The sequence below is a fragment of the Diadema antillarum genome, unplaced genomic scaffold (assembly GCF_040938485.1).
Source record: "Diadema antillarum isolate AM-2024a unplaced genomic scaffold, OU_Dant_1.0 seq00001648_RagTag, whole genome shotgun sequence".
Classification (NCBI taxonomy): domain Eukaryota; kingdom Metazoa; phylum Echinodermata; class Echinoidea; order Diadematoida; family Diadematidae; genus Diadema; species Diadema antillarum.
In genome coordinates this window covers 391347-679704 of record NW_027272349.1, presented here as the reverse complement: position 1 = coordinate 679704, position 288358 = coordinate 391347, and the positions used below count along the sequence as shown (strand labels likewise).

At 38.7% G+C, this 288358-nt stretch overlaps 8 protein-coding genes and 7 non-coding genes across 15 annotated transcripts; 4 read left to right on the top strand and 11 right to left on the bottom strand.

Moving 5' to 3' along the window:
* Window positions 1-1035: 1035 nt before the first annotated feature.
* Window positions 1036-1920, top strand: LOC139711336 (uncharacterized protein B0403.1-like). The gene is made up of 2 exons (XM_071623234.1): window positions 1036-1493; window positions 1668-1920. Exons 1-2 carry the CDS (start codon window positions 1036-1038, stop codon window positions 1918-1920), a joined length of 711 nt encoding a protein of 236 aa, XP_071479335.1.
* A 5044-nt stretch (window positions 1921-6964) lies between these two features.
* Window positions 6965-26206, bottom strand: LOC139711335 (integrator complex subunit 10-like). The gene is made up of 16 exons (XM_071623233.1): window positions 26033-26206; window positions 24501-24568; window positions 23699-23802; window positions 22243-22299; window positions 20681-20763; window positions 18477-18558; window positions 17839-18145; window positions 16691-16878; window positions 15882-16006; window positions 13801-13939; window positions 12806-12888; window positions 12060-12197; window positions 10916-11110; window positions 10236-10401; window positions 8238-8331; window positions 6965-7127 (listed from the first exon to the last, which is right to left on the bottom strand). The coding sequence occupies exons 1-16, from the start codon at window positions 26204-26206 to the stop codon at window positions 6965-6967; spliced, it is 2166 nt and encodes a 721-aa protein (XP_071479334.1).
* An 8184-nt stretch (window positions 26207-34390) lies between these two features.
* On the bottom strand, window positions 34391-55329 carry LOC139711338 (isocitrate dehydrogenase [NADP], mitochondrial-like). Its single transcript, XM_071623235.1, has 10 exons — window positions 55213-55329; window positions 48622-48716; window positions 42594-42759; window positions 41857-42017; window positions 41086-41229; window positions 40330-40466; window positions 38606-38757; window positions 38028-38140; window positions 37112-37302; window positions 34391-35954 (listed from the first exon to the last, which is right to left on the bottom strand). The coding sequence occupies exons 1-10, from the start codon at window positions 55319-55321 to the stop codon at window positions 35876-35878; spliced, it is 1347 nt and encodes a 448-aa protein (XP_071479336.1). The 5' UTR covers window positions 55322-55329; the 3' UTR covers window positions 34391-35875.
* Window positions 55330-57903: 2574 nt separating this feature from the next.
* Window positions 57904-67127, top strand: LOC139711344 (NAD(P) transhydrogenase, mitochondrial-like). The gene is made up of 2 exons (XM_071623243.1): window positions 57904-58023; window positions 62432-67127. The coding sequence occupies exon 2, from the start codon at window positions 62437-62439 to the stop codon at window positions 65623-65625; it is 3189 nt and encodes a 1062-aa protein (XP_071479344.1). The 5' UTR covers window positions 57904-58023; window positions 62432-62436; the 3' UTR covers window positions 65626-67127.
* Window positions 67128-84805: 17678 nt separating this feature from the next.
* On the top strand, window positions 84806-156679 carry LOC139711325 (atos homolog protein A-like). Its single transcript, XM_071623224.1, has 12 exons — window positions 84806-84977; window positions 115419-115630; window positions 125989-126203; window positions 127108-127233; window positions 145451-147152; window positions 148102-148230; window positions 149104-149171; window positions 150500-150611; window positions 151183-151341; window positions 151864-151932; window positions 153111-153283; window positions 153804-156679. The coding sequence occupies exons 1-12, from the start codon at window positions 84962-84964 to the stop codon at window positions 153958-153960; spliced, it is 3138 nt and encodes a 1045-aa protein (XP_071479325.1). The 5' UTR covers window positions 84806-84961; the 3' UTR covers window positions 153961-156679.
* Window positions 156680-161544: 4865 nt separating this feature from the next.
* On the bottom strand, window positions 161545-197878 carry LOC139711334 (E3 ubiquitin-protein ligase DCST1-like). Its single transcript, XM_071623232.1, has 18 exons — window positions 197872-197878; window positions 197442-197558; window positions 195682-195885; window positions 194709-194848; window positions 193881-194025; window positions 193103-193380; window positions 183519-183675; window positions 182953-183096; window positions 182215-182336; window positions 181376-181530; window positions 180559-180658; window positions 179925-180020; window positions 179181-179307; window positions 178614-178730; window positions 177827-177969; window positions 177062-177175; window positions 162530-162715; window positions 161545-161565 (listed from the first exon to the last, which is right to left on the bottom strand). The coding sequence occupies exons 1-18, from the start codon at window positions 197876-197878 to the stop codon at window positions 161545-161547; spliced, it is 2373 nt and encodes a 790-aa protein (XP_071479333.1).
* Window positions 163120-163234, bottom strand: LOC139711352 (U5 spliceosomal RNA). The gene has a single exon (XR_011709513.1). It is a non-coding gene; the product is annotated as a U5 spliceosomal RNA (small nuclear RNA).
* Window positions 164644-164758, bottom strand: LOC139711356 (U5 spliceosomal RNA). Its single transcript, XR_011709517.1, has one exon. It is a non-coding gene; the product is annotated as a U5 spliceosomal RNA (small nuclear RNA).
* LOC139711357 (U5 spliceosomal RNA) lies at window positions 165877-165993 on the bottom strand. Its single transcript, XR_011709518.1, has one exon. It is a non-coding gene; the product is annotated as a U5 spliceosomal RNA (small nuclear RNA).
* Window positions 167466-167580, bottom strand: LOC139711354 (U5 spliceosomal RNA). Its single transcript, XR_011709515.1, has one exon. It is a non-coding gene; the product is annotated as a U5 spliceosomal RNA (small nuclear RNA).
* LOC139711355 (U5 spliceosomal RNA) lies at window positions 168899-169015 on the bottom strand. Its single transcript, XR_011709516.1, has one exon. It is a non-coding gene; the product is annotated as a U5 spliceosomal RNA (small nuclear RNA).
* Window positions 170204-170318, bottom strand: LOC139711351 (U5 spliceosomal RNA). Its single transcript, XR_011709512.1, has one exon. It is a non-coding gene; the product is annotated as a U5 spliceosomal RNA (small nuclear RNA).
* On the bottom strand, window positions 176783-176895 carry LOC139711353 (U5 spliceosomal RNA). Its single transcript, XR_011709514.1, has one exon. It is a non-coding gene; the product is annotated as a U5 spliceosomal RNA (small nuclear RNA).
* Window positions 197879-222031: 24153 nt separating the features above from the next.
* On the bottom strand, window positions 222032-251914 carry LOC139711333 (uncharacterized). The gene is made up of 4 exons (XM_071623231.1): window positions 251773-251914; window positions 243933-243995; window positions 241780-241824; window positions 222032-222408 (listed from the first exon to the last, which is right to left on the bottom strand). The coding sequence occupies exons 1-4, from the start codon at window positions 251912-251914 to the stop codon at window positions 222032-222034; spliced, it is 627 nt and encodes a 208-aa protein (XP_071479332.1).
* A 7451-nt stretch (window positions 251915-259365) lies between these two features.
* On the top strand, window positions 259366-281671 carry LOC139711347 (dnaJ homolog subfamily C member 10-like). The gene is made up of 8 exons (XM_071623246.1): window positions 259366-259568; window positions 260852-261046; window positions 263491-263629; window positions 265266-265328; window positions 266102-266200; window positions 268931-269056; window positions 270164-270200; window positions 280120-281671. The coding sequence occupies exons 1-8, from the start codon at window positions 259406-259408 to the stop codon at window positions 280252-280254; spliced, it is 957 nt and encodes a 318-aa protein (XP_071479347.1). The 5' UTR covers window positions 259366-259405; the 3' UTR covers window positions 280255-281671.
* Window positions 281672-288358: the final 6687 nt, after the last annotated feature.

The following is a 288358-nucleotide window of genomic DNA, read 5'->3' as shown; positions in this document are numbered from 1 at the left end:
ATGATGGCATGAAAGAGTTTTGGAGATTCATAAAACACAACAGATCTGACTGTAGTGGAATTCCCCTATTGAAGACAGATGATCAGAACGTGACTGCTCCAAAAGCCAAAGCTGAAGTACTCAATGATCAGTTCAGGAAGGCTTTCACCGCTGAAGCTGACCTACCCCCAAACCTTCTTCCTGATGTATCACCCTTCAACACCATGCCTGATATTAACATCACTACAGGAGGCATAGAAAAGATGCTGGGAAGGCTCAACACCAGGAAGGCCCCTGGACCTGATGGAATTCAAGCCTTAGTTCTCAAGAAGATGTCCAAGACCATAGCCCCAGCACTGTGCACTATCTTCAAGCTGTCATATCAGTCAGGAGATGTACCTGAGGACTGGCGTCTTGCTAACGTGGCTCCTGTGCACAAGAAAGGAGACAAAACAGACCCAGAAAACTACCGGCCAATATCACTTACATGCATTAGGCCTACCTGCAAAATGATGGAGCATATCATCGTAAGCAACATCATGAGCCATGCAAACAACAACAACATCCTCTACCCACTCCAACATGGCTTCAGGGCAAAGAAGTCTTGCGAACTCCAGCTCATCAGTTTCATCAGTGACCTGATAAACAACATGGAGGAGAACAAGCAAACAGACATCATCATCACAGACTTCAGCAGGGCCTTCGACAAAGTTGGACACAAAAGACTACTCCACAAGTTGCAGTACTACGGAGTAAGAGGCCATAACATCAGATGGATATAACAAACTTCCTCACAAACAGAAGACAGCGAGTCGTCTTAGATGGAACTACCTCATCTGAAGTGGAAGTTGAATCTGGAGTCCCACAAGGATCTGTCCTTGGACCCTGTCTCTTCCTCTTCTATATCAATGACCTGCCCACAGAAATGTCCACGTCAGTTCGGCTATTTGCAGATGATACCATCATGTATATGACCATCCAGTCAGATGAAGATGCCAGGCTCCTACAAGAAGACCTGGATAAACTCAGTACCGTAACTGGTCAAGTGACTGGCAAATGGAACTCAATCCCCGTAAATGCCACGCAATAACAGTCACCAGAAAGAGGACTAGACATCATCATCAATACACTCTGAATGGCATAGTCCTGGACACTGTCACATCTGCCAAATACTTGGGCATCACAATTGAAACCAACCTCAAGTGGAACCAACACATCTCGAACATCTGCCACAAGGCAAATAACACCCTGGCTTTCCTCCGACGTAATCTACGCATCCACTCAACCCAACTCAAGACGACAGCGTACCAGGCACTTGTGCGTCCTCTTGTTGAACATGGATGTTCAGTTTGGGATCCTTACACAGCTGGATGCATTCAACAGCTGGAAATGATCCAGAGACGCGCTGCACGATATGTGCTAAATCGGTATCATAATACCTCCAGCGTGTCAGAAATGCTCGAACAACTTGGCTGGCCTTCACTTCAGAAAAGAAGAGAAGCCTCCAGGGGGGCGTTTCATCAACGAGTTCGTCGGAGGTTTTCACCGACGAATTTGCTATCAGCCGATCAGACGCAAGGATTTACACTGACAACTATCAAAAGCTAATGAAATTCTTGCGTCTGATTGGCTGCTAGCAAATTTGTCGGTGAAAACTCCGACGAACTCGTTGATGAAACGCCCCCCAGGCTGACCATGCTGTACAAGATGCACAACTCACTGGTAGACATCAACATGGACCACCACCCCATCCACCCCATCACAAGACAAACAAGGACAGTTCATCCATATGGCTATCTGGTCCCCATCTCCAGGACAGAACAACACAAACAGTCCTTCTTTCCTCGCACAGTACGGCAGTGGAACAGCCTGCCCCAAGAGGTCATCCTGGCACCGTCTGTGGAGGTCTTCCGTCATCGCCTGACGGAAGATGTGGAGTAAACCGAGCAACAGGTTTTTACTTGCACCATGTAAATAATGCACCTTGCATCCAGGTACTGCACACTCGGGTGCCCTTATGATACGCACACACGCATGTAAATCTGCAAGAATCTTCAGGATTGAAGGAGGCAGAATATACAGAAGAAGAAGAAGAAGATTATAGGCCCAAGTTGCAGACTTCGCCCGATGCTTGAGAAAAATGGGTGCCATTCGTGAGATGGCCCCTAAATGCTCGAGTCTCGCGCAGAATGCGTGAGACTTGGTAGCTCTGCTATTGATATCTTAAAAATTGTGAATTGCGAAATCTGTAATTCCTGGTTTCTTACGAAAACGTAGAAATGCAAAGATCACAATGGTTCGGTTGGACAGTTTTCATTAATTACAAATCAATAGATGGAGAATGATGCCCATTATGTCTGAAATGGAAAGTGGACTGTAAATCAAATGCATATCTCCCACACCGAAGCCTAATTTTGTTTTAACACAGTGCTTCTATGGGTCTCGGCCAACAAATGCAGAGCCAATTGCTCAAATATGGAAGTGCTCTTTGGCATAGTAAACAAAAATAATATTGAAGACTAGAATGGATTTCTCTCTCTCCCTCTCTCCCCCTCTCCCTGATCCCTCTCTCTCTCTCTCTCTTCTTTGTCTACAAAGGTGAAGAATATATTCAAAGTGCCAACTCTTTTTTCCTCTTTCACATGGTAAAAATTGGGTTACTTCATGAGACAGTACCCCCATTCTCTGTCTCTGTCTTGGTCTCTCTGAAAGACAGGCACTGAAAGGACTGACATATATACACATATACCAGTACATACATACGACACATGAATAAGAAAGGTTTCTTCCCACGGCAAACTCTATGCAACCAAGGAGGTTTGATAGCTGGAGTTCCAACTGGCTGTAATTATTCAAACAGTTGTCAGTTTTCTATTGATGTACAAAAGAATTCCACAGATGCGCATTTGTGCCTTTGATGATCGATGTTCGATGCCGCCGTCTAGTTGAGCAATCTGAAGATCCATTTCTAATGTAAACATAATGTCGACTATATTTTGCGTGTTTATTCATTAAACGAAATGAAATTTCACTTCATGATAATGCATGTACGGCAAAAGTCAATCCAGTCCAGAAATTTGTGCAAAAGTGTAAATCAGAGCTGTATCGTGTGAAAGTGTTGAAAACTGTATCATACTGGAAAGCCAATTTTATCACTTTTCCATTTAACTCCCCCAAATAAAATTGATATGGAATAATCTTCAAGCAAAATTCTTTATTGATAGATATACCAGATTAGTGCCCAGGCACGCCCAGTTGAGTAATTTTCATTTTTATTTGACCATTTTCTGCCCAATTTCTATTCGCACATCCCCGTGTCTTTTACCACCATATATCACCTATCTTTTATAAGTAGAGATGGTGAAAAGTAATTACCATCACAAAGACATATCTTCCATTGAAAGTGGCTGGTGATTATGCAGTGAGACACGAGTCAATTGTCTTCCTATCTGTGTGGCAGATCCAGTTTGGTACATGCTTCAAATATTTTTGACTGGCAGCATCGAACATCTAGCAAAGGAAATGAGACAGTTGTGACTTAATTCTCTTAAACCTCCTTGATGCAACTAAATCAGTGTCTACACATTACAGTGTTTGAAAAATGGTCCCTATTAATTTTCTTCTTTCAAGAGAAATATGCCATTTTGTAGATTTTTTTAAAGCACCATATGCATGGTTACCATTAATTAAGTGACAGTAATTGTTAGTGCTTTGTGGAAAAAAAAACTTTCTTGCAAAAGTATTATAACATGAACACTCATCACACACTACACAGATGACCTTAGTGTCACACACAGACACCAGCACCACACTATGCATTACCCGTCCACAGAAGACATAACAAAAGTATTGTAATAATGGGACAAGCTCTTGGTCTGGAATGGTCTCATTCTGAATTTCGGTTCAAAATTGTAATGACACGCTTCAAGAAAAAAATTATTAAAAAGTATCATCACTTTTTTGTATTTGATTTATACAGTTTTAAAAAAAAAAGGAATAACATGGCTGAACTTGCATAGGGATTTTGGCAGCCATGATGGCAGTGTAGAAATTGTACATCTTATGAAAACAAGATGACATTACACAACACTGTAACCCAGGATACGATGGTACCCTGGGGTATGGCATGGTGCATCATGTATTACTACTCAAATGTAAATGCACTCATTAAAGGGGAAGGCTAGTAACTGATCAGTGGGAATCAGTGGAAATGCTGGGAGATGATTGTTCCAATCCTTATGGGATTCATTCAAGAGTTCATTGTATATCTATTGTTGTGTGAAAATGATTTGCTTCAGAACGGTCTCATATTCAAGTAATGTGCAGATTAATGCTCCGTCACTGACCAGGGACGCTAACCTGGAAGCATTAAACTGCACATTACTTGAACATGAGACCATTCTGAAGCAAATCATTTTCACACAACAATAGATATACAATGAACTCTTGAATGAATCCCATAAGAATTGGAACAATCATCTCCCAGCATTTCCACTGATTCCCACTGATCAGTTACTAGCCTTCCCCTTTAAATGTAAATACACACAATACAGTAATGCTATATTATTTTACCAAGGCTTGTGCCAAAAGCAAATCTCTTAAAAATGATGGTGCATTGTTGCCATTTCTGAGGACCAGAAACTGATAGGGGAGAAAATTATAGTTGGCATTTCAAAAAAAAATCTTGAAAACTGACCATCCTACATGTACTTCTTACCACCCCCTCCCCCTCTCCCAATCCCCAATTTAAAGTACAGAAAAAGTGGAATAGCTTACAATTATCACATACATTCTAATACATACAAAGTACTGAACTTTCATTTCACACATACAATGGCCAGATAGACTGTCACTTCTGATGAACAACTCAGTTCATAATGGCTATTCACACTTATATGCAAAGTTTCTCATTTATTGCATCAGCATTTCATAACAAAATATGTACATCATTATTATCTCCCCGCATGGTTTTCTTTCACAAACATGGAAATGTACTGGCATATTGGTACAAAGGCCTCTTCCATGAAAAAAAAAAAGATAACAAAAAATAATGATAATAACAAGAGTGGCCTCTTAATAATGCGCTGAGGTCTGTCAAACATGATGCTTATGGTGCTATTTCATAACCAAAAGGTCACCTCTGCTTAGCTTTTTTTTTTTCTAGGAGACAATACCTTACACAAGCAACACACCTTCTGCTAGTGAGGACTTGTGTTGACAATTCTCTCATGCTGGATATTACACCCCCCTCTCTTACCATTTCAGTTTTCTCAACACTCTAAGTTAATTGTGAAAAAAAAAAAATCTCTACTAACTTGTTTGGAAATACAACTCACAAGTTGCACAAAGGAAACACTAAACAACACTTAACTTGATTTAGGCTACAAATGCAACAATATACACTTCTTTGACAGTTTTGTTCTTATCTGTTCTTATTTGGATGTTTATAAAGTAAATCCCAACTCAATAACAGCATCATTACATTAGCTTGTCCATCAGTATCAAGCATGGGCTGTAGTTTCATCAGCCTTAGCTAGTGATGTGTGGCCTTCCAGGTACGCTTTATTTATCTCTGAATGCTGACACCCTGCCATTTACATTTGATGTTGAACGAAAATTTACAGATGTTTAGCTCAATTTTAAAGCAGTTTGGGGTCATATGCAACAAAAGCCTACAGTTATACTTGCATCCTTCTTGTACACTTTATGCATCCTTTGTGGAGTCTAATTCATGGCCAATCCGAATATTTGTTCACTTTATCCAAAATCAACTATTTGTTTAACAGAGGCAGATTCATTAGAACACCAGCCATTATATTCTGAACTGAAATGATATAACTGAAAAGGAGCCCTGAACCTCATAAATGAAATAACAATCTGCATTTTTTCCATCAATTCAAATCATGGAAATGTTGTCTGTGTCAAAACTGATTCCAGGTGACAAAATTAAGAAGTGATTAATTATCTTATACATCAAGTGTATAAAAAATGAACAATTTCACAAAGTGGTTGAATATGCAATCGAAATCCACAGCCATGGGAATGGACAAATCAGTTGTTATCCCTATTCACAGAGAAAGGTATTACAAGAGTTGTATACAAATTTCAGCCTTTAAGATAGTGTATAGGACATTTTTGTCAGAGGAAGTAATGTGTTTGCAGGTTGTTAATTTGTAAATCAGTTGGTTCACACAATTTGTGAAAATGAAAAAAAAAAAACCAAAAAATCCTGAATATATGACACACACATATATGTTGCACTGTAACATGAAAACATCATTTTGAAGACTCATAAAAAGAAAAACAAAAAAAAAACAAATAAATGAAAAAATAGTACACAAATAACATGGTAGACTTCTCCGGATGAAAAATTACAGGTGCTGCATATCTTTCATAGTTCTATTTTTGTTTTCTCAATTTCATCATGCACCAAAGATGTGTGACAATGACTTGCAACACCAGTGATAACACAGATTCAAAACTCTTACACATGATCTTTTGTCTATTAAGAGTCCATTAATATTGAGTTTGAGGAATAGAATGGAACTAGCTGGGGACAAAAAACAAACGAACAAAAAAAAACAAGCTAGAACCGAATTCATTTTCTGTACTAGAGAGGTTTGTTGGCAGATGGGTGGTGGCGCAACTGCTGATGACAGTTGGTGGATGCCAGAGCGAGCACTGTGAGTTGCATCTCCATCGTATGAGCTGTTACTGAATCAACACATAAGATACATTGGTGGGAGGGGGATGAATAACACTGCAGTGTCCTTCAGAAATCAGAATAGGGCTGTGTGCACGTATGGATGGAGGTGTCAATAATATGTCTCAAATTGTGCAAACATCCCAATAAACTTCAGCAGAGGCCATGTCATGGGGACAAGAAGGCATGAATAACAGCCCTATCTTTGTCCTCTATGTAGTCCAACAGTGATGGCACTGTGTAATATTATAAACACTGTGTCACATGATGCCATGATGGCGCCTAGCTGTCTGCCAAAGTAAGCTTGATGGAATCACGCTCTTCCGACAAGAACTTGAGGATGACGCCCTCCACGTTGTCGTTGCATCGCATAACCTGTCGCTCCATGGCAGCCCGGAAGTCCTCCTTGCCTCCCCTGGTTACCCCGCGGGTCACCGTCCGCTGCCTGGATTCATACCATCACGGAAGGAAGAGATGATCAACATCACTAATTTGGAACTCACAAATTTGATCATTATTACACTTATGACCTAAAGGGCAGATATAATGCCTCCAGCATCAGTCTAGCTGGAGGATTACAACAAACAAAAATATCTTGGTCTTACACAGGACTGCACACTAACCAATTTTTTTCTTTTTTTTTACTGGTCCGACCTGTCCCTGTCAGACCAGTACATATCCAGTTTTTCCATTTCTTACTGATCAGGGCACTATTTCATGAAAGTTGTCAGCCCTGACAAGTTGTCTGTCTCTGACAGTTTCAGTAAAATCCTTGGTTTTGATTGGCTGAGAAGCTCTGGTCACTGACTGTTACTATGGTGATCGTCGGAGACTGACAACTTGTCAGGGCTGACATCTTTCATGAAACGGTGCCCTGGACTGAAAATTTACTGGTACTGTTCTGTTTTTTTGACTGACCCCGTCATTTTTTAGTGGTCATGTCAGACAAGTAAATTTGGCAATTCCTGAAAAGTTACTGACCAGACAGTGATTTTTGCCAGTCCAGTTTTTGAGCAACAGTATCTCATAACCTTACTGAAGCAGTACAAAGTTGCAATCAAATCCTTGGTTTTGATTGGCTGAGAAGCTCTGGTCACTGACTGTTACTATGGTGATCGTCGGAGACTGACAACTTGTCAGGGCTGACATCTTTCATGAAACGGTGCCCTGGACTGAAAATTTACTGGTACTGTTCTGTTTTTTTGACTGACCCCGTCATTTTTTAGTGGTCATGTCAGACAAGTAAATTTGGCAATTCCTGAAAAGTTACTGACCAGACAGTGATTTTTGCCAGTCCAGTTTTTGAGCAACAGTATCTCATAACCTTACTGAAGCAGTACAAAGTTGCTGGGTGTCTGCTCTTCTATGAGACAAACAAAAACAGCAGAAGAGCAAACACTCTGTTATTTGATTGTGCATTGTACAGTATGCCACGTACAGAAACACCAGGCTTTGAGGGCTGTGATGTAAAGTATGTATCTCCGTGCAAAAATTCCAGTGCCATCATCAGTATGGGTTGAATTATGTACTTGACATCTCTTAAAGTGGTCCATACCTCTGAACACTTGATGAAGATGGGAGAAGATCCAGGTTAACTTTCCCTCCATCTTCTGTCTTGAGGTAGGCAAACTCTTCAAGGATGTCAATGTCTGAATGAAGCTGATGTAAGAAACTGACTTTCACAGCACACTCTAGAAATACTTCTTGCACTAAAGGCAGTTTAGAGGTGTTATAATTTATAAAATAACCTTCTTAAGGGCAGCAAAAAAATAAAAATAAATAACTCTTCTCAACACACATACAACAATCATTAGAAGAGCATTTTCTAAGTGAGCAATAAAGACATTTTTTTAACACTGTCAAAGGACTACTCTCACACCAAAACACATCTAAGAAGGTTCAAGAAGCAATGTAAAGTTCCAAATTAATTGAACTGGAAAGAGTAAAGAACATTATGCCACATAATTTTTTTTTGATGGTTTTGCCTACGAATAGCTCAAAGAAGTAGATAGCTTGAGTGTTTCGATTACCGTAAAGTTCCGTGTATAAGACGCACTATTTTTTCGTCGAAAAACGTTGAAAATCGGGGGTGCGTCGTATACACGGGTACAGTCGAATCACGGAAAAAAATCCGTCATGTACACTCAATTTTATAAGGCTAACTTGGGGCCATGTATGCCCATCGACGTTTGGAAGGTAAGCAATCACTAAAACTTACGGATAAAAGAGCGATCTTTCAATCTGGACACACACAAAAGCTGCAAATACGAGATAAACTTACATTGGCCTTGTGCAGTAACGATATATCAATCTGGCCATAGACAACAGCTGTAACAGCACTGCTGTATGCTACCGATGTCAGTCTACCAAGCTACCAACAGCCAACCTAGTAGCTGGAATACGCGATGTACAGGTATCATTACTAAATTACCGATACCGTAAAACTTATCAATGTACTAGTATCAATATGGCCACAGACAAAAGCTGTAAAATACGGAGTAGGATCGACACTCTGTCACCGTAAATATGAACGATGTGTGAAGCATGCATGCATATCCATGTCGTTCGTTTGCTCTTCATTTCACGGGTGCGAGGCCAGCTAGGATAGCATAGCTACACTGTAGCTAGCTAGCTAGTTATTAGCTAGCAAGCCTTTGGCAAAGGCAGCAGCTGCAGAGAGGCTTTTTTGCAATGGACTCGCGTGCACACAGCGATCGGATCGAAGCGCGCTTGCCCGTTGCGCGCTGTGTGTGCAAGTCCATTGCTCTCTGTGTGCGTGTGCTGAAATTATAGCGAGCTGCCTTTTGCAAAAGGCTAGCACTGTGCATACAAGCATGGTACAAGAGACCAAGGAGTGTGTTTGAAGCTCCTTGAAGAGACACACATGTTACTGGTAACAGTGCATGAGTGTAATTACCGTACGCACCGTACGTCTTGCCGTATGATCCCTCTGCTACACTTGTTGATGTTTTTCTTATTTTTCGTTATGAACCTTCCAGTCTGACATGTGTCAATATGCGAGACACCCTCTGCTATGTATGACAGCAAAGATCGTACTGTACACTCATGAATACGATATGCATGACACATGTACCACGATTGAAAGGCGAAACAATAGCAAGTGAGTACCGAGACAAGTCTCGCATTTTGCGTCTTCCATATTTTGTTGATGTCCGATGAATACCGTTAAAAGAAAATATAAAAGGAAACGAAAAATAGAGCAAATACATGCTACATTCTAGGGAAATTTTGAGCTGAAATAGTATGTATGACACACGCAATATTTGCGTGGACATTTTCGTGGTTTTTTTTTTTTTTTTTTTAATTCTAGGTCCGAAATTAGGGGTGCGTCTTATACACGGGTGCGTCTTATACACGGAACTTTACGGTATTAATGTTAAACAATATTCTAGTCATGTAATGCCTAAATATGACCTTGTTAAGGACATGAAGACATAAGTTTACCCATGCAGCTACCACACCATATTATCTTGCAAGTATCATAGCTCCCGTATTTCCTTCTTTAGTGGCGCAAGAGTTTATAAAAGGATACTGATGATGTAACTGAGAAAAGAGTGGTAGGAGAAGTGGCCCCTCTTGCGGATCCTGCGGATGGCCTCATTAAAGAGGAGCTCATCTCGCGGCCAGTAGTACTGCATCAGAACAATCAGGTGACCAAGGCCTGTGTCATTGGAGTCGGCGCGATGCAGGACACGCTTCTGGAATTTGAAATATCATTGCAACAGTGAGCAAGAGCAGTATAAGAACTTTATTTCCCAGCATTTGCTTCAACAAACTATATGAAATACACTTTAACAAACAAGTCTTTGATCTCATGCAATCATTCTGCTTGATCACCGACATCTTTTACGAGGTTGCTTTTTCTTTTACATGCCATGATTTCAACTACACGATAGCTGTTCAACTGAGATAAAGTATTTCCAATCCATTTCAAAGATATTGAAATTTTAAGATTGACAATCTGTTTGGTCAACAGAATGAATATTAGCATAAATCTAATTCATGCCCTTCTAAAAGGAATCAACACAAAAAAAAACAATAAAAAACAACAGCCTATGCATCATTTGCCTATACCTTTCACGAGGCTGATAAAAACAAACAAACAAACAAACAAACAAGCAAACAAACAAACAAACAAACAAACAAACAAACAAACAAACAAACAAACAGAAGACTCTGCAGTGGAGAGCAATGATGAATGAGAGAACAAACCTTGAAAGCCAGGAGTACCAGCTGGATGCAATATGGCAGAAGTGTAGTGGGTGTGGCAGGTATGATGTGGAGCACCCTGCCTGACCTGCCTCCCGCGGCAAAGGAGCCCTCGCTCACGATGCCTCGGTTTGGGTTCCCCTCGACGTAGTTTTCTCTGAGGATGCTGATGGCTTCAAGGATGGAGTCACAGGCATCCTGACAAACAAAATGAACAGAAATTAAGAAATTAAGTTTTGATCATCACTTCCCATAGCAATGTATTTGTGAACCAAGAGCCATCTCCTACACATACATGTACAACATCCACAGCTGTTGTTGATACCTTTAGGAGATGTTTGGTTTTTTCATATCGAAGAAAAACTGAATTTTTCAACTTCTCCACTCTTCAGTCAGAGTGGTAGAATACAAACAAATGAAATTTGAAATCCTACAAGGAAAAAGAAGGAAAGAAATACCTAAGAAAGCAAAGAGGGATTAATGAGGTGTTGTTGTGATTTCTGCTTCCTCACAAGGTACTAGGAGTCCATTTCATGACAAGGTCTCTGATTATCGTATGATGCAATAATTGCTGCTATTATGGCCAGAGCTATTTACCAACTGCTAAGTTAAAAGTATCCATGTCATTGCCATGGAAATGGCAATCATTGGGCCATACATTTATTGTAAACATCTTTCTGAAGTGAGCCCCTGATAATGAAAAAAACCTATTTGAAAGTTCAAGATGAGTATGAAAAGTTTTAAGTATTCTTCAACATGTGCAAATTAGACATGTAAATCAACTAGCATCCCCTTCTCTAAGAGACAAAAGGAACTATTACTACCATTGCCTAAGTATGCAGATAAACCCACAAAAACATTTCATTTATGGACAGAGAACATACTCAGTATATCATACAACACAGAACATGCAGAGAGAACATGGAGTTGTCATAATAAAATCGATTCAATCTTAACTTAAATCAATGCACATTATAATTGCATTGTATATGAACACAGAAATCCCTTGCCACAAATAAATCAAAGATGAACATGTGGAAAATTATGAGAAACACAGAATTAATTTGACCTGTGTATTACGATTTGCTACAGTATGTTTTGAATCACTTCAAGTTCCTTTCTAGAGCACATGGCATCCCAAACTCACTGAGAGTCTGCTCATGGAGTGGTAAATGCTTGCTAGCTGCACCAGAGTCTTAATGCGCTCCTGGTTGTCAAGGGGCGTGTCATCATGCTCTGCCTTCAATCTCGTCTGCAACATGGCAACTGCCTGCACATTTTCACCCTGGAAACACGGAAAAAGAGTCAGCTTGTGACCTGTGAAGAATGAATAGGCTGCTAAGTCATGTTGGGGACCAGTTAAAACACTTAAGTGGTTAGCCTTGAAGAACCTACACAGCACTTTATAGGACACGGTTTTAACAAATGCAGTTGATTTACATATTTATTTTGTATTAGATAAATATTTCATTACCACTGAAAGGAAAGTAGGATTACACTCAGAATATCAACTTTGCTACTTGTTTTGAGATGATTTCTGCACACTGAATTCATCCTTGGTGACTTATCTCCATTTTCGTCAACAAAGAATAACACAGTAATGACATTTTTACCGGTGCAAATCCTTCGATTTCAAGAGCTCCATGTCCTAAAAAAAGTTTTAAAGAAAAATCAATCTCTCTCTGTTATATCAACATCTGATGTGATGATTGATTGCCCAAACTGTGGAATGTTGGGTACAATTTAGCAATACATCATCAATAAAAACATTTGCAGTAGTTTATTGAATAAAAGCAAATTGCTACACATTATAACTTCTGCAGTTTACCATATTTAGAAGAGAAAATCAGTCTGCAAGTGTACATGATCAGTGTTCTGGTATTATTTACTCACCAGGTACAGTAGTCTATCAGCCTGGAAACTGTTGAACCACAACCACGTCTCAGCTCTCCACCGGCGCAACAACCAGTTAAAGTCTAGGAGTATCCAGGAAGAGATGGTGAAAAAGTGTATTGATTGTTCGTTTGTTTGTTTGTTTGTTTGTTTGTTTGTTTGTTTCCTTCTTTCTTTCTTTTGCCAAGGTCAAATTCAAGCTCTATTCATGGTATTGCATCCTCCCAATATCTCTAAAAGTATTACATACCAGGTAGTCTGTCATCGAAGTGCATGTCCGAGTATTTTAAACACACTGCTACATGAATCTGTGTGTACATTAAGGTTGTATATACTGGCCATAGAATAGAGCGAGGTAGGGGAGTCTCCCACCTAGAAGTTTTGACTCTCCATTTGTAGTAGGCTATCCCCAGCTCCTCGGGTCTTTTATTTTTAACAAGACATTTACCAACACTACTTCTCATTTCCCAAGATGTATAAAATGGTGCATGTCAGCCTGCAGAAACCTTGTGCAGAGTGATTTCAACCTAGCCTTCTATGGAAGGCAGAAAAAGGATATTCTCCAAGAAATGGAGTTAGAAATGCAAAACTGGACATCACTGTACACTTGCAAGTTTACCATTTGGCCAGGGGGGTGTTTCATAAAGCTGTTCGTAAAGTTACGAACGACTTATGAGCGACTGGTGATTGGTTCTTGTGCTAAATTATGGAAATTCTGATAAGTATAGCACATAAGAACTGATCACCAGTCGCTCTTAAGTTGTTCGAACTTTACGAACAGCTTTATGAAACAGGGCCCAGGTGCTTAACTCAAGACTGTATCACATCAATACTCCTTGAACCCCTTTCCCTTTTTTCAGCTGTGGAGCTACGATAAAGAGATCTTTTTTCAGCTGTGGAGCTACGATAAAGAGATACAATGTATGATGAAAGAGATTCCTTATGGTAATTCCTGCAAAAGACATGAATCAGATACCAAGACATAGAAATCATACCTTTCTGAAAGAGTTCATTGGAGTTGAGAAGTTGCCAACAGTTCATGGCAGTATGAAAGGCCTCTGTGATCTCAGATGAGAGGGCCGTCATTTCAGAAGGCTGGATGACATCGCAGACATCATCAGACTCGTCGGAATCCTTCCCACCAATCAAAGAAGATAACAACAGAATAGCATTTACTTGACAGTTAGTATATGTTACTCATCCCTGGCATCAGCTTCAAGTACCTAAGTATACTAGTTTACTTCCTTTCATATGTGTTCCAACTGCTGATTATACAAGGCCTTCTTTGAACTTGTTGACCAACTGAAAACACTTTTTGTCCATATAAATTCCCATTCTAGAAAAGAATGTTTTTGACATACAATAGTGATTAAACAGACTCACTGGAAAAATAGATATTACATCAGCAATACAGCGTTATTGAGAAATAAATAAAACGAAAGCAACTTTGAAAAGATAAAACTAGAAATATCACTGAAGGTGATTAATACCCCCGCCCCGTGACGACAGTCTTACCCAAGGAATGATCTTTCCTAAATCTTCTGCCATTTAAATGCCGTTACCATGGCAACGCAGCTTCCGACACGTCCGAAAAATATGTCTTGCACATCTTCCCAAGACTATTGTGTGTGCCACATTTCATAAGCTTTTGTCAAAAACTGAGGAGTAGTTCAATCCACAAGATCTTTCCTTGATCTTCCGCCATTAATATGCCGTTACCATGGCAACGCAGCTTCCGACACGTCCAAAAAATATGTCTTGCACATCTTCCCACCAAGACCAATGTGTGTGCCACATTTCATGAGCTTCAGTCGAATACAGAGGAAGTAGTTTAATCCGCAAGATCTTTCCTTGATCTTCTGCCATTTATATGCCGTTACCATGGCAACGCAGCTTCCGACACGTCCGAAAAATATGTCTTCCACATCTTCCCACCAAGATCAAGGTGTGTGCCACATTTCATAAGCTTTGGTCAAAAAACTGAGGAAGTAGTTAAATCCGCAAGATCTTTCCTTGATCTTCTGCCATTAATATGCCGTTACCATGGCAACGTACTTTCGGGTACTGTCAAAAAATGCGTCTTGCACATCTACAACCAAAGGCACACATCTGCACCAAGTTTCATGGAAATTGGGCAAAAACTGAGGAAGTAGTTTGCAACACAAAATTTTCCATCATTTTGGCTCATAATATGTGAGCTGTTACCATGGCAACATACTTTTTGTCACTGTCAAGAAATGTGTCATGCTGACCTATATCCTAAGACAAACATTCAATATGAATTCCATGAGAATTGGAAGAACACTGATGAAGCAGTTTTGCCATGAAGCATTTTGCCCTATATTTTACCAATAACATGCCGTTACCATGGCAACGCACTTTTTGCCACTGCGGAAATATGTGTCTTGCACATTTACATATTCAGATGAACATCTGTACCTAATTTCATACAAATTGATCAAAAACTGTGGGAGGAGTTCGCGACGCAAGATTTGTACCCATTTTTGCCCATAATATGCCGTTACCATGGCAACGTACTTTTGGGTACTGTCAAAAAATACGTCTTGCACATCTACAACCCAAGGCACACATCTGTGCTAAGTTTTATGGGAATCGGTTGAAAACTGAGGAAGTAGTTCGCGACGCAAGATTTGCAACGGACCGACCGCCCGACCGCCCGACCGCCCGACCGCCCGCCCGACCGACCGACCGCCCGACCGACCGCCCGACCGACCGCCCGACCGACCGCCCGCCCGACCGCCCGACCGTCCGCCCGACCGTCCGCTGATTCCTATATACCCCCTTCAAACTTCGTTTGGCGGGGGTATAAAGACATAAAGATAGACACACATGAGTTTATTCTAGAGGAAAAAAAAAAAGTTTGTATCATCAATGACCAAGAAAGAATCAAGAGATACAATGACACAGACAAACATATGAAAGAGAATTATTTTTGTCAACACACATACTATGGTATCAATGAGCACTTCAAAATTGATATTAAGTTCTAAAATGACTGTTTTCTGTGCATGACCTCAAATCCAACAGACTATCATATGGTTGCCGAGCAACTCACAATGTGGCTGTCTTTGTCTGCCTCCAGCTTGCGCTTCTTGTGGGCATGCTTGTGTTTCTTGGATCGCTTCTTTGGCTCCAAGTCCTCTAGGAGCACCTGTGAGTGGTGGTGGTGACTGGTGGCCCCTGAGAGAAGAAAATCAGATACACAAGCATAGAGTTTTGCTGTAGAACTGGTATAGAGTGGTATGACAGTGATGTGACAGATTAGTAGAGAGAGTAAGAGTTATGATATAAGTTATTTTTGTTGTTTTGCTTTTTTCTTTGTTTGTTTTATGTTTGTTTTTTATAAACACTTGTTCTACAGTTGCATAGAAGATCAGGTTGCAGGCTCTTTAAAGGGATCATATAATTTTGGCTGAGACCTAACTGCAAGTTTCTAACATGTTTTGGTGAGATAATGAGAAACCTCTAAGAAATATGAAAAAGCATGTAATTCTAAGAGGGGTCCAATGTTTATTTGATGAAAATTGGTTTAGAAATGGCCGAGATATCCAAAACAGAGCAAGTCTAATAAAAGGTGGGACCCTCCTTTTATTAGGATTGCTTTGTTTTACTTTGTGTTTGGGATGTCTCAGCCTTTCCAAAACTGATTTTCATCTCATAAACTTTGAATTCCTCTTAGAATGGTATGCTCTGTATTATTTCATAAGTGGGTTCTTGGTATCTTGCAAAAAGTTAAAAGCCCAATCCTCATCTCCACCAATTCTATACCATCCCTTTCACAAAAGAAAATTGTTGTGCTGCTTGGTAAGGGAGATTGGAGGAAGAAGAAGAGAAAGAGAGAGAATATCACTCCTGCCAACTGACCTGCATGAAGCTGAGAGTTCATCAGGGCAGCATAGCGGTGGGAGGCTCTCAGGAGCAGCACAAGGCTGGCATAGAAGGCGGGTTTAGGTGGAACTGCCTCCTCCGAGTCTCCATCTTTACCACTGCTGCAGCTGCTGCCGGACTTTTTCAAATGCTTCTGGATGACAGACCAACTTTCGCCCAGTCCACTGACAAGTGACATGAATTGAGAGGAAATAGCACTGTCACTTACATGCACATTGGCTTACAGGCTCTCCAACTCCACAGGGGAGGAAATTTTAGCATGTAATTCCAATAAAGCACTTTAAGAAGCAGTAATCAGCAGTGTGCAAACGCCACTTTTAGATTACCCTGTTATTCACTCATTACTTCTTCTGTTATTTTTGTTCTTCAATTGTGCCAATTCTATTTTAAAGTAGTATTCCCCATTATCATTCTACAATTAGTGGCTGCCATGTCAAAAAAGAAAAATGAAAAAGTGAGCACCAGTATAGGAAACATTGTAATACTGAAGCATAGCATAATATATCAAGTGACCTAGAAATAGTCTGCAAAGCTTGCTGAAATTCGTAACAAGTCTGAAATTCGCTGCTGTAAAGCAAGATACTTTCACAGCATGACGTTTTCATGAATTGCCACTGGCATTCAATGCATACAGTGTAAACAAGAACTTTTGCGTGCATTTAATTTTGTGAATCTTGGCTCTCACACAATTCGTGAAATTAAAATGCACACGAACAATTCTGGTTTTACAGCATATATAACACTAGCAGCTACTACTACTGTAAAAGTGGTTATTTTCGCGCGACTAATTTTTCGCGCTCGACAGGGTAAGAAGAGTTTCGCGTGTTTCTAATTCCGCGGAATCAAGACATCAACTACTGGAACATATGGCAAGCAAAAATATTCGCATGCTTTTATTTTCACGCTAGTTTCGGGTTGTGCGAAATGCGCGAAAATTTCAACACCACAAAAATTTCCACTTTTACAGTACTACTACTACTACCACTACTACCACTACTACTACTTTGTCTGCTGACCACATGTACACTACTTACTTTACTTGATCACCGTATATTAACAGTGCTCAACAAGAATTGAACAAAACAGTGCGTTAGTCAGCTAAGGGCTCCAGGAATCGTTCTCACCTCTCTGCAGGAGCAATGAACCCAGTTTCCCAGTGCACACTCTTGGCCAGCAATTTGAGAATGTGCTGCAGGTTGTCCCACACCGATCCCTCGGGGAGCTCCGTCCCCTCCCCTCCGGCCATTCCGCCCCCTCCTCCTCCCATCCCATGGGGAAGGTGCTCCCCACCACCAACGTGCTTCTGGTGGGGCTGCACTGCCACGGTGACGAAGAACTCGATGGTCTTCTGCAGCCACTTGGAGTACTGCCTGGTGGAGCAGTGTTGGCTGAGCCTTTCCATGGAGAGAATGACTGGCAGGATCTTATAGACTGGGGAATATTTACAAGTGAGAAGTCATTCTCTGGTTATAATGACTGCCTGAAATATATCACAGCATATGCATGGCATTGCTCAGACAAAACATTGGGAAATATGAACACTGGATATCAAGTTAGCATCCTTTACCTTATTTCACCTTTATAAATGCAAAGGATATGTGTCATTATCCTGTCTTAAATGGAAGTACTAGACATTTTGAACAGTAAATTTTTAGCTTTTACATTAAATTTGGGATTGGCTAGCAAATAACTTATCTGTTAGTCAATTTCTGCTGACAACAGAATAATTTGTTACGCTTGAAAAAAAAAGAGTGAAGCTCACCCATGAGTTTCCTGTAAGGGTTGATGACATGTTTCACACCTTCTGACTTCTCAGTATTCAGGAGAGTTTCAACAAGAGAAACCTAAAAAGACCAATCAAGAACACAATGAGATGTAACAGGTTCTGATTCGCAAAGCATTATAAAATGTGTTCAAGAATGAAGCCAATCAATAGCACCGAAATGAGTCATGTGTGCGCTTTTGATCTCCTTATTAGCATGTGTAGCCCTATTCACAGATTGGCCTGCGTTGGAACACTTGTGTAGCCCTATTCATAGATTGGCCTGCGTTGGAACACATGACAGCATGCACACAAACACATACATACGAACAAACACTAGACTGCCTTTAATGGATAATGCTGTATTATCACAGAGGAAAATCAGTGAAAAGCAGTATGGACTTTGAATTCATCCAATTTCTTTGCTTTATTTCAATCTGAAATTATGGTCTTAAATTCACATGGGAATCTTTCTACTTAATTATTTTTCCCCTCAATGTTTTTAACTGATGCTAGGCTCAGTTCATTACCTCTATCTCTTAACTGATGAGGCATATCAAATTGTAGTGCATGCTTTTCTTGTGACAATAAATTTACCACACAGCAATGAAACACAGTCACCAATCTCTCACTATAGGAAATGTGACCTTGGGTTATGTTTGGATGATTGATGATGATGATGATGATGATGCTGATGATGGCTTCTTGTATAGCGCCAGTATTTGCCTTTGAAGGGCGCTCATGGCACTTGATCTACAATTTCTCAACTTCAACTGTTCAGTCAAAGTATGATGTTGGGATATTTAGTTTCCATTATCCCGAGTCAAGGATTTGGTGCTATTATAGGGAAAGCATAGCTGGGAAGAGGTCAGTCTTCAGGTAAGTCATGAAGCATGATAAAAAAAATCTGCATTTCTGATCCATGGAGGGAGGGTATTCCAAAGCTTGGGTCCAGAGATGTAGAAGGTTCTGTCTCCCCGAGCTGTGCGGCTGAGAAATTTCTTCATTTGAACTTGGTTCACTGATCTCAGGCTACAAGCTAGTTGATGCCTCATTAGGAGCTCTGAGATATAGGATGGAGAACTCAAGTTTGAAGGTAATCCTCTTGTTGATAAGAAGCCAATGAAGATCTTGCAAAAATGGGGCTAATGGGAACCCCCTTCCTTTACAGAGTCACTAACCATGCAGCCATAGTTTTTGGGGTCTCTGAAGTGTGTGCAGTTGACTTTGGCTCAAACCAGTCAGAACTGAGTTGCACATGTCCAGAGGAGTTGTCACAAAGAAATATTTATCAATTCATCCATTTATTTGATAATTCTAACAAACAAACAAACTTATGAAATATAAAATGCTATGATCCTGGTACACAGCACATGTATTGAAACAGGACCTGATTGAGACATCCTTTCATAACAAGGGTAAACATATGTGACCCGCTACAACAAAAGGATCCGAAAGTCAGGGGAGGACTACTTTCTGAAAATGACATCACATTATTCCCTTACTCTTCCACTCTAATTTCATATATAACATGACTCACAACATAACTCGGTTGCGTAGATCAATGATTTTATTAGCGCATGTCAAGTGGTTTACTAAATCAGCATTTCAAGCAAACCGCCTTCAAAATTTTCCTTCCGACGCTATCATGATCAAAGGGAGGAAAGACAGTTTTCATCTCTTTATAGAAGGTATGGTCGAAGCAACCGCTGCGACGTTCATTCAAGCTTAGCGCCAGCAGTCTGCGCATGACCAATAAGTAACCAGGATGTCACACACTGACCAATAAGATCACTCTCTCATTGCTAGGGGCGGAGTCTAACTGCGGCACTAAAAATCCAAATCTTCGGACACATTTTTGTTTCGTTGACAGTCAGAAAATCATGACCCAGAAAAACGCTTTCTTGCCTTTTCTTTGTATAGTTTAGCTTCAAAATTTTGGCAGATGATAGACGATACATTAGACTACAAAATTATGCCAAAAACAGAAATTCGATCGTTTTGACCGATTTCGATGATCTGACTTCAAACTAGATTTTCTCGGCTCAGCCATCAGCGGCTTTAAGATCCTTTTGTTGTGGCGGGCCACATATTTAACATTCTATAACAAGCTTTTCATTTGTCCATTAAGGTAATAAAATGGCAAATACAAAAATACAAAATGGTTGAAAAAAAGGTGTTTTTTTTCCCCCCCCCTAACTTACCGCTTCCTCGTATCCATTCTTGTTAAATCTCCTGAGTAACAGCATTTGAAGGCATGACTTTTCAAGAATATTCTGACACTGGTCTAAATGCAAAAAGGATACCAAAAACAAAAAACATACAGAACAATAATGTCACATTACTAAAACTATTAGTGGATTCCACTAATAAATCATATTCATTTCTGGTCAGTTTTCTTCTGTATGCGTTTGCTACATTACTAAAACTACTTACATTCCTTCTCTTATAACTTTTCTTCTGTATATAGAAGACATATGATGAGATAAGTGGATATAGATGTATGTATTTATGATATTGCTCATTGATAAATGAAATCCATCTGGTATAGTTCTAAATACATTCTTAGTTCTTCTATCAAAAGGTAAATTGTAATACAAAAAGCACCACATCTGATAAATATTCAATGTAAACACAAGGCAAGTGCCAAATTGTGTCTCGCCCATTCGCGTACAAGAAATTAATATATTTCTAACTCCCAGAAGTTCATTGACCCGCCTATGACCCTTGACCTTGTGATGACCTTCACTTCCCCAAGGGACATCTACCATCCAAGTTTGGTCACAAACGGACAAAGGGATCAAAAGTTATGAGCCACAATCGAAATGCGCCATAAAAACTTAACATTGGGCCCTAAAAGTTCCTTGACCCATGTCTGTGACCTTTGACCTTGTGATGACCTTCATCTCCGCAAGGGACATCTACCATCCAAGTTTGGTCACAAATGGACAAAGGGATCAAAAGTTCTGAGCCATAATCAAAAAGCACCATAAAAACTTAACATTGGGCGCGAAAAGTTCGTTAACCCCTGTCTGTGACCTTTGACCTTGTGGTAACCTTCAACTTCCCAAGGGACATCTACCATCTAAGTTTGGTCACAAACAGACAGATACATCAAAAGTTACAAGCCATAAAAGAAACGCGCCCTAAAAACTTAACATTGGGCCCTAAAGTTCATTGACCTCTGCCTGTGACCTTTGACCTTGAGGTGCCCTTCATGTTTGGTAAAATGTGTAACTTTGCATCACCACTCTTCCCTCCAAGTTTGATTGAAATTGAAATCCTCAGTAGAGAGTTATTCAAGTTTTTGTAGCGTTACGGACAGACGACGGACGGACGGACGACGGACGGACGACGGACAGACAACGGACGGACGGACGACGGACGATGGACGGACAGACGCCGCAGGCGATCCCTTAGTCTCCCCACACCTCAGGTGGGCTCGACAAAAATGATTACATTCCAGTGCACATTATACAGTACAAATACCTGCTCAATTTATTTGATAAGTAGGTGTATAAGAACAGAAATAAATGGAGCTAAAAAAAATATATTTCAATAGATATTATGCTAGACATATTCTAAGTAATAAATGTTAAAATAATACAAACTGTATTTTGTGAAGGTGCTTGCATGACTATTTTGCTCAAGCTATAGAATCCGACAAACAACAAACAGCTATGATTATGAAGTCAAGGTATTGCTTTACTGAATGTGAACTGGTCATACATAAAAAACCAATCCCATCCGAAGATTTTCTACTCACCTATGCACAATACGAGGATCTCCTTCTGGGCAGTAGTTGGTAGGTGTTCATACACATCTGTGACACACACAGAGTACATCATAAAACCTTGGGTGAAAGCCTTTCAGCTATTTAAACCCATTCAGTGTGGGTGCTATTTGTAATGTTAAAGGGATGGTATAGTTTGGGTTGAGATGGGGATTCAGGTTTTAACTTTTTGGTGAGATAATTAGAACCCACTTATATGAAAGATTAAGGAGCATATGATTCTAATTGAAAGTAAAAGTTTTATTTAATGAAAATGTTTTGAAATGGCTGATATATCATAAAACAAAGAGGTTATAATAAAAGATGTGTCCCACCTTTTATTAGGGCAACTTTGTTTTACTTTGTTTTTGAATATCTCAGCCAATTCAAAACCGATTTTTATCATATACATTTTTCATTCCTGTTAGAATCAAATGCTCTTTGATATCAAAATACAGTGGTTTCTACTTATCTCACAAAAAGTTAACATCTAAATTCCCATCTCCACCAGAACTATACTATCCCTTTAATGTATATTTCAGCCATAACTGGGGGAGGGTGGGATTGCTTCAGAATTTCTAACAGTTGATTATGTACTGACATGTAGCAAGGCACCTGACTCATTTTTGTCTTATTTTGGAAGCCCCCTTGTTATGGCTGACATACTTGTTACTATGTTTTAAAACCAAACAGGCCTATAATGTTGTATGCATAAAAAGCAATTTCTTATCACAGACTGCAATGCATAATCTATTTATTTTTTTAATCTTCTTCAGCCAACTACAAAATAATGTCACACTACCATTCACATCTCAATTGGTAAATCAAAACAGTCTGTTGCGCGAAGAATCAAACTGGATCACGCCTGAGCCAGTAACTGGCAACAAGTAATGTCTGTGAGTGGTTAATTTACACTGCGCTGTACTTGTGTATCCAGCTACCACTTGGTGGCATTTGGGAACTCTCTTCTCATTGCATGCAGAAATTAAATGTTTCAAAGGAAAGTTCAAGACTAAACTAAAAAAGCAATAAATTAGTTGAAAATGCATTCTTTTTACCAAATCCTCTTGAATGTTTCCAGTCTTAAATAGTGAATATTTCATTATCATACTATTCATAGTGATATGTTAATCAAAGAGTAAGGTAGAGGAGTCATATAAGTGCCAAGAATGTCAGGAATCATGAGTGCGAGAAATTTTGAGTACCTGGGGACCATGGGGTTATTCATTATCACTTTTACTTTTTTTAACCAGAACCTCTGCATTGTGAATTCCATTTACAGCATTCCTAAGATTTTCAATTGAACCTTTCTCATTTTCACTTTCACAACTCTGACATAAACCTGGACACTGTAAAGCATGACTGTTTCCTATTTGCACAATGATTAGACTTTCAAGATCAATACATTTCACAAATTCATACATTTTCTCTACAATAATGAATAGCTTACCTTTGAGGAAAGAAGTTTGAGTGTCTTTGGAATCCCCTTGCAGAGCTTTTGAGATGGCCTGTAGTTCTTCCAGCAACTGTGGTTCTTGCTGGAATTTGTGGAACCTTTGACCGATTTCAACCATATCAAAAATAAATGAGAGGAAATACATTTTAAATGGATAGACCAGGTAGGCATTTCATGAAGCATTTTGTCAGATTTTTTTTTTTTTTTTTTACATATTTGCTCTCAGCCAATCAGATGCAAGGATTTCAGTAGACAGAAAAATCTGTCTGTCCAGAGGAGTTTCTTAATCATTTTTTGACATTTACGGCTAAGGGGATTTCATGAAGCCAGACATAGTCTCCGCAAAAATCCCAGACAACCAGATACAGACCAATCTTTAGGTCAAGGATTTTGGTAGCTTATAACAGTTTGTAAGAAAAAATATCTGATAAAATGCTTCATGAAATGCCCCAAGGCCTTTTATTGATCACAGATTGCATTTAAAAAAAAAAAATCATTCTAGGCATACAACTAACTAATTGCCTTCTTCTTCTTCTTCTTCTTCTTCTTCTTCTTCTTCTTTTCTTGAGAAAGCTGCAGAATTGATGTTTCATCAGTCTGCATACTAAATACACAAGATCAAACACTAACTTCCTTCAAAAACACAGCTGGTACTACTCACTATCGACAGCTAGAATGCCAAATGTAGTTCACATTACACTGTATTTCCATTTTTTTTATTGCATATGGCAGAAGCATAAGAAAAAGAAAATACAAAGGAAGCATTCACTCTGATTTGTTTCCCCAACATACTCACATTTCAAGCAGAATAGATGCAGCCTGCTTGACATCTTGAGCTGATTTCTCATAGCAGTAAGCTTGGTACTGTAAAGCATTAGAAGAAAAAGAATGAATACATTTTCCCCCTTATTTACTACTCCTGCACATTATAGACAATATTCTCACCTAAACACCTGCTCTAGACACTGCTGAGGGTTTAAAGAAAAAAAAAATCATAATATATGACAAATAAAGACAAACAGAAATTGGCAGCAATGTGATTTAACTTACTTTAGATCTATAGTGAAATAACATATGATTATATAGGGCACACTTACCGCACACGTACCCACATGTACGGGTGGGTGTACGTGCCCGTACATGTATTGTCTGGAAGACACGGACCAGCAGGCCCGAGGTGTCGTGAAGCAGAGGCTGGGCTTGAACCAGGAGAGAGAAGCTAAGACCCGGATCGGACGAGACCACCCACCTAGTGCACCTACCTGTTACGAGTATCAACGTCCTGTTGGGCACCTACCTACCAGGATACCGCGACCGGGCAAGGCACTCTCCACCAAGTTGACGGGCAGCACACGAGGTGAGTGGACATTTCGGTCATTACAACAGATCTATACTATTAAAGTAATAAAACCTAATAACAAGGCCAAGTGGCAAGTTCATAATCACTACACACTGCTACATACAGCACAGGCAATATTCAACTGATATCATTGTCCTCTGGTTTTGTAACCTACCTACCTACCTATGGATACCTGATGATGATTCTGAACACAGGTTCTAGTTGATGCTTTAATGCAAGCCGCCCATAATTCAACGATAACACTGTCCGCAATTCCAACTGCCTGCTACATGTAGAAACTTATTTGCTTTTGCAAACAGTCAAATCTTGGGAGGTTGAACCTTGGTGTGGGTTCCGATACATTGGATCATGGCCAGGCGGAATGGCGTCAAAATTTACTTAACCTGATAAAGTTGATACCACAGTACATCTACTAACGCTAACACGGTTAATCTAAATATGCTGAGCTAGGCACAACCAATATCCATGCATGCACACAAGATACATTTACACAAAAAAAAAGAAAAAAAAAAAAGAAGTAGGCTCCTATCCATAGTCATAGAACTCTACAAAGAGAAAGAAAATGAAAAGTGAAACAGTAGTCAGTACAGCCACTACAGGACATAGTCATAGATCTCTGAAAATGATAATCATTTGATGATTTAGCACAACAAGCCAATAAACAAATACTTTTTTGAGATTAACTTTATTCTTAAAATTGTAAAAATTAAATACCGCAGTACTTCAACATATTCACTATTCTTAATAAATTGAGGAAGTGAGTTCAAGTTTCATTGGAGAGAGTGAAGTAAAATGGATGTCATGGTTATAGTAAACACTTGGTTAGTTACAAGCACATTAATATCATAATTCGCTATTAGTGTGGGAAAGATACCGATGGCCACTTCCATTACCATGTATGATTAATTTACAACGGTCCCACATGTTATGATTCATGTGGATACAGCAACGCTGTCAAAATTACGCACCTGAATCTCAAAATTCTGTGGATAAATCGACTTAGCAGTCAGCAGGAATGCCTTGCATGCAAATCGATCATTCTGTTGCTTTAAACAGGTTTGCGATTTTTCGACAAACCACTGAGATAAAACTTGGGGAGTTTTCATCCCCTCGGAACTGTCGGTGCAGGTGTCCATGCTCATCGGGCTCAAGATGTACCTCGTTCGATCCCGAAGGCGTCGCGCAGATCGCGTCGCTCGCTAGCCGGTGCTAGGCTCACGTCGCCGGCCGGTACGCGGGAGCCGTGCCGCGCCGATATGTGGCGGCACGCGGCACACAGGACTGCAGTTGTTTTGAGACGTACATCTGCATTGGCTGCCACATTGCAAAACTGCACACATGAGGGCGTCCTTCCAGCAAGTTGCTAAAATCATGATAAGCAAACTCCCATTTATGAGTTTGCGAACAAAAATCTAATGCTTCATGACTACTAAGTAGATCTACTTTTGAATGACATCATCAATCATGCACATATTTACTGCAAGGATGCTAGACTAATACGATATACATTAGTAATGCCAGGTAGATGTCATAGTTGCATGGAACAGCTACCGGAAATAGTTTTAGTTGTACGCCTATAGTTTGTTTGTTTGTTGTTGTTTATACCATTCTGGTACATTGTATTACACTTTGACTTATTACGTGCTTAATTGACGGTTTACTATGATGTGATTTATCCTAAGTAAAACAAGCTGTGCTTTTGATTTAGGCTCCCCCACTTTGGTTCTTATAACTATCATCTATTTATCATTTGTTGCAAACGTGTCATCAAAACTGTATAATTATGTGTTTTGATTATTCGTTTTTGTTTTTTGTTTTTTGTACCGGTATGTCAAAAAGGCAAATCATTATTGTATAATCATAGTTGTAACTCAATCATGGTTTTTTTGTTTGTTTGTTTGTTTGTTTGTTCGTTTGTTTTTTATTCTTGTGAACACATAGTGGAAATAAATTCAAATCAATCAATCAATCAATCAATCAATCAATCAATCGATGAGATGTCATGAATTTCGTGTAAACAAAAGTTGCCTTTAACAACCGCAAAGCCTGCCATAATAGGCCTTCTGTATCTTGCAACAACCACGTAAATACCTGCCTTCAACTCGAAACTTAATCAGAGGGAGCAGATGCATGTCATAATTATGGTTCGTTACTACGCTGTAGGAAAAGGAACACTGGGGAAACATTACAAAAGGAGAAGACCACTATACATATGAGAATCTTTCCTTTTGTACCTACTAACATGCTCCGTGCACGAAAAAGTTAATGCGCTCTTCCGCAGGTGTTGATAAATTGTTTTAACAAATCAAAAAGACAGCACTTTTGTTGAAGTAGGATGCGTCTCTCCTCTATCACAGCAAACCCAGCGAACAGCTGTTCGCTGTCCCTTTCAGTCTTTTTTTTTTTTCGGTAGCAGTGTGCAGAGAATGGGACACGCGAACAATATATAATCAGTGCTATCAAACACGCAGATAGGCGATGACTTAGTACTCCGTTATTCGAATATAGGCCTACGTACAAAGCATGAACACAAGATAATTAGGCCCATAGATGCTAACTTTTCCGAGATAGTAACATCCCGTTGTTTTTGTTGTTGTTGTTGTTGTTGTTGTTGTTGGGGTTGTTGTTGTTGTTATTGTTGTTGTTGGGTTTTTCAGTTTTTTTCAGACCTGGTATTTATAACAAGATGTGTCGAAAAACTGACAGGATTTGTTTCGGCACTATTAGAGCCTATTTTACAGCTCGTTACTCCGAAGGTTCGTTATTCCGAACGCTCTTAGTCCGAAGATTCGTTATTCCGAAGGTTCGTTATTCCGAATTTCATTTTCGGATTAACGAATCTCCGGAATTACGAACCTTCGGAATAACGCCACAAATGTTTGGATTAACGAACCCTTTTTCATTTTCGGATTAACGAACCTCTAGGTATAGGGAATTTGTGTTTTTCGGATTAGCAAACCTTCGGAATAACGAACCTTCGGAATAGCGAACCTTCGGAATAACGAACAGCACCCACCACCAAATTCAATATTCCATACAAGATTTTAACATATCCTCTCAAACTCCAATCAAGAATCTCTTCCTTGGTCTCCACATAGACGTATGGACTATTACTAACAACTACAGTCTTTCTTCGATAATCATCATGCACCGCCGCCGCCTGACTACATCGGCGCCAACATTCAGACATTTTGGACGATGACAATATTGCGTAATCGTCACTGACAAAAGAACTGTTTCTCTCATGGATGATCGGATCGAGTTAGTCTTATTGGGCTGAGAAACCTTTCAGACGATGCCTTTCATAAACACCAATAAGTTAATGAGAACAGCAAACCTGAAAACATGATAAATTTTGTGTCACAGAATTGGTGATAACTGGAGTGAATATGCCTATACTTCATTTACAGTTACAGTCCGTGTTTACTCTGAAACAAAGTGCGAAAAACGGGGAAAATTATGTAAGATTACAGTCATAATCACCCTGCCAAAATATTTATTGCTTTCTCCGGTAAAGTAGGCCTACGTGAATTTCGCAAATGAAATTGATTGAGCGATGATTTCCTCATTATACACTATTACTGCAGATGAATTTTTCTTGATTTTAGAGAATTGTTATCTGTTAGATTTCTCAAAGCGCCGCCTTGTTTTTATATCCGGGCGTCCTGTCGGTCACGGGTGGAATGATGAGATGAAAACAGGACAGCATGTCTGAAATGTTTTTGTGACGCCTTTGACGGAAGCAGGTGCATGAATGAATTAACAAACAACGAACGTCCATGTGTAGTAAATCCATCATGGTCTCAATATTTAAACCGGGGGGGGGGGGGGGGGAGGGGAGGGGTATAAACCAATTAACACATGCATAATCCATTTCAGACACACATGGAGCACCAAAGTGCGACGTCACTATAATACGATTCATCGTCATGGAGACTGGTTCTTCTTGTTCGAGATACTCCTCAACCAGGGGCGGATCCAGGGAGGACCGCAACCGGAGCACGCCCCCCCCCCCTTTATTTTTTGTTGAAACAAAAGAAATAAAAAGAAAAACATGGGGGGGAGGGGTGCGTGCGCCCCCCCCCCTTTAATTTTGTACACGCGCCCCCTCTTTACGGAATTCCTGGATCCGCCCCTGTCAACGTTCCGTCTGGAACCAAACGAGGAGGAAAGGGGGAGTGCGCGATATTGCTCTGTTAGTCCTTGTAGCTTGAGTCTTGGTTGCAGAAAAAAATAAATGGTTGCTTGAAGTTTAAAAGTGTCGTTATTGACTGTACTCTGAGTGTCCGGTGGTAATGAGTTCCAGTCCTTGATGGTACGTGGAATATAGGAGTGTTTGAAACAGTTGGTGTGGGTGGGGTATTAGATGAAAGAGTTTCCTGAAGTGCGTCTGGTGGCTCGTGTAGCTGGACGCAGGTAGTCCAACACCGGCAGGGCCAAGTGCCCCCCCCCCCCCCCCCCCCACGAGGCTTTGTGCAACACACTGACCCTCGAAGCTTTCCTTCGAATCGAAAGCAAGTCCCAGCCTAACCCCGGCATAAGTTTTGTAGCGCTGGTGGTTTGTCGGTGGTCATTGCATACCATTCTAGCAGCCCTTCTGTTCCAAATAGTTTAAGCTATAAGGAGTTTCTATATACGGTCATTGAACTTTATCATAATTTGTGCAGATGCCATGTTCAAACCCACTGCACGTAGCTTTATCCAAGGCTTAATTTTGTTTAGAAACAACTCTCTGAATGAAACACTGTGACATTAATTCATGACTTTGGCGTCCTCGGTTCTATTTGTGGTATAATGTAGTTTGTAAAATTGACATGGATTTTCTATTGAACCCGAGATAGTTTGCGAGGTTGATAACACCATAATGATGTAAGAAGTGAGAGTGGGTTTGTTAAAAAACAAAAAACAAAAACAAAACAAAACAAAAAATGACAAAGCCTTCCCCTCCCCCCAACAAAAGATATATATATATGTATGTATGTATATATATATATATATATATATATATATATATATATATATATATATATATATTATTACTCAAAAGGTGAAAAAAGTAGAAAAATAATTATTGACATTATAGCCCAGCTATCGAACAAAGTATCCATCCCACTCACCTCCACATCAGAATTGTACTTTATACTATCTCTTGAATCAAGTACACTGCTGTCTCATGTAGGTTAAAAGATAAAAGAACACAAGAATACTAAATATAATATTGTATATTATGTTTACATGGCTCCTCTTGAAACAAAAGTGAGAAGGAAGTAACTGAATGAAAGAATGTAATTATGTTACTTATGATATAATGTATGTTTACTTTGTAACCCGAGATTTCTTCCACTTTTAAGTCCACTGCAATTTGAAAAGCAAAGTAATGTATGTTGAACTTCTTCTTCATGTACAACCATGATTGTACTCTTCAGATCACACGCAATAATCCCTTTTTGCTGCTTCTAGTACCTGCTCAGCTACCACAAAAGTATTACCGGTACAGGGAAAAAAAACCCCAACAAATATAACTGTGGACTGGGTGAAAACAGAAATATTAGTTGAACACATCAGTGAAAGTTTGAGGAAAATCGGACGATCAATTAAAAAGTTATGAATTTTCACATTTTTAGTGCTGTCATTGCTGGATAAGGAGACTACAGCTGTACTATGCTTCATGACAGCACTATTAGTGGGGCAGATATGTGAAAAAGATGCTCACATCCGGCGGAAAGTATGAAAATTTGCATAATTTGGGGTGTTTTGGGGCGCTGATTTCAAAAATTGCCGGATCCAAGAGATCTGACCACGGGGTCGGCCGCCATTTTGAATTCCAATATGGCCGCCGTCAAAGATCCCTATCTTCAGTTCTGAATGACATAAGCCATTGGAAAATGATACATATAAAAGCGTGGTGATATGATGACTGCAATAACAGACTTATTTGATATGTCTGACAAGCTGCACGGCAGCCAATTTGAATTTTCCGACATTGTTGGAGTGTCGAAAATCTCTATCTCGGGTTTGTAAATTAGGCTACCTGATTGAGTGCGCGTTTGTACCTGATTGAGTGCGCGCTGCTGTATTTACATTGTGACGTCAGTGAAAGGTGCATTATGCTTCATTTTTGCTGCACTTTTTGGCATGCCCTCGAATGTTAGTCGTGATGTTGGTTATGGAATTCAAAATAGCGGGCATTGCGTTTATCAAACACATCACATTAGTCCATTTTTAACCTAGTATGTTAATTTGCACCTGAATTCAGCGTCACTCACCACTTGGAACTCGAGATAGGGATTTTGAACATTTCGTCGAGGCGGCCATATTGGAATTCAAAGAGGCGGCCATATTGGAATTCAAAATGGCGGCCATTCGATATTTGTCAGACACTTCAAATTGATCTGTCATCACAATATGTCAAAACGCTCTTGTGTACCAAATTTTGGTGCCACAGTTTATTCAGAACTGAAGATAGGGATCTTTAAATTTCTTTTTTGATGATGGCCATATTGGAATTCAAAATGGCGGCCGACCCCGTGGTCAGATCTCTTGGATCCGGTAATTTTTGAAATCAACACCCCAAAATACCCCTCAATGCAAAATGTCATACTTTCCGCCGGATGTGAGCATCTCGACCAATTTTTGCTACATATCTGCCTTACTATATAGGCAACAATACAGAGACTCCAACCCAAAGTACCTTCTGATCTGGAGATTCTCCCGCCTGAAACCTCTAGCAAACGGGAGACTCAAAGTTGATGTGTGCGAAGCGCGAAATTCCCAGGGTTCTAGATGCTCTCTGGTGCTATTTAAGGCTTATTTTTCAACATACGATAGAAATATGTAAGAAATCCTTTCCAACGGGAGACAAAGAGCCAGGGCGGGAGAAATTAAATCTCAAACGGGAGAACGGGAGATTTTGCAAAAATGTGTTTTCGGCGGGAGATCTCCCGTCGAAAACGGGAGAGTTGGAGTCTCTGACAATATAAAGAAAATTCAATACATTTTTACTTTCTACCACACTGAAAGAGCACATGACTAACCTCTTTCAGAAAGCAGGGGGAATAATATATGTTAGTAACAAGTTCATGGAATGTGTACTTTTCATTAAAAATTGATTTTCGTGGGATTTTCCTTATATTTTCTTTACATCCTTCTCCATAGTGTCATGGAGTGTAGTAGCCTTCTTATCCAGCCATGATGACATTGAAACTTTGAAAATTGATAACTTTTGAATGGATTTTCCTCAAACATTCACTGATGTGTTCTATTTGTACCATGGAGCTTACCTACTGAGCTCTTGATTTTACAAAAATTGCTGTGTTTACTCAATCTACTTTGTATTTGGGCTTTGGTGTCCTTAAATTCTGTGAAGGGGTATAGTTCCAGTAATATCGGACTCATGAATGATCTGTAGAATAGATGAACACTGCACATTCAGTGCAGCAGTTGTAACTTGTTAACTCAGCCCTAACAGCAGTGCAATGGGTCTCTTGTTAGCCAAGGCCAGCAGGGCAGGTGTAAGGAGCAATAGGGTTACAGTAGCCTCCTGCTGGCCGCCTGAAGCTGTACAATCTTGATGTTGAGGTATGTTTGACTGCTTATTATTATTACATAGGAAACCATCACTATGCGAAACTTCAGTTCAATGCGAGTTTATCATAAAGAAAATGACTGCTGTGATAATTAATTCCGTTTCAATGAGGAGAGTGCAGAAAGTCATAGACTAACTAGAATGGACAATCCGAAGTCTGAATATTTTCAATAACAATTTTTATCCTTAGATTATCTTATCATTATGGTAATATTATAGGACAAGATTAATCTAAATTTAAATTAAAAAGCACAATTCAATTTGTATTTTCAGCTTGACAAGATACAAACACGCTTTATCTATTTTCAGGCCAACATCATTCACAAAATCAGAAATTGCATAAAATGTGTGAAATCTAGTTTGTAATTGCCACAGACTTTTGTTCATAAAATGAAAAGTATTGATGCTATTGATGAAAAAAAATCATATAATCTGAAAGCTGAATAAATTCTCTACAGCGTCTGTGAGACCTTTATGTGATGCAAGAGCATGTTGTGTGAAAAAATCATGTGGTAACATGTAGAAGTAAGTCTGCAATAATAATTATGACATAAGAGGGCGTCCTACTTAAAATTTCAGGGCGCCCTCACTCAGATTATTATGTAATGTGAAAGTTCAGACCATAAGCTTTTAAATGATGTGTAACATGACACATTAATGTCAATAATAATAATCACAAATGGCCATCAACAATCTTTTGTCTGCGCACTGTAAAATGTCTGAGCAGTCTGGCTATGGCGTATGTGACAGAAATAGGGTTAAAACCACGCACGATCCACAGTAAACTATTGAATTTTCCTGTCTTGGTCCTCATTTGAAGGCATTCCTAAATACACATTCAATTATTTGTTTTTTTTTCCTGTCTCTGTCTGTCTGTCTCTAACTCAACACAATCACATACACATGTACATACAAATACACACAAACCCATCACATTGCTATGTCCTACACCAAAATGTTTAGTTTAAATCATCAATTTGATACGAACATACACTGCACAATTGACAAGTTTTTCAAGGGTCTGAATGTTACAGGTTCCCAAGAAATAAGTAATCATTGTAGTGTATATATACACAAGAAACAAGCACTCATACAGATGACACAGGCATACACACACAAACTTACATGCATATCCTTTTCGTCAAAAAGCCCTTGAAATTCTGTGTAGTCAATACAAAATCACATAGACTAGAGACTCTCTTGCCAAACTGCAAAACCAGAATCATTCACGCCATGAAACTTTCGCATATTGGGCACTGATGGCCTTTCTCGTGGCATGAAACTTTTGTGACTTACCACAAAAGAGTTACAAGTAGATCTATATAAAAACATTCATCTAGTACTCACTATTTGGGGGCTTTTATTAAATGAAATATCACAAGTATTTGTTTTGATGTCTGTTAAACACAGCTGCAGTAAATTTGGAAGCGCAGTTGCTATCATATTTGATCGCACTAAGTCCAACTGTTATGCAATCAGTGGTACAAGTCAACTTACTTGTACAGTGTGCGGCATGGTAGGCATACTAGAATTCAATGTATTGTGTAGACAAAGACTCTTGCGCGCACTTCACTTTGCAAATCCTGGCTCCTCGCAAAATTCATGAAAGTTTCACGCACTCAAATATTTCTGGTTTTACAATAACCATCACAGTCAGGCAACTGTGGAGGGCTAGTCCCAGTAAATACTGCAATTGATACAAGTGAGCACAGACATAACTTCTTCTTTTTTTCAGGTTGTCATGTGGTATTTATTGACGTACACTCCAAGCATCATAAGATAACACCCAGTGTGGTATCTATTTCATGTGCAAATTATCATTCCTCACTGCACAATGCCTCTCCTGTTATAGACGGGATTTCAGGACCACAGCAACACAATACCCTTTGGTTCAAACTGGAATATTTTCATTAATTCAAAGGTGGCAGAAAAAACACTGACAATCTTGTAAAACTTCAAAACTGAAGAGATTGACTATTCACTGAGGTACAGATCATAGTCATGCATACTTGTGACCTTATATTTGTTAGATTACATTTACTTTACACAGTCATTAAAAATTTCAATGCATGATCTTAATTACTTTTCAGACACAAAGCAATGTGCCATGTAATTCTGTAGTATTACTATCACTTTAGAGATCATATTTATCGTAACAATCACTATTTTGACAACATGCAGCATCTAATAGGGATGAAGAAGTGAAAAAAAGTTGCTAAAAGTTGTAACAACTCAATGTAAGACACCCTACCTCTTTGGTTGCATTTATCTTACTAAGGATGATGTAAATGCACTTCATTAAAAGTAAACTGATATCCATAGTAATTCATTACACACCTGATTCTGGCTATTTCAATCCCTGAATACTATAAAATATATTGCTATCATTGTGACCATATCCATGTTTCTCTCCTTCTTTGACATAGCCTTTCACAGGCTTACATAATGCCATGTAATTTCTCAGTGAGAAGCAGAAAAAAATTATACTCATCAAGTTTAAAGAAAAAAAAAAAAGAAGTTTTCCTGAATCAGACTTTGCTAGTAAAGGTGTCACTAATATATTGCTTCAATTGTATAGCAATCTCAAACGTAGCACTGCAATCACAAAAGCATAACTTACAAACTCACAAATGCTTTCAAACAAAGAATAAAATGGCCATTACATGTAAGAATGGAATCATGTCTTCAAAAAAAAAAAAAAAAAAAAAAAAAAGAAAAAAAAAGTGGTAGGACTATGCAGTGAAGTTTGTTCCCACACGAGCAGTTCTCAGCAGATTCGAGATGCCAGCAGCTCTCACCGATGCATTCTATTGACATTTTAAAATTCCTGCGGAGTTTCTCAAAACAAGAGCACAGTGCATCAAGCTCACTTGATAATGGCTTCTTCTATTTCACATAAAACCTTTATCAAGTGAACAGGTGCTTAGGCGTAAAACTCCATTGGAGCTACCTTTCAAGGAAACATAAATAATGTGAAAGTGCTGAGGAGGACACCCTTGGTATCACATATGAGTGGCTAGCCCATAGTCAAGGGTGTTTTTCTTTCTTATTTCTTCATAGGTTTGGGAGGTATCTGTTTTTTTCAGTGTGGATAAATAGGAAGGGAGCAAAACAACTCTGCCACAGCCGACATTCATGGGTAGGCCAAAGACTCTGGTCAGAGACTCTCTGAGTGGTGGTGACACAGTAGGGACAATGTCCCATGTGACAAAGGTGTGAAACAGGTCTACTTCAGAGCCTTGTCAAGGTTGTCGGAGAGAGCGTTCAAGAAGTCCATGGTGTTGAGGTAATGTTCCGGTTTGACACTGGAGAGCGAAAAATGCAGGAAGAAGAACAAACATAGCAGCAATAAGTTGAAAGGAATTTTCTCGGAAAAATGCAGCAAACATGGTTGATATTTATTTTACAGCTGGTCTCAACCTGTGAAAGCCTTGTACATGTCGAAAGTCATATCATTCCAATCAGTATTGGTCAATTTGATTTTTCTAAAGGGGAACGAAACCCAAATAAACATATTGATTGAGAGAATGCAGCAATATTAGTGTAACACAACAATGAACGTTAAGGAAAATCAGGTGACCTGTTGAAAAGTTATGATATTCTAAGTTTTGGCACAGCCATCGCTGGATGAGAAGATTACAACACTTTGTGATGTCAAGTACGGAAAATGATAAAGAAAATATACAAAAAATTTAACACATTTTCACTTTTCTAGCATAATGAAAGAGCACTTGACTTACTTCTTTCAAAATGCAGTCCGAATAATCTTTGGCATATGTCAGTAAAAAGGTTCTCATAAAAATTGAAACATTTAGGATATTCTCTATATATTTTTTATATCGTTTTTCCATATGTGACATCACAAACTGCAGTGGTCTTCTCATCCAAAGATGGCTGCACCACAACTTGAACAATTCATTACTGTTCAATGGATTCCCGGATTTTCCTCAACCTGCATTGTCGTGTTACACTAATATTGCTGCATTCACTCAATCGTTATGTAGGTCCTGTAGTTGGGTTTCATTCCCCTTTACATAGAGAATAATGCCTCCGGCACCACTTTGTAGCGGAGGCATAAAAAGAAAACTATAGCACTCGCAACACTCGAGTACATGTATCCCCCGAACCCATCTCCCATAAAGAATTGGTCAAGAAACAAGGTCAGCATCGCACACACAAGCAGACCCTGTTAAATTTACCTTTTCATGTATAAAAACAGAACAAGCGAGGGCGCCATCACCAAAAACAATAGGCATCTTTGTTTTACCATAATACACCTTCATGCCAAATCTGAAGATGATCAAAGAAGAACTGCAGCCAGCAGAGCGCTCACAAGAAAATCTCTGCGACGGACGCGGACGCTGACATGGCGCAACGAGGCCAAATCCATAGTATCCTCCGAACTCTGTTCGGGGGGATACAATGAGGTGAGAACATTGTTGACAATGTGTGGCACACTCACTTCTTGATTCCATAGATGCATCCAGCCAAGTCCTTGGTCATCATGCCGGCATCCACGGTGTCCACACACACCTTCTCCAGAGTGGTGCAGAACTTCTTGAGGTCATCGTTGCCGTCCAGCTTGGCGCGGTGCTCCAGACCTCGGGTCCAGGCGAAGATACTCGCGATGGGGTTGGTGCTGGTGGGGTTGCCCTGCCATGGACAGATTCGACAACATTTACACAGGTCAGTGTTGCAGTTGATGCATATCAAGACTCGCTGGTTCTGCTCACAGTACAATGAGTACATTGCAGCTAAGACCCCTCTTGATATATTTAAGGCCAAGCCTTTTATGCAACATGCAATTTCCGAAAAAAAACAACAACAAACAATAATAATAATAATGATAACAAAATATAAGGTTGGACAAAGAATTGACCTGAACATCAGGGAACATTTGTAATGACATTTTTTCTTTACATAGTTTGAAGTAGGTCCTCTGCTCTAACTTTGGTTTCTAACTCGGGCAAGCAAACTTAAACTTTTCACAACTATTTTGGCTGTTTACTACAGTGCACTCCCATTATAACCAACACAGATATAATGCAATCATCATTAAACAAAGGACAACTCGGGTCCTAAAATTATCATCAATATATCTTTATGTCATCTACTGTTCGGCTATATCCAATTTTGATATAATGAAAGAAACTACCAGTCCCAAGGACACCGTTATAACAGGAATGCACTACATTGGTCATCCACTGCAATCAAGATTCACTAAAAGTTCTAGTTTGCTCCTTGTCTAAGGGTTGATGTCCTGGGTTAAGAGGTCGAGCCAAAACATATTGTCTTTCATTTGCCCAGTTCAGTTGGGGGCTTGAACCCATGGCCTTATTCTCAGAAGGTGAGCAACTAATGCCAGCATGAGCTGATACCTTTTGATGTTCCCTGTAGTGCCTTGTGACAGTTCCGTGAGCAGCTTCCGCTTCTATTGTCTTTCCATCTGGGCAGACAAGGACACTTGTCATCAGACCAAGAGATCCGTAACCTAGCAACAGAGAAAGGATACATTCAGTCCATCAGTGGTAAAAATGACAAACCACCTGTGCAGAGGGCATATCACAACTCTGTTTACGATTCAGAGCACTGCAAAGAATTCAGAAAGGAGAAATTGGAGTAATGTTACAAATATATCCAAATGGAGTGACTGAAGAATGTATCCACAGGATATATCAAGAATATGATGCAACACATGTAAAAACACATGTAGTCAACAACAATTTTCCACTGTTAATACTAAGTCATACCACAGAAATATCATGTATGGCACAGTAATTGCTTAAAGCTTATTTATTGGTAAGGCTCATTTGACTTGGCAGCATAGTAATTTGGTTCATTCTCCTTCAAATTGTTCTTTGGCTGAGCAGCTGAAAAATTGGAATATGGGTGCACATAAATTGGAGGATGCAGCTGTCTGTGTTTCAAGAGATTCATATATTTCAGAGCAATTTACCTTGAGCCACAACATCAGACTGGACGTCACCGTCGTAGTTCTTGCAGGCCCATACAAACTCTCCGCTGGACTTGAGGGCTTGAGCCACCATGTCATCAATGAGACGATGCTCGTACCAGATGCCAGCATCATCATAGTCCTTCTTGTAATTCCTGGGGAGATTTACAGAGAGCAGAAAAGTCATTAGTACCATACAGTGGCATTTAATTAGGAAAGGCAGGCACATGATCCATGTTACATTCTATTTAAAGATAGTTTTGGACATTTCTTGCTGTGTCATACACGGGACCCAGAATACTCCAAAACTACATTGACACATGTTAAAGATAATATAAAGTTTTGGTACCTCAAAAGTTTCCTTGAATTTCCTTGTCTTAGTTTGTGTTTCAGGCTAAAGTACCTTTCATATAACTAACACTGTGAGACTTACTCGCCCCAAAGTGCTCTCACGTCTTAGTAATCATGCAATAATGGTTTCATACCAGAGCAGAGCGGGCTCTGAAAAATTCGAACGAGCCGTTAGTTTGACTCGACGCAGTACCGTGACAATCAATATACACGTATTGTACGAAACCATTATTGCAGATTACTAAGACATGAGAGCACTTTGGGGCGAGTAAGTCTCACAGTGTTAGTTATATGAAAGGTACTTTAACTTGAAACACAAACTAAGACAAGGAAACTCAGATAAACTTTTGAAGTACCAAAAACTTTATATTATCTTTAAATCTGTGATATTTTATGTTACAGACTTAAAATAGCCAACCTATGATTTTCTTTTCTTGATTTATTTTTAAAGTTTAACCCTAATCAGGCTGGGCTTTTTTGGCTATGCTATATCTGGGGGGGGGGATTCCGCCCCCCATCAGATCTCGCCATGGAACGCGTGATCGTGCCGAAAATCGGCACACGTGACGCCCGCGACGTATACTATCAAAATGTATGGTTGCTTTCTCCGAAAAAATTTTCTTATATTTTATATTAATTAATTATTGTAAATTATGCATAAAATCAGTTTTGGGCTCTAAATCACTTATTAATGCTCTAATTAAGCTAATTTCTTTTTAAAAATGTTTCTTGTATCATTCTCCTCAGACATAGGACAAAAAAAAATGTGTATCGAAATTAATTTCTTATGTATTTGATTGTTTTTTGAATTTCTTATGTATTTCGATGTTTTTCGACCTTTGTCTTTGTTTTTTGGCCAAAATTTTTCACAGACATTTTTCGAAGCTTTATTATGCTAAAATGAATTAATTTCATCCATTCTAAGTCAAGATATGAATTTTTATGTGAATTAATTGAAAAAACACAATTTGCATTGGATTTGTACACAAAATCATATTTTTGAGCAATTTTGGGGTTGACAAATTTTTTTCGAATGGGCGTAGCGTCAAAACGGTACGCGCGGGCGCAACAATTTTGGTCTCAAAAGTTGCGCGATACTTGGCAGAAAAAAGTCATGAAACATCGCGGCGGGAGCTTATCGCGCTGTGAAGATATTGCGCCAAACGTCGAGGGGGAGGCGGATTCCGCCCCCCCCCCCCCAGCCTGATTAGGGTTAAACTTCTCTTGACTAAAGTTAGCTGGTTTCATATTGAGATGTACAGGGAATGATGGCGACATATGCATAGTGAATGCATACCGTACATCAGTAAGGCTAAACCAGCTTTTGGGAAGAGTTGGTGTCTGTTATAGTGTCAACTTTATCTCCTCCAACTTACGCCTGGTAGATTTCTTCAAAGATGTCCTTGAACCTTCCATCATATCGCTTGAGGATTGTGTTCTTGGTGCTCATGTAGAGAGGCCACTTCTTGTTGAGGGCGTACTGGAAGCAGCTGTGGGCAAAGCCGGTGATTGACTGTGATGGGAATAAATAAAATATTTAAAAAAAATGTTCAACAATAAGCACAGAACTTTAAAACATCTGGAAACTTACTACAAAGCTAAAGAGTGCAGCACTTACATAAAGCAGAAATGTACTGGACAAGTTATGCATTTTGACAATGAGTTGGCAGTTATGGCAATCGGTGGTATGCACATTTACCTGAAACAATCAATAAAAAAGGGGCTTAAATGTATAAGAATACTTGATAATTAGCACAGACAGTCAGAGAGCACTACATTTACCCTCTAAAATAAACTATCTACTTTAAGCTGCTCTATAGCTGTTTTCAACGTAAGTAAAGAGTACAAATACAAAATAATTTTATCAAAAGCCCAGTTTCCATTTTGTAAGTTGCTTTCCCACTAGAGAAATAAAAATATAGTACAGATAGCATTTGACTAGTCTTGAATTTTTACTCATATTCCTTTCCTTTTCAGTATCTTGGAAATGAGCTACATCTACAAGAAAATGACTAATTTGAACATTTGCAATCATTAATTAGTTATCTATTTGTAGGGGAAAAACAAGATTACAGTCTTGGAGTAAGACTAAATTACCAAAGCACATAGTTGTGTTCATCATCATCACATACCTCGTCTGTGTTGTACATGCCCATGGCACAGCCGCCCCCTGGAAAATCAAAGACCTCCATCCTCTGGGGTTCTCCCCCACTGGCTGGGGTGAAGACAAGCTCGAGCTTGCCTGGTTCCTTAATGACTGTATCTGTAGCACGGTACTGGGTAGGTGAAGAGAATTGATACAGATTAGATCTGAGTTCATGGTGACCACCTGACATTATTATGTTTTACATAGCAGATTTTAAATGCATTATTCATTATATACATTTAGTTCCTTAACCATCATGTTCCACAAGGAATCTGCACACCTGCAGAACAATAAAAAAAACCTTAGCAGAGTCTTTTTCAGGTGGACAAATTAAGACTAAAATAATTCTTCCTGTCTCAGAAGGTTTTTCAATATTCAAAAATCTAACCCTACCTCTAGCTGTCACATGTCCACTATAAACTATGACACAATCACCTCTGCAACAAGATTCTTTGGCATGGACATCAAAACTAATACAAAACATTTTTTACAAATCTTAAATTTTATAACTCGACTAGATGAGGCTGCCAAAAAGCCCCCACCATATCTTTTCTCCTAGCTTTTGAAAGTTCCATGACCCATAGTAGACGGTGACATTGTGTGGCAGAAAGAAGGAGCACAGTGGAATCATTATGTTTTGATGTCCCTCTCATGCATCATGCACTTGCCCAATCATCATTTTCATGACACCTCTCCGTGAAGACGATTCCTATTGCAAGAGGACAGGGGCAATGCAACATCTAGACTTCTTACTCACCTGATCACCAAAGGCATGACGGCCGATGGTGATGGGCTTGGTCCATCCCGGTACCAGGCGAGGGATCTTCTCGCAAATGATGGGCTCACGGAACACTGTACCACCCAGGATGTTCCTGATGGTTCCATTTGGGGAGCGCCACATCTGCTTCAGATTGAACTCTGGTGGGAAGACCAACAAAGAAATAATTCACTAATTAGCAAACAGCACAAATTTATGGTTTACACAGCTTCCTCATCCTCATATTACAAAAAAGTGATAAATGTGCACATTTTGCAATCAACCGTTAAAAATTGTAATGACTGGACACTGAAAGCTGATGAAATACTTTGGTGGCATAGAAATGACACAAAAATTTTGTACAGACCATCCTAAAAAAGGAGGGAGCTGCACTCAACATCCTCCTGTTATTTACATTTTACTTCTTTCTGTGTCATAATGGCTCTTAAATCTCTAGAAAACTTTAAAAGCCTTCACACAAATTACATCTCCTTGATGCAGTTGATGATTCTTGGAGGAAGATAGTTCATCATCGTGGTTTGAAAAGTAGTTCTCTCCCACAACAAACCCTGTAAAATGCATTTTGGCAATGCTTCATGAAGTTTAGAATGGCAGGTTGATTTTCTCAGCTAACTTTAATACAATTTCATAAGTTGGAAAAAAAAATCTGTGTAAAATACAAAGTATATCAATGTATGAATTTCTTCCTTTGAATTCGAAGTGAGATAATTACGAACCAACTACTCGCTCTTCATCGGGAGTAATGGTGGCACACTTGATTCCGACGCTGTGCTCCTTGATGGCGAGGGCGCTGTCGATGGTGACCTGGTCGTTGGTCTGGTCACGGTACGGCAGACCAAGATCATAATACAGGCACTCGACATTCACGTAGGGGAAGATCAGCTGAGAAAGACAATATCATGAAATCAGACAAACTCATTGTTACTTATCATCTCACAATTCACAAATCATGCTGACAATACATACCATGGGGAAAATATGTGCACATCTGGGGCCAGTTTCATAAAACTTGTCATCAGTGACAACTGCCACACTTCTATGACAAATTTCCTCTCAGCCAATCAGATGCAAGGATTTCAGTAGCTTGTCACATCTACGACAACTTGTCACTGATGACAAGTTTTATGAAACGGGCCCCTGATCAATACTTCAGATACATGTACATTTGTACATAATATGCATTCCCACTTAATTTGCTGTTTGATTATTATTCAATTTATTCTTCTTGTTATTTTTTTTCTTTAGTTTGGACACCAAAATAACATATAGGTATACAACTTCTTTGCTTTTAGCACCACAAAGAATTAATTATTTTTACTAAATGTGCATTGGATATTCTGTCTTATGACACAGTACACAAATATGTGTGCAGTCCCAAACTCAGATTATGTAAATACCCAACCTAGGACAAGCCAACCCCAACGGCTTCTTCCTAGTGAATGTAGAATGTACATTTGTAGACTGTAAGAAGTACCTGGTAATCTCAATGTCATAATATTTGAGGAATAACTAGTACAGTTTGTTAATATGAAGAAGATAAAATATACATTGTATGGTTATCTCTTCAGCCTTATATGTCAGTCTGCCTGTGTTAGACAGCAAGAAAACACATGCATGTACACACACAAGCATTGTAAAAAAAATCAACCAACAAACAAAAACTTGGGCATGTCCACAGGCTAATGTGATAGAAAGGTACACAAGTTTGTGGTATGAACATGTTTTTGTGTGCAACTTTGCGCATCATATATTCTTTAATTCATTGGTAAAGATACAATGAATGCTCCGCTTGACACCATCCAATTATGCGCAGGACTGTATCACTGTTCAAAAAAAGGGGGGGGGAGAGGCAAACAACCCACTACACTTGCAATATCTGATACGTATCATTTAACTAATTAAAATGTTTGGTGAAATCTAAGGAAAAAACATCAAAATACGGCAGTGTCTCATCTAAAATCATATCCAACTGTTCCTTACTCTGCAAATATGAAAGACATTCTTTCAGAGCAATACTGTGTCTGATCTCAACATGTTTAGGGTGTTATGTGAGTCTCAATTGTGACAGGAAAAAGGTTTTTTACATGGATTAGAATTAATTTGATCAGATTTCCTTGTCCACAAGACATTTTCATTTATCTTGTGAGGTTTTCCATGTACAGGACACTATGCCAGTGAAAGTGAATACAGCAGTGTGCATTTCTAGTGCCCTGCTGGTGCATCTCCAGTCTTACTGAACAATCGCTACCCAGAGCACAGGCCACGAAGTGCAAGTTTACATAGGGTAAATTTTCCCCCAGTCTGGCATGGCCTTTCACTGTGCCTTTCTTTCACCTAAGCATGAAGACGATCCCCCAATCCCCGTTTCTAAAAATACCCATCCATTCCTGCCAGACGTGACCCAAGAGACTCGGCTGAATGGCTATGTATATTGAGTGCTGGGTGTAAGAGCAGTTAACCTTTGCGCATACTGCAATGCATGTTCAGAGAACACTGTGAACTTCCATTATTGTCTCCTACATATGGCATTAACTACAATATCAAGGCTGTGTTTTGCTTTGTTTTCGTTCTTTTCATACATGCAAACTATTGTCTGTGGTTTTCATTAATCAAATGCAACCTCCTGTTGGGGCAATTTGCTTTTAATAATGAATGTGTTCTCCAGCATACCACACATATTTGCTCAATTTTGTTGGTCTGGGACATGGGCGGATACATGTCATGCCATGTCATGCAAACAATCCATAATATTACACTATTATTTAATTTTCCTGAACTTTTTCATGCGACAGTGGGCATTGATTGTGCAAAAAAAAATTTACGGCAGAGCAGGTGCATCTACTTGCAAAGTCATGTATGACAAAGTCATACTGTAATCGTCTTGTTTCTGTATTACTGGTATAAATTTTAGAAGTAATGCTTGCACATAAATTGTCAATAGTACAAAGTCATAATAACTGTAATCTTCTTGTTTCTGTATTACTGGTATAAATTTTAGAAATAATGCTTGCGCATAAATTGTTAATAATACATTTACATGTGGGGGCATAGGCTATAGGTTAGCACCTATTGTAGACTGAGCAAAAAAAAAAATACTGAAAATGGTCCATGGCAAAACATTGCTAACAAATCTGGAAAATATGTGTAAAAATATCTTTTTGTACAGAAATGCACTCAAAACAAAATGATAGGTTGAATGAGAAATTAAATCCAAGGCAAAGCAAAAGACTAATATATTGAACATGAGAGATTACAGCTTTAATTTTACTACTACGAGCAGAGTTCAGTTTGTTCAAACCCATGCCAAATGTTATCTTCTCATACCTTATCAACACTTATCACAACTGACAAATATGGGCTAAACACCCCTTGCTGTTCAGTCAGTCAAGCTACGGCAGCATCAGCATGCAGTCAGACTGTGGCATTGCTATCAATGATTTTAATGTGGGGGGGGGGGGGGGGACTTCCCTCTATTCCATCACTATCAGTCACTCTTCCCTTCTAATTTACCACTTTATACAAAGAAGTTCAAGGCTTTTGATAAAAAAGTATTCTCTCCATCTGTAAATAGCTACACATTACTGTATATTTGATTTGACCCACTATCTTCAAAAGAGATTGAAAAAAAGAAAAAAAAGAAAAAAAGTTCATTGGGTAAAGGGGCGTACATACTGTATATGGAGAGACTAGTATTTGATCAAGTAGAGATACCTGGTGATAAACAAGTCTACAGGTATTCAAATGGCACAGTTCATTTTCATTTCGTCCAGTCCAAAAACCACTTTACTATGAATAGTAGTGGTCTTTGTTCCCAAGATAGCAGACATTACTGACGGTATGTTCCAAAGTACAGCACGATTAGAATGTTTGAACCTTTAACACTCATGGCAAATGTGACTAGGACTGAAGTCACAAAGAGCACATGCCTACATCACCCAATCAGGCTACCATGTGTCATTGGCCTGACCTGCTTCATTGATATGACTATTCTATCGCATATAATTGGTAATCTACTGTACTCTAAAACTCATGTTAATTACATCCTGCTGTGGCCATGATTTTCTTCATCTGGCTGATTCTTAGGTACATTTTATAATGGAATTACCTAATAATCAGTTATTGATGCTGTTTTTTTTTTCAATCATGGACCTACAACTTTGTACTACACATGGACATTCATCGCTCGTCAATTAATTCATGCACCTGTTTCTGTCAAAAGCGTGACAAAAGCATTTCAAGCGTGCTTTCCTGCTTTGATCTTATCATCACCGCCGACAACCAGCCTGGATAAAAACAGCACGACGCTTTGAGAAATCTAAAAACTACATGCGCAGAAGATAGTAATTCTCTTAAATCAAGAAAAATGCATGTGCAGTTGTAATGTACATTGGGAAATCATCGCTCACGTAATTTCATTTGTAAAATGCACGTACTTTACAAGAGAAAGCAATTATTTTGACAGGCTGTTTGAGATTTGTAATCTAATTTTCTCCATTTTTCGCACATTGTTCCAGAGTAAACATGGACAATAACCGTAGATGACATGAATGTCCTATCATTAAGCCATGTTACATGCTTGTCCACGAGTGTCCACTTCATTGATTTTTAATTTTGTGATAGGAAAACTGTCATGTTTTCGGGTTTGCTGCTCCCTTTCATCGGTGTTTATTCAAAGGTAGTTGAGTCTGAAAAGGCACCTCAGCAAAATAATACCGCAACGAGGGAAATGTTTCTTTTGTCAGTGACTTTGCACGATTGCACAATCGTTATTATCCAAGCACCTGAATGTACTCATTTAGATGCACACAATCTGGTGGCGGCGGTGATGATGGGATCAAAGAAAGACCTTCGTTTCTAGTCCATGTGTAATAGGTCCATGTTTCAATCATACAGCTCAAAAGGGTATCTATTGACTGTTTAGCAAGGAATATTAATGAATACAAAATTTCATAAGATCTTTTCTTCACTCATCACTGAAGATATGAGTTGTATTTATGTGCAAAGATGTGGAACAGGAGTTCTATACATTTGTCACAGAGGAAAATGAGTCCACAGTTCACAATCCATGGGTCACGTGCTAAGCTTGAGTACAGAGAGAGGACAGCTCGTGCATGGCACACAAGACCTATTAAGAATTTCTGACGTCAAATGCAAAGGACATGGATCATCACACAATGTAAATGGGAATGTCAGTTTTCACAAATCTATCACTGCACATAAATCTCTACCATGCCTGGTACTCCCACCTTTGATCAAGGTCATGCTTTGATCATGGTCACTGCACTCACTAAGAATGAGCATTTATGTCCACTGTATGTCATACACATGGATACAATAATACCAGGTATGTATGAAGTTGTCTATTACTGTAAAAGTGGAAATTTTCAGTGTGGAAATTTTGGTTCCAAAGCTATTGCAGACAAGAATCTGTTACAATACCTTCAAACTGTGTATCGTATATATGGTATTCAATTCCAAAGATTTCTCTTCAGTCTTTGCCTATGACTGTGTTCTGCAAAGGAACCTATTTCATATTCAGACAAAGTCTGTTATTATGAGGGGACATTAACCCGTTGCTTGCGAGATTACTCGATTTCCCATTGCTTCAAAACAGGAAGCACCCGGTTCCGGTACGTAGACAACAAGTTCATTTATATTCATGTAAATCCTGCACAAAGGTATGATGTTTAATGAGATGTGCATAAATATGGAGAAGTGGGCCACTAAAATCTTTAAATGTGAAATTTTGGTGGCCCACAAAGGAAATGTGGTGGCCTGAAATAAAAGGAAACATAACAATCCACACTGAATCATAGTTGCCTGGTTGGGGCAACAAAAGATGACCCTTTTGGAAATTTGGTGGCCCGACATCATTTTTGGTTGCCCTGGGCTACCGAGCCATCGCTAATGTTGAGCCTTAGGAAGGTACACAGACATAACAACAGCCATCATTGTGTAAACAACTTAAAGTCTAATTAAGTCCTTCAAATATAATTGGTACTGGCATTTATTGTATCATCAATCATGCCATCACACCTAGCTTTACACACGTACCAGTAATATCAGTCTACGATACATCTCGGAGATAGGTCACTCCTGAGAAATCAATCTGGGGTGCCCTTATCAGCCACGACAGTGTTCGTGAATGACCTACATCCATCTGATGGCTTACACAGCCCATGATATGTGAGGTATGCCGACACTCCCGACGCAAAAGAGCCTCTAGGAAGTACCCCGTCCTGCCACTAATAGTGCACTTGACCATATGATCATTACGTAAGTCCTCATACTTGGTAGCCCATAACATTGTATCAACACGGATCCTATCTGCATGTTGGTCTAATTTCTAACAAAAATATGGAAAACTGGCCATTATGTTGCAAACATGACTGGAATTACCATTTCCACTCACACAATGACATACATTTGGTGAAGATTCTACCCTCTTCATTCTGAATTACAGCCACATGAACAAGGGAAGATCAAATGTTTCTATTAAACATACTTATGTGCTAAAACGCATAAAGTATTATTATGCATCAAAGCATCTTTGCCAGTGGTGGAGCTCACCAAGGTAATAGAGAGGAAGTAAAATCTTTTATTTGTGTATGCCAAAGGTGTAAAAATAGGGATATGGTATGTATGCAATGTCTTCAATGTGAGAATGGAATGTTAGAAAGGTGAAGACTGCAGTCCAAGTAAGCACACTTCTTTTGCTCATTCCTTCCTTCCTTCCTTTCTCACCGTTTCCTTGATCTTCTCCCAGATCACCCTGGTCATCTCGTCTCCATCGAGCTCCACAACGGGCTTGGCCACCTCCACACGCTTCCTGTCTGAGTCTTGAAATGAGAACAGTGAGAAGGGACACAAAAATTTTATTCCTCTGTGACAGAAATTGAGAGAATTAGGCTTTGCAGGGAACAATTTCCAGCGTGTTTTGTGGTTGCAATCATAGAAAAGCACCCTGGACGTACGAGTCTAGGGTGGATGCAAAGCTTGTTATGTTGCTTGAAAAAAAAAAAATCATGCTTTTGTAAGTGTGTGTGTGTGTGTGTGCATTACAAAATTAATAAAAACCACACACTTCAAGCCCACAAGCTGAGAGTCTTCAGTGGCTGGGTCCTATGCCTTTGGCGTTCTGAATGCTTTCCTATGCTGTCTTTTAAGCATTATTTTCAAACATTTTACCCCAGTGAACAAAATGTAATCCAAAGATAACAATCTTTTTTTAGCAAGACTTATAAACTGTGGTAAGTTTGGGGACACATATGTCTCATTTGCAAGTTTCTCATCATCAGCATGTCATCATTTTTTTTTTTTTTTTTTGGGGGGGGGGGGGGGGGGGGAGGGGGGCATGCACCTATCATTGTCCCATCAAAGTTCAAGCACATCACTGCTACACACTAGAATCCCTTATGCACCACCCTTGTGGAATCATCAGTGGCAGTGTATATCGTCATGTGAATATCTAATTTTTGTAATTATCATCAAGAATGGTCTACTGTGCCTGATTTCAGAGGCTCTCAAGGAATACATATTTAGTTACATAGGGATATTGATTATGCATGTGCGCAAGTACAGTGTACCTGGTAACCATATCTCAATAAGCCAGTTCGGGGTTCCAGTTTGAGCATGAGCAGAAAAAGGTCATTTGTACCGAGAGACAAGTTGGTTTTTAATTTCACTGAGATAACCATCTGTAATGCTATGATTATTCATGGATCCTTATAAATGGTGCCTGCCAGTATATCCACCTGACAGCAAGCCTAGTATATGGCAATGTTAACAGAAAAAGTTTGTTAATGTATTCAAAACAGCACAATGAAATAGATGCTTCCCAAAGTGTTGATTGACGAAACATTCCGGTCACTTCATCTACACAGGTTCATTCTTTGTGAAAATACGAGTTCCATAAATAATTAAATTGCTATGTTGGGCAAGCTGCTGCATTATGTTGCTTTGAAATGAGTGAAGTGCCTAACCAACTGAGAAAAATGAAAGGTCATTTGTACCCATGTGAACATGAGCTATCTCCAAACTGGCTTATTCACAAGAACGTTTAGAGTGAACATTCATTGACAAATCTGCAACATTTGTCTTCCCTGACATGATTCACACAAGTCACATATTCTGAAAGACGAGAAAGGAAAGAGTGTGTGGAGGCAAACTCTGCTTCAGCCACCTGTTGGGGCTGACAGGGGGTTGGGGCAATGAATATGAGTTTTTCAGATGCTCCTATCTCCATTCCCTAGGGTACAGAAGTCATCCTGCTGTGTGGGAACACAGCTTCATGAACTTCTGGTGACCTCATCCTAGTCACTGCAAGTCACATCATATACTCACGTTGGTTACGAGCACGTACACTGTATGCATACATGTATCAAAGATACAAGTCAGGTTGAGATGGATTTTGGAACAGTTTTTCTTCATGATTTCTACAAACTTGTATTCCAACAATATAATGTTGGGAGAAAGTTTGATTTATATGTAGAAGCATAGCAATCAGTATTTTAGCTGCCCACCTACAATTGTAAAAGAGACCTGGATTACAAACTACTGGTGACATAATATAGCAGGAACCCTAATCAAAGTACCCTCATACAAATACAACTCTTTTCCAAATGAAAGTTCTTACCCATTCACCATGATAGCTCTCTCTCTATCTCTCTTTCTCTCTCTCTCTCTCAAAAAAAAAGAGTTAAAATGTAGTTACATAAAGTTGCTGTTTGTGTTTGGATTCACCATTTACGCCTATACAAAAGAAAGGTACAGGTAGTATAAATCTTGCATCTCATGCTTGAATGAAGACTGTAATTTCTCCCCTTCTTTGTCAGATTCTTCTTTAGAACTGCAGTTCCATTGACAAAGATACCAATGTTAGGTGTGGTTTGAATCAAGTGTCTGGCCTTTCCTTGATGACAAAAGATAATGCAGGATGACTTTCTTGTGCTTGTTTACTATTTCTCTGATCCTTTGCTACAGGACCCCTGTGGTCTGCTTACACTGTACCTAATCACAAAGGAAATTAATCCTTGAAATCGGCAATGTCTCTGCCCTTCACTTGAGCTCATCCTAATCATTTTATCGAAGCAAATTGGCCATGCATTATCAAAGGATAGATTGGATGGGCACACAATACACTGTCTGGAGCAGAGATAGTTCATTCTCTCTGCAAGACATTTTAATCCTGGTAGAAGTTTGAACCTAATCAAATCAAAACCATTGTTCAAAGCCACCACCATGGGCACAGTGCTTAATAAATTGGGAAGCCTACTCCTTCTACAAAAGATGAACAGCTTTCAGAGGATATAATCCACGTCAATGTATTAAACTCAAGTTGAAGTGGCAACAATAGAGCAGGCTTCTCTGTGGAAAGGTTAATTGCAAACTACCAGAGCTATTGTGAAAAACCATGGCAGTGTAGCTACCAGCTCTTTTCTCTTCTACCTCCTTTGATTCACACTTGTCTACCTCTGATGATCACTGGGGTCAGCCTTACAACTTAGCAAATTAGTACCAAAATGAGTCATGCTTCCTTGGTGCTGATGCTAATGAGTGTTTGTGTGCATTTGGACTCAGGTGTTTAGCTCCAATTTGCGAGTCATTAGTTCCATGTGACCAGAAAATATTTTTGCTAAGTAGATCTCAATTTTATCTACATGAAAGTTTCATACAAGTTTCTAACAGAAAAATACTTTGCTCATGGCTTCTTCATTACAAACAGACAAAAAAATACCACAGCTTCAAAGACACTGCCACATTGCCATGCACCTCTAGAGTATACGAGAGACTTCCAATACCTTCCTGTTTTCTTGACTTTCAATGACTCCGTTTTTTACTACAAAAACATAGCCCCAGAATATCAACTTTACAATCCTGTACAAAAAGGGTAAACCAGTTGATCAAAAACAGCCATTATGTGATGATTCCAATAAGAAGGAAAAGAAGGTCAAGTTTTGTGTCAAGTTTGTCCACATTGCTACCAAAAAATGCATTAGCTTAGAGCAGAAAGGACATTGTTACACTACACAGACCTATCCCTCCTGGCTCTTTCAAATGATAAATCGACAATTGTAATTTAGCAACCTGCCAGCCCCTGATTGGTAAATTGCTGCCTAAAACTTGCCTTTGAGGAAGGAGCTATACAGTTTACAAACTCTTTGACAGTCTTCTACTACTTCAATGTCAAACACCGTAAATCTGTGCAACTGGATAAGTTTGCAAAAGGAGGCTTTACCCTTGGCCTTGGTGGCAACACTGGATGCTTGGTCACCTGATAATTTACCATGGGATGGACTTGATTATCATCTTTAAAGGAGGAAGGATATGAGCTGACTACAAGACAGGAAGCAGAGGTTATTCCCAAATGCTCTCTCTTTCAAAGCAAGCACAAGAAAATCAGCTCCACAATGCTCTGAATCTACACTGCACCAATGTCTGGGCTCACAGCATGGTTAATCCCAACATGCATGATTTTGGAACCTGCTGCTACACTTGCAGCATGCTACTCACTGCTGATAAAATGCAGGATAAATGTTTGATTACCAGTACAAAACAATTTAAATAAGCTCTCCTATCAAAAACAAACATCACAATAAACATCACAATACAACCAGAATGTCTACTCACAAACAAATCTGATGAACCCACTACAATTTGGATAAGAATGTTGGCAACCAATGGATTGTACAACCTTTGATTCCTGTTTCAATAAAATGTAATTACAGAAATACATAAACAATTTGTACAACTCAGATATATCTTTGCAAATTGTATTTCACAGAAATATGGCAGCAGCAAAACCTAGATGGGACTACGCTTTGCAGATCTAGGACATTAAGTTTTAAATAATTTAGTAATACTGGCTATATTTCTTTCAAAAGAGCCCTGTAAGGCTAGCAATAACAATCGATACAAAATTATTACAATGAATGAGATCTAGCAATTCCACTACACAAGGCATTGATTTCAAACTTGTACCTCAAAGAGGAAGCTAGTTTGAAATATATGTGCAAAATGTAAATGTACTGTACATGTACAGGCAACAATTGTAACCAATAATTTTCCTACTAATTCAGTAACCAAATCGTCCTTTCTACTGAACTGAAAGATACTGTTTCAAAACACATGACTGCATACTATCATGTTTTGCTCCTTGGTTCCATGTTGTTCAGGTGCATAGTGGTTTGAAAGTTTCTATGCTTAGATTATCATCCCAAAAAAAACAAACAAAACAAAACAAAGCAATCAAACAAACAAAAACAGAACAAAACAAAAAACAAAAACAAAACAAAAGTTATACATAGCTGAACAAGTGACTTTACTTGGGGAACTGCCAAAACTACTTCGCAATTGTTTTGTACTATACATGTACCTCCATGTTTTGACACTTAATACTTTGCCATAAACTTTTATAGCTGTATATACAGTGTAGATGTCATTTGTCCTGACATAAGGAGGTGACATCTTGAGACATGGTGGTACTCGGTAGCCACCAGTGCTGCAAACCACTAAGGGTATGATGAGGTACTATATCTGACATACTTACAAACATGGTATGTGGCTAACCCTGTAATAGCTTGGATCCAGTTGCTGTACACACATGTAAACATTTTCACACACAGAAATGACAGTCTTTAAAACATGATATACATAAAAATGTTGCTGACAGTGGCCCTTCATTAATATCTCTTTTCATTCTGGACACAGCCAACACACAATATCAACAACTTCCTTGCGGGCTTTCTGTTGTTTTTCTCTTTTCTTGTTATTTTAACTAGAATGCCCACTTTACCTACCATACACATAACGTATGTACTGCTGCTGGTGGTGGTGGTGGTTAACTGGGACTCTGCACATGAACATGCACAGGAGACTCTGCACATGCATGCTATGCAGCTATCCATTATCTTTCATAAAATACAATTTAGACATCTCGAACATCAAAGATTTTGGTGGAATTATTACGGGAAAAAAAGTTGCCAGCTTGTTGACTGTATGCTTATTAATATTACACCAGTGACAAGCAAAAAGGTATAGAAGCGCACACACTGCATTGGCTTCTATACCCCCCCTCATTATACTCTATCACATCAAGTCTTTCTACAACACGGGTTGTATGGTACCTTTGAAAAGACACGAGTATCTATCGATATATCGTCGCTTGGGTGACAAGACCTTGTATGTGCAATTTTGGTGAAAATGGCTTTTTTTTATTAATGGTCAAATAATGGGTTAAGTGATGTCCTGACCAAATCCTAACTGTCTTACTCCAAAAATGAAGCCACCACGTGTCAAAGGAAAGGCTATCCCATTCGCTACAGTGCTTTGGCCGCCATGTTTTTTGGCTCTCCTGAACATTTGACATTTTGTAGATCACGAGGTCTTGTCGTCCCAGCGACGATATGGGATTGCCAGTAATACACTCTCATTGTACACTGTACATTCAGATTAAACGATCAACTGCATATCAACATGCTGTCGTGAGTGAGAACGTGTACCAATACTACCATATAAATTTTGACATAAAAACTCATAATTTTGAAGTTTTTTATTTACAAGCCCAGAGAGAGAGAGAGAGAGATGGGGCCTGGGGGAAGGTTTTCACATAGGGCCTATTGCTTTGTGCTAAAAAAGATTGAATTTATGCCATAAAACTGGAATTTTGGTACCCGCTGCGCTGTGAAACTGCACTGGTGCCTACAAGCTTAAGTAGGCCTAATTATACTTTAGTAGACTCTTCTGGTAGTGGTATGATTAAAACTAAAAGCAAAAGATAGAAACTGCAAAACTGTAGTCTGTTGTCATTGAATTGTTTTCCTGCCTTCTCTAACGTTAGAAATGGTTCAACACAAACACAGCACACACAAAACCACCAATACACACATATATCAGTCATCACATGCCCCCAAAAACAGCCAGTAACAAACAAATGTTGCTGCAAAAGAATTGATTAATGATGATAGATATAAACTAACGTTACAATGTAGATAGAACTATTCTACTGTCACAGGAAATTGACGTTTTACTTCACATCTACGTAGCTTCTTCAGTGCAGTCTTATGTAATAAAGCAGAGTAAGCCTACAAATGACGATTATTCGAATGCTCAATCAGGCATTTGATCAAATGATCACAAGATTTTACACGATGGATAACTCAACACTCGGTATAATATATAAATAACTTGGCAATATGGCAATACACTCATACAGTCTGGTACATCAATTTTCATGAAACACCAATGATCACGCTCGTACGAACTCTTCGCCACTTTGGATCAATGACCGATGGAGATCATGGATGCGTGATGATTTAGTAATCGTAGAAAACTTACAATTCCTTTGATGTGTGGAAGCAAGTGCACTCGACTGAACACATTTCTGCGATTCTGCTCGTGTAGCTGCAACGAAAGCACGACCAAGCTTTGCCAGAGATCCCGCCATTTTCAGATGGATATTTCTTCGTTTGTAGGATGTTGACAGCTAGTATAGAGCTCAGCACCACCACACGTACGCCAGCTACATATACAGTCGTTCACTGTACAGTATAGTATCACGTAACACGTGCAGAAACCCACCGTACTTTTTCAATGCGCACAGGTCAATCACGTGTACAAGGACGCCGGGTGCCGGGTGCCGGGTGACGCGCTGTCGTATTGTACTCGCCGCCGTTTGGATGCACTACGCGGTTCTTGCAAATCGATATTGCCGCTTTACCCTTTCTTCATTACCGACACGTCATTTCCATACCCACGATGTTGGAAGGGGTTCGCGGGTGCGAGTGGTCTTACGCCTTACGCACACAGTGTACACATACGGTATCGATTTACCCTGCTCTTACTAAGTATTTTCGAAAACATGTCATACATTTTTTTTTTCGAAATATATTCATGGAATTTCAATTGTTCTCTGGAATTGTTCCGATCAGTTTTTGTTTCATTCTAAATCGCCGTAATCTGGAAGACATTTTTCCCGAATGATTTTCAAGATCAAGAGCAATGTTTATGTCCTGGCTCGTGAAAAGGAATTATATTGCAGAACTTGACTTTCAAAAGACAATTATTAAAACCTAAATCAAAGTAGATAATCATTACCAAGCGAATGTCAAACAAACAAACAAACAAAAAACAACTAAACTGATGACTTGTAAAAACTCACAATACTACGTAACTGGATGGCACACACTCACACACACACACACACACACACAAAGCTGTGCTCAGAAATTATAAGATATGGAGCAGAACTCACCCCAGGAACTTGCAGGGGATCGGAAAGGCCTAGGAGGTACTGAGTATTGGAGCTTATTGGAAAGACTCGATACCTCCTTGCCCCCTTTTAGACACTTACGCCCACTGTATGACATCAAACATCCATTCAAGCGAAACTTTTAGGAGAAAAAACAAGACTTGAGCAACACTAAATAAAGTTTGCCAAAACCCGCACAAAAAAATCCATAATTTCGTCATTTTAAAGGGATGGCATAGTTATGATTGAGACCTAACTTCAAGTTTCTAATCTTTTTTTTTTTGGGGGGGGGGGGTGAGATAATGAGAAACCTCTTATGAAATATGAAAGAGCATGTAATTCTTAAAGAGGAGTTCAATGTTTATTTGATGAAAATTGGTTTTGAACTCACGGTCGAGATCGATATACGCAAAATAGAGCAATCCTAATAAAAGGGGGTACCCATCTTTTATGATCGCTGTATTTTATTTTGTTTCTGGATGTGTCACCCATTCCAAAACCGATTTTCATCAAATCAACTTTGCATTCGTCTTAGAATGGCATGTTCTGTACTATTCCATACAGTGGTTTCTTGGTATCACACACACACACACACACACACACACACACACACACACACACACACATTATAGGCCTAATCCTAACCTCCACCAGCTGTACGGTGGCCTATTCAAAATATCAAAGTACAGTAGGGATACAGGTGTATGTCTGTTCGAGTTCTAGCTTTTGAGTTATCTCATCAGTACAGAGTAAATCTGGCCTGTTCTGTCACTAACTAGTACATTAAGTTGTGTGGAACATTTCCGTGTATACGAGGCAAGGACGAATGATCAAGAAAAATACCGTTTTGATAAAACTATATGCATTATCATAGGGCCTACACACACGAGTAGGCCCTATGATAAGTACCGTATTTGCCAGGCATTAAATTGAAAGAATGAATTGTCGCCGGAATTTCAAATCAGTCCAACGTTTGGATAGCTGTCGACAAATTCAAGTCCAACAAACATAACATAGTCTGCAACAATTCGTAGGTTTTGTTCAATATTCGTTTCAAACACTGTTACAGTGCAATGAACTATTTTTTTTAATGCTTGACAGAAGAAAATTGAAGTGGTTTTGAGAGATGAAAACACCATCTAGGCTCCATCTAAGATGCACGTTGACTGATGTGAATCAGAATAAAGTGTGTTTCCTTTATTCTATCGATCACCAAAAGCATATCTTAGTCGTGCTACGAGAAACTACTAGTATACTATTCGTAATCCCGCCAAATTGAAATGTTGTTTCTTCAACTCTTGTTCGAAATTCGGTATACTGACAGATATAGGGCCTACTGAATGGTTGTAGTGTAGTACGTGTACTACTATAAATAACATCCCCCCAAACACCACATTTTGAAGTTACACTGAAAGCACATTTTGGCTCCACGGCAGCAAATACAGTGATTACAATCATGCAAAGTCTTCTGACATATTGACAGAGGTTACTGATAAACATTAGCTGTTGGGTTACTCGTGATTGACTCCGCATCCATATGGACCCATATTTACTAGCTACACGTATACCACGGTTTTTTTTTTTTTTTCGTTTTTTTTTTCGTTTTTTTTTTGCCGCCGAAATACGTTTTCTAAAGTATAGTACTGTTTAGCAGCTTGACCTGTACCTGTGACTCAAGTTACAAGTGATGGAGGACCAACGTACGCGTACGCGCGCACGTTATACTTGTACGTACAGGCCAGCAGGTACGTCAATTTTCTCTGAGTGTACGTGTATGATGAGGGAGGCCTTGGAAACACTTCATGTGTAGCCGGCAACATCCAGCTTCTTCTGAAGAGACTGACAGCTGAAATCCTCTCCGAGTGAGTTTGGTGCTCGGTTGCGAAACTGTCAATCAGGTAATTATGATATGGTGCATCCTTTTTTCTTTCCTTATGTCCAGAAATCTGTTATTTCACCGTAGAAGAAGTGTCAGGAGCATGCCGCCCGCCTGAACAAATACACATCATGCATACATGCAGTATACCGGCCCTCGGTACGGTGTCACCGTTTAATACACACGTATTGTACGTACACACACGCAGAGCTCTCATGATTTTTACTACCGGTTCTTTCCCCTTGTCGAATGCATGCATGCAGCCTACAGACTGTGTCGGTTGCGTTCAGATGCAGGATGAGACCCTAGATCTCAACTCGATTGCAATTCACGACGCTCTCAAATTCAGCTTTACCTACCAGTTCATTCATTTGGCGCTAGTGTATTAGTGTTAGGAGAGTGCATCGTATCACCAGACGCTTTTTTTTTTTTCGTGGCCACACTCGGGTCTGATGTCGTATGTGCTGTGTAAGGTCAGAGCCGAAAATAGTGGTATACAAATATACTTGGCCTTGAGAGTTTCTTGTTAAAACTATGGGCAAAGTATATTTGTTTTATATTTTGGATCAAAAATTTGAATAAAAAATGAAAATCATTATACATTTATAGGCTTAGCCGCACTGCGGCGGCAGCGCAGCGCCTGCCATACGCAACAGTGTGAGAGATCGGAAATTGAAAAACATAGTAGCCGTGGCAACGCCAGAGTTGCCCGTCGCATGTATCCAAGCGCTCGTATGGCCGCTGCAAACCTGAACACTAGAATTCGGGACCGGACGCGGACGGGTACACTTGATTGTAAAGAAGGGTGATTGTGACATCATTTTGCAAATAGTATACTATTTGCAAAATGTCGTCATAAAAGTGACGTCATTTTGCAAATAGTACTTCATTCATGGAGTGTCAAACACACCAACACTCTAAAATAGTTCAAAATACCTACAATCCCCTGAAGCTCTTTTAACCAATCGATGGAAGACAAATTTTTGATCCAAAATATAACATCAGATATTCTCAGAAACTCCTGAAAATTATGAATTCAGCAGAATTATGAAAATTATTCACTATGATTTTTGGAGAATAGACTTCAAATATACCGGTTCCTCTTTCCCAAAAGTTGTCTTTTAGCATGGTGTAAAATTGGCAGACCACCTAACTTTGACTCCCGTCTTATCCGGACACGATTTTCGCAATGGATTAGGAGCCTAAACGATGCCTTTCAGTTTTGCACCTTATCCTTTCACCAGAATCGCAATTCATACCCGCAATTCACCGTAGACTCTAACAGTTACACATTACATTTTACCAAACAGAGGACAAAAAAAAAAAATGGGCAAATTAGGCTCAAATTTTGTATCTTATTTAATATTAACAGATTAAGGTAAAATGTCTATTCACTTCAACATTCGTACAGTTCACACGATGAAATCTTGTGATAAAATGACATCTTCTTCTAAATCTAAGGTGAAATGTGAATTTCTTAGCATTTTTATATTAATGTGCTCTTTTTTTTTTTCAATTTCAGTCCATACAACCCTCTGTGAGGCTAGTCTACATGTACATAAAAGTCCCTCGCGTATTGAATGTCATAGACCACTATGCAGAAATGTGCACATCCAGAATTACCATGCTGTCCGGTAATACCATACCTGTACTTGTCAAACCTGTTTGTCAAATGATCTCCATGTCCAAACGTCCACATACTCGCTCTGAATATCCAACAGCCTCGAATATTTGCATCTGAGTGAGATGCACGTCCAGCAGAAAAGGAATTTTTCACCATTTTGACACTTTTATACTTGTCAGAATATGTCGATCTCAGCTAGTTCGCTCTGCGATAATTGCATTTCACAGGAGCAGACAGTGCAGCTTGGTGTACAAAACACGTTCACAGCAGTGAGTGCCACTACTTATCTGAATGTGGCTATCTCACAGCAATCAGAGCAAGTTCTTCTATGGACCTATGGTGTATAGATCTTTAAAAAATAATATTTTTTCTGCCTTTCAGCTTGCACCGAGTTGCGGACCTAGCAATTGATTGAGGATGGGGGTTATTCGTGTTGTGTGTGTGTGTGTGTGTATGTGCATATGTGTGAGGGGTGTGTGTGTGTGTGCTTGAAAGAAGATTGTGAAAAATGTGGTTATATGAAAGGGTGAAAGAATATAAAAAGCCTTTAAAAAAAGGCCAGGAAAGGGGTAAGAGGAATTGAAAAAAAAAACCTGTAAAAATTAAATAAAAAGTTTACAAAATAGAGAATTCACCAAAAGATAATGGAAGGAAAGAATGAAAGAAGAGAAACTTGCCTTATAAAGGAAAGTAAAGGAAAGATGGATATATGTTTTAAAAGAAGAGGAAACAAAAAAATATAGGTTAAAAACAGAAATTATAGAATGAGAGACAAATCAAAACTGGATGAAAGCAAATATAATTAGGAAGGAAAGAAAGAATTATACAGGTTGAAAAGGAAATGAAGAAAAGGATTCTTAAAACAACACATAAGAAAAAGATATTTTGGAGAGGATGGATTCTACCTGATAATGAAAGAAGAAAAGATAAAAAAGAAAGAGAAAGATATAAGTGGCAACACACACTCGCGCACGCCCTCAAGTGCTTTGAAATTACTACTGCTAACGCAAGACTTAGCCAACGAAAAGAGAGAAACAAATTTCAGCTTTTCAACGACACCATAGAAAAAGCCACTGTGTTGCTACATTCAGACCAAATGATCGACTCTAAGCATGCACTGAACATATTCGTACTGTGCTTGTGTACAGAGCAGCATTTCAAGGGAATGAGATTTTCCAACGATTTTCCGACACTTTTAGATACTAAAAGTGTTAAAACTTAAATGTCTATTCGACTTTGGAGACTCAGATGCAAGTATTTTAGGTTACTGAATAACAGAGTAAGTTTGTGCATGTTTGGAGATCATTTGACAAACGGGTGTGAAAGTGCACTAGTGCCTAGAATTGATAGAAGAAAACGAGGCGAGGTGCGTTTGACATCTCATTCTAAGGCATAACTATACACAGCCCTGTTGCTGTACACAAAATACAAAGTAAGAACATTACAGGCCTGACAGATCACTTTACTTTATGAGCAGCTCTGCAGCATCATGGCAGTAGCTGCAATCACACCAAGAAATGAAATGCAATATGTTATTCTGACATGTTTCAGCGTACCCCACAATGCTATTCAAACCACATTCAACAATCAATACAATTATTGCCATGGGCTATGCTAATGTTAGCCATAAATATTGTTTGACATGCCTACAGAATATGTTACCAGTTCGCTACTCACTCGCTGGTTTTCGATACGAATGTGTTACAGTACGTCCAGCCCGGCATATGCACTTCATTTGCTTAAGTTAGCCAGCCACTCAGATTGAAAGCTGTCATCTATTTTAAGTAATGCTCCTATTCTAAGCCCAATTGTAAGAAACTTGAAAAGTAATCAAACACAAATCCCCTAAATTGTACCCAATTTTGCATTTAAACGCAAGTCCGTTGCAGGAAGGGCGTTGGATTTTGTATGCAAATATCAAACACATCTTTGATGAATCAAATGCAACTAACCAATGCAAAGTTTCAGGCAAAAGTTACATTTGATATGAAGTTCCATTGCATTTCAAATTTCGTAGCAATGGGGCTGCACCCAGCCCACAGAAAGGGTTACACAGGTCAGCATACCCTGACAATGACAATTCATCACATTTTTGGGCTAATTTCAGCAGAGTAAGTGCCTCTGACAGGCATACAAGATGTATGTGCGTACAAATTGAAATGTATGTACACTTATGATGAGTAGTGAACAAATCTCGAACTGGTATTCGATATTTCCGCATGCACTTGGCAATGTTTATTGCAATAATTTCCTTATTTGATATCATGGCTAAATTTGCATCAAAATGACATTGTAGAGAAGCTGAAACATGTGAAAATATAATCCTGTAACCCAAAATATTAATCTAAATTTAAACTGTGTGTGGCACCTTAACCTGTGGATTGCACATGTTGGAGATATATGCCTTCAAATGCAATGTATGTGAACCACAAAGACTATCCAATGATATGAATATTTAGTGTAAATGTTGGTGATCTACCACATTTAGTATAGCTGTGCACTCTGTCTCTGATGCATGTTCGGTGTGGGATGATTCTTAAGTTGTTCAATCTAACTGAAGAATAGTTATAAAATTGTTTCTGGAATAAACCATTCAATGTCAGGGTTTATTGAGAAAAATAGTGATATCTCATATTTTAGGCTTTATTGCAAAATTTTTATATGTTAGGATTTTTGTGATACAACTGACAAGTCCACGACAAAATCTTTGACATTTTTGGACTAATGTTATGTCAATGTCATGGAAATTTCATACATCTTGCATTTCACAACTTGCAGTTTGTTTGTTTTTTCTTCCTTCATGCAGACATCATGTTTCGCTTAATGCAAGCAGCCTGTCATGTGGACAGAGTGGCACTGAACAAGACCTTCACCCTCTCAAAGCTTCGATTCAGAGGTCTGAAGACCAGTCGCATCAGCAGAGCAGAGGCAGAGGCTCCTCCCAAAGGTATCCCATATGCCAATCTTCGAGTAGGCATTCCAAAAGAAACCTTCCCTAATGAACGCAGGGTAGCAGTTGCTCCTGTTGCAGTCAAGCTTCTCGTGAAGGAAGGCTACCAAGTCGTTGTGGAGGATGGAGCTGGAGCCCTTGCCAACTTCAGAAATTCAGATTATGAAGAAGCAGGTGCCAAGATTGTAAAGAGGGACGATGCTTTCCAGTCAGATGTCGTCTTGAAAGTCCGTGCTCCCAGCATTGAGGAAGTCAGTCTACTCAAGGAAAAGAGCAATCTCATCAGTTTCTTGTATCCTGCTCAGAACAAGGAGATCATTGACAAACTTGCAGAAAGAAAGGCAACAGTGCTGGCCATGGATTGTGTACCAAGGATCAGCAGAGCCCAGGTATTTGATGCCTTGAGTTCAATGGCCAATATCGCTGGATACAAAGCTGTTTTAGAGGCAGCAAATAACTTTGGTAGATTCTTCACTGGTCAGATCACTGCTGCTGGAAAAATTCCACCTGCCAAAGCTCTTGTGATTGGAGGAGGTGTCGCTGGTCTAGCTGCTATGGGCACAGCAAAGAATATGGGAGCAATAGTGAGGGGATTTGACACACGAGCAGCGGTGAAGGAGCAAGTGCAGTCACTAGGGGCAGAGTTCTTGGAATTGGACTTTAAAGAGTCAGGAGAAGGAGCTGGAGGATATGCGAAGGAGATGTCCCCGGAATTCATCAAGGCTGAGATGGATCTCTTTGCCAAGCAGTGCAAGGAAGTTGACATTGTCATCACCACTGCGCTGATCCCTGGTAAACCTGCACCAAAGCTGATATCCAAGGAAATGATCGAGTCCATGAAAGAAGGATCGGTGGTAGTTGACTTGGCAGCAGAAGCTGGTGGTAACATTGCAACAACAAAGCCTCAAGAGCTGTACTCCTACAAGGGTGTCACTCACATCGGGTACACTGATCTGCCAAGTCGTTTGCCAACGCAGTCCAGCACTCTTTATGGCAACAACATTTCAAAGTTCTTACTCTCTCTAGGACAAAAGGGCTACTTTGACATTGACTTGGAAGATGAAGTTACACGTGGCTCCATCATCTTAAATGAAGGAAAGCTTCTCTGGCCACCTCCACCACCAAAGGAAGTCCCAGCTCCACCTGCGCCCCCTCCAAAGCCAGTTGCTATTGAGGCACCACCAAAGAATCCTTTCCAGGAGACCCTTCGCAGCTCAGTGTTGTACACACTTGGTCTGGGATCGTTGTATGGTTTTGGTGTTTTGTCTCCAGGAGCTGCCTTCAACACAATGCTGACAACATTTTCCCTTGCAGGCATTGTTGGCTATCACACGGTTTGGGGAGTCACCCCAGCTCTTCATTCACCTTTGATGTCTGTCACTAATGCCATATCTGGCATTACTGCAGTAGGAGGGTTGGTGTGCATGAGTGGGGGATACTATCCTGAGTCAACCCCAGCAGCTCTGGCAGCTTTGGCAGCATTCATATCATCCATCAACATCTTTGGTGGTTTCTTGGTGACACAGAGAATGTTGGACATGTTCCGCCGCCCAGATGACCCTCCAGAGTACAACTACTTGTATCTTCTTCCTGGTGCCATTGGCATTGGCTCGTACTTGGGAGCTGAGATGACAGGATATTCTATGCAAGACATTGCTTACCTTGCTGGTTCCCTGTGTTGTGTGGGTGCATTGAGTGGACTGTCATCACAAGAGTCCTGCAGAGTTGGAAATGCCCTCGGCATGATCGGTGTATCAACTGGAATGATTGCTACCCTGGTAGGTGTCAAGGCTACCCCTGAATTGTACACTCAAATGGGAGCTGCCATTGGTGTTGGTGGGCTGATTGGTTCAATCATTGCCAAGCGTATGGCAATCACTGATCTCCCACAGCTTGTTGCTGCCTTCCATAGCTTTGTAGGTCTGGCTGCTGTGCTCACATGTGTCTCTACCTACATGACTGAAGCAGCCCACTTTGCCCTAGACCCATCTGCAGCGGCAATGACCAAAGCCTTCCTGTTCTTGGGAACATATATTGGTGGTGTAACATTCACTGGCTCTCTCATAGCTTATGGCAAACTGCAAGGGCTACTGAAATCTGAACCTCTCCTCTTGCCTGGGCGCAATGCTCTCAATATGGGATTGATGGCCGCAAATGTTGGTGCGATGGCGTACTACATGACCAATCCTGGTTATGCTGCTGACATGAGCTGTCTGACAGCTACCAGTGTCCTCTCCTCTGTGATGGGAATCACCTTGACAGCTGCCATTGGTGGTGCTGATATGCCGGTGGTCATTACTGTCCTCAACAGCTACAGTGGCTGGGCCCTCTGTGCTGAAGGGTTCATGCTGAACAACAACCTTATGACCATTGTAGGGGCTATGATTGGGTCGTCTGGAGCCATTCTTTCATACATCATGTGCAAGGCCATGAATCGCTCCCTCACCAATGTCATCTTTGGTGGTTATGGTACTCTGACGACTGCTGGAGGCAAGCCCATGGAGATCACTGGCACACATACAGAGGTGAATGTCGAGAGCACAGTAGATATGATTGATGATTCACAGAACATCATCATTGTCCCAGGGTATGGTCTCTGCGTTGCCAAGGCTCAATATCCCATCGCTGAAATGGTCGAAATGCTCAGGAAGATGGGCAAGAAAGTTCGCTTCGGTATCCACCCAGTAGCCGGGCGCATGCCAGGTCAGCTGAATGTGCTGCTTGCAGAAGCAGGTGTGCCATATGATGTTGTGCTGGAGATGGATGAGATCAATGATGATTTCCCTGAAACAGATCTTGTTCTCGTCATTGGAGCAAATGATACTGTCAACTCGGCTGCGGAAGAGGACCCCAACTCCATCATCGCTGGTATGCCAGTCCTTCGAGTGTGGCAGTCCAAACAGGTCGTTGTCATGAAGAGGTCACTTGGAGTAGGGTATGCAGCAGTTGACAACCCAATCTTCTTCAAGGAGAATTCCTCAATGTTGCTTGGTGATGCCAAGAAGACATGTGATGCCCTTCTGGGCAGGCTCAAGACTGTACACTCATGAGTGTGACGTTGCATGCATAGAGCAAGTTTCAATGTGGTTATATTTATGTCAGATCTTACCTCAGTGTATGCTCCTATACCAACAATAGCAATATTGACCATGAATAAAAAATGTTGATGCAGACATGAATACTGCAACATTTTTTTTAAAGCAAATTCAGAGGGAAAAAAAGTTGTCTCCTGCATCTTCAAACTTCTAAATACTATTTACTGAAGGTGAACCAATTCACTTTAAGATGCAAGCGACACTTGGTGCTGTATACTGAAGCAAGATTTTGAATGAATGAATCATGTTGGAAAATTCAAAGATGAATTTATTCTTGTAGGCTCACATTGATGGTCATGGTTACCCTTTTGATGTATCAGCTGTGATTTGAGCTGTGTGATACTGGAAAAACTTAGTGTGGTAAGAGATGTAAGCCACGTTATCTGCCATCATGTCATCATCCTCTGTGAAGACGAGAAACTGGTGTTGTTTCAGAGGAGAGTAAATATAACTGAGCAGTTTTATTTGATGTGTTTACACCATATGCATATCAGATTGTACTGTAATTTCCTTCATGTTTGTGTGTTGCATCCAACCAAGACAGCATCATGTTTCAGTCACCAGTTGTGATTAGAACATTGTGTAATTTCTAGTTTCCAATGAAATGCAATGTATGCAGAAAACCATTTTGTTGTCAAAAGGTCACATGCATAGATATAGCACCTAGCTATTTATAGAAGATAAGAATTTACCCTTGACTTTCTGAAACATGGTATTTGTCCATTTGAAATAATAACTCTCAAAAGTTGAGAGTGACATGCATGTTTCCAAATTGAGCAATGCCAGAAATAAGTAATTTTGATGTATAATGTGTCATTGATATGGTCATTGTCACATGTCAGTTTCAAGTTGGCATGTCATCATCATTCCACATTCTGATCTGGCTGAATTGGAATAAAGAGCCATTAGAATCTATCCTTTCAGACATGTACTTTGGTATTTGGATTAGGAAAAAGGAAGTGAGCAGCAGTATCACAGAAAAGAAATCTACTGAAAAGACAATTTAAATTGGAGCTCACAGCTGTACTGCTGCTTACCTACCCAGAAAGCAGCAATTCTTGGGCAGTCATGAATGTGTAATGTCAAAATGAGCTTTATGATTGTGTTATGTATGTCCAGCCAAAGAGATGTCAAAAAATCTTAAACGTTAACCATTTCAGGTTTGATCTTGCATCCACATTGGACCACTTTTTTTTTTTTGCCTTTCTGTTCCCTGATTTCACAGGTTTTATTTCATTTTGTTGATAAAGATAAGGGCTCTCTTTGCAAAATTTGTAGATTCATAGTTTAGATACCTTGCTGTGACTTGTCATATACTGTATTGCTGTATGATTTCTTTATGATTGTGCCGTATAAGAGCTAAATATTTGTGAGCAATTTCTTCACAATGAAGAGCTGGGTAGGTGTGTTTCTTTTTTTTTCAGAGGATGCTGCCCAAAACTTTAAAAAGAAAAAGAAAAAAAAAAGAAAAAGAAAGATGTTGAGCAAGACTTTGCACTCCAATCTTCTCAGACAAATTGTCATGGGTATATGAAAAGTGTGCAATGCTCTGAAATTTGACACTTGGAAAACAGTTACGAGGTTATAAAGGGATATTACAACCAGTCCTTGCTTTTGAATTCAAAAGCAATAACAAAGATCCTGTAACTTTATGTGTACGTCATTACTGTTTGCCTCTTGGCTGAAAGAGAGTGACCTGTGGATACAGGTGTATATGCTAACATGCAGGGGATACAAATGTGGTGCATGTATCATGTTGTACAATTGCAACATGAAGTCCTCATTGATGGTGTAATATGGTGTATTCCTGCTGTAGCCAATGATATTACACTGAATGTGTAACAAAGCAGCACAACAGCAAAAATGTAGGTCAGAGATCACCATGCCCCACCAAAGTGCATTGCACTCATAGATTAAAACTTAGTCTTCCTGTCCTCATGGTAAAAGGGCTGACAGATTTATCTGTGTCAGAAGATTTTGCAATTATTTCAAGAGAAAGTGAATATCTGACGTCATGATAGCACGTGACCTCGGGTCTCAGTCCGATAATAGGTTTCAAATTGTTGTATGCATCATGATTTTTTTGTTATGTTTGTTCATGTAATTGTGATATTTTTCTTTTCTGTCTCTCCTTAAACAAGAAAAAAAAAACAAACAAATCAAAACTATTAATTTTCCTGATTGATGTCAGATAAAGTTAAAGGGAATTGATCAACTGAAGTGTGCTACTTAGTTATCATCCCAGTTAATGACTCCTTGAAGCAGTTCAATATTTTTTGCTCATTTTCTATGTTTCCATTAGTCTACTGCGTGGCTATCATGCAGCCTCTTGATTTCAAGACTTAAAGGGATAAACTGAGTAATCTTGTTTTTGTTTTTGTGTTTCTTGAAAGACAAGCTTTAATCCCATCATGTCATTGTGTAGAATGTGAATACAGGAAGGGAGGCTATAGATATTGTACTTGAATGCCTTACTGAAAGCTCCCATGATCACACTGAGTTTTGATGAATGGTTCTTCAGCATCGGCTGGACCAAGGTTGTTGCTACCAAAGAAAAAGTAGCCCTGCCAGAATGTAGCATGAAGAACACACTGTACATGTGAATGAGCTTGCTGAGTGGCAAATAAAATACACTGGAATTGTATCCTGAATTTGTCGCAATATTTTTTTCTGCCTCATATGTAGTAGGACTGCAGTGTAAGTTGTACCAGTATTTACCCATTTGCCAGCTGTCCTGTATAGTGGGACCTTATCACACAGAGGTCAAATCAATTATGTATAACATTTTTTTTTTCTTGTAACAATGTTATTTTTCAGGTCTTGACTCTCAATTGTATTTCTTTGTCTTTATACCCTTATATAACAAGAAACATGTTACATAATCTGGTTTATGATAACAGCTAATTGCCATTTTTAGGTCCTCCTTGTAAGATGATTTACAGTGTTTCCATGTACAGATATACATCATTTCTAGAAGTTCATACATGTATATTGCTACATAAACAACATGTACTGGTACATCTATACATAAAATTACAACATACAACAGAGGTATTCCACTTCCACATGAACAAACAAACAAACAAATGGTGGTAGCTAAGAGAACTCTTAGGATGAATACAATGTACTCTGAATACTCTTGTGCTACAATAATTGTTACATGCTCAAACTGAACAACCCTGTCCTTTTCACAAAACAGAATTTGCATTTTGATACCTAAGGTTGGCTCTAGTTTCAATGGATAGGTACAATTGTTTTTTTGCATTCACGAGTGTGTGTGTGTGTGTGTGTGTGTGTGTGTGTGTGTGTGTGTGTGCGTGTGCTTGAGAGTGTTTTATATGTGCTTGTTAATAGTTAAGTATGCACATACATTGTACATGTACATGCAAAGGTCGTGTTCATGAACCAGTTGAAAAAGATTTGATGTGTGATTATGGGCATGTTGTGGGTTCCAGGATTATGTATACTGTTTATGGCAGGTGAGTTGAGAGACAATACCGGCATGATGTTGATGTTTTGGCTTTTGAATTCAATGAGACAATGTGAAATCACAAAATCAGGTCAGTCACACAATGTTATTTTACTTTGTAAGGTGATGTGTGTGGCAGGTTTATGCACAGTGAGAAACTTGTGAGGAAGTGAGGAATATTGCTGGAATCCTCTTTGAACTGGAGGGGGTGAAAGAGAAGACGTCCACATTTAGCTGGATTGTGACACAGATACCCATGTGACTGATGATTCATCCGTCAGTTGTGGGGCAGCAGGAAATTCTGGTATAATCACTGAAGTTCACCGTCTGAACTTGATGCGGCCTTTCCTATGCCTTCCTTAAAGTGCCATTCCTCACCATGCTCAAGTTTGGTTAGAAATTAAACATGTTGACTGTAATATCTCTCTTAAGCACAAAACATCTCAGAAACACCTTTGTCCCTTTTCCGTAAGGAAGGGGGAGAGATTGCATCATCATACAAATTCTACTTAGGTTTACTTGCATATCTGATATGTAGAGTACATGTGTGCAACAAATACTTCTTGTTTATCTCTAGCAATCTAAATAAACTGGTATACATAGTAACTTCTTTTCTTTTTTTTCAAATAGCTGTGTGATGCATGTGTACTAATTTCCAGAACCCCTGTAAATACACATGTACTACATGTATTTTTTTCTATTCTGTGTAATGTGGATTATATTTCATTTTCCTTCAAGAAATTTAATTGAAAAAAAAAATCATATAGCATATAATACATAACAATCATGAGAAACGGCTGCATAGCCCTGCTCAGCAAAGTCAGCATAATATTGCTGCTTGATGGAATTAGTAGAACGAATGCCATTGTGATGTCACCTCAGAATTTGAGCTGTGTTTATTCATATTTCCAGGAGAGAGGGAAAAAAAGTCCACGTCTCTGATATGATATCAATTACTTGTTATACTTTTGCAAAATCGGAGTCCTTTGCAATTGCATTACTAAGCCTACAAAATGTGGTACATTCGCCTGCAGATTAAACCATCATGTCTCGCAGTACCGAAACTGACACGCCCCCCTGTCCTGTATGCGTCCTGTATCAAGCTGTGATCCATATTCTACACACGTGTCATGCAATCGGAAGCAGCTGACCTTTGCATAACAAGCAATACGTGTACTATGAAGTGCCCATAGATGGCGCTACACCATTTAGGGAAGTTGCAACTAGATACATTTTCCTGGACATTGCTTCAAGTGTACTACGCTTTAGTAATGATGGATTGAGTGAATGTGGAAAATGTACAGTATGTCCGTAGAACACAGCAGTGAAGTTTAAAGAATCCGTTCAGAAACTATAACTTTTTTAAGTTTCGTTGTCACCATCGCTGGATGAGAAGACAGTTCTTGTCGTCACTGCGGGACAACAATGTACAGACGAAGAATTCCACAAAAATCAAATTTAAATTTTCTTTGAAAAGACGCATTTCCACTTGTTTCATGCAGACATACATGTATTTTCATTGAAATATCCCCCTGTTTTGTGAAAGAATTAATTCAAACGGTGTTTTCATTATGATAACAAAAAATGAAAATGGTTCTCTTCATACATTCTCGTATCTTTGTCATGCAGCGAAGTCTCGAAGTGATATTCTTCTCATCCAGCGATGGCCGCCCCTGAAAGGATTGAACGGAATGTCAGATTTTTGTTCAAACTTCATTGATGTCTTTTCAATTCAATTCAATTCAAAATGATTTTATTTCCATATAAAGTAATACAAATTAATAAACATAACACTTACATTAGTACGTAATATTTAAAGGAACTTTGAATCACGTAAGTTAAAAAAAAATGAATACAAAATAATATAGTAAATGATATCAACTCTGGTTTCGATAAATATACAGGTAAGCAATACAATCTTAACTTATAACTCTAGGCTACATGGAAAAGAGGAATTTACAAGAAAAGAAAGTCATTTACTCGCATATCATTATAGTTATTTTGCTGCATTCGCTCTATCCACATGAAATATGCAGCTCAACCCTTTATGTGGTTTAAGTGCCATTCATTTATCTGGATAGCTGAACATTCTAATCCTACATCGGAGAAAGATGAGGAGGGGTGTTTATTACTCAATCTAAAAGATAGTAGGCCCTATACAGCTCAACAAAGAACACACACACAAAAAAGATTATACCTTATCACCTGTATTTAAAAAAAAAAATGAGAAATCAAGATCTAAAAAAAAAAACAAACAAAAAAACCATGAATGACATAAACGCGTACTGTATAGGGTATTCAGGGTGTATCAAGTTAAATAAGGCGACGTGAATTTGTGTTTAAACTCTCGATATACGTGCTTCGATTTTAGCGGTATGTCTGTATATAAATTATAGGTTACCTTTATGGTCCTATAGAATAGAAGACAAGTCATTTAGGAATGATTAACTCTTCGGCTGGAATTCGACACATAAATCTATGATAAATATTATGATCTAACTCCGGATTTAGCTGAAGTGAAGACAATGGGATTACTTTTTATTTTTATTTATTTATTTATTTTTTTTGCCCATATCCACATTTTCTTAAACTTCAATACATGAATAGCTGACAGCTAAGCAGATTTATTATGATTGGCCTAATATTAGTTTTTCATTATGCAGTGGTTAGATAGATTATATCGTTAGCATTATTTCGCCTCTATACATCTCATCGATGGATCAGAGACGTCATGTTGAGTATCAGTGTTTTGTCTGGACTTAGCTTGGAATTTATCTGATGTGCATATTATCATTTTCAAGCCTTTGAATATGCATCAAGCACATCGCTATATTCATTCATTATCATGGAGATGTAACTTTAAACAGCTGTGAGTTGCGTCATTTCTGGTACTCTCTAAAAAATTTCGAGTGAATAATTCACTCCTCGGAAGGAGTGAATAAAATTTCACTCAATTAAGAGTGACTTTCACTAGTTGTCGAGTGAATTTCACTCTTGTAACGACTGAAATTTGTGTGAAACCCATTCGCCGAGTGAATTCCGAGTGAAAATTAAGCCGAGTGAATTCTGAGTGAATACATAATTAAACGCATTTGGCTAGGCCAATAGAAATTGAGAATTCCCCTGTCATGTGTTTACTCTAAGCCAATCACCAGCCGCAATTTCCCCTGGCTTGGGCGCGGGCAGGTTTACCTGAAGAGCGACGCGTCGCCTGTGCGTAGACTGTGTGCAATTGCGTGCTGTGTGCTAGCTGTGCGTGTATTATGCATAGGATCACAGATTTACGTGCGTGTAAGTGCAATCGTGAGAATCTGAGCCTGGATGTCGTGATGGACGGGAGAAAATGTCTGTCTTCAAATTGAGTGGGGCGGAGATATTATTCACATTTTTGAAGGTAAGCAAAGCATAGATCGATCTAATTATACCTCTCCGTAAACGACCATAAGTAATTTGTTACCTTTAGGCCGGGTTCTATACGAATAACCCCGGGCCCGTACTGGCGCTCCTTCGAACAATTAATGTACAATGGTTTGTACACAGTTAGCTATATGGGGCTGGTCATACCATAGAACACCTTACGAACAGCTAGAATCCGAGGCCGAAACTCAGCTGATGGTACCCGCTAGGTGTTGGGATCTAATACTAGTAATACGTTGAGTCTTTAGACAACACTTTAATTGTACACGTTGGGATCTAGGGCTTGAACTATTCAAAAAAAAAAAAAAAAAAATCAGTGATGAATGAAACGTTGGTCGTTATAGTCATTGAATTTACATTCGTATAAGCATATCATCACACAGAGATTACTGTGGTCGAGTGTAGAGATCGAACTTATACTATAGGGTCCTAACTGTTACTAAGCTGTGCTAATTAAAGCAATACATTAGAAGCGCCTAGCGCCAGACACGTACTCTACATTGCTATTGTTGAGTTGACAGCCGAATCACTGACACTGGTCTGTGTTTCCAGATGAGATGGTGATCTCGATCAGTACGGTAATAAAGAATGGTGAAATTTAGTGATTTATGATTATTGTTCATTATATACACTGTATGTAGTAAAAAGGACTTATTTGCCACTACATTTGAGCATCCAAACAGCTGGGAGAATACCACGTACACTAGCTCCCACGTCATGTGTCGTGATCATCTACTACTGTACTAGGTAAGAAGTATGATGCGTGTACTGTTCGTGTTCAGTGTTGGTCCACTGTGACGATCACACTTCTAGCTGAAGATCAGCGTGCTCACACATCATGGAGATCGATCCCCCTTGTAGCAGATGATGACTGGTACTATTTTCAACATTGTTTTTTTATGAAAGTTACAGGTGACCTTAGGTATTGACATCTTTGGGTCTTTAATTCTAACATAAAATATGCTGATGTAGCTAAAAAAGTAATTAGGCCTATACTAGCTTTTGTATTGGTGCTCACTATTTGTGTGGACAAAACAACTGCATATTGTCTTGTGGAAATGAGTTCTAAATCCATTTCTGAACCTTGTGTTTTCATACTTTCCTCCAGATAAGGACGTAGACATGACAGCTCTTCGGGAGTGATGGTGATTTAGAGGAACTCGGTGTAGGGGTCATCATTTGGAGAACAAAGACAGATATTGATAGCTGTACAGTCTCTGTCACACGAAGAGGGTGCAGATCACCAGATTGCAAAGTACCAGATGTGGTCATACAACGACTAGCCATTGAATTCAGGGTTGACGAATGCTGGAAACACCGGGCCAACATCAGGGAAGGAGCCTCTGAGATATGGACTTCCATTGCATTAACCCTGCTGTAAGCTATTCTGTTGTTTTCCACAATGATTAAAGAAGGGAGACTAGTTTGAAATTGATTTATATTTATTTTACATTCTAGAGTCTTAGTGATTACATAAGAGGCTACATCAAGAGACTGAATGCTTGGTTGGTTTTATTTTGTTTGAAGAAATGATTTTCAAGATACTTCATGGAGCAGTTTTGGAGCTGTCCTTCCCTCTGACAATGAATGTCTTGACAGGTTAGTACTTGTATTTAAGAAAAATGTGTACCGTGTACTTGCCGTATCGACAGAAGTGAAAACCATGTTATGGTCAGTCTTGAGTTGTGTAAGTAGAGCTGTTGCTTATGTCAAATATGTACATGTTAAATGATTTTGCTCTTCAAGTTTATAATGTAAACTGGAGGAACCTACTATCCTCATGCCATTTGTATTATTCATAAAACCATTAAATTTTACTTATTTGCCCAGGAATTCAACACACACATCACTTCAAGGGGGAAGAGATACTTCAAAAGCAGAGGGAAGGAGTTCTGACTGTTCCGAGGAGACATCTGCTCATCCAGATCATTGCAGCATATTTGTTGTTGAAAATGGAAGCAGAAAACTGTACAGCGTAAGTTCAATTATTTAAAATATCATTATTATTCATATATTATTATTATAATTTGAAAATTGGTCTGGAATACCAGTTTCCCATTGTCATGAATTGTACTGCAATGTACATTTCCATCCAATATATAACCATGTAATTTGCCTGTTCATTTGTTGTTGTTTTTTTGGTCTTCTCAAGTATAGAGAAAAGTAGACTAAAATTTGCCCCCCCCCCCAAAAAAAAAAAAAAAAAGGGGGAAAGAAAGTAGAAGGGACCGGTAAGTATAACATTGTTAATGAAGTGATGGTTATAGATTTAAAAATAAAGACTGGTATACTTGTATTAAAGGGGAAGGCTAGTAACTGATCAGTGGGAATCAGTGGAAATGCTGGGAGATGATTGTTCCAATCCTTATGGGATTCATTCAAGATGGATTCATTCAAGAGTTCATTGTATATCTATTGTTGTGTGAAAATGATTTGCTTCAGAACGGTCTCATATTCAAGTAATGTGCAGATTAATGCTCCGTCACTGACCAGGGACGCTAACCTGGAAGCATTAAACTGCACATTACTTGAATATGAGACCATTCTGAAGCAAATCATTTTCACACAACAATAGATATACAATGAACTCTTGAATGAATCCCGTAAGGATTGGAACAATCATCTCCCAGCATTTCCACTGATTCCCACTGATCAGTTACTAGCCTTCCCCTTTAAACATGTAAACAGAGTGTACGTACAAGACTCCACGCTGACTTATTTTCGTGGTAGCCCCATCGGGCCACATGTATATTGATTTGATAATAGTCCTAATACTTATGATTTAATCATCACAATGATTAATAAAAATGTGGGAGTTGATGTGCAATGAAGTTCAATGGATAATCACATCTTGTATAAATTTTTCTACTAACTGTGCACATTCACACTTAACCTATCTGCATGAAATTTTCATATGTATTAACTGATATCTGGCTCAAGTAGCAATAAATGTACTTGAAACAGTGGTACTGAATAGCAATGGAAATTAATGCCAAGAAAAAAAACAGAAAAATAGTTCAGCCCCTTAAAAGATTAAAATGAGGGCCAAATTTTTGATGTTTGCGTCATAGAATATGATTAACATTTTTCTTGCTTTCTTTTTAAATTCAGATACCAAGTAGTGAGCAAAGGATGTTGTAGCCAAGGCAGTTGCGATGCAGTACCCCACTTTGTGAGACACCACACAAGGTGCAAAAGGACATGTAAGTTTATACTCGTAAGTTTATGTGATCTACAACTTTTTTTAGCCCTCTTTAGCAGAAAGATTAAGTGACATACATGGTATCTTATTCATCTAGCTTGCAAAAACTTCAACATTTTCAACTTTTCTCAAGAGCTAGTGGACAGAATTAAGCAACCAAACGAGGAGTTGATCATCCTTGTTTAGTTAGGGGGCATGACCCCCCCCCCCCCCCAAAAAAAAAAAAAAAAAAAAAAAATGGCCTTTACAGGGAAATTGCATCTATTTCTTAATTAACTCATTGTGCAAATATACAGGCAATGTGGGGATTGTGATGTACCTTCTCATAGATGTCTAATAAAGTTGTGTGCAGATTGGCCTGATTCCATGACTTAGGTTCGATGAACGTTAACTTCAACGTAACGTAATGTAACCTAAGTTCCAACATGCCAGTTGCGCCGTTCATTTATAATAAACCTATTCTCGTTTTCTTCCATAAGAATGCCACTACATGTATTTCTACTGCTATCAGATCTTCATCAGTTATAGTCAACTCTGTGCCAAAGTCAAATTTGTTGAGACTCAAGAAAAAGCTTTGACTTACAATGTATTCTTATATTTCAGGAGTATACCTGTATGGCAAGGATCATGGATTCAATGAGTATCGTTTGAAGACCTTGAGGAGCTATGACACCGCTATGACACCATTCCAACGTTAGATTAGAAGCCCAATGAGAAGAGACAGCTACCATCGGTGTATAGGTCTAAATACCCTTGCTTTTTCCTCTTTTGAGATACAGCATATGCTCCTCTGACGTTGGAACTTACATTCTTGTTGAAGAGTCAGCCTCATCAGGCTCAGCGGTAGTTTAGCATGAAGCTGTTACCAGGATGTACTGCAGCACTTCAACATTCAAAGTAGAACAGGGCTCGCCGATGAAAAGAGTTTGTTGCATAGAATGTGTGATTGTTAATGATTTAAATTGTTGATTGTTGTATATGCTAGTAACTGAAAATAGTTTTGACTTATATAGTCAAAAAAATCTCCTCTTCATGGCCACAAGTTAATCAATACATTCATCTGTGAGGTGTTCCAAGCATATCAAAGAATGTTTGGCCACACACAGCTTGGCATTCCGCATGATACGAATCTGGCTGCGCTCATGATTAAGCACCCCCTTCTCTCCAGGCAATTCTGACTTGCTTTTATAATAAAACCTTTTCATGGTCTAATATTCAAGAGAGAAAACTGTTGACAGACACTCGTATGTATTTTTTTTTCTTTCCCTCATTTTTTTCCCCTCATTTTTTTTTTTTTTTTTTTTTTAGGGGGGGGGAATGCTACAAATAGCAGCTAAAATATAGTAGAATCTTCCAATGGTCATCCATGCTCTTGGGATGAAGATCATGTCTCCATGTTGTAATTAAGTTACCACATACCTTTGTCACCCCTTTGATTAGCATTGATGCAGTACAATATGCATGTGCTCAAATTTATTGCATCCATCTTCTTTGGAGTAGGGGGAAAAATCTTTAAAAAAAAAATAAAACAAAATTGATGGGAATCATTGATCCCTAGGGTTACGGGACCCAGAGTTATTTTGTACATTTTCACCTTTATGTAATTGATGTACTGTACTTTGAAAAACTTGTGGGTAGAAGCTCAATTGGTTCAACTTCTTTTTCCACGAAACATCTGCAGCCCATCATTGATAAATCCACGGCATTAGAGTAGATGGAGTTAAATAGATTAGTTCACTAATGTGCCAAGTCAAACTTATGGATAATTCTTCCCTTGATCTCTTAACAAATAATTAAGATAACCTGCAACTGACAATCATATTTTGATATAGAGTGTTAGCAGTGATGTCACAATTGCCCACCATAAGGCTGCGGTCACATAGAAGTATGGTATTTGGGGCTCGTTTTCGAGGGCACGCGAATAGCTTGAATCGAACGATAGGATTTCCTAACACCGGTTCACATAAGAGGGCACTATTTGAATGTACCGAATAGCATAGAATAGTATAGCAAAGTGGGAATCGAGCTTGTTCGATTTTCTTGCAGCGTATACCGTCTCTCGTTTATGAAATAATGACAATTTTGGTCTGGATTTGCCCTTTAGCAAAAATAAGCATGTAGACTGACATTCTGATGCAGTTGAGAAATTGTTAATAAGATTTGCTGGGATGTAGGAGGAAGAAATCCTCACTGCATGGGATGGCGAGTTGACGATGCGGGTGATGGTGTACTGGGTGCCCGAATAGCGAATAGCGAATAGCGAATACTGTATACTTCTATGTGAACGCAGCCTCATGAAGTCAATTGCCTAAACCGACTAGAAATCAAGACTGCATACAAAAGCTGCAGCAATGCTTACTTCAGGGAAACCTGAGGCAAAAGAACACCTTTGTTAGAGAGGCATGTATGAATGAATATTGATCGTCTTTGCAATGGAAGCCACCATTATGGTGGCCAACATGACGTCACATGAAATCACTCTATAAGAAATTCAGTTTGCATGCATTAGTTGTTGCTACATCTGGCAAAACTCGGAAGGATTGCAAGTGTTCAATATTGTACAATGATGCCTTATTTAGGTGAAGAAGATCAATGATATGATACATGTTGTGTCAACTGTATTGATTGCAATTCTTTTTCCATAAATAGTAGGCCCGGTTGAGGGGGGGGGGGGGAGGGGGAGGGGGGGCTACGAGCCCGCCTCCCCTTTGACATTCCATGCCAAATTTCATGAAGGCATGATTATTTTGGGGGGTTATTGATTGTAATCAATAACATAAATATTTTCATGCTGGACGTGTTGCCGACAAATTTCATTGAAAAGGCAATGAAAAACAAAAAGTAAGAAACAAAGAAATACATGAGTAAATAGGAAAAAATAGATACAGAATTTTTTGATGGCACAGTTTTTTTCTCTTTCATTTGCTATGGACACTAGAAAGAATATTTACACAAAAAACAAAAAATGTGCCTTTTTGGAACTCTATTTATGGCAAATGGTCTGATTTCATGCTCAAATTAGCATAATTTAGCCAAATGACTTTTTTTGTTGTTGAAAATCAACATTACCGTTTCATAGACTATGTCACAGGCAAATTGTGTGTGGATTTTGTAATGATCGCACGGTTGATGGCCGAGGTCTGGGGGTTCCAGGGAGGCCCCCTCTGGCTCTATTATCTACATAAATACCCCACCTAAAGCCTACTTAAAGTCAAGACCATGCTTCTCTGATCGAGTATGTTTAGGTATTTGTACAATGTACTTGTAGAGCATCACTGTGTTACATGACAGAGGATCCAAACTTGATTAACCGTGCAGTATTGAAAATTTCTGTATTTTTGTCAATTTTTCGAAGCAATCACAATTCCTACTACATGTGTAATTGTTTTTGTATTATAATATAGATAATGGTGACTATACTTTGCAAGTCTTTTGTAGCTTATCATTGAACATGCAATAATTATATTCACGTGTAGTCGAAAATTAAACATGTTCAGGAAGGGTACTTGTAAAATTGTTCACATTTTGCATAGACTTTATGAATTTGGCATATTTTCGGGGAAATGTGTGATGTTAATATTTGAAGAGTTTGTTCGCAAAAACTGATATGTCCATTTTTGAAGATTTTGAAGTACGATCTCTGTCATAAAGTACAAAATAATACCTTTTAAATTATATATTGGTCACTACATATTAAAGTACATTTTTGAAGTTATGATCAAAAGAAGCAAACATTTTCTTATTATTCTCTTTATTTTTCTTGACCTTTAATCGCAAATATCTCCATTTGGCACATATGGACTTAGCAGTTTTTTGCAAACAAACTCTTCATTTGTAGAGCTTTGGGAAAGACAGCTAGAATAGCATATTTACAGGGACCTTGTGATGATTTTGGTGAAAGTTCTTAAATGATAAAAATATGTATAATTATTATTGGCCACATAATTCATGGAAAACCAGATACTCAGCACGTGAAGACTGTTTGTAATGGTGTACTGCTCTGCAGTTGAAGTTTAGATATTTCAAGAGGTATATTCCTTTTTTTTTTAATTTCAGGTGATCCAGTGGACATCACACATTTATTTGATATAGAGAATCAGCTCATAAAAAAAAACATAACATGTGTAGCATTTAGTACATTATCTTCTTATATCCCCCTCAATGCTACTTAAAGAAAGAATAAATTAATAAGAAAGAATGAAACAACAGCCATTTGGATTACTAGCTTATATTTATTCAGTTTCATGTATTGATCCAGCTCGGGTAGGAATTACTTTCAAAACTGGAACACAAAGTTGGCAATGCACTGGGCTACCAGTGTTTGATCGTTGGCTTCTAAATACATGCATTAATATTAACAAATATCTATATTATGAACGTTGCTTGCTGTTTTTGTTTGTGTTAGTTTGATTGGTATTCATTATTCCAAAAATGACTCCAGACCACCTAGATTATTCCCAAATTCATCACCATATTGTCACTTTTTCTTCCAGGGTTGAATAACTAGTTCACTGAGTGCTGTGATCAATGGTGATAGAGATGTGTACTCATGTAGAGTGTAATTCCGTTTGGGATTGAAAAAGGATTGAAAAAGGATTGAAAAAAGAGTGAAAAAGGAGTGAAAAAACCTCCGGAGTTAAAGAAGAGTGAATACAATAGGAGTGAATTGAGAGTGAGAAAGGAGTGAAAAACGACTGACAAAAGAGTGAAATACGTCAGGAGTGAATTTAGAGTGAGAAAGGAGTGAACATCCCACCAAAAACATTTCCGTCTTTTTTCACTCTCTTTTGGAGTGAAATTTCTGTTCACTCGAAATTCACTCCACTTCTAGTGATCCTTGACGTCACTACCAAGGGGAGTGAAAATCGAGTGAAAATTCACTCTTTCTTTTTTAGAGAGTAGGCCTGTAATGTATCATATACTTTGCTTTAGTATTGTATCAGTTATTTTCTTGCAATAAAACGCAGTTGTAATCGCATATATACAAGACCTACATGATACATTTATAAAAACAATAAGTGTTGTAATTAGTCTAAGAACAGCAGCAGCAGGAACGGCACAGGAAGCTCGTTGTTGTTGTTGTTGTTGTTGTTGTTGTTGTTTTGTTGTTGCTGTTGTTGTTGTTGTTGTTGTTGTTGCAAAGATTGTCTAGTAAAATAAATTTCCACCAGCCTTTCGGTCCTAAACTTCCCAGTACTCTGATGTACTATAGTTTTTTAAAGCGTTGTGTAACCATTTTTATACACGATTCTTGAACATGCTGAAGAGAAGAAGAAGAAGAAGAAGAAAAAGAAGAAGAAGAAGAAGAAGAAAAAGAAGAACAAAAGAAAAAGAAAACGAAAAGAATTACCAGCCTGGTATTGCTCGGGTCATCACAGGCGCTAGCTCTGACTTTCTTGCTGATTCATACCACATTGAATGCACATGGTAAAAAGTCGCAATTACACCCTTTTACATTAGTAATGATGGACAAATAAACTACTGCATACAGTCGAGCAGCCTTTGGTGATACTGGTAAGAATAGAATCAACAGGACAGCGAATATCATAGACATTATTTGAATTAAGAGAAAAAAATATATACGAATAAATAAAATTAATATCACACGTCTCCACGAAATAATGATATCGGTCAGAGACAAAAACAAAAATCGTCATCACCCGATCTGATTTAAATTTAGTTGGGGTGATGACGGTTCCGTTTCTTAATTCAATTCAATTATTGTTTATTTTCATCCAGCAAAAGCGTAAAACAGGCAAATGTTTGCATAAACAGGCAAAAAACAAACAAAAAACAAAAAACAAACGTGCACACGCACCCTAGACGCGACAATAATACCAGAAAGAGAAAAATTACTTTATAAGAAACAGCAATAAAACAACTGAAGAGTTTCATATGCAAAGACCGATATATCTAAACTTTTCATCAACTTGAGACATTTAAGATTGAAACTTGGCTTTAATCTGTTGTTGTTGTTTTGCATTCAAACTTCTCAGGTGTTAGGAGAAAAAAGAAGGAGCAAAGAAAACAGAAGAGAGGTATAAAGGTATAGAGGTCACGCCTGCTTAGCGCCACTCCATAGTCAAGACAGGTGAAAACACGATTATACGTAAGCAATAATTATAATCACCAAGTTTTGCATGAAGAGAGCAAAATAAATATTTGTATCTAAATGTTATCAACATTATGAAGTTTATTCAGATTCAGAAAGCGCTTGCACTGGTATTATTATGTCAGATAAGGTCTATAGATCAACGAAATTTCTATAATGTCAGTTAGGGCCTATGTGGATTTGAGCGTGTGTATTTAATGATGATAATGTGTTTGAGGTTGCTTTTCCTGCTGTAATACACTAAAGGGCTTTTTACACTTGTGTTTCTTAACCCCGGACTTTCTCAGACCCAGGACTATCGTTAGTCCCGTACCATTTTTTTTTTTTCAGCTTTTTACACTCGCCAATTAGTCCCGTACTATCTCTTGTCCGGGGCTAAGGAGAAAACTGACCTTTTTACACTCGTATTTCTTAGCCCCGGACTTTCCAAACCACATGAATATTCATAATTACGCTGTGTACTGTACACGTACACGCACGCACCGGCAGCACTTGATTACCTCGTTTCTGATTGGTCAGTGAGGGTCGGACTTCGTCTCCGTCGCTTAGCCCAGGATTATTTTTTCGTTCTGTTTACACTCACTTGCTTGGCACCGCAATTGCGGTGCTAACCCCTGCTATTTTGCAGGGCCAGATAGTACCGTACTATCGGTGGGGCTAGCCCACTTTGGCAAAAACGAGTGTAAACAGAAAGTGGGCTAAGGATAGTCCCGTACCAACGGTGGGGCTAAGGCCCCCCCCCCCCCCCCTTAGCCCCACCGTTGGTCCGGGGCTAAGCAAAAATTTACAAGTGTAAAAAGCCCTTAAGACAAGTGTTTGGACTCGTAGTAGGCCTACTGAGGGTTACAGTTCGTGTTCCGAAGGTTCGTTATTTCGAAGATTCGCGTTTAATCCGAAAGTGAACAAAGATCGATGTCCTGAATGGTCGTTAATCCGAAATAAAAGAAGAAGAAGGAGGAATAGGAGGAGGAATATATTTGGCATAATTTGATTTCTTTTATTTCAAAAGAAACCGGTATGAATGAGGATTTTTCATCATTTCATCTAATGTTTGGTATTGATGAGGAAACAAAACATAAAACATGTATCAATTTTCTGTTTTTATGTTTGAAGTATTTTATATATGTGTGCAAATTTCAAGATCGCCATCCAACTTTTGAGGCATTTCTGGTTTTTGTAAAAATGAAACAAAATATTGAAAAGAAAATTGCTGAAAAGAAAGACAAATTACCGAACCATTTGAATAAATGGGCAATCCAACTTAACCCTCCATAATGTTTTGTTTTTTTTATTGTACGCCCGTTTCATGTGATGATATATTGTAATATTTGATAATTTTATAAATAACACCCAATTCCCACAAGATATTGACAGCTGAAACTTCGGTATAACCAATATTCTGTATACTTAGCATGTGATTTGTTGACCTTGCTGATATTGACTTTATGTGTACCTTTTGTAAATAATGTAAATATGTTGTTTACCTGTTGGTTCACATCCAATAAAAAGTTTAAAAAAAAAAGGAGGAGGAATATAAGAGGAGAAGAAAAGTTTGTTATTCCAAAGGTTCGTTACTCGTGAAACGAAATGAGGTTTGTAATTCCGAAGATTCATATAAGTACGATTGCCACGTCCGGGTTTCATCAGCTAAAACAACAAAAACAGAACACACACACACAGAGAGAGAGAGAGAGAGAGAGAGAGAGAGAGAGAGGAGGGGGGGGGGGGGGGGGGCTTCAGCGCAACTTCTCTGAGCCCCGTTTCATAAAAGATGTAGGATGGCAACTCTTCCTGGAAAGGCAACTTCATATAGCAACAGCCAATCAGGAAGCCGGATTCTTTTCGTTACCATGACAATTGCCATTCCAACTTTTTATGAAATGGGGCCCTGGAGCCACTTCCGTGTTTCATCGGCTAACAAGTTAAAAAAAAAGTCTTCAGCGCAACTTTCTGGCATTCTGATCCCACTTCCGGGTTTCTTCCGCTGACAAGCAAGAGAAAGAAAGAAAGAAGGTCTTACCCGCGCTCCCACTTCAAGATTACATCGGCATCGCTCTGGTACAACTTCGGGTGCCACTTCCGGGATAAAAAAGAAAAAAAAAAAGTGTGTGTGTGTGTGTGGGGGGGGGGGGGGGGGGGCGGTTCCGCCGACTCTGTTGTCAATAATATTTTAGAATTAACGAACCTTCGGAATAACAAACATTACCTTAGGGTAGGACTGAGTCTTCTGCTCACACTACATTCAGAAGGAACGTTCATTGATTCGGAAATGCAAATACGGCCCGCTATATGACAAACCTTCGGAATTTCAGCCCTTGTAATATTTTGTTTTCATATTTCAGAACCTACGGAATAGAGAACCTCTTTTATTTGTTTATTTTCGGAATCAGGGCCTACGGCCCTTCGGAATAACGAAACTTTTTTTCCATTTTCGAATTTGACGAACCTTCGGAATATATAGGAACGTTATTTTATTACACATCACTGATAGTAATAGTATGCAGCACTATCAATGTCATGGAAATTTATTACTCACTTTTCCCACCATCACATCATATAAATTGCCTGATCTCGAAGTTTATGTTTTCAAAAACCAAAACAACCATGCCAGGTAACACATCGATTTATTCATTCACTTACTTTTTAACCAGGGAGGTGGAAGAAAGTTCTCTTTCTTCCACCTCCCTGGTCTAAGTTGGTTAAAACAGGGAGGTGGATCCACCTCCCTGCTTAGACCAACAAGTCAATAGGAACCAAGCGTTCGAGCAGGGAGGTACCTCCCTGGTTCGAGCATGCCCAGCAACCGTTGAAAACGAACTTCCCACCTATCGAGTAATGAATATTCATAACGACCTTTCGCTAGCCAGCTGGTAGTCACATGATCAGATCATCCGTGTGTATCACAACAGAACTTCGCTGTTCGTCGGTGAGAGGAGACAGCAGTTGACGAATATTAGTGGGACACTTTGTCAGAAATGGGCAGAATTCGCTCGTTATATCATCACCTAATATTCAGAAGCAAGCGTTTGTTTAAAGTGAAGGTAGATCTAAATTGACGTTGTGCTGTTGAGGTTGCGCAGGCAGAAATATCATGAAATCGGCGGTTGGTAAGTTGGCGCGAGAGAGCTTGTTTGGTTGCGATTGTGTGTTTTCATTCATTGATCTGTCTGTTTACAACAATCCGGACCCGGCAGATCGCCCGATCGTTTGTGCACTTAGCAAGGCGGGCAGGCGTCTGCTGTGCTGTGCCTGCATGTACTGTGTACCGGTACATGCTCTACTACACACATAGTCTAGCTTCTGGACTCTTTTTACTCGTAGGGGTGATTCAGTGTACGCGACAAGACGTATGAGGGCGTGACACCCGAGGATTGCGATACGCCGAGAACTGCGATACCCGAGAAAAAAGAGTCCAGTAAAATACTTTCGCCGGATCGAGCAGGGTCAAGAGTTCACGCTAGAGTGGTCATGAATATTCATGACTCGCAGTCAATCAGACAGTTTTACTCACTAGTTAATGAGAATACCAGCTGATCGCACTCCCGCTGGTAGTGTGTGGTAGTGCTGCCCACCTCCACTATACCAGGGAGGTGCTATAGCACCTCCCTGACTATACACTACAGCAATGTCCACCAAATAGAGGTTTTTGTTGTGAAGTTGAGCCCACTTCGACCGCCAGCTCATACTGCATTATGTAGGCCTATACGTGCTTTCTTTATGCATGATGAGAGACAAGCTGCCAATTCCATGATTTCATGAAGTCATCATATAAAAGTTGTTACATAAAATCAAGGAAATTCCAAATACTCTCATAATTATGAAGCTATATTATGTATACAAGAGAAGTAAAGTCTGTGTGTCTTATGAGAGAGAAGTTTTTTCATGAAACGTAGCCTCCATCCAAATAGGGGAGCTGCATATCTCCACAATTTTATAATACAATGAAAAAAAAATGTTTCATTGGACATTATAGGCTTATTGCAGATTACAGACTTTATTTTAGATTGATTCCTCCGAGAATAACAGAATGACCTCCGTAAAAGGGTCAATCCCACTATATCCGCTAAAATATGTGATCTTCATATACATGACTTTTGATCAATATTCCAATAGATTTAAGGGATCCCGTGCCACAGAAGTCACATTTTTGGTAAAGCAACTCTAGCAAAGATATTTAAAACCAGACCCCCCCCCCAAAAAAAAGAATGATAATGATAATAGATAATAGTAATAATAATATCATTATCATTACAAAATATCCAACGTATAGGAACCAGATTCAAATAGTCGATCGTGCCAAAATATATTTCTGTCTCTACAATCAGACTTAAGCCTGATTGTAGATAGGAATAAAAAAAAAATTGTCATGGTCAACAAAGGCACGTGAAATTCATTGGATTGCGCCTGCGGGTAGGATAACGAAGAGGTTCGTGTTTTTGTTATTTTTTTATATACTCCGTAGATCGAGTCAAATACAGACGGATTTCACTGACGAATTCCATAAGGTATTTCAAGATTCAACGAAACATACATGATACCCTGCTATGAGATTTCTCCTCAAGGATTATGACAGCCTTATAGCTCGACAACTGCAAGCAACTCCTCCCATCATATCTCACTATAGAACATTATTATCTCATTTCCATGGAAAAAGTGCAGGTGGGAAACGTATACGTTACGAAAACTCACTCCCTCACTGACCAACATAACTCGCAGGATTCATCCAAATTATAAACTTATACAAACGCTCTGAGGGAATTTATTCATAGTAAGAACTTTCATAGTCAAACTATTTCATCTAAACGTAAAAGCAACATTATTCCTTGCGTCCTTTTACCAAAACACTTGTGGCTTGCCTTTAAAACAGATTATGCTGAAAGTGCTATATTCGTGAGGAATATGGTGCTGGTTAAAATGGTGCGTTCTTCCAAACTGATAGGCTCTTCAATCAGAAAGCTATGCCTGTTATTCCGAAGGTTCGTTTATTCGACATTAAACTATTGCTCACTATTTTTTTTTCTGATAATGAAATACTGTTCATAAGATTTAAGGGTTTGTAGTTATGTACTTGTAAAAAGCACACTTAACCATCACAACAATGCCCGCTGTTATGTTCACATGGCATGTGCTGATACGTGACGATAACAATATGCCAATTCTTTTAATTTTATTAACTGAATGGATTTTGAAGTAGGCCTACCGGTAACAGGAGTGTTACACACATCTATTTTCCCTGAAAAGGTGTTAGTGCTAACCTATATAGCAGTAAAGCAAAACAAAGCAAAAGGAAACAAACTTGTTTTATAATGCTACACATTAAGCCGCGTTGATCGAAGGATGATAATACAGCATGACATTGTAATGATGAGAAGCAGAATGCTTCACAGACGCAGGTACACAGCGACTCAAATTGTCTTATGACTTTGAAAGCGAACACTTCTTTTTAATGGGTGCTCATCAATGTGAATGCAGGAGGATATACAGGTCATTCTCATTTATACACACACACACACCCCTCAAAAAAAAAAATGGGAGCAAAATTGAATAAGATACGACTAGCACTGTAACTGGTTGTTGAATGTCTTCTTTTTTGGGGGGGGGGGGATTTGCAGGTGCATGTGTTCCCTCCTTAATGCACGCAATGTATAAATCTTGAATACTTTTTAACCGTATTATTGTTATCATATATTGAGTCATATTGTTATTATCGCCAGAACGACAATGGTTCATCCGCCTACAGCATGTGGCTTATCCGACCCCAAATCTGCATTAGAGAAGAATTTGCTATATAACTGTATAAATGTACTTTTTTTCTCTCTCTATGTTTCGGTCATTGTTGTACCCGTGCTCCCCATCTTAATCTTTAACTCGATTTTAACTGGGACCTACGCTCAACAAGCTCGCTTTTAAGTAGGTTCCTTCATATTTCTTTAGCATCCATTCACAGATTCAAAACTTCATAGATCGACCACTATATGTTTTATATATTTGCAATATTTTATGTATGTCTCCAGCTTGATATCATGTACTTCATTTAATTTTGTTATATTTAATGTATTTTTTCATCGAGAAATATGAAACTAAATCGAAATCGAAATCGAAATCGAAATCGAAATTACCTCCCGCAAAACCATACTGTTGAAAAGAAATGCATTTTACTTCTCTTTTTTTAATGGGAGTGGACTTTCTCTTGTCTGTATGGTTGTAGAGAACCTAATGGAAAGCAATACCATGGAAGTAAATGGTTTAGCAAATATTTACACATCACAGATGATTTTTTTATTTACTTATTTATTTATTGTCTTCTTTATAAAAGCAGGGTAGTCCCATTCAAGCCGCAAGGCCTGCTTTCCAAGGGAGCCCTGCTGGAACAAATCACATTTATGATACAATAAAATATATACATAATAATAATATACAAACACACACAATGATACATTTCATAAAAGTGGAGAGCAACTGTAGATAGATATAGCGAGAGAGAGAGAGAGAGAGAGAGAGAGGAGGAGAGAGAGAGAGAGAGACAGAGGGAGAGACAGAGAGGGCGAGAAAGAAAGGTGACAGGAAGAATACATGTGTTCAACTTTCAAAGAAACGAGAAATTAACGAGAAATTAACTACTGCTGGTAATCACCTGGATGTTGCGGACATTGCGTTTAAAAAGGGGCAGTGAGGCGGGTAGAGAGTTAATTAGCTTCGTTGCTGTGTATGAAAAAGACTGCTTTTTATACTCGGACTTGGGTTTAGCTAGATATAGTTGGTGCATGGAGACTGATCTCGTAGAGTATGGATTAGTTCGCTGAGGTAAAACTCGTCTTAGATATTCGGGAGCAAGGCCTTTCAAAATCTTGTACATAAATACATTAGAATTATATTCCAGTCTATGTTTAACGGATTGCAATTTCAAAGAATCTAACATAGTTTGAACAGGGGTATAATAAGGTGCATCTAACACTAAGATGATATAACTTTCGAGCCCAGCTATTAGTAAAATTGCATTTATGCATTGAACATCAGCTGTAGTATAAAAATTGATGATGCGCAGTGTGGGACACGATCGACATATTGCAATTTTGTCTTAACGGTAACGTACTATTATGTTTCATTGGAAATACCAGATATTTCTCCTTTAATCATGCTGTTAATGAACATCTTTAAAAATCGTCCAACAATGAAGGACTAAAAATCTAGGGCAGCTAGATAAACTTTATATGAGTCCATACCATGTTGTTATCATGACGTGTTGTTCTGAGGGGTGAACCCCGGAGACTGTGGTATCATAAAGTTTAAATGAATAATTAATAAATCTATTTTGCACTATACGATATAAGCAAGTGTCTGATTTATATCTATGCCCTTCAGCATGGTGTTGTGGAGTTTGTCTGTTATATCAAGGAGGCTCTCTTGCCTTCTTGATGATTATAGCTAGTTTACCTCCAGATGGTTACATGGCATCATCTTTATAATGCAATGTGAATATCAGAATTGTATAATAATCGATCCGCTGGGATTGTTAAATGCTGAATAATTCTGGAGTCAGCAATTTCTTATTTCTGGTTACAGTTTGTTTTTCTGAAGGTTCATTTTCAGGGTTTATTATTACGATGGTTCAGTAATCCAAAACTAAATAAGGTTCGTTTAAAATACTAAAGGATTGGTCTTCCGAATGTTCGTTTGTATAGCCCCTAAAAGAAATATAAAGAAAAAAAGTTTGCAATCCCGAAGGTTCGTTAATATAAAACGATATTGGTTAGTAATTCCGAATGTTTGGTTATATAAAGTATACAATTTTTCCATTTGTTGGATTTGCGAACCTTGTTTCATATGTTTGTTTGTTTGATGTTTGTTTGTTTGTTTGTTTGTTTATTTGTTTGTTTGTTTTTTTTTTTGGGGGGGGGGGGCTATCAAACCTTCAAAATAATAAAGTTTCTCCTATTTTCAGATTAACGAACCTTCGGGAAAACAATGCCTATTCAATTTTTGGATACATAGCGTGTATAAGGTTTGCCACGTAAATTCTCCATCAAACATGTGATATCTTTATCTTCCTTTGGTAAATTAGGTCTGAAGAAAATACCAGCTTGTTTTTTTTTTTAATCAAAACTGATAAAATACTATTCCTAAGCTTGTGAAGCTCAACGCGGGAAACCTTTTGTGCTCGCGTAATCAAAGCGTGTTTTTGTATTCTAACCTGTAATATTTTATTACACATAAAGCTTTGATGGCTACATATTTTATCGATGAAATCACTTATTACTAGTAATTTCAGCGTCAGATCCCACACTCAGAAAGATTCGTGGATGTTTTTATTTGAAATTGCGTGGTATTTAGGCCCTATGCTGACAGTTTTACTATTGTGGTTGTGTTGTGAATTATTGTTCTCCAGATATAGAAATCCCATTGTAAACCTACTTAACGTTTATACTTGGTTAAAAGAAAAGGGGGGATTCCAGAAGTTCAAGGCTTCATCTTATAGGATTGGTACACAAGTACAACATACAGTCGACTGCAGTCGTAGTATACCCAGTCAATTTGCATATTAATTTGATATTTAGAATCAGTGCCTCGATCTTCAAAGTGTTTATGGATTCACTCGGACACAGTGCAGCCGACTGAAATACCTCTCTCTCACAAATCCTGTTGCACTGCCACAGACAAGATCGCAAAATCAAGAACATTTCTAATTATGATACGAATAGCCATGGCTACTATTGGGCCCTATTCTTTTGTACAAAGTTGAAAAAATAGAGAGAAATCACTAGAGAGATAAACGATCGTAGATCGCCATTCGTTTTTAGCTCCATGGCCAAACTCAACACTTATACAGGGTAAGGTACATAATTATGCAATGCATGCATGCAGTACTCCATCCGCCCATGGTGAGACCGGGGGGTTGGAAGAGAGACCAAGGACAGATCTGCAGGGTGTTGGGAGAAAGGTACTGAACTGTGTAATGCCTATAACGGTCGATGACTAGTCTAATCCAAATTCAGCAGTAAATTAAGCATTATGTGTTCGTATTAGGCCTACTATGAATAAAAAGGTACTGTGCCTTTTCTTCAGAAGAATTGAATACTCTGAAACCAATTTGTGACCTATATGAATCTACATGTTATTAATATAGCTCACATACGAAGTCAGATAGACGCAAAATTCATTTACATTGGTTTGATAAACAGACTACTACCATACTCGGTGGGCGGGACCTGTCAGAGCGAATGATATATCGCGTTCAGTCAAAATCCGATCGGAAAGTCGTAAAACTGAAACTTTCTTCCCGGACCCTTTTTCGTTGGGCGCGCAGTCTCTCGAATATCGCAATCAGAAAGTTTGCGCCCTCTCTTGGCACCAAGGAAAAGGGGACGGAGCCCAGACTACTACACACACCGCGCCCGATCGTGAATCCGTGATTGACTTCAGTCGTGAACAACGTAGTGGTTTATGGTGCTCCCGTGTACAGTATTGCATCAGCCAAGGTTGATCACGTTGATGTTATCTTGGCGGAGGGTTTTGCCTGTATCTTATCATATGCCATGCTATCATAACTTATTTTCACACTTTTACAGTGGATGTGCCTTGAATATTGTCCTCCTTGACACAAAATCCTGACTGATGTGATGAGAGTGATGTGATACTGTCACTGATGGCCTGATGCTAGAGCTAGTGTTATGATGCAGTGGTGGATCCTGTCAAGTATCAATGTAGAACTAAATCTACAATGTAGTAGTACTAGTAGGCTGCATTCATCTAACTTTAGAGAGAATATCAGGCATTAACGCGAAATAGGTCCCCACTCCATTCACCGCTATTCATTTCGTCATAGCTGGGGACTTCTTTCAACCTCCATAGACTTTGCACATAGTGGAGACGCAATGCAGAACGAGAGGGGACCAATATCACGATTTGGCCGAGAATCATGTTTCAAAACGTGTTTGGAATGGTATTTGCAAATGTGGTTTGAAACATGATTTTTGGGATGCAGCATTTTATCTAACCATCATACAATTGCGATTCAAGTGTTATCACTGTGCAGCTGCTTTGCGCCATTCGACCCCGGAAGTATTAAAGGTCAACTGCTTACCACCAAACATACCTCATCATTCACACACAAATAATGGGTAGAAACCACAACTGGAAACAGCTGGGAGTTGACCTTGACATGTCAAAAACTCAAAATGGCATTGCATTTATCTACTCACAGAAAAGCGTGGTGATCGTGGTCTCAAACGCATTTTAAAATGCCCTTTGAATGGCATTTCAAATCGGTGTTTCTAAGCACGTGTGAATACATGGTTGCATTTATCTTCCCCCCAAAATGCCTCAAACGTGTTAAGGATCATGATTCTGCCTCTGAAAATTTTAAGATCTATATAAATGCACCTGCAGAAAGGACTGACATATCACATTTTATTCAGTTAGAAATGCAGATTACGACTTGCATTATGTAAAGTAGCCCATAGGATTTAATAGTGGTTGTGTCAAAATTTAATCAACTCTGGAAGAAGTTCTGTTAAAGAATTGCTTGATATATATGCACTGTATGGCATTCAAGTACAAATTTGTGTCATGCACAGCTTGAGGATAGATGACTCCACTCTGCTCTTGATTTTTTTATTATACTTAGGCCCATAAATTTTGGTTTCAGTGTCACATGTTTCCAACAATTGTCACAATTTACAACCCGTGAGTCGAGACGTGTCATTTAAGCCCTACAGTTGTATGTGATCGTTAGGGATCAATAATGAAAAGAGATTTGGTTATTTAAGTTATTGGGAATTTGTTACAGAGTATTAAATGTAAGATATTGAGTAGAATCATGCCAACAAGATTATACAGTTTGTTTGGTAAATTAGCTTGAGAAGACAGCAGACATACCAAATGTTTGGTTTGGAATGGCAGTGCCTTATAAATGCTCTGAAGCATGTCATTACTGGGATTACTTTACATACACTATGTATAACTTTTAAGGATGGAAGCACAAAGACTTGCTTTTGCTTTGTAGCATGAATTTGTAGATGAATCCCAAAAGCTTAGTATAGACATGGAATCTACACACATTTACAGTGTATAAAGTGCAGCAGTGAACAAATTTGCTTCATATCCAGGGATATGGTTCATGTTGGCTCAAAAAAAGTGTACTAGCATTTGTTCATTTGTTATTTTACACTTTTTATAAAGTCATGTAGCACATCTGCTGGATTCACTCAAGTATGAATGACTTGTGAAATGACTTGATACGACTGATTGCCGAGAAATGAGCGACGTGCACAATGTTGTACATTTTATGTACCTGGTACACACATTTTGTGTACGCTGTACAATGTGTATGTAAAAATATAATATTTTGTTGTTGTTATTTTTGTATGTCACAGAAGAAAGCTCTAGCCATGATAAGGAGATGAATTGTTAGAAATTTGATGCACTTCAGGATACAACTAAAAGTATTTGTCTGCCTGCCCTGTGAAGCTGGCCAATTTCTCTTTTATGAGTGCCTTCTTATAACTTACCACAATACAATTTGTAACTTGTGCAACAGTCAGTTTGGGTTGCCTATCCCTATGATGTGTGGGTTTGTAGCACCTTGGCCATTTTATCTGAGGGAAACAGACATATGTTCTACATGCAATTTTGTCCTTGGTGACAGGCTCTGGGAATGATCAGCTGTTTGGCATGCTGTGATGAGCCTGATGTGTTATCAGGTGTGACAATCGGTGAAATGTCCTTTCTGTAGGTAGGCCTATGCATATCAGTGTTCTGTTGTCCGCATTAGTGGAGCAGGAGTATGACAGTGTGGCACAGTTGCTGGGGTGTGATAAAGGCCTACGGGGATTGTATGGTAGTTGAGCTCTCGGTGGCCCTCGCTTGTCAAAGGTGGATCATGTCAGACTGCAGATATCGTGGTAACAAACAAAACGGATTCAACTATTTGTTGGTTCTGTGCCACAAGTAGTATCAATAATACTGGATTATGTGTCTGACATCAACTGCATGACAACACCCATTACTTCCTTGCCTTAATGTTTTCTTTGAAAAGTAACTGGATAAATTCCCCACTACAAACAAAATATTGATAAAGTTGAAAGAGATGAAAGATTTAGTAAGGATCTCTTCATGATATTATGCACGGCTAAACAACAGTTCGTGTATTCTGTCCCATGGTAAGCAAGCATGTTACAGGTATAGGCTACGGTGACATTTTAGGGGGATCATTTCAACGTAATTTATGGGAATTGCTTTGCATACAAGTATGACGAGATGACTAATTTACTCATGTCAGTGGATTGCTAAATCACTTCATTAGCTGGTAACTTCTACTCTAGTGATGTTTGCCTTGATGCGAAACGGTGGACATTCCACTTCAATGTGGGCGCAGATACGTATTTAGTGAAAATTGCTGACTTTGTCACTACCCTTGTCATAAGATTTGTATGTTCTTTTTGAGCTGAAACACTGCTTTACATTTTTTTCAAAACTGAAAAGTTCTTGCTCACAATATAAAGTGATACATTTTCGTGATGATTTGAAATAAACAGCAAAATGAAAGATATAAGCATTCCAAAATACCAAACATTTTAAACACATCGATGATATGACACGTGTAAAAAACATGCAGAAATATTAACTCTGTTCATGGCATAAATTTAAACATTCTTGAAATTGTTACAAAGTCCCAATTTGCGAAAAATTAGACTCACTAAACCATGATGTATGCAGTACTTGCACTCTTTCGTAACAAATACACTATATGGCAGTTCTGTGATGGCACATCCACATTTTGGTGACTCAGTAGTTATTCACTGGTATACTATGAATTTGTTACATGTATTGACTATGAAGATAAACATGTGAGATTACCAGTATGTTTGGGTTTTTTATTTTCTTCTTCTTTTGTCATGCTCATGCAGTCTACCATCTCTTTTGTTTTTCCTTCTTGTTCTATACTCACACTGTATCAAGGATTGAATTTAAAAAAATGCAGGTACTTATGTATGTAGGTTTGCTGCCTGCCTTGTTCAGTAACTCATGATGAAATGTCAAGGTTTTGAGATGAAGATGTAAACCCTGCCCAAGGAGAAAGATGCCACTTCATTGTGCATAAAGGCCAGCATTTTGTAGAACTGCCGTTTGATAGTTCAAACAAATAAAATCCTTCAGGAGATGATGTTGACTTTGAGAACTTTTTCTAGTACATGTAGGTCTAGAACAGGATGTCAAGAATAGTAAATGAACTGGGGGGGGGGGGGGGGTACATTGTAGTACAATCTATCCCCTCTTCATGTGGTAAAAAGGCAGGGTTTTACAGATTACATCCTGGTATATAAAATGAAGTGAGAAATTGCTGAATTGTGCCAAAAAAGTTGTTTTTGTCATTTTGCAGTCATGTCATTTGAAGGAATTTGGATTCAGTCTAGTCATTTGTCCAAGGGAAGTTGAAAGTTCAAAGGTGAAGATTAATGAACTTCATCTTGATGTACATTGTAAATGAAGAACAATACTTACACTGTATGTAATATAGACCTAGTGGTTATATGAGAAGCTGACATGCATCCCAGTTAACTGCATGCTACAGATAAATGCATGTAGCTTAAGTTTTTTGAATTATTTCATACAAGATCAAATCTCTCCTCTTGAAGATTGCACTACATGCAGTAGTAGGAAGTGCTTGTGGAAACTCAGTGAAAGTTGCTAGGCAACTGTGCCAAGAGCCACCCAAACATCAGCAGAAATATTGCAGACTTCAGTGTGATTTTTCAAACGTCATGTAAAGCTTGCTGTGACGCTAGTGATAGGGAATACTTTACTGCAGAAAATCAAAATGTTAATCTCATTACATCTGTTGGATGTTTTGATGTCTCCCTGCTGCCACATATGAATTGCGCAATCAGCCACCCAGGCCATTGTTACATTATAGTCATAGACCCCATTTACACATGGGCCGGCTTTATCGAGTCAGCCTCACGCCAGCCTCACGCCGGCGTCAAGCCGCCTCCAAAAAATTTTGAAAGTGTGTTTACACATAGCAGAAAAGTCCGCCGGACGCCCCCTTGAAGTCGGCTAGACTACCCCCCGTTTACATATACGGTGGCTTGGCCGGTCTGCGTGATGAGACTTTTTCATGAGTCTGACGAGGTGGGATTATACCAGGTTAAAAAAAAAAAAAAGATTATATGTATATAAACCTTACAAGTACAGTTACACAAACGCAAAAAAAAAAAAAAAAAAGGATACAGAGCGACTGAATAAGTAGAAAACTCATCTACGCAGTCCAGGACGGCAGGACTCCAGTGAAGCAAAATTAATCACAAAACAAAAGCACTTATTTGATTATCTGTACAAAAAGTTGGTCATTCCAAGTTCAGATTTCTGACGCGTGCGAGGTAATTAAATTACGAATGATAACGTATCTGCGCACTATTGCACAAGCCCACATGACTATCGACTCTCGAAAACTGGCGTCAGTCCACTTTGTGTTTACACATATATGTGAAGGCGGCGTGAGGCCGCCTTGAAGCCGACCTCAAACCACCTCAAGAGGTGGACCGAAACTTGGGCGGCCTCAAGCCGCCGTCAGTCCGCTTGTGTGTTTCCACTTACGTTCGAGGCGGCGTGAGGCCGGCCTCACGCTGGCGTCAGTCGTATGTGTAAATGGGGTCATAGTTGTACGCAGTTTCAAATTTCTGAGGCAGTCGCACATGTCCATTTCGATGGTGGCGAAAAATTTGTTATTTTTTTTAACTTAGCAATTTTTATAGGTCTTGTGTCAAAATTTTTTTTAAGTTACAATATTTTCAAATGAGATTTGGCCTAGAGGCTATCATTGGTTCCTATTTCAGGCAGCACAAGACTGCAGATATCGTGGTAATGAGCAAAATGGATACAGCAATTGTAGGTTTTGTGCCATGTGTAACATAATACTGGATTTTGTGTCGAACATCAACTGCATGACAACATCTGGTTGAATGCTCGCATAATATATTTAATTTCCTTGCATGATTGTTTCTTATATTTTAGGCAGCACAAGCAGTCTGTCAAAACTGTAGTCAGTCTCAAGGCTCTGTAGGTTTCCATCCACCTCTGAGGGTGGTTTGTAAGTTGGCCACTACAAATATAGTTCACCATGGCTATTTATGATCAGAACTACACCAAGGCCAGTCTCTCACCTTTCTCTGTGAGTTGTCATGTGATCATTTGTATGGTCTTGTGATCACTGGCAAGTAGATATTAGGCCTATATGACATAATGCATAGTATACTTCCTGCATTATTGAATTTACAGATTGTTGATATTCATAGCGGACTTGTGTTTGTGTAATCAAAGAGCATCATCAACATTAAGTTGTTGGGTATAAGGTATTGTGTTTCTATGTCATTGCACTTTTATTATGCTTTTGTGATTATGAAATAGATAGCGATGAAACTTGTAAGTTTCACCAAGATATTTCAATAAACTTACGTTTCACCAAGATATTTCAGTAAATCCATTGCGAATGTGATGTACTGCTGTAAAAGTGCACTTGAAATTCTGTAGGGACTTTGTCTTATTATCTTACGCCATATTTTGATTAAATGCTGCTAATAGTGCTATTGTTTTGTTTGCTGTGATAATCAATAGATGTTAAAAGAACTTGAACCTACTTTTGTAAATTGATATTTCAGTGCCATACATGTAGGCCTACACTGTAGGTGTACATGTTTGATTTGTGTGTAACATGAAGGTGGCCTGTGTTGGCCGCAAACAACTTGCCATGGATGTCATGTATGTGTAACGCAGTTCCTACTTGAACTCAGCTTTTTTTTCTTTTCTTTTTTTTCTTTTTTTATTCATTTGAATTACATAATCTTCAATTTGCCTGTTTTGTCTGCATCAGGCCTTACACATCCAGAGGAGCTAAGACCTCTGGATAATGAGCAAGCTCTAACCAAGTTATGTCATCAAGTACTGGCAGTAACGGTGTTGTGGTTTTCAACAAAGGGGTTTGGAAGCCACAGCCCAGCCATTGGCCAAGTTTTTTGTTTACAGGGGACTAATCTGGTTTAATATAAGCCTTGGAAGGTCTGGGTATAATGGTCTTCATGCCACGCCTTCAACCAGGAGTGCCTTAGAATGTATGTAATGTAAGGCTGCGTTCACATGGAAGTATACTATTTGGGTATTCTGGCTCGTTTTTCGAGGGCACGCGAATAGCTTGAATCGAACGATAGGATTTCCTCACACCGGTTCACATAAGAGGGCACTATTCGAAAGTACCGAATAGCTGCGAAAAGTATAGCAAAGTGGGAATCGAGCTTGTTCGATTTTCTTGCAGCGTATACCATCTGTCGTTTATGAAATAATGACACTTTTGGTCTGGATTTGCCCTTTAGCAAAAATAAGCATGTAGACTGACATTCTGATGCAGTTTAGAAATTGTTAATAAGATTTGCTGGGATGTACACATTGTTGTAGAAGGAAGAAATCCTCACTGCATGGGATGGTGAAATGACGGTGCGGGTGGCGGTGTATTCGGTGCCCGAATACCGAATACCGAATAGCGAATACCGAATACTTCTATGTGAACGCAGCCTAATGCACTGGACACATGATTCCATGACACCTTCAAGGACCTTGTAAACTCCTTGTGTTTCATGTGAAATTCAGGTTGTAAATGCACAATGTGCATGAATTTTTTTTGAATTTGAACAGTTTTCTTGAGCTTTTCATGTGCCTTGTATTATGTTCAAGGTATAATGACGTTCCTATCCCAAGCCAAAGTGCATATTGTATGTGATCTCATTTAGTAAAGAGTCTATCAGAAATGCATTTTATTGAAAGAATGAGAAATGTCAGGACATGCTAATTGTGACATCTAGATCTGCCCTTGTCAATTTTGCAGGCACGTGAAGGAATTTCACCCCGTGACTCACGGGAGATTTGTTGTACACTCCTATGGTTAAGTGACTCATTCCTCACCTGCATTTACAATGTATACAATCCATAGCACGCTGGACTGAAACTACATTGTAGAGAGTACTGGATCATTGAGCAGACCTACTCTTTTGGTAGCATGTCCTTCAAATGTAAAATGATTTTCCAGGCATGTTTATGAAACTAGAAACACCCATTGAACAAATATTTCCTATCAGCTCACCTTGGGGAGGGGGATAGAGTTGACACAGATAAGCCAACTTCTTGTTTATATATTTTTAAAAGTATATGAATAGGTCATATCCTGTGTGTCTGATAGGTGGATGGGGAGTTTGTTATTACAGCAGTAATGGTAGATCTACACTTGTACTCATGTATTTAAAGGGATGGTACAGTATTGGTGGAGATGAGAATTGGGCTTTTAACTTTTTGCGAGATACCAAGAAAACACTTATGAAATAGTACAGAGCATACCATTTTGAGGGAGGAATTCAAAGTTTATTTGATGAAGATTGGGTTTGGAATGACTGAAACATCCAAAAACAAAGTAAAACAAAGCAATCGTAATCAAAGGTGGGTCCCACACTTTGTAGAATTGCTCTGTTTTGGATATTTTCATCAAATGTTGATTTTCTCATGGAATTACATGCTCTTTCATATTTCACTAGAGGTTTCCCATTATCTCACCAAAAAATGTGAGAAACCTGAAATTAGGTTTCAACCAAAACTATATGATCCCTTTAAGTTACTTTAAAATGTATCAACAGATGAGATATTCACATGTTTGCAGAGCTTGTGGTTGTTTATGCGAGTTATAGCTTATGGCTAGATTTTACACAGCATAGTGGTGATGATAACCACCATCATACAGAAGGTGACACCCATCATATGCAAAGAATGCCGATTGAGGTCATGCATTTTCCCCTTTTGACATCTAGACATATGTATATTGTGCACGCGTGAATTGGGCCTACATTTATCCATAAGATATAGGCCTAATCTCTTCTGAGCATATCTGTGGTGCAACATTTACTTTGGAGATGCATACTATATTTCAATGCAACTGAAAGAAAATGTTGATATTTAAAGAAACCATATATTGTAATGACAGGAGCTGAACGCACATCCCTTGACTTAATCAATAAATCATTAGTGTGCAATTCATGACATGCACAATCTCATCTTCGCGTTGAATATGTTGTATGTTAGATATGAGCGTAGTGTGATTGGCTTGTAACCAAATGAATCTGCTACCTCAATAATTTTTGTGAGAAATCAGCACATAATGTATATTTCTTTGTATAGAATCATATTCTGTAAATACAGTGTTCATAGCAAAGGGTATTACGAGTACATCCAAGAACTAATATTTGTCCACAGATACAACTCTCATGACGAGGGAAATAGTGAAATTTCAGGGGTGATTCATTTCTTGACTTCATCAAGCCAGAGATAATTTGACCAAAAACTTCCCGTCCCATATTCATCAATTAGCAATTTTAATTCATACCATATGCTGAGTTAACTTTGTGGTATTTGAGAGCTTCTGTGGGTTTATTGTAGAAAAGTAATTTCCTGTATTAAAGGTTTGTAAGAGGACATTTATAATGGGGTCACAGAACCAGAACACACCTTTTCATCTGTAATAGCTTTAGAGTGATGTGGTTCACTGAAGGGGATCTGGTGCATTGGGTGAAGTCTGTTGATAAATCGTATGACCATATGATGACTTTCACACTTTTGAAGAACTGGAGTAAACATCTTTTGAAACAAATCTCATGCTAATCAAGTAATTAATTTTTTGCAAGTCATGATTGTAGACTTGAATTGCATTTCTCCAAACAAATTTCTTCAATTGCGTTTGGCCAGTTACGGTCAGGAGGTGTTCTACAGTTGGGTTTTATGATTTTTTTTAAATAAATTAAATGTGTTTGCATTTTTGATCGAAACAGATTGACCTCTGATAAACACATGAGGTTTTAGTGGTCAATCTTGTGAGGAAATGCAGTGTAGCCAAGCCTGAACTTGGAATGACTGCCAGTTCTGTGTGTTTATACAATGTATGTATACAGGATTCTTTTGCATGGAATTGTAAACCGTGTGCTTGAAAGACAACAATGCGTGTGATGACACAATCATATAGAATGTTTGCAGTTAGTGTGGTGTGTGAGAAGACTTTTCTTCGTCTGAATACCTTAACAGCATGTGGAGAAACATCTTTCAGATTTGTAACAAACATGTTCTTCTGCAAATGAGAAAGCCTTCAGCAGCACCAGTACCAAGTGGGCTTCTCCTCAAGTGATTTATTTTAAGCCACACCCTTTTTTGTACACTAGCTGAAATAACTCAGTGTGCTTTCGTTGTTGTCGAAGGATTAAAACGCAAAGTAGTTTTACTTGTATACTTCAAGGAAATGATAAAAGGAAAGTAGGAAGTGAGTATGTTTTGTCCAAGCAGTGTTTTCTTTTTCTAATGTCGTTAAAAAAGGTTCTGTTTTCCCTTTGTATCAATTGCAAACTCTCTTCTGACGGCATCAAGTTTGCCTTTCTGTTTGAGAACATTGGCATTAATTTGGTCTGTGGGTATTCTGATTAATCTGATAATATTTCTTGTCATTGTTCATTGATAGAAAAAGAATGACAGTATGCCCAACAATGAGCCTAATTGCCAAAGTGCTAGTTGAGTAAACCAGATCTTTGGAATGTGTTCAAAGTATGACACAAATATGCTTTTGCTACTAGCTTGAGCAGGCGATTAGGCAACTCTTAAGTACCTGGTACATGAAACAGGGAAAGATTGCACTGACATAATTAATTGCCATCCGAAATCTTTATGTACATAATCACTTTGCATTTAGGTATGATAATATCCTGTAGATTAAGTAGATTTTGAAGTTCTGGTTAATAGTTGTCGACCGAGTTAACAAGATATGATCTTGTGTAATCAATTAAGTAACAAGCAATAAGAGCTGCAGTTTACACCATCATTTCTGTATAGATCCCCATCCTATTCCTAAGACTCAGGACTGTTCAAAAAGTATACTGAAAAGTGCTCTATCAGATTCATTATTTGGTATTTCAATATTTTGTTATGAATGCAAGTAGATAATACTGATACTTGGATGAAGACAGCATCCAATGTTTTCATCAAGAGGACAGTAGTGCCAGTGATTGTAAAAACTGAGTGTACAGAGTACCGGTACAGTATGTGAGAAGTTCATTACCAAGAGCAACCACCAGAAATGCCAGTTCATTGGATGGGAGGAGGAGGAGGTGGGGGGGGGGGGGGGGGGGGGAGGGGGCTGGGGTTCTGGAAATGACCTAATTCAGGTGACATTTTCTGCCTTTATATTAATCTGGCCTTTCATTTCCTGGAGTTTGATTTTACAGCTGTGCAAATGATACCAGATTGTATTCATGCATGAATTTAGTTGGCACCATCATGCAGTGGGCCTAGTAATATCACGCTCCTTGGTATGGTAATATACTGCTGTGTAGACTTGCCATGCTCTACCCTGGATAAGACGAACACCCTCTTGGCCTTTCCGTACTCTCCATATCTACAGCTTTGGCAGGGCCTGTTCTCTCACCTTGTCCCCTAATAAGCATATCAACACAAAAGCCTATACAAACACCATACAGGAGCAGGCATGTGACCTAGCTGACAAGAGACTAATGAATATTCATAGAGTATACTATGGAGGATCAATAATTGTGCGGTGTACTTTTCCTGTGCCTGAAAGCCCATGGGTAGGTGACCTTCATGTATTATAGGTATTCTGTGGCTTGCCCATCCCAGCTTTTGCCAAGGCTCTGTTATCCAATCAGATGTAAACAAGGCTATTCTTTTTATACCGCTAGAGACTCTGTGCAGAGGAATGTTTGGAAATAAAGTGGGTTTTTACTGAAATGTGGAATCCTAGCATTATAAAGAACAAAACCCAGCATGAGCAAAAGATTTGACAAGGTTTAACTCAGAAACTTTGGCACAAGTTGTGTCATTGTTATGTACTCTATAGGCTGGTATTTTCTCAAGGGTTTAATTTTCACAAATTTTGTGAATCATAGTTGGATCACAAATTTCACAACACACAAGAATGTTGCCATGCATTAGGGTAACAATGCATCTTTGATAGCGACAGTGTCAGTTTGCAAAAACAACATCTCCCCAAAATGTCTGTGACCTCCTAATTTGGAAAAATATCTGTATGCAAAAATAACACTTTATACCGTACAAAGTCATATAAATATGATTTGGAAAGTACTGTCTGTCAAATAAAGCCAAGGGCATAGAGATCCTCTTTCTTTCAAGGAAAGAATTCCCAGGGTAACAGTATTACAGTTGTACAACATGCAAGAAATGACCATGTCAATGTGTATTAGACTGTATCCACACAGAAATAATGAGTTTGATTAATCATGTAGTAGCATAAGCCTCTCCCCTGAAATATGATAATATTCAAGTCACAAATACTATTTTTCCATAACTTGATCTGACATATTATATATATAGGCCTATCTTTATCATTCAGATTGAAGTAGAATGTGACTAAAACTTTGTGTCCAGGTCAGCTCGTAACGTGAGAGACACTGATATAATCCCCATTCTTATCCATGATTCTGACCTGTGTGACTGCTCTATATCAAAACATATTACAAACCTTGAAATTTCCTCAACTTGTTAATTATACCCCCGCCAAACAAAGTTTGAAGGGGGTATATAGGAATCAGCGGACGGTCGGGCGGTCGGGCGGTCGGTCCGTTGCAAATCTTGCGTCGCGAAATACTTCCTCAGTTTTCAATCGATTCCCATAAAACTTGGCACAGATGTGTGCCTTGGGTTGTAGATGTGCAAGACGTATTTTTTGACAGTACCCAAAAGTACGTTGCCATGGTAACGGCATATTATGGGCAAAAATGGGTACAAATCTTGCGTCGCGAACTCCTCCCACAGTTTTTGATCAATTTTTATGAAATTAGGTACAGATGTTCATCTGAATATGTTAATGTGCAAGACACATATTTCCGCAGTGGCAAAAAGTGCGTTGCCATGGTAACGGCATGTTATTGGTAAAATATAGGGCAAAATGCTTCATGGCAAAACTGCTTCATCAGTGTTCTTCCAATTCTCATGGAATTCATATTGAATGTTTGTCTTAGGATATAGGTCAGCATGACACATTTCTTGACAGTGACAAAAAGTATGTTGCCATGGTAACAGCTCACATATTATGAGCCAAAATGATGGAAAATTTTGTGTTGCAAACTACTTCCTCAGTTTTTGCCCAATTTCCATGAAACTTGGTACAGATGTGTGCCTTTGGTTGTAGATGTGCAAGACGCATTTTTTGACAGTACCCGAAAGTACGTTGCCATGGTAACGGCATATTAATGGCAGAAGATCAAGGAAAGATCTTGCGGATTTAACTACTTCCTCAGTTTTTTGACCAAAGCTTATGAAATGTGGCACACACCTTGATCTTGGTGGGAAGATGTGGAAGACATATTTTTCGGATGTGTCAGAAGCTGCGTTGCCATGGTAACGGCATATAAATGGCAGAAGATCAAGGAAAGATCTTGCGGATTGAACTACTTCCTCTGTATTCGACTGAAGCTCATGAAATGTGGCACACACATTGGTCTTGGTGGGAAGATGTGCAAGACATATTTTTTGGACGTGTCGGAAGCTGCGTTGCCATGGTAACGGCATATTAATGGCGGAAGATCAAGGAAAGATCTTGTGGATTGAACTACTTCCTCAGTTTTTGACAAAAGCTTATGAAATGTGGCACACACAATAGTCTTGGTGGGAAGATGTGCAAGACATATTTTTCGGACGTGTCGGAAGCTGCGTTCACATGGTAACGGCATTTAAATGGCAGAAGATCAAGGAAAGATCATTCCTTGGGTAAGACTGTCGTCACGGGGCGGGGGTATAAATCACCTTCAGTGATATTTCTAGTTTTATGTCTGACTTTAGGAAACATGTTTATATAGGCTACTACTTTGTCGGTGTGATTTTACTTTCTTTATCAAAGTCAACTACACAGCATGGAGAGGCAGTTTACTTTGAAGACACCACACTTCGCCACTGACAGGCGAGATAATGCTGACTGTTGCTGCTCTTCTGTGGGATCATATAGTTTTGGTTGAGACCTAATTTTAGGTTTCTAACATTTTTGGGTGAGATAATGAGAAACCTCTTGTGAAATATGAAAGAGCATGTCATTCTATGAGGAATTCAATGTTTATTTGATGAAAATTGGTTTTAAAATGGCTGAAATATCCAAAAAGACCTATGCAAATAAAGTGTGGGACCCACACTTTATTACGATCGCTTTATTTTACTTTGTTTTTGGATGTTTCAGTCATTCCAAACCCGAGTTTCAGTCATTCCAAACCCGATTTTCATCAAATTTAACTTTGAATTCCTCTTAAAATGGTATGCTCTGTACTACAAGTATATCATGTGTTTTTTTGGTATCTTGCAAAAAGTTTAAAGCCAAATTCTCATCTCCACCAATACTGTACCATCCCTTTAACTTTTGGTTTTTGGATGATATTGCAAAAATAATTGCTTCCATCCACTGCACTAAGTGCATGATGTTAAGAAATGCGATTGATTATGGCAAAATTTTCATATCCAGTAGTATGAAAAGAAAGAAAAGAAAACTGTATCAAAGAGTTAAAGGGAAGCAGTCCTGAGATTTTCACTGTACTGATAATTAAGAAGAGTAAAAAATATAAACTTTCACCAATTTGTATGCTTGGACATCAAAAATTGTCTCCGTACGCGATTTTTGAAAAATAATTCCTGCAAGCGATCGTGAAAGAGCCGGCAAAAAGATGCTACGTAGTGCATGCCCTACTCACCAAGTTGACAGCCGTGCCTCTAAAAACCAATTTAAGTGTTCAAATGATTAGTTGCAATTTTATCATATAATGTGAAAGTTTGTGGTTTTATAATTTCAAACAAAATATTTCAAGCTTAGATATATATAATTTACGAAAAATTAATATTGTAAACATAAATTTATATGTATTTTCAAACCAAATATACCATGAACTTGACATCAAATAGGCACGGTCGTTTTCTAGCTTCCATCCGTGTTGCATACTTCTTAGCGTAGAAACCACTCTCGCGCGCAAATCCTTACCATACCAATGTATACATACACAGTACACTCGACTCCGTCCAGTCGATTTTGGCATTCAAACCGAAGATAACCTGTGCATGAGAGAGTCGAATTCTTCAAACAAAATATTGTTTGTATCTCAATATTTCTGTAAGTAGTCAGATAATCGCCTTTCCTCGAAAAAAAAAAAAATGACGTGAGCCGGGAAGGGTAAACACAGGGGGTCGTAGGGATATGATTTCGCTCCACTTTGCCGTGCATGTCCAGTCGGCACTGGCAGCAGCTAGCTCAGTGGCACTGTACTGCAGTCCAACCCCGGCTGCAGGCCCACGGTAAATTAAACATAGCTAGCCACTTTCCTTACCTCTCTACGCTTTTTTCCCTCGGTTCTCTTCGAAGTCGATGCTCGAGGTGTTTCTGTTTTATAACTCATGTGAGCAAATGGTCAGGATTGCATCTGGTTTCAGGAGTTTTCTCGGTTTATTACCGAGGGCCACAGCCTGCCGGTCCACGTAAAAACATCGCTTCACAAATTGTCCACGCACAGGTAGGTCACAACACGATTTCGAGATTTTGTAGGCCCTAAGTTTCTTATGTTCGGCATCGTTGTACCGATATTTCCCAGCCATACAGCTCACCTTTCACGATACTTTTGTTGGTCTGGGACGGAAAAAAGGATTTTCCTGGGAAATTTTCTGCACGATTCGAGCAAAACTACTGATGTAAGATAGCCTGACCAGACGACGCTGAATGCGGTCGCCCCTGTAGTGTACTAGCAGGCCTGTGTAGAATCGTTTCTACCTACAAATATGTACACTCTGTACGTACTATAGAACATGCATGAGCGGCGACAGGTAGGGCTGCAGCTGCGCTTGAGACTGGAAAAGTGCGAAGGGCAAACCGCGTACGGGGTGCGTACGCGTATCTACCGTAGATCTATCATCTAGTTGTACCGTCCACACGTGCGAATATAATACACAATACATACACACACACACAAACACACACACACACACACACACAACGTAGAAACAATGTCAAATACGAGTCGGAGTAGCCACCGACGTCTTCATGCATCCGGGTAAACTAGGGAGCGTACGGATAACGAGCAGAACACGGCTGGGAAGAGTTGTGCATCGACGACGTATGACTCTCCGCCAAGACTTGCTCATTAGCATATTCACCATGCAGAGTCACACTTTTTCAACCAAAATGTACGAGCTTATTTGGTGATTTTAAAGTTTGTTTTTGGTGAAAGTAGTTCATTGGAGGTACCAACAACAACATATTTTTTTTAATTTCGTGAGGACTGTGTCCCTTTAACAGATTAGACTCGATCTTGTATGTTTAAAAAAAAAAGAGAGTAAAATCAGAACTCACAGTGTTATTGGAGATGGACATTTTGAGGTATATCTATTGACCCTTCATGTTATTGTTAACAGCCTGTACTTTGTGAGCATACATTTGTACTTCTGTATATATTGATTAGTCTTTAATAAGAAGAAGATATTTGCATGTTAAAACTTACTTGCAATATGCCAATAGGAAACTTACATGTGAAATTTGACATGGCTTACAGCCCTTGCTGATGCTAGCATTGGCAATAGAAAATGACACATGGTAGCTGAATTGAACCATTACAGTAGATGAAATGCCCGATATATAAAATGATATTTCATGTTTTCCACTTAATTCGAGAATAGAGATTCTCCACAGTATAGATTTGAAATAAGTAATTGATAAGTGCAAATGGATAGTGTGCACTTAGCCATATACCTACCATTATTTTGGCCTTGCCTATGTGGCAGTGCACATAGTGTGTATTCAGCACTTCTATTCTTCTATTGCTAGGTGCGTTGGGAATGTAAACACCACCTTCCTATACTTAACAGCCAGCCTGTGTTGTGAAAACACACAGAGCATGTACACACACATGCACAGAGAGCAGCCACGCATTTCAGCATGTGTTAAGACAGCTGATTGTAAGGTTCACAGGGTTATATGCAAAGTGGGAGAACCTTTGTCCAATCAGGGTGCAGTTCTCGCACAGGGCCCATGTTGTCAAGCCCTCAAATGGGCAGTGCTGGGAAGTATGATGAATATTCATGATCAAACCTTGGCACTGGCTCAGACAACTTGAAAAATAGCCTGGTGCCTGGCGAGAAGTAAGATAACAGGCTGGTATAGCCATATTTGACTGTTTTCCTTCCAAAATGTTCAGAGGAAGTAACTCCCCAACTCTCTGAGGATGTGAAAACGCTGACTCCGTTGCTACATCAGAAGGTATTTTTGCAAGTTGATGCCAGAGCATTTTTGAAAGATGGCATCATCATGCAGTCTCTATCAATGTAAGTGTCTGTCCAGTTTCATTCAATGAAACAAAAAGAAGATATTGATGATCTATCAAGTTGTTAAATAATAACATTGTGTTGTGTTTTTGTACTGCATGAGGATTTTTATCCAAATGAAGTGATCATAGTTCATTTTGCCACTAATACAATTTGTTTGCGACATCTGATAATAGTCGCATGATCAGACTATAGATCCATGTAGAGGGTACCTGCAAACTGTTGTTTACACACTTGAGCATTGTATGGTATAGTCGACATATATTGTATACCCGTTACAGTGCATTGTGTGGGCCTATGTTGTTACCTGAATGCCTTAGGGCCTGTATGGTACAGTGGGTTTGGAAACTTGTTGGTGTTAAAAGCTGAATATTGACATGTTGTGTACATGCAAATAGAATCAATACATGTGATTCTTGGTAATGTGCACATTTTAGTCGATAGGCTATCATATCAGTATGATATACTCATGGGTCCTATATGTACATGTAGCATGTTTGACTTCACTGTAATGCTTGCAAATCATACTTTCTGTATTGTACCATATTGTAGGCCTATGTGAGATATTTATGGAGTGCAGTTTGGAGGGGTTTCCCTGGAATCATAGGCATACCAAAACATATGTTGCTCATGTAGGCCTGGGCCTGTTCCATGTATGTAGGCATGTAATGAATCTCATTAGGGCTTTATATTGCCTGAAAACTTCAGGTCTGGTAGTGAACATGCTTGCTTTCTCCAATGGAGTGAAAGTACAAAGTGTAGACTTGCATAATGTTGTGGTCTTATAGCCAATGCTTTACATTTTCCTATTAAAAAAAAAAAAAAAAACACCCTACAAAAATCTGACAATGGTCACAGCTCATTGAGTGCATGGGGACATGTTCACCATATGTTATGCACTATATATGCCTCAAAAGTGTTGTTGCTGCTGCTGCTGCTGCTGCTGCTGATATTTGTATCATTAATATTATTATTATGGTCAGAATATGCATAGGGCTAGCACATTTTAGGAGAAATGAAACATCAGTACATTAATGTAATCTGTAACATACCGGTACATGTATTAACATTTCCTTGTCGACTGAGAAAGGCAATGCTCTTGCAAAATGAAAGAAAAGAACATAACTTTGACCTTTTTGTGTTACCAAGCAAATAAAGACAGATGCTTTAAAATAGGCATGCAACCAAAACTGAACATTGAGAGCATTTAACTCCTCTTTTAGCATATTATATCGAATTGGCAACCTGTTTGAATACAATGTCAGTGCTATTTTGAGGTTATGGTATTGAAAGGATGAGGCCTATATGTTTGGTATGATTGCATGTGAGATAATTACAGTATATGAACAGGAACTTTTAATAATGGTAATGTGTCCGGACATACTCTTACATCTGGTTTCAGTTTTTTTTTTCCTCGCATATTGGCATTCAGTTTGTTTTTTCCTTCTGCAATTGCATGCATCAGCAAGTTCACATGAAATTATGTACTATGCATGATCAGCCAGGTGGAGCTAATGTTAAACAGATTTTCTCTAATTAGGTATACGTGACCAAAATTGCCTTGAGTCTAGTGCATGTTTTAGATGTCCTCACCAAATGATCAAGTGCCTAGAGATGGCTGTTTTGACTCTAAACCATAAATTGTCAATAGCGCTTTGGCTTAGCAGCTATAAATTGCCTTCTTTTCTAGATAGGTATATGTACCAGTCACACAATGTCATCCTCCTTAGTGAGTTGTTTATGGGGGCATTATAGGCCTTAACTGATGAGTTAATCTTATTTGTCTAGATTACAACTGGAACTTATATAAAATGAAAGAAAAATTATTAAAAAAAGAAAGAATTTCTTGCCATCTACAGTAGTTCTGTCACTGCAGGTCATTGCGTTAATAATGTTAGAGATTATTTTAGATTGCTTTATTGATGTACTGGTACTGCAGGTACCTGTGGTATGCCTGCTACCATACTGTACCAATATCCATGTAACTTGCCTTGATCATAGTTGATGATTACAGGTTTTCTGCCTGCCTTCATGTTCAGAAGAAAAACATATCAACACAAAGTGCACAGTCATGCAACATCTACTGTAGAGCATTCACTGCAATACTCGTCACAGCTTCTCCTCCAGTTACATGTACAATAATAGGCCCTATACACAATAATTCCCACTTAGCATCATTTGAGTGCATGCATGGTTGAGAGGGTGAACGTGTTGTCTGTAACGATGTCAATCACAAATTCAGTGGAGAAGGTTAATTGATTGCACGCGACCTTCTTTCCCTCAAGCTGCATTTCGTTTTCTTTTTCCCCTCCTATGCTTTAGAGACCAGGCTTGTCCAAGCTACAGTGTAGCTGGCCTGGATGATCAAATGTAACCCAGCAGTGACAGTAAAAGTAAGACATGATTGGTGTGCATTCACAGTGCATGCAACATATACTGCTGGCTGGAACTGTCTTGATGCTAGATCCTCCCTCAAATATTTTGCTGAAACGCACTGTTCTTGTCTGGCCTTCGACCTTTGAGATTGCCTTGTCATCCATTCAGAGGCAGAGAGATCAGCTGTCTTCATGGACATTGGCAGCTGCAGCTCCAAGAAACTATTGACTCCAGCAAGACCCCGAAACCATTGTCATTGTAATCTTACCGCTATTATAGGACTACTGGTTTTCTTTTTATTTTGCGACTCCGTTCTTGAGGACTCCTGTGGTGTTTGTCTCTCTGTCCTTGGGAACTCATGGTCTTTTGTCCCCCTTTCCCTGAGCCATTATACATATGTACATTCACCTTTTGACTCCAAATCATTCTTTCATTTCACACTAACTGCCATGAGACATTCAATATGTCATTGGCAGGAGCACGAAATGAAACCCAGAGAATTTTCTTGATAGTCTTTAGATACAATAAGAATGAATACTAACTGTGCATTTGCTGTGTGAAGTACGCTTGTAGGTTTCAAATGAACTATGTTACACACAGAATCAATGGGGAGAACAAACACACAAATCTGCTGCATTGAAAACGGTTATCTTACTATTTTGTCTTTAATCCTTCCAGTGCAATGGAAATCATGCGCTCTGTCATGTGAGCGTAGGCCGTAGCTCATGAATACACACCATCATTTTGACATGGCGATTGCCTACGTAGCTACTCCCATTTATATTGCTACTGTAACTATTTTTGTTTAGGAAGGATTTTTTTTTTGTCTGCTTTGTGAAGGACATGAAATATTAATGTACAGTAGTGTGGAGATGTATGGCGTGTGGTATGTTTTGTCTTTTTTCGTAAAGTGAACTGATTGCATTGTTCAAAGCAAAAAAAGCAAGTACTGTAAATATTAATTGTATTTGTCAGGCTGTGGATGTTCAGTCAGCCGTAGACTTTGGTTTCGTAGTAGTCTCTGCCCACGAGCTGTTCGGCATGAAAACAAGCAAATGTATGTGGAAAGGTGTAGTATCCCCTGGGTCATCTTGCTGTGCAGCAGCATAATACATTGTGCATGTATGTATAGAGAGGGGCACGCAGCCCTGTAGAAGCCTCGTCCATTATGTTCAGTTGTTGGATTGATGACCTTAGCCTGTGTAGATTAAAGCTTGCCACAATGACCTCCCACTTATGAACATAACAGGCATTCAGTTTGCTGGCTCGAACGCGTTGATCAACAAATTGTGGGCACATCATAACATCTCTGTGTGTCAGTGAAATACACTGTATGGTGCTGAATGAAGCTGGAGTTTTGATGTAATGCACAGCTTTATGCTTTTATAGTGTACGATGGTGCCATTTTCCTATGTTGCAAATTTCCATTTGCATATCTGCCAGCTGCTACCTGCAGCCTGGAAATCTATTCGATGCAGGTACAGAGCCAGCAGTTAGACATTAATTGTAGACATGCTTCATCATCAGTTAAAGGCTTGACATGAACTCAGGGCACAAGGAAAATACTAAAGGGTTTGATCATTAAAGATATCCAGGTTCTTACGATAAGGTAGATAAGGATATGACCTTTTTTTTTCCTTTTTTTTTTTTAAGGGAGATGTGTGAATAGACTATTTATGCTTGGTAATGAAGTGCTATGTCCTGCTATTAAAGACGTCTTCCTCCCACACATCACAATGCAGTATTTCCTGCACATTCTTGTCAGTGAAGTCACACTTCCTCCACGGTGTGCAAACAACCTGCTGTGTTTTTGCCAGAGCAGTGACTCTACCATGCAGAGTTTAATGCTGACAGATCCAAATCCAGGCTCTCAGAATCACAGAGATATGGTGCATGTTGAGAGCATGTGATATAGGCCTACAGGTAGTCAAATCACGGACATTTTCATCCTTTGGGCATTTTTCCTATCACAGAATATGATTTTTGCAGCCAGACCAGAGGAAAGTTTAGGTTTGACCACACATTGTGTAGGCCTCAGATAAGTGGGGAATATATTGGTGAATGAATTTTTTCTGTGTTCTTTGTCAGGTGTCTATGCTTTTGTTCAAACTTTTTTGTGGAGTAGCTGCAAGTGATGTCTGTTAGAGAAAAATAGTGAAAGTGAAATGCAGCCATTGCACAAGGTATTTTGTCATGATGACATGTGTTCAGAGAGTTATAGTGCTGTTGACAGTCTGGTCATTCTCCAGATTTCTATTTATTGCAGGCCTATAAATCATGCACCATTTGACAAGCAGTGATTATAGACAAAGTCATATAACATGTTCTATAAAGCTTCCTCCCTCAACTTAAACTAAGTTAAAACGTCATAAGTCTGACATTAAACTTGTTGTTATAATTCATTCATATTTTGCTTGATTTTTTTAAAAATTAAAAACATACAGCTTGTGTAATTTTCCATAGGGTGAGATACACTGTATCTTTGACAAAATCTTGAAAGTTGTGTGTTTTTTTTTTTGTTTTTTTTTTTGTTTTTTTGGGGGGGGGGTCATCTACAGATAGACACAAAAGGAAGTTTGAGGTTAATTCTTGTAGAATTTATGTGATTCTTACATATATTCAAGTAAGTAGATATTGGGCAATGGTGAAAGTGCATGACAGTAGACCTGGTCATGTGGTCACTAAATATAGCTTACTGCTATAATTTACACCAGCTTGTGGTGGATTTTAAAGTGCAATTCCGTATTAAATCTTATAGTCACTTCTGACAAGCCTCTACATTGTCATAAAAAAAATATCATCATGATGTCGGATTTGGTTATATTATAGTAGTCAAAGTTTACCTCAATAGTCAAAGTACTACATGTATCAAGGTACCTGTAAAGTCAAGCAGTGGGAAATAACTATTCTTGAATTCTCTTTCATGATATCATGGAATAATCTAGGTGTCTTCCTGTTAGCCTGATGACTGTAAAGTGAAGTTTTAGTCGTTGGTATTATGTATAAAGCCAAGATCCTTCATCTTCTCTGAGCATGAGCGAAGGCTGTCACTTTATAACTCAGGTAGCCTTGACTCCAGACTTGTGCTCTTACTGATACAGTATGAGGCAGCCTCAGTGGAGTACAAAACACTTCGATGGACCTCATCCTGCTCATAAGCACAAAATCAGTGTGCTATCATACAAGGCTTTGATCACTCTCGGGCAATCTATCATATTTATGTCAGTGATTTATTTGTGCTACCGGTACCTCTTGATAAACTGTGAAAAACATGTGTCTCTGAGCTAGACTAACATTAATGAAGAATCAGCAACAATACCACTAGAATTTCCCATTGGGCTCTTTGCTATGGGGCGGAGCTTCCTGATAAAAGTGCCTGGGTAAAATCTCTCTGTCCACATTAACTTGCAATTAAGGTGAGATAAAGCAGCTCTCTCCTACTGTGGGAATGATGCATTTCAAGCATAATATGATAGAACGCCAGTGTGAGGTCAAATGGAAATGGATGAATTTCCTTCTTTGTCTCCCTTAGTCTACTATTCAAGCCATGTGCTTATTTTCGTCTTTACAGCGAGTTGATGTGACAGCTGTAGAGATTGATGCTCGTCCTGACGTGTCAAATGCTCTGCATAACATGTCCAAAAACCTTGATACAAACTGTGTATATTACAGTGAGTACTGTAAAAGTGGAAATTTTTGCAGTGACCAGAAACCAGCATGAAAATGAAAAAATGCAAATATTCTTACATTTCATATGTTCCACGAATAAATGTTTTGATTCTGCGTAATTAAACACATGCAGAATTCATCTTACCCAGCCGAGCATGAAAAATTACTCACGCAAACCTAACCACTTTCACAGGATATGATATCATAAAGAAGGGATAGATGCTAAATTACAATCATTCCTTATTCCATGACTGTTAGGCAAGGCTGATATTACACAGTTTGATGTGTTTTTGTATCTTGTATTTAACATAACACCAAACTCATCAACCAGAACTTTACCATCTGATTGTCTATTTGTAGGCAGTGATTTTACAAGTCAGCTATATTTAATTCCTGGATTATTTCCTATGAGGTCACAATATTAAGTACGAGTTCTTCCTCTACACAGATGAACATGAAGTTCCAGTGAATATCACAATTCTAGCAAATATTATAATTTGGAACTCTGCCTCATGGACTCCTGTCTTGTCCTCAAGACTAAGGTGTAAACCGCCCTTCCTCATTTCTCTTCCCCTCTCATGTGGAAAGGGGAGGGGGAACTTCACGTGACAAAATTATTGATTATGTTAGTGCTTTAATGCTAAATAAGGCCTTGTTGATTAAATCATGCAAAGGTATAGTCAAATTTCCATTTCTATACCTAACTTCCAGTAGCATAGCTGACTCTATTGCGATGTTACACAATAAAATGTAAAGAAAAGAACTCTTTGAAGGGGCTACAAGTACAAGCTTCTCTTGTGTTTTTAAAGCCAAATAGTTGAATGTAACCCAGAATTCCATCTCATGAGAAAGTTTAAGAGGAAGCTAAGGGTTTACCTTGAACACATGATGTAGAGCAAGAAAAACAGCACAGGAGGCATCAGTTGTATGGGATTCCCTGAGCTGTGTATATTGTTCTTTGAGCATACAGTGTATATGCTGCTTTGTGAGTTGATGCACTGTAAATTCTTCCTCTTGCTTGTTCTTGTCATTATTTGTGGTGTTTGCAGGTGTGAGATAAGATATTCACTCTGATTTTTGCTCCTCTTTTTCATTCACTTTTTTCTTTTCTGCAGATTTCATGAACAAGGCCGGGAGGGGGGAGGTACCGCTGGATGAGGAGAGCACAGACTGGGAATGGCTCCCCGCCCAGCTCTGTGCCGAGCTCGCCCTGCTCATCCTGGAGGGGAGGAAGCCGGAACAGTCAGTCAAGGGTCGCACCGAGGGTGAGCACTGCCCGCCGGCCAGGGGCACGTCCAAGCACCAGTGCTGTCCTGAGAAAGAGTCGGTAAGGACACCCCACTTCTTTTGGGCTGCAAACTATGTGAACTGGAGACAGATACATGCATTTCTGAACTTGCTAGATTGCAATGCACCAAAAGCTTATAACCAGTGTTAACAAAAGGAATACATGTTTAAACAATGATTCTGCTATAAAGCATTTTATGTTGGAAGCATTAACATCAGAAGGTCACACTGAATGCTTTTAAAACAATGACATACACTGTAGGTTATCAAGCTGACATGAAAACTTTTGTATGTATGTAAATCATCCCACTTCTTTTTTTGGGGGGTGGGGGGGGGGTGGGGGAGAGGAGGGAGATAATAAAAACTAGCTAGGAATTCTGTAACATTTCAGGAAGGGCAACTTGAATAGAGATGGAACATGATGGAAACTATCTACCTGTACAATGTGATAAGCATTGATATAATTGTGACTTTTTCATTAGTAGGACAAAAAAAGAAGTCAACTTAATGCAATAATGCCACTGGAAGATGCTTCCTTGAATGTAAAGGGCAAAAAAAAAAAAAAAAAAAACACTTTGTGAAAGTGACTGGTGAATTAGGCACAACATTTAATGGTCATATTTACTTAACTCATGATACATGTAACAACAGCAGAAGTCAGTTGAATTGGAGTGCATTGCAATTATTTGTGCTTATTAGCTGTACATATAGCAGTTGTCATGTGTGAACAATTGAATTAGGGGAGCTTGAGACAGAGGACACGTGTGCTTCCCTAAAACGAAGTGTTAAAAAAAAATGAAAGTGTTGCAGGGTTCTACTCATACCTTGCAATCATGTAAAAGAAACACTGTGCATAAAAGATACATGAAAATATTTTAAAAAAAACATTGCCCATAGAGACTGAAAGTATAATGATCAGATTACAACAAACAAAAAGTGACAGAATTAAAGAGACCAAAGAAGAGTTCTTCAGAATTCTGTGAGTTCACAATTTTTTTTATAGGCATATGGAACAACGATAAGAACATGAATTTCAGCCGTAGGTTGGTGTGTTGATCAATTGCTGTTTTCATTGTGTAAAAAGTGCTTTGCTTGCAGCATTCACACATCTCAATTCAGTATCACAATGTAGCAATGATAACTGAGAACTCGGAGCATGACTTTGAATATATTAGTGAGATACAATGGTATGGATATGAGATAGGAGAGTGTAGAGGGTTTTGTCATCAAAATGCCATTGACACAACAATGTTAGACTACATTGTGATGTCATGAACAATGTCCCAGTGGAAGGTATTGATAATCATAATCATTAGAAGTTTGTAGTTAATTTGGAGAAATGGGCCAAAAAAGAAGAAAGTTTATGGATGGACCATTACCCTATATTGAGCGTTCACAGGCATGGATACAGTATTTCAAACATTCTCATGTATTACATCATCTGTGAACCATGTGACGATGGGTGATGTTTGTAATCCCAAATAGTCGATCCAAAAATGAAATTAGTTTTGTTATACTGAAAATGAAATAAGGTCTGTTAATTATATTGCAAAAATAATCAAAAGGTGTATACTAACAAACCTTCAGAATTACGAACCTTTTATATTTTTGGATTAGTGAACCTTTGGAATAATTAACCTATTTACAGTTTGGGATTAACAAACCGTCAGAATAAAGAACCTTATTCTATTTTCGGAATTAAGGACCTTCAGAATAACAAACCTGTGGAACAACAAACTACATGTATAACTGTAACGATGTGGACACACAAAACCTTCTGACGTGTTGGTCATGCAACTGCAGATGGGTAAATGGCCCTAACCTTCATGCCCTACATACAGCTAATTCTGTCCTTCGTACCTTTGCTGCTTCAGTTGCACGTACTTGTACGTGGAAATTTTATTGACAATATAGAGGGGATTCATAGTCTTTTTAGAGGATATATTTGTGGTATTGATGCTGCTGCTTTACCATCAACTTTGAATAGGGGCATTGTAGCTTGAGGTGAGAGTTTGAGAGGTGAGCCATTTTCCCTCCCCATTCAACTGGAGCCACATTTGTGGGGGAAGAGAAGGCATACTGCATGGTGCATGATGTTGCATACATCAATGCCCTGTTATATCTGCAATGACTCCACATCCAAGGCAGACGGTGTCACAATGTGTATTCACAGAACTAGGCCTCCTGTCACACAAGGCTGACGTTAGATGTAACCGTAAACCAAGGGTGGGGGGGGGGGGGGAGGAGGGGAGGGGAGGGGGTGCCCCACTGAGTGGGTAGTTTATCATTAATGCAATGAAATGCTGGAAAAGCAAAATGTTTGATTAATTCCAGGCAAATATGAGGAAAGTTATTCCTGTCATTCAGCAGACAGCTGTACTATTCAATCAGCGCCTTGAAATAGCCACGTTCATGACGTTACTGTGACATCACCGTGACGTTGTTTGGTTCATGTGTGAAATGTCACCGATAATATGTTTTCTCTTTTTTATTGTGCTGCCAGAGGTGTAATACCAGCATATGTTATGATCTTACTTTTATGCACGTATCCTCCAAGAAAAAGGTAGTCAATTTCTATATGATGTTATCTGCTACGAATCTCAATGCAATATTGTCAAATGCTTTGAACTTATTTCCCAAGACCACTTGAGCTTATTGTATTTTCATGTACAGATATTTTTGCTAATGAGGAGGTCACAGACATTTTTGCGAGATGTTGTTTACACGCTTTGACACTGAGGTATATTTTAAGTGTGGTGTGAGTTTACCAAGTAATGAGGTCTACGTCGTGTTCATGTATTTTCCCACTATAGAGCCATTACAGTGTACATGTAATGTACATTCATAGAAACTACTGGTGTGGTAGTACACACACATTTATACACATAGCATGCAATCTCAGCAACCAAGATCTTGTACTTAAGGTTTATTGATTGAAGAGGGATGCATGTATATTGGTAACATGTGACATACTCAGCAACCATGGCCATGGTTTTGCCCCACCTCAGAAATGAGCATGTTGATATTTTAGTGCTGCAAATTTGCAAATGCAATCAAGATTAGGTGATGGTGATATTTTTACATGTTTATAAATTTGCTGTCCAACGGTGATTCGCAAAATTTGCAATAATTAAACCCTCGTGAAAATAACAGCTTGTACAATATTATTAGTTAGTTTCTTTACCAATTTCACAGAAATCATACTTAAGTTGTATTTTAGTCTTTTGTGCAATGCACAACACAGAAAAAAATTAGGAATCCTCAACATGTAACATACTTTGCTGGTTTCAACAGAATGCCACATTTTATGGTGATGACATAGGAAAGGCAAAACTTTCCATGTCTGCACCTGAGAAGGCAAAACTTTTTTTTGCTCTGACATTATAAATTTTGTATGAGATTCAACTTTCCATCAAACATAGATTCTCTGAAATAAATAATTTAACAGAAATTAGATTTACAGTGACAGCTAGAGTTGTTGGTCACTTTCTAGATCAGAAAATTTTTGTATTACTACTAAGTTTCAGTTAATGCAAATCTAGGTTGTTGTTGTTGTTTTTTTCATAAAACAGGTGTATTCAGGGCCATGCTGTATTAAACTGATAGAACAATTTTTCAAAGGAGAACTCGCGACATGGTATTTTCCCGGCATATCGTTTATTGTGCGTTACCACCTGGTCATTAGCAAATGTACAGTATATGTAGTTTTAAAGAGACAGAGTTTGCTTCAAGTTACTCTTTCTGAATTAGGTTAATGGCAAGGGTCACGACTTTAATAGTAGGCTGTCAGCCAGCTATGCATAGCAATTGTATCAAATTCATTTGCTATCCTGACTCTAATTACCTGACATATGTTGGGGGAGTATACACGGCTTCAGCTCCTGGGGAATCATAGTGGGGATTATCGCTCTTGACAGAATTACAAGTACGTTTCCTCCAGCTGTCCAGGAATAGATTCGGTGTCACGTCAAACAGCAGGGCTCGCGTGAATAAGCGGGTTGGTTGTACAGATTGGCAAGTCATGCATTTAATGCGTCCCACAATCTTGTGAGTTGATGCTGTGCCATTATAAAATGTCTCTGAAGATTGACCTGTAATGCTCTTTTATATGCTGCAAAGCCATTTGTTGTCCCATAATTTTCTGCATCATACATTGAATTAAAAGCTTCAGAGATGTTCAATATCCTGGGATGGATGTTGCAAGTCTTTTAATCGGTGGCATCATTTGACTGATATTTACCTCAAAAGGAAAGAAAAGAAGATATGAAATAAGTCGATCCTGCTGAATTGGGATGGGCGGGATGATCAGCTCCCTTCCTTTTGAAGTTTATCTTGGGTCAGCATGAGGCCATGTTAGATCCGACCCATATTGAAGCAAGTACTGGTGGTACACTGTATGTGTGCATGCCATATTACCCAATTGATTGTCACATGCTCCTATTATCTCAATAAAAGTTAACACGATATTAGAAAAAGCCTACAAATTAATAAGATTCACATAAAAATACTGTGACATCTTCCAAAAGCAACTTAAGGAATTCTTACTTATTGCAATTTGATATGAAGATAGATTTTGATGATAGGGTCTGCTGAGTAACTTCACATCCCATGAAGTTAAATCTGTATACTGAATCATTAAAGTGAATACATTTTGGTTGTGAAAGACAAAGTAATTTTAAAATACATAGTCAAAAATAGAGTAAAACACTTTCAATGAACCCTATCTAAAATCTTACTCCATAGTTATACAGCTGCAATGAACTTGTCTAGTGTGTAATTTTAAAGTGAATTTTGAGACCAGTCACCGCTTGTTCACTGCCTGTGCCAGACCATTACGTACACTGTTGTCATGGAAACCAAATGCGTTGCCAGCCATTATAAAAGACACTGTCCATTCACTTTGGAGCCTGAAATGTCCTTCTCACACTCCTTCCTTTCTTTAGACAATTGTATTATGGTACAATAAAGTATTGTGTACCGTCTCACAGAATTTGATATAAATAAAGCATAATTTAATGTGTGTACTCTTGAAAAAAAAATACAATAAAAGAGTCATCCTTTTTTATCTATTCTCATCACTTTCATCAGACACTTTTGTCAATTCTTTTTTTTCTAGTTAGAAAACATACAAGTAGAATGAACCACTCTTAAATTTCAGACTCATTTATCCAGTTGAAAAGGATGAATAATATTGTTGCGGGCATGTATAAATATGGTGTAACATATCGAGGATATCTTGAATGCATGGTGTGAATAGCATTCACAGATGTTCCACATCAAACCAAGATAATATGATGTCATCATCAGTAATTGAATTGAGGATGAGAAGGCATGTGAAAGATTCAGTGGTAAAGATATCAATTGGGACTCATGGGAGATGTATGGCTGCCTCCAATTCACTGCAGCAGCATTATAGGTACTCTGTTCCCCTTCGATTCATATTATCATGCCATTATCTGTCACCAGTATATTTACATGTAGCATTCCTAAACCTCTGTACACTCAGCTGTCACATGTAGATGTAGAGTTAGTATTGGATCAAGGCTTTTCTTCTGATATTTTTTTTCTTGCTGTGCTAATTCTTACATGAGAACGTTATAAACTCGTACTCAGTGAACTTCAGATGAGTGCTCTATATCAATTTCCAAACAAGAAGAATAAAGACTTCATGTGAACACTGGATAAAAGAAATAAAAACATGTAGATTAACATTTGATGTCACAGAGAACATCACTGTAGTTTACAACCACATTACTGAAAAAGTAGATATTTTTGTGCGAGTAATTTTTCGCGCTCAGCTGGGGAGGATAAAAATCATGTGTTTTTAATTCCTCGGAATCAGGACATTGATTACTAGAACATATGGCATGCAAAAATATTTGCATGCTTTTATTTACGTGCTAGCTTCTGGTTGCATGAAATTTGTACAAATTTCTACTTTTGCACGAGTTACATAAGATATCAATGGAGTGTAAAAAACATTTCATCAGGAAATGAGAGGGGATTACATCGTTTATTAACTCCTTTGAATTAAACAAAAAAAAATTGCCAAGCTTGCATGCTTTATAATGGATAAGTACTGGTAGATGTTTAACATTGACTGATGCGGCGGGCTTTTTTCGTTCTCTCCCATATTTGTTGTGTGTAAAGGGGTAGTCACATCATGCACAGCCATATCACGTAGACCTATTCAGAGTGGGCTCTATAATACATCCGTAACATTTGAAAGTGCTTGCCCATTGAATAGATGGAAGAGTATATTACATCACAATCTCATCTCTTAGCCGAAGTGCAACATTTATCTCAGGACTGTACAGTTGCAGAATATAATCTGTTCATGTTCACATACTTGAGTACATGGATGAGAATGAGGCAGTTGCAGATCAGGTGCCCTGGGTAATCTGATGCTTTCAATCTTTAAAAGCCATTATGCAAACATAAATGCACATACTCCAAAGTTTATTGTGAATGATAATGATAATAATAATAATAAAGAAAAAAACTGCTTACCAAAACTTAAGCTCTGCAAACCAGGGAGAGCGAAGAAGACAAAAAAAAAAATATTTATATTTGCAGTTCTGGTTCTGGGTGCGTAGTTTGAGAATATTTTTGTTAACCACCACTTTCATCTCTGTTATCTGGTCTTCAACAGTGCCATGATGCACCCATTTTAGTAGAAAACCTTTTCACCAACATTCTACATTAAAGGCCTGAAATTGTCTGCAAATTGAATACTGCAGGCAATCACTGAGACAGACAAGATGATTCTCCAGCAAGGGAAGCATGAATTATTTCTGACGATGGGGAAGCCTTGATTACTAGGTAATTTTGACTTGCTTCGAATGAATGAAATAGAAGAAATTGTTATCATATGACATGATTATGAGTGAATTACACTCGGTCGCTGGCAGCAATTATCTCCAGCTTCCCAATCATGAAACGCATTACGCTCTGATTGCCAGGAAATTTCAGTACAGTCGTCCCCACTGGATTGAGACACATTTCTTTTTTGGATCAAAGATAGACATCATAGACTACTCTCTCTCATAGCAGAGGAGATACTATACTGAGAGGCAATGCACAAAGACAACATGGGTGTCTGTTGCTCACTGTTTAACTCAGTCAATACTGGTGGCAATAGTGTACAGTATATTGTGAATGGTAAGAACCGGTTCTGAGAGAGTTAAATCTACTTCAAGCTGTTATGTTAGATCAGTATCGCTACATATGCTGTAGAGAATATTTAAAAAGGCAGCTATGGCAGTGATAGTATTGTTGTTGTGATTCACAATCATGGAGATAGATTCCCCTGGACAAGAGGATTTGGTTGAGTTTCAAGTGTCTGTCACAGATTACTAATAGGACAGGGCAATATTCTCTAAACCCTTATCACTATCATCCCAAGCACTTCAGCCTGACCTTGTGCTTTCTTCCATTTTCTCCTCACATTTGTCCCAAATACTCTGGGTGCAAGTTATTGGTGTGTTCGTCTTTAAACAAGCAAGAGGTCTTTGCAGCTCATGTGGATATTCCATTGGCAAACTAAACAGATATTTGAAGAGACATTATTGTTCATCTGGCATGCAGTCATTTCTTGGCATTGTGCCAAAAATGTCTTGCATATTTTTCATAAAGATTTTGCATAAAAATTTTAGCAAGCGCTGTGACATGCTAAGATCTGTGTGGACCACTCTGTACCTTTTGAAAAGACGATTGTATCATTTGTTGTATGTACATCTGACTGTGTGTGTGGGTGAATCTCTTGCTGTGTCAGCAATGGGTATTTGCATTCATTTTTTCCTCCCTTTTGGCTAAAGTACTAGTATAGAGCTTAAAAACGTGGGATACAAGTACTGGTATCTGCATGCAGAGATGATTGAAAATGTCTATTTGAGATTTGTCATCCTCTCAGACTGTGTCTCCCATTCATCAGGAATGGCCTGTGGAGCCATAGCCTGCCCATCATCTTGTTCTACAAAGGCCCTCATAGCCTGTCTTTCCTTCAGGCTGGGATTTTCCGTCTTAAAAGAGTGAAAGGTTCCTTCCCTGCAATGATTGATCGGTGGCTCGTTCTTTTGCCAGCCCATCAACTCTGCTATGACTGCACTTCAAAATGAATGTAGCTAGAGACTCAAGGCTACAGTATTTAACATATTATATTGCTATCTATCTCTCTCTCTCTCTCTCGTTTCATGGAGTCTCTATGCAATTTTTTCATTTCCTCTCTTCCTCTATCTTCCCTCTCATGCCGTCTCTACTCTGGTGGATAACTCGCATACTCTGGGCCTTTCTCCATAGATTTTGTCTGGATGCCAACCATCCAAGTTGTTCGTTTTTCAGAGAAAGCTTTTGTGAAGATGAGAAAAGTTCATGTGGAGCTCATGAAGTATCTTTTTCGCTTCTCAAGGTGTTATTGCGCTTCCCAACGGAAATAATGAAACCAAGATTCATTCCAGCCTGAATGATCGCATGTGTTCCTGTATACGACAAATGCATGTAGATAAGGGCGCTTTAATCACATTTGAAATGCCTTTAGCAGGAAGGATGTTTGAAGCATTAAGCATTCTCTGTGTTTGTCCATCTGTCTACCTCCTGCACTCGTCATGGCATATCCTAATAGGACTTTTACCGTACTTAAAGGACAAGTTCACCTTCATAAACATAAGGATAGAGAGAATGTAGCAATATTAGTAGAACATATCATTGAAAGTTTGAGGAAAATTGGACAATCCGTTCAAAAGTTATGAATTTTTGAAGTTTTTGTGCAGCAACCGCTGGATGAGAAGACTACTGCAGTGTATGAATAACTTAGATGTCACATGCGTACAACAATATAAAGAAAATATAAAGAGAATTTCACAAAATGCCATCTTTTGAAAAAAGTACACATTCCCCTGACTCGTTACCGACAAATGTTATGGGTAATATTATTCCCCCTGCCTTTAGAAAGAGGCAAGTCAAGAGCTCTTTTATTATGCGAAAAAAGTGAAAATATGTTGAATTTTCTTTTATATTTTCTTTATACTGTTGTACGCATATGACTCACAAGCTGTAGTAGTCTCCTCATCCAGCGGTTCCAACACAAAAATTTTAAAAATTCATAACTTTTGCATCGATTGTCCAATTTTCCTCAAACTTTCAATGATGTGTTCTACTAATATAGTTGCATTCTCTCAATCCTTATGTTTATGAAGGTGAACTTGTCCTTTAACTCACATGTTCATCACATACAAATGTAGTTTGAGGATCAAATCTCGCAGAGAATTTTACCTGCGTGTAGAGTGAAGATTAAAGGGTTTTTTCTCCTGATCACCTAGACATGAATTTTAGGTTTCTTACTTCAGGTTAATGACTACATGTATGTATGGCAGTAGTGTACCATATAATCTGAATGAAATTAAGATCATGAAATCTTAATGATGTGACAAGGTAATACAATGTAGTTTCAGGTTTTACCATTTATAGTATGAGAAAACTGTAAAAATATCAGAACATTCAATCAATGCTGATGAAGGAATACCAGTGGTATACAATTAACATTTACAGTGATAAAGAAATTATGCATTTGTTTGCTCTGTGAGGTATGTGTATGTCTCAGCAAGGTGAAAGGTAAAGAAATTTCAACATTTGTGTATAGGCATGAACTAGTACAGACCAATTCATTCAAGTAATATTGATAGGATTTAGTAGTACTTATAACTGATATTAATGGTTTGAGTCAAGGAGTTCAAAGCAGGCATGATATTGTAACTGTAACATATTCTTTGATAGGACTTTTGATAAGCATTGAGGTTAACAAAGATATTGGCCTGGGTTAAAGGTAATATGTAACAGAGCTGTTACTGATTGGAAAATAGAGTCAGTTAACAAAACTGAGTAATTGTTTTGACTGCTTGCAGAGTAATTCAAAAGATGAGATAGATCAAACCTAGTGGAATTTTGAGAGCCTGGCTTAAATTTGGTCAAAATATTTAATAGCACTATGACATATAATCTGTGATGCTAATGTTGATATCACCTTCTTTCAATCAATCGTCACTTAGATATCTTTACAGGCTTTCCTCATTCAAGATACTACATGGATCTATCTTATAACCACATAGCAATTAAACTGAAATGCTGAACAATTGCGGTAATGACATGCCCCTTGTATAATTGCTGTGGGATGATTGCAAGTGCTTGAGGGAAAGATGATTGACACCCGAGGTGTGTGTCATTTGCTCAATGAATCTTTTAACACCTCCATACCTTAATGATGATGATGGCAATATGAGTGATCTTAATGGCCATAGAGCTCGTCTTAAGACTATCATGAATCCTGCTCGGGGTGTGTGCGCGTGTTGGTATCTTGCTTGCATCATGCCGTCATGTTATCAAATCGGTTTTCTCTAATTACAGTGTTCTCAAATTGAGTCTGTGAACGCCTACATCAATTTCCTGTGCCGCAATGATATTCCCGTCTCGGTGGAGGTCCTTCTCTACCCGGACTGTTGCCATGACAACCAGAGCCGGATTGAGGTTGGGGCGTCGGCCGAAGGAGGCAAGGAACAGGTGCCGGGACTGCAGGAGTATGTTGTTCTGGAGCAGTGGATCATCCAGGTCCTACCAAAGAGGTAAGGAGAACTGATACCACCAATTATGTGGTCATCCATGTCATGACATAGGGGGTCTGGGCTAAAGACAATAGAGAGTCAATGCAGCAAGTATTACTGTCATGTATGATGAGAATTCAGGACAGATGCCTGTGCAGTAAGAATACATGACAAAAATAATCATTCCAGACAGTTTGCTTTTCAAAGCATCCTTTCAGTCATTGAATGACAGATTTGTTTGTATCCTACCTCATCAGGCTTTCTGAACTTTACATATCATCCAAAGAATGGCATTATTCACCAGAGGGATGTGTCCATGATTCATGATTTTGAATTAGACATCAGTCCAAGATAGCCTGGAATATTCATACTTATTAAGTACAAATCTTAACAATCAAAGGCATTTAAAGATACTATAGAGTAATTTGAGCAGGTTTTCATGTGAGAATTGATCGTCTCTGTCAACAAAGCACGAAAACTAAGAGCAATCTAAATGCTCCTTTAGCTAAAAGTTTAAAAAACAAATCTGTAACAAGAACAGATGCATAGACATACTTACTTTTTTCAGATTCTAATATGCTTCTGGAATGTTATGCCATTCATTTTTTTTTCAATAGAGCCAGCTTTTTTAAATTAATAATCTCTGGTGTATGACATCATCACTTGGCTTGTAATGCCAAATTTACTGTCCTGGCTTCTTTGATGAAAATTTTGCTTTGACCTTTTTTTGAAGTAGATTGTGGAGTATCTTTTGCTTAGTCATTGTGTTCTGCACAAATATGTTCAGGAATGCATTGTGTTTGCTCTTGTTCTCCAGTTTATTCTCTGCCCTAGAAGTAATCGTTAGTCTCTGTGATTGTGTATTCATTCATTTATCTAAAGTATTCATTTTGGTCATACTGTGTTCCAACCGACTCTCCGGCAGGTTCTCTGATGGATACAGTCACTTTCACATGCTGATGCAAGCCGTCAGGTCTTTCCTCCATTTCTCTCAGCTCAGTGCCTGGCTTAGCAAAACCTGCGGCGCCTCACCAGCCAACATAGTGTATAGGTGGGTGCCCACTGACCCTTTTTCTATTATAGGGCTGCCTTCTCGGTGACTTCAGAAGTCTGAAAGATTCGCCTAATGGAAGAAGGATACATTTTCTTCAAATTGGCTTGATTTTGTTTAAAGTTCCAATTATTTGTTCAATAGAATTAAAGGGATTGTGTAGTTTTGGTTGAGACCTAATTTCAGGTTTCTAACATTTTTTGGTGAGATAATGAGAAACCTCTTATGAAATATGAAAGAGCTTGTAATTCCACGAGGAATTCAACATTTATTTTATGAAAATTGATTTTGAATTGGCTGAGATATCCAAAACAGAGTGATTCATATAAGTGTGGGACCCACACTTTATTATGATTGCTTTGTTTTACTTTGTTTTTCGATGTTTCAGTCATTCCAACCCAATTTTCATCAAATAAATTTTGAATTCCTCATAAAATGGTATGCTTTGTACTATTTCATAAGTGTTTTCTTGGTATCTTGCAAAATGTTAAAAGCCCAATTCTCATCTCCACCAATCTCCCTTTAACAATAACATTTTCTAACATTTCACGATTCTTAATATATTTCACAATGTGCCGTATTTTCCCCCAAGATTTATAATTTGGTAATATTTTCATTCTTATTCATACAATTGTATCCATCATTTCTAAAGTGATAGCATAATTCAATAGGAAATTAAAGCTAATTTGAAGCTAATTTTGTGTGTCAAGATGAAAACGTTTGTAGTACGTGGCTGTTTCTTTTCTCATTCTGGTATTGCCTTCTAGCATGTGAAGACACTATAGCCAGGAAGATTTTAGTGGATGCAAAGGAGAAGTGACCCCATGATATCTATGGTTATTTGTGCCAATGGCTCTGCAGAACCATGATACAGATCACTAATGATTAGAGGAAACGAGACAAAACGTTTTATGACTGTGTGATTATCTGCATAAAACTCAACAAACACTGTGTCTGATCAGGTGACTGTGAGTAGCTGCAGTGGTCACATGATTGTGATATTTGTCTGGTCTTACCTAGTTGTCGTAAACTTTTAGGCACACTTTTAGGTACACTTTATTGTCATACTAGGGTCATTTTTAACCATGACTCAGGCCACATGTCTGTGCAGGGCATGTATGTCCTTCATGTCTTTTGAGAGGCATGACAGCATTGACTCACAAATTTAAAGAAAGGATTATATTTTGGGGTTACTTTTTGTGTTCATTTGGAAAATAGAAGTGACAGTCATTATGACCAAGGTTTTATTCTTTTAACTGATTTTAGATCAACTCATTTTGAAAATCATATGAATAGTGTATACTATATGTATATTTTTACAATACATGTCCAATATCACACAAATATTCTTTTGATCTGCTCTGTCTTTACAATGATTGCCATTTAAAGCAACTTGCTACTCAGAATAGATGGGCAATTCCGCAGTTAGGTGGACATGACATGGATAGAAGAAATGTGCCTCTTTATCTTACTCTTTAATCTAGGTATCAACTAATGCCATGGATGTTCACCAATCATTAAGGTCTTTCAAATTCAGTAGATTTTATCTTTCGCATTGATTGATTTCGCGAGATCTAAAACCATCATTTAAAATGTACATGTGGGACTGGGGATGCTGAAATTCACTTAAATGCAAATTACAGTGGGTTCCTTTGAAATTTTTTCCTCAAAGTTTTGCTAAAGGGTAAAAGATAAATACTTTTAAATACTCCAGAAGTCATGTGACATTTTGTCAATTACAAAAGGGTGAAATGACCTGCAGAATTACTCCGGACAAATGTAACGTTACTAACCGTAACGTTACTAACCATGCTTTTGGGGGTCTAGCTAAAAAATTATTGGTCGAACTGCTAAAAAACATTGTGTGAACATTTGTCATGATGCAATAATTGAAATTAATGCAACACTTTGTTTGAAGTAACTTGAATTTTTGCACACTTTTTGTTACAAGACATTGATTTTTTTGGTCATGTCCTTTTTTCGTAACGTTACTAACCAGCCCTTTAAGTTGCCATAGCAATGCTATTATTTCTTGGATTGTATTCATTCTTTACTGTATCATAAACCTGGGAATGATGAACATGTTTTTGACATAATTTTGGCTTGAAATGAATAAATGGTAATTTAGTAGTAAAAACAAATATCTAAATTTGTTCAAATGTAACGTTACTAACCGCGGAATCGCCCAGATTATCATTAGGGGTTAGATCTTGTGGTGCCTCCTTCAGTTCACTGAGAGGTTTCTATTTAATGACCACATCAAATCAATCAGTTTGACCTAAACACAAATCTCGAAAAGTCAAAATCTTGAGCTCCTGTCAGGATATGCTCTCTCAGTCATGCTGTTATCTATTCACCCATGCCCCCCCCCCCCCATATGTTAAACATGCAGTGAATGATGACAGTAATTTCTGACTACATAACAAATTTGTACACTCTCTGTTGTCCACAATAGACTAAATGTAAATGCCTGGTGTTGAATGTGGTACCATCATGCTGAAATAGGCAATTAGCAATTTTGCAGATTTCCTGTTGTGATGTGAACATAAGAAATGTGGTAAACAGCTGTCATCTCTCTGAATATGGTACTGTGCAGATTTGCTAAGCTGTTCACAAAAGCTTATTTTTCAAAAGCTTGTCTCTGAAAATAAAAAAAATCAAGATCAAGTTCAATGGAGTCTTAAAAGAGCCCCCACTGACCTCTCCCCCTACAACCAGACCAAAACAGCAAAACCATAAATACCTCACAAACATACACACCCATGGAGAACCAGAACAAGAAAACAAACCTATGAATGTCATAAATACATGTAGATATTCCATGATTTTATTAACTATTATAAAGGACTGAAAGTAGTAATCCGCTGAAACCCCATGCTTTAAGACTGTATGCATATATACAGTGACGAGGACTGAAAACACGGACAAATATAGCCCTCATAAATATTCCTCCATTGTGCATGAGTAGTAGCATAAGTGTAGAAAGTAGAAAGTGTATTTGATTTGAATAGGAGGTCACTGACAATAAAAGCCCAGTATTTGCAAAGGGATTGTGAGAATGTGCTCAGAGCTAGCAGACCACTGACCACAAACTGGTGGTCAGTAGCGGCTATGGTTTTGTTTACCTCTGGTATTCTTCTTTTAAGCCAACTACCCTCGTGGTGAAAAACAACAACATTTCACAGCACTTTCAAGATTGAAAACAGCTCACCAGACAAAGGTTATCATGTGCTTTACACAAAGAAGACAAGAAAACAAAGGAGAAAAGAAATGCATGACGAGAGCCCGACCACCCCAACAAAAAGAAGTCAGAATAGATTTGTGTGGAGTGACTCAGGACTGTGAGAGGTTGTGAAGAGTTGACAGAAGTCTGACCGCTGACCACAAGGAAGTGAGCGAAAGTTGAATTTGGGTTACATGCTTGTGATTGTCCTGATACGCCAATGACTCAAAGGACATTTTGGCCACTTATTACTGCTGAAGTAGTGCAACTTCATTTGACAAACAGAAACTGGTCTATGAATGTTCAAAGAGTAATATCTCCTGCTCAACAAATCCTTATCCATTTTCTGCAACTCCTATGGCCAAGTGGTCACTACCCGTAGAGTATGTAAGGGTAAGGATGTAGTGTTCCGCCCACTATATCATCATTGCTCTGAATGTCATGAATCTGTTATTTGATTCTTTGATATCCACCTCCCCCAGTACTATTGATACTATTTAGCTTACTGTGGAAAGTATGGTGTCATGGTGTTGATGTGTAGTGTAGAATGACATTGATTGTACAGATCTCGAGTTGTGCAACTTGAACCACTTCAATGGGCGGTGCAGTTGTTTTGATAATACAAGTGATTGTCATCCTTACTCATGTCATAGTGAGCAAACCTCTTGTGTTCAACTTCTTCCATCCACATCCCTCCCCCAGAAGATATTTCATGACAGTGAGTCAAATTACCCAATACATTCTGTATCTGACCAAGCAATAAAATGGGATGTACTAGGTTTGCCATTGTGCCATACCAAGAGTCTCATTTAAACAAAAAGATGAACAGTAAGCATGTTTTATTTTCATGAGAAGCCTGTAAAATGTTTTAATTGTGACTACAAAACCTCATGACTCTCTGTGTTATATTTAAAAAAATTCGTACCCAAATAAAAAAGCAGAGAGAGAAAATAAACATTTAACTTGACCCTCTGCATTTAATGATGTGGCTGTCACAAAGAATCCCTTTCGCTGCACTGAAGCATTGTCATACTATTCTGTAAGCGCTGCACTGTGACACATTATGACGTTTAGGAAAAGGGAAGTAATTCTGCATGAACATGCAATCATGACTGTGTAGGAAATGACTGCTAAGCCCCCACCCCCACAAAGTAACAATAAAAGTACCAAGATATTGTTTTTAAGCTGATTTTGTAGAACAAAGCAAGGGGTGTTAATCTACACAATACAAATTATATCCTCATGGGATTTGTTATCTTGGAAGGAAAATGCACAAGGGATGGCAAAAAGAAGGAAGTGTGCCCTTCCATCTCCAGTTCATGTGAGGTATCTATGATTCATGGTTACTAACGCTCTTGACCGCAAATGACATGAAATTAGCCTGGGAGAGGAGGGTGTAGTCATGCCAGCTGATCCCTACACTGTACATGTTTATTAATGTTTGGCACAGGTTATGTCAGTCTTAAAGGTATTAGCCCGCATTTGTAAACCTGCAGCAATTGGTCTCATAGTTAGCATGGAGTTTGGGTATGATTGCAGTAACACCTGTGCAAAATTTCGTTCCAATTCGTCCATTACTTTCATAAAAATAAATGAAAATGCACCGTATGCATGCGTATAACGCTCGCTAGCTCCGGTCCACGTACGTACTACATGCATGCGATACATGTGTAAGTTACATGTACGTAGCTAGCCCGCGCTCGTAATTCGATTTTGGGTCGGGTTGACCCGGTTTGAAAATTGATTTTAAAACGATGATTTTCTCTCTTTTATCGAATGGTATAGACAAAGAGCAACAGGTGAGGTATGTTACTGTTATAACTTGTACTTGAAGTCATATTGGACCTGTTTTATGCAGTTTTGATTTTCGTGGGTTTGCAAATGTGGGCTAATACCTTTAAAGAGCCATCTACCAGTCATCAGAAAGATCCTATTTAAAAAAACAAAAAACAATTATTGAAAGCCTTTACTGTGCCTAACTTAATGTTATTGCCAAATGTTTCGCTTGTTCCCTTCAAAATGTTCATATGGTAGAAGATTTGGATGATTTTTTTCATTAATTTCATTTTAATGGGGATGTAAAATACTGAAAGATGACCTATCAGCTGTTCTGTTTGTTTGATGAATTACAGTTGTGTTCACTAAAAGTCTTGGAGCTTCTTGCCTTCCTTTCACTGCTGTTACCCACATACAACACCATGGCTGCATCACCACAAGAGCTAGAAAACTATCAGACTTAAAGACTTCCGTTGTCTCACCTTTTTTAGTTTCAAGGATGGGAGTGTGATAGTGTTGACTGTTGGTTGCCCCTCTCGATTTGATTGTCATCAACCTGTTGCCACATTCATCGTGCCAGGTTGTCCCTCATTTCCTTGTCTGCTCATGGTTTCCTATCCATTATTATTTGGGGGCAAGTTCCTCATTTAATGCTTGCTACATTTAGAGAAATTCTGGACTGTTGAAACCAAAACTACCCATTCTACTCTTGAATTTTGAAGGGGAGAAAAGAGAAAAATATCCCCTTTTTCCAAATTTGAATGTCTCATCCATTTCCAATTTGTGACTTTGTATGTGTATTTCAGTCATGAATTGTTGAATTTACAATTTTGTGAATATTCCACATATTGCATATTCCATATTGGCACCGATACTTAAAGAGCAGCACCCCTTTTGTGCTGTGTGTCTAAAGTGACTTCAGTACTTCTCTCTGAGTTAACAGTAAATTGTGACCTCTTCTGTTATGGCAGATTTTTTAGGAAACATTAACCCAGATTTGTCTCAACCAAGGTCCTGTGTTTTTTGTTTGTTTTGTGAATCCAGTGATGTTTTTGGAGCGAATGCGGGATGATTTATTTCCACAGTAATAGAGAATATTTTGAGACGCCAAAGGTTCACTGACATATTGGCATTCATTCAGGAAATTATCAGTATTTGTTTGATTCTGCTCAAAATAGCAATGGTCGTTGTTCCTTTGGTTACATGTAAAATGAGTTTCTCTTAAGTAAATTTACTTTTATAGAAGCCTCACATTCAAACACTGTGGGCAGTGGTCCTGTGAATGTAGTATATTGAGTACAGTTCTAGTCACATTAGTGTGAATATACCCCCCCCCCAAAAAAAAAAACAAAAACAAAAACAAAAAAACAAACAAACAAACAAACAAACAAACAAACAAACAAACAATCAAACAAACAAACATTTAAGTGCCAACTTTGTCACTTTTTTGTGTGACTGCAAGTCATGTGCACTTTCAAAGAGCATGAAATGATACCCAAGTAATGGTTAGATTTTACAGTGCAAAAACTGCTTGAATGTTGAACATAAAATGCATACCTAATAAGGTATGTATTCATTGAAGATGTGGAAAATACATCAATATATTCCTTGGTGATCCCAAGCCGTAGTCAGAGAAAGTGATGGAAGTTAAGGGAACAGTTGGACTGCCTCTGAAAAGAGAAATGCTGCCTGCGAGAAGATTACAGTGTGTGTTCTCCTCAAGGGAAATATTCTTGGATGCTTCCCAATGAGATGAAGTAAAGCATCCACTCAAATCTCAATCCCGCGGTCTCAAGATGTGCCAAGCTTGATTTCATCTGAGTGAGCTGAGCTCAATTTTAGCTTAGGCTGGCATACCCCATCTCGGCTGTAATAGAGTCTGTGTGCTATGCGTCGGGGGAAACCTCCATCCCTTTATACTGCTCCTTGTCAACTGACTGTAGCAGATGCTTGTCAGGATGGTGGTGATGTGTGACTGGAGGGTTTCGTAATGGTGGAAGCATGTTGTACAGTTGAAAGAATTTGAACATGATAACACAATGATATCTGTATACGTACTTCCTTATAAATAGACACTTATGCACACATGCACCAATTCACTGACTGTTACTCTCCTTTTTAATGTGTCTTATCTGCTACATTTTTCTCTCTCAGTACATCTGTTACTTTTCATCTAGATTTTATCTCTTTCCATCATTTGATATATCTTCAACAATCTGTCAGCCATCTCTTCACTTTCCTGTATTTTTAGTGTTTTCAGGAAATCTGTAAGTGGACATCCATGTGGCCTTTCGTCGATCATCACATCGTTTTTTTCTAACATAACAGTCAGACAGACAGAAATACACATGACTGCCTTCAACATGTACATTTATGTATGTGTCTATGAATATCTGAATGAACGAATGTACAGATACCTAGTATACACATCCATGCAGTTTGTATTTCAAATGTATAGATCTACTATGCACACATCCATATTCACCCATACACATTTCACTTCAAATGAGGAGAATTTCATTTTCATTTCAATTTTGAGACATTTATTAAATCAAGAATTCAGATGGTAGGTTGTTGTTTGATTGTGTGTTTTTTTTTTTGGGGGGGGGGGTGGTGTGGGGGGAGGAATGAGTATCAAGAGTCTTGCCAATACATGTGTCTGGTTCATGGCAATTTACCAGCTATTGAGTGAGATCACAGTGAAGATTGCCTCAGAAGACCATGTAATCGTACCCTCTGAATCACTGGAACATGTCTGCAAAACTGAAGTGTGGTGCCTGATATCATTGCAGGGGAACCACAGTGTCTAGCAGGCCTACATTGTCTTTCATATTGATTCTAGGAAAACTGAATATAGAGGCTTGGAGATGGACAGCCAGACATTACTGCAGAGTGGATCCCACAAGGGTATTTGAGATATATTACAATCATATTTCTATGCATTAGAAGCATTGTGTCATAGTAGATAAGACTCTGACCTTCTTGAGGAGAAGATCTTGGGTTCAAGTCCCACCTGGCTTGTACATGTCTTTGGACAATGTGCTTGACATACAAATATATACATCTTGACCCAGGTATATGAATGGTTCACTTGCCAAATGGGTGGATGATAATGATGGTGCCTTCCCAGAGACCAAGGCTACTTTAGATACATAGACTGTGCTACTATTTCTGAAAATGTTCATTAGTTTTGTTTACCTGATTTAGCAAGTAAATGATGTCGAGCAGAATCATTTACACTGTTGTATGAGTCTAGAGTCCATGTCTCTGAGAATTTCATAGCCATACAAAACAAGCAAACAAACAAACAAACAAACAAGAACAAAAAAACCCTAAAAACGTTCATCCTGACAATCATAGTCCACAGAGGAGAAAAGGATGCAAATTAACACTACTGCCATTAAAGTAATTCAAAATTTTGTCAGGCAAGCAAACAGATTGTGCAAAATGCTTTTTTTCTGTGTTATTCAAGAGCTTTAGAGGCTGTACCATATATTTTGTGCCATTGATTTAGAATAGGACATTTAAAGTGATTTCCTCAGTTGGTATAGGGATGACAAATTTAATTCCCAAGGGAAGGCAGGTGATCGGTACCATTAGTATTTGCCTTGGCCCATTTTCTCACTGAGCTGCAGGCATTGGATGGTGCCTGCATATTTCCCAGGTCATCAATCCAAGGCTCAGTCATGCAGCTTTTCCGTGCTCGGCCACTTTAACCATGGAGCTTCCAAGGTAGCTCCATGCTTCAACAGACTTTGGATCTCTACAACCGTAATACCGTGCTTCGTCAGCTGCATAGCTGCTCTCCTGTTTACGAGTGCCCTGAAATACCCCATGTTGACATTAATGTATTCATGCACGCATTTTATATCACAGTAGCACATATATCTATTTTCAGCATCGAGGTTATTGCCATGCTTGGTATTGGTAATCATGAATGCAAATGATCCTCTGATATGTACAAATATATATATATATAGCACCATATAGGTAAGAAAAGTATGAACTGCAATGGCTGAAAGTGCTCAACTAGCAGTAATTTTTAGGAGCTCATTAAGTACAAAATTTGATTGGCTGGAAAGTGTTGCTTAATTAGTGACTAAGCTGGACAGTCTGTTTCAGCCGAATTAAGCCTCATCAGCAGCTATTCAACTTGCGCAGATTCCTGTTTAAGTATAGGGCTAGATAACCATTTAGATAGCTCAGGTGCTTATCACAGAAATAATTTGAGTGGCATTTAGTGCACTTGTTGATATCTGTCTATAAATCCACCTTCTCCTTTGATTTTAGTCACAGTAGAGGGCTACAAGCTTCAAATTTCCTGTAACCCGTTGAGGACGAGTTCGGAGTATACAGGCGTCTATGGGAAATGCATGTTGTCGCAAAATCAGCCTGTTAACAATGGGTTAAGGGGTAGCATATTATCACATGATATTATATTCTCCCAGAGGTGTGACGTTTTTGATTGATGACACTTGGACAGAATCCTTGTACTGTTGCATTGGAGAGCTATGCTTGTAGGGTAGTGATAGTAAAAATGGACTGATTAGGCGCATTGATACCGTAGTTCATATGGCCCATGGGTGTTTGCCATCTTGCAGTGTTTCACAGCGTTTTGGCCTTCTAGGGAAATGCCTGCCAGGCAGTGGAAAATACTCGCAAGAGGGGAAATGGACATGATTACATATTTTGTGAACCAAACGCTTGTCAATGTCATTCTGATGCTTGGTCCCACACATACATATTTGTGTTAGAAGTTCTAAGGGCGTGAAGTACAATATTGTAAAACATCATTTTTCAAGGCAACACAGTTTTGAAACATGAATGATAATACTCAGCCAGTCAGTACATAGAAAAAGCAAACAACAGACTATCAATATAATATAGGGCGCCTGTAGTTTTTCTTTTCTTTTCTTTTAACAGAGGCCACGATACAACCTCTAGGGCTTTAGGGTAATAGAAAAACACAGCATGTCTATAGGACATCGAAAGGAAAAGCTGTGATAATCTTTTTGTAACTGCACCACCAAATATAGTTTTGGTTGCAGTTTCATTCATCCGTATCTCGTGTTATTTGATGTCATCCTTGGATTTAATGAGATCATGTTTGAAAGACTGGAAATAAACAAACTCCCACTCTGAGAAAGGGATTGTAATGTTAGCGGAATGTGGCAGAAATATGTAGGCCTATACCATATCAAACACTCGGTGGGGACATTATACAGCACCAATGTTCATGCTGTGCTCAGCTATGTGTATCTTTCTGTGTGTGTGCAAGGCGGGGCAGTCACTGGTGCAACATACCACAGCATGCCAGCAGGGCTAGGCTGAGTTCAGGGATGATGTGGTAATACATTCACTCCAGGTAGTTAAACTCAAGTATGTTATCATTATTACAATGGGCAGACCAGCTATACATGCTGTAGTAATCTCTTCATGGCATCAATAGTGGCAAGTAAGAGACCAATGGATGGTGATAGAGGTAGCAGAAGAGGAGATTGAAAAGGAGGGGGAGGAAAAGAAGAAGGAAAGGAATGAGAAATACAGGCCTTGGTGTGACCTTCCCGTGTGCCCTTATAATTCTTATATTATTATAATCTTACTTTGATCTATTAAGTCGTACTTCAGAGCCCTCAGCTGTGTCTCATTTATACCGTATGGGGTGGGGTTGACGGTGAAGGAAGTTCAGTTGTTATGACTGTTCTAGTTTCACACCAGTCACAAAAGCGTAAAGTGGATTGTATCTATTAAAAGGACAAAAGAGATGCCATTTAAGCTGAAATGTGCCAGTATTGTCAGAGTTCCATTGATAGGAACATTCTGTTGTCTTCAAGCCATTATTGCATCTTTGTGTAACGCTCTGATGTATGGGGAAATTCCAATGAGAGCTATCCTGAATATTCTTTGAAAACTGCTTTGATATTTATGTCAAGGAATTGGATAGATTATTGTCCTTTTTACTTGAATGCCAGATACGGTACAATGCAGAGAATTCAAACCTAGCAATAATAATAACTTTTATGATGTGCTTACAGTTCGTCAAGCCTCGACTGTGAAAAATCACCATCTTTCTTGTAATGAAAACAGAATCATAAGATACATTGAGTGCTATTTTACATTAGTGATGGTGAGAAGGGAACAGTAACACAGTTTTTGCCTATCTCAGGTACCGGTACTTGCAGCTGAAAATAGAGTGTTCAAGTTATTTGTGATGGTTTTCATGCTTTAACTCAATCATTCTGGTGGCCATACATGTACGTGTAGTGCAGTATATAATGAAAATGGTATTTGGAAGCAATGGTCCATAGACAGTTCACGTGTGTGACACCAGGGAGGTGACACCGTCCATTAGCACCTGTAAAGAAATGCGAGCATGTAGGCCCTACTTACGATTTTATCATGAATTCAATCATGCTCTTTTTTTTTCTTTTTGTGTACGTACAGTGTTCTTACTCTAGTGTTTGATGACAAGAATGTGTTGCATGTGCTCAGGTGATTAATTGTTCACTGTTTACCAAATTCTTTTTGAGAGTAGATATTGAGCATTATGATTAAAAGACCTGCACACTCAATTGCAATGATGTCTGTCAAAAGAAAAGCTCCTTTCAATCTGAGTAAGACAAAAAAAAATGGTTCTGCAAAGAAAACAAAAGTGATTTTTTTTTAATCTGTAGAGACAACTATATTACAGGAATATGTAGTATTTTATAATGGCACATTTTCATGTTTGATCTTCCTTCCCTTGCCCCCTCCATTTAAGTATTAGATAAAATTTAAAAATACCAGTGCTTGTACACACAAACAGGATTGAGGATAAAGTACTTATGACAAGAGTCCAAGTGACTCGGTTGGGGTTGCTGTTTCTTGGTGACTTTGAATATTCTATGCAGAATGCATCATGTAGCTAATGCACCATGGAATTGTTGGTACACAGTGAGAGGCTAAGACAGTTTCACAGCGGTGCCTGCATAAATTGTGATGACTAATGTACACTATGACTCTCCTTGATATATCTTGTGTGTTGGGGATGACCCCGTGTTGAACTGTGGATATATCCATGTGTTGGGCACACGGGGAGCCGAACATTAGGAATATCACATCTTCATCGCCAGCCGCTGATTGAGCACACGGCCGGGACTTTAGTCGGCCTGTCACTGATGCGTAATTTATCCCTCCCATCCCAAGTTGGCGTGATCTGATCCTAAGCCCTAGCTTTAATCTCCCAAAATCCCTCTTCGGCCCCCCTGGCACCCTTGGCTGCTGTGACAGTTTTTCAGCAGGATGTTATAAGATACCAAGATCTCGTGTCACTACATTCCTCGTCTCACTTCACTGTGTGCTTAAAAATATGATACTTTTTCATGTTCATGGCTTTCTATATGTAACTCAAATTACGCCATTTCCCAAAAATGTGCTCTAAATAAAACATTCATCTGCACCTAATTGCGTTGCTAATACTGGAAAGTGTTACTCAACTCTATTTTCTCTTCTCCCTTTTAAAGTCCCTGTTACAGTTTCAGTTGTCATATATGCCAGCACTCTTCAAATATCATCATTGTACAAAGTATATGATATACAATGAGAAGTAGAACCTTTAAAGGTGATAAATTTGAACAGTAGAACAGTGTATGTTGTGGAATGAAAGCAAAACAACAGTGAGGTGTTTTTTGTACTGTTGGTGCAGTACCTTGTTGCTTATGTAACATTTGATACATTTTGAAATATTAGACAAAGGGAATAATGTCCCTGTCTTGTCAGTAGCAAAACATTTTTTTTTTAAAGTTTGAATACCGGGTACATGCTAAATCATTTCACACCTACTGTCTATTACCATCAAGTACATCAGAAGCTTTTGCAGCACAGAAAAATATATGTCTATAGGTTTTGCACTTTATAAATTGATTATTATTACAATGCTGCATTTCTTCCTTCGTAAAACATTTTGCACTAGTACGATACGTGTGCCTGACCGCATGATATGTGAAATGGCAAAGCTAGCTCTAATTAAGTATACAAGTGGACTCTTGGTAAAATGCGTGACAAACTTAGAGAGAGCTCTGCTCCAATCCATGTTCATGCAATATGGATGCACATTCCTGCAGTTACATTTATTCCTTTTTTCTGCCCCTAGGTATTTTTAGTTCAAGGAAATATGTTACTAATACAGAGATGTCAACTTTTCCTTTTTACAATATTTGGATGTTTGTGTGTGTGTGTGTGTGTGATGTTTAGGGGGTTGGTTTTGTTTTTGCTAAAAGTACAGAAGGTTTTGTGCAAAAAGACTGTTTTTCCCAAATCTTATTGCTGCTTTGGTGTTTTCCCACCAAAAATATGCCTTTTCAACCCACAGTATACTGCAGTGCTGTGTAAAAGGTTGTCATATCTGTCAATACCACAACAATAACAACAACCGGGAACCGTACAAAGCAAACCAACAAAATAGCCCCATATATTGTCAAAAATTGACATTCATGTGATAGGTATGTGATGCCGAACACTGCTCATTCAGAGTATGACAGTGTCAGGGATGTTTAGTTCTATGAAGACTTCAGTGAATATCAGGGTCCTAATTGATGAGTGGTTAGGTGCCTCTTTGAGAGCTGACAAGCATTCGACAGGGAATCGCGTGCACTGGGTCACTTACCCTGCAAATGTACAATGTACAATGTAGATGGTACCGCCCATGATTCACTTTGCCTGTGGCATGTTACTCAATATAGCATTCCGCCGTCACATAAGAACCATTATGGACTAATGGCACTTATGGTGGAGCCATTTTAGAATCATTATGTTGAAGTGGTAGACATCATTTCAGTGCACGGGTACTTGGAATAATGTGGTATAACTCTGTATACTACTGTGCATATGTGTGTACTATGATTTTGCTTCAAGTCTGTATTTTTGTGATTTATCCTTGTACAAGGAGACTCTAACATTTGAAGGAAGCCCTTTAAAAAACAAACAAACAAAAAAAAACCAAAACAAAATAGGACCAAGACTACCTGAGATCAGTGAATAAATTGTTTGTTTGTTTGTCTGTTTTTGACAGGCAAACAAATGGCTTGATCTTTATTGTTATGGTAAACTCTAATTCGGTAGACCAATTCTGTAGTGTATTAAAATCCACAGATGTGTAATTTTTCTAGAGCCTACTAACATATCATTTTGTACACCTGCTTCATCCAATTAATTTTACAGGCAGGAATTCATGCAGCAGTTATTAGTTGTTGCTAGGTAGGGTAAACCGTCTGCAAGCCTTTTGGTTGTTAATGCATTCCATTTTTTTTTTTTATTTGTCGAGTATGGAAGGATGGACGCCAAAGCTTTGTCTCATAGTTGTTAGATGATAAAAAGATCCATAAATTAGAATTATTAGATAGCGTAAAATGGCTGATGATAGATAATTAACTAGTACAAAGCAGCTGAAAATATTTGTGTGCATTTCTAGAATCATTGCTAAGGAGGTCATGCCAGCCAGTATGTGGGGCAAGGAAAAAAAAGAGATTTAGCTGAAAAGTCAGCTACAGTCTTGTTTCTAACTTGGTCCTGCTTTCTGCTCTGCAGCTAGCTGGGGAAAACTCAAGCCTTATTGCATGATGGGATGCATAAGCCGATAGGAGACATCGGCACTGCATGCATGCAGCCAATTGTCGTGTGACATTTTGGCTGAGTATCAAGAGCATGCCTCCTCTGAAGAGGAAATTTCCACGACAAGTGAACATGTGTGTCATTGATCTCAAGCTGTAGTGCTTTTATCCCCCTTTTTTTTTTGGGGGGGGGGAGGGGGAGGGGGATTGCTTGATTTACTTCAGGTATTGGGAGCTGACAGACTATAGAAGAGGAAGTCGGCTCCATTTTCTTGATGACTTTTTTGAGTAGAGGAGAATAAAATAGACAAGCAAATAGAACAGTAGAACATATTACATTCAGATTAGGTTAGTTTAGGTTTAGGTTAGATTAGGTTAGGTTAGGTTAGGTTAGGTTAGGTGAGGTTAGGTTAGGTTAGGTTAGGTTAGATTAGATTAGATTAGATTAGATTAGATTAGATTAGATTAGATTAGATTAGATTAGATTAGATTAGATTAGATTAGATTATGTTTACAGGTGTATAAAGTGGTAGTGATCACAATCACATAAAGTGATGATGTCAATCACAAGCCTTTCATTGGCCTGCTTCCATATCTGCACTAAGTTTCTTTTGAAACAGGAAAATGAATTCAACATCCATTCAAAACTGAAAACTAAGTTTATGACAAGCTTTCTGTATCAAGGGAGAGATGAAATATTATGTACATGTTGTACTTGTAGTGTATCAGAGAGCATTGACCTGCCAAGTGAAGTGTTCTGTGTGATAGCATCCTCATGTTTAGCTGGAAATATAAATTTGTATGTACAGCAACCACCGTAGCTTCATTCAGTGAAATGTCATTGCTTCTGTAATGAGAGAAATGGCAAGAAAACTCTGTTTCCTAGAAGTTCCTTTGTGAATGTACCTCTACATTCTAGTGAATGGTCTGCTGAATTAGTCGTGCTCAATGGGCTAGTTAGAAGCTAAAGGCAATATGATTGTGACGAAAAGAAACTTTGTTTGAGTCAATGCTTTTGCATATTGTAGGGTTAGTTTTGTCATTTATTTATTATTATCGAACAAAAGTGCAGCAAATAGGCCAGCGTTTAAGAGGTGCAAGTGTGACTATTAATTTTGTTGCCAAATTTATTGAAGCTGTGGCAAGATAACCTGGTATTCCTTGGCTTAATCTATCTCCATGACTGTGTGACAGCGAGGGGTTTTGAGTGGAATGGTGATGGCATCATTGGGATCACATGAAGGCTGTATGAAGCAACAAGCCTTGTCACATTTTTGCCGATATGATTATCCAGAGAGTATCTGTTTTCATGCTCGCAGACCTTTTGTCGTGTTATCTCCAGTAGCTCTCCTGTCAAAAGCTGTTGAGATGCTCGCTTGAGGCTACACTTTTTTTAAAGTGTTTGATGCTCCCGATATTCCAGCGTAACATGTCAAATGTATCGTGTGCGGTTTCTGTGGGCTTGTAGTCTATTTGAAGAGAATTTGGACTGAATACATGCATGTCCATGTTGTCGAGTAACATATAAAATAGTACAGAGTGTAGATTAGTCCTGATACAGCTCCTTAAAACTGCTTTAACCCCTCTGGACTACCACATTAATCTCCCACTGATATTTTAAATGGTACACTTAGCAGCAAAACAAATGCAGCTGCAATAAATACTGTGCAAATCATGATTCCATTATCTTGTCGTTGCTCCATTGAACACCAGTGATGAAACCAAATGGCTCTCGATGTGGTTTGGGTGTAAGTTTTAACTGCATCTGAAATTAGTAAACTGTCACTTCTACTTCTAGAAACTTTGCTGGGAATGCGGCATTCCACCGTTGGGAGAGAGGTGTTTTGTATATCTGAATCAGATTGAATTGATACAGGAATGAATATTTGTAGAATTTTTGCCCTGTCCTATCTCACTGAGGTCACCATGTGCGTGATCCAATCTGCAAAAGTGTGACATTGGGTATAGCTAGGAGATCTCACTTTGACAGGTGCGATTTGGTGCGAAATAGAAATTTGATACGTTTCCTACTTAGAGATGTAAAGACCTTGAAATATTGATGAATGATAGATCCATTGTTTACTCTCTGCCACACTAATCCATTGTGTTACCTGGATTGTTTATCTTCTGTCACCCTGTGCAAATTTCTCTTCACTTACAACTGAAAGACAGTTTATTTTTCTAATGCAAACTAAAAAAAAAGAAGATAAAATATCATACAAAAGGTATCATCAAATATTGCGCAATACTCACTGTCATGGAGTAGCAGTACTTATTTCTACAAGTAAAGTTGAGGTTTTGCTCCATCCTGTGTTAGAAGTCCATATATACGAGTAAGACAATAGTTAGTAAAAACTTATTAACATATGCATCTACTGTATACTGTGCTGAGTGAAAGTCTTCCATTAATATGATACATCATCTCTGTGTCACAAGCATGTAATTTTGTTGTTGTTGTTGTTGTTGTTGTTGTTGTTGTTGTTGTTGTTGTTGTTGAATTGTATGATGACCAGTAGTAAATACATCCAGCACTCTCTCTCTCTGGCTCGTGAGCTTCATAAATAAAGATCTGCTGGTCAGAGACAATCAGGATGATGTATGGCTGACACAATTCAGACTGTATGATCGTTAGAGGCCCATATGCATTCGATGCACACTGCTGACCTTTGACCTTTCAGATCATGTGTAGAAAATAGGAAGATAACACTGTGCCTATACCACTGCCAACTGCATGAAAAGTTCTCGTCACATCATGCTTCCTCATGAAGTTTGATGTTTTTATCTCTGCCAAGGAGGTTATGTTTTTGTCGACATTGGTTTGTTTGTTTGTTTGTCCGTTTGCAAAATAACTCAAAAAGTTTTGAATGGATTTGGAGGAAATTTATAGGAAAAAGTATATGATGACACATATCTGTGAATTTTTATGAATTTTCGAAGGATCTTTTATCTTTTGGCAAATAGGATCAATGAACTTGGGAGTTCAAGCTGCGCGCATTTGAGGTTTGCAGCAAGCACTAACGCGCATGCTTTGCTCAAGGCGCTGCGCAGCAGGAAGCTGATGAGGTAAACATGGGTCCTTTATCATTGGGATATTGGGTGATTTTTCAGCATGCGTGTGTAGAATAGTGGAAATGAGCTGCTTGGCGCCGGTCTGCGCTCTCCAAGTGCTTTTCTAGTTCTCTAATCTTATATCGTGGTAGAGATGGACATGGTAGTCTTCTGTGGAAAGCATGGATTCAAGGGAAACAGGGAAAGCTTCATAGCAGATTTACTTAGTTTACTGACTTGAATTTATAAAAAAATACAAGAGTAAAAATGTTATCAGCAATGTCTTTTTTGTAACACTTGCTGTTTGCCCGATGCTTTTGTTTTGTAGGATTAGGAAGAGCTGACAAGATTGTACATCATGAAAAGTGACTAGATGTTGTAAGTGACATAGATGATTTACCTGATGGTGTTGCTTTTATTACACAATATGATTATGAATGCATTGTATTGTAAAGTACCGATAAATTTCCATTAATTTCCATTTTATAAGATATCGAAAGACAATCTAACGGAAAAATAATTTTGACTGCAAAACTGACTCAAATGCTTATGTGTACACACTTTGTTTTCACCCAAATTGCAGGGTCTGTGCCCATGGAGAATCATTTGCAGACAATACCAAAGCACAACCAGAGCTCCACACATTTCCCTTCCTCAACATCTCCAAGTCGAGTAGTATACAAGTCACCGTCGCATCATTGCCAAGGCAACATTGCATCCCAGCGCCTGCCTGTTTTAGTCCGCTGCACAGCCGAGGGAGCTCTGGGAAAGTTAGAACTAAAACCGTCACGGACACAGAGCATCTCAGTTGGTGTGGCAAGGAGGAGGACTCTGGAAAACACGGTCCAAGATATGCCACATCGCATGGTTATTATGACCAGAGCAGACATGATGATGCACACAGCGCAAGAGAAAAGAGCGAACTCTTTGATAAGCACAAACATTACTGGAAACATGCCGAGGAATCCGCTGTGTGCCGACAACTTCATGGTGTTGTATATGACAGTGAGACGCGAAGGGGTTCGCTTGAGCATGAATGGAGTCTTGAAGCAATACATCAGAAGAAGGCACAAATGCGCAACAGCAACAAGTTGCGGGACAGTCCAAAGTTGATGAGAAACTTCCCGGGTAGCCACAAGAATGAATACAGCTCTCACTTTAGTGACAGGGATTTTATACCTCAGTTTGGTCCAGATGGGAGAACGGACAGTGTGGAAGACCTGTTTAATACTTTTACATCTCCCGTGGATGTGGAGAGAGTGAATACACTTGACAGGATACATAATGTAGTATGTGACAATGTGAGGAAGGTGGAGGACACAAAATATCAGGAGAAACTGGTAGAGCTTGAGGAGGGGTTTTCTTCGCTAAAGCTCCATCACATACCTGCCACACCGTGCACAGCTTATCAGATGCCAGAAAGGGAACGGGTAGAGTCTTCCAGGAGTACCTCTCTAGGATCAACAGACAGTGATCAGGGAATCATGTTCACAGCAGGGAGGAACGATTCTCTTGGATCGGAATGGGATGAGGATAAGGATGATGAAGTCATTCAAGAAGGAGATGACTTAACAATTGATGATGGTTGCTCCTTTGAGTGCGGGGGTTTTCCGAAAAAAGGGTTTCATCTACGAGACCCCTTTGGCAATTTTCAGCTGTACTGTAGCGAGCTGAAGACCACATGTCCAACCACAGTGGATTCTCCTTTATGCTGCACTCCATCAGAAAAGAGTCTGGATACTTACTCACAAACTTTTGGCTCATCAAATTCCCTCCATAGTCTCGATCATGATCATGAATTGTGCCACCAGCCGACGGCGGACCTGTGTTACATCCCTAGCAGCGGTGCCCGGGTGTCGGCCGAGGAGTGCGCCGCCAGACGTCGACACGTCAGCGGCAACTCGCAGGACGGCCTCGATTCAAGCAAGAGCAACAGCTGTGAAACGCTGACCAACCAAAGTGCAATACTCCCGTCCCAGAGTGCTGGGGAGAGCCAGTGCTTCAATGCTGCTGTCTTCAAGAACAAGGAGGCCAACTCCGTCAAGTCCTCCCCCTCCGCTTCCCCTATGGCTTCCCCGAGGCGGACGGCCAAAGCCCGAGGTGTGTGTGGAGGCGTCTGGGATGACTTCACCGCCAACATCCCGGCTCCTTTCGGCAACAGTGGTGTGCAGCCCCACCTCAAGGAAGAGAAGGAAAACTCTGAGAGTGCCTTCCAGTTCCCGCCCCCCACCAAGGGAAAGTCCCTCCTCAGAAACGTGCTCAGCAAGTCCCATCAGATTGAAGAGGTGAGTTCTTCTCATTCCCTTGCTGATGTATCAGAAGGGAAGATTCCCAAGCTTGACCACTCTGAGGGTCTGCAAAGTCATGAGTAAAGATTTTGTGTGACAGTGTACTTCAAAATTTTACATTACATCTTGCATAGGCATGTGAAATTCGTTTTCTGCTTGAGTTTTCTAAATGCAAATATGATATATTTAGCACTTAAACATTCATTTACCAATAAACACAAAAACAACAAAATGAAGATGTATTAATTCTTTCCAATGGATGAAAAACAGAACTGCTTCTTTCTGGTCAGTATTAAAGCCTCATGGTATACTTGCTCAATTGAGAGTTACTTCAAAGAAGGCAATACATGCAGTATCTCAAAATAACTTCATCACAACATGTTTGCTTTTGATTTAGAAAAAAAAAAGAACAACACTTTTCAACTCAACAGTGCCCTTTGGGCAAAATGTACATAAAATCCCTTTGCTCAGATCAAACTATGAGAAATCTACACAGTGCATATGTGCATTCGATAGTGATTTGTGGAATCATCTTATTTCACAGTCCATCTCGTCTTCAACATGGATATTGTAGTGACCTTTTTTTAAGTCAGAAACGGTAATGAAGGTCACCATGATGAAAGAAAATGAAACCAAAGAATCCAACTTTATGACTTAATTTTCTGAGTTTTTTTGAGATGCAGTTGTAGAAATTTTGAAAGGACAATATTGAATGATAGAGAAATACAGCAAAAAAAAAAAAGCCCTGATGTTATAGTTTGTGTCACTCAAACATGTAGTTGATATCTAGTTTAGTCATATTGGAAGTTTGTCATGTTTGACTAAGACATTCCATGGCAAGAAGGGAGGGGCTTCGTGCTCTTGCTATATTTCTATCATGGTTGCCATGTATGGTATAGTAACCATGGAAATAACTAGCGTGGAACATATCTGTTTCATATTGCAGGCTACTACCGAGATGGGCCGAGCGATTCCAAAGGAACCTGTCTCCAAATGCAGCATGAGAAGATCCTTGGATGGGTCCAATTCTTACATTTTCCATCCCAGGACGGGTTTACCCATCAACTCAAGTCCAGTAAGTGATTCAGTTTTTAAAAGAGCATATTCGCTCATTTCTTTTTTGAATGGCAGTTTAACTTAAAAAACAAGAAGCACTCAGAGAGCTCATGAGCACCAAAAGGTGGACCTTTGTGCTATAAAAGTAGCCACTATTATTATGATGATGATGATGACGATGATTATTATTATTGTTATTATTATTATTGTTATTATTATTAATATTATTATTATTATTATTATTATTATTATTATTATTATTATTATTATTATTATTATTATTATTATTATTATTATTATTATTATTATTATTATTATTATTAACTCTACCAAAATCTGTTGATAACTCTTCAAGAAATATTACAGACAAACAAATAAATATCTTAGCAAACAAATTTGCTGGAAAAACAAATTGTAAAAAATAGCCCTCTGGCAGAGGTAATGGTAACCAGATTTGCTGATGAGTAGAGTGAATTGAAAGAAAAAATGAAGAACTGGCAACATGCCTGTTATTTATGATATGCACTGCATGTTTGTAGCGTCATAGCTCATTGCCTCATAATAGGGATGCATTGCATGTAGTAGGGAATCTCATTTGAAGTACAGTTTACTCTCGTGGTCTACTGGAAAAAAAAATGCAATCAAGCATTAATGTCCCAAATGACATGAAACCAAAGTTTAGTGAGGTTTCTCCTGATCAACTTAGCAGCAATTATAACACAGAAGCATTCACTCTCCTGCTCACTCCCCCCCCCCCCCCCCCCCCACCCATCTCACTCTTCTTCTTTTTTATCTCCCTCTCTTCTTTTTTATCTCCCTCTCTTCTGGAGAAAATTACGCTCACTTGTTGCAAGCAAAGCTTCATGACTTATTTGTCTCCTGTTCTTGACAGGCTCCGCTACGGAAGGCCAAAACCACCAGTGATTGTCCATCTCTTCTTAAACCCATCGGTCTGACAAGGTAAGCGAGGTATCTTCTTAGTGTTCACCATGGCCCTGGTTTGATATCTCGGTGGGATGCAAAAATTCTCAGTCAATACGACCCTGAGTTTCCCTTGAGAGGAAGCTCTGTATTGCGTGACTGACAGTGAAAGAATACCAATGCGATATCATTTCATTATTCATCCATGTTTTGAGACTGTCAACACTCATCACTCTGGGGCCAGAGTGTTATGTGGTCGATGCATAATTGAACGCGATACATGTGAGATTCGTCATACTGTAGCAACATTCTAATGGCCGCTGTCCCCGCAGAGCTCTTCAGAAGCTAATGGCCGTATTCTTGCCACTTACATAGATAATTGAAGCATTAGCTATGCTGAAGCAGAGCTATGCCAGCAGCACCTACTCCATTTCAACATGTGCTTTGTTGCTTTTTTTGTTTAAACTGAAGTAATGAACGTAGGTACTGTGGGAATTCATTATGTCTGATAAGGTTACTTGCAGACAGCCGTAACAACATGTAACGAGTTGTCGCCTCTTGGAACACGTCTAATACCATTATGCATGTGTATAGGAAGATTACTGGCCATAATGTCTGTTATTGTGAAGTCTCAATGGAGCATGTTCTGTCTCATATGTTAGAATAATATTTAAAGACATATTTTCAAACTGCGGCTTTGAATGACTCATATGTTGGAAGTATCCACTGAGATTTTTGAATCAGAAATGCTGTAGACGAAAACAGAATATTAGATTAGCTCGTGTCTGTGGGAAATGGGGATTTGAAGGGAATAAATTAATTAACAATGAAATAAAGGTCTTCATATAAGGTCTCTTGCTTAGATTTTGACTTGTATAATACGTTGCCCTTTTGCAAATGTTCTTAGCATTAAGTACTACATTGCTTGCCGATAGTATGGTCTAAATTTCTTACAAATGAAGGTAGATATAAGCACAGCTTTATGAACTCTCTTTATTTTCAGGGGGATATTGAATGTCCTTTGCCATGTCTTATAAAACCTATTCTTGGATGCCATGATCAGCTTCAGTGAAGTGCATTCACATATATATTTCATGCTCAGTATTAATGGGGGAGGGGGTTCCCATCATCAGTTTACCACAATCATAACCTTGTACATGTTCTTACGTGGTTCTTGCATGAATTTCTTTTACAAAACTCAGGTTTGCTCCACAGCTTCTAAGCTCCGATGCTATGTTGGAAAATATACTTTTTTTATAACTAGGCGACAACCCTCTACCATGCAGATATTTCAGGGAGTTATTTACCAAGTCATTACTAATTAGTTGCATTTGTAACACATCTTGTTTTGTCATACTGGCTTGCAGTTCTCCGTCGTGCAATAACCTGGAGAAGCCGAGCTCTCTCCTCTTGGGGCATCCAATCCGCATGCTCAGCACCAGTGCCCCCGCTACAAGCTGCCTCTTGGGAAACTTTGAGGTAAGCAGATAGACCACAGACCCAAAAGCCCTTCCAACTTACTTTGATGGATGAATTGATTAACAGGTGGATTGATTAGTGGATGGATGAATGGGTACATGGACACATGCTAGAATCAGTTAAATCATGACCATACATTGCATTGCAATATTTGGGAACAGTGTTCATATTTACATGTTTTCCAGTTCACCTTTATTTAGAAAAAAAGAAAAACCTTTTTGCCAAAGTATAAGAGCTTACTTTACAATCATTCTTGTTATCAAAAATCTCTACTTACAAATCTATGTGTGGATTAATTCATATTCCAACATGACTTCCTAAGTCTGAGACATCTTTTTCTGCATCCACATTCTCTGTAAAGTGCATTGAAATTTTAACAAGTGTGAAATGTGCTATATAAAAACTAGCTATTGGTGTTGTTGTTGTTATTATTATTATTATTATTATTATTATTATTATTATTATTATTATTATTATTATTATTGTCATCATTATTATCGTTGTCATCATCATCATCATGATTATTATCATCATTATTATTGATATTGTCACCTTTACTTTGCTCCCTCAGGAGTCTGTCCTCAATGGAAGACTGGAACCTCTTGGTACGATTGATGGTTTCACGGCTGAAATCGGTGCTAGTGGCTCCTTCTGTCCCAAACATATCTGTCTGCCTGTGACAACATTCTTCTATAGTGTGTGTGATGATGATGCGCCTTCCTCTTACTTTGTAAGTCAATGTTTGAAACATCTTGGCCCACATTCCTGAAGATTGTTTAAATACACACACCCATCGTTTAGATTTAGTGTATGGACTTTAATGTCACTCCAATGTTAAGTGAAACATTCTCTTACATCAGCTTATTGAAAGTTTTCCCTGTTTTGAATTGGGAAATATATAGAAATCATATGGTCAACCTCAAGCTTTTAATGAGATTTCTATGTATTCAAGTAATGACCATCATATTTGATTTATGATGTCAACCTTTGACATAAGAATACAGCATTGCCCATATAAAGCACACAGAGTATAATTAGATGTAAATCAATGGAAACTGTCATCAGAAAGAATACATGCATCCATGTGAGTTTAAATATTCCGAGTATGTACCATTTTTTCTTGTGTGTTTTACCATTGCGAAGAAGTGGTTGTACAAATTATGTTGTTTATGTGTGTGCGTGTCAGGACAAAACATCTCTGTGCCCATGTGTCACTATAAAATTCTGGGCCCATTTCTGCTGATATTTGCAGGGATACATCAACCTAGAAGGCCTAGGAAGACGAGGATACCATGTGCCAAAGTTTGGGACCATTCAAGTTGTAAGTAAACAGCTCTTAGCATTGCTGCTAAATTCTATTTCTCCTTGAAATCTCCTTCAGACAATGTGAAAAAATGAGAAAATATCTTCATGCACCCTTTATTTTGACAAGTTTACTCTGATCTTACATACAGCTTGTTGCAATACATCTTTGATATGATAGAAAAATGCAGGCACTCTTTAAAATCGAAGTAATTTTTGTAGAAGAGAACTATACAATTCATGTCAAAAGTAAGAGAAATTGAGGGAACACCATCAATTTGATAGTAATCAGCTTGTGGCAGAAATGACAAGGGATAGATAAAGCATATTAGATGTTACTTTAAGACATCTTTTTCCCATATGTTTTTAGACTCTCTGTAATGTCTTCTGACTTGAAACACAATGTTTCCCAGTTACTACGTAATACATCTCTTTATACATGGCTCGACACTAACTTTTTTGTTTGGTGGCCCGATGGGGCCACCAAAATCCTAAATTTCAAATTTTTGGTGGCCCGAGAGAAAAATTTGGTGTCCCGAAAAAAAAAACAATAAAAAACATTAAAAGTCCTTTTTTTTATGAGTCAAATATTCAAGATTTATGATAGTAAGAATTAGAAGTTGGACATTATCTACTCATAAATAAACTTCAACAAACTTGCAACACTCACTCTCAGGCACTCATTCAGTCCTTTTCATCCATCCTTTGAACAAATTTAACTGCTAATTTCCGGCGCAAAAAGTTACGAATTTATTGACATACTTTTCAAAAACTTTTGGTGACCCGAGGCGGGCCACCAAATTTGCCCTTTTTTAAAATTTGGTGGCCCGACTTTCATTTTTGGTGGCCCCGGGCCACCGGGCCACCGTTAGTGTCGAGCCCTGCTTTATAGTATAAATACAGAAAATTGGCTTTTTACATGGATAATACAGTGTTCTCTCTGCTCACTGTCCGCCTCTTCACAATTCAATCATGCTAGAGTTGTTTTATGCAATGTATTTGTTTAGTCAGGACATGCATTGTATGTGTTATATAATTGTTATGTAATGGCTGCTGGGGGGAGGCAATTGAGAATGGAAACCTCTGTCAATCATTGCCAGTGTGTGATGTAACACGTGCATGGTAGAATCAGACACTCCACTGAGGTGTACTCCTCTCCACTTTCCTGCTTTATTCTTTTTTTTAAATCTCCACTAGACTCTGTTTAACCCCAACACTACCGTGGTCAAGATGTTTGTTGTACGCTACGACCTCAGCGACATGCCGCCCAACTGCCAGACGTTCGCCCGCCAGCGGATCTTCTACATGCCCAGCGACGTCGACGTCCACGACGAGTGCGACAAGGAACTGCGCTACCTCATTCACCTCAGGTTGGTGTTTTGGGGCGGAGCATTAATATTGCTACCTTCCACCATTCAGTCATTGGAGATTTCTCATTTTGATTTATGTCGTGATAATTTTGTGACTGGAGTCGTCTGTCTCAGGCTCTTTTTAGCCTCACATGTCACATCATATTTGCCTACAGCCATTGTTTATAAATGTAATTGATCAAAATTTTCGGATAGATTGTTTTAGAAAAAGCAAAGCAGTAGGAGGGTGTAGCAGTGGATGCACACAGTGCACTATTTAAAACATTGGAAAATAAAACCCTCAAGATAACATTGTTTTATTGGAGTAGCAGGCCACTAAAAATAGGATGAATAGGTGTTTTGGGGGTGGGGGGGGAGGCACAAAATAACATGTTATGTCATAACAACATTATTTAGAATGCACAAAAGAGCTGAATATTTGATTTTACAGTCATTTAGAGAAGAACAGTTGTCATGTCATCATGAATGATAGAGTGGTCGTGTATACAGTTGTACCTTCATCTTCTCCACATATCTCCAGATTCCAGACAACTAAGTCGGGTAAGGTCTACCTCCATACGGACATCCGGATGATCTTTGCCCGCCACACCCCTGATCTGGAGTCAAGCTTTGGTACCTTTGAACTCCGCTCCTTCACAGAAGTCCCTACCAATCCAAGATTTTCACCAAAGAATTGACCCAAATCCCGAACGGTGCTTCTTGTAGTGTTTGGTTTGCTTGTGTGTTGCTAACTCTCTTCAGTTAGTATGCAACTCATCCAAAATTTTGAGGAAATTGTGTAAGCAGGTTAAACAAGGCAAACAAGATATGTGCTTCATCGGAGACTTGCTAGTGAAAGTCTTGAAGACCGGCGAAGGTCTGCTACAACTAGTGAATTGATAGCATGATAAATATACTCACCACCGACACAAAAGGTCACAAGTCACTGTCAATATGCTGCAAAAAATGGTGATGCTTAAACTCAAAGTTGCACAAATACACCTGTGAGAACATCAAAAATGGCCATGCAGTGTTTATCGTAATCTGGTCCCATGTTTCTCCTCTGAGCTGTAACAAGCTCCCTATGTGCTGTTACTGTAAAAGTGGATGTTTTTGTGTGACCAATTTTTCGCGCTTGGCCGGGTAAGAAGAGTTTCACGTGTTTTTAATTCTGCAGAATCAAGCCATCAACTACTGGAACCTATGGCAAGAAAAACATTTGCATGCTTTCATTTTCATGCTAATTTCTGGTTGCGCAAAATGCGTGAAAATTTCAAACACTGCGAAAATTTCCACTTTTACAGTATATATGTGGACCTCAGCAGGCATTATGTTGTTGGTGTATTGCCATTCTCATTTGGGAAAAGTTCACACAAGTATTTTTTCCCAACCACATCCAGGCTAGACATCATGGTGCTCTCTTCGATTAAGTTGCTGCATTAATACAACTAAGATTTGATATTGGGGGCAGATGATGAGTTAAGTTGAACCAAGGATGAGAGCAATTCCTTGCTTGTTTGGGTAACAAGATGATTTAACACCCATTTACTGCCTCTGTGAATTAATGGAGGATCCTACCTCCCTACTGCATTGTCACGTCCACTCCCGTTCTTTGCCTATTGACTATTATGCCGTAATCCAACTTGAGCAGAAGCCACATTCATACAAGTCATTTTTTTCCATAGCCACTTGATGGAAATTCTGAAACTGCAAGAAAGATGTAAGTGTGCAACAGTTACTTGCACTGGCATGTCCAAGCAATGCTGAGATTTCAATAGAGATTATAGGACTCGTGATCAGCTTACTCATTCTTTGGGCTTTCTTTATTATTGAAGTGCAAACTCAAAGACATTTTTTCCATGATTCAGGCAGTTTTGCTGACTTATGGATTCATGATGAAATCATGACCCCTTGACTATCAAATATTCTTAAATGGTTGTAAAGTACCGGTACTCGTGTCAGTTGCCCCTCATCAAATCATTCTAGGGTATGGAATTAGAAGACATCATTTTTTGTTTGGACATGGCATATGTCCGCTAATATGTTAATGGGTTAAACATAACTTAATTGTGTGGGGCTTTTTTTGTTTTTGTTTTTTTACAGAGAGCAAACTATGTCAGTATGTGTCTGTAGTGTAATAGAGCACACAGATTCACTGATTCATGAAAGAATTAAAAAATCTGCAGAACCTTGGAGGATATTTCTGTGTGAACAGAACATGGTACATTTCATTACCCTTGTTGCACACCAGCTCCACTTAAAATGGTGGGATTATTGTAAGATGGCTAATCCTCTTGGGTGATGATGTAAAGATATTAATGACATAACACTTAGTGGAAGACCTGGGCAATGGTGCAAGGTAAGGGAGCAAATTACCACAAATATTTGACTTTCATGGTAATCATTGTCTGTGAGCTGCAAACTAGATAGGAGAATAAACACAGCAGGGAGGTGGAAGAGTTTAAAGTCTGTGGAGTTTGTGCACTCCTGACTGATTGGCAGATTGCCACTTGTCGGTTCATGGAATGCGTAGAAAACACTGCGTCAAGAAGTTAAATCCATACATTACTGCTCTCAACAAGGCCCCAATAATTTTAGGGATGGGTTGAATTGCTCATCCTGTATACATTTTCCAGATGTTTTTCAGCAATCCTGTCGTTTGTAAGACTTTCCACCAGGGAGATGAAATAATCTGACATCATTCTATATCTCACTCGGTGCTATTGGCAAAGGCTTGTCTTCTATTGTGATGCTACTCTTATCATCATTCTCCACAACATGGACACCTAGTCTTTTTTTTAGCTTATTTTCTTTTTAAGTTTGTGCATGTGGTTTTGAATCAATGATGGTTAGTTTGGTAATGCTGTGCCTCTTTTAAAAACAAAAATGGATACTGCAAGCCAAAAGTGCATATTTATCCCCTGCAAAATTTATAATGTAGGGAGGTGATATCACAGCTTTATTACTCATGTGGCTTTCAAGAATATTGTTTGCCAATTATGTGGGTAGGAGTCTTCTTTTGCAAGCTTTCCCAGTTTTCACGTCTTTTTCTTTACAGTAGAATTTGAATTTGCATCATTGAAATGTGAATCAAATTTACATGGCAATAATAAAAAATAAGCTATTGAATGAATTTTTCTTTTACTCTATCTATAGTGCATGATTTGATGATCAGCAATGGCTTATGTTTTCATTACACTAAGACCTGAATTGAATATTTTGATGTGTTCATGATGTGAATCATAAGAAGGTAAAGAAACTCCATATTTTTCCATGTCACTTTGCAAATAATGGGCACTACATTAAATTTTGTTTCATTGTTCTACCTGCTGTATCAATTTTATCCACTAAACTGCTCCCACTGTGCAGTTTGCAGTTCAGGCAAGCTGAACAAGTTTATGAAATATGTAGCCAAGAATGTAGCCAATCAGCAGCGCTGAAATGAGTCATGTGTGCGGCCTTTATTTTCTCACTGACCTGCACAGCTGTGCAAAAAGGGTGCAACGAAGAAGCATAACAGCACAGCATGTTTTCCTTTGGCACATTATCGAAAAAAGCTCACTGACATCACAATGCATACTTCAGCAGTGCACACTCAATCAGTTGTTACATGCATGCCGCAAGCTCTCAGTCACTACATGTAGCTGACTTGTGTTCACCAATAGAGATACATAAAAAAGTGTCATTCATTTTTGACCCATTTTATAAAACAAATAAATGAATAGTGTCTCAAGAGGGAAAAAAAATTGGATCCCAAGGGACAATCAGGTGATATATTACAACAATAGGCAAGGCAGTGTTTGTTTTGTTAATGTTCTACATAAATACACATTTCATTCTAGCCCCATGAGCAGCCAGTCATATTCCAGAATTATTATTACCTGACGTGATGTCACTGCTCACAATATAACGATTTTGATCCATGCTGCATTAGTCATGTGATTGCAGTATGACCAATCACCGATTGGCATTTATGAAGACCATTGAATATAATGCAATCATACAAGGTAGGATTGGTTACAGCAGATAAAGAGCATGTGTTGGACAGGGATTGTTCTTGAAAATGTTCTTGAACTAATGTCTGCGAACCCATATCACTTTGGAGCAGGAGTCTACAGAGTTAGTGATGACCAGTTGCAAAGAAAAGGTCATGTTAAGTCAGTCAAGGCTTGATGCTCTTTGCCATGTATGTGATTGATCTTGTTCATGAATTCTGTGGAGGGATCAGGTAAAAATAACATCATTGATGCAAAGTTGGAGAAAAGCATGGGAGGTCGTCTGTGGATAGGTTTCAAGAAATGAGTTCTTTGTATGATCCAGGTTGATTAGAGATAGCAGGTAAAGGTGTCTAGAGCTGTAAATACAGAGTATGGAAATTAAGATGTCTGGAATGCTGTGATATAGCGCTTTGAAGATGGTAAAGCTCTGTACATATGTACAATTGCTCACATGTATCATTCAGGTATGATATGACAGAGGAGTGTCAAAAGTGTGAAGTGTCATCAATGTTCAGCATGACTGTGCACATGTACCAAATCCTTGCTAGCTGGAACCTCTGCCATTTAAGATTATTTCATCCACTGTGCCTGTTTTCTCATTCATTTGTGTGAGTGATCTCAATCTGTTAGTGTTGCAAAAGCTTTCCACTGAGTGCATTTTGTTGTAAAGCATGCTCTTTGCATGCTATGAAATAAGTGCTGTGATTTCTAATTCTAACCAAAATCATAACAATTACCCACCTGCTCATTATTTATGGCGTGCATGTGAACAAAACGTCTGCAGAGATGTTCTGACCCAAATAGTAATAACATGGGCAAAGCTGATTAGAAGCTCCACTTCATGATCCTACCACTGCCATTAAAATCAATATCCCAGTGAGTGATGAGTCCAAAGACAAATATGTTTTAGTAGTTTAAAAATGTTTTATAGAAATGCAGTTTATTATTTAGAAAGTAAAATGTTCACCAGAATTTTACTTAACCAAGAAAGCCACATGGATCATTACAAGAACGGTAAAGCTGTAGAATGTTTCTGAATGCATGAATTACATATTCAAAGTCTGTCGTATGACCAGTTAAAGGTTCACAATACTGTACGAGAGGGTTTTCTTTTCTTTTCTGTCTTTTTTCCTATCATTGTTCATTGCAGTAACGACTGAATACAGGCATTCAAGTTTGGGCCATGAATATTTCATTTGTGTGAAAAGTCCCAGAACATTGCTTTCAAATTATATTTGTGATGGCAGATTCTCCTGCTGTTTGGCTGTATGCAAGGTTAATACTGGAGTCCGTTGGAAGAGTGCACAAAATATCCTGGGCATTTACATGTCAGTAAAGAAATGACTTGAAGTGATATGACAATAATGTAGTAAATATAGAGAATTCTAAAATGATTGTGCGGTTGAAGCTAGCTCCGTTTCTGTAATTCATATGTCTGAAAAGATATTTTCTTTATTTCATTCTATGTATTAAGTTGTGCCTATCAGACCATCTCATTTTATCATGGTTCTCAATTAGAATATTATAGCTAATAAATATTAATGCAATAATTGAGTGGTCAGTAAAAGAACTGTTAGTTCTTGTTAGATAGGTTAATTTGATTTTCCATCTGTAATATAATATAATATAAAGATTTATCAACAAGCATGGCTTTGTAATTTTTCCTGTAATAGACGAGTGGTATTTTGTTAAATGTGTGTGAGAAACAGCTACCTAACAAAGATAACATGTTCAGAGTGTAGGCAAAGGTATTTTTGTGTTTTAAATGATATATATTTTATAAGAAAACAACCTCCAATAAACAGTTTTCAAATTCTGAAATTTGGTTGACCTTACCACACTCTCGAGAGTGGAAAGAAGAGACAGATCAGTTGACTTGACTGTCGTGTGCATGTACAAGATTAACACAAAATGCCACCCCATGTAAGATAAAGCTATCATATTGTATTGTATCTATACCTGACATTTATCATCTAGTATTTTTATTTAGACATTTTATGTTCACATCAGATTGAAATATATTATTTAAGAGAGAGAATAAAACTATATTTATTCCAGGATACATGTATTCTGTAACCATTCAAATGAAGTGCTTGAATCAGATTCTCTTCTGTTATGTTGTGATCAGAGAGAGAGAGAGAGAGAGAGAGGGAGAGAGAAAAGGCAAAGTATGATGTAAAGAACAAGTTCACCTTTATATACATGTGAATTGAGTGAATGCAGCAACATTAGTAGGAAACATCAGTGAAAGTTTGAGGAAAATTAAACGATCTGTTTTGAAAAGTTATGAATATTTGACGTTTCAGTGCTGCCATCACTAGATGAGTAGACTTCTACAGCTTGTGATCTCACATGCATACACCGATGTGCACAAAATATTTTAAAAAAATATTCAACATACAATGTACAGTGTATTTTCACTTTTCTTGCACAATAAAAGAGCATTGGACTTGCCTCTTTCAGAAGGCTGGGGAAATATTATTACACTTAACGTAAGTTAGCAAAAAAATTGCGGGAATGTGTATGGGTTTTTTTTCCCCCTAAAAATCATATTTTGTGGAATTCTCTTTATATTTTCTTTATATCGTTCTACGCATTTGACATCACAAATTGCAGTAGTGTTCCCATCCAGCAGTGTCTGAACAGATACTTAAAAAATTCATAACTTTTGAATGGATTATCCGATTTTCCTCAAACTTTCACCGATGTGTTCTACTGATAATGCTGCAGTCCCTCAGTCCACAAGACGGAAAACGAGCAAACTGTGATATCAGTGTTTGGCGAGGCGAGCAGAGATACAGGGGAAACACCGGAGGGGAAGACAGAGAGAGGGGGGGGGGGGGATTAGATAATAGGGAAAATCAAAACATAGCATAACAAGAAAAAGATATATTGTAAGTAATACAAAGTCATGGTCGTATTTCCAGTATGATTTTTTTTTCTTTTTTGTGGAATATTTAATTCATAATACCGTGTACATACATATCCAGTATTCCAAGGGGGCAGAAAAGTTACGTCCAAATTATGTATGCGTACCGTGTGTTTACTTGTAATTATTCTCATAACAAAAGATAGTAGAGAGAATAGCAACACAAAATATGTGAGGGGGGAAAGGGGGAGGGGGAAGGGAGGGGGACAAAGAAAGCGAGAGAGAACGGGATAAGATAGGAATGTAGAAGGGGAAACAACGAAGAACGAGTGATATCAGAAATTATACAATATCGTGATTCATCAACTCATTTTCGATACCAAACTTATACAGTATTTATTACTAGGTACACATGTAACCCAATCTCTTACGAATTGCAGCGTGATCACACTTTAGAATCTTGTGCATAAAACTCCTTTTGCGGTTCATCAGGAATAGCTTATAATAATTCATGGGTCCCACTAAATAAATAATGTACACACTCTTGTAAAAGCGGTTGTGATGAACACAAACATTATCATGGCGCCACATGCGTTCGTCTACATGACCGGTTTCTGCTTGCACACATACGATGGATACGAACTCGTTAGTCTTATTTCATATTGCACATCCCATATTACACATTCCATAGAATGTACCCCTCCCAGGACCACTGCGTAGAGACATCTTTTTCAGCAGTGTGCCCGTGGTGACGAAAGAGTTAATCGGATGCTCTTCACAGCAGTCAGTGATATTTAGGGTGTGTGGCAATTATACCATAATGGCTGGTGCCTCCCTGCTTTTTACGTGGCCTGCTTGGTGTAATTCGTGCGAATTCTCATGTTTGTGTTCACGTAGCCCACTCCGATGAGATAGTTTGTAGTTTTTCCTTTTTTCTATTTTCTACTTCCTCTTCTTCCTCCTTCAACTCCTCCGTCTTCTTCTTCTACTTCTTCCTCCTCTTCTTCTTCTTCTTCTTCTTCTTCTTCTTCTTCTTCTTCTTCTTCTTCTTCATCATCTTCTTCTTCTTCTTCTTCTTCTTCTTCTTCTTCTTCTTCTTCTTCTTCTTCTTCTTCTTCTCCTTCTCCTCCTCCTCCTTCACCTCCTCCTCCTCCTCCTCCACTTTTCAGGGAAATGAGAGGTAGAGAGGCACGTGCGTGAGTCATCCGATGCTTCAGCAATGCGGTCGGATCCGTGGTCATGCTGTCTCGGAGCGTAAGGCTAAAGCATCGCCTGACCAGAAACCCATGATGATCAGGTGTCCCACTCGGACGACGATTCGTCCGATGATACGTCAGACAAGGACGAACACGCGTAGCATTTTCCCTGTAAACCAGAGGACAAAACAAAATATCGCCGTCAGCCGCTATTTCGCGTCAGTGCTCGGGGTGGACACTCTACAGCAAAGACAACAAAGTGTATTACATCTCATTACATTTATCAAAATCACTGCGTTGGCCATAACTTCTATAAACTTTAATCTTGTACATTGTACTACAAGTCATAATCATTCGTATTTAGAAGCTGATGTATCATTCCGAACACGAAATCTTTTAATCATTTTCTTGAAGTCAAATAATTGTATCTCACTGTTGACGTGCAAATGCTACGTTGTCATGGTATCGACATATGAAAGGATCCATAACTTGCATCTATAACAAATACGCGTTAAAACAATACCCATAACGATTTTTCCCATTGCGTCTATATCACCATTATTGGCAATTGGCAACGTTCAAAGTCAAAGAATAAAGAAATTGTTCCTTAAAGGGATGGTATAGTTTTGGTTGAGACCTAACTTCATGTTTCTAACATTTTTTGGTGAGATAATGAGAAACCTCTGATGAAATATGACAGAGCATGTAATTTCAAGAGGGATTCAATGTTTATTTCATGAAAATAGGTTTTGAAATGGCTGAGATATCCAAAACAGACAATAAAAGGTGGGACCCACCTTTTATTAGGATCACTTTGTTTTTGGATATCTCAGCCATTCCAACACCAAATTTCATCATGTAAGCTTGGAAGTCCTCAGAGAATGGTATGCTCTGTATTATTAAGGGGTTTCCTGGTATATCTTGCATGAAGTTAAAAGCCCAATCCTCATCTCCACCAATACTATACCATCCCTTTAAGATGTTAATAGGTAGAGTCCAAGCTTTGATCATCAGGGCAAAGTCCCCGCCCTTCTTTCCTCCCTTTTCGGTTTGTAGGCCCAATATTGTGACGTAAATAAAATATAGTGCATAATTGCATCTTGGAGAGGAAGGGGGGAGGGGGGCGGAGATGGTTGTCTGCATTACATTTGAGAACTAGCAATCACGGATGGTAAATACATTTTCATGAGTAAAGAGTACAGACCTTAACGTCTTTCCAGCACTCGGCACAGTACATGAATTTACACCGTCTGTTCCGACAGTGCTTCGCTCCTCTCTTCTCCACCTCCCCGCAGATAAGACATCGCTTCTTTCCCAGGCCCAACCGATACAACCAACCGCACATCCGCGGGAAGCTGTGGCGTAGCTCTGCCAAGATGCCGATCTCTTTCTGTTAGATAATGTATCGATGGGGAACAACAATGAACAGAATACAGCTTCTGAATTGAGTTTGTATGATTTTTGCCTTGTCGTAATGCTTGTTCACCATAGGTGACATCCAGAATCTTTTTAGAGGAGAACGTGTCATTGGGTTGGATTGAAGATGGAGAGGAGAAAGAAGAGGCGGATAGAAAGAAGAAGGAGCTGATGGAGATGAAGAAAGACGAATAAAGAGACGAAGGAGAATAAGGAGAAGGAAAAAGTAGGCCTGTATAGAAGATGCAGGAAAGGAAAAAGGAAAGAGGATAGCAAACGATAGTGTGGAAGAAAAACGGGAACAGTGAACTTGAGGAAGGAAATGTGGGATGGGAAGTAAGAGGTCTTGTCTGTATTTATGCATTTTCTAAGTAACCCTGTCTGTTAAATGACAGGGCATTGAGAAATTATAGATACCGTTCGTTTAGTTCCCCGCACGGAAATCTTTAGTAAAAGGCGAAAGATTTATGCGTGTTGCAAGAAACTCACGGATAACTGTTGGCTCGAGTCGAAGAAACTTAACATTTTCTAGGAGACCTGATGTCACGGTTGATGCAACGATCAGTCCCAACTTACCACGAGAACTCGTCTTTTGATATTCAAATGAGGAGGAGACAATAGCAAAAGACCGTTTGCACTGGTGTTAAAATTTTATGCGTGTTTCGATCCTTGAGAAAAGACACCCATGAAAACCGCGAAGCTTGCCAGACCTGTGCATATTAGTGTTCGCCCGACATCGCAACAATTTAGCAGTTAGTATAGGGTCCTACATGCTTAACTAGAGGAGACAATGCATTCTGAAAATTAGCGCTAAAATGCATCATAGGTCTGGCGATGTTATCGGATGAGTCGTGCCAACTTTAATTCGTACTCTAATGATCCACCACACAGCAATACGTTTTGGTAGAGCGGTGAGCCATGAGCCATTATGTTTTTGCATCAATATGCAGAATTGCTACATAGACGGCATCATGCAAAATTGCAATCATAATTAAGGGTGGATGAAAGGTCTTAATGCAAACGGTACATTACAGGCGACGGATACACGCTCTTGAATAGTTGTCATCATTCCTGGTTTAAGATTCTCGACCCCCCCCCAAAAAAAAAAAACAAAACACAAAAACAACAACAACAACAACAAACAAACAAACAAACAAACAACGACAACAACAACACGGAAACTTGAGAAAATATATCACGGAAAAGGATGTTGGAGGTGATGAGAAGGAAAGGAGGAAGGAAAAGACGATTAATCAGAGATCAATTAATCAGAGATCTGTGGTAACGACAACCGCTGAAATCAGATACGCGTTTAGGTCTGTTATGATATTAATGTATTATAATGTCTTTACGTCATTTTACAGCCTTTCTTTACATGGCTCATTTCACCCTGCATAAGGTAGAGTTGTGATAGATTATTCAGACCGTTCGGCTACATGGTCCCCTGCACAGAAATATTTAGCAAAAGGCTACAGATCTATAGGTGTGTATTTTAGGGAATCCACATCTGGACACAGATCGAATAAAACTTCGATATTCACAAATTCATATAAATTATTTGATATGACGAAGAAAAAGATGTGCGTAGCTTGGAATCATTATGCCTTTTATTGTTCCTCCTTTTAGAGGAAAGAGCACGAGTTGAAAGCAAGAGAAAAAATGCATATTTGAGTATTTTTAGTAACTGCTTTACTCTATTTTCTGAAATATCTTCTCATCTCCAATTTCACCGCGATGGTAGGCAGTGAAATGAGAGAAGATTGAAAAGGGAGACGAAAAAGAAGAACTAGGTGGAGGAGGAGGAGAAAGAAGACAACTTTAAGAATAGAGATGTGTTCGCGTAACATGTACAATGATCTACTAGCGACAGTTTTCAAAGCCTTTCTTTACATGGTTCATGTGACCCTGCCAAAAGGCAGGGGTGTGAGAAATTCTTCAGACCGTTCGTTTGATCTCCTGCACGGAAATCTTTAGTAAAAGGCGAAAGATTTTTGCGTGTTGCAGGAAATCCACGGATGGCATATGCATCGAGATCGAAGACTTTTACATTTTTCTAATAATAATGATGTCGTGGTTTATGCGTCAAACAGTCGCAACTTACGATACGGACAAATCTTTTGACATTCAAATGAGGACGAAAGAAAAGACCGGTTTACCAAAGGCATGCACACTATACTCTTCATGCAAGTCTCCTTCACCAAGAAAAAAAAGGAGGGTTTCACAGAGGGTTTCCTGACTTGTACCCGAGGTTCGCCCATCATAAGAAGAACCAATGTATGCAAACGAGTTCCAGCAATAAAAATACAAATAAATGAAGCAGGTGAAATGAATGGCTTACTACTACATAGGTTTCCTGGGCAGAACCATCCCTAAATTTGAATCCAGTATAGTTAGTATTGAATTGAGTAATTACGCATGGACCACATGCAAACTTATAAGATGTGTACGCTGATGCTGCATGTTGTTTGTATCGAAGTGTCAGTGGAAAAATAATGGACGTATTGCATGCTTGTGCGACATTTATAAGACTTTGGATAACTTTCGTGAGGCATGCGATTACTCATTTCTTACTTGGAAATTAACTATCTTTATGCAACATTGATCTTCCGTAGATGTATGGTGATGATGAACAATAGTGAAATCTACTCTTGACATTTCATTAATAGTACGTCATTCTTTACATTATATTAAACATTAATTTCTTATGGAAACGAAGGAATGCAATTTGTTGGTTACTATCTCAATGTGTCTCCCGATCAATCTATACGACTAGAACAATAGACCGGTTTGAAAAGGCATGGCGTTCTCTATTCACACTTCCCTTACCAAGACTGTCCGTATTAACTCTGAGGTTTGCCTCACCTGTGCCAGTAGTTTGCCCGACCTAGCAACAACTAAATGTAAGCACAGCAACTTTAAGGAATTAAAAAGAATACAACCCCCCCCCCCCATAAAAAAAAGAAGAAAAGAAAGATGGATAGGCAAGGAAACTTGAGAAAATTAAATACCGGAATGAGGATGAAGAAGAGGAGAAGATAACTAAATTGTTAAGTGAAAGAAAGAGACATGTAACGTTAAATCTACTATGATCTTCTAACTACATTTTCAAAGTTTTTCTTTACATGGTTCATGTGGGCCCTGGCATCAAAGCCAGGGCTGTAAGAAATTGATGATTCCGTTTGTTTTATCTCCTGCACGGAAATCTTTAGTAAAAGGCGAAAGATTTATGCGTGTTGCAGGAAATCCGCGGATGATTGCTTGAACGAGTTGAGGCTACTTTTTATTTTTAAGAACACTGAAGTTACGGTTGATGCATCAAACAGTCAAAACATACGACGAGAACAAAATCTTTTGACATTCAAATAAGGACGATCTAAAAGGGAAAACGGTTTACAAACAGACCACAATATTCAAATTTATGGATGTTTCTTCCGTCCTGACGTAGTAACGAGCTATTTCATTAGCCCGCACCACAAAAGCATTTTCCAATACTGGGAATTCAGTTGGCATACGTTAGTTGTTGCTATGTGGATCGGGCAAACCTCGGACAAGCTTTCAGGTTGTCAAGAAGAACCATTGTCAGAGAGTCTTCGACGCATACAATTTCAATTACAAATATGTTACTAGCCGGTGTATTTTAGGCATGTTTCATTTATCAAGACGATCAGTGGAAACCACAAAGCTTGTCTGATAAGGCGTTTTCACATCAGCCCGATAAAAATCCAAGCTCGAGATATTTTTTAATTTCCCAAGTCAGAAACTAGCGCGCTATTTCGAAACATCGGGCTGATGTGAAAACGCCTATAGACCATTTCTGTAATGTATTCCAATTTATGAATGTTTCGTTTCTTATATGCCGCATAGTAACGAAGCATTTCATTCACCTGCTCCCTCCAATTAAGTTCCATAGGCAGGAATTTACTCAGTTGTTGCTAGGTAGCACAAGCCTCCAGCAAGCTTTGTGGTTGTTAGGGCAACTTTTGTAAACAAAGCATGCATAAAATATATGAATATATTACAGAACCAGTCCATTTACGCCCGTGGCTCGTCCAAGCAACAATCACGTGTCATGTTTAATTTCCAGCAAGAGAAACAGAAGCAGGTGAAATAAATGACTTGTAACTATAAGTGTCAGAGGCAGAAACATCCAGAAATTTGAATGTAATATTCAACTCTTTGTATGTAGGCCTATGAGGAGTCATTCCGCCATTGCCCCATTAAACATCATATTCCACTGGATGCTTGGCTAAAGATCAAAGGATCACGTAAAAATGAAAAAAAAAAACGCACTCCAGTTTCGCGAGACAATCACAATGGATAGTCTACGCTCACTTGGAAATGGTAGTACAATGTAGAACAACCTTGAATAGGTAGGCCTATGAGGAGTCCTTCTGTCATTGAACCAATTCATATTACAGTTGTTAACTCTTTTTTTCAGCTCGTTTTGATTAAGGTGTGGTCTAGGTTTTGAGATCATCATCTCGAGTACAAGGCATTGCTAGAGCCTACATGTAAAGGGTGTCAGTTTTGATTGCACGTAGGTTATTAATACATGAAGTACGTCCTATTAAGAACATCCATCGGTAAACGACACCTTCTTGCGATGAAGAATTAAAACACAAATGGATTGTAACTTATATTTCTCCCTTTACACTTTCACTCCCCGAATGAGCATTGATTGAATCTTGAATCTTTCCAAAGTCTTTCTTTGCATCGTTCAAGTAACCCTGCCAAATGACAGGGCTGTAAGAAATTGTTCAGACCGTTCGTTTGATCTCCTGCACGGAAATCTTTAGTAAAAGGCGAAAGATTTATACGTGTTGAAGGAAATCCACGGATGACTGCTGGATCGAGATGAAGACATTTATTATTTCCCAAAACACTGATGTTACGGTTGATGCGTCAGCAGTCAAAGCTTACGCCGGGATCAAGTCTTTTGACATGCAAATGAGGACTATTTCAATCACAACAGACCAACTTACAAAAGGCGTGACTAGAGATCATGCCTGACCTGTATGTGTGTGTGTGTGTGTGTGTGGTGTGGGGGGGGGGGGGGGGGGGGGGGTCTCCTGACATTCTTTAGCAAGAATCGTAGCAATGAAAGTAACAGTCTCTTATAAATCATGATTATGACATAGAAACTAAGATTGGCGGACCGCGTCACGAACATTGATGTTTAACATGATGGCCCAAAGCTCACATTTAGGCTAACGTGTACACGATATGGTCTATTGTCGAAAGAAGTGGTAAAGTGAAGTTGAGTAGCCTACTTGGTTCAGAGCAAAACATCCATAAAATTCACAATTGACGGTGAAGCCATGGAATAATTTTCGAAATGTACCACATTTAATCAGAAACTAGTGACGGCATTACGCTGCACATTTATCTTACGTAGATATGAGAAGAGTCAGTATAGGTTGGCATTACTCTCGCTAATGATGAATCAACATACAACCATACATCTTGGTTGAGCGTTCTGTAAGTTCTGGAATCATTATCTTTTGACGTATATGCAGAGTGACTGAAAATAGTCATTTCAACTGTGATCGCTGATGTGATTTTTACAAGTAGCCCATTGTGTAGCCTTTCTCGTTTATACCTATAGCGGTGCTTCATCGTATGTTGTTCAACCCCAACAACAAAAAAAGAACAACAACAACAAATGACATAAGAGGAATAATAGTTGGCAGTGGAATCTGAACAAAGAATTTTTTATGTTCTTTCCTTTCCTCTTCAACGTAACCCTGCTGCCATGAAAGACAGGACAGTAAGGAATTGTAACTGCCGTTTGTTTGGTTGTTTAGTTCTCTGCACGAAAAGTCATGGCATTCTGTATTCACACTTCCCTTACCAAAACTGTCCGTATTAACTTTGAGGTTTGTCTCGCCTGTGCCAGTAGTTTACCAGACCTAGCAACAACTAAATGTAAGCACAGCAACTTTAAGGAATTAAAAAGAATACAACCCCCCCCCCCCCCCCCAATAAAAAAAAAAGATAGATGGATAGGCAAGGAAACTTGAGAGAGTTGAATACCGGAATGAGAATGAAGAAGAGTAGAAGATAACAACACTTTTTGTGAAAGAAAGAGACATGTAATGTTAACTACGATGATCTTCTTGTGACATTTTCAAAGTCTTTCTTTACATGGGTCATGTGGGCCCTGGCATCATAGCCAGGGCTGTAAGAAATTGAGGATTCCGTTTTTTTGATCTCCTGCACGGAAATCTTTAGTAAAAGGCGAAAGATTTATGCGTGTTGCAGGAAATCCGCGGATAATAGTTTGAACGAGTTGAAGATACTTATTATTTTTCAAGAACAGTGAAGTTGCGGTTGATGCATCAAACAGTCAAAACACACGACGAGAACAAAGTCTTTTGACATTCAAATAAGGACGATCTAGAAGGGAAAACGGTTTACAAAGAGACTACAATACACGGGTTTACTATCATATTCAAATTTATGGATTTTTTTTCCGTCCTGATGTGCATGTAGTAACGAGCTATTTCATGAACCTGTACCTAAAAAAACACTTTACAATACTTGGAATTCAGTTTGGCATGCATTCGTTGTTGCTGTGGTAGACAAACCTTGGGCAAGCTTTTAATAATGTCAAGAAGAACCATTGTCAGAAAGACATTCATAAAATGTTAATTTATGCCACTAGCTGGTTTATTTCATGCATGTTTCCTTCTTCAAGACGAACAGTGGAAACCACAAAGCTTGTCAGGTTAATTTTGTGCCCTTAATTTGTGCCCGTGGCTCGTCCAAACTAGCAACAACATGTTTAACATTCAGCAAGAAAAACAGAAGCAGGTGATATGAATGGCTTATAACTATATGCGTCAGAGGCAGAGACATCCATAAATTTGAATGCAACGGTATAGGGTAGTTAATTTGTGACCATTTGAATCACACTGATATTGTATCGTGTACTAATGCGTAATGATGTTTGTCTGCATTTTAAACATCACATGCCACGGAATGCTTGGCTAAAGATCAAAAGATCGACGTTAAACTGAAAAAAAAAACCTCTCCAGTTTCATAAGTCGATCACAATGGATAGCCCTCGCTCACTTGCAAAGTAGTAGCTACAGTGCAGCACAACTCTTGGTAGGTAGGCCTATGAGGAGTCATTCCGCCATTAATCCAATTCATATTACAGTTTTGAACGATTTTTTTTTTTTCAGGTGACAATGATACGCTTTGATCGAGGCGTGGTCTAGGTTTCGAGATCATCATCTCGAGTATCAAGAGAATAGCTAGAAAACTATACGTGTAAATGGTGTCAGTTTTGATAGCCTATGGTTATTAATCGTCTAAGGACGTCCACAGGTAAACGACACCTTAATGGCGAAGAAGATACGCGATCATCAAATCACAAATGAATTGTAACTTGTTCTCCCCGAAAGAGCATTACTTGAATCTCGAAACTTTCAGAGTCTTTCTTTACATGGTTCAAGTAAGCCTACCTAATGACAGGCCTGAAAGAAATAGATGATTCCGTTCGTTTGATCTCCTGCACGGAAATCTTTAGTAAAAGGCGAAAGATTTATACGTGTTGCAGGAAATCCACGGATGACTGCTGAATCGAGATGAAGACACTTATTATTTCCAAAAACACTGATGTTACGGTTGATGCGTCAGCAGTCAAATCTTATACGCCGGGATCAAGTTTTTTTGACATGCAAATGAGGACTATTTCAATCACAACAGACCAATTTACAAAAGGCGTGACTACAGAACATCTGTGTGTGTGTGGGGGGGGGGGGGGGAGAGAGGCGGGGGGGGGGTCTCCTGACTTAGCAAGAATTCGTATCTGCTGAGAGCTGAGCAATGGAAATGACAGGCTCTTATACTAGGTGTTTCAAAAAACATTTCCCACTTTTGATTCTTAATAATTCATGAACTATATATCAGATAACACTGACATTGATATGAGTGATAGCTGAATACTGTACAATTTGGTTGAAGGTGGTTTAAATATGAAAGCATAAATCAGTTTCATGAAATCCATGATTAATTTCACAGTTAGGTTCCAGATTTTGCTCAATTTTCAACCCTCTGTACAAAATCTCACTTTGCTCAGGGGTCAATGAGTGTGTATGGGAGTGTGTGGTTAACACCCTGACAATGGTCCTGAACAATGGCCAGGGTTTGAATGCTTCATTATTTATTCATGAGAAATTCCACTGTCACAACTAGTCTTTATTCAGCCTCTGGCAGTATCTGTGTAAAGTCAAACACCTGCCGTTACTGTCTTTGAGTCGCGACAGTGCTCTCCCTACTTCTGAAAAACGAAATTACAATGAATACCTTTTGTTCTATCGCATGGGCGTCACCAAGGGGGGTGCGTTGGGTGCGGACGCACCCCCCTTCATACCAAAAAAACAAAAAAACAAAAACAAAAACAAAAATCACAACTTCAGTCTGCGAGCGACCTCAACGCCGGACGCTTAACATTTTTTTTTTTTTTTTTTTTTCGCCAGGGGCAACAAAATCATGGGCAAAAACAATTCTCATCCTGGGCTCTGTCAGCACTGATATAAAAACATTGGAAGGGCAAGTATATTATAATTTTGCCCCCCCCCCCCATAATTAATAATTAGTGAGATGAGAATATTTTCTTGCTTTTTGACGGAAAAAAAAAGTTGTACCGAGTTGTCTCCATAAAATGTTCGAGGGGCAGGCGCACCATGTCTGCCCCACCCCACATAATTATAATTCCCGAGATGAAAAGATTTTCTTGCTTTTTTTGTGTAAGAAATCTGTCCAATTATTTTACCCAAAGAGTGCACCAGATGGCAGGTTGCTGAATTTCAATTCTGATAAAGCAGAGTCTCTGTCGTTTGGGAGAGGAATACCTCTTCCCACACCTTCCCCCGTTCGGTCTATTTTCCATGGACTTAATACAACTATCAGATTGACACATTTACAAATCTTTCATCGAAAGTGTGCGCCAAATCTGTCACTTTACTTGATAAAAGAAATGCAAAAGTTCCGTCGTGGGGGAGGGGATATCTCCTTTCAATTAACAATCAACCCTTTCCCAATGGCGTAGCCAAGGGGGAGGGGGTGCGATAGGGCAGTCGCCCCCCCCCCCCCCAAAAAAAAAAAAAAAAAAAAAAATTGACCGGGGATTTGGAAGGCGGAAAAAAATATAATCGAATATGGGAGAAGTATCTTACCATCCTCCCATTGCCTTGTCCCTTCTATATACACTTAGTACACTATATGGGGAATGACAATTTCCGGATTTTCCACAAAAAGTGTGCTTCAAATCGCTTTATTTCAATTCTAAAAACTCAAAACCTCCGTCGAGTGGGAGGACATCTTCCCCATAAGCTCTACCTCACTATACTTTGTACATACACAGAGAGGATGCACACTCGGAATAAGAGCCATTAACATTTCACCGAAAAAAAACTATTTGTTTAAATTATTATTTTTTTTTGGAGGGGGCTGCAAAATTCATGTACAGTTGTATTGCACCAAAAGTTTGCACCAGATCGCTGAATTTCAGGTCTGAAAATACAAATTCACCTTCGTTTGGAAAGAGAAATGCCCCTTAGTACACCCTCGTTTGCATGCTTTTTTCTTTTTAATTGCTTAACAGACAGCGTTCAATTCAGTGTAAGAATTAATACGAGACGTTAATTTAAATTACATCATTTTATAGGCAAATTGTTTAATAATGATTTACAACAAAATGTACTGCTACCTTAAGCTACGGTCACAACCCCCAAAATCAGCCTGCTCGGCGACCGGTCGGCGAGTTTTTAGCCAATTTCGATCGGAGAACGACCGGTGATCAACCAGTGACCAAACAGGCACCACTGATTTTTAGGAGTTAAAATTTCAGCGGCGACCGATCAGTTTTCACTCGCTGCCCAAAATACGCTCGGTGTCCGAGCGGCAACCGCCCAGGCACAAACCTAATCGAGCTGTCGCTGCCGAGCGATTTAGGGAACAAAAGTAATAGAGACAAAAATGACAAACACACAGAAGAAAACCAAAGGAATAGATTGAGAGGTCGCCGTCAAGCGATTAAGGGACTAAAAATGATAAAGATAAAAATGACCGAAGAACTGAAGGAAAACAGGGACTACATGGGAAAGAGAATCCAGGGCAATGTAGAAGAAGCAGGGGGAGGGAAAGAGGTAAACAAACCCCACCAACATCTCAGCATCTCAACATCTCTGCAACCAACATGAGGGACATGGAAGATAGGGACAACCACTTTGGGGCAAACGAGATGAAAGCTAAAAGTTAGTGTAATACAGTTAGTAATGTATGGTTTGGTTATCTTATTTAAAAACCATATTGAATGAAGAAGTCATGAATGACAAGAGATGTGGAAATGAAAACATGGCATTAAAATAAGAATGAAAAAAATACTGTTAAGTATAGAAGCAAACAGAGAAATTTTGGGAAATTCTAATCTATTCTAATCTTTGTTCCATCTTTGGTTTCCTCCCTTTTGTAATTTGTTTGATTTCCTAATTTTTCTAGTTATCTGTGGCTTCACATAACCGAGGTTTGGTAGTTTATAATTTAACTCATAAATCTTTAGCCTCGAGTTTTATCTTAATTTATCAATTAATGGATTTTCTCAACACAAATCACATATGGCTACATGAATAAAACCAGGTAGCTTGTGAGAAATTTCCGGCAGAGACCGGCGGGCGGCCGCCGGTACGCCTAAAGGGACACCGGTAGATGACCTATCGATCACCCGTCGGTCGCTGAGCGATTTCGTAAGAATCGGCCGGGGGTTGGTGGGAGATCGTTCAGTTGCCAATTGAGCATCGCTCGGTGACTGCTCAGTCTCTGCGCGGAGAAGATCCCCATATTTCGCAAATTTTTTACCTGAAATCGACCGGTGATCGATGGGAAATCGACAGGGCATCGCTCGGACACCGCTAAGGTTCTATGGCCTGCTCGACATCTCCAAAAACTGCTGGGCGGTACCAAGATTTCAGCGGAGATCAAGCAGGCTACACATCGGTCGGTCGCCGCTCTGAGTTGTGACCGTAGCCTTAGTGGGACTGTTTCAAGTCGATAAAACACGCAAAAACCTGTATCAAATTGCACCATTTACAACATCATAATGCCAAAAGTTCTCACCATGGGAGGGGGACAACCATCCCCCACACCTTAAACCCTCGCTCGCTCCGCTTGCTCGGCCTCGGTCGCGTTCATGACACCAGTGAGATACCATTCTATAGGCAAGTTGTGTTCATTAACAGTTTACATCAAAATATACTGCTACCTTAAACAAGATGGACTGTTTCAAGTCGATAAAACACGCAAAAACCCGCATTAAATTGCACCATTTATACACCACCAAAATGCAGAAAGTTCTCACCGTGGGAGGGGGACACCGGCCCCCTCCAACCACTTCCCCCATCCTCCCCTTCGCTCAATCCAATGGGAGGGGGTGTGGGAGGGGGACACCCCTCCCACACTCTCCCAAATGCTCACTCCGCTTGCTCTTGCTTGGTCGCGTTCATGATATTCAGTGTAAATATTAAAACAGGAAGTTTATTTTGATGATACAATTATAGGCAAATTGTTCAACAATAATCTCCATCAAAATATACTGCTACCTTACACAAGTGGGACTGTTTCAAGTCGATGAAACAAGCAAAAACATGCATCAAATCGCACCAATTACAACATCAATATGCAAGAACTTCTCACCGTGGAAGGGGGACACCCCTCCCACACCCTCCCACTTGCTCACTCCCCTCGCTCTTGCTTGGTCGCGTTCATGATATTCAGTGTAAATATTAAACATGAAGTTTATTTTGATGATACTATTTTATAGACAAATTGTTCAATAATAATCTACATCAAAATATACTGCTACCTTAAACAAGTGGGACTGTTTCAAGTCGATAAAAGAAGCAAAAATATCCATCAAATTGCACCATTTACAACACCAATATGCAAAAACTTCTCACCGTGGGAGGGGGACACACCCTCCCCCTTGCTCACTCCGCCCGCTCTTGCTTGGTCACGTTCATGACATTCAGTGTAAATTGCACCATTTACAACATCAAAATGCAAACATTTCTCACCGTGGGAAGGGGGAACATCCCCTCCCCCTCCCCCCCCCCCCCTATTCACTCGCTCCGTTGTCTCGGGCTCGGTCGCTTCGCTCCCTCGCATACTAACACCCCCCCCCCCCCCCCAAAAAAAAAAAAAATAAATAAATAAATAAAAAAAATAAATAAATAAATAAATAAAATCCTAGCTACGCCGGTGTCCTTTCCCCAATTGGTTTACCTAAAAAAAAAAAAAAAAAAACACGTAAAAGTCTGGGGATTGAGAGCTTCCTGAATTCCAAATGTCTGTCCAAAAAATTTCGTTACATTTAGTGTCAAAACGCACCCCCCTTGGAAAAAAGCTGGTGACGCTCCTGTATCGTAAACATGGTGACAGGAAGCAAAGAAAATCAATTAGAGTATACACTTGTGTATATGGAGCCTTAAACAAATCTACTGGTAAACAAATCGTCCCAATGATAAATGCTGCTGACCTCTTTACCAAGAATGATCTCTATTTATCGAAAAAGCGAAAATTTGTCAGACTATTTAATTAGCAGACAGTTGTATAGAAATGAGGAACTTTAGATCATTTATGCTTAATTATATCCCAAATTTAGTGATATGTGAAGCAAAATTTGAAAATGATTGCCAGCTGGAATGAAATGTGGTGTTTGCAAGCACATGGAAACATGTGCTTACTTTTTCCATGTGCATGCATTTTACCCTTTACCGTGCATGAATTCAGACTAGCAGTGCCCGGGGCAATCAACGTGAATTATTGATTAAGCATTCATGTGCCAGGGAGCGCGAGACTGACGCCTAGTGAACAGGTGGTTCAGGCATGTCCATTGTTCAGGGCCATTGTCAGCACACACTCACATACACATCATTGGTTTCTGTGTAAAGTTCATTTTTGTACAGAGGGTTAAAATTTGACCAAAATCTGAAACCTTACTTCAAAATCAATCTTAGATTTAATGAAACTGATTTATGCTTTCACATTTAAATTACCTTCAACAAAATTGTACACTATTCAGCTATTACTCATATCAATGACAGTTTTATCGGATGAACAGTTTCAGAATTATTAATGATCAAAAGTGGGAAATGTTTTTTGAAACACCTAGTACATCATAATAATTCTGACATAGAGACTAAGGTTGGCGGACCGCGTCACGAACATAGATGTTTGACCATGATGGTCCAAAGCTCAAGTTCAGGCCTACGTATACGATAGGGTCTAGTGTGGAAAGAAGTGGTAAAGTGAGCCTACTTGGTTCAGAGCAAAACATCCATAAAATTCACAATTGACGGTGAAGCCATGGAATAATTCTCGAAATGTACCACATTTAATCAGAAACTAGTGACGGCATTACGCTGCACATTAATTATCTTACGTAGATATGAGAAGAGTCAGTATAGGTTGGCATTACTCTCGCTAATGATGAATCAACATACAACCATACATCTTGGTAGAGCGTTCTGTAAGTTCTGGAATCATTATCTTTTGACATGTATGCAGAGTGACTGAAAATAGTCATTTCAACTGTGATCGCTGATGTGATTTTTACAAGCAGCCCATTGTGTAGCCTTTCTTGTTTATACCTATAGCGGTGCTTCATCGTATGTCGTTCAACCCCAACAACAATAACGACAAATTTCAATTTCAATTTCAATTTATTTTCATATTTCTCGATGAAAAATTACATCAAATATAGCAAAATTAAATGAAATACATGACATACATAGAATATTGCAAATATGTAAAACATAATAGTGGTCGATCTGTTAAGTTTGGAATCTGTGAATGAATGCTAAAGAAATATGAAGGAACCTACTTAAAAGCGAGCTTGTTGAGCGTAGGTCCCGGTTAAAAACGAGAAGAAGAGAGAAGAACAGCAACAAATGACGTAAAGAAAAATAATGATGGACAGTGAAATTAGATTTGAAAAAACAAATTCTTCTTCCTTTGCTCTTTAACGTAACCCTGCTGCCATGAAAGACATGGCAGTAAGGAATTGCAATCGCCGTTTGTTTAGTTCTCTGCACGGAAATCTTGAGTAAAGGGTGAAAGATTTCTGCGAATTGCAGGAGACCAACGGATATAGGCTCCGTCAAGCAAAAACATTATTCACCAAGCTTATGATCGATGTCTTGGTTGATAGCCGTGATGAAACGTCCCCACTGAACTTTCAATGTAGTCATTTACTAAAGCTTCAACATGTCCATTCTTGTCTGTTTTTTTTTTAAAGCTAATTGCAGCAACTTACCAGAAGGTTTCCCTCTTTCACTGCACGACGAGCCTTCCGTCGAGCCTGCTTGAGAAAACCCGTCCTTCGTTTCAGGTGCTCGTTGTAGAGGAAGAGGATCCTCTTCTTTTCTCTCTGATGGATGGAAACAAGACTATGTGATTGGACTTGCATCAATGGATTTGAGTACTGCAACAAGACTACGAATTGAGTTTAAGAGTGTAGAGAAAGTCCAAGCATTTTCCCTTATATTGCTATAATGATGGTGGCTGAATTGGCAACATATTGCAGTCCTATTAAAGCTAGACACGAATACAGTGTATATAAAACTTCATTCGGTTTATGAGACAAGAAGTCCCTGGCAAGAAATAATCTGACTAGAAAAAAGGAATGCCACTCATAAGATCCATAATAAGTAAGCAGATCGATGGGTCCGACCACTGAGAAAGTTGTGACCGTTCGAACGTCAGAGTTATTTCAGTTAATGTCTCAAGGGTATCTATAGTTCATAGAAGCCGTTTTGGTCACGTGACTATCACGTCTCTCGTGTAATACGTATACCTTTTGCCTATGCAGAAAGCCAAAGAAAATAATCACATGGCCATGGTGGTATAAAGAGACGTCTGGTGGAAGGAATTTTTTTATTTTTTTACGGCAGGAGTTCAAAAGTAGCCATCGTGTTAAAGGCAATAAGCACCCTTTTGAGAAGCACTGTACCAAAACCGCACCAAAGTTCTTAGAAGTACAGGGTATGCGCATGCACAGAATGAATAGAGAAAGACAAACCTTAGGATAGAAAAAGGAACAGATGACCCTTCGTATCCTCAGGCCATAGGCTTGAAAATACAACAGCGCCCACACCGTCAGCCAAAGACCAATGATAAGCATGTTTGTGGCTGTCTTTACTTTGTTTGGTCGTGGCAAACAATCTGTAAAATAACAGAAATAAAGCGATACTTTCAGCAGCAAAGATATGGCTACTCTTTGTTTCACATTACGCATATTTCAAGTCAGAATAATGCTGTAAACATCAAACCATTACGCAATTTACTTCTTTTTTATGATAAAGCGATGTTGAAAGAAGAAGCAGAAAAAAAAAGAGAGAAAAAGAACAACAAGAGAAAGAAGGAAAAGACACGTTAAGTTCTTGAGCTCAATGGGAACGGGAAGAATGAGACAAGACATAACGAGGCCTGTGTTTGTTTTGAAATGAAAATTTTAGAGACAACTACACAGTCATATGATCATGATACTTCATGTCTGCGTAAAAAGTTCTTAAATATGAGACACATTACGTCATTCATCGACTGTCCTGACTTGCCAAGGAAAGATGCTGACATTACGAGTAATGAATGCATTGATAAGTCATTCAACAAATCAATTGCTTCGTCTGATATGTTTCTATTTCATTTTACTGTTGTCGAACAGGAATTTAAATGCATACTTTTCCTGCATATGTTATCACAATACTATGTGTAGAGAGTTCATGAGGGGCAGCAACACTTTTTCCCTTCATAGCAGACTTTATTTATCATTGATGCCAAAGAGGATCGTCTGTATTAGATTTACTCACGTTTGTTAGATGAGACCCGCGCCACCTGATGTTCGCTGCTGAAAGTCAGGAAGACCTTTCGGAACACCTGCGCCACGGCGCCTTCTCCGTGTATGGCGAAACGTATCACGTGATGCCCTGAAAATTGACCAATAAGAAAACATCCAAAAAAAACCAAAAAAAAAAAACACATGAGATTACTCGAGCAGAGGGCTCTTTTTCGGGAAATCAAAGAGATGACAAGAGACAGGTATTCAGTCATATGATATTATGATTATGATATGATATGACATGATAATTATGATACATGATATGAAAATCAACATGATGATACGTGGATTATATGATGTATTTTACTACTGTTTTCATGTAAACATTATTAATCTTATTACATTGGAAAAGAAGCTTTATATCAAAGAGATACCAGTGTCGCTGAGCGATAAATTGGTCTTGGTAGCATTCAAGCTGGTAAAAGCTAAAGAGTATTCAGATATCAAATCTCAAGTCCAAGGCAAGTGACCTTGAGATAGTCCCTTTCAATTTCCATGTAATTTCCTTTCCCCATCCCAAAATGCCATGAACACGTACCAGAAAATTTAAAATCTACTCGACTGTGTCGTTGGATGAGATCGAGGGCAGTGTAGAAGAGGTGATCGAAAGTGATGAGGAACAGGGTGACAAGAATCTGCGGCATCAGACGAAGTGTACTCTTCATCTTGTTTGGTGAAAAATAAAAAGTAGTGAAAACATGAAAATTGGTTAGTCCAGGAGGAGTGTAAATCGTTGTCACTATAAGAACAAAATGTGTGAATCTAAAAACCAATCTTTAAAAGAAAAAAAAAACAGACTGGGCGAAGGCACAAGACAAAGATAGTAACAAAATGTACATTACTCAGAAGTCCCAAGCAGCATCTATCATACCAAGTCTTTATTGTTCATTTGCAAATATAATTACCCAAATCGTCTGCTGCAGATTTTCTTAATCGTAAAGGCCAACGTATTCAATATATTTTTCGAATGATGAAAATGTAACAAATCAACATTTTCTCCACGTAATTATATTTTACAAATAAGACTATGGTTCTTGGTGCCATGCTGTTATACTTCTCCAGCGGAAAAAAAAAATATCCGAACAAGATCGATGGGAATTCTATTATCTTGTCTAATGGCAATACAGAAGAATCAAATTACGTTCTAATTATATGACATCAGGAACGTTTACGATGTTCAGTTTCTGTATGAGGTGAATCGGGTTTGTTTCTGGATATTATTTTTTAATTGACTTTGCTTCAAAGATTTAACTTTAAAAGAGTTGAAAAAGAAAGTTCTTACAAGTTTCCTTTTCTCACTCTTCTGAAGCGAACAGTCGAAGGGTTCAACGAGCTCCATTTCTTCAGATTTCCTCAGCGGCAGTAGAGTTCTCCGACCCTGTGATACCGGGAAAAAGAACAGATTTGGGTAGCCAATCATTCTTTTAAGGATTTCGGCTACGGGGGAAACGACTGCATCGTTTCTAGCACACACTTTTTTTTGGTCAATCTTTTATTTTTCTTTTTTTTCATATAAACAATATACAAATTAATTCATGACAAAATAACTCAACTTTCATACACACACATACATACTTATACGCACGCGCGCTGCACACACACACACACACACACACACACACAAACAAATAAACACACACATAGCAGAGTAACAATCAACCAATGAAGAAGAAGTGTGGTGACATTCATGGAACTCTCTTTCATCCCGTTGTGCACTCTAATTGCGTGCATTTGCTCGTGACATAACGACACTAATAAATGTTCAAAACACATTCTGATGGACAAGGACATGAGAGATGATTTCACTTTACGTATCAGTAATAGTTACATCATAGTTCATACTGTAGTTGTATGGCGGCTTATTTGAAATAGTGTCGTTACGAACAGTGCACCATTTGCCTTGTGGTGGAACTCACATGTCTCTTTCGTCTGCGCTCTATTTTCATGAAGTATGACGTCATATACACATTGTCGAATCTGATTTCTCGTAGGTACCTATTGTTGTAGACGAACGCACTGTCCGTAAGAAAAAAAAAAGAAGAAAAAAAATGAGGGGATTAACAACTATTGTTCACTACACATTTTCTTGACATTCTTCATGACAAATCTATTTTCACAAATGAATTTGATTACAGCCTGTTAGGCCAAGGTTTGGATGTGATGTAATTTACATAAAAAGGCTGTTTTAATAACCTTATGTGAGTTCAGCTGATTAAATTTCTACTCAGAGAGAATCTTCTGTATACTCATATTAAAGAGAACATCTTAATAAATGCAGAATAGGGAAAGAAAAGTGAGTGGTAGAATAAATGGGAATAAGAGACACAATGGCGATATACACTGGAATGTCAAAATATGAAATAAAAACAAAGTTCCTCAAACGAGGGTTAAAGAAAAATACTGGAAAGAAGGAGAAATAAAGAATGGACAGTTGAGGAAAAAAGATAATAGTAATAGAATGAAAGAGGAATGGATATAGCGTGAAATGAAGGGAAAATGTGCACACACTACAATGGAACAATTTGGCGGAGCCTGAACAGTTCAGTGGACGGATGAATGCATGAAGGAAAGGAGGATCAGCAGTAAAATGACTGAGAGAAACGTGTACAACAGAAGAAAGAGAGAAGGGGGGCTAGCAAAAGCAGAGGCCTGTTCACTTGCTTTTCTATTCAACAGCATAGAAACTGTCTCCATTGCACTCGTGGCAAGAAATTTGGTGGTTGTCATGGTTACCTCCTGAAGACGAAGATGAAGGTAACAGATAAGACCATTCTGGTTACCCCCAGGATGAGGTCGAACCAGAGCTTCTTCCGCTCGATCTCGTGGTTGACTGCCGCCTGGAGTTCCTGCACGGATACTCGTTCGACCAACGACAACATCTGCTTCACCTGGAGGAAAAGGTCAACCGACAATCAGTCAGCATGAGATCATCGAAGATGCTTCGTCATTATGGCAGTTTGTAGCCAACGCATCACCTGTAATACTTTTTAGGAAAGCCGCGTTGCGGAGAAAGAAATTAGTGCCATAATGTTCCGTTCATTGGTCACTGAGACTCAACAATGAAATCAGAGCGACATATCAAGGCAAATAAAAGTCATCATCGAATTCAAAATGTCTCTCGGTAGATTGATGGACAACGTTGCCACCATAACGGGGTTTACTCTACAAAATGTTCCCTTGTACTTGGGTACTTAAGAGCTGATATGACATGACTGCACCCGTACGTGTAATATGCATTTCTGGTGCTCTCGTTTACCATACCCAAAGACATCACATCGCAATAGATCTACGCATTTTTCAGAACAATATTAGCGAATGGATATAGTAATGGGTGGGTTTAGTTTATTCCCCTATCACTTTAACAACCCTTCTTGAAAATATATCTTTCACATACTGATTGCAACATAATGGTTCACAAGTAAAGTATAATTCAAAAGAAATCTACATTCAGTAGAATGGACCTAAAATGAACTAAGAGATGATACCAAAAACCTTTTATTTGTAATCGTATGAAACGCATCACATGGAATCTCTAAGATTTACAAAGTCCATGATGCTACAGCTTTTTCTACCTGCCATTTTAGGTCCGCTTTGAAGTTCTTCGAGAACGACCTCAGCGCATCCTTTGTCTCGTAGTATGTCGCCATCAAGCCGTCAGTTTTGACTGGGGACGAGTCGCAGAGAAAGTCAAGTGCTGCAACCAAGACATAATCAAAGAAAGTCAATCACCCATATGAATCTTTATTACACACAAAACAACATCATGGATTTGATGTTGCAGACGAGGACATTTGCATCAGCTTTAAAAAACAAAAACAAAAACAACGAAGATCAAGTATTTGGTCATTGACGTACTCGTGTCAACATCTTTACCCATATCTCAATATAATGATTTCCCATGGTGCAACTAGCAGCCAATCACAATAACAGTATCTACCAGTGCAGCAGCCAACTAGCCTTATTGGCAGATCTTGCCGAATAAGAGAAGTTGCGATTGATTGAATCAATGCTCTCTCAAGTCTTTTATTCAGTTGAGTCGAGACCGTTAATGATTTAGGTACCGTTAATCACTGTACAGATTTTATTATCTTTTTCATCTCCAACGATACGATGTCAGTATTGATATATTAATTTCCCTGCTTCTTCCCAGCCAAACAGTATAATCATCATTGTCGTCATTGTCATAATCATAATCATCATCATCATCATCATCATCATTATCATCATCATAATCATTATCATCATCTTCTTCACCATCGTTTTTCTTATAAGAACACCAGGATACCATAGCAACGAAAGTTTAGACTCACCTTGTGTGATGTGGCAGAGTATGGTCAGTTTTAGTGGCAGACAGAGGACGTGCTTTATCCCGGGTACCTTGATGGCTCTGTAGCAGTCCTGCTCGGTCTTACGGAAGACATCCTTACACTTGTCCACAGCCTTGGTGAATATCACTGAAGGACGATTAAAAAAAAAAAAATCATTTTCGATAATGAATCAGCGTCCTCTGCGCTTGAGGTTTACGCAGCACCTGAAATGCTTTAATTCATGACAAGAGTATTTATGCCTTATATCGGCCAGATGGGCTTTCTGCAATTCAAAAAAAAAATCTAAATAGAATAACAATGACACCCCAAATAGTAAAATACAACAAACAGCAAATGAACAAGCAAACAAACTGACGTATATATACACGATTACTAACATATACCAACTGACAGAGAAAACAAAAGAACAAGTGAAATATCACATTTCCAGCTTCGAAAAGCAGCGAGTATTATATATCGGAATGGGGGGGGGGGGGCAAAATGAACTACTTATCCATATGAACCTCACACTCTCATTCTTGTCATGGATATTTCCGCAAGTGGCTTACTTTCGCACTTGAATTCCATCTTCTTGGAATACTTGTCTTTGTCGTCCGAGTCTTGCTTGCCGCTCAAGCCTTGGACGTTGCTTTCGAGTTCCGCCTGGAATCCGTTGAATTGTTGCTCTACTCTCTTCGAGATGAGCTCTATCTCACCATTGTTTGTCTGCGAGACAGAAAATGAACCAAAAAAGAAATCACGCATGATTTCAGCAAAGTCAAAATATGCCATTCCAGCTGCGTAGAGACGTGAAAGCATATATTCTTTCATTGCACTATGCCGTTTAATAATCTCTTATCATTTTATCATTATCATCCATCATTATTATCATTATAATCATCATCGTCATCGTCATAATTCATATTATCAATATCGTTGCAATCACCTTATTGCTCGTCTATCTATTTGCTTTTATATAATCATTATGTAGGAACCGTCAAAGGTAAGGCAAGACACATGCATTGTTTGGTGTCGAAATGAAGTGAGTTATTGCGGCATAAAATGATACGTATATGACGTGTCGATTAAGGTGTGTGAACCAATGGTAAAACAAGGTGGCAGGAAGTGAATGTTCCAAATTAAAACCTTCTCTTTCAGTTTATAGCATTCAACTACATCAGCAAAGTTTAGCGAAATTGCTGACTCATTGCAATAACTATTTTTCGTACTGGCTCCTGTGGACCTTGGAGCATATACAGTATATACCAAAAGAAACTTTGCGTTAATCAACATTAACGTTTCATTAACGCAAGCGGTTTCACCTGAATCGTTAGTAACGCAAAGTAACGATCGGGAAAATTAACGTTTGTAGTAACGATGAGTAACGATGAGTAACGATCCCTCACGCAAATTAACGATGTTTCGTTAAAATTAACGATAGGTAACGCAAGAACTCACACGAGATTTTGGTTTTGTAACGAGACCTGGTGAAAGGACGACGTAGCCCCTTCCGAGTGTAGCGATTTAGCGGAGTCTTTTCGCGAATCGAATCACGATTTCGCGAATGGTTTATTTGCGACCGGCGTCACCAAAAACGCACGCCGGGCCACCAAAAAAAGCCGGATGTTTGCCTTCAGTTTTGAAAATGAACAGCGGTAACTATCGGCTTCGTAAGCTCACACCGACGGCCATGGCCGTCGGTGCCCCTCTCGTTGGCCGCAATGCCTTTTGTTTTTTGATCAAAGTTACGGCCAAAAAAAAAATGTGCCCTTTTTCTTGGGGCCGTGGTGCACTTTTAGAATGAAAGTTATTATTTATGACGTATGATATGCCCTTTCTCAAAGTCTCTTTAATAAGCTCGAACAACTTTCCTGATCTCAAATATCATACCTTCAGTTCACTCGCGTCCCGATGTATCTGATTCAAACTCAAAGTATCTTTCCGAGATACGAGACGACGTGTACGTACATGTACGCCCGACCGGCTTTTACCGTCCCGACTGTCTGCCTCCGCAGCGCAGCGGCCGCGATCCCATGGGCGAGTATGTACTAGCTAGTGATAGGCAGCGCATATTCAGATAGAGTAGAGTGAACTCCAAGTTCACCAAGAAAAAAAGAAAAATCCCACGATGCCAAGGGGTGCCAGACTGGGGAATGGGGAGGGGTGGAGAGAGAGAGAGAGAGAGACCAATCAACAGAAGAAACCGCGCGTACTGGCGCATTCTTGGAGGTCATGAACTGTCTGTCACAGACTAATCATAGCAATCTACACGCGCACGCAAATTCCTTTGCCTTGTGGTTTTGCCAGCCAGCTGTCGGAATGTGCTTTGAAGTTTCATGGCAGCCTGGCCTGGCTGGCCTGAAAGGGTGTCGAGTTTCAATCAATACCTACTGTTGTTTTATTCCTGTTTTTAAAAATGTTGTTTCACCTGATAGAAACGCGGAGATTGGAAATGTGTTACAGCTGTAGGGAAGAGGTTTTTGTTGTGTGTTGCACTTTGTGTGTGTGTGTGTGTTTGTTTTTCTCGGTTTGTTTTTCTTCTTTCTTTTTTTCATAAACACCAAACATGCCCTTTCCAATGTGGCCTTGGTGCCCCTCTGCCCCTGGCCTCTTGGAAAAAGTGCCCTTTTCTAAATGGCCTTGCCCCTCCAAAATCCTATTTTGAGGCCTGTAAAGCTGCTAGATTAAATGTCAGATGTTTGCTCTTAATTTTGGAAATGAATAACGGTAATATTCGACTCCGTATTATACAAAAATAAATGTCGGATGTTTGCTCATACTTTTGGAAATGAATAATGGTAAGATTCAGCTCCGTACGGTGCTGAAATTAATGTCAGATATTTGATTTTGCGTTCGGAAATGAATAGGGATAAAATACGGCTCCGGAAGATGCTGAAATAAATGTCGAATGTTTGCTTTGACGGTCGGATATAAATGATAATGAATTTCAACTCCGTATACGATGATAAAATAAATGCCGGAAGTTTACTTTTACGTTCGAAAGTAAATAATAATAATATTTAGCTCTGGAATATGCTAAAGTAAATGTCGAATTATCCCTTTGGCGTTCGGAAATGAATAACAATAATAATAAACTTCGTACAACGACGAGATAAATGTTGGATGTTTGCTTTTACTTTCGAAAGTGAATAGCAATAACATTCGGCTCCAGAAGATGCTGAAATAAATGTCAGATGATTGTTTTTACGTTCGGAAGTGAATAACAGTAATATTTTGCTCCATACGATGCTAAATAACTGTCGGATGTTTGCTTTTAAATTTCGAAATGAATAACAGTAACATTTAAATGCGTTTGATGGTGAAGTTAATGTTTGCTTTGACGTTCGGAAATGAATAACAATAGTATTCAACTCCGTCCGATGATAAATAAATGTCTGATGTTTACTTTTATGTTCGAAAGTAAATAGCAATAACAATCAGCTCCGGAAGATGCTAAAATAAATGTTGAATGTTTGCTTTGGCGTTCGGAAATGAATAACAATATAGTATTCAACTCATTACGATGATGAAATAATTGCTGGATCTTCGCTTTTACGTTCAAAAGTAAATGGCAATAACATTCAGCTCCGGAAGATACTAAAATATATGTCGAATGATCCCTTTGACGTTCGGAAATGAATAACAGTTATATTCAGCTCCGTACGACGATGAAATGCCGAATGTTCGCTTTTACGTTCGAAAGTAAATAGTGCTCAATAACATTCGGCTTCGGAAGATGCCAAAATAAATGTCAGATGATTGCTTGAACGTTCGGAAGTGACAAGCTGTAACATTCCGCTCCATAATTAAGATGCTAAAATAAATATCAGACATTTGCTATAAATTTAACATTTCGAAATGAATAACAATAACATTCAGTTGCGTTTGATGGTAAATGTAATGTCGGATGACGTTTGAATGTGAAAAACAGTATAACATTCGGCTCCGTACGATGCTGAAATATGTCAGATGATTCATTTCACTTTCGGAAGTGGACAGCAGTAACATTCGGCTCCTTCGATCATAAAGTAAATGTCAGGTGTTTGCTTTTGAATTTGGAGATGAATAACGGTAATATTCTGCTCCGTACGATGCTAAAATAAGTAACAGATTGTTGCTTGTACATTTGGAAATTATAAACGGTATCAATCGGCTCAGTTAGATGATAAAATAAAGAGCGGATGTTTGCTTTCACGTTCGGAAATGAATAAGGATGATATTCAGGTCCGTAAGATGATAGAATGAATGTCGGTTGCTTGGTTTTACATTCCGGAAGGTGTTAAAATACTTGTAAATGTTGAATGATTGCTTGAATTTCCACCAGAAATAAATAACGGTAATTTTTTGGCTCTTTACGATGCTAAAACAAATGTCAGATGTTTGCAATGTCTGCAAATGCTCCCACTTTCTCATTTCAAACGTAAATTTTGACCAATTTAATAGGCATCAACTTTTATAATAATCTATAAGCCTATTTGCGAAATCTTAGAACTCAGAATAACGGTATAAGATGATTAAATTTTCTCCTTATTTTAGACGTGGGTACCTGTATCACTTCAGTAATACTTGATATTTATTTTTCTATGTTTAGTAGGACCGATAGTTTTGCTTGTTTGTTTTTCTTTTCGGGCCACCAAAAAATAAAAATTAATCATTTTGGTGGCCCGATCGGGCCACCGAAATAAAAGTTAGTGTGGAGCCCTGCATGGCCTTTTGTGGATAAAGTGTCTTGCTTAAAGGCAAATATCGGGCTTCGAGGGGATTGAAACCGCAAACCCGTACCATGGCTAATTGATTCAGATTTTACTTAAGTACATGTACTTGAAGGTCTACTTTAGATAGACTTTTTTTTTTTTTTTTTTTTTTTTTTTTGGCGATACAGCTGGGGCTCCATGCGCATATATACAACAACAGTATAATCGGAAGACGAGCAGAAAGAATGTCAGCACCAGGAGTAATCGCACCGGGCCGAAAGGGGAAAAGGAAAAGTATATCCTGAATCTATACCCCCCACATCGACAAGAAGACAAATGAAAAAAAAAAAGAAAAGAAAATGAATGGACCCACATGACGCATAATTTTGGTAAATCTGCGGGATATTCGTTATTTCATTTTGCCGTGTTCAAACTATACACCAGTATAGCTTTTCGAGTGTGATCTTAATGCGTATGAATGTTCTATGGACTTTAAGTTTATAATGCGAAAGAGGGTAACTATATAACAATTAACGACATTGATAACGCCAAACAATAGGAAATTTCAGAGTGCAAGAAAAATAAGACGTCCCGGAAGTACGCCAGACATCATAATTGCTTTTTTTGTTCCTTTCTAGCTCCACAGCATCACCTAGGAAATCGATTTGACCAAGAACAAAAGCGCGTCCCTCTTTTCTTCCTGGGCAATTACCCCGGACCCTTCCCCTGGCCCTAATCCTAACCATAACCCAAACTCCTCACCCTAAACCTAACCCTAATCTTTACTCTAACCTTACCATTAACCAGTATTTAGCGGGGGAGGGGGGGGGGGGGGAATTGCCCTCTGGGGTTAATTGCCCGGATTAGGTTGCAGCACACAACAAAAACCTCTTCCCTGGCCCTACACCTTCCCGATCTCCGTGTGTTGTCAGGTGAAACGACATGTTCAAATACAAGAATAAAACAACAGTAGGTATATTGAAACTCGACGCCCATTCATGCCAGCCAGGCCAGGCTGAAATGTAACTTCAAAGCACATTCCGACAGCTGGCTGGCAAAACCACATGGCAAAGGAATTTGCGCGCGCGTGTGGATTGCTCAATAAAACTGGAGGGCCTGGGAGCGGGAAAACAAGGGTGATTACTGAGTAGTCTGTGAGTTATCAAAAGCAGACCTTTCGAACAATTGCAAACGTCATGATACTATTTTGTCTTCCTTTTGGACTGAAGAAAAAAATCACAAAGACGAGTTGAGTACACGTTGTATCACAATTTTTTACATAGCCATGCAAAACGATTACTACACTCATGTTATGACAAGAAGAATCAACATTCCAAGACAAATACAGAGCAGCCTCGGGTACTGACGGTGACAAGAAACGCCACGCATTCACAATGCACGTTGGGGAGCAACAGGGAGGTGGGAAGAGACTCTTCCCGCCTCCCTGGGAGCAACATGGAGTTGGCAGGGAGGGGTGATCCTGGAGTTTGTGAGAACTTCCCGATACTCCGTGACAACAGGGAGGTGGAAGAGAGACACTCCACCTCCCTGGTGACAACACGATTGTGACGATCTCAACGCATGGACCCTACCACGCCCAGCAAATCTGCGTGCTACTTCTCAAAAATTTGAAGGAACTTTGTCTCTGATCTGTTGAGTTGTTTTTGCTGAATATCAGGAGCTTTTCATGCCTGACGTTCAAATGGATGGTTGCCAAAAATTTCATAATCTATAAATCTCTCAGTAATTTATTTTAGGCTGTTGATGCTGCCGTAAAAACATTAGAAATTTCATAGGAACTAGTCAGGATAAAGACAAAAAAATCTCCGCACAAAACAAATACAAGTATCTTTTATTGTCATTGGTAGTCAAATTTGTGTTATACAGATACATTGTATGATTAAAGCAATAGGTATAGTATTAACTATTGTATTACACGTAGTAACACTTTCATGGTAAGTTTGACGTTTTAAAAATCGCAGGAGAGTTTTTTTTTTTTTTTAAGGAGTGCAACCATTTCTAAGCGTGAAGGCATGATAAATGAAAGGAGAAAAAAAAAAGAATCAACGTTTGTAATCCTGGGTCTTCGACTTGAGCTATCTTTAATTAAACATTCCTTCTCTGTTCATCTCCAAGACCCCAGACTGTTCATGACCTCCGAGAATGCGCCAGTACGCGCGGTTTCTTCTGTTGATTGGTATCTCTCTCTCTCCACCCCTCCCCATTCCCCACTCTGGCACCTTGGCATCGTGGGATTTTTCATGTTTCTGGGTAAACTTTCATGTGAAGCGTGCTTATCAAGTCACCACTTGACTCACCTGCTGGCAGTGTAATAATGCGAGCAGAAAGTGGTAGACATTTTCTTCTGCTGCAGCTACTTTTACTGCCGAAATACTCGGCTTTGTCACCACACACTACCACCAATTATTCGGCGAGACACACGTTGTGTATTGGAATATAAATGGACTTTTGCACCTTCCTGAATTGAGTAAGTGTCTGACCGTTGTTGAAATCGTGACATCGCTAACGTTAGACAGTCGGCGTTAGTTTTAGGCTTGCGTATGCGTGATTTCATGGGTTCAATGTTCGATGGAATATGTTGGCTGTGGGGAAAAATGTGGCTTCGAAATTTTTGCTTGCCCGATTCCATTGACTGCGCCCATGAGTACAAATTTGACGACCATGACAATACGACATTGCCAGGGGAGTTCTGCTCAACTACAAAATCTTTTCGGTATTTGATATCGCTATTTAAATGCCTTCCGCCGGCAGGAAATTGTCCGTAGTAAATATTACGAACGACAGTTACTTAACCGAGGCATCTCCGAGTCTCGCAATTTCCGAGATTTCTTGCCAGACCACATGACAAGTCCGCTAACGCAAGATCTAAAAATTAACGCACAGTAACGATCTGTAACGCACAGTAACGATCTGTAACGATCTGTAACGATCATTCACGCACGGTGATCGTTAATTTTGTAACGCAGAAAGATTAACGCAGTACCGATCGGCGCTTGCGTTACACGTAAATTTAACGCAAAGTTTATTTTGGTATATACTGTATCTATGTTAAAAAGGAACAAATATCCCTCGGTATGACGGCTGGAAGCCAAAATACATACTACACATTGCAGTTGCTAAATGTACTGCGTACGGTGTGTGATCTTATAGGTCTGTGAGTGATCCGCCTTGACTAAACCTAGAGCTGAGTTACAATATCATTATGACGTATATTGCTCAAAGGAAAAGCGATTCGCCCAATCAAAAGTAGGACCTGATATCTCAATTGAAGAATTCAATTACACTTTGCTGCCGTCTTCATGTGTCATTCGTCAATAATTGTACGTGCGCCGAAGTATGTTACCACAGCCATAGACGTCTCATTATATTATGCTTCATAGACCACATTTACGAAGCCAGATAAAGCATGATTCAATTTCAGACAACCTCAAAGGCAGCCATTCTCCCTGACACAAGATATGCTGAACTGGAAGAGGGCAGAACAGAACTCGAGTTCTCCATTCGTTCTCCTTTTCATTTTAGAGTTTTTCATCTTTGCAACATAGACTCGAGATCAGTGTATGTCTACGTCATAGAACTCTTTTTTTTTTATGTAGCGAGTACATACCTTTAATATACCTGACAGGAGAAATATGTCTTCTTAACATTTCACTGACACAAATAATGATATAGCTCACTCAATTAGTTAAAGAGGGAAAGACGAGTTAACTGGTTTTCAAGGTAACAGACAAAGAGAAAAAAGTATAATAACGGCTCAGTGACATTCTGGAAGAACTCGTTCCATACGTGAAGTATATCAATGACTGGTGGGGAACATAAGGAAACGTATCTTAGCCAAGCGTAGGATAGATCCAGAAGAATTTTGCTCCCACCCAAAGATAAAAAAAAAACAATCATGTCGTCACCAGCTTTTTAGTAAGTGTGGACATTGCAAGGATGCATAGTTTAAGATTTATATGAAGGTCTGAACAATTGACTATAGAAAGTAGACAAATTACACACTTCCAACACAAACGTAGATACAAACACACGAATGAATTCATCATACATATGATATTTGTTCGTATAAAGATATATGACTAAGGCGAGTTATATGTGTGTGTTTAGATCAAATCATATCAACATGATAAAAGAGGAAGTGAAGATTGATATTTAGCCTGAGTGTGAAAAGATCTAGGTAGATGAATCAGCTCTCTGACTGGCGGCCTTGAATAGAGGAGCGCCATGTTTGCATGCCGCAGTGAAGTGTGAAAGCAAAATAAAGCGCAAAAGCCATTCTTTGCATAGTGGGCAAAAGCTTAGTTGTAGAATACCCCCACTGTGGAATATTTCGTTACATGTGAAGTTGAAAGCTGTCATGAAGCTATAATTACCAATGTCATTCTTACATTTATCTTCTGACTCGGGTGGTGAGTATTGAATTATTGCACACAGATAATAATTAACTCTTTGCATTACTTTTGTATATGCGGTGCGAACAGGTCTCGGCAGTGTAAATATGTGTTAACATGACCTCGATTTTCACAGAACACTGCGAAATTTTAGCAAAATATCTCTTGTCTATATAGTGATACTTGGTATACGGCTTACACGTAGTGTCGAACCGAGAGTGCATTACTGAATTCGAGACATTGGAGAATTAAGGTCAGGGGTTCGTCTGCGATTATAGAATATGAAGATTACGAGGGCTAGATCATCCTTTGCTTTTACATCAGTTGACTGGTCTACGTCACATAGGACTGAATAGTAGTGGAAGGACATTCGGTATTTCCATGTGCGTTTCAGTTATTGTGTTACGAATCGCTTTGCATCGAGAGACAAAACACACAAGAACATGGGAATTATACGTGTGCGTGTGAGGGGGCCGGAGGACATTGGTCTCTTCCTTTGTGAAACGTCCTGGTTACCTTTGGAGATAAATAATGCAGAAATTTTCATCGACTAATTGACTCCCCTCCCTCCCCCCCCCAAAAAAAAAAACACACACACACACACACACTAACTTCTTCTATACCTTGTTTGACAGAGCACGTACGCAATTTCTGACGACCATGGATAACACGCCAGCCACGCTATTCGTCACCGATCAAGGGTCTAACGAGACTTTTCCAGGGACTCGCGTCTTTGTCTTTGAGGATTACCCCCAGCGTATCATTATCGCCATCATAGCCGGGGTCGTGGTCCTCATTGGTGCACCTGGAAATGCCCTAGTCATTCTCGCAGTCGTGCTTTCCCGCCGACTGCGATCGCCGACGTACTGGTTTGTCCTCAACCTCGCCTGCGCCGACTTCGTGACGACGCTGTGTCTTCCGTTCAACATGGTGTCCCTTCTGAGCAGGGACGGATGGCCCCTTCCACACTGGGTCTGCGCCGCGGTCAGTGGTATCATCCTTTCATGCCTTGGTTCCAGCATGATGACGCTAGCTCTCATCGCTTACAACCGCTGGTTTCTGCTGTCGCAATCTACCGCCAAGTTCCAGAAGCTTTACACAAGGAGGAACATCATCATCATGGTAGCGATTTCCTGGATGTATCCGTTTCTTCTCAGCAACATCCCGAGCATTGCCGGAATCGGCCGCCTTGGCTACTCCGAGAAATACAAGACGTGCACACAGGACACTTCGAACCCACGCAACGCCGAAATCAACGGGCTGATAGCCGGTCTCGGTGTTGCTGCTCCTTTGGCTGTCGGGATTGTTGCTATTTACATCCGTATCTTTATTTTCGTAACAAGACATAACAGGAAAATGGAATCAGTGAAAAAGGGGGCTGCTAGCATTGGTGCCCACAGCTCAGGAGATGATCGACAATCCCATTCAAATCCTATTTCAAGGGCAACAAGCACAATGACCCTTGATTCAATGCGTTACCAGGGTAACGAATTAAAAGTTATCCAGAGCCCGAGCATCACACATGATAATAGACTACCTTCTATAAGAGCTCAGCCCGAATCCGATGTTCCTGACACAACTACTTTAGAACCTAACGATTCTGCAACAAGAACCGATGCTACTGTTGTTGCTGATCAGGGAAAGGAGGGAAAGTCCAGTATAGATGATAACTGTGCACTGAAAAAAAAACCAGCGTCACTTAACGAGACAGCCGTCGTCTCAGCCTTGTCTCCTACCGAAAAATCTTCACAGGAAAAGACACCGCAGTCACAAAAGTCGTCTACCAAAAGGAAGTTGCTTGCGTTGAATAAACAAGATATCAAACTGACCAAGAAGATGGCTCTCATTGTGCTAGCATTCTTCCTCTGTTTCCTGCCAATCACCTTGGCAACGTTCATCAATACCAGCGACCCATTCATCCCGTGGGCTTCAGTCATCACCACGTTCAACAGTTGCCTCAACCCTCTCATCTATGCACGTACCATACCGGTCTTCAGAAGAGTCGTCAAGAGCATCATACTGCGTCGCTTCACCGACATCCCGGAACCTATACCATGCATACAGCGCATGCGAGCAAAGTAGGTACTTGCAAATTTCGACCGTCTCCACGATCCAAACATTTAATATACTTGTCCGCTATTGTCAGCAGCAAGCTAAAAGGAGAAAGAGTTTGCCCTGGAGCACTTTCTGGGCTGAAACGGTTAAAGTGATGAACCAAAGGCATACGTTTTCCAGACTAGGGGTAATGTAACCAAGGATGGCTGAAAAGTCTTATTTGAATTTATAGCATTTGTGCCAAATACAGGAATAGTAGAGGAACGTTAACTCTACCCTCCCTAGGAACTGATATTGTCACTTCAAATGTGTCCCTCTTTGTTTCGGAAAACTGAACAAATTGGAAATTTAGTAAAACGGGGAAGCAATGATTCTTTTTCGTATCGCCGTAGTTCACAAAAAAAAAAAATACACATCTGTGGTAAGCTATGAAGTGGTCCAGCGAGCCATTCTGGCTTGTTGCCTTTTTTATGACTATAAAAGAATTGCAAGTAAATGGGCTGGCTAGAAGCAACATAAAACGCAGGTTGATTTAACAATGCATACAAGATGCTCAACTTTGTATGATTGTATATATGGGAGTGGAAGTTGGGCTTACCTCCAGGTTTTTGAATGCATTAGTAAAGGGTTTGTGCAGCAGGTCGAATATTTCTTTGCTGTGATTAAAACTTAGAGCAGCTGTGCAGGCGATAGAGCGAGCCGATTCCTGTGCGTTGGCAACGATGTTAGCAACTGGACCTATAAACAAACAAACAAACAAACAAACAAAGTGACAAACAATAAGCATACTATCAACGATAGAGAATTTATCCGAAAATAGATTATGTTTCATTCTTTGTTTGCAAAATTCTCTCATGCTTGGAGATTGTGTTCTGTGACAGATTTCATCATTGTCCACCGACAAGGTAAGAAATCAAAATTATTTGTGAATTGAGGATTCTTTTTATTCTTTTCCTTAATATCATCGATATGTTCGGTACGAGTAACAGAAGTGATTTTCCCCTTTACATCGTGATCCCAATCAGGTCATACAATAACTAAACAAGAATTCATAGTCATTTAATATCAAACCAAGACGAAAACATCTATGGTGATGCATTTCTAAGTCAATGGAAATATGTCCTTCGTCGTCAGAAAAGGGGCAGAATATAAGACATTTTGTAGTAGGGAAATGAACGTGCGAATAGTTTCATTGTAACAATAGCTTCTATATTATGTTCTATGTGACACATCATCAAACTTATTGAATTCGATAACGGTATATCGATTCCCACCTATCACCCATTTTCGTCTAAATTCGTCGTATATCTATAAGCATTGTCAGCATTGTAATAGCCATGTTGAAAATGTTCCCATCATTAGCGTATCATTATAGGTCATTCTTTTTTCATACCAAGATCATGAGGGTATCCACCATCTCATTCATATTCGATAATACAGTCCTTTTAATCATGTTAATTACCATTATAACTATAACGCCTGTAACCATTATTAGGCCTATTATTGTACAGCCTTGATTTAAAACTCAATCAGTGTCAGTACTACTGTTAGTGTTAGGACTATTATTATACCCGCCATAAGATAGACAATTGCCAGTGAGCTGAATATCCCGCGGCCGTTCTTGCCGAAAAAGTGCGGTAGGACCAGGCACAAGATGCATCGTATCTGGACCGACACGCCGAAACCCAGAGCCATGAATACTGTGATGGTGCCACCGAGTAATGATCTCTCGAACCAAGGGTAGGGCAGCTTGTCGATCACACTGTAGTGAAGACCTGAGCAGACAATTGAAATCATATGTAATCGAACAAACTATAATTCTAGATTCATGTTCTAATATAATTTTTCCCTATCACAGCAAAGCGCAGCACAAGAAACAAACAAACAAAACTGCGATATCATGAATTTCGATAATTAATTTTTCTTGTTCGACACCCTTACTTAACGTTGCTGCCTTGAAGTCGATTTAGCTTATATTGATTGATAAAACAATGCATCAACAAACCATCTATACTCCGATACCCTTTTCTTGTTATCTCTTTGCATTTTTCTCTCTGTTATGTCTATTTTGTGTCCGTACTCGCAAATCTCTTGTTTGTATATATATTAATGTGCAAAATGATGCATCTGTCTGAAGTCGTGCTGTTGAAAGGGGACGAAATACCCTAGTACAACGAAACACATCAATGTAAAGTTGAGAGGAGTCGAATGCTACAATATTAGAATTGTTTAACTGACAATGTCAAGAGTATTGTTTATCACGGCGTCTCACGTAAGAGATCAGAAACCAGGTGACATGGTCACATGATCTCATGACGTCTTTTGTGCAGCAGCAGTAATCTGAAATTTCTTTTCTCACAAGACCTAATCTAATACGCTGAACTCTTGTTAAATCAAGATTTTGACTTTCTCTGTCTGAGAAAATATGTCCCACCTTCATTGTCAACACTGATTTCATAATTGGAATAATTTTAGTTGGTAATTTGTGTTCAGTACGTTATTGATTTTTTAATGTACCATCAAAAGACATGATTGTATACATTTGTATTCTTATTTGTTGTATCTTTGTCAAAGAATTTGTTATTCCTTTGAGAAATATGGAAATCTGCAAATAAATTGAGCTGAACTGAACATCATCAGAGACATTATCATCCTGACAACAGAGTCTCGCAAAAACAAATGTATCCTTTGTGGACATCGGGCTATGTTGCAAGTACATGTACAAAGTACGAATACAGTGTACTCGTGTAGAAGATACACACTCGTGGAGAGTCGTAAACGCAGTGATGCAGATACATACAGAGTTAAAGCGTTATTTTGAGTATGAATGCTGTGAAAAATCTATTAGATCCAAGAAAGTTGTAATGCATAATCATTAAATTCCCCAATCTCGAACCGTATTTATGACTTTGCATAAGTTTGTCAACGGTTATTGGATTTTTCACACATCCCCTATACGAACAGGCCAGTAGATTTTATTTAATTGCATAAAAAGAGAATTTTTTAATGCGCAAACGTAATTTTGTGCTTTTGTGTGCATGTGTCTGTGTGTGTGCGTGCGTATGTGTATGTGTTTATCATGATAGTGTATGAGGGTGTGCATGTGTGTGTGTGTGTGTGTGTGTGTGTGTGTTCGATAGTATTATAGCAAAGTCTGTTCCAGCAATAATCATTAAATTGTTGTCCGGCTGGTTTTTTCCCCAATGCATAATACGGACATCATGGACAATGACCCAACTTGATAACAAACCTTCATCTCTATTTTTTTTTTCAAGTTTTACTTCTGGATGCAAAATTCTCATCTGGTTTCCATAGAGATGGGTTATCTTACCTGCGCCCAGTCCCGCGCCAAAGATGGTCCCGAAGAGGAACTTCAATATGATACACTCATTATGCTTGCTGTAGAGGCAGCGGTGGATGCATGGACAACACATGCGGAGTAATCGCCCTGGAAAGCATGATGGGTGAAGTGGGTTTATAATTGAGTTCCAATTTCCATTTTTGTCAGTGTATAGTTTTGACAAATATTTTCTATTAAATTCCAATAACATGTGCATTTCTACCATCATAGGCAATTTCATCACGCAGTTTCGTCGTCAAGTCTCTTCAACAAAGTCATGACGTTGTCGCCATCCTCCTCCTCCTCCTTCTGGTCATCATGACAATCATCGATCATAGCAGCTACAGCAGACTACTCTCCTCTCATCAGGCGTGATATATAGTTGGACCTACTACTCATCGACCACTTTTTGATTAAATACCTTGCATCTTGGAAAATATCCCTCAGTTTCACCTTAATTTCATTCCACTCGAGGCAGAATATACCGCATATTCATATCCTGGGCTCAGATTGTTGACTTGTACCGTACGCGCGGAATTAGCGGCGACAAACACAACAATAAATATTTTGTGACATTTTTTACTGTATACCGGCGCAAGCTCATCATTTTAATCGACCGCCCGTTTTCCCATTGAAAAGCACGTAAATCCAGGTAATGGGCAAATAATTACGTGTATTACTAGCTTCTATAATGAGGATTTTCTTCAATTCATTTTTCCTCTTGTTTCCTGAGGTTATTTACCTGTATCCCCCTAATATCTCTTGATTTGTATTCATGTTCGAATGTTCCAGCGTATTGCGCCCCGTCCCACGCGTACTTTTGAGTTAATACGCGAGAAAGCCATTGCACGAGGGTGGTCGATCTAAAAACAGGTGGTCGATGAGTAGTTAGACTTACTATACAGATATCACAAAGTTTCGCCCCCACAGAAGGAAGGCGCAAAGGCCTATACACCAATACAGTTTGTGTTTACATATATTCATTACACTTGGTACGTTCCTATCATGCCTATATAGCATCTCACCTCAGCATCTTGAGCATCCTATTGATAAAGATGATAATGCTAATGATGACAGTAATAATAACTAGAAATGTCGCTACAGCGACTGGTTATACCCCCGCCAAACAACATTTCATAAGCTTTGGTCAAAACAACATTTGATAAGCTTTGGTCAAAAAACTGAGGAAGTAGTTAAATCCGCAAGATCTTTCCTTGATCTTCTGCCATTAATATGCCGTTACCATGGCAACGTACTTTCGGGTACTGTCGAAAAATGTGTCTTGCACATCTACAACCAAAGGCACACATCTGTACCAAGTTTCATGGAAATTGGGCAAAAACTGAGGAAGTAGTTTGCAACACAAAATTTTCCATCATTTTGGCTCATAATATGTGAGCTGTTACCATGGCAACATACTTTTTGTCACTGTCAAGAAATGTGTCATGCTGACCTATATCCTAAGACAAACATTCAATATGAATTCCATGAGAATTGGAAGAACACTGATGAAGCAGTTTTGCCATGAAGCATTTTGCCCTATATTTTACCAATAACATGCCGTTACCATGGCAACGCACTTTTTGCCACTGCGGAAATATGTGTCTTGCACATTAACATATTCAGATGAACATCTGTACCTAATTTCATAAAAATTGATCAAAAACTGTGGGAGGAGTTCGCGACGCAAGATTTGTACCCATTTTTGCCCATAATATGCCGTTACCATGGCAACGTACTTTTGGGTACTGTCAAAAAATACGTCTTGCACATCTACAACCCAAGGCACACATCTGTGCCAAGTTTTATGGGAATCGGTTGAAAACTGAGGAAGTAGTTCGCGACGCAAGATTTGTACCCATTTTTGCCCATAATATGCCGTTACCATGGCAACGTACTTTTGGGTACTGTCAAAAAATACGTCTTGCACATCTACAACCCAAGGCACACATCTGTGCCAAGTTTTATGGGAATCGGTTGAAAACTGAGGAAGTAGTTCGCGACGCAAGATTTGCAACGGACCGACCGCCCGACCGACCGCCCGACCGCCCGACCGACCGCCCGTCCGCTGATTCCTATATACCCCCTTCAAACTTCGTTGAGCGGGGGTATAGAACTTACTGAACGTTGCCAAGTCGTTTAGAGTGCATGGTTTTTACCCACATTACACCTGGATCGATAGCAACATTTTGGGTAAAATATTGTTAAGGACGCACGTATATCTGATTGGATTCAAGTTCTTGACGCCCGTTCGTTAATACGTTCGTTTTATCCGTAATACTGAAGACCAGCAAACACTTGCCATAACCATCATCATTATCATCAATTATCAGTATCATCCTCCCTCCTCCTCATCATCATCATCATCATCATAACATCATCAATCATTATACCATCAGCACCAACAGAGATCGAACTAGAATTAACATCGTAAGTTTTCTGTTCCTATATGCACCCCGTGTAGAGTAGGAGCGTTTTAACTGTTTTCCTTCTATATACAAGATATCATACGACACGCGACGGACTTCTCCTGAATGCTTGCATATTGTACATTTTAGAGAACAAAAATGCCTAGCTTTGTTGGTTGGCTTAGTATAGTAACTCACAACTTACCTGGAGCACATCGCCGACATATCTTTTCCAAGCACTTCAATGACTCACCTGAATTTCAGCTGTATTTATAAAGCGCTGATGTGCACGAAATTGCTAGGAAAAAAAAGAAGATTGCTAGAACACAGTCTGTAGTGTAAACAGTAGACACGTGGCTCAGCGTTACCCGAGTGAATGCGCATTTTAGCGTGCGCGTAAGGAATGAAAAGTAAAGGGCGTAATGTTGGCAACGGACATACCAAAGAGCTCATACGCGCAAGAAGTGGAAATAATGACGTCACAATAGAAATGTGCTTGTGAACAGATGAAGTGGAGAATTAGATTACGGTCAAAGTGATTTTCTCACCACCACTCATTATTACAGTGTACTTCAAATCACGTAGCAACCACGATCTGGCATGCTCTGATCTTGCGATACATCCGGCGTATACCCCTTGGGTAATCTTTCGCACTTTCGCCATTACCAAAGTGAAATCGTTTTATCACAGCAATATTTCACACTTTTCCTATGCATATGTCTCCATTTCTAAGAGCAAAATTCAACAGTTTCTGCAGTATATATATGAGTAGGCCTACTATGTTTTGCCCTCGATGATAATGCAATAATGTGTTTCGGTCGTGCAAGCAATATTACGTCGTATCGTTTGCAAAATTTACGAAACACGTAATGAGAATACTCTGATGGACTTTAATGCGTATTGCATAGGTAGGCTTACTCCTAATAATGAACAGTGCAAAAGTGACAGAAATTATATCACATAATGATTATTTGCTGCAAGTTGTATCTCCCCTATTATGTATTTTATTCACCTAAAAATTCCCCTCGCATATCGCTATTGTCAGTTTGCAGGAAAAAGAGTGAAATATAACGGGGAGGGGAAGACTGATAGAAGAAGACCGCTTCGTATTTTCGTTTGTTATGGACCTATTTTGTGGAAGACAATAAAAACCAAAAAGATTCATAGAAGTATGCTAAACCAGTAAGGATCACTCGTATACAGACTAATCTGCCCTGATTAATCATTACCGCCATAAATTCCTACAAAACTGGAGACATCGCACGCAGTGTGCACGAGATTGTTTTTCTTATGTTGCGTTTAATTTTGTGTTTTGATGACTTAACTGCCAGTTGCTGAAATGAAGTTGACGCGTAAAGATATGATGTTTGATGCATTTCCGTTTAGCTTGGTTTTATAATTATGTTTAAAAATACGTTTGTTTGTTCGTTTGTTTTGGATGGACAGCATTGTAAAAATAGGACAGGTAAAATTCATTAATGAATTTTCTTTTTAGTTGGTCCAAATGACTGCAGCTAGAATGTAACTTCAGTACCTGATTTGTGGTTCTCCGTTCTACCTTTGAGGATGTCAATTGCGTGAATCTGTGTAAATTGCCTAAAAATGGGGTAATTGCAAACCGTACCTCGATAAAGTATTAGCCTGTTGGTATACTCGAATGATAATGAAATCATAATGATGACGCAAATATGAAGTATGAATGATAGTAATCAACACTTTATTCAGTCAGAAAAGAAATTATCATACAGTACATGTTTTATCACTACGAAACAGTATTTCAGTAATATACATTTGGTTATTATTGTCTTTCTTTCCCTTTTAATTAACGTGTTTTCACATGAAGTATTGTTTTTACTCGATCATTCAAATCCCCTTCCTCAGAGATGAGAAATCAAACATGTCGAATCACTAAACAGTCATTGATAGTGGGCTGTAGCAAAGAAAGGTGAAAACAGAAAATATGAACGGAAAGGGCAAAATAACCGTCAGAAGGCACATACGAGGCATGCAGTAATGATCCATGCTTTTCAATTATACAAGGGATCACCATCAGTACCATTGGTATTCCATGTCATGTTTTTAAATTCTCGGGTTGTCGGGAGAACTTAAAATGTCTGTTATGAAAGCACAGAGTGTGGTGATCAACTCAAAATAGCTCTATATAGGCCTACATTAAATAAAAAGACAACTGTACTGAAGTATATACAGTTTTACATACTTGAGGTCGAATTTATGTCATTGGTGTATTTCTAAAAATACATAGCGGTTCAGATTACATTTATCAACTTCATCGATTAAAAGATCACAGCGTGTTGTTAATACATATAAAGTCATTTCAAACAGTTTCTTTCTAGAATTATGACACAAAATTGGAGACAAGAGTTTTATGACAAGGGCATTCTAACATCCGTGAGAGAGAATTATTCGTTTAACAAGCTTGACTTTTTCTGGTTCCGCGGTTTAAAGACATCGAGACAGGGGTTTCTGGGTGATGGAATCTTTAAGATTCATCGTTAAGGGGGAGTATCATCTTGGCTGGATAGGCGTAGCTGTAGTAGATGTCGTTGCCGTACACGACCACGCTGAATCTCACGCTGGGATCAGTATGAGTGACGTTGTGGTAGCCGGGATCCACGTCCAGTCGCCAAACGGTGTACGTTTCATCTCTCACAGGGGACACACTCGCGAAGCTTGAGACGGGTACATTATCCACCATAATGTCGGCTTCGTTCACCGATTCGACAACGATGGTGACATGGTCATGAGTATATGACCCCGACAGAAACACGGTGTCAAATGTGACGGCTCCACACGTCCACTGCTCCGTGGCTGGCACTATGAGCATAGCTGGATCGCCGGCAAAGTCAGAAATAGTGCCTTTGTGGTACATCACTACTAAGATTGGTTTGTTCGCTGTAATGACCCAAGGCCCATCACCATCTGTGGACTCCATGTTAAGTTCATGGGAACGGTAAGCATCGAGGACGACAGAGACATCGGTGGAGATTCCTCCTCGAATGTTGACATTGGTGTTGTTGTAGGCAGACAGAACTCGCATGACGAAACCACTCGTTCTGCCGAGAAAGGCGGAGATAGCGAACTTCTTACCCCATCGCTCCACAGGTGGCAATTGCTCAACCAGGTAGTTACAGTACTGGAAGCCTGCGGGAACCTCGGCGCAGCTATCGCCAGACACCACGGAGACGGGGTTGGAAGCAGAAATCCTCGTACCTGTCAAGTCCTCAAAACTCTGAAACTGGAACGTCTCGTAGGGTGAGAGAGACATGGCCAACGGGTGACTGGCATTGTAAACGACATTCTCGAAGAGATAATTGATGGCGAAGTAGATTTTGATGTCAGTGTTGGTGGCGTCCAGCGATGTCACAACAAACTGCGATTTGAAGTTATATGTGGCTAAGGGAGGATAGCTGGCTATTACGTATTCTCGACCGAGGGCGTTTCTCTGAATCGGCGTGAATTCCTCTAAGACCGGCCTGTCGATGGACCTAGCCTGCACCGTGACGTCATCAGTAGCCTGTACTATCACCGTGCTGTTTTGTGGCTGCGAGCCAACAGACAAGGGGATAGGGTCGATGCTTGCTATGTGCCGATCTCCTGACGTCAATGTGAAGTTCAGGGAAAAGTGCCCACCCGTTACACTGACGTACACCACTCCTTGGGACGAAGTGGTGAAAACGAGGTAGGTGTTTGTTGTCGGATCGGCAAGCCCATTCGTGGGGAAAGCGAAAGCAAACGATGTCCCACTCGACCTTTCAGCGTCCAGGCAAACGTCTGATATGAAAGAAGTTGGAGTACATTAAGCTGAGTTGGTCTATTTGTAGAAGAAGGGTGTCGTGCATAGTTTGGAAACTTTTGATTAGGGTTACACAATTATATTGCAGGCAGTGGTCAAACTCCAACGGAGTTTCATCACTGTTGTAAAAGGATTACACCTGTATTAGAAATAATTACAATATGCCTTGACGATATTCAGTCTTGGCCTTTCTAGGATTGAGTGAATTTTTCTTTCCATGCAATGACTATTGTTTTTGAATTATACAATGCGGATAAATTTTGCCACAAATGAAATAGATTAGAATAAATTGAAATTGTTGTCATTATCATGCTTTTGCCAGGTAAGGATGAACGTGCGCATGACATTGATAAATAGATAATATAAAATGGGCTTTAGAATCTCTGCAATCTGATTGGTCAATTGTCAAGCACTGATTTTTACTGATCCACACTGAGCCATGCGTCCGGTAAATCCGAACGCATGGTTCAAGTCTTGTATAGTTTTGTAGGTGTACCGGACGCATGATGGGGAAAATGGCTGTATTTCAGAATTTACGGGCCCGTTTTATAAAACAAATCATGCACAGGCCAATTTCGTGTATCAGTAAGAATTCGATGCTCTCGTTTATCTTTGGAACAGTCTAAAACCCACTCGATGCGCTCGTGGGTTTAAGCAGTTCCAAAGTTAAACTCGCGCATCCAATTTTCACCGATCCACTCTGTCCAGTGCATCATTTGTATAATATACACTGGAATCTACTGATTGGAGTGATGGTTTATATATAGTATTTTGCAACATATGGTGGTTGTATTGATGCAACGACAATCGATATAATCAAGAAATTGCAACAGAAATTAACACTAGACTAGATTGTTATTTATCGTACTGACATCAATGATAATAATAGATACAAAGATATGATAGTCACCCTGAGAATGAATGTAAAACAATAATCGCTGTTATAGTATCATTTCCCATTTCTCCTTTTCATCATTATTACTATCATTATCATAATTATTATTACAGTTGTTATTGTGCTTACCATCATTATCATCATCACAAGCATTGCTATCATTATCATCATCACAATCACAACCACAATCACTGTTACTACTGTCGTGTGATACTATTGCTTTTTTCATCCGACCGTCAATGAATAGAAAGGGAAGGAATGTAAAACATGGAAAGGATTTTGATACTCACCAAATGGGCGAGTCGTCATTTGGTCTGTTGTTACCCCGCCCTGTGTAGTTCTTACTGTGACAATAGAGCATAGAAACATAATTAGATGAATGCATGCGGATAAATGCAAATAGATTGAGAGAGAAATATCACAATTCTGGACATCTACATGCAAAGGGTTGTATGTTGAGTTGCACTGAATGACAAATATATTTGAAATGACAATACAGATACATCATACAAGTGCAATATTGCTATTGTTGATCAGATGATACGGCAGTGACAGTGATGGCCTTCAAAACAAAACAAGGAATTAACTGAATTATTTTGGTTTCCACGATTAATGATATTGATTTGATTGATTGATTTTGATTTTATTTCTGAATTTCTTTTTCATACATAAATGAAATACAAAGTCAATTGAACGAACTTATTGAGTACAATATAATTTGAATCTGACAGTTAAAACAAATAAATTATTAATTCAAATATCCAACATTCATACATCACACATGATATATTCATATATCACACATAATATGTGACTTTTGAAGTAAGAGAGACTAACCTCGAGGAGTGGTGAACGCTGAGCATGTGTCAGGCGTGAGGAGACTAACAGCAGGTGAGGCGTAGCCCTTGTAGTAGTCAAAGCCGTAGGCGAACACGCTGAATGGTACGTCTTCATCCACATGACGAACTACATGCATTCCTGTCGTTATTTGCGTACTCCATACGGTGTAAAGACTGTCGCTGAGATGCGACGCCGTGGTGGTATCAAGAAGTAAGCCGTCGAGCTCGATCCCCTCTTCGTCGACGGTTTCGACAGCGATAGACACGTAATTGTAACCTGTGGGCGAGTTAGTGACGGGAAATGTGACCGTACCTCCTGGAAACTGGTGGGATGGTGGGATAATCATCATGGCTGGATCTCCCACGTAGTCGCTGAAGATGCCTTTTTGATACTGGAGCACCAGGATTGGCTGCGTGGCTTCAATGGTGAATGACTCCAACCATGTCACATCGTACTCGTAGAATTCTGATGCGTGGAGGGTTACATCTTCTCCAAGGAACGCAACCATGGTGTCGTTATAAGCAGCGATGATGCGGATGATGAACCCTCCATCACGGCCATGATATGACGCAACCGTTACCAAAGTGCCCCACGTGTTCACTGGAGGCATTTGCTCTACGAGGTAGTCACAGTACAGCACAGTCGTCGGTACATTGGAGCAGCTGCTTCCCGAAACCAAGGACACTGGAGCAGATGACGAAACCCGCGTTCCGGTCAAATCCCAGTCACTCTGAACCTGGTGCGTCGATCCCGCCGCAAGGTTGACGGTCAGTTCAGGGGACAAACCATTAGATTCTCGGCTCTCCCGGACAGAAGGCGTAAAAATGATGGTGACGGTTGCGGGCGCTGTTGTAGCTGTGACAGTGAATTCCGAGTAGTAGCCAGACGTGGCAGTCGAAGGCGGATAACTAGCTACAATGTAGTCAGTGCCTAGGCTGTACACAGGTATAGCGAGGAACGTTTCGTACGATACCGATTCCTCACTCAAGCCCACGACGGAAACGTCGGCGTCGGCTTCCACGACCACCGTGCAGTCGATCAATCCCGACCCCGAACATCGAGAGCTTTCCGACAATTCAATGGACAAAACCGTCCCGATCGACACGACATCGAATGTCAGCTGCCCGTTCGACTCGGCAACGATTACATTGACCTCCTCTTCGGAAGCCGACGTGATTTGAAGGGAGTTGACTTCGGTGCCATATTCTCTGTTCGTCGGAAAGGCGAAGATGAATCGACGTCCGATTGTAGATCTCAGACATTCATCTAATATATGATAACAACAAAAGCCATCAGAAAAAAACGCTTTTCGGATAGTGATGAGTGGCGGTTCTGTAGTAATGATTTTCCCACATGACAAAAAAAAAAAATGGTAATGAAAAAAATTAATGTTAGCTACCTTGTCTTTAGGCATTGAGTTATTCTTGGAAAATTTGTCGTAACATTTTAAAGTGATTTCAGTGTATCGGAATGATAGCTCACTGTAATAAACGAGATGTGTCCACGACCAAGGATAATAATCTTCCTCTAATGCATTGCTCAACGTTTGCTTATCTATTTGATTAGACTCTTTTAATATTCTTAGAATTCGCAATCGTAGAATTACTGATTGCAAAGTACAAATAAGATAGGCATATCAAGGATGTAACTAAATAGTTAAGAGGTTGGTAGTGTGTGTTATAGTGAAATCATTATATTTTCTGGCAATTTAAGGATATTCGGCATATATGGAGAATGTGTCGTCAGAATAGGGAACAAACATGGGGAAGTTGCATAACAACATTAAACTTCACATGAGTCAAATTCGTCATCAAATACAGGATACTATTTTTCTTGAAATTTGGTGATATTAGAATATTGTGTCAAAGCACTTCGTCAAATCACATGGAAAACAGAAAATGACGTGTCGTGAGGGAAGTCGCTGACGCTTACCTGGAATTTCGGCTGTTGTTTTGGAGTCTGTTGTTGGACTCTCGGCATTTGCAGTTGACCGTGCTGTGGTGACGATGCCGTCTTCCGTGGATGCAAACTTGTCAGTTGTTGTTCTATTACCGGTGGTTGTCTGTTCACCCTCCACTGTTGTGGCAACAGGTATACTTGTTACGACCGTCACCGTTGTGGAATCAAGGATTGTGGTTGAATCGCCCTTGGACGTGATCCTCACTCCGGGAGTTGTCACATCTGGTACGATGTTTGTAGAGATTGAAGAGGTTGTGCCAGAAGTAGTCGTACCTTCCCGTATCGTCGTCTTCTTATGATCAGTGGTGGTAGTCGGTTCGTCTGTGCTGACCGCACCACCTGGCGTGGTTGGTGAATTTGTCGTAGCTTTAGTGGTAACGGCAACAGTAGTTGTCGGGGGAAAGGTTGTTGTTGCTTTCGTAGTAGAGTCAGTCGTAGTTGGTGAGTGTGTTGTAGCTTTAGTGGTAACGGCATCAGTAGTCGTCGCTAGAACGGTTGTTGTTGCTTTAGTAGTAGCTTCAGTTGTGGTTGGTGACTTTGTTGTAGCTTTAGTGGTAACGGCATCAGTAGTTGTCTGGGGAGCTGCCGTCGTTGCTTTTGTGGTTGCTTCAGTCGTCGTCAGTGACTTTGTTGTGGGTTTAGTAGTTGAAGCATCGGTAGTTGTTGTAGAAGTAGTCGTCGGGGGAACGGTTGTTGTTGCTTTCGTAGTAACTTCAGTTGTGGTTGGTGACTTTGTTGTAGCTCTAGTGGTAGTTGCATCGGTAGTTGTAGGGGGAACGGTAGTTGTTGCTTTCGTAGTAGCGTCAGTTGTAGTAAGTGATTTTGTTGTAGCTCTAGTGGTAGTTGCATCGGTAGTTGTAGGGGGAACGGTAGTTGTTGCTTTCGTAGTAGCGTCAGTTGTAGTAAGTGATTTTGTTGTAGCTCTAGTGGTAGTTGCATCGGTAGTTGTAGGGGGAACGGAAGTTGTTGCTTTCGTAGTAGCGTCAGTTGTAGTAAGTGATTTTGTTGTAGCAGAAGTAGTCGTCGGGGGGACGGTTGTTGTTGCTGTCGTAGTAGCTTCAGTTGTGGTTGGCGATTTTGTTGTAGCTCTAGTGGTAGTAGCATCAGTCGTTGTAGGGGGAGGAGTAGTTGTTGCTTTCGTAGTAGCGTCAGTTGTAGTTGGTAATTTTGTTGTAGCTTTTGTGGTTGTAGCATCGGTGGTTGTTGGAAGTATAGTTGTTGGCTGAGTTGTTGCTTTTGTGGTTGTCGGGCGCTTTGTCGTTACAGGGTCGGGTGGATAAGAGCAGGTGGGGACCGATGGTATATCTAGTAGAACAACATCATGATATCATTGCAGAATTGTGATGAAAGTAAACATATTAAACTTGCGGAACAGTGGTGTAGAGTTATCCATACTAGCGCAATCGCCAATGTAATCCCTATAGACCTATGATTGCCTTTGTTGACAAGATGACATATCCCAGTTTGAATCGGATTTCTGGTGCGAAGTCATTTATAGCGAGAGGATGACTGAATAAATCCTCCAGCTCAATGTTTGTTACCTTATGAGTTCTTGCATTTCTTTACTCTGAATTGTTTGAGGAAACGACACAAAGCATGGTAGCAATGAAATGAAACATCTTGCAAATTGAAAGAAAGAAAGATATTTTAGCTTATATATTATATCAATATCTTTCTTTCTTTCATTTAATATGCCTTGTCCGCCTTGGACTACTTAACATAACAATGTCGGAATTTCGGAGCTTGGGTATTTGTTCCATGTTCATCGTGTCGCTGCCGGCAACCAGGGACAGCCTGGTGGTAGTGTCGCTGCCCGGACAGCAGTAGCTGACAGGTTCGAGTCCCACTGGCTCCTTTTCCCGACATGTTTGTTAATCTACAGATCAGCAGTTGCGATCTTAACAAATTTAATTTGTAGAGGGAGTCAAAGTGAAGAAACTCGCACCTAATCTTGCAAATTTTAGTCATTTTTCGTCAATTTATGACATTTTTTTAAAGGAATTAAGCATTGCATTGTTGGAATTAATTTTACACTTTCATTTATAGGTTTACATTCTTTTTTGTCTTTTTTTCACTCTTGTATTGTGTCAACCACATAATGGACAGGCTTCTTGATTCATGGCCTCAGCGTTACCCTTCAGTGTTCACTCTACATACTCTAGTAAACTAATGTAATGAGATTTGTGTACCTTTGTGTGGAAACCCTTACCTGGATCACATTCCCCATATGACAGATCGTCTATAGCGATATCAGCAATGTACGAGGCCCCCTTTACGGCTTCGATCGAGATTTGCCCCCGAGAGAGTCCCGTAAGCTCCACCTGGGCGATGGCCCAACAGTCACCGAGCTCGACCGCCCGAGTCCAAAGCTTTTGAAGCGTAGGACAAGAGAAAATGTCATTAAAGAATGGGATTGAAAACTAAAACAAATTTATATTCGCATTTGAAATCTGAAAATATCAGACGCTGCTAAAGCAGACGTCGTTTATACTGCGAACAGCTTTAGCATGACAACGATATCTTATTTTTGGAAATGTGATTTGACTACCTCGGCCAGAGGATTTCCAAGATTGTCAAATTGTGTAAAAAAAAGTGAATGCTGGTGGGCTGAAATTTTTAAGTTATCAAAGAGGTGACAAAAATTAGGCCTTCCTGTGACTAATCAGCAGATATTACGAAAATGTATGAGTGACAGATATTGTTAATGTCGTCAGTCTCTGAAAGTCCCTCACGAAAACGCATATGACGGCATTTTAGCCGACACCTTCATTTTCGACGGCACTTTTATATAGAATGATTATTTGTGTCGCATCGAAGCAAAAGTAAAGTGTCTCACTGGAGTGGAAGATGCACCAAAGTAGATGTTGAGTTGGCCCATGTTCAGTCCCCACATGTGAAACCAGAATTGAAAACACCGCCTCTCGGAGGTGCAGGCACTGCTGGGCGGGTCGATCTGCGGCCCAACCAGCACTGCTCGGTACCCAGGCATGATCGGGTAGGACGATTCGGCAAACATGTAATAGCCACCTGTCGCAAAGGAAGAGGAGACAAACAAGAGTTGAACATTTGTTGAAAGTGGATTGAATATCGGCATCTCTTCTTGTTTTGTTCTTAATCGTGTGTTGTTGTTTTTGCGCCGATCAGCTAGCACTCTGAATTTACAACACACAAAGTGTATCTTTTTCAAAGTGAAAGTAATGGTTCATATCTTTTCTGACTAAGACTTGATAAGGAAGAATCATTGAAGACTTTGATAATGTGACTGGCATTCTAAATCAAAATTGTTCTTAGAGTTATAGAAATTATTACTTTTCTCTCAATCACTTTCGCAAAAAAAAAAAAGAAAAGAAAAGAAAAGCAAAACGGTGAGTTCTTGTCTCTAGCTAATCATTAAAAAGATGAACAGCAGGGCCTACTTGAGTGTCGTAAAAAGACAAGTAAGTTTGTTTATATGTTTCTTTGCCAACGTTTATCTTGTGCGCTCTGCGCATCTTGACCTGAATTCTGAAGTTGTTTAGGTAATAATTAAAACAGAGAATGCAATCTTTCAAGCTAAGCCTTTTTAATTGCACTTTGTTACGAATTACGAACCAAGCTTTACTGACATGGAAAAAAAACCCTGATAAAAACAACGTCAACGTCATAGAAAAACAAACAAATATCGCTCTGTGAATATAGTTTGTTAATGCTCATAACTGAATAGGTATGCAAACTGCTGGCAACATGTCATTGTGCGTAGGCCCTACTCACTTCCAACTGGCGTGGTATGGTCTCCATTCGGTCCGGTTGGCTCGGATGGTGTTCTGCCTTGCCCTCTGGTCCAGTCGAACGTATCACTACTCTCCTGTTCCCAAAGGCACAAACCAGCCTCAAAATCGCAGTCAGGAGACCCTTAGAAGCAAACAATCAGAGACACAATCGATCCAAGAACCAAAAGGAAGAGGTTATGGATATTTTGGTGAAAGTGGTTGGTCTGATCACATTTTACCAAGTTTTGTCACAAACGGCTGCTGAGCACACCCACTATGAGATCGCGATTGTGATCGAATTGTAGGCCTGTGTGTGTGCAGGTGCGCTTTTCAACTATTCTCCTTGCCTGTAATAGTTCAAGTTTTCCCTATATTCTGTAACATGTTTTGAAAAGTAATAACATTCATTTGGAAATGTCTTTTCATAAATTACTTTGGATCTTGAAGTATAATATGGTATATGTGTAGCGTGTGCACCGATATGCAGGTAGCATAATGAAATGTCTTGGCGATGCATGAGTTAAACGATTGGCTGCTGGTACAATGGTACTGATGAAGGTACTCTAGTTAGTAATGGGGCACCATTAACAACTGACAGGACAGTATTCATTGCATCTGCTGAAAATGACGATATGAAAAATGGTTCAGAGAATGACGAAATATTGGATTTGTTCTGCAACTTAGGCAAATTAGAGGAATATAAAATGGAGATTCTTTTGTCTCTTGGAGTGGATTAATGAATTTTGTAGCAAGGATGGCTGAAAACAGAAACGTTTATTAAAGGGATTGTGCTTCTGTTAAAAGATCAGTATTAAAAAAAAACGGCTTTGATGCAACGAATATTATACCAAATATTTTATGTCTGTTAATATTTTTGGCTGTAATGACGGCGGTATGGTGGACAAGTGTATAACAACTTTCACGCCACGAGTATGCCCGCGACAAATGGATTATTTTAACTCCACTTTAAAAATGTCTCTATTCCGTCTGACGGAAGAAATTATCCGAGACACACTCTCACCCGATGAACAGGATCCAAAGGTCACGTCATCGATGGCGATGTCTGCCATGTAGCCGTTGCTTGCCGTCCCTTCGAACACAAAATACCCAGTCTCTGTGTTCGAGACGATGTCCGGAACACGAATCTTGGCCTCGATCCAGCACTCGCCCTTTTCTCCGGTCTCCTCCCAGATGACGTCATTGACCCCCACGCTCGTCTCAGACGTGGTGAAGTGTACGCGGAGGGTTTTGACGTTGATACCGAACATGAAGTACCAGAAAGTGAAGCACGAGTCCGTGTCGGTCGGGCTCAGCTGGACCCGGTCCGGTGATCGCAGGAGAGCGAAATCGGTCGAAACACGAGGCCAGCTGGTTTCAATGTACATGTAGTAGCCATCTGTGAGAAACGACAGAAGAGCAGCCTCAAAATGTGCAATTGAACATCGAGTTATACAACCAGTGTGTTAAACCGTTCATATATGATCATTAATCACCATGACATATTACAGAGGAAATGCAAGAAGCAAAAGAAAAGAGCTGTTGAGAAATTAATGCTTCACTATTACAGGGAGTAAAACTTTTATTTAGTAATGCTGGCTTACGATCTGAAGTTAAAAAAGACTGATGACCCAGTGGTAAACACGTGAGACTGTGTGCTGCGTAACAAATTTTCAAATTAAACACCGTAATCACAATTGAGGGGGAAAAAGAAGAAACGAGCAATGTAACAAAAGTGAAAATGGAACATCAGACATTTTTTTTTCCTACCAAAGTGACTCTGCTGAAATTACGGCAATCTAAATACTATATCTTTGAAGAATGTCTGTGACTAAATCAATACAGAAGAATATGCCCGTAAACCATCAACCACAATCGTACAGTCCTTATTCAGGTTATCTGGACACGGTAACACACTTACTGGTATTCTGTTGGGTGTGGTCAAACGAAGGACCGGTGAGCAGGGTCGAAGTGGCGCCCTGGTAACGCGTCCAATCAAACGTGTCCGTTGTGAGTTGCACCCAGTTGCAGTCGCCAGTATCGAAGTCACAATCAATCGCTTCAACGAACAGTGGCAATAATGTAGACAAGAGTACAGATTGCATAGTATTACAAATTACAGACATTAATGAAAGGACAATGGATCTTGCACTCTAAAAAAAAATCCGGGTCAGAACTGACCTGGAACTGGGTCCGTTGGGGTCACACACCGTTCCGGGTCAGAAATGACAAGGAATGGGGTCAGATATGACCCCATTCCTTGTCATTAATTGGGTCAGGGTGACCCCATTCCGGGTCTTCATGACCAAATTCCAAGTCATTTTTGACCCGGAACGGTGTGTGACCCCAACGGACGCAGTTCCGGGTCAATATCTCACCCGGGATTTTTTAGAGTGTAAAGTGGATGTGTTTCTCGGTTTTGAAAGCGTGTGCATGTAAAAGAGAGATAGGATAAGATGAGACAGGATACATTTTCTTTACCAATGTTCGATTGTAACACCTTTTTTTTCTCGAAATCATCCACATAAATACAAGCCCTGCTGTCAGATTGATATCTCATTTCCCACATATATTTCTAATGATTTTGCTCACATACTTTTTATTTATTGTGTACTTTTTATAGTTTTTGTTATTTTGATACCAGATCATAATGAGAATGCCATTTATTTTGCTTTGCTGCCCAATCATTAGTTATGTAAGCATGGAGTTACAATTTTGTTGATTGGAAAAATTGTTGAATTGAACTGATTGAAATGAAGACCAGAAGAAAAGAGTGAACAGAAAAAGAAGTATATATTGGTAGAGTAGGGATAAAGAAACAATGGGGTTAGTAAGCGCAACAGTTTAAAAGGAATATACATTAAAAATTAAACTTCATCAATGTTTTATTTTTCAGCATTCTTATTGATATCAGAATTAGAGAGTTTCAAGTTTATAATATTATCACATAATATTATGATATTTGCCACCACTTTCTAGAGGCATAGTTACCTATCTTTTTTTATTACTATGGGAATAAAAATACATGAATCACTATTTAAGTGTTTGAATTTTAAAGGTTCATCTATTTGCGTATTATACATTAAAGGTTGGAGAGATGTTTTATCAACTCATTTAATAAGTATCTCTACTCCTCCCCCTCCCCATATCTCTCTTGCAATCAGTATCATATCGTTCTCATTACAGATTATAATCAGGACTCCCAGGCGTATCACGTGGGTAGGGTAGACATAACGCATTACACAGTTGTTTTTACAAATGTACAAGACTATCAGCATAATTATCATTATTAGCTTGTAACATCAAATTTTGTAAAGAGTTAAGAGAGAAAAAAAAACAAACAATTGAAATATCATCCAAATCAAGAATTTTTTTCGGCTGTATTCCTGCGAAATACGTGCAACACTAGAATGTAGCGTTATACATGGCAACCCTCTGATTGCAGTGTTATACATGTTATCAGTCGTTATCACTTGAGTCAACAATATCTTTGTGTCCTGACAAATATTGTACTTTACCAATACGTCATGCCCCTCTCAGGAAAGAAAGAAAAACAAAGTAACCATGGAAATGTTTATTCATAACAGGTAACCATGTGGAAAACAACAGAGAGTTAAGTGGTCTATATACAGTCATTATCTTGAACTGTCACTTCGGTGACTGATACGAAATGAATTGCTTCTTCCGCCAACACCATAAAATGAAAAATCCACAAATGAACACTCGCACTATCATAATTTACACCTATTTCGCCATCTGGCAAAACTATTGGTAATTTATTTTTCCGTCAATCAAGAGAATGAGATTATGATCAAATTATAGAACTGATGACTTAAAAAGGTGCGGTGTGCCGTGACCAAACGAGGCTTGCATGATTTTTGTCGTTATGAGTTCGAAGACCGAGCGGTTTTGGTTTCACAGTCCTCCTAAGCTAGAGCTCCCACCAAAAATAACAAATTAAAAACACCAAATAAAAAATATTTGGAGGGTAGAACAAGGAACTCTTTAGGTGTTTGTTACATAAAAGTGTTAACCATCGTCTTATAATGAGCATCGTTGTCGGGTAAATTGAGCAACGTATACATAATCTTTAAAAAGAAAATGCGATAGTCGTATAATATTTCTAGCATAAAATTAACTGGTGTAACGGAAGTAGAGTATGAAATAAACCTATAGGATTAAATGCGTTTAAATCACTACCGCTGAAACAATGTTACTGAAAAGTGCTGTTCTTTTCAATCTAAATCTTCTAAAACTCTCTATACGCTTAGTACGATCGTGATCTCCGCGTCGCAGCCACATCCGTTCGCGTTGACATGGTTACAAACTTTCATCCACTCAACCTCAATTCACTCTTTGTCTCGATAACCCGTGATGTAGTTACCGGGAACGTCTTGATAGGAAAAACAAATGTGCCGAAAGCTATTTTCCTCGGACCTATATGTCGTCTATAAGCTCGAACACATGGAAGTAAAAAGTGTGATAAAGTAGGTCACGTACTTTCTTTGCTACAAGATCTCTCTTTTTTTTTTACTGTTACGTTGTCGGTGTGATCCGTACGCTGTAACGAGTGTGTTGTAGGAAATGAACATAGGAAAATGTTACGTAGATTATTAAAGAGGTATGCAGGAAACCATTCTCCGACTATAAATTCTTAATCTAATATCTGTTATAACGTTATGTTGTTGTGGTCTATGACGCACACTATTCTACCACTGTCATAAGGGAAAGGTTTCGATACATGGCTAAATCCCGACAGTCTATACCATGCTATCTCCCTGTTACTTTTGACTGTTCGCAAAAACATTGATAGAGTGTGCAATTACTTGGACAGAGGTATAGCGCACTCAATGTATGTCAAAGTGGCACATAATACTTGCTGCTGAAATTTAAGTCCTTTTCAATTGTCATGAAATGCAATCTATAGCGTTTATAAGAGCTTCCCATTGTGGTAATCCGAGTAACGTGCTTCACTTGATCGTCTAAATTTGTTTGAATAATGCCATCTTCACAGATGGAAAATGAACAACAACAACAAGGACCCAACAGGAACACTTCTTCGGTATCGCTAATATGCTAGCCATTTTGGTAATGACTGATTGTTATAATTGCTAGTATATTGACTATCTGGCAGATTGTTCCTAAAATGTGCATTGTACCTTCTTATTTGGCGCCAAAGATGAAAAGAGGGGATTTTGACGTCATGATTGTTTAACTCGGAGTTTTCTTAACGGTACTGTTTACCGTTGGGAGCAGTGATTTAAAAAAAAAAAATGTTCAAGATATCACATTTGATGCATATGTGTACACTGATGTAGGTCAGTTGTTTCACGAAACATCTTACCATATAAAAATTTCGCAATAAAACCCAAAATATAAGGAGCTATCACTATTTTTTCTGACTAAACCATAACAGTAGACGATTTAGTCTAGAAACATATTTATTATGACTATTGTTCACATTTTGTATGTTTAACAATACTTAACATTGATTATACTGATTCAATTTTTTTACATTGGTTGTTTCTATCCCTAACTCACATTTTAGAACTGTTTTGAAACAATAAAGCTGGGTTTTTGTTTCATCTGCAAATGGTAAAAAAATGCCTTTAATTTGCAAGTCATATAATAACTGAGTTTACAGAAATATAGAAAACGACACCTCATACATGCATTCTCCAGTGCCACTCAAGAGGGCTGGGTCTCTGCAATTTGCCTCTTGCGTGCCAATATCCACATGCGGTTTCAACATAACCATGACGTTCAAGATCACACACACATTAAACATCTACGAGATCTGAAATGATGAAACAGATACACACACGCACACACTGACGACACACACAATTTCTCTCATCAATTTGAATCAAGTTGTTACTAAACAAGTGGGTCTAATTCAACAGAATATAGAAGTGCCTAAAAAGGAGTTCGAACTATCGAGATCAATCGTCACATTGCAAATGCAAAAGCCGAAAATTCTGCAAAATGAGGGGATTGGGTATAGAGAAACTAATCCTGACAAAAAGTCAATACTATTCATATCGTTACTTTATGCTGGCATCATTTCGAAGCCGAATAGATTTTTGAAATTCGAAATGTTTCGATTTTAATGAAACATGTACTGCAATGTTTGAAATTGACTTTTAAACGCATCTCCCGCACATTTGGCTGCGTCTAAACTTCAAGGCCATTTTTCTTTTATCACGGTGTTTTTCTTATTATCGACGTTCTCTTGTTTTGTGGTTATTTCTTTAAAAACAAATTGGGATAGATGACAACAGACTGTCTAATACCTTACTCCTAATGACAAATACATATCATATCGAGATTAATTGTAAAAGGTAAAAAAAAAATGAAAGACGAAAATAAAGGACGAAAAAATTACTTTCCCGCAACGAGATTTTTTAATCAGTCTTCTTCATCACAAGTATTGGGTCTTTACATAAGATTATGATTGGAAAACTACGCAAACTAGAAAATTGATAATTGACAAAAATTTACAAGGCTTCGGTGGTATCGAGTCACACTTTGTCTTGTCACATATAGCAGTAAAGTACACGAAAGGGGTACATTTTCATATGGAATGGACACTGACGTGAACTATCGTTAAAGCGTATATAGAACTAAATTTTATCTTAGCACGTATGAAAAAAAAAAGCTTTTACACTTTACATGGATATTTTGGCGTAGTTCACTTACCGAATCCACAAGAAAGGAATGACATGACCAAGAACAACACCAAGATAGCCAGTCTCTCCATGTTGAAGTCACAGGAGGAGAGACAGCTGGACATTCACTTTCTGACCAACCTACTGACGTTGAGTGACGTTTGATGAGACAAAGAGATGTTCAGCTGAATGTAAGGAGAATTATTAACCTGTGCTCCAAGATCTGTGCTCGAGAAGTGACAGAAGTCATCCCCAGCGGTGACAACCGACCAATTAAAACCACATACTCCCTGAGATGACTTTATGGAGCCGTGAAGTATAGGCACGCATTCTCAGGCAGAGCAAATATGATCAAAAAGTATAAGTAAACTGCTTGTTCTACAATGGGCGTTTCTTCAAACGTCTTCAAGAGGGGCGAGGTTTCTACTTACGGGCAGATTTTTGAAAACACGAAAGTCCAACTTGAAAGATAAAAATGAAACAAAAATGTCACACTTATGTCTTGTACTAGAATGAAAGTTTACATTATACCAGAATCTATCATATCACACCGGGATATTGTTTCTATGTCTCTCACTCTCTCAATAAAAATATACATGCATATATACATACATACATACACACACACCCACACACACACACATATATATATATATATTACCTTACAAATATAAATTGATATAACATATATTTCAATGCATTCTTGAAGCACTGACCGTGGTATGAGTTTATAATTCCAAGTGTCTTTCAGCTGATGTTAGATTATACATGTACTTTTCTATTCTGTGAATGAATATAATTTGAACAACTACGATAACTGCTCAGATCTGTTTGGCAAATTCTGTTACACATGTTTAATTCTGATGAATAAATCATACACTACACGACACCAGTAGTGTGCATGTGCATACCAGTTGGTAAATTACGTTATAGAAGAGAGAGAACGAATATTCGCCATTTTGTCTATCACACAGATATCTTGACAAGGCCAAGCCCCCCCCCCCCCCCAAAAAAAAAAGAAGACTGGAACAGAACAACGGTATATATATATATATATATATATATATATATATATTCAATTCAATTCAATTCAAACTTTATTTCATATATACATATGTATGATGATATTTGTAGTCCGCGTGTTGATACCAGTACAGAAAAGATGACGAGGTAGGGTAGTAGTGCATTGAGTCCAACAGTGCTATTTATTCAGACCAAAATTATTCGTCGAAAATTTGGTCTGAATAAATAGCACTGTTGGACTGAAATGCATTACTACCCTACTTCGTCATCTTTTCTGATATATAAACATATATATATATATATATATATATAATCATATATATACATATATATATATATATATATATATATATATATATATATACATATGTGTGTGTGTGTGCGTGTGTGCGTGCATTATATACAATTACTTTTACTCCATCATGTAATACATGTACATCCATCTTAACTGAATTGAATCTTAGGGAGGGGACTAAGTTCTTGATGCGATATCAGATACTATCATTTATGCTAAAAACCTTACTCTTCTACAATACGAGAGTACCAAGAAGTAGGCTTGTTTGATCATGCATGATTTATCGGTGGTAAAAATTTCTCGCTTTCTTCTTTTATTTTAAACAACAGCGTACAAAAAGATAATATCATACATTAAAATAATTATCTGTACATCATTCCTACATTACGATTTGTAACGCAAGAAAGATAATCATGTCGAACGGAATAACTGGTCGGCTACATAAAGCACTGTAATGCACAATATTGATAGGCAAGGATCTCACAGAATACTGGACGTTAAGCGCACTTCCGAACAGTTATCAAAATTAATGTTATTGTTTAGCACCAACACATATATAAAGTAGACAAAATAAGAATAGGACAGTAATGTAAACATTACATTACAGTAGTGCGGTACATGTTGTATTAGCAATAACTAAGAGGTATAGTGCAGTACATATAGTACATGTATAGCAGTGATATAAATAATGTAGTGTAGTAGCATGGACCTATACATTACACGTGGTAGCAAAAGTAAAGGTAGTACATATTCATATTCTTCAGGAGCGGTGTAATGTGACAGCGATGACTGTAATACGTGAGTCGAAGAAGCTTGTTAAAACAAAAAATATAAATAACAGTAGTCGTTGAAGTAGAAATTACAGCAATGTAAGAAGTAGTGTTATAGCTCTTAGTAAAAATGGTGGAGGTTTTTGCAATTGTTGTAGCAGTCGATGTATCAGTTGCTGTTGTTGTAGCAGTTGTTGTAAAGACAGTAGTAGTAATGTTCGAAACTTTAGATTGAAAATGGTTCGTCAAGGCACTTAAGACTTCTTGAATATCACGTCAGCAGATTATGTGGTCCCACTGAAATGGTTTATTGATCTATATACGGACATGGCCTGGTCCTTCAGCTTCTTAAACAACACAAACATTAACTCCTGGCCACCTTCACACGTTTGGATCAAACTTTAAAAAAATAAAAAACAATGGAATGTTTGGAGTGTGGAAAATATACAAACAAAACATAAAACTTCCAGGGCCATTCATTTCTCGACTGACAACTTCAATGATAAGAAATTAAAAGAATAGAATTTGAGGGACAAAGAATGCACGGACAATATACAGCTGTCGGTATGTAAAACAAATTGTGTAAGGCAATATAATTGAAATAGTGTATACCTGTGGATAAATATTACAAGTAAAAATATCGCTCCTATGCGCCTTCACATTACATACAGCTCCTGCGTCCGTTAAATTCAAACGCTTGAATTCAATACATGTATTTTGTAAAATCTACGGCAATATCATATTACAAGAACATCGCGATTTCCGCTTTCATTTGTTTTCAAGATCTAGATCAATGTCTCCCCCTTTCTGCTGGATGAACGACATTTAAGTAAATTGAAATAGTTATCGATGACGCTACTGCAACATAGAAACGTAAAGAAACTAGAAATGTCGCTACAGCGACTGGTTATACCCCCGCCAAACAACATTTCATAAGCTTTGGTCAAAACAACATTTCATAAGCTTTGGTAAAAAAACTGAGGAAGTAGTTAAATCCGCAAGATCTTTCCTTGATCTTCTGCCATTAATATGCCGTTACCATGGCAACGTACTTTAGGGTACTGTCGAAAAATGCGTCTTGCACATCTACAACCAAAGGCACACATCTGTACCAAGTTTCATGGAAATTGGGCAAAAACTGAGGAAGTAGTTTGCAACACAAAATTTTCCATCATTTTGGCTCATAATATGTGAGCTGTTACCATGGCAATATACTTTTTGTCACTGTCAAGAAATGTGTCATGCTGACCTATATCCTAAGACAAACATTCAATATGAATTCCATGAGAATTGGAAGAACACTGATGAAGCAGTTTTGCCATGAAGCATTTTGCCCTATATTTTACCAATAACATGCCGTTACCATGGCAACGCACTTTTTGCCACTGCGGAAATATGTGTCTTGCACATTAACATATTCAGATGAACATCTGTACCTAATTTCATAAAAATTGATCAAAAACTGTGGGAGGAGTTCGCGACGCAAGATTTGTACCCATTTTGCCCATAATATGCCGTTACCATGGCAACGTACTTTTGGGTACTGTCAAAAAATACGTCTTGCACATCTACAACCCAAGGCACACATCTGTGCCAAGTTTTATGGGAATCGGTTGAAAACTGAGGAAGTAGTTCGCGACGCAAGATTTGCAACGGACCGACCGCCCGACCGACCGACCGACCGCCCGACCGTCCGCTGATTCCTATATACCCCCTTCAAACTTCGTTTGGCGGGGGTAAAAAAAATAAAATACATTGTAAATAAACATAACATCAAATATCTGTGTCTCCTTAATCAGGTCACCGTGCTCAAGCGAACAATGAGACAAATAAGTATAAAACTCGCTTTCTATTTCGAAAAGAAAATAGCCTAAACAATACATTTCGTTATGTTCTTCGCTGATGACAACTTCAAGGCTTGTTATTCCTGTTTTTACCCCTTCAGCGTTTTCTCTTACGCAAACCAATTGTTGGAAATTGTACAAACATTCCTCTCCCTCTCAACCCCCCCCCCCCACCTCCATCGCTGCAGACACACATACAAAACACACACACACACACACACACACACACACACATACATACAATCTTTCTTTTGCTCTTTATGTCCTTGTGTAAATTTGTCTCTACCATGGAAGTCGTGCGAACAATGTCGGACCTGACTCACACTCCGTCTTCTTTGCTATTGCCTCCATCACCATTTACCGCCGTGGTTGTGTCGGTAACTTCTGGCGCCTCGCTATGCTCGCAGTCACTCTTCAGCGGCTGCTGCTCCCACTGCGCGTCCGTACGCGCTGCTAGGTCCGCGTCCGCGCCGTCACCGCTTGCGCCTACCGCAACCATTTCCGCTCGCGCGCCCTCACTCCTTTCCACGTCGTCGTTGGTGCGCTTGGTCTTGAACGGCCCCTGGGGCCCGCGGATGAGCGCGATGGCTATCAGGGTGACGATGAAGGTGATGAAGATAGCGATGGTGACGTAGAGCCCGACATAGTTGAAGTTATCCTCGACCACCATCTCAACGGTGGTGTTGTTTGGAGTGCCTACATGGTTTGGAGAAAATGGAAATGATGAAAAGGAGGAGTAAGAAAAAAAAAAGTGTTACACGATTATCACACTTTAGAAGGGTTTCAGACTGTTGTCATTCTCTGAGCAGTACAGTTTCAATTTTCAGTATAGAATGAATTGGTTTTATAATCGGTCCGTGCGCTGCCATGGTATTTTTTTTTACCTTTGATAAAATACGATGAAGAAAAATAAAATAACCAATATAACTGCACGTATCGCAGCTTTCCAAAGTTTTGCATTCTGAAGTGGCATACCTCCATTATTGCTACTCATCTCAAGCAGTCTTTACCTTCCATAGCGTTTCTTTTGATTCCTTATCTCGAAGATAGAATGGATATTGAATTAATTAATTTCAAGCCCTCTGTTTACATTTTCTTACTGCCTATTTTGCTCCGATGTGAATCAAACCTCCCATTTTGCGTTGGTTTCATATTTCAACATTTACCAAATCAAACTTGCACATTGAGCCAAGCTTAAATACCGGGTAAAAGACAGCCAACAAATAATTGTAATTAACGATACATATTTGATTTGAGTGTAAGATTAAATTCATAACCACACATTCAAACAAAATAATAATAAAGCATATAGAACACACAGAAATGTGGGATTTCTCTTTGATTCAAATCATGAAAACATGATAATATAAAATAATTTCATCCCGCAAAATCATAGTCCTTCAATTGCTCGCTGTAAGACATTGTGTCTCATCGGTGACATGACATTTTTGATCCTGCGACAATAATTGCTCATTTTGCTCAATAATTGCTTAATTTCTCAAAGGAATAGGATTGGGGTTATGATATGGTTTCAGGTTTATCTTGATGTGAGGGTTAGAATAACGGTTAAGGTCATGTTTAGGGGCAGAATTATGTTTGGCTTAGCTGCAGATATTCATGGGAGCAACAATGTCGCAGGAGCAAATGACATGGATAGGAACCAGGTTTCATCGTCTGCCTTATCAATATTGCTTTAGCGCCCTCTCGCGCTTCTAATGTGAAATCATCGGCTCGCAGAAATAATGTCGGACTGTTTCGAACAAAGAGATACTGTACCTGTTTCACCAGTTACAATTTCCGGTCAGTGCATTGTACAAGGACATCAAAGATACCCGTTTGGGTTCGCAATAAAAACTGCACAAAATGGTGTATATAACAGACTGATAACGAGAAGATACAGAGTAGCTATGACTGAAATTCCGCAAAATACATAGCTATGGCAGTATGTTCTGCTACACAATGTGGCAACCCCACGTATAGTTTTCCCTGTCCCTTTGCCTATTTCTCCTGCTACAGCTGATAGATTAAGCCCTGTTTTGAGCCCAGTCACCTACGAACTCAAATTGCCTCTACTATCTATAGGTTTTTCACTTGAAACACACACTATTAACCCAACGCATTATTTTCTACTGTGTTTGTACAAAAGCAAATGTTACCACCTTTGATGCCAGATTATTTCAAGTTCATCACCAAACCAATACTCTCACTTTCTTTACACTTTCACTCACTTAGTAAAGTATGTACAGACTGAGTGTGGTCGCCAATTAGTATGAGTAAAAGTACACAAATAAAAGGACATTATAATAATGCACTATGTATACATAATGAAAATTATGATAAAGGAAAACAAAATAGAACACACTTGAGGTCAAGCGTGGCAATAAAAAAGAATATACCCAAAATCAACAGGATATTCACAAAACTTCCGAACAGTAATTATGATAACAGCTAAACTCATGTTATTGTTTGCTCAGTACATAATTAACATCGGATATAGTATAGGTCTTCACGGCTAATAAACATACTAAGGTATACACTACAAACCAATGTTGATTTTATTAGTTATAACGCATTGAGTCCTTCGCGAAGACAGGTATAGTGTTGTAGTCTTTGCACCTATATAGTCATCAAAAAATAATTCACGTGTGTGCGCTTCAAATAGTTCTTCCTGTGAACATGAATTTGTATGAAGCTACTATCATTTGACAATTATTTGACCCTAAATTAGTCAGTTAAGCTTATTTTGACCATTTATGTTATATTCTTTTCCTTTCACAGATTCGACACGGAAATCAAACATTTTCTACCTTTGTTTAATTAGTTTTTCACCTTTCTATCTTTATCTAAACCTTTGTTCATTCATACAGGTATTATTAACAAACTTGCTGGAAAACAACCTCATATTTGAGTGCGGGTTAGTTGAATGATAAAAACAACCAACCAACCAAACTGCAAGGAATTGCTGTGATTTAAGATAACAAAAGTAAATCTGCAATATCTTCCGGAAACCACGCGAGTAAGAAAAGTATTGGCTAATTACTGGGCGGTGGGAATTCATTTTCTTGGTTTTGTTTGCTTCCTGTCGTATAATCTTGTTTTCCCCGCAAAAGAGAGAGAGAGAGAGAGAGAGAGAGAGAGAACGGAAAGAAAAAGAAGAAAACAAATCCCTAGCCAAAAATTTTCCCACAAAGTGAAACATGATGTCATCATTTAGGGAGAATTATTTTGCGACCTCAGTTCAGACAAAGTCACGAAAACATGTCTGATAGGACCTGCGCCGGATAAGATTACTCGAAACAAACAGTCCGTCAAACATTTTTTAATACCAGACTTTCCAGCATAAATACACCCGAGACACTACATATTCCTGTTAATATCACTTTGATTACACCCGTGTTAGAGAGTTATGAACACTGTACCTACATTATAAATCAAACACCTATCAAATCAATAACCCTACCCCCCCCCCACCAGCTTGCCGATATTTGATTTGATTTTGATTTTGATTTTATTTCTGAATTTCTTTTTCATACATAGATGAAATACAAAGTCAATTGAACGGTCTAATTGAGCACAGTACAATTTGAATCTGACAAATAAATGATTAATTCAAATATCCAACGTTTTTTTTCTGACATAATGCAAAATGAAAATTTAAAAAAAAAACTATTTGTGCATTATGCAAACATAAGTTACAGTATATCTACTGTTAAAAGACAAATTAGGCAACTCTTGATGTACAGGAATTAAGGAGACCATCATCATAAGCAAACGCTTGACGAGGACAATGGCCTCAGAAATGATTGTCTAAATAATACAACATTGTAAGAACATAATATACAAGTCACCACACTCACTGAGTGGCGATAAAGAGAAAGACCAGCATGTAAACAGCATAATATAAACACAGCCAACGCATGATAAAGCAATAGGTTGCAGAGGTACATTGTTTTGACAATATTATTTAGTACAAACAGCAGTCTGGTTTCCAGACCGTTTGCCAACTGAACTCCGCGGCGACATAGTCACCGCCTTTGGACAAAACCACCTTGAACTATACATGTACATGTATGTCATACATACCAATGCATACCCTCACCTCAGTACGAAATTTTATGGATGCTGATAGTAGATTGGACATTGGACATTGTTTTTCCTTTAATACAAGAAATAACCGGTATTTAAAATTTGTAATATGATGTTATTGATAGGAAAGTAGGATATATAAAACATTCAATCAGTATTATGTTACGTTGTAACTTGTATGTGTGTTGGCGCAGATTTTGCCTACTTTTCATGGGCAAAGTCAGCGCTAATACATTCCCAACACAAAGCAGTTGTTAGCATATGATAAAGTGTTTGCCTACGAAAACGGGCAGGTCAGCTGCACACAGAGTTTGTCCACGGAAAATAAGACTTAGTAGGTAATTTTTTTTTCCCATTCTCCCTGTTAGAATATCATTTTCAGGTGTGTGCTTAGACTCGAGCTCAAACCACGCTCACTTGCTAAGATGAACCTCATTTGATTAATACACTTGCGTTGTTGTTCTTCACTCAACTGAACGAACCACCCTTAATACCACAAGTTATGAAGCCCTTTAATGTTTTTATTTTTTTTATTCCTTCATCTGTATGTGAAATAGTATGATGGTAGAGAGTTGAGTAATGAATTTAAACACAAACTATAAATAATATAAAAGTTTTTTAATTGATTTATCGTCTGTTGGGAGTGGGTGGGTCGTTGGGTTGTCTTGAACACTATGAGTTTTGTGACAGCTTAGCGCCCTTGTCGTTCTCAACGGGCGATATTAAAGGGTCATTGTTTTACTCATTTGTATAGTATTTGTTTATGCAGGAATAATGTACATTCTTTATGATTTACAGTCTGTAACTTCCCTTTGGATTGAAAAACACATGCCTTAATGTCTGTGTTATATTGGGTCAATTCTTTATAATGCCAATCTGAAATTTCTTCTTGAATTGTATCACCCATGACCGCGTTTTACTGTACACAAAGCTGTTTACGCTTCTATAGTGACACCAAAGTGTAATTCACAGGTGATGACTGTAAATGTCATACATACCAGTGCATTTAAATTTCACAGACGCTCATGGTAAATTGGACATTGTCTGTCCTTATCACTAGAGGTAAGCGGGAGTCAAAATTTCGTAACATGACGTTTTATAACAGGACTAGCAGCACCCGTGGAAATCCACGGGTCTGAGAGGTTTTAATTTTTTTCTCATAATACGATTTTGCACATTTTTATTGAAGAAATAAAAAGAAAATTCTTCTCATTCTTTCGTTAATTGTGCTGTCTTCTAAATGACCACCCTTCCCAGAAATTTAATAATACATTTTTGTAGTATGTGCCCGGCGATCCGGTCCATTGGTAGGGATCATTCCCGCCACTACTTGCTTTTATTATAGAACTTGAGTTTCGAGGGGTTATTTGCACCCGTTGAAGTCCAACAGTTGTCTTGTTGCCCCTCACCCCTCCCCCCGCTCTCACGCACACACACATTTCCACCTCCACAGGGCAAAAAATAATAACATTCAGTGAAAATTACCAAAAACGCAAATGAGATTCCCCGAAAGTTCTGCCCACAGATTGTTCCCGTCGAAACGGGAAGATATTAACACTATGACTTTGATTACGGCCTGCTCTTGCATCCACGCAGGCACCCGCGGGAATCCATGGCTGGTCTCAAGGCCTCGGTTTTTTTTTTTTCATATTTATTTTCCCCACGTTATGAGAGAAAAATAAAATATTTTCGTCTTCACTTGCTCCCTCCTTTTTGTTTTTAATCACCAAAACTTGGCTTGATATATCATAGAACCATCATCTGCTTCAGACTGTACATTATCATAATTAATATTAGGCCTACAATTATTGCTCTTATTATTATCATTATTATTATCATTATTATTATTATTATTACTCCTATTATTGCTATTATTATTATTATTATCATCATCATTACTATTATCATTATCATTATCATTGGTATTATCATTGTTATCATTTGGGGAGGGGGAGATCATACTCATAGTCATCAGGTTTAATAGGCACCCGTGGGAATAGGGTCTCACGACCTCGTATTTTTTTTCTTTAATATTTTTTTCCCATGTTATGGAAGAAAGAAGAATATATATTCGTCTTCATTTGCTCCCTCTTTTGTTTTTTTTTTTTTTTTGTCACCAAAACTTGGTTTGATAGATCATAGAACCACACATTCTATTTCCACTTGTAATTTTAAAAAATAGGCGGTCGGCAAAGCGAGGTTTTCCTCTACGTCCGCTCATCTTATGAATATGTATGATTACAGCAGCTCTGCAGTAAACGAATGGGCACAGCTGCGCGTGTAATCTGATATGGAAAGGTACGATCGGCAAATATATTTAACCGTCCTAAACAGTCTACGTACAATGACATCGGACTTGAGAGCAAACGGCGAGCGGTAAAACTAAATGACGTACCTGAGCTGCATAGTATTCTGCAGTTGTGCAAAATACAATTAAATAACAACGTTCGTTGTTTTCATTTGGGGACGCCAATGGCGAACTGTACGTAAATGCCCTTGTAGTCCATATCACACGCACGCAGATATAGTGCTTCGTGTAACCATCGTCAATACATGATACACGTAACAGGGCACTGGCGGAGGCAAAGGTACATCACAGAACTATACACACAGTGTAGAGTGAGTAGAGTTCTGTACATTGTGTATGTGCGTGCGCGTCCGCCGGAAGATGTCAGGGATTTCGCTGCACCCTCATCTTTAGTTTCCCCCAGCAGTGTCTCTGCAACGATCGAGAAAGCAGGAGGCCAGCGCAGGATCGGTGAATATTGAAACGCTCGGCTCTTTCGTCACGCACAAAAATGCATTATGCATTAAGCTAATTAACTTTTCTTTTTCGTCCTCGACGTCGACACGGAGGCGGAGAGGGGACGAAACCCGCGCCATTCGATGCAGGATACTCTCCTGCGGCCGACGGCACCGGTCGCAGCTGCCCGGAGCCGACGGCTCGGGAGGAGATAGAGAAACCAGCAACGCCGGAATAAAACAGGAAATACATAAGGCCGCGACAACAACAACAACAACTTCGAGTATTACAGTATAGGACTAGCAGCACCCGTGGAAATCCACGGGTCTGAGGGGTTTTATTTTTTTCTCTCATAATACGATTTTGCACATTTTTATTGAAGAAATAAAAAGAAAAGTCTTCTCATTCTTTCGTTAATTGTGCTGTCTTCTAAATGACCACCCTTCCCAGAAATTTTATAATACATTTTTGAAGTATATGCCAGGCGATCCGGTCCATTGGTAGGGATCATTCCCGCCACTACTTGCTTTTATTATAGAACTTGAGTTCCGAGGGGTTATTTGCACCCGTTGAAGTCCGACAGTTGTCTTGTTGCCCCTCACCCCTCCCCCCTCACGCACACACACATTTCCACCTCCGCAGGGCAAAAAACAAAAATATTCAGGGAAAAATTACCAAAAACGCAAATGAGATTCCCCGAAAGTTCTGCCCACAGGTTGTTCCCGTCGAAACGGGAAGATATTAACACTATGACTTTGATTACCCCCTGCTCTTGCATCCACGCGGGCACCCGCGGGAATCCACGGCTGGTCTCAAGGCCTTGGTTTGTTTTGTGTTTTTTTTTTCATGTTTCTTTTCCCCACGTTATGAGAGAAAAATAAGATATTTTCGTCTTCATAATTTTGCTCCCTCCTTTTTGTTTTTAATCACCAAAACTTGGCTTGATATATCATATTAATATAGAACTACATCTGCTTCAGATTGTACATTATCATAATTAATATTAGGCCTACAATTATTGCTCCTATTATTGTTATTATTATATCATTATTATCATTATCATTATCATTATTATTATTATTATTATTATCATCGTTGTTATTATTTGGGGAGGGGGAGATCATAGTCATCAGGTTTAATAGGCACCCGTGGGAGTAGGTTCTCACGACCTCGTATTTTTTTTTCTTTAATATTTTTCCCATGTTATGGAAGAAAGAAGAATATATACATCACTGCATTCGTCTTCATTTGCTCCCTCTTTTTTTTGTCACCAAAACTTGGTTTGATAGACCATAGAACCACGCATTCTATTTCCACTTGCAATTTTAAAAATAGGCGGTCGGCAAAGCGAGGTTTTCCTCTACGTCCGCTCATCTTATGAATATGTATGATTACAGCAGCTCTGCAGTAAACGAATGGACACAGCTGCGCGTGTAATCTGATATGTAAGGGTACGATCGGCAAATATATTTAGCCGCGTCCTAAACAGTCTGCGTACAATGACACCGGACTTTCATGGAGAGAGCAAACGGCGAGCAAACTAAATGACGTACCTGAGCTGCATATAGTATTCTGCAGTTGTGCAAAATACAATTACATAACAACGTTCGTTGTTTTCATTTGGGGACGCCAATAATGGCGAACTGTACGTAAATGCCTTTGTAGTCCATGCATATCACGCACACACAGATTCGTGTAACCATCGTCAATACATTCAGTACACGTAACAGGCGGAGGCAAAGGTACATCACCGAACTATACACACAGTGTAGAGTGTGTATAGAGTTCTGCGAGGTACATTGTGTGTGTGCGTGCGCGTCCGCCGGAAGATGTCAGAGATTTCGCTGCACCATCATCTTTAGTATCCCCCAGTGTCTCTGCAAGCTAAAAGATGTAAGATCGAGAAAGCAGGAGGCCAGCGCAGGATCGGTGAATATTGAAACGCTCGGCTCTTTCGTCACGCACAAAAATGCATTATGCATGTTGCTAATTAATTTTTCTTTTTCGTCCTCGACGTCGACACGGAGGCGGAGAGGGGACGAAACCCGCGCCATTCGATGTAGGATACTCTCCTGCGGCCGACGGCACCGGTCGCAACTGCCCGGAGCCGACGGCTCGGGAGGAGATAGAGAAACCAGCAACGCCGAAATAAAACAGGAAATACATAAGGCCGCGACAACAACAACAACTTCGAGTATTATAGTATAGGACTAGCAGCACCCGTGGAAATCCACGGGTCTGAGGGGTTTTATTTTTTTTTTCTCATAATACGATTTTGCACATTTTTATTGAAGAAATAAAAAGAAAAGTCTTCTCATTCTTTCGTTAATGTGCTGTCTTCTAAATGACCACCTTTCCCAGAAATTTTATAATACATTTTTGTAGTATATGCCCGGCGATCCGGTCCATTGGTAGGGATCATTCCCGCCACTACTTGCTTTTATTATAGAACTTGAGTTTCGAGGGGTTATTTGCACCCGTTGAAGTCCAACAGTTGTCTTGTTGCCCATCACCCCTCCCCCCCCCCTCACGCACACACACATTTCCACCTCCGCAGGGCAAAAAACAAAAACATTCAGGGAAAAATTACCAAAAACGCAAATGAGATTCCCCGAAAGTTCTGCCCACAGGTTGTTCCCGTTGAAACGGGAAGATATTAACACTATGACTTTGATTACCCCCTGCTCTTGCATCCACGCGGGCACCCGCGGGAATCCACGGCTGGTCTCAAGGCCTCGGTTTGTTTTGTGTTTTTTTTTTTCATGTTTCTTTTCCCCACGTTATGAGAGAAAAATAAGATATTTTCGTCTTCATAATTTTGCTCCCTCCTTGTTGTTTTTAATCACCAAAACTTGGCTTGATATATCATATCAATATAGAACTACATCTGCTTCAGATTGTACATTATCATAATTAATATTAGGCCTACAATTATTGCTCCTATTATTGTTATTATTATATCATTATTGTCATTATCCTTATCATTATTATTATTATTATTATTATCATCATTGTTATTATTTGGGGAGGGGGAGATCATAGTCATCAGGTTTAATAGGCACCCGTGGGAGTAGGTTCTCACGACCTCGTATTTTTTTTCTTTAATATTTTTCCCATGTTATGGAAGAAAGAAGAATATATACATCACTGCATTCGTCTTCATTTGCTCCCTCTTTTTTGTCACCAAAACTTGGTTTGATAGACCATAGAACCACACATTCTATTTCCACTTGCAATTGTAAAAATAGGCGGTCGGCAAAGCGAGGTTTTCCTCTACGTCCGCTCATCTTATGAATATGTATGATTACAGCAGCTCTGCAGTAAACGAATGGACACAGCTGCGCGTGTAATCTGATATGTAAGGGTACGATCGGCAAATATATTTAGCCGCGTCTAAACAGTCTGCGTACAATGACACCGGACTTGAGAGCAAACGGCGAGCAAACTAAATGACGTACCTGAGCTGCATATAGTATTCTGCAGTTGTGCAAAATACAATTACATAACCAACGTTCGTTGTTTTCATTTGGGGACGCCAATAATGGCGAACTGTACGTAAATGCCCTTGTAGTCCATGTCACGCACACACAGATTCGTGAAATCATCGTCAATACATTCAGTACACGTAACAGGCGGAGGCAAAGGTACATCACAGAACTATATACACACAGTGTAGAGTGTGTATAGAGTTCTGCGAGGTACATTGTGTGTGTGCGTGCGCGTCCGCCGGAAGATGTCAGAGATTTCGCTGCACCATCATCTTTAGTATCCCCCAGTGTCTCTGCAAGCTAAAAGATGGAAGATCGAGAAAGCAGGAGGCCAGCGCAGGTTCCGTGAATATTGAAACGCTCGGCTCTTTCGTCACGCACAAATATGCATTATGCATGTAGCTAATTAATTTTTCTTTTTCGTCCTCGACGTCGACACGGAGGCGGAGAGGGGACGAAACCCACGCCATTCGATGTAGGATACTCTCCTGCGGCCGACGGCACCGGTCGCAACTGCCCGGAGCCGACGGCTCGGGAGGAGATAGACAAACCAGTAACGCCGAAATAAAACAGGAAATACATAAGGCCGCGACAACAACAACAACTTCGAGTATTATAGTATAGGACTAGCAGCACCCGTGGAAATCCACGGGTCTGAGGGGTTTTATTTTTTTCTCTCATAATACGATTTTGCACATTTTTATTGAAGAAATAAAAAGAAAAGTCTTCTCATTCTTTCGTTAATTGTGCTGTCTTCTAAATGACCACCCTTCCCAGAAATTTTATAATACATTTTTGAAGTATATGCCAGGCGATCCGGTCCATTGGTAGGGATCATTCCCGCCACTACTTGCTTTTATTATAGAACTTGAGTTCCGAGGGGTTATTTGCACCCGTTGAAGTCCGACAGTTGTCTTGTTGCCCCTCACCCCTCCCCCCCTCATGCACACACACATTTCCACCTCCGCAGGGCAAAAAACAAAAATATTCAGGGAAAAATTACCAAAAACGCAAATGAGATTCCCCGAAAGTTCTGCCCACAGGTTGTTCCCGTCGAAACGGGAAGATATTAACACTATGACTTTGATTACCCCCTGCTCTTGCATCCACGCGGGCACCCGCGGGAATCCACGGCTGGTCTCAAGGCCTTGGTTTGTTTTGTGTTTTTTTTTTCATGTTTCTTTTCCCCGCGTTATGAGAGAAAAATAAGATATTTTCGTCTTCATAATTTTGCTCCCTCCTTTTTGTTTTTAATCACCAAAACTTGGCTTGATATATCATATTAATATAGAACTACATCTGCTTCAGATTGTACATTATCATAATTAATATTAGGCCTACAATTATTGCTCCTATTATTGTTATCATTATATCATTGTTATCATTATCATTATTATTATTATTATTATCATCGTTGTTATTATTTGGGGAGGGGGAGATCATAGTCATCAGGTTTAATAGGCACCCGTGGGAGTAGGTTCTCACGACCTCGTATTTTTTTTCTTTAATATTTTTCCCATGTTATGGAAGAAAGAAGAATATATACATCACTGCATTCGTCTTCATTTGCTCCCTCTTTTTTTTTTTGTCACCAAAACTTGGTTTGATAGACCATAGAACCACGCATTCTATTTCCACTTGCAATTTTAAAAATAGGCGGTCGGCAAAGCGAGGTTTTCCTCTACGTCCGCTCATCTTATGAATATGTATGATTACAGCAGCTCTGCAGTAAACGAATGGACACAGCTGCGCGTGTAATCTGATATGTAAGGGTACGATCGGCAAATATATTTAGCCGCGTCCTAAACAGTCTGCGTACAATGACACCGGACTTGAGAGCAAACGGCGAGCAAACTAAATGACGTACCTGAGCTGCATATAGTATTCTGCAGTTGTGCAAAATACAATTACATAACAACGTTCGTTGTTTTCATTTGGGGACGCCAATAATGGCGAACTGTACGTAAATGCCTTTGTAGTCCATATCACGCACACACAGATTCGTGTAACCATCGTCAATACATTCAGTACACGTAACAGGCGGAGGCAAAGGTACATCACCGAACTATACACACAGTGTAGAGTGTGTATAGAGTTCTGCGAGGTACATTGTGTGTGTGCGTGCGCGTCCGCCGGAAGATGTCAGAGATTTCGCTGCACCATCATCTTTAGTATCCCCCAGTGTCTCTGCAAGCTAAAAGATGTAAGATCGAGAAAGCAGGAGGCCAGCGCAGGATCGGTGAATATTGAAACGCTCGGCTCTTTCGTCATGCACAAAAATGCATTATGCATGTTGCTAATTAATTTTTCTTTTTCGTCCTCGACGTCGACACGGAGGCGGAGAGGGGACGAAACCCGCGCCATTCGATGTAGGATACTCTCCTGCGGCCGACGGCACCGGTCGCAACTGCCCGGAGCCGACGGCTCGGGAGGAGATAGAGAAACCAGCAACGCCGAAATAAAACAGGAAATACATAAGGCCGCGACAACAACAACAACTTCGAGTATTATAGTATAGGATAGTAGGATGATTTAAAACATACGTGTTTATACGGTGTACACAGAGCTGCATATTATGGTACTTGTGACACCTAGGTGTAATGCATAGGTAATGATTGTGTTCTATTGTTTCATTAATGCAGTCCGAAGCGTGGCGCCTCCCTGTCACGTGGTTGTTTGTTGGCGCCTTTATGGAGGTACTGCTTGGCGGTCTCCTGCCTCATCGGCGGGGCGTGGCAGAGGGCACCATGCTGGTGGTTACTGACCTACGTTTCCCTATACAATTAACTCACTTTTCTCATTCCTTCATCTGCGCGTTTATACTGTGTACACAAAGCTGAATATGCTATATTTGTGACACCCAAGTGTAATACACAGGTGATGATTGCGTTCTATTGTTTCATTGTATATTGCAGTCCGAAGCATGGCGCCTCCCCGTCACGTGGTTGTTTGTTGGCGCCTTCATTGAGGTACTGCTTGGCGATCCCTTGCCTCATCGGCGGGGCGTGGCAGGGGGCGCCATGCTGGTGGTTATTGACCGTTCGCGCTGTGACCATACAATGGTGGGCATTCACCCATTCGCATTCAACCAGTGTTGTATCTATGTCATCCCATGTACATAAATTTGTGAATGTAAATCATTCAATTCAAGATGTCTGCATCTGGTATAGGAGAGGTGTTTTATTTTTTTCCTCTTTTTTTTTTCTATCACTCTCTGAAAATGGTTAATGTAATACTCATAAATGTCAAGGGACATTTTACCTAGTTTATTTTTTTCTTTTTCCTCTGTAACCTGATTTCTTAACTGGTGTATGCCAATTCATATTATATAGTAGAGCAAGGCTGAAGACGCTCTTAGATAATTGTTAATACGTTATTCTGTAATATATGTGGTACCTCGTGTATGGGATTAATGTTACATTGACTCTGTTTCCAACTATGATGTAGCATTTTCTTTTTTTTTTAGTCTCGTACATCACAGACATTCAAGATGTCAAAATCCCCTGTGCTGCACTCGACAGGTGCCCTCGTGGACACAAGCAATGGCAATCACGCTCACCCTGTACTACACAATCCAATAGACACTGCATTCAATTCAATTACTGATGATGATTTATTCGATACGGTAGGACCTTCTTTGGCAGAAAGAGAAGTAAACATTGATCAAAATAATATGTTTTTCGATAATTGTGTTTCAGATAGTTTTAATACATCGTCGAAAGAATTTCATTATGACTTTGATATAGAGAACCAATTGCAAAGCCCATCTTCGGAATATCTTACTCTCAACCAGTTTAATAATGTTGTCAAGGAATATGATCACACCATTTTTCACTCATACATCTTAATATTAGGAGTATTAACAAACATTTTGAAGAACTGAGGTTACTTTTAAATGATCCCATCAGAAAAAAAATTTCGATAATAGGTTTAACCGAAACCTGGCTTTCCAATGATTTAAGTCTTCCTTTCGCCCTCGACGGATATGATTTTTTAGTTAATAACAGGCAAATTAGGGCGGGTGGGGGCGTTGCTTTATATGTTTCACAACAGTATGATTATATAGTTCGTGAAGAGCTCAACTGTATGACTGAAGTTATTGAATCTCTTTTCATTGAAATTACAGTCCCTGGCAGTAGAAATATAATCATAGGTATAATGTATAGACCACCCAGTGCGAATATGAAATCATTTTTAGAATATTTTGCGAATCTAATGAAGGATCCAGTTTTTATTCATAAAAAATGTTTCATAATGGGAGATTTTAATATAGATTTATTGAAACAAAATACAATCTCACAAGATTTTATGGAAATATTTCTATCTGCTTCTTTCTTACCTTTGATATCTAAGCCCACGCGTATAGTTAATGAATCCGCCTCCCTTATTGATAATATTTTTTCTAATATTCTGCCTTCTCCTGATTCTCTTATATTACTTTCAGATATTACAGATCACTTCCCCATTTCGACTAGTTTCTTTTTAAATGATATTATTGATAATAAATCTAGTTCTTTATTTAGACGAAGAATTACACATGAAAATGTAGCCAGTCTGGGTGCTAGTTTAGACAGGACAGACTGGTCGTCTATTTTTGACTCAAATGATGTGAATTTGTCATTTGAATATTTTATGCATATTTTTACTCAACTCTTGAACATTCATATTCCAAAACGAAGAGAAAAGTCATCCAACTATAAAAAGGTACCCAGGTTACCTTGGATTTCTAAGTCACTTTTGCGTTCAATAAATAGAAAGAATAATTTATATTACAAATTTAAAATGAAACCTACTGAGCAATCAAAACTGAAATATACTAGTTATAAAAATACTTTGACGAAAATTATACGTATTGAAAAGAAAAAATATTATACTAAGCAGTTACAATTTTATAAGCACGATATGCAAAATACATGGAAAGTTTTAAAGCAAGCAATGAATATATCAAATAACAAGTCGAATATTACTAAAATTAGATCTGATGATAAAATTCATGAAGATCCTCATTATATTTGTAATATTCTAAATAATCATTTTTCTTCCATTGGGGAAAATCTTGCAAGCAAAATTCCATCTTCAAATAAACATTTTTCTGAATTTTTAGGTCCACCAAATTTAAACTCAATGTTTTTTAGTCCAACATATAGTCAGGAGATAATCAATATTGTTTCTGATTTTCGTTCCAAAAAAAGTGCTGGACACGATGACATCAGTAATTTTCTGCTGAAGGGGGTAATATCTTCAATTGCGGATCCTTTATCTCATATATTCAATTTATCTCTTTTTTTATGGTATTGTTCCTGAAAGTATGAAAATAGCAAAAGTCATCCCTTTGTTTAAAAAAGGTGACAAATTAGATGTTAATAATTATAGACCAATTTCTTTGTTATGTACATTGTCCAAAATTCTTGAAAAAATTGTTTACAAAAGAACTCTTTAATATAACTCAATAATATACTCTCAAATACTCAGTTTGGTTTTAGAGAAAAACATAGCACCTCACATGCATTATTGAGTTTTGTTGAAAAAGTAGCACATGCTATCGACAAATCTTCACATCTCATAGGTTTGTTCCTGGACTTCTCCAAGGCCTTTGACACCATTAATCATGATATTTTACTTAATAAACTGCAACATTACGGAGTCCGTGGGAAGGCCTTGGAGTGGTTCAGGAGCTACCTCTTGAACAGGAAGCAATATGTCTCTTTAAATGGTTGCAATTCACAAATGTTAAACGTTAAATGTGGGGTCCCACAGGGAAGTTTGTTAGGTCCGCTTCTGTTTCTTATTTATATGAATGATTTCTGTAAATCATCAGATATTCTTTCTTTCATTCTCTTTGCGGATGATTCAAATTTGTTTTTTTCGCATAATAATCCTTTTACCCTAGTAAAGACATTAAATTTTGAATTAGAAAAAGTTGCTCAATGGATAAAAGCTAATAAATTATCTCTCAATCTTCAAAAAACAAAATATATGCTTTTCAGCAACTCCATTGAGGCACTACCTGCTGATATTATTTTTGATGGCACACCACTGGAAAATGTTTCTTATATCAAATTTCTGGGAATAACAGTTGATAATAAGCTTTCATGGAAATTTCATATTGATAGTATATGTAAGATTATTTCTCGAAACATCGGTATAATCAACAAGATTAAATTTTGTCTTCCTTTGTCGTCCCTGCTTACATTATATTCATCCCTCATATTGCCTTATTTAAATTACGGTATTCTTGCATGGGGAAATACATATCAAACTCTTTTGGATAAATTACTTCTGCTACAAAAGAAGTCACTGCGTATTATATGTCACACTGCATATTTGTCTCATACTGATCCGTTATTTTTTGAAAATAAGATATTTAAAATTAAAGATTTGTATTTGTTTAATTTAGGACAATTTATGTATAATTACAATAAAAATAATCTTCCATATATATTTGAATCAATGTTTTCAAAAATCAATCTGTTCATAATTATCCTACAAGGCAATCCAACGAATTTCATTTACCATTTTTTAGGACTTTGCTGGCTCAGCAAACCTTCATCTACGAGGGGCCTAAGTATTGGAACTCACTTCCCAACGACATAATAACAGCACAAACTTTGAATTCTTTTGAGAACAAATTAAAATTCTTTCTGTTGAAATCTTATGATATACAACCAAATTAGGTTCGGTTTCATTCTCTCAATCAAGTCGTTTGTTTGTTTGTTTGTTTGTTTTTACAAGTATTAAGATATCACACAGAAAATCATCTTTTAAGGAAAACAATCTGTCTAACATAAGTTTACCTCAGATATTTATTTTATTGTACCAGTAACAGTGAGTCTATTCTCTTTCTCTTTTTTTTTCTTATATCCGTTCCTATGCATTCATACCGGCATATGCACCCAATCAATCGCAATTTCAAACCAGGGAGCGTTGTATTGTTTTGTTATTGCATTTTAATCATGAAGTACAGTATGCTTGTGTCCACGATGGCGCGTGTTGTACCATAGTCTCATTTCCCCCTTTTTGTTCTTTTTTTTTTCTTCTTTTTTTCCCCTTCCTAAGTTAATTTCATGTCAGTTGACATTGGTTTCTTTGACTTTGTGTACGTATTTTTTGAGGGTCCCATACCCTACAAGCTTTGCTTTTTAAGTGGGACCCTCCATTTCCATTCTAATCTTTGTATTAGGTATATACCTTAGAAACGAAATTCTGTTGTTACTCGTGACCACTTGTACGTTTTCTTTGAAATTGTTATAAATTTGTTCTGTAAGTGTATTGTATATATTTTTTCTGTTTATTCAATGGAAATGGAAATAAAATTGAATTGAATTGAATTGAAATGTACCAGTTTTTGACGTTGAGGGCGTCAATATCCTGAATAGCGAAATAATACCAGCAGAGGGTCTGGAAGCCAGACTATACAAACAGGTGGATGGAACTTTTTTTAGTCACTAGGCCATTGGTAGAGAGAAAAAGGGTCCCAAAAGTATTAATACATGCATGGAAACCAGCCGTTCACCTTGGCCGCGTCAGACTTTGTGTTACGAAAAGGTTGTCTAACCAAATGATATCACATTTATGGACTTTTGCTCTGAGAAAATAGACCGGTTCTGTAATGTATTCAGATTTTATGCATGCTTTCTTCACCTAAAAGCTTGCTGGAGGCTTGCCTTACCTATAGCAACAACTAAGTGAATTCCTGCCTATGGAACTTAATAGGAGGGAGAAGGTCAAAGAAATGCTTGCTTATTAGGCTGTTGTAATAATGATGATGATGATGATGATAATAACAATAATAATAATAAAAATAATAATAATAATAATGATAATAATAATGATAATGATAATAATAAACGTGAATCTAAATTGCGCGCATTCTTTAAGAATATCATATACTCAACTGTGTAAAACGATAAATTAATCAAAATATGAGAAATTTCCATAAATTATTGTGAACATGACAAAAACGGTCTATTGCAATAAACTATTCCTTCTACCTGCTAATACTGAAGTCATAACACATTTGTAACAAGAGACCCGCGGGTCTAGCGCTCACCTGAGTATCGCAAGTTCACCTTTCACGCAGTCACTAATCTAAATTATTCACAGCTCTACCAAAATTTGACCAGGCATTCTCAAGTAGAAGATGAAAATGTACAATAAGGGCCCAAATTTTTTAAGATTCCTTAATTTGGGGGGATTGGGGCCCCCTGGGGCCCTCTGGGTGGGGCATGGTGCTCATTTTGATAAATTGAGATCCTGACCCCCGAGGGATGCTACCTACCAAGTTTGACGAAAATCCATCATGAGGTTTTCAGGAAGAAGATGACAATGTACAATTCAGGCCCCCATTTGGACCTTCCCAACCACCCCCCCCCCCCACCCCTGCCCCCAAGAGGGGCACCCCTGGATCTCCTATGAACAAACTCGAAACTACAGTCATTAATGTACTAACTCATAGTATTATCTTAGCTCTATAACTTCTGATTCTAGAGAAAATTTTTAAAGATTCCTTCATTTGGGGGGTTTGGGCCCCCCTGGGGGCCCCCTGGGTGAGGTATGGTGCCCATTTTAACAAATTGAGATCCTAACCCCTTAGCGATGCTACCTGCCAAGTTTGGTGAAAATGGGTCATGAGGTTCTCAAGAAGAAGATAAAAATGTACAATTTAGGCCCCATTAGGACCCCTCCTCACCCCCTCCCCTGGGTCCCAAGGGGGCACCCCTGATTCTGCCATGAACAAACTTGAAACTGCAGTCATCAATGTCCTAACTCATAGTATTAACTTAGCTCCATCACTTCTGGTTCTAGAGAAGAAGATTTTTAAAGATTCCTTAATTTGGGGGGATTTGGGCCCCCTGGGTGGGGCATGGTGCCCATTTTTACAAATTGAGTTCCTAACCCCCTAGGGATGCTACCTGCCAAGTTTGGTGAAAACGGGTCATGGGGTTCTCAAGAAGAAGATAAAAATGTGCAATTTAGGCCCCATTAGAACCCCTCCCCACCCCCCTCCCCTGGGTCCCAAGGGGGGCATCCCTGATTCTGCCATGAACAAACTTGAAACTACAGTCATCAATGTACTAACTCATAGTATTAACTTAGCTCTATCACTTCTGGTTCTAGAGAAGAAGATTTTTACATATTCCTTAATTTTGGGGGGTTTGGGGCCCCCTGGGGGCCCCCTGGGTGGGTCATGGTGCCCACTTTAAGAAATTGAGTTCCTAACTCCCTAGGGATGCTACCTGCCAAGTTTGATGAAAATCGGTCTTGGGGTTTTCAAGAAGAAGATGAAAATGTAAAAAGTTTACGCACGACGCACGACGGACGCCGGACGAAAGGCGATCGCAATAGCTCACTTGAGCCTTTGGCTCAGGTGAGCTAATAACAATCTTGCATGCATGATGCATTAGCTATCACCATGTCGGGCAATCCCCTGCCAAGCTGTGCGGATGGCGGGAATCACTTTGGTTAAAAGTTTACGAAGACTTAAAATAATTATGTTAGTAAAGCCTCTGTCAATTGCATGCAAATAGAGTTCATCGTAGGCATCGCCCTTTGAATTTCCACCCATAATCTTGCATGATTTTCCTCTCATTGGTTAAAAGGAGTTGAAGAAAAACGTAATGATGCTTTTGGCATCCTTAGGGGTGGGGCATAATGATGAGGATTGCATGCTCTCCCTCTTCTCCCAACTTCCCCTCTCTCCCATTTCACCTCCCCACCTCCACCCCTCTCTATGATAATGACGTCACTGACCCTTCTGATGAGCATCCGCGTTGCCTGCTAAGTTCTCGGGATCATCTGGTGAGAGAAGAAAAACGGGGAATCACAACGAAAAAAAAAAGGAGATAAGTCCACATGCACGTTAAAATAGCTGCAGGTAACTATCGCACATGTCCTCATTGCCATGAACTTTTAATGCGAGGTCAAGCCAGCGCTCTTTTTCTTGAGCCAAGAGAAACATTTCGTGCCACGTGGGGTGGAAGAGGAGTCTGAGGAGAGCGTGGGGCTTGACCTGTTGTTGTTGTTGTTGTTGTTGCTGTTGTTGTTTTGTTTTGCAGATGTTTATATGGTAGAGCTTTCGTTACTGTCTCAAGATTATTTATGTCATACCTTTAATCACCTATATTGTGAAGCTGAAGTCAAGAAACTATACAAAATAATTAGGATTTGATCTCTGCTCTGTGATTTCTTTTTTTTCAAGAACACAAAAAGAAGGCACTAAAAGATGTGCGCAATTTATCCCTACTTGCTTTATTTGCAAGTGGATATAAGTCAGTGTAAAAATGTACAGAGCATTTTTTTGTCCCCGCCGAACGAGTTCGAGCAGGGGACTATGAAACGGGCTCCGTACGTGTGTGTGTCCGTGTGTCCGTGTGTCCGTGTGTCCGTCCGTCCGTCCGTCCGTCCGTGTGTCCGTCCGTGTGTGCGTCCGTGTGTGATCAAAACGTTCAAAATGCTACTCCTTCGTCATTTCTAACCCAATTTTGATTCTGTTTGCTTTATATGATAGCACTACATGGGAGCTTTGAAACTTCTATACAGAATTTCAATTGTGACCTTTGACCTTGACCTTTGACCTATATTGTACATTTTGCTTCAAAATGCTACTCCTTCGCCATTTCTAACCCGATTTTGATTCCGTTTGCTTTATATGATGGCACTAGGTGAGGGCTTCAAAACTTCTACACAGAATTTTGACCTTTGACTTCTTTGACCTTGATTTTTGACCTATATTGTACATTTTGCTACAAAATGCTACTCCTTTGCCATTTGTAACCCGATTTCAATTCCGTTTGCTTTAAGTGATGGCACTAGGTGAGGGCTTCAAAACTTCTACACAGAATTTTGACCTTTGACTTCTTTGACCTTTGACCTTGATTTTTGACCTATATTGCACATTGCCTACAAAATGCTACTCCTTCGCCATTTCTAACCCGATTTTGATTCCGTTGCTTTATGTGATGGCACTAGGTGAGGGCTTCAAAACTTCTACACAGAATTTTGACCTTTGACTTCTTTGACCTTTGACCTTGATTTTTGACCTATATTGTACATTTTGCTACAAAATGCTACTCCTTTGCCATTTGTAACCCGATTTCAATTCCGTTTGCTTTAAGTGATGGCACTAGGTGAGGGCTTCAAAACTTCTACACAGAATTTTGACCTTTGACTTCTTTGACCTTTGACCTTGATTTTTGACCTATATTGCACATTGCCTACAAAATGCTACTCCTTCGCCATTTCTAACCCGATTTCGATTCCGTTTGCTTTATGTGATGGCACTAGGTGAGGGCTTCAAAACTTCTACATAGAATTTTGACCTTTGACTTCTTTGACCTTTGACCTTCATCTTTTTACCTATATTGTGCATTTTGCTACTAAATGCTACTTCCGGCGGGGACATATATTACGCACCGCGTAATTTCTACTTTTCCTTGTTTTTCATCAAATGACATGTCACAAAAGTCCTCCCTAGCATGCAGTCACGTAGGGAAACAGAATGACAGCAACATCACTATACGTGTATTTTAAACAAAAAAAAATTACAATTATATATAACAGTGTATACGTAATCTTAATAACAAAGAAAGAGTCAACGAGTCAACATCATGCATGCTTGTCAATTTGAGATATTTGTGATTATCGTGCTAAAGAAAAAAACACACACACAAAGAAAATGATGAGAAAATAAAAGTTATTTTCAATCATGACTTCAAGACAATGCCTTGTCACGCAACAGGTGGGGAACCCTTAGAGGTGCATGGGGTATCCTTGTCTTTTGCTCTGATGATGGACTTAATACTTTGAAATATCCGAAAATGGCGCTTCTTCAATATATACTGTAGTACATAAAATACAAACTAGTCTACATCATTCAACAACCAAAGAGACGAAGTCCATCTCACCTGAATTGTCCACCGCTTCCGTATTGTCATGGGCTATGTTAGCATTGTCATCCTCCCTGTCGTCTGAAGTTCAACAAAAATCAAGATTAAAAGAAAAAAATGTAAACATAATACAAATGATTTGTTGTGCAAGAAAAACAACAGTATGATACTTAAAGGACAAGTCCACCATATATACATGCTGATTGAATAAATGCAGCAATATCAGTATAACACTTTAGTGAGAGTTTGCGGAAAATCGGACAATCCGTTGAAAAGTTATGAATTTTTAAAGGTTTCTGCTCAGTCACTGCTGGATGAGAGTTTACTTGTGATGCCACATCAAAAGAAAACATAAAGAAAATTCAACATATTTTCACTTTTCTCGCATATTAAAAGAACGCTTGACTTGCCTCTTTCAGAAGGCATGGGGAATAGTATTACCCTTAACATACGTCAGTGACAAGTCAAGGAAATGGGCACTTTTTTCCACAAAAAAAAAATTGTGAAATTCTTTATATTTTTCTTAAATCGTTCTACGCATGTGACATCATGCACTGTAGTAATCTCCTCATCCAGAAGTGACTGCGTATATACTTTAAAGATTAATAACTTTAGAACGGATTGTCCAATTTTCCCCAAACTTTCACCGATGTGTTCTGATAATATTGCTACATCTATTCAATCCACATGTATATGAAGTTGAACTTGTCCTTTAATGTATCATAAAACATCAAAACATTACTCTTCTATTAGCGAATGATTCAGTCACTCGAAAATTTTGCGTTGCTTTGATATCAAACTGTTTATCTATTATTCTATCATCATCTACCGGAATTTTTCCACATTCAGTTAATTAAATGCGTGCTCATCTCCCTAATCTCCGACAGGGCCCTAATGCTGAGATGACATGATATTAATGAAATTATGATAAGAAACACTTAAACTCGTGCACGAAGGATTGTGCAGGCAATTCATCCTTTCCCAATTTCAGGGCGAAATCAGTACGGCATGATAACATCTCAAAGTTTTCAAACCTTATTATACACAAAAATAGACCAAGAATATTTTTAAATTGCAGGTATTTCGTGCCAAAGTTACACTTGTACAAAACGGTACGGCGTGGTGTATTATATACGTAAGTAGGAAAAACACAACGTTACTTCAAATAGTAAAAATAAAAAAGCAATACATAGCATTTGATATCAGTCATCCCCCTGAGTCGCTAAAGAACCATTTCATTATGGCTTTTATGATAAGTGGAAAATACACCAAAAATTCCAAAATACCAAATACGCATAGAAATGAGACAAGTTTAATCAAAATCAGCCATAAAATTAGAATTGAATGGGATCTTTGAATAACATACAAATTTTCACGAGACCGTTTTGTCAGTCACGATTTCATTCATTTGAATTTTGTCTTTTACGATCATACACTTTACTTTAGTAACATCTCGCTCTCCATGTACAATAATGTAATACATACATTGCACACTGTCACTTGCTAATTCATATCAGATCTGCTGAGATTTGCTGAGAAGATGAAACTAAATACGATTTCACTTCAAGTTGGAATATTTTAGCCCAAATTAGTGCGAAGGTCAATGAGAGACACTCGAGGTGATGGCGTCATAATATGCTTGTCAGGTGATTTTAAAAGTGTAGCTGCTGTGAGTGTTAAAGTTAGAAAGCTCCATTTACCACTTTCTTATTTCTGATGTAAATGACGGTACTATTCTGTCTGTTTGGTTGTACTCTTATTATCAGAGTATAAACGCAAACAATAAAACTCAATCAAACACAAACTGTACAAATGCCTGTCAAACAACTGCCATACAAAACATAATTATATTTTTGTTCTTGCCTTCTATTTGTTTTAAAACGGCTACGAAAGCAAACTTAACAACAGGTAGTCAAAGTCAACACGTTTTTGGCGATTATCAGCAATATAATCTTTCTATTTTGCCCTTTGGCGCCTCACGCAATGCCATAGGATATGGTAGAGTTCCTTTCCACAATCTGTAACCTTGTTTCCTACACTATGGCCTGAATTCACGAAGGTGGTACAATTGAAACCATGGTTTACTTTAAACCATGGACAATTTGTATGGAGCGCCAAATGTCGCATGGCCTATTTCATTATAAAATCAGTCATTTCGTCGAAAAATCATAATTTCATAACGAAATAACATTTCGTCAACGAAATGATTATATTGTTAACGAAATCAACATTTCGTCAAAGAAATGGTCATTTCGTCGACAAATGACTGATTCGTAACGATATAGGCCATGCGACACTTGGTGCTCCATACAAATTGTCCAAGGTTTAAACCATGGTTTCATTTGTACCACCTTCGTGAATTTGGGCCTTGGTGTCCAAGATTTTCCAGTTCCATGACAGTGCTCCTTTCTGAGTATGCGAACCACTCATACTCGCCTTAAGGGCCTACTATTGATCAATGATAACAGTCCAGAAATTTTAATACACAATCTCCAATCAAAATGTACTGTCCGTTACACCGAGACAACTTGATCAGATTTACGGCCAGATATTGCTTGTTTCAGAACACGATGACTTTTATCAAGTGCTGTGCGACCACATCACAAGGGGTGACTTGAACTAATTTCTGGTTCAAATCTATTTAGTGACAGATGAGATGCTATTGGCCTAAATATGTTGAAAAAAAAAATCCCAGCGTGATTACGCAATCGATCATGTTTTGTACATAAACTTGACATTACTTTTGATCCCCTCCCCCCCCCCCCATACACACTGCCAGCATACCTTTTAGTCTCTGAATTTAACAGTCAAACTTGACTCATGCATCACGTCTTGTGGAAGAAAAACAAAACAAAGCATTGTGCTTGATTGTATTTCTCAGAGTTTTCATTCGAGTTGGCATTCCGGTATTTAGGATTGACGATCCCTAATTTGTCAAAATTAGCTTGTAAAAGAAAGTAAAAATTAAAGGTGACTGCTTGCAACACCTTGAGCACGAACTATTGAGATAATCTAGTAACGGGTCAAAGAGCCCACTTCAATCCCCGCACTCAATGGATAGGATAGCTACTTTAAAAACAGAGTTCAAATTCACTTTGAAGTTATCTGTTTGCATTGGGCTAGTGTTTACACAGTATATTTTAAATTCTATATCGGTTTATCTGTACTGCGTGCGGAACACGATGATGAGTACTAGTATATACGATGGAGGCAACGTGACGTGGTAATTGCAGTTTTTGCTACCCTCGTTCACCGTTTGTTTGTTTGATTGATTGTTTGTTTGTTTGATTGATTGATTGTTTGTTTGTTTGTTGGTTGGTTGGTTGGTTTGGTTGTTTGTTTGTTGGGCAGGAAGGAGAAAACACAGATTAAACAGGTAGCATTATTCATTTTCCTACTTGATCTGACGATTTGTTCGCACCTTGAACAAGACAAATCTTGTGTCCATGTGTCCTCGAACCTGAAGTAAGGCATACGAACTTATGTTGAGTGAACAATACTCAGTATGTGAATTTATGGTGTGTTTCAAAAACTTGCGAAATCCCAAATACCCGAACCAACTTCCGAGGGGCGTAGGCCCTATATCAATTCCAGAGCCAGATGGGAATACCGGGTAAAAGAATCGGTGGGGTCAGGTCGTCTAAGGTCAACCATCACCTCTCACGTCACCGTCTTGACCTCTGAGGTCAACATGGTACTTCGGAAAAACCCCGTCGATATTTTTTTTCCCTTCACGTTTGGGGCATTGTAAACTAATGACGTGTCCGGCATGCACGAGCAAAGCTCGATCAGTTCAGAAACAACATCCTCCTCATACGTCTACCCACGTTTAGTTCGGGAGACGAAATATTACATACGTCTTTCTATACCTCGCTGAATCAAACCATCAGGCATGGCGTGTATGTGTATGTGTGTGAGAGTGTGTGGTTGTGTGTGTGTGTGTATGTGTGTGTGGGTGTGTGTGTGTGTGTGTATGTGTGCGTGCGTGTGTGTTTTCTTGGAAGTGAAGGAATCATAACAGGAGGAAAATCTAATGCTGGAAGCTGAATAAAAAATTTCACCATTTTGATGATGGCAAGAAAGACGTCTTTAAAGGTATTGTAGATAGGCCCTATACTGTTCGTGTTATCACAGTATTTTGATACATACGTGTAGGTCAGGATGTGATACAACTGACCTGGTCAGTTGTATCACAAATTATCCCATACCATACAAAAAAAAAATCGCAATAAAGTCTAAAATATACAGGACATATCACCGTTTTACTCAATAAACCATTACTGTAGACTTATTTAGTCTAGAAACATTTTTATTTTAACTATATGTTAATATTTTGTATGTGCAATACTTAAGATTGATTATGGGCTCTACTGCAGTGGTTAAATTTTTACATTGGTTGTTTCTATCCCTAATTCACATTTTTGAGCTATTTTGAAGCACTATAAAGCTGGGTATTTGTTTCATCTGCAAATGGAAAATAATGCCTTCAATGTGTCTATCCCTATAACAAGGCTTACAAAGCTGGAATTAATTCAAGTTTTCTGTATACATCCCGGACGAGGAAACTCTGGATGACAAGGATGAACGGACTTCCTTGCTTGGTGATAACGAAAATTGAAACGCAGACGAATAATTAGTATTTTTCATACATAGGTCAAATTCGAGAATAAAGGAGGGGGGGGGGGAGCAATTCGAGTGTCCTCGTCTGTGGTATGTCTACCTTTCAAACTACAACGTACGTAAACCTCTGCCGTTTACAAGGTGGAAAATCATGCTCATGTTGTCATGTTGTCACGTGACTGAAATTACGTCACTGGAACAGTGAACGGTACACAATCATATTCCTTTATGTTGGAACATGCCATGTTTACATCAGCACTTTACTCCCGGCAATTTCATTCTTTTGGAGACAGCGCACTTATTGTACAAAGAGAGCGAACTGAAAAACTCCAGGTGTATATGAGGTTACCATCCTTCATTAGCTGCAACGATTGAAATACGGTCATTTCCTTCCGATATTGCTTAGTGCATAAGTGTTCATGAGAGAACGTTTCTTCTCCTCAAGTCCAATTAAAGAAGAAATCCACCCAAAAAAATCAATAAACTTAAGAAGAAAGAGAAAAATATTCCATACAGAACGATACAAAAATGAAAAAAAAAACGGATAAGAAATAAGGAAAATTATGACATTTTGAAATTTTACATTTTTTTCGGTAAACATTTCTTGACCAGTCGAAATTACCATTCCATAAATGGTATCGGGCGAAACTGAAGCAATTCATAATCTAATCCTTAATACTTGCTTGGTATACAATCGAGGAGGTACCTTATAGGACATAATATACAATAACCTGCACGCAAGACTACTAGATATGTAACCACAACCTGCTTGTACCACGTCACAAATTGGGTACTCCGTTCGGACTGCATTGGCCGACTCATCTGACCTTCCATTGAGGAGAGAGAGCGTAAATACAGATAGAGTATTCAGATTGTCTCGACCGACCCTACACGGATTTTGACCAGTAACCTTGCAACTGAATTTACTTTTAATGAACAACTCAACGGGAATAACAACCACAACAACTACTACCGTATGTACCACAATATCATTGCCTGTAATAAGGGCACCAAAGGCAACAAGTACGGTGAAAATAGTTCAGTCCAAAAGTTCTCTGAAAAGAAAACAAAAGAAACATTTCCATACTATTCAAGGAGAAAAGTGTTTCCTGCATCACTTCGAAAAAGGGCTGGAACGTCAATCGCTTCCCGCGGAAATTACGGGCAGATATCTCAATGTCCTGTTTGATACATCCGTGGACTGGCTTGTGATCCGCATCCATTCTCCGATCATGGACGATTCACGCATGACGCACGGTCAAGAGGGCATTGTACTCTACAACCAGGGAGGATCGAGGGAGTGACCAATAATAGTTGTCTTATACATCCTCGGGGAAACCTTATACCTCCTCGGGGAAACCTAGGAGGTACGTCCTTGGAGAGACTAGGTACAACACAGGATGTACCAGGCGAGTAACTCCTGTCTACAACTATGGATCCACGAAATTTTAGAATTAAAATCATAGAAAATTAATGCCCTTTCATATTACATTTCATAAATGGTTACAGTATCTCACAAAAAAGTACGATGTAAAGAGCCATCTCAACGAAAACGAACCATATTATATAGTAAACACACCTATGATCAGGAAGCCGCCCTTCCTCCCCCTCCCACCCCCACCCCCCCCCCCCCCCCCCAAAAAAAAAAAAAAATCCGCATTTTCCTCCTCAGCCCATCCCCACGACCAACAATGCGTGGTTGTGTTCGCGTTTGGATAAAGGCTAAGTAGCTTGCGCCAATCTGCTTCTGTGGTTGTTGGTAATATGTTTTAGGTCACTCAATCGCCGTAACCTTTTTGAGATAAGAACCGATTAGTTCAACTTGTTCAACAATACGGGAGGCAAAAACAAAACAAAACAAATCAAAACAAAATCAATGGTCCAAAACGATAGGACTAAACGTTGGTGGTATATATGGGTTATGCAGCTGGAAATCAGTAGAATTATGGAAACAAAGTACGTCATCTACACAGATGTCTATCCGGAGGAGTACTTACGGCTCTCCTCCGTAGACAGGAGGGAATTCTGTGAAGCCAGACGCATGACAGTCTCCGCGGAACATATCCCAGCCCCGACGACAAAATAAAGACCGATCTTTCGGTAAATACATCTTCATACAAATCCATATCATCAATGCAGAGAAGTAAAAGAGAGACTACCAATGGTAGTAATACTATCCAACGCTTTTCTAATATTTGAAGATGAAATAAAGGTGATGAGGATGATACCTTAATTACTATTACACCTACTATTACACCTATTGACAATGAGTCAAAATGATGCAATTATTACAACGATATTATAATAATCGTAATGACGGTGCAATTACTAATTCTATACTTGTAACAGTTCTCTAGTTCTGGCTTGCCGATGTCAGTTTATCACTGCTCCATTATAAATCTAGATACAGTAGACATAGAACAGTGTAATGATAATCACAACAAAGCGTGCCCCGCAAATATGTACAGGCATATAAATATATTAAGAAATATAAGGTAGGTAGGTAGGTATTCATTTCCGTTAAAAACATATACATACATATATAAAAGGCGAAGGAGGCGTTGTCTCAATTACACTACGTTTTGAAGTTTTTCGTCAATGATACGAATTAGGGCCCAACTACGACAAAATGAAAGAAATTAATCAATCAACGACGACGTGGATTTCGTGTGATCTCTAGAATGAAATATATTCAAAAAAACATGCAACACTGTGGAGAAAATTTCAAATGCAATCCCTCTTCGTGATCACGACGGTGGTCAGTTCAAAGGCCAACAATAGTATGATAGAAGGTTTTTAAAAATTGACATAAAAGAAAATTCCGGGAACTTTGATATTCCTATGTTTTCACAAAATTTTTCCAGAAAACATATAGTTTTATGGCCTAATGTATTAAAATTGTATTAACAAAACAAAACATCTTTATTTTCAATAGTTCTGTTACTTTTCAAGACATGGATCTACATAATTTTATGATGAGAATGGATCCCAGCGTCTTGCGTAAAAATGGTCGTGTATACTGCCTCTACCCAACTTGCGTGTATTATTAACGGGACCCAAAAGCAAGAAGCTAAATGGTCTATTCGAACAATACATGTATAAACACACTCGATACGGCTTTCAGAGTTTTGTTTCATGATTATTTTTAGAGTATAAAAGAAAATTAGATGACAGATTGACAGATACATATATACTCTCTAATATAAATGAGGGACTTGAGTAGATCAATAGAACGTACCCGCTGAAAACGAAGGCGGTGAGTCTGTATATCCCGAGTCGAGTCCAGTTCCTAATCCGCTCCCAGTGAGGGTGTCGAGGGGGGATTGGGACTCGTGTGGTTCGAATGCGCTGGGGTGTAGGTTTTCAGGCGGGATATTCATAGAACCCAATGCTGAATGTGCAACACTTGCTCCTTCATCAAGTGGGAAGTCTCCTTCGCTGGGACCAGGTCCATCTCTGGGTGGTTGCATTCCGCGAGAAGGCCCGGGTCCGAATCCACCAGATGGTCCAGAACCAGGCCCACCTCCAGGGAATCTAGGTACACCTGGAGGTAATCCACCTTGAGGTAATCCACCTGAAGGAAAACCACCACCACCACCACCCCCACCGCCGCCGCCTCCTCCTGCACCAGGCCAGAAGGGCCCGTTGCCAGGTTGAGGAAAGCTGGCACCATCACGATTGGGTGTTGGAAAACTGGAGTGCGAGTATCCTCTAAACTGGCATGAGGTCTTGTCGATGATTGCAATTAGCAAGAAAAGAATAGGACCATCGTAAGAGACCATACTGACTAGAAGTTAGAAAACTCTAGTCACTGTAATCTCGGGCAGCGCACAAAGCAATAACTCCTTGCAACTTCAGTATCTTTCTTGAGACAACAGGCTTACTCGAAAGAATAACGTGATTTCGTTTCCAAACCGGCCGCGTTCGTGCGCACACAGAAAGACGAGACGCAAACAGGTGCAAAAGGCTCTGAGGTTATCTTTCCGTTGTGATGCTGGCGAGGGGAGACGCGTATCGCACTGATCGTGTTTGCCCAAAGAGGTTCTATTGCCTCACATCCGCTCATGTAGTGCTGGCTCTCTCTCCAGACGTTTACATGCATTTCCGTACAACTCTGACATGATCACATCATTTGCCCTTTCCTGGTTGAGCAATGTAATCTGTTAAGCATTAAAAAAAAAATCAACTGCATGGTATACAGACGAGACTCCTAATTAGGGGGTGAGGGTGGCGAATCCCCTCCCTGCTGCAACTGTGCAAGGTCCGAACATGGTCCTCTTGGGCGGGGAGGTGGCTGAGCGTATTATCTGCCTTGCAATCGAATTGCTCGGGCTTTAGGATTCGGGTGCGGGTTCGAATCTTACTGAACAATGTTGTGTGTTATCATGCCGGCTCCTCTGGTAGAGGCAAACATTCTGTCAATTCAAGAAAAATAAGTTGATACCCCTTTCCACCCGCGTAACAGCAGCGGAGGAGTGGGGAGCAACCTCCCCCATGCACCCCCACCCCAAAAAATGATTAGAAACTCCTATTTTTTTTTTCTCTCTCTCATGAGACTCTGTTACTGATAGAATTTCAAGTAATGTTATCAGTCAATGAGGAAATCACGCAAGAAGTAAAGAGTTTACTCAAGTGTTAACTTAGTTATTTCTTTGCAACAGAAGTGAATTAACTACATAATGTATTACTATATTCTTGTATACATTCCATATAGTTTTCAAAAATATATTAATATGTATTATTAATTCCACCCAAAGTATGCACGAGATCGTTGACTTTCAATTCTCAAGTTCCAAAATCTACCATATTTTATATAGCCCGTGGGCCGAGTGACGAAAAGATGCTTAGTTTGTTTGTTTTGGTTTTTTTTTTTCGTAGCACTTTCACGTAATATTGTTTTGATACATTTAAAAGCAGGAGAGAAATACATCAAATAGAAAATGACGTTTCCCACGTTCAAGCCGTGCACGTTCACAAAATGCGTATATTTAATTTCCACATGCACCTATGAAATTTGGAACTTACAGTTTAACAAGTTATACCTTTAAAGGACAAGTCCACCTTCATAAACATGTGGATTGAGAGAATACGGCAATATTAGTAGAATACATGTATACGTGAAAGTTTGAATTTTTGAAGTTTCAGTTCCGTGATCGCTAGATGCGAAGACTACTACACACTGCTTGATGTCAAAATAAAATGTCTACAACGATATAAAGATTAAAAAAAATCAACACATTTTCACTTTTCTCACATGATAAAAGAGCACATGACTTGCCTCTTTCAGGGATATTACCCTTAACATTATGTCAGTTACAGGTTGAGAGAATGCGTACTTTTTTTTCTTCAAAAAATTAGATTTTGTGGAATTCTCTTTATATTTTCCTTATCATTCTACGCGTGTGACATCATCAACTGCAGTAGTCTTCTCACGCAGCAGTGACTGCACAGAAACTTCAAAAATTCATAGCTTTTGAAAGGATTGTCCAATTTTCCTCAAACTTTTACTGATGTGTTCCACTTATAATAATTGCTGCATTATCTCGATCCACATGGTATATGAAGGTGAACCCTTCCTTTTATGTAATAGGTCCCTCATATTTCTACTGAATTTTTGAGACACCTTTATACCATAACATCGTTGTTTAGTAAGGATGAATACCTTTACAAAATACACTTTTAACAACAATTCGTTCCAACTTAGGAAACTACATTGATATTTTGGAATTCAGAAAACTAGTGACATTTTTGAGTGGTATAAAGCCGTATTCTATAAGGGACCTCTAAAAAAAGTTGGAGCGGAAAAACCGCTTGCAAAGTTCAGGACTGGAGTGTCTGTAGCTGTAGCTAGCTATGAAACACACACAAACATCCCCAAAACAAAACAAACAAACAATGAAAAAATGACTCTTTCATAGTACGTTAATTTTTTTTAATTCTTTATTCTTAACGACTGAGTCTATTCATGGATATCTTTTCTTTTTACAAATAATGAGAGAATGAGAAAGAAACGTTGGAATGTGTAACGTTCATCATTTATAGCATGCATGATGATTATCAAATCTTGTTTTGCCTGTGATCATATTTTGTTTTGACTGATGTCAAACGATTTTTTTTTTCAATATACATACATTTATGCTTCATGTTATTTCGTCCAGTGGAATCTCATTATAATAGATTATTTATATATCGGCTGTATAGGTCGACTCCAAAGCAGGCTATAATTTTAGCAAAGAGCATAAAGTGCCTATCCAAAGGGGGCAACAGGGAGGTGGAAAGAGACACCTCCCTGGGGTATTGGAGCAACCCGCTCCTGCTTTGTGAACTCCAGGGTTGAAGCAGGGAGGTGGAAGTTCCACCTCCTTGGTTGAAGTGACCTACTTTTATAATTACGCGTAGATCTTGTTCGTTTGAATTCATGTATGACTGTCTGCTAATAAGATACAGTGTACTTTTCTTGCAAAAACAAAAGTCAAAAAAGGACTTACCCTTCTGAGAAAGGCTAATATTCGTTATGTTTAGTTTCGAGATAGGGATATTATTCTCCAAGAAACGCGTTGATGTATTTTTTGAGAGATTGTACTGAGCCAGATGACTCCTTCCAATAAAGACTATAATTTCAGGGCTGGTTTGAATGATTATTATTATTGGTTATTATAAATGAACGAACGAATATAATCATTTTTTATATCCTAGGAGAACTCGATATAAATAAGTATAGGCCTATATGACATTAAAAGGGTATATAGTGCAAATAATCTCGGTGATATTATCACGCTTATTACAGAGATGCCTCAATATCAAAGTAGGCCTACTTTAGTGCAATGGCTATATCACGAATGCAAATGCGCTCGAGTTTTATTGAGAATCTTGCCAATAGGTACCAAACAACAACTACACGCGTATGGCCTCCAGAATGTACAAGGACTGATACGAAGCCAGCAAAATTTGAACGGCGCCATCACGCGGTATGTGGCTTCTATGTTGTTAGGTTAAAAAAAAAAGTAATAAAATAGAACAACTCGAGACGGTTAAGTGGGAGAGGGAAAAAGGAAGTGACCTATCAGAAAAACCTTCATTAGCCCATCTCTAAAATTTAGAACATGATGGTAAAAGCCAATAATAAGTCTGTTTCATGATAATCAGTGAAATCAACACAATGTCATGTACTTCATAAAGATAACCAAATATACAGGCATTTTTTTTTTTTTTTACCGAGCTGAGAATTACTCTCTTCATCTTGCGAGATTTCTTTTAACTTCTTACACTATACTGAAACAACGCCTTCACTTTATTGCAACTGATTGACAAATTGCCCTACATCGACGTAAATAAGCACTGAATTGATCAGTGTTTTAGTAGTAGCCATGATAAAAAATCATGGGCGTACATACTCGAGCAGGATATCAGTTGCAATAAAAACATCTCGACGGAAGAAAATCATGAATTTGAACGCCTTCACTGTTTTCCAAAATATCATTTGATTGGCAGCTACATTTTAGCATAAAATATAGAAATTGCAATAAATTATCACAGCAAAAAATGGATTATCACAATGTTATCTTCATTACTGTAGGGCCTACTACTAATATTCAACTAATATCACTATCATTCTTAATAAATTCAGGGGTAACTTTGATCTTTAATGTTTCACACAAAACGACTCTTGCGCATACTCACAATGAAATGAGACACTTATGAAGGATTTTTCTGTTAGTATAGCACCCTTTTGGGTGCAACTTTACACCTTTCAGACCAGTGAGTTCACCTTTACAGGTGCAACTTTTCACCTTTAACGGTGATCATTGGTCTGAAGGTGCTCACTGTTCTGAAAAGTGCAAAATTGCACCCGTAAAGTTCTGCGTTACATGTAAAGGTGAAAGTTGAACCTGTTTTTCTTTGAGTGTATACTACATTACCCTATACATGTATCATAGATGCTAAAACAACGTACACGTTGTTTCAGTATCCTAGTCAAAGTTTCATTCCTTTGTAATAGTTATTCACATTTATTAGGTGCAAAGGCATCTGGAATGATTTACAATCACGAAATGCAATAATGCTCAAAATGTGTAGTTCTATATTACTGCATGTAAGAAACAAATTCACGAGGTTAGGGGCCAGTGAAAGTGAACGTACATGCCAGGCTGTTATGCTGTATTCTAATCTGATCCTGTAATTTGGTTCATGATGGAGATGACTCGGATTTATCTTTATGCGGATGACTCAAATTTATTTTTTTCGCATAATAATCCTCTTACCCTTGTATACTATACAATAAATTTAGAATAAGAAAATGTCGCTCAATGGATAAAAGCAAACAAATCATCTCTCAATCGTCAAAAAACAAAATATATGCTTTTTAGCAACTCCATAGTAGGGAGAGGCACTACCTGTTAATACTGTTTTTGATGGTACTTCACTGGAAAATGTTTCCCATGTTAAATTTCTGGGAATAACAGTTGTTAATAAGCTTTCATGGAAATTTCATATTGTATTATGTAAAACTATTTCACGAAGTATTGGTATGATTAACAAGATTAAATTTTGTCTTGCTTTGTCGTCCCTGCTTACATTATATTCATCCCTCATATTGCCTTATCTAAAATAATTATGGTATTCTTGTGTGGGGAAATACATATCAAACATTCTTAGATAAATTACTTCTGTTACAAAAGAAGTCACTCCGTATTACATGTCACACTGTATTTTTGTCTCATACTGACCCGTTATTTTTTGAAAACAAAATATTTAAAATCAAAGATTTGTATTTGTTTAATTTAGGACAATTTATGTATAATTATGATAAAGATAATCTTCCAAATATATTTGAAATAATTTTTCTAAGAAATCAATCCGTTCACAATTATCCAACGAGGCGATCGAATGAATTCCGTTTGCCATTTTTTAGAACTTTGCTGGCTCAGAACACCTTCATCTATACGATGGGCCAAAGTATTGGAACTCACTTCCCAACGATATATACAGTAGTATCAGCAAAAACTTTGAATTCTTTCAAGAACAAATTAAAATCACTTCTATTGAAATCTCATGATATACAACCGAATGAGGTTCGTTTTTATTGTCTCAATCAAGTCATCTTTTTACAAGCATTAAGCAATTATACAAAAAATCATATCTTTTTTATTAGAGAAAAATAATCTGTCAAACAAGTCCTCCTCAGATGTTATTTTTGTTGTACCGTATAACAGTGTGTCAATTCTCTTTCGCTATCCAGGGGGCGTCTTATCATTACACTTACATCATGAAATCCATTGTGCTTGTGTCCACGATGGCGCGTGTTGTATTTTCATTTTTTCCCTTTTTTTCTTCCCGGCTTTTTCCTTTTTTTTTTCTTTTTATTTATTTATCTATTTATTTATTCATGTTTTCTTTAAAAGCAGGGTTGTCCCGTTCAGAGCCCCAATGGCCTGCTTTGCAAGGGAGCCCTGCATCAAATACAAAGGTTACAAAATCAAAATTTTCCTTCCTAAGTTGATTTCATGTCAGTTGACATTGGTTTCTTTGATTTTGTTTCATATAATGTTTGTAGTTTCATTAAGTCATTGTTCTCTTATGTGTTTTCCGAGGGTTCCACACCCTACAAGCTTTGCTTTTTAGTGGGACCCTCCATTTCCATTCCAATCCTTGTATTATGTATATGTATGTACCTTAGAAAATTAATTTATGTTGTTACTCGTAATCACATGTACGTTTTTGAAATTATCACAAATATTATGTTCTGTTAATGTATTGTATATGATTTTCCCTGTTTATTTAATGGAAATAAAAAATGAAGCTGAAGTTGAGAGACCACAGATGTAGGCAGGCCTGTAACTATAGTGACGTGTCGCTTGTACGTAATATAACTATTTTACGAGTAAGTCGTTTCACGTATTTTATGACACACGGGCGGATCCGGGAATTCCGTCAAGGGGAGGCGCCTCTACAAAATTGAAGAGGGCGCCAGAGCCCGCCCGCCCCCCCCCCCATTTTTGCTTTTCATATCGAATTTCTTTTGTTTCAACAAAAAAGTCGCCCGCCGTGTGCCCCCCTATGGATCCGCCACTGTGACACTCATTTTCTGTCAAGAAAATGCAAATGAGTCTTTTCACCATGCAGATGACAGTAAGACTGTAATGATGATGATAATGACTCAGATGATGATGACAATGATGGGGTCAGTGGATGGGGTGGATATTCATGACCTAGTCCCAGTGAGACCATGAAAAATAATTATGTTACATAATTATATCTTTCAATACGCTGATAAACCACTTGACTTCACCTACACAGACAAAGTTAGTGGGACATTTTTTTCTTTTTTTTTTCCTTTTTTTTTAATTGCATGTCTAACCAGTGGCGGATCCAGAGGAAGAGCAACCGGCACACGTCCCCCCCCCCCTTTATTTTTCCTTAAAAACAAAAGAAATAAAAAGAAAACAATGAAATGAAACCCGGAAGTGGCACCACAAATATTAGTTGCGCCCCCCTCCCCCTCCCCCCTCCCCCCCCCCCCCCCCCCCCCCCCTTTACAGAATTCCTTGATCCGCCCCTGGTCGAGTTGACTCCTTTACTAGGTTAAAAATCTCTGGTCCACTCAAGTTAACTGGTACATGTATATCACCATTCTGTGAAACTGGTACAGAATGCACGGTGTAGTTTCATTATGAACAAAAACACAAGTTTCAGCCACCTCCCTGGTACTACCTAGTAAATCCAAGTTTATGTACAAAACTTACCGCACGTACGCTGCGACGAGCACACATTCAGCACCCATGTATACACACACACACACACACACGTACACAATAAACGTACACGTGTGTAACACCATTTTGCGTCGAGTCGGGAGAACGGAAGAATGCAAAATGTCAGCCCGCTGTTGTATAGTTTTGTGTTTTCTCTTTGCAGTTTTCACCCATGTTGCTCACATGCAAGAGGATGAAGAAGAGAACCACGCCCCAAAATACCTGACAAAGGATGAGTACTCAAGGCTCATTGAGTCAGATCAGCGCTTCCTCGTGAATTTTGGTGAGTAGTTTAATGTCGCCTTAGCAGCTACGAAAAGTAGCAGACGCCATTTAGTATGCTAGGGACTGTTCGTGGCAAGCAAGCGCCCAACATCCCTGGCTGCTACAAAAACAATGTAGGCCCTACATGTACCGGTATATTTTATACCCGGGCTGCGCTAGCATGCAGGCCATTGTATGTAGACGCAGACGTTCGCACAACCATAAATGTTGTTTACATAAATACCCCATAAAATTTGATGAAGTGTAGATCTATGTGATGTGTAAGACGATTCCGCTGTACTGAAATCCTACATAACAACACGCTTTTTCATGCTCCTATTATATTTAATTACCGGTATAATGTTGGTAGTTTGGCATGGATAATATAGACCTATGTTATGTTCAGGACAGTATTCAAAATTGTGATTTAGTTTTATAAAGACTCGTTCACTAAATTTAACTTAAGTATTGAATGAGTAGTGTGGAATAAATCATTTAACATGGCTGGAGAGTCAAGTTCAGTGATGACTGATGTCCAATTCAACCAATGATTGTACTGATAAACTTGATCTTGATCTTGATGGTGTACGGTACGTTGATCAGCCCTGGTAGAGCAACACTCAACGGTTTCTTGCAGCATAACAAATTAGAAACTATGTCATAGTTTGGCTTCTTCTTGTAGATTTTTGTTTTGTTTGCTTGGTCATGTGTGTTTGGTTTTCTTTTGGGGGGGGGGAGGGGAATGAGGCGGATGAGGGATTATTCACATGTTAAGCCCTCTAGAAGCTTGGTAACTCAACAAAAGAATAGACAACACTGAAAGAATGAAAAAAAAGTGCATAACTGTAAGTTAGTGCTGAAGGAATGCACAGTATTGAAGGTCACATTTCATTTAATAAGACATCAGTAAAATTAGGTCAGTCATTGATTCAAAGGTCTTTGTGTAAAATCTTGTATAATTTGATTTTTTTCTAAGGGTAACGTAACACGTACTATTAGGAAATTTGTCTTGCATGATGTTTGGTAGATTGGGATCTAGAGCTTTGACAACTAGATAATGTAATGTGTCATAGCTTCTGATATATCCTTCATTTTTAATCAATGACATTTGACCTTAACAACAACAACAACAATAACAACAACAACAACAACAACAACCAAAAACCAATGCCTTGTAATTCAATTAACTGAATGGGAAAGTTAGATTCACAGGAAAAGCAAACAGCGTCAGATAGCAATAATGAACACATGACACTTCGATTTTGTTCATCTATGTTTGTGTGTTTGTTTGTTTCTGTGCAGTCAGTCCAGGGTGTGTCAAGTGCAGTGAGTTTGCACCAGAGTATGAAGAAGTGGCAAAATACTTTGCCACGGAGAAGGCCGACATGGACATCGAAACTTACATTGAGGGGGACCTGATGACCATCCGAAAACAGGGTCTTAGACGACTACCATCTGTCTACTATGTCCGTGATCACACACCTATACTCTACATAGGTGAGTACCAAAATTAACTGACAGTTCTACCAGGCTTTTTGGAATCATTGAGAGTTTATTTCCCCTTCAGTGATACAGTGTACCCCAATTTGTTTTTGCACTACTCTTGTGAGAGACTAGCAACCAGAAGATTAAAAGATAGTGCCCTTTTATCAACTGATTGCTTTTCTGACAACCACATAGATTCACATCCCATTGCTTTGCAATATGCTTTCTTGCATTGTACATGAGCAATGCCAATATCATTAAAGGATGATGTAGACACGATGTTCCTGTTGTATCTTGCAGCTTTTGTGAGTGCTTTTGAATGTGAAATGGCTGTTACCCGAACCCATCAAATCCAGGGGATATTTGCTGCAGAAATTATTGCCTTGTCAGCATTCAATTTGCTAAATAAAATCACTTTACTGCAAATGTTTTTTCTGTATTGGAGAAAGATTAAATGTAAATGATAGAAATAATCAAATATGCACAAGTATGAAAAAAAAATTACAGAAAGAATTGTCCATTTTAGGGCGACACAGAAAATGTGATACTTTTAGAATATGTTGCAATTTAAGAATGATGGATTTAGTGATCAAAGAGGATTTCAATGATTCTTCAACAGAAACTATGCATGACCAACAAAGATATCAAAGAAAAGAATATGTTTGATATATACCTTAATTGCAAATTATACAATTAATGGTGAAAATTATTGATACTTGAACAAATGACGTTTCTGTGGCTTGAGGGATATATGGGTGAAGATCCAAGAAAAGAAAGTCTGGCAATGGTTTATGGTATACTGAAACAATGCCTATCAGCTGTGTTACAGGGTCTTTTGTGAAATGAATAGCAACTTTTAAAATACGATTCTATGATTTTGATAGCATGTAAATATTTGTGTACCGATCAGATTACTAGTTGGGGTGGGGGAGGAGACTGCGGAAAATTAGTGTCATTCTCTAGACTTTACAAAGTGTTTCACTTGGGGAGTAGTTCCTAATTGATTGTTTTCCAAGCCTGTGTGGTGCACAGTTTGTGTAATTTCCCACCAATGCGCTATAGCTTGCCCTTTGAATACTGAGTAGTTTATCATACAGAATGCCAAATATTGACCTTAGATCAAGGAGGCAGTCACAGGGCAAACAAGAGTAATATGAGAAAGTGGTGAGCAAACAGCAGAGCCAATCCTTTCTGTAATAATTTGAGACTGTGCAGGTTTCAGTAGAATTAGAGTAGTATGTATTAGCCACTCTTTGTTCCTCTTGAAGCATAGTAAAATGTCATATCAAAGTCTAAATAACAAAGCTCTGCTGGAAGGGCAAAAACAAGCAAGAAATTTAGAGTAAACCATTTTTTAAAAATTGAATTCGAATTTGTTGAAAGTATGAAATATCCCACCAAGTTTCACAAATGCATTTAGTATAAGCTAAGAAGAAAAGAAGGTTGAGCAAGAGAAAGATTGGAAAAAATAAGATAAAAAGAAAGCAGCGTAGATTAGATGGACAGTTTAGATGCATCATGGAAAATCTGCAATCAAACATAACATTTATATTTCAGTAGATCATCAGCTGAGAGGGTTAAAGTGAAATCATCAGTGGGATTATACAAGTGAGAAAAAAATATATAATGGTGTATTTCATAACTGAACCAGTATTCTATGTGTGCAGCTGTTGTGTTCAGTGACGATTACCCTAAACATCTGTTCAAAGCAAGCACATCAGGGGATGGTACTGGGCTTTGTTGGATGCTGTCACACATGGTAGTCTGAAGGTCACAGGGTGGGGTGGGATGGGATGGGGGCTTAGCAAAGAGAGATAGAGAGGGAAAGAGATAGAAGGGGAGAGAGGGGGAGAGACAGAGAGGGAGAGGGAGAGAGAGTTGGCAGAGTACCACGGTGTCATTTGTTTGGTCCACATGTCTCTCTCTCATTGGTCTTTTCCATGATTGTCAACCTAAACTCTACGTGTCTCAATTATGAGGTGATAGCAAAGAATGAGTGATATTGAATGAATGAATCATAGTATGAATGTGAATTGAATACGTTATAAGGCAATGTAGATTTGGAATAGAGAAATCAGTTGTTGCATTTCTTGTGTCTGATGTACATTTGTTGTTGTTGTTTTTTTCAAGTGTCATGTGCACTTCCTTTCCTAGTGTGATGTGTACTTCCTTTCCTAGATTGCTCCAACTTGTATCAAGAACTTCTAATTTGGCCTCATACTTTGATTGTCACTGTGGAATTAGTGCCAAGATGATGAAATGTTCCATTTATTCCCCCCCCCCCAAAAAAAATAATAATAATGATAATAATAACAAACCCTATTTTGTATTTAAAATGGAAAGATAAGATCGATAAGATATAAGATGAGATAAGATAAGAACGAAGCCATATATATATATGATCGATCATATCTGACATACAGTATATATCTTTCCTAAATCCATTTCCTTGAAAGGTGACATGAATGCTCAGGCCATCATAAACTGGGTGGAAGTGACAGGAAAGAGGATCCATGTGACACTGACCGATGAGACCTTTGAGCACCTTACTCAGGCTGCCACTGGGGCTACCACGGGTCCGTGGCTGGTGTTGTTGTGAGTTGCTGCCACACAACTTTCATTTGGCAAGGTGGTGAGGTGGGGGAGGGGGTAAAAGATACTGAATTGAATAGATCATTTTTTAAAGATATTATTTTTAGATATTATTTTTAGATATTCTTTCCTAAACATCTATATTTATGAATTCAGTGAATGCACAAATTTAGTGATTCACTGACTTGAATTGAGGTAAGTCAGACCATCCTTTTACATGATATGAATTTCTCAAAATTGTTATGGTTAAATCCATGTACTGCCCCCCTTGATTTGGACTCTGTAGAAATTTGCGATGTCACAGTAGTAGAGCCATTAAAGGAAAGTACGGAAGAAACTTCACTTAAAATCAATATATATTGACATTGAAAGAGAGTTTGACCTAGCTCATTTTCATTGCATGGAGAAGAATATTTGCCATGATGTATTATGCCAACTTAAGTATAATGATAATGTGCCATTTTCCTTAAAAGCTGAAGTTTTGTGAAATTCAGTTTATAATTTCTTTTTAAATTCATTTGATGGTTGTGTCTTTAAGCAAATCATCCAGCAATTTATCATGTTCTGGTTTTCTGAATTGTTTCCAGTAATATTGATTTAATGGACATCTATGAGCAGGCAACTTGGAAGTTCATTATCAAAGGTCATTCTTACTAGGAATGATAACACACTGTAATATTAACTCTTTTGTCAATAAATCAAACCATTCCTCAATGACGAGGAAGAATACAATGTCATTTTACAATGGGAACTGAACTGCAGAAAGTTAACTGTAGAAAGTTAAAATTCACAAAGATTCAATGGCGTCTGACTGGGTCATGTGATTACTTTCAAAATCAAAGATCTTTATGGGTGAGTTTTTGTCCCACTATTGACCGATTCTGTGACGCGCTATGTGTATTTTTGGCACTGGGCGCAGCCATAGTGGGTGTCTCAGCCGACCCCCCCTTCCCACTCCCCACCCCTCTCCCTACATTAGCACGTGCGCAGAATGAAAAACTGCTTTAGCCAATGGGCGTCTCGTACTGAGTGCGCGAATGCTTGCTTAGTTACAAGTGCGTGATAAACATGTTGCCCGGGGTGGGGGAGAGCAGGGGGGGTCGGCTGAGACACCCACTATGGCTGCGCCCAGTGCCATGAAATGTCTGCTGCCCTCAACGAACCTGAATCGGTCAATAGCTATGAATGTGACTAAAACCTTATTTGATTGCTATTAGAGTTAGAATACTGTGTAATAGATTATTATTTTTTATTTGTCATAGATTGGGTGCTATTTTCCAAAACAAACAAACAAACAAACAAATAAAAACACAAAACACCCAAACATTCAATGTCATTATGCTTGTTTCCATAACTGCATCAAAATCGATTTGTAATTTTACAATTCCTTAATGATATTTGGTTTGGTCTTCCCTCCTTTTTGCAATATATTAAGCATTATTCTTATTTTTCCTGCTCACTCAACAGTTACATTACATAAGATGTCATTTGTGATATGTTTCTGTAGTCTTGACAGTCAAGAACCCTTGTAAGTGATAGATGTTTGTGCTACACAAATATGTTCTTATTTGTTATTATCATTACCATTATTGTCATTATTATTATCATCTCTCAATTTTCCCCCTACTTTTTATTTCAGCTGTGATGTATCAATCCAAGATTGTTCGACTCTCCTCCCTATGTGGGAGCATATAGCATACAGGTAGGTTGATTCTTGGTAGACACTATATGGATGGGTGGAGCCACTTCAGGTCACTGTTAGGGAGCAGTGTGGTTTGTGGACAAGGTTCTGGAGTTAAACAGAGGAGATTCAGGATTCAGATCCAAAGACAATATGTCATACCTGCTACATCCCACATGACCAAAATGTATGTATAAATCTAAATGGGCACTTGGCAGTGTTGGGGTATAGGTGATTTCAGGGTGTCTTTGGACAGCTGCAGTAACATTGAGGAGGCTAGCCTTGATAGTTAAAGTAATAACTTACAAATTATCATTATTATCAACAAACCAGTAATGTGAAATATATGCTGCATACTCATTGAAATTGGAACATGGTTTATGGTGGAGCTCTTTGTATATCTCTAAAGGACTAGGATTCCAGATGACTCACAGTGGTTGATACTGAGACGACCCTCTGTAGGTAGTTTCAGAATCTGATCAGATCTGATTTCCATTTCCTAATATGCTCTCGGTTTACACTGAGCTGGAAGGCTGCTTGGAGTCAGCTCCATGAGGCTTCAGAACCTGACTTTTGCTTGATGTAAGCGGGTAGTTTGATGTGTTAATCTTTATTTCAGTGCAGTGCTTATCCCTCTTGAGTCTCATGCATGTGTCTCAGATTAGTCACAGGTCCACAAATGCACACACACACTCACACACACAAGAAAAGAATTTTTTTCTGAAGATAGATGCATGTGATAAAAACTCTCTTCCATATTTTCTTCCATTTTGTATGTTGACATCCCTTTAAAGACTGCATTCTGTCATCAACGTTGCCCTCGTGGATGTGGCAATCAGCCCTCGGCTGGTCAAACGCTTCAAGCTCCCAGAAAGCACCCCTTCTGTTCATCTGTAAGTACTCTCCCTGCACCCGCACTATGTGCATCTTACTCAAATGCTGGCCAGAGGAATTGTGCCAGGCGGCATCATGCCATTTTGTATATTTCCATGTCTCAGATTTAAAAAAATAATAATAATAATAATAATAACAATATTGATGATAATAATAATAATGATAATTGATATGATTTATAATTTGCCAAATGCAGTCTCTGGAGTGTGCAAATAGAATATAGAAAGAGAAAGTTATTAGCAGTATAGAAAATACCAAAAAACATGAACATAGATAATAAAAATCTAGACATGAAACAAGTGGGTTTTTAGACCACTTTTGAAGGAGTCTTGTATGTGTTCATAGTGCGATCCTTGACATTTTTAGCAGTGATGATAATGCATATGTATAATACGTAATTAAATGTGTCATATTTATATCCCATCAAACTTTGCCAAAGATATTACCATCCGTGATGAAATCTTCTGTGAACAGATAACCATAACCCATCACAACAAGAAGCTACATCACTTAGAGTGAGCCATATTAGAAGTGCTTGATATGGATGTTGACATGCTTTCAATAATTTGAACCAAATGTACTCTATGGAAAATAAATTTGTCATCTTATTCTCACTTACCAAAATCAAGTATATGTGGTGATAGACAACATTTTATGACCACGCCCCCCCCCCCAATGCACATGATGGACACATTTCAGGGAGGAGGGTCTTTTTGAGAGCAAGTTTATCATAGATTATTGAGCTAGTTTGTTCCATAAAATTATGTAGAGCACATGATGATGAAATGGTTTGAACAATATTTGTGGTATGAACCAAATCCATCACATTTTCATTAGACTTTTGATTTTATGCAAACATTAAACTTTGTCAAATTCTTATTACCCACGCCGATGAAAATCGGCAGGGGGTTATGTAAAGGGTTCCGTATGTTTGTTTGTTTGTTTGTTTGTTTGTTTGTTTGTTTTTTTGTTTGTTTGTTTGTTTGTTTGTTTGTTTGTATGTTTGTTTGTTTGTTTGTTTGTTTGTTTGTTTGTGTACAAGATAACAAGAGAACGGGTAAACGGATTTGCACGAAATGTTCAGGGAATGTTTGGATATTGACAGGAAAGAATCGATTAGATTTTGGTGATAATCGGTTGACCCTTGCAAATTCTGTGTGACCTTGAAGTTTTGACCCCATGGTATAGTGACCATTCCGAAAATTTCCCGTTTCTCACTTTGCGATTTTCCGCTACCATACGAAGACATAAACTCCCCAACGATCCGACTTCGCTGCTCAAATGTTCGTAAGAATTCCGAAATTTACGTTTAGGCCTATTTGAGGGACTATGTCCTTCTAGATTTATGAAAGTTCGTTCTCCGTCATCACAAACTGGCCCGTATTTTGATGATTTTTCAAATTAACATTGATTGTTTTTTTCGTTGGAGGAGCATTTTGCTCGGTCGCAGTCACACTGCACGATATGCGCGCTCAATGTCAATGCGTGTGCAAGGCCGCTGAAAATGCATCGCGCTCTACACTGTTGGTGCAAAATTGCACCGGGGACGTTGCGGCGCTCGTTGGTGGCCGAATACTGGTGCAGTAGACATTTGCATTCAACCCTTGCATTGAATAATTCCCGTAGACACTAATCATAGGGGTAATTGCCTAGGGGGTACGTAAATTTTGTTTTTCTTTTTTGCTTTTGTGGATACCATCAAAGATCGTACACTCATACGACCTTTGATATTTGATGATTTTTCAAATTAACATTGATTGTTTTTTTCGTTGGAGGAGCATTTTGCTCGGTCGCAGTCACACTGCACGATCGATATGCGTGCTCAATGTCAATGCGTGTGCAAGGCCGCTGAAAATGCATCGCGCTCTACACTGTTGGTGCAAAATTGCACCGGGGACGTTGCGGCGCTCGTTGGTGGCCGAATACTGGTGCAGTAGACATTTGCATTCAACCCTTGCATTGAATAATTCCCGTAGACACTAATCATAGGGGTAATTGCCTAGGGGGTACGTAAATTTTGTTTTTCTTTTTTGCTTTTGTGGATACCATCAAAGATCGTACACTCATACGACCTTTGATATCATCACACTCTCGGCTTGCTATAATCAAAATATCCCGCAAGAAAACGGCGTATTTCTCGATTTTTAGCGCCTTTTCCGCGACCCGTCGCGTAGACAATACTCTTAAAACTGGACTTAATTCGCGCGCGCTTGGAAAAGTTCCGATTCTGCACTTTTGACGGTGGAATTTGGGATTTTCGATGGATTTTTGGAGGAGACTTAAGGACTTTCCTGTACGTGAATGAGTGTTAATACCGTATGTGTAATGATGTGATTTGCGTGTGATGTGACTGTAGAACCAAAGATCGTACACTTCAGTGTACGATCTTTGGTAGAACTCACTGGCTGGTGATAAAGCACACTGGCAATTAAGTGGCCGAATTCTGGTAGATGACCGAATGCACATTATGTTTACCCCGACTTTGTACTTAGGCGTGGGTCTGCCGCCTTTGACGGCCCCTCTCTAGTTCTAATTGGTTTGGATGTTGTTGTTATTATTCTCCTCCTTGATGACTTCTTGAATGCTATTCCATTGTGTGCGTTAAAGATAATAATCTTGCTTTGATCTAGCTTTCTTATCATCATAATAAGAGACAGATCAAGACAAAACCTAATGAAGAACTGGGAAATAAATGTGTATTTTTCCTCTCTTTTTTTTCGGCGTGTCAGGTTCCAGCATGGAAAACGCTATGAATACAACTTACATCTGCGGGATGATGCTGCCATTGTGACATTTGCATACAATGGATACAAAAATGCACGTGCAGTTGATGTGGAGAAGGAACCCACTCCATTGTAAGTGCAGGCTAGAACAACTCAAATTACGTGTTCATTATAATTTTGAGTGCCCTTTATATGTGCAGATTTGTCAACTGTCAAAGATTTGCTATTATTATGCAAGTAATTGTTGGATGTAGTCTGTGAGGTGTAAGTCTTAAATGAGAGTTAAATCAACTTTAGTAGATTTAACTCTCCCGTTGGCATCACTGACTTGATTGTGTAATGTCAATGACAATTTGAGGCAGGGGTGCAGAGAAGATTTAATGGGGTTTATCTCATTTCATCTGTGATTCCCTTAAAGGTCCTGTTTACCTTCGGGAACAGTGATTTAAAAACTTTCAAGATATGACATGTGATGCATATGTGTAGGTCTGTTGTACCACAAAACATCCTATCATATAAAATTTTTTCAATAATGCCCAAAATATAAGGAGATATCTGTATTTTTCTCAATAAACGGTAACTGTAGATGGTTTAATCTGGAAACATTTTAATTATAACTATTGTTCACATTTTGTATATTTAACAATATTTAACATAGATTTTATCGATTCAAATTTTTACAGTGGTTGTTTCTATCCCTAACTCACATTGTAGAACTATTTTAAAGCACTAATGCTGGATTTTTGTTTCATCTGCAAATGGTAAATTATGCCTTTAAGTTAATGCATTTAGAGCTACACCTGTATTCTATTCTGTTAAGTATTATACTACGGGTATGTTCTTTGTAGGTTCAGTGCATTTTGCATTGAAAATGCAGAGATTTGGAGAAGTTGAGAGAACATTGATATCCCCACGAAGATATCTTTATCAATGTTATTTCTTTATAATATTATTTACTGCGTGGGATTGAATTATTTGATAACTGATCATAAAAGTAAATTTCTCCTGAATGTCATTTGTTTGTGCAATCAGCATCTGAATAACTTGAATGTAATTTTACAACTATCATCATAAGTTATGTTTCTTTTTGCAAATTATAATAATGCAGCATGCATATAGTATGAAGAAGTGATTCACATTCCAGTAGATGATAAGAATACCTAATTAATGGTGAAGTGTTTATTCAGCAGCTGAAGCCTTATTGCCTTGTTACCATTTTGGATATCTTTTCCCTTGCAGTGATACGCTGACTGAGAATATAGCAGATCAGCTAAAGGTAAGCAAAGATGGTTAAAAACATTGTCCAGTATATCTTTACATGATACATTGGCAGAGAATAGAACAGATCAGCGAAGTGGTTAAAACATTTTGAAAGAACATTGTATATCTTATATAATACATTGGCAGGGAATATAACATCAGCAAAGATTTTTTTTTTTTTTTTTTTTTTTTTCCCCTCACTGGGATATTTATTATTCTCTTTCATCTATACACATATTACAACATATTTCAAATAACATCATGCTTTTTTTTTCGAATTCAATACAATATACATCAAGAAAAAAGGTGTCTAAAATGACACCATTTTTTCTGAAACACTTGCAACTTATGATTATTTCTTGCGATAAATTTCTCTCTATCGTAATATTCCCTTATACTATATTTACATAAATCAAAACGAGGTATTATTTTTCTTATTTTACAAACATAAATTTCATATCTCACAAGCATGGTAATACAATTCAATGCCGAATTGTTAATACCCCCAAAACCAAATAATTTATTTTCCGTCGTAAATGTTATTTCTAACCCCGTGTTAATATTAATCCATTCTCTTACTTCAACCCACAATCTATCAACATATTGACACTCACTAAAAAAATGTATTAAAGTCTCAACATTCACATTACAGAATGAACATTCACTTCTTTCAACCAATCCAATTCTATTCAACATCTTATTTGTATATAAAATTCTATGAACTATTTTAAACTGAAACCATCGTAAACTAACATCTTCCGTGCTCTTAAACGGGGCCAACGAAAAAGATTGCCATTTCTTTTCTTCAAGTTGTATCAATTGTCGCCATCTTAAAAATCCTTTACATTGATATACATTATTTCTATTCTTTAACAAAACAGCATAAATATGTGAACATCCTTTAGAATGTTTTATAACCAACTGTAAAATATCAGGTATAATTGGTTGACAAAACTTTTCCATATTATTCATACTTCTATCACAACCTGCTTTTTTAACCGCATGACATATTCCAAAATAATCTAAAAAATTAACGTCAACATCATATTTCCTCTTAAAGGCAGTAAATGATAATACATTTCCTTCTTCATCTAACAAATCATTAACAAAACGAATTCCTTTTTGATACCACTTTCGTTTAAAAACCGACGCATTTCCTATAGTAATCTTATTATTTTTCCACAAAGGTTGACACTGAAAATTATTACAATAAACCGAAAGTAATTCGCCGTAAGCTGTGAATACTTCTTTCCAAAAGGGATTACACGTATGTGAGGCTTGTTCAAAGAAAAAATCATTTCCGAGACTCATGTCTAACTGATGGGTACGGGGTAAAAATATACTCAATAATTTTTCTGACCATTTATCCGTTGTAAATAACAATCGCCTAATCCATGATATTTTCAGTGCTGTAACCTGTGTGTAAATATTTATCATTTTCACTCCACCTTGTGCGTATGTCTGAGACATTTGAATTCTGTTTATTTTATCCGGCTTCCTTTCCCATATAAAACTATAAAACATATCATTTATCTCATTCAAAAAATTACCTTTAGGACTTGGCAAAGACAAAAACAAATAATTCAATTTTGATAACAACAATGACTTAATAACTACAATTCTACCAAGCACTGTTAAAGAGCGTTTACGCCAAGAGTTCATTTGTTTCCTAATCACTTCCATTTTGTCATAATAATTATACTGAACAGTTCTCTCTAAATCAACAAAAAAATGTATACCCAGATACTTAAAACCTCCTTCATACACCCAATGAAAATTCCTTTCAGGCAACATTCTATCTTCTTTATTCTTACATTTCCCTATCCATATTACTTTTGTTTTATTTTCATTGATTTTTAAACCAGATATATTTGCAAATCTATCTACAATATTCATTGCTATAAATAAATCCTTCTCTGTACCATTTAATGTCAACAGTGTATCATCCGCATATTGAACTATTCTATGAAACATATTATCTATTTTTATCCCTTCAAATGAATTAGGTCCAGAAATCATCAAATTTAATATTTCACTGCACAACAAAAATATATATGGAGAAAGAGGGTCGCCTTGCCTGCAACCTCTTTCTATCTTAAATCTCTCAGTAAAAAAACCATTAATCTGAGCAGACGAAAAAGCATCAGCATATAAAATATTTATCCAAGAAATTATTGAGGGACCGAAATTGAAAAATAACATCACTTTTGTTATAAACTCATGAGAGATTGAATCGAAAGCTTTTTCAAAATCAATCAATAATAATAATGCTGGAATATCTTTGACATCTGTATACAAAATCAAATCATATAAACGGCGAATATTCTCTCCAATAAATCTACCTGATAAAAACCCTTTCTGGTTTTCACTTATCACAAAAGACAAAACCTTCTTAATTCGATTCGCAATACATCCCGATGCTAATTTATAAACTACATTCAACAAAGAAATTGGTCGCCAATTTTTCAAATAATACTTATCTTTATCTTCTTTAGGAATCAAAGTTAAAACACCCAATTTTTGAGAAAAAGACATATTTTCCTCTGTATATGCATAATTCAATGATCTCAACACTAAAAACCTCAAATCTTCCCAAAATACTCTAAAAAATTCTACAGTAAATCCATCCATTCCAGGTGACTTATTATTTTTCATATTTTTCAACATTTGATCCAATTCTTCTATTTGCAAAGGGCCTTCTAAAGACAATCTAAGTGCTTCGTTTAACCTTGGAATATCTTGACCTTCTAAAATTTCTTGTAAATCCATATCTTCAATATTTTGCTTCTTATATAATAAACTATAAAAATTTGCTACTTCCTCTAATATTTCCTGTTGCTGATTTAATATCTTTCCATTTTTATCCACCAATTGTAAAATTTGCTTATCTATAACATTACTCTTTTCCAAATTCAAAAAATATGTTGAAGGCTTTTCACCAAATTCCATCCATTTAATTTTCGATCTAAAACATATACTATTCACTTTTTCCTGTCTAATTTTATCCAAACATTCTCTCTTTTCTTTTAATTCCTCTAAAATAAATTCTTCATCTTGTTGTATTAACAACAATCCTTCCAACTCAATTATATCTTTTTCTAATTGCTTTTCCTTATTCTTTTCCAATTTTTTCTTATAACTCATATAACTTATTGTTTCACCTCTTATCAACATTAATAATGTATCAAAAAATAATTGATCAGTAATAACAAATTGACAATCTCTACAATCATAAAAAATATCGTTTATCGCATAAAATTTAACTGTTTGTGTAATCAATTCTTTTATCTTTTCAATATACACATCATCTTTCAATAATGTATTATTAAATTTCCAATAACTCGGCCCCCTACAATATCCTAAATTCAAACTTAATGTAATCAAAGAATGATCCGTCCTAAAACCTGACATTATATCTACCTTATCAACCAATGTTAATGCTTTCTTAGATATCAAATAAAAATCTAATCTAGCTAATTTCAAAGGATTATTTTGACGCCATGTAAACTGTTTCTCTGTAGAATGTTGTATTCTCCACGGATCTACCAACTCCAAATCACATTTCATTTCATCCACTTTCTTCTTTGCTCTAGGGTTATTTAACCGTACATAATTATATGTGTCCAGATCAAAATTTTGTACCAAATTCCAATCTCCACAAAGTATAACTAACGAATTTTCTCTTTTAAATATAAGCTTCTGAATATTTTCATAAAACCCCGGGGAGTCTGTATTTGGCCCATAAATATTAACCAAAGAAAATGAATTTTCACATAACTTCATATCTAAAATCAACCAATTACCTTTATCATCTGTTTCATATCCTTTTATATCTATAGTGATATCTTCACGAAATAATATCGCTACGCCCCTTGAATTTGATGTGCCAAAACTAAAAAAACAATCACTGCCCCACTCTCTTCTTAAATTTTCTTCTTCTAAGGCATTGAAATGAGTATCCTGTAAACAACATATATGAAATTTACTCACTTTCAAAAAATCAAAAACCTCGTTCCTTTTTTTCCGATTGCCCAAACCACGACAATTCATCGAAATAATATCAATCTTATTCATATTTACAAAAGAATTCTAATATACCCAGTGAGCTTTTTCCAACGAACAACATACATAGAACAAAATGTGCCTCTCTGCTTGAAAGGCTGTACCAATACACAGTCTTACTACTACTTCTACTTCTACAACTACTAATAAAACTACTGCTACTAATGCTACTACACACTTCGCACAAGCATTAGCAACAACGAAGACAAACAAAACAAAAACAAAAAACAAGACAGTACATACAGGCTCTGCCGTTGCCCCCGCTTTCCCGCTTTTACATCACATTAAAAATCTCCAATTATCATTAACACTTATATCAGTCTAGTACTAATACATTTCCTTGTAAATAAATATACCAAAAAACATATCCTGTTAAAACTATTTCGTCATCTTGGAACAAATATCCCCCTCAAAATACAACCAAAAAAAAGCTACAGAACCATACAACACATTCATCTATATTGCATTCATCTTACTGTACTTACAAATAAATAACCTTGATGTTAATACTATATACCAATCAGAAACCTAAAATAAAATCAATGTTTAACATACCTTTTTATACAATTTTCGGTTTTCACGCACCAGAATCAACGATTCACAATACCTATATACAAACTTCGGTTTTCACACACCAAAATAATTTCAAGAACCGGTATTGAGAGAAAAATACACAACGAAAGTCATTTCCTCGGCGGCTGCGACCAAACCTGTCATACCCCATTCTCTACCGAGCAAAAAACAAAAAAACAAACAAACAAACAAACAAACAAAAAAAAAAACGTCACTGAAAACTTGAGAAACAATATGAAAGCCGACGTATAACTATATCTACCTAACTGGGTTAAGTGACAACTTAACGCCCTTATCATTCTCAACAGACAATATGTCGATACATTAACCACCATTGCCAAAAAATGAAAAGAAAGAAAAAAACTGTTCAAACACTATCCTAGAACATTACTTTTGTTCTACAGGTATTTCAGCGTAGCCACAAACCAGCCCGACAAGAAAAAGAAGAAAAAAAAGGAAACAATGGAAACCCACCAAATCAAGAAGCCTCACCAACGTCTGCAGCCGGCATGAACACACAAACGATTGAACCGACAATGTCATCATCCCACAGTTTCCTACCGACTGTGTACACAACTATAACATGTATAACAAATAATCTGTCTTTCTATTATTCAACTGTAGGACATGTTATTAAGGTTGAATAACTTCAAAATAATAATTAGTTGAATAATGGTGTCAGGATTTGGGGTTGGGACATAAATGCGTTTGAAAAAAAAACCCGAGCAATTTCACCATTCTGTGTGTGATCCATAAAGGACAAGGAGGGGGGGGGGGGATACAAGATCACCACTTGATACATACATTGCATACACGTAAACCGGTTGCCCAAACACAGTCTCCAGAGAATCAGCGGAATTTCATTCTCCCGACCCAGACAATTCCTCTACCTTCGCGCCAAGAAACCCCATCATCCTTACCTCTCCCCCAACAACGTGCAACCGCACTGAAATTCCCGCTTTATTACACTATCGGGATTGTATTCTGTCTATTATCCTCAGCGCCCGATTGGCCGCAGCCGATGTAGTAAAACCTGATTGGTCATTCGTGCAAATGGATATCTACACAGAAGATGCGTTCGACTGCTCATTGATTGGTAGCCTGTGAAGATCCACTTCCCATTGTGTTTTCATTTAAAAAGAAAAAAAAATCTACTCATAACCATCAATATTATATTATAATCAGTGTCAATATTCAATATGTTATTCTTACCTAATATACTTCCTCAAAACCTGACCAATAATATCAACCTCCCAATCTTTCTATTTCAGAATATTTATACGGACTCATTTTACACAAAATACACTGGTTCAGTGTTTTTAACACAGGTTCAATACTCTTATAACAGCTGTGCTAGTTTGTGAACGTCCCCTACCCATAAAAGGAGAACATTTATACCACTCTATTTGCATAATAACAAATACTATTCTTTACAGTTTATATACCATGGGGTAAAGGCCAAGCACCGTTCGGAAATGTAATTACCCGTCTTCGTGGCTACTGGACTATCTGTTTTCTTTCTTTTCGTCCCCAATACAACACAAAGACACACAAAAACAAAATCAGGCAGATAGAAATAAGACACCTTTGAATGTGATAAATGATTACAAAAATAAAAAGACATCATTCACCAGGTTTGAAAAACCTCCGTTACATTATACATCATTGGACTCGAGGCTTGTTAAATGTTTATCTTTACAAAAGTCGCCTTTGGCTTATCACACGAGATTTTATGCACTTAAAAACAGCGTGTTAACAAAACCTTCCTTTCTTCTGTTAGGCAACAACCCCAATTCTGTCCTATCAGAATATCTCGCCCCATCTTGTAAAGAACCACGAATACACTGGTTCAGTGTTTTTAACACAGGTTCAAACAGCTGTACTAGTTTGTGAACGTCCCCTATACCCATGGAAAGGAGAGCATATATAGCACTCTAATTTCCTGATAACGAATACTATACAATTCTTTACAGTTTATACAACAAGGGATAGAGGCCAAACACCGTTCGGAAATGTAATTACCCGCCTTCGTGGCTACTGGACTATCTGTTTTCTTTCTTTTCGTCCCCATTACGATACAAAAACACACAAATACAAAATCAGGCAGAAGATATAAGTCACCTTTGAATGTGATAGATGACTACAAAAACAAAAAGACATCATTCACCAGGTTTGGAAAACCTCCGTCACATTATACATCATTGGACTCGAGGCTTGTCAAGTGTTTATCTTTACAAAACTCGCCTTTGACTTATCATGCGCATTTTATTCACGTAAAAACAGCGTGTCCCTTTCTTCTGTTATGCAACAACCCCCCTTCTTTCTAATCAGAATCTCTCATCCCATCTTATAAATAACCATGAATACACTGGTTCAGTGTTTTTAACACAGGTTCAATACTCTTATAACAGCTGTGCTAGTTTGTGAACGTCCCCTATACCCATAGAAAGGAGAGCATATTTAGCACTCTATTTTCCTGATAACAAATACTATACAATTCTTTACAGTTTATATAACAAGGGATAGAGGCCAAGCACCGTTCGGAAATGTAATTACCCGCCTTCGTGGCTACTGGACTATCTGTTTTCTTTCTTTTCGTCCCCATTACGATACAAAAACACACAAATACAAAATCAGGCAGAAGATATAAGCCACCTTTGAATGTGATAGATGACTACAAAAACAAAAAGACATCATTCACCAGGTTTGGAAAACCTCCGTCACATTATACATCATTGGACTCGAGGCTTGTCAAGTGTTTATCTTTACAAAACTCGCCTTTGACTTATCATGCGCATTTTATTCACGTAAAAACAGCGTGTCCCTTTCTTCTGTTATGCAACAACCCCAATTCTTTCTAATCAGAATCTCTCATCCCATCTTATAAATAACCATGAATACACTGGTTCAGTGTTTTTAACACAGGTTCAATACTCTTATAACAGCTGTGCTAGTTTGTGAACGTCCCCTATACCCATAGAAAGGAGAGCATATTTAGCACTCTATTTTCCTGATAACAAATACTATACAATTCTGTACAGTATATAACAAGGGGAAGAGGCCAAGCACCGTTCGGAAATATAATTATCCGTCTTCGTGGCTACTGGACTATCCGTTTTCTTTCTTTTCGTCCCCAATACAACACAACAACAAACAAAAACAAAATCAGGCAGATAGAAATAAGCCACCTTTGAATGTGATAGATGATTACAAAAATAAAAAATAAATAAATCAGCAAAGATGGTTAAAAAAATTGTGATGCATATCTTTATATAGTACATTGGCAGAGAATATAACAGATCAGCAAAGTTGGTTAAAAACATTGTGAAGTACACGTGTATATCTTTGTATAGTACATTGGCAGAGAATATAACAGATCAGCAAAGGTGGTTAAAAACATTTTGAAGTATATCTTTATAATACTGAGTAGTACATTGGCAGAAAATATAACAGATCAGCAAAGTGGTTAAAACTTTTTGAAGCACATCTTGATATACTGTATTATCAATAATCAATTTCCTCTTCACATACTCCTCTCCTCTGCTTCTTATGTACAGGTTTATCTATCAACAACAAATGAAAACCCCACATGTGTTTGTTTTGCCTTTTAATTTCCCAAACATGTTTAGACTCAATCTACTGATGTATGCATATTGGATACACACGTGGGAAGGTGATTCAGGAACTACTAGTTAAATCAGGCCCCATCCATGCTCTTTTGGAGCTGGAGTTCATGTATTGTTACCCACGCCGATGAAAATCGGCAGGGGGTTATGTAAAGGGTTCCGTATGTTTGTTTGTTTGTTTGTTTGTTTGTTTGTTTGTTTTTTTTTGTTTTTTTGTTTGTTTGTTTGTTTGTTTGTTTGTTTGTGTACAAGATAACAAGAGAACGGGTAAACGGATTTGCACGAAATGTTCAGGGAATGTTTGGATAATGACAGGAAAGAATCGATTAGATTTTGGTGATAATCGGTTGACCCTTGCAAATTCTGTGTGACCTTGAAGTTTTGACCCCATGGTATAGTGACCATTCCGAAAATTTCCCGTTTCTCACTTTGCGATTTTCCGCTACCATACGAAGACATAAACTCCCCAACGATCCGACTTCGCTGCTCAAATGTTCGTAAGAATTCCGAAATTTACGTTTAGGCCTATTTGAGGGACTATGTCCTTCTAGATTTATGAAAGTTCGTTCTCCGTCATCACAAACTGGCCCGTATTTTGATGATTTTTCAAATTAACATTGATTGTTTTTTTCGTTGGAGGAGCATTTTGCTCGGTCGCAGTCACACTGCACGATATGCGTGCTCAATGTCAATGCGTGTGCAAGGCCGCTGAAAATGCATCGCGCTCTACACTGTTGGTGCAAAATTGCACCGGGGACGTTGCGGCGCTCGTTGGTGGCCGAATACTGGTGCAGTAGACATTTGCATTCAACCCTTGCATTGAATAATTCCCGTAGACACTAATCATAGGGGTAATTGCCTAGGGGGTACGTAAATTTTGTTTTTCTTTTTTGCTTTTGTGGATACCATCAAAGATCGTACACTCATACGACCTTTGATATCATCACACTCTCGGCATGCTATAATCAAAATATCCCGCAAGAAAACGGCGTATTTCTCGATTTTTAGCGCTTTTTCCGCGACCCGTCGCGTAGACAATACTCTTAAAACTGGACTTAATTCGCGCGCGCTTGGAAAAGTTCCGATTCTGCACTTTTGACGGTGGAATTTGGGATTTTCGATGGATTTTTGGAGGAGACTTAAGGACTTTCCTGTACGTGAATGAGTGTTAATACCGTATGTGTAATTATGTGATTTGCGTGTGATGTGACTGTAGAACCAAAGATCGTACACTTCAGTGTACGATCTTTGGTAGAACTCACTGGCTGGTGATAAAGCACACTGGCAATTAAGTGGCCGAATTCTGGTAGATGACCGAATGCACATTATGTTTACCCCGACTTTGTACTTAGGCGTGGGTCTGCCGCCTTTGACGGCCCCTCTCTAGTTTTTCTTGTACTCTCATGTTTATTTCAGTTTTATTGTAATTTTTGGTTGTTGTTTTTTTGAAGTGGATCCTAAATTGACACATTTCATCCAAGATATTTGCATGTCCGTTTTAAACATTAACGTCTTGCTTTGTAAATGGAGGGGAGAAGCCCATAAAATTGACACTTGCTCTAATGTAAATTAGCTTTAGCGTAATTTTATCTTGCTGTAAATCATACTGCTTCTGTGTCACAATCATACCTATATCTCATCTCTCTGTCTTTTATTATTCTTTCATCAATGTAGGAGGTCTTGCCTGAGGAGCACGGCTCGAAGATTTTACTCGCTGTTCCAGTTGTCATGCTTCTCCTCCTCGTCTTCTTCCTGTGCCGTGGACGAGCCAAGTCCGGACTATCAGGGAGAACGAAGAAGGGGGTGTGAGGGGAAAGGAGAATGCCTTGCAACGTAGACTTCAGATGTTTTCCATTTCAAGACACATTCCCCCTTTTTTTAATGCCATGTAGATTTGTTTTTCTTCATGCAATGACTAGATATCTCTTCATGAATTTATTTGAAAGGCTACAGAGATTTGAAGGTACATAGACAAGATGTAGAAAATGCACAGGAACTGGGTAAGTAAGACTTTTATCTTGTAATAAAATAGACGCTGTAGACACAATTGTGTTCAATTATAGATCCTAGCTACAATGTGTGTCTGAAGCATTGTGAAACAGAAGCTGGTACATGTATGTGACCAAGCTTTAAAAGCAGGAGCAGATGTTGAAGGATTTGAGTATGCTTCAATCAAGTTTTGTCACATGCTTAGAGGTCAACAAATTTTTACTTTAGTAATATAGACAATAGCAATGTATAGCTACTTACCAATATTCCCTGTAAGCTGTATTCTGCCAGTAGTAAGAATTAATGAACTTAATGCTTAGTATATTGCTGAACATCTTTCTGATTGTGTGTTTCGTTCCTGCAAACACATAACACTACTACATGAATAAATGCCATGGGAAGGATGATCATAATGCACCATGATCTTTAATTCATGTGTGATTACCGTATGTAGAAACAAGAATGGAAGGTGGTACGTTCCTGATTTTGAAATCTGAACATGCATGTATGCAGTATGTAGTTTGGTAGGTTACAGCATAGTGTAAATCAAATCATGTTATCATGGGGTTTGCCATAATTTAAATCTGTTTATGATTTCTTATCTTATGTAGTTTACTTGCTTTCATCATCTGTCTTCAATAGTTTTTGTGGGGATTTTTAAAAGTGAACTAAGTGTTATGTTTTTACTTTCTTCCAAAAATATTAACATCTAAATTTACTAATAAATGTATGGCTCTCATTGAGGATTTAAAACTGGACAAAATATAGAATTTAGTCTTATCTTATCATTTTTTTTTAATTCATATATTTCTGTAAAGTTCTTGTGTGTTGATTTTTTTTGTAATTGTCAGGAAATGTTTGTACATGTATGGGTACTGAAATGTTTCTGTATGTAATTGATGACAGAATATTAAGTTATGCACAAGAGTATGGTCTGCTATGAATAATAAGTGCCTTATTTATTGCCCATTTGGACTAAGATGAATCCTATTTATTCTAAAGTTCCATGTAATTCAAAATATTAATTAATATGTTGTCACTTTGATGTGCTGATAATATTTTGTTATACCTTGTATATCATATTAATATTCATGATACATATATTAGTTTATCATTCATGATATTCAGCTCAAATGTCACATGCTGCAGGATGTGAAACCTGTGGTGGAAAATGCAGTAGGAAAGAGGGCTTAAAGGGATAGTACAGCATTGGTGGAGATGAGGATTGGGCTTCTAATTTTTTGCGAGATACCAAGAAACCACTAACGAAATAGTACAGAGCGTACTTATACCATTCTGAGAGGAATTCAAAGTTAATCTGATGAAAATCGGTTTTGGAATGGCTGAGACAACTAAAAACAAAGTGAAACAAAGCGATCGTAGTAAAAGGTGGGTCCCAACTTTCATTAGGATCACTTTGTTTTGGATATCTTAGCCCATTCAAAACCAATTTTCATCACTTAAATGGTGAATTCCTGTGGGAATTAGGCCTACATGTTCTTTCATATGACATTATAGATTTCTCGTTATCTCTCCAAAAAAAGTTAGAAACGTGAAATTAGGTCTTAACCAAAACTGTACAATTCCTTTAAGAATGAATCTAGGGGTGTGATGATTGATACTGCCATTAATTGATGGAAGAAAATCCATCACATAGAATTAACCGAAACAAACAGTCGCACCTTAAAGGGTGTGTACAGTTCTGGTCGGGGTGAGGATTTAGCTTTTAGCGTTTTGCGAGATATTCAGAAACCACTCTATGAGATGTCAAAGAGCATGCAATTCTAAAGGGTATCAAAAGTTTATTTGATGAAAATCGGCTTTGAAATGTCTGAGATATCCAAAAACAAGGTGAAACAAAGAGATCCTAATAAAGGTAGGGCATGTTGCCTTTTATTATTATCACTTTTGGGGATATCTCAGCCATTTGAAAACCAATTTTCATCAAATAAACATTGAATCCTTCTTAAAATCACATGCTCTTTCATATTTCATAAGAGTTTCTCATTATCTCACTTAGGAATGTTCAAAACATGAATCCCCACCTCAACCACTACTGTACAGTCCCTTTAAAAGCCCAAAAGTGTGGGGATACCATGCAGTGCAGTGGTGGATCCAGAGGGGGGCACACCGGGCGCATGCCCCCTCTTTATTTGTTGTTAAAACAAAAGAAATAAAAAGACAAATGAGATGAAACCCGGAAGTAGCACCAGAAATATTGTTTGTGCCCCCCCCCCCCCCCCCCCCCCTTTATGGAATTCCTGGATCCACCCCTGGAGTGGGAAGCCTGGACCAGCTCTCATGTTTTCTTGAATTCCTGTACGTAATCTCTGTGAAAGTAAAAGCACAGCCAAAGAATCTTGACGGAAGTCAATCATCACCAATGAGCGTGCACTTCGATGCTTATATTCGCCGACTGTTGCAATTCATGGTTTTCGAATGAACCCAGGTGGGCAGAATACAATACGGCCACTCACAAATCTCCATGCTGCCGGGCCTTTAAAGTTGAGAAATGTTGACTTCTCCTCTTCTAGCTGTTCTCCATTACAGGTAGCCTAATGTGGGGTGATCATTTGTACTCCACTGTCTTCCCCGTCTTACTTCCTCTAAAAGTATTTGAAGTCATTTTCATGATGCGTGGCTTTAACACAAAGGTACGAATGTAATGGGTCTAGGCGACCAGATGGTTCGCAATAAAACACAACACATATGTTGATACATTCTGTGTATGGCACGGTTGATGATGGTGTAGTGTAGTCAGTATGTAACATGCCAGACCTACAAGAATGTATCATATTGCATTCTTTTCTTCTGCTGGTTGCCTATTGCCAATTTGGTATTACTAGTGTACACTCTAACAAATCAACAAACCTGGAGAACTCTGCAATACTGTCATGAGTGACCATGTCCCTATTTCTTTTTCCCATTCATTTCATGATCAGGATGAACTATATATACATGTATTGTGTAATCATGTTAAATGCTAATGAAGGTATGTCCTAGAAGGCTGAATATGCACCTGTTGTATCAAGCACAGTGGAAAAAAGTGTAATTATCATAAAAGATCGTATATAATACCGTCAGTGCTTTGTTTCAATGTGTTTTGATTGGCTAGTTGTTTGGTGTGCAGGTGTGTGACACAGTGGCGGATCCAGGCAGGGGTGCACTGGGCGCACTCCCCCTTTATTTTGTGTTAAAACAAAGGAAATAAAAAGAAAAAATGTGGGGGGGGGGGCCTCCCCCTTTAAATTTTGTATAGGCGTTCCCTCTATGGAATTCCTGGATCTGCCCCCATGACAGTATTGTTTCATACCACCCAATTTGATGTGGAAGAAGAAAGGAGTCTGTCCGTATGCATACATCTATCAAATTACAATTTATTATCAATCCATACAGCCTGACGACTATCCATGTATCTTATTTAAACATTGTATGTACACACATAACCAGTATGTAGTATATATGTACACATAGAGGGAGAGAGAGAGAGAGAGAGAGAGAGATAGTGACACACATGTAACTTTGTGTGTATGTCTGCTTCAGAAACTAACCCGTTTGGCCCTTTATTTCTTGAAACACACACTTGCCCGGCAGAATGGGGTGATTTAATGCCATTTAACATTGTTACATATCATATCATATATATTACATGTGTATGGTGTATATATATATATATATATATATATATGGGCAATTCCGCAGTTAGGTGGACACGACATGGATAAAAGAAATGTGCCTCTTTATCTTACTCTTTAATTTAGGTACCAACTAATGCCATGGATGTTCACCAATCATTAAGGTCTTTCAAATTCAGTACATTTTATTTTTCGTATTTATTGATTTCGCGAGATCTAAAACCATCATTTAAAATGTACATGTGGGACTGGGGATGCTGAAATTCACTTAACTCTAAATTACAGTGGGTTCCTTTGAAATCTTTTCCTCAAAGTTTTGCTAATGGGTAAAAGATGAATACATTTAAATACTCGAGAAGTCATGTGACATTTTGTCAATTACAAAAGGGTGAAATGACCTGCGGAATTACTCCGGACAAATGTAACGTTACTAACCGTAACGTTACTAACCATGCTTTTGGGGGTCTAGCTAAAAAATAATTGGTCGAACTGCTAAAAAAATTTGTGTGAACATTTGTCATGATGCAATAATCAAAATTAATGCAACATTTTGTTTGAAGTGACTTGAATTTTTGCACACTTTTTGTTACAAGACATTGATTTTTTTGTCATGTCCTTTTTTCGTAACGTTACTAACCTGCCCTTTAAGTTGCCATAGCAATTCTAATATTTCATGGATTGTATTCATTCTTTTCTGTATCATAAACCTGGGAAGAATGAACATGTTTTTTACATAATTTTGACTTGAAATGAATAAATGGTAATTTAGTAGTAAAAATAAATATCTGAATTTGTTCAAATGTAACGTTACTAACCGCGGAATTGCCCATATATATATATATATATATATATATATACACACACATAATGTACAGTGTATACACATGAAATGTTTTTTAGACTAATAATATTGAAAGTTATTGGTTGATTACATCCTGGATTATTCTCGTGTTAAAGCTATCAAAACATTCATCAGAGTGTCCGAGAAACACGCTGAAAGTTCAGTCTCTGTACTTCAAAAGTCAAACCCGTAACCATCTGTGCCAGAGCTCTGTACATTCATGCGACTTATCAATGTTCAAGTATCTGACGCATCGCGATCTCGATAGACTGCCCTCTATAGCTGCCTTTTCACACATTGTTTTAAAAAAAAAAGCCAGCGTCAAAACGTTTAAATAACGAATTTCTTCAGGATTGAACAAATTAATGCTCAAAGAAAGTGAAGGAGAAAGTACATGAAGGTAAACAGTATTAAGAGGTGGGTAGAGTAAAAAAAAAGGATTTTTTTTTTTATCATACAAGGCTATATTGCCGTTAAAACATCTGTAGAGACCCTTCCATGCAATAATAATTGAGAGGGACCTCCAGTTCCGTCAGTGGTGGCCGGGTACTGGGTGGCTCCTTCTATATTGTAGTGCGTACAACTCAATGTGTTTTATTTAACGAGACTCTGTGGCGTTTTATTAATTTTGTATGTCTCGCATCTCAACATCAGTTTCCTCGATTGTACGCTTGACTCTATTGTTGCTGAGCATGGTGTAATTTTAACTTTATTCGGGTTCTTTCACAAGAATGACGAGTAAATGTTTTTCCAGATGGCGTCCGAGGGAGGGTAATAATGCAGGGTTGAAACTTTAAGTTAATGTCAGTAGTGTCGTTAGAGCCTACGGATTTGGGAGATGATGGCTGTCGAGTGGTTCAGTCGGCCTTTTCTGAAGCAGATACCTCTATCATAAAACCTGGCAGGTCTTCGGGGGATCTGATGGTGGCATTTCCCCGACGGTATATGACGGATGTTGCTAAACTCGTCTCCACCGTCATATGTCTTCCGAGTGGATTAATTTCTTTCTAGTGCCTCTTCACTCCTTGTTAGTGGCGGTGGTTATAGGGTAGACAGTGTAATATAATATGATTCTCATGGTTGTAGACTGACGATTGGCTTTTTTTTTTTGTAGCTGAGGTTCGTCGTATAAAATAAGCTTGGAGATTGATATTGTATAACGCGTGATTACGCGGTCACGTTTTTCCTATTTTCATGACGTACAAACACGTTCAAAACAGTTCTCAGAACACCGATTTACAACTGCTTTAATTAAGCGAGGTTGTAACTCGCGGACTTACAACAGAAGTTACAGCAGAGTTAAACGTCGTTCACAATACCAGCCCTAAAGACACTGTACAATATTTTATAAAAATAGCTTTGTTGTTACCAGTAGTATGCACGAAGGAAGTGTGCATACCATACCCACACATACAGGTACATATACTTTTAGAGTGATAATGCATTTCATGCTGGATTAAAACAAACACACAAATACATGAGGCAACTAATATGCCACATTTTATTAGCGAGACATAATCTTGCAGATCGTGAAAGTATGTGAGTGCGAGATTAGACATTTCTGAAGCTTTTCTTTATGCTTATTATTGATTTTGCAACTTCTACAATCAACTTGTACCAAAAGAGAGGTATTCCGCACAGAAAATTTGATTTTGTGTAAAGTATTATGAAGTTACTCCATACATTACATTATAATTATTACTGTTTCCAGATTTAGTGTTGGGGGTTAATAGGTGATCGAAATGGTCTAGAAGCAAAGTGGTGCATTATGCTATAGAAGTTAAATATGATTCACTTTACAACGATACTGGCAATATGCTGATTTTGAAAAAGAAATAATAGTTTAATATTACATTATATATGGTGATACTTTTTAGGTAATTCCAACAGTTTTTTTTCAATAGAATACGTTCCACCTAATGTTTCCTACATGTTTCCAACAATGACATTTGATGATAAATACAGCAAAATTGTATATGTCTGTATTTGTCGAGACAGATCCTTTGATCTTTGATATTCATGACACTTATCATCCACTGGTGTCTTATGTAGGAATTACTTAACATGCGCTTTCCATTCAAAATCATTTAGATATTTATTCAGTTATATATTTACTTATATTTATCTATTTATCTCTTTGTTTTTGTCTTTTTGGCTTTCTTCACTCATTCATTGATTCATTCAGTATTCTTTACCTAGGTAGCAACAGTGGTGCACTGTTGGGGGCCCTGCAACATTATAACAAAGTAACAATTAATAAAATGATCAAAAATTGTGTAATGTATGCTTTGTATTTTGTTACAAATTTGGTTTGACTGAAAAAATGACATATTGAGCTGAAGTGAATTAAATTCAAAATACGTGTACTTCAAATGAAAAGTTTGTAGAATGCACTTTATCAATTTAAGTACCAGCTATCAAAATTATGAATTTTATTACACACACACACATATACACACACACGCACACACACACACCACACGCACGCACACACACACACACACACACACACACACACACACACACACACACACACACGCACATGTATATTCACAAACACATCCATGTAGGCCTATCATTCACGATGGAACCTTGCACTGGACGTGTCGTGCCCTTTTCCGCGTTCTTTTAGGTATCTCCCACTGTATCGACATCTTCAGACGATGTATAGCAACATCCCCACCCTTACCTTTTCAGCCCAGGCCGTCGTCATAAAGTTGACCTTTTACTGCTTTTCATTTTCCGTTAAATGTTTAACTACGTCTTGTCACATGCCCGTCTATCATGTTACCGTGATTGCGTCTCTTCCACTTGAAAATCTCTACAAGAGAGTAATTACCATGATTTATAGCAGCGCTTGTCAGGCCCGCTGAGTCAATAACTCCGGTGATACAGGTATCGTCGAAGCTCTTTTATAGCCTAGCAACGCGGAGGATTTCCGCTCTTGAGAAAGGCTCACGGGAGCTTCATTATCAACGTGTCATGAACTCTGTCACGATGTGTATAATGTTACACAATGCTTTATTACTTTGATCGTTTCTATATTATCCACATGACTCCAATACGACTTGTTGTCGTACGTAACGAATTGGAATATACCTTTTTTTTTCAAAATAGCTTACTGCCTTAGAAGTATATGAAATGACAGAGCAGAAACCCAAGGATCGATATGAATTCCCCTAATTACGCATTCATTTAACATTTTGTATGATAAACTACGATTACTTCGGAGACAATTACGGGAAGAAAGAGCAAATAATATCATTCTAACAACTGGGGAATCTTTCGCCCCTCTGTGCATACAGCAATTACCTTACCTCGTGCATACGTTGCATAGATAAAGTAGCAACTGACAGGAGAACGTGCATAGAATAATCGAAATTTGGTTTTGCCTTTAAACGCATGTGCTTGTTTCTCCGTAGTTGTTATAGTTTATTCAGATCATGAA

Bases quoted from the DNA above. Each gene is read 5' to 3' on its own strand.
- LOC139711344 (XM_071623243.1), top strand. From the start codon at position 62,437: ATGTTTCGCTTAATGCAAGCAGCCTGTCATGTGGACAGAGTGGCACTG.
- LOC139711336 (XM_071623234.1), top strand. From the start codon at position 1,036: ATGGAACTCAATCCCCGTAAATGCCACGCAATAACAGTCACCAGAAAG. The intron at 1,494-1,667 runs GTTTCATCAACG...AACGCCCCCCAG, and splicing joins AGAGAAGCCTCCAGGGGGGC to GCTGACCATGCTGTACAAGA.
- LOC139711338 (XM_071623235.1), bottom strand. From the start codon at position 55,321: ATGGCGGGATCTCTGGCAAAGCTTGGTCGTGCTTTCGTTGCAGCTACA. The intron at 42,018-42,593 runs GTTCGTAATTAT...TCTTCCCACCAG, and splicing joins CGATGAAGAGCGAGTAGTTG to AGTTCAATCTGAAGCAGATG. The intron at 35,955-37,111 runs GTGAGTGTGCCA...TTCGCTCTCCAG, and splicing joins TGCATCTATGGAATCAAGAA to TGTCAAACCGGAACATTACC.
- LOC139711333 (XM_071623231.1), bottom strand. From the start codon at position 251,914: ATGAATATCCCGCCTGAAAACCTACACCCCAGCGCATTCGAACCACAC. The intron at 241,825-243,932 runs GTGAGATGGACT...TTCTCTCACCAG, and splicing joins GGAAGCGGTGGACAATTCAG to ATGATCCCGAGAACTTAGCA. The intron at 222,409-241,779 runs GTCAGTGACGTC...CAAACCATGTAG, and splicing joins CGCGGATGCTCATCAGAAGG to GCACTCCAAACAACACCACC.
- LOC139711347 (XM_071623246.1), top strand. From the start codon at position 259,406: ATGTCAGCCCGCTGTTGTATAGTTTTGTGTTTTCTCTTTGCAGTTTTC. The intron at 259,569-260,851 runs GTGAGTAGTTTA...GTTTCTGTGCAG, and splicing joins GCGCTTCCTCGTGAATTTTG to TCAGTCCAGGGTGTGTCAAG. The intron at 269,057-270,163 runs GTAAGTGCAGGC...TTTCCCTTGCAG, and splicing joins GAGAAGGAACCCACTCCATT to TGATACGCTGACTGAGAATA.
- LOC139711335 (XM_071623233.1), bottom strand. From the start codon at position 26,206: ATGAGCATGGACACCTGCACCGACAGTTCCGAGGGGATGAAAACTCCC. The intron at 22,300-23,698 runs GTAAGCTATTCA...TGTGTGTCACAG, and splicing joins TCAAACTTCTTTCCTCAAAG to ATGTGTATGAACACCTACCA. The intron at 7,128-8,237 runs GTATGGACCACT...GTATGAATCCAG, and splicing joins TCTTCATCAAGTGTTCAGAG to GCAGCGGACGGTGACCCGCG.
- LOC139711334 (XM_071623232.1), bottom strand. The intron at 183,097-183,518 runs GTAAGCCACTTG...ATCGTCCTTCAG, and splicing joins GATGGAATTCAAGTGCGAAA to TGATATTCACCAAGGCTGTG. The intron at 161,566-162,529 runs GTCTGTACTCTT...TCTTTGCTGTAG, and splicing joins AGTGCTGGAAAGACGTTAAG to AGTGTCCACCCCGAGCACTG.
- LOC139711325 (XM_071623224.1), top strand. The intron at 148,231-149,103 runs GTAAGTGATTCA...TGTTCTTGACAG, and splicing joins TACCCATCAACTCAAGTCCA to GCTCCGCTACGGAAGGCCAA. The intron at 150,612-151,182 runs GTAAGCAGATAG...TTGCTCCCTCAG, and splicing joins GCCTCTTGGGAAACTTTGAG to GAGTCTGTCCTCAATGGAAG.